Source organism: Phytophthora cinnamomi, assembly GCF_018691715.1.
Source record: "Phytophthora cinnamomi strain GKB4 chromosome Unknown Contig102, whole genome shotgun sequence".
Classification (NCBI taxonomy): Eukaryota; Oomycota; class Peronosporomycetes; order Peronosporales; family Peronosporaceae; genus Phytophthora; species Phytophthora cinnamomi.
Window position 1 is genome coordinate 2,921 of NW_027151035.1, and position 205,194 is coordinate 208,114.

A 205,194-nucleotide genomic window follows, 5' to 3' on the forward strand; every position below is an offset into this window, starting at 1 on the left:
CGCATTTTCCTTCGTGCAGCCCGGCTGCACGGTAATGTGTCCTTTCGCCGGCAGACCCTGTCTGCGGGCGCGCAATATCAAGCCCGACTTGATCGCATGGCGCTTCGTCGTGCAGCCCGGCTGCACGACAGCATGCAAATTGCGTCAGTGCGGTACGTTTGCAACTGTCCGCACTGTTTGCAGCGTCAACTCCCGGAGTTGACACGCCTTCGTCACCTCGACGCCATTCATTGGCGGAGCCCCTCATGACCGAGGGTGCGTCGGCTCCCGGAGCCGACGCGTCGTTGTCGACCTGACCTCTTCGGGTCAGGGACTGTCCCTTACACGCTTGAACGTGGGTGTTGGTTCCCGGAACCAGCACATCTTTTTCTTCTGACGTCGGCAGCATTGCTGACGTTGGTCTCAATTGTGCGCGCCCTCGCGCACTTCCTGGGCACTCCGGGACAGCAGAATTTTGCGCTGTCTCGACTGGTGAGCCGCGCGCACCTGCTGGTGCGTGCGCTGCGGTAACAGGGTCATCGCTCTCTGTTCCGCTGTCGCGGTCGAAGCGCACGAGCGTGCGCTTCTTCCAGTCGATCATCGGGTCATGCCGTCCATGCCACGGTATACCCATTACCACGTCGAACTTATCGTCCAGGTCCAGGACGGTAAGTGTTCGACAAACACTCGTTGTTTGTACGTTCACGACGCGCTTCTCGGTCTTTACGATGGCACCTGTTGCCAGTCGTACCTCCAGAAGACTTCGAGGTACATTTACTTCCTCGAAGTCAAGACTCGGTAAACTCCGCAGTCGAACAAAGTTGTTCGACGCGCCCAAATCTACCAGAGCGCGAAGAGAGTTGCTCGCTCTCTTCGACGTTACCTTCAAGATGACTAGGTTCGGCCTGTCGTCTTGTTTCTTGCATAGCATCGCCACGACGGCCACCTCCAGGGGGCATGGGAGCTGTGCACTCCCGTGCAAAGGGACCGATCCTTCCGCAACGGAAGCATCGCACGTTACCTCCCTGCTGCTGGTAACCAACAGTTGTTGCGTTCGAGAGGTCCATTGGTTCCGGACCTCCCGTCCTCGCTACCGGGTGCGGTTGCGGCCTCGGCGCATTTGCATGGAGTTTAGCCTGCCGCAGGCTAAGCCCTTCTTGCATTGCGAGAGTAATCGCAGCTTCGAGAGTACTCGGGTACTCTCGGAAGAGATAGGTCTTCACGGGCCCATCTCTAAGTCCTTTCATGAACGTGACGACCTTCGTCGCCTCGTCAATCGGGTTAGTCACGATATTTGATACCAAGTATCGTGCGCGCTGCGCGTGAGCATGGACGTCATGCTTACCCTGCTGAAGGTCGAGGAACTCCGCCCTCGACCGGAACTCGTTTTGCGGGGGCTCAAACGCTTGTCTGAGCTCCTCTTTGAATATTTCGTACGTGCTGAAGCACGTAAGATCGGAGAGTCGGCGCCCATACGTCCAACTCCTCGCTCGTCCGCCAATACATGACATGGCGAACGCAACCTTTGACAGCGGGTCGACGATGCGTCGAGCCGCTATGGCTGTGTCGAGATCGACAAGCCACCGGAGGAGAGGCTCGCCCTCTCTTCCCACGTAATTGCTTACGCTCAATTTCAAAGATTGAGCACGCGGTGTCGTCCCTGACGACGCTGTTACTGAGGAAGCAGCATCACGCTGCTCCTTCATGATGAATCCTAGAGCAACACCATGTTGCTCCGTCGGCGATAGCGTACGCAGCATCGTAGCTATCGCCGCTTCTCCAATGACTGTTGACTGTCGTTGGAGGGCTTCCCACTCTGGGTCAGACAGGTGGGGGGAGTCAGCGCGTGCAACATGCGTTGCAGGCGTATTGGAGCTCTCCATGGGCACCTCCGTGCTCATGTGGTTCTCGGCTCCGCGTTCGTACTCCTCGTACGAACGTCAAGCGGTCGGTCGTTGGACGGACTACAAAGTGCTACCAGGTGTAGTGGGTCTAACTTGACTCACTACTTTAGCTTACACGTTGCGCTACGTGTATGAGGAAGCGTAAGTACTTAGTAATTACTTGAGTTAATTATATTTGAATACACAAATATAATTTAAATCAGATACGATTCCAATTGACTTAAATTAGGTAAAATGAGAACTGTATTGTTTGTAAATTGATCTTCCTCCTAAATCTGCTAAAACTGTTTAGCATCTATGAAAGGGGTTGGCAGCGGCTGGCTGTCAGAGCCCCGCCAATATGCACGTCTCTAATTGGTAGAAAGATGCTGCTTTCTACCAATAGGATCTTTGGGTAGGTGTGGACCACTCATTGTGGTGGCCCACTTCAATGTATCCATTGGTGTGGCTTACACCAAGGTGAGGAAGTATCTAAACCTTTTAACAGATATCTTATCTGTTAAAATCACAAGTGGCTTGTAGCCACTTGTGCGTGTAACCCCGTTACACACCTGCTGTGCATCGCCAGAGGTATCGTCGTGCTACTTCCGTGATTGTGTAGTTCTTGTGTCGGTAGTTTGCTCGTCTAGAAGGACGTTGTGGATAGCTGAAGACTCAGGCTCCTGTTGCGCTTGTTGAAGCTGTTGCCTTAGGTGGCTGTTGTTCTCTCGCCGGAGGCATGGCTATCCACGAGTATTCGTTGTGGATCGCTTGGGTCCGCCTCCGCAGACACGTTTACCATTTGTTGGTGCAGTTTCGGCTTACTGCACTGCCTCCGTCATTGCATCGGCCTGGCATTTTAAGGCAGTGGAGGCACACAGATGGAGCAAGCCGTAACCAAACAACACGCTCACCCCAACACGGTCTTTCATTGCTTGTATGGTTACTATTATCTCGGCTACACACGGTCCGACTTAGCACGCATCTACAACAAGAGTATCAAAACCATTGGGAACTGGATACGTGTGTATGAAGAAACCGGGACCTACGAACGAGCTACAGCGCGGGTAGCGACAATATTCACTTTGGAGCAACGGCAGTGGCTTCGCCACCTTTTTGAGCTGAGACCACTGTCATATCTGGATGAAGCACAGGAAGCGTTCAAGCATCACTATCAACTCACAATTACAAAGACGACTGTGTGGAGAATCATCCATGATTATGGATTGACTTGGAAAGTTCTGGAGCGGTGAGCTATTCACATTAAGGAGCGTGATATTTTTCGCTTTGTGGAGGAGCTGAGCCATATCAATTGGAGTCACGATAATATCGTGTTTCTGGACGAAGTCTCATTCGATAACCGAGACATGATGCGTAAGCGGGGTACGCTGTTCGAGGCCAAAAGGTTGTTGTTCGTGGCGAGTTCCAGCGCAAACCTAGGTTGTCGCTGCTAACATTTGTCGGTTTCAATGTCAATATTGACTACTACGATACTATCGGGATGTTTGATCGGGCGGAGTTCGTGACATGTTGTCAAGACTTCGCGTACTCCAAAAGATCAGGCGTTCGGCCCTACCCGAGATCCAACTCAGTCTGGATATTAGATGGAGCAACAATTCACCGCCACCCTGAAATTGTCCACTACCTGAGAAGCATCGGTATTGTACCAATCTTTCTACCGGCCTACGGCCCATTTTTTTAATCCAATTGAATTCGTGTCCGGCTACGTGAAGAGAGCTTTTCAGCGATTTTATGTGGAGTCTGGTGACCGTGATTTACGTCCGTTCGTAGTGGAGACGTTCAGCCGATTTGAAAACGCCAACATAAGTCGAGTATTTGAGCATTGCGGTTGGTCGGTGCAAGGCACTTTCAATCCTGCAGGGCCGCTATCGTCAGAACAAGGAACAGTTACAGGAAATTGGGGAAACGAATCAGAGCTTAATGGTGCAGGAGACGATTTCTTCGGATTTCACGCGCTAGATTTGCCTGCAGGAAGTGAGTAGAGCGAAGACGAAACAAAATAAAAATTGCAGTGGCTTTCTTACGCATATCACATCAACTTCAGCCCTATTACTACGTCGTGACGTATTCTGCTATACTCGTCGATACGCGTAAGCTCATTCGCCCACATGCACCACACGACAGCCGATCCATCGTAACTCGCCCCCCACTGCTCCTGTAGATGCCTCACTACCTCTCGAAGTGTGACCTCCGCTGCTGCACCAGAGCGGTCGGTCTCGGTCGGGCGAATACAAGCCTTCAAGAACGCTTGACGGTCCCAACTCCGCTTCCGTACTCGTAGATCAGGAGCGTTACAGTCTTGTCGTGCATCAGATGTAGCCAGGTGTTCCAGTCCCCCTCTGACTTAGAGCTATCGATGATGTGCTTCTTGACCTTGAAGACCATGAATTTTACCCAGCTCTCCCTCGAAGCGGCCTCAATAGTCCACGATTCATTCGCCTTCACTGCCCGCCCCTTGACGTGAGAGCTCAATTGCTCCCATAGCTTCTCCAGAATGTCCTGAAACGAAGCTCCAGCAGCAATGAAGGGGTACAAAGCTGTACCAGAGGTGTCACGTTCGGTGACACCTCTGATTCCTTTTTACTATCGGCTGCACGATCAGGCGGTAGATGCTTGAGATTACAGGCGTGTAGACCTCATTTGAAACAGGGCTGCGACGGCGCTCCGGGTACGGGGACACTCGCACACGCTCCTGCGATTCTGGGGCTGGGGACGCCATCTTTGAGGACTGACAGCTTTCTTGGAAACCCGGTGATGTTGTATATGCTGGTTAGTGGTCGGGCGATTGGTCGCGCGATTGGGCTCGGGCGATTCAATGAATCGTCTGAGGAAATTTGAGTAGAACCCACAATATTAATAACCAATAGAATATTTTGCTATGCTGATGTGAATTACATAAACTGAGTAGCAGTCCATAAAAACACAGACTTCCACATATATGGCTTAGAAACGTTCTGTTTTGCTTGCCCTTTCCAATCTATTTTGTACAATCATGGATTTGCGCGACTTCATCACCCACAACGACGTGTCGGATCTGGAGATTCGCGGATCGGTCCGCGTCCAAGCACGCCTCCTGTGGACCGTGAAGAAGACCGTCCACACGTTCCGCTTCCTGCGTGTCTACCTCGGCAAGCGGACGGAACTCGAGCCGCTCCATGAGCAGCAAACGGTAAGCGTCAACTGCCGCACTGTGAAACAGCACACGAGTCGATCCTCTACCTGTGATGAAACGCAGATCTATCGGGAGGCTCAACACGATAACCCATACGAGGTCAACCAGTCCCACATAACCCTTTTGCTGTACGACATCGCAGCCGAGAACCCGAATCTCCCGAAGCCGGGAGATATCATCTCGTTCGACCCCTCCAAGCTACGCATCTATCGCAATTGCTGCCAGGTAGATACGAATCCCCGCCACGTCGTGCCGGTGACGCCTGCGTAGCATCGCCGGCGCAGCTGTCAAGCGCACGCACGATCTCGAGCCCCCACCGCTGACACACAAATCATCATTCATCCATTCATTCATTCCTATCCCCATGCATTCACTGTAGTCAGCTTTCTCTGTTACATCGCTCAATGAACGCCTACTCTGTCTTTTAACATAGTGGTGGGCATGTGCCGCGGTCGGAACCACCTCCAAACACACACCATGAAGAAAAACGACAAAAATCAGCTTGAGCATACACACTTCCATCACCCTGATAACCGCTAATTTCCCCCTGCGAAGGGTTCGAACTGCGAACCCCGGATCCTCCGGTCCGGTAACAATGAAAAAGTGGAGCAACGTTATCGTGCGTCACTTGCTAAAGAACGAGAAGAAAAGAAAGTGTGAAATCGAGACCAAGTCGCACTTCAGAAGGAAATGACCTGCCATTTCCATGCTTAACGAATAGAAAGTTTTCAACGGGTACACCCCCGCAGTTGAGGAATGAAATCAGATATGTGATATGGCGCGAGATGTGACGTGCCGTGCACTAGTCCTAGAGAATGGACTACGCGACGTAGCAGAGCTGCGAAGCGTTATCGCTGACATGAAGTTGCAACTAGCTTCCTACATTGCGTGTGGAACGACCTAGCATCGCATGGAGCAGTGTGCGAAGCAGTTTGTCGAGCCAATACAAGGTAAGTTTAGCGACTGTTTCGCTTTACTTTCTTCCTTATGCCACCTCTAAATGATGAAGGGATTCCACAAGGCTAGAGGAGTCGAGCTCGGCGAAGACTTGTTCAACTTCTCGGAGACTCGGAACAATCTATGCCACGACAACAATGACGCCAGTGTGACAGCTGTCCCCCACCGCCATTTCCAGTCGTTCTGCCGAAAGACTCAAGCTATCATGGGTGACTTGCACTTGGCGTATTCGCAGTAGCTTTCTGGTTTCATTTTTTTTCTCTCTTAAGCAGATTATTATGGGAGATCGAAGTCAGATAACCCGATAAAAAACCCGTTATCATTACGCTATCTAATCATTACGCTATTGAGTCATTGCGCTATTTAACCAAAACGTCCTTTGTTATGTTGTGGGCAGGCTGAAACACCTCGCGCGCCATGCGGCCTCGACAGAGGAGTCGAGATGCGCTACTGTGCAGGCTTCCAACTACTGGTCAAGTTGAAGTTCGTTCGCTTTAGTGACGCCTCGTGTCAGTGACGGCCCCATCAAATAATATCAGGGGCAGAGGCGCATTAGTCGATTCGATCAGACCCTGTCGAGGCTGCTATCCCTCGATATGGCGACGAGCGCGCGCTGGCTGCTGGGCGGGCGCCGCCACGCCGTGGTGGAGGTGCAGGTGCCCGCCGGTCCGCTGGGCGTGCTGCTGGACGGCGACGACCTGGACCGGCCCGTGCTCGAGGGCTTCGCGCCCGTGTCGCCGTCGCGCCCGGGGCAGCGCGGCGCCGTGGAGACCAGCGGCCGCGTGCCCGTGGGCAGCCTGCTGCTGGCCGTGAACGAGTACGACTTCGCGGCGGAGGACCTGGGCTTCCAGGAGGTGGGGCAGGTGCTGCGTGAGACGAGCCACCTGCCGCGCACGCTCCGGTTCCGCGTGCCTCTGGCAGACGACGACGGCGACAACGACGTGCCGCTGAGCCATCAGTTCGCGCCCAGGAGAGGCCCCCCGCCAAGAGAAGAAGAGGAGGAAGAAGAGGAGGAAGAAGAAGACGACGAGGAGGAGAAGGTTCCAGTGAAGAGACAGGTGCAGCAACAGAGCGGACACGTTCACGTAGACGTTGGCGGTGACAGTTACAGCCACTTGCCGTTGAGTCAGCAGTTTGCACCGCATCGAGGGCCTCCGCCACGAGAGGAGGAGGAGGAAGGCGAGGAGGAAGAGTTCGAGGAGGAAGAAGATGAAGAGAAGGTCGAAGAGCGGGACAATGCTGTCGTGTCGGGGAGCGGGTCGTCGTCGGCTGAAGACTCGTTCCAGGAGATTCAGGTCGCGGACGCGACGGTGGTCCGGGACGTGGTACTGGCCTCGGATGCGCGTGTGGCGGAGGACCAGTCGAGCGAAGGCAGCGCGAGCTGGACGCTGACGGGGTCGAACCTGGACGGATCGTCGAGCACACCACTGGCGAGCAGCGTGAGCTCGGCGTCGCCGGAGAAATTGCAGCAGGTGGCGCCGCTGGAAGAACCGCGACCTGTGGTGCAGCAAGTTCAATCACCTGCGCAGCCGAAACGATTGTCTTTGGAAATTGACGACGTTCCTCCGTCGATTCCGAAGGAGTTGTCTTTTGGTACGATGGCGGCTTTAGCGGAGACACGTCATTTCGATAGTGACGACTCCAGCGACGACGAAAGTGGAGACGAAAGTGGTGAAGAACTAGGAGCAGGAGGTCAAGGCGCCACTCAAGAATCAACCTGGAAACCCGCTTCAGCTCCATCCAAGAAGACGAACGCTTTCTCCCCCGAGCATCCCGAGGAATTGTCTCCCCAGAAGCCGCAACAACCGTCACCTGTTCCGTTGTCCATGGCGTCAAATGTGTCATCTGGCACCATTGCAGCATCACTCATGGCTCAGACAAACCAGTTCGACCGTGATGATTCGATTGAGGAAGATGCCGACGCGGAGTACGTGACTGCTGTAGCACCTCCTGGACCGTTGGGGTTGAACCTGGATGGTGGTGTGCTGGACTGCGCTGTTGTGATGGGGTTCGTGAAGTTGCGAGATGGTTCTAAAGGTGCGCTTGAGCGTAACGGAGATATCGTTCCTGGTTCAGTGATTGTACGCATCAATGGCGAGGACCTGTCCAATGCAACCCTGAATGATGTGCGAACGAAACTTGGCGAGCTCGGCCAACAGCCTCGCACCATTGTATTTCGCTTACCTCCGCGAGAGCAACAGCAGTCCAGTGTGCAGCGCCCTCCTGCGATGCATCGAGTTGTAACACGTCCTGTTTTTGAGGAAGACTTTGACAAGCGCCGCAAATTTGAGTTGGCGCTCGTGATGCACTATGACAAGACAGCGTTACGACGCCGCGAGTGTTGGTTCTGTATTGACGCGAAATGGATGGCTCGGTGGGTGGACTTCGTTGCTCGAGGTGGGCCCGAACCAGGTCCAATTACCAACGAGAACCTCCTCCACCTCGATTGGCGCAAAATGCTCGCTCACGATGCTCCTGGCCGACCTGACACCGCACGCGAAGGACTAGTTCTTCTCAAGGACTATCGAGTGGTGGCGCCGATGGTTTGGTGCTTATTTGCTGAGCTGCATGGTCTTGGCGAAGCACCCTTACTTCCACGGTACCTGATGGATATTTACGCCGAGGCTCTAAGCGACGGTGAGGTAAGTAACATACTTGAAGTTCCTCGGCCCAAAGCGACTGTGCTCGCCAATGACTTGCGCGACAAATGTCTCGTTCGCCCGAGCAAGAAGCGCTAAATTGTGGTCGCGAGCGCGGGTTTTGTCACATCTGTACACTGTAGCGAATATTCATTCATTCCATTCATATACTGCGTGTTGTGAGCGCTACGTTTGAGTATGGTCGTCTTTCAACCAGCTGAACGACCAGCACCTGATGCAATAAAAACTGAATCAGCCGCCACAAGACATTCCGGCAATTATCAATGGTTCCTACAGTTTTGCTCCAGCGAGTGTAAAAGATCCACATGGCTGGACCCGAAGAAGGTGTCTAGTGCGATCACTTCTAGCATTGTAATTGTGGAACTTGAATTTTGCACTGAATTTGAAACGTAAAGCGCATTGAAGACATCTACATTCAAAATCATATTCTGTGGCATCAGGTCAAATTCTATGTCCGGAAGTATTTTGATGAGAGGAACGTAGAACTATTGAGTCAATGGTCCAACACACGAGAATCCGTAAAGATATGCCGGACAGATAAATGTGAGTAGCACGTGGCAGACAAGAACGATAACATAGCTTATCAGTTCGCGGAGGATCTGCGTATCTTGCTTCAGCGAGCGTCCTAAACGACACCCAAAGCACGCAATTAGTACATGTACAACCAACCACGCCGGAATCCTCTCTACCAATGCAAACGGAAGAGGGAATCCAATAATTCTGGACATGGTAATCATAATGCAATGGCACCAGCTCTAGATATAATCGACATGGATATGACCTTCACGGAATAGAGTTTCAAACCAAGGACGTTGATCTGGACTGCTCCAAGATCGACCGCGCCATGAACCTAAGTAATCGACGTCCGAAGAGCGAGCACTACGTAAGCGCTCATGCATGGTGTACAAGTCAATGAGCTTCGAGGTAGATGAGACTGCGCACCAAAATGTCTGGGGCTTTGTCGTGGGTTCCCTTCAGCCCTATCTTTTATCTTCCATGCTTCAGCCTGTTGTCACAGTGACGATGCTAGAAGCTTTCATCGCAGCTTCCAGGTCGCCAGCCGTCATGGATACTCTTTCCTGTAGTAGAATAAAAACAGTAATATGATAGCAATCAGCATTAAACAATAATGTACCTCTAGAACTTTAAATTACTAAAATGCAGAACATTATGTATAACAATAATTGACATTAAGGTGGCGCCAGAACCAATTTTGCTAATAATAGCAAAGTAAATTAATATTTACAATGATTATACATAATTGTTGTTTAGGTTAATTTAGCAATTATTTTATGGACGAATGAACTCAGGCGGCAATATATTTTTCAAGTGCGCGTGAGGGTATTAGGCGGTTAAACGTGGGGTTGAAATTCGCCGCTGGTGAGCAGCGTGAGCTCGGCGCCGCCGAAGAAACTGCAGCAGGAGACGAGACAAGAGGAGTATGAAGGGAGCTCACTTGATCCTGAACAAGGTTGCTCCTTGTAGTGGTGCCTCGCCCCAGGTATATTTCGGAATGAATTAGTTTGGATGTTTGCTAGAAAAGCTGGGCTAGCCTAGTATGCATGAGTCGTTTCGTCTTTTGTAGCTGGAGGGGTCGCTGTAGTCGTCGCAGGTCGTTATCGTCGCCACTGCACTCATCGCAGGTGGCGCCAGCACTTGCGATGTCCAACAGTCCTCCTCGGCCGAGATGACTCATGTCTACAGCTTGTTTGTATGCGGGTTGACTACCTTCAGCATGACCATGTTGCGTTCATGCAGCGTTTTGCCGAGTGGCTTCGCGAAAATGTCGGCCTTCATCAATGTGGTAGGGCAGTAGGTCACCGTTATCTGCTTCTTGCGGATGGCGTCACGAATGAAGTGAAATTTTATGTTGATATGCTTCATGCGTGCAGTCGTCACATCGTTCTCCATGTTCTTGATCGCGCTCTGATTGTCGATGTACAAGTCCATATTATTATCTTTGCCGTGTAAATCAAGCTCATCCAGGAGCTGCTTCACCCATAAGCAGTCTTGTACTGCCGTCGCCCCAGCGATGTACTCAGCTTCGGCTGTAGAGAGTGCGACGGTAGACTGTTTCTTGCTGTACCACGCAATGGGCATGGCGTTGATGGTGAGCAATCCTCCTGAAGTCGATTTTGCGTCCTTGCCCCTGGCCCAGTCAGCATCGCTGAAGATGGCTGCTTCAATAGTGTATCGTGGTGCTTGTGGTCGGGGAAAGTACAACATCACCTCCCGTGATCCTCGCAAGTAGCGCAGGATACGTTTGACCGCAGTCCAATGAGCCGCCGTGGGCCTCGCTACGAAACGTGCCAGGTAGTTCACTGGCATGGTAATATCGGGTCTAGTGCAGTTGCTAATCCATAGTAGAGACCCGATCGTCTCCCGCATGCTGCTTGTGTCGTAGAAGGGCTCACTGTCTTCTCCGTTCAGGTCCTTAGTCGACTCCATCGGCGTAGTCACGGGGCGGCTGTTCTCCATGCTACACTTGGCCAGCAAACCGTCAATATTAGTTGCCTGGTGGAGGTAGATGCCTCGGTCGCTTTGCTCAATGTTAACTCCCAAACATTTCTTCGCTGGACCCATGTCCTTGATCTGGAATTTGTCGGCGAGCTTATGCATTGTCCAGTCGGAATCGTTTTCACGCTGGCTGACGACCACCACATCATCGACATAGAGGCCTAGTACCGTTAGTTTGCCCTCATGCCACCTAAAGTACAAGCACGGGTCAAGTTGGCTCCTTTTGAAGCCAAGTTCTAGCAAGTAGTGGTCAATAGTATCGTTCCACAGCTTGCCGCTTTGTTTTAGGCCGTAGAGGCTTTTTCGCAGCAGTAGACATGTGCCCTTGGGGATTTGAAGTCCGGCGGGGGCTCGCATGTAAATGGGTCGGTCGAGGTCTGCTCGTAGGTATGCATTAGGGATATCACCTTGTCGAATGGCGGCATGCCACTGAGATGCGAGGGCCACAATGAATCGTAGACTTGCGATCTTAAGTACGAGTGCAAAGGATTCGGCGAAATCAATGCCAAACTTTTGAGTGAAGCCGCGAGCCACAAGCCGCGCTTTAAACCGTTCCAATTCACCTTTGTTGTCGAACTTGATCTTAAATACCCATTTTGCACTAATCAGGTTTCCATCAGTAGGGATGTCCACTATTTCCCAGGTAGCGTTCTCTGATATCGCCCGGAGCTCTTCTTCTATTGCCTGCCGCCACTCGTGCCAATACGGGCTGTTCATGGCCTCCTCCACGGTTACCGGTTCTTTAATCTCGTCACGCTCCAGTTGAACTGCAAACGCTGTACCCTCGTTGAGTACGATAGTAAGCAGAGCGGAGGCTGGCGTGGCAAATTCATCAAGGAAAGATTGAGGAAGACGAAAGTCATCGCGGGACAGTGCTCGCGCACCTCGACTCAGGCCAAAGATGCGCTGAATTGCACGAGACGTCAGTTGGTGCTGCTCCTCAGGGCTGCCAGATCGTGTGGCCCCACCATTACCACCCGGTGGGCTGGTGTTTTCGAACTGCAAACCATCAGCTTCCTCCTCCGCGCCATTGTTTTCTGCGTCGACAGTGTCCATGTATCGCCCCACAGCGCGCGAGTCCAGACGATCGATGTTCCGGATATGTGTTGTCGAGATAACCCGTTTGGTTCGCGGGATGAGAACACGGTACGCTTTCTTCTTGAGGTCGACACCGATAACAACTCCTTTTTCAGCACGTTTCTGCGCTGATCGCTTCGTTGCATGAGCAACATGGCTCGTACACTTTGAGCCAAATTTTAGGATGTGCGAAACACTAGGTCTTTTTCCTGAGAGTGCCTCAATGGGAGACGCGTGGTCGGCGTTCGCTCGGGTCGGCACATAATTGCGAATGTAGCTCGCATAAAGAACAGCATCGCCCCAAAATCGCTGGGGTAGTGCCGAAGCCCATAGCATTGCTCGAGCCGAATCCATAACTGTCCTATGAAATCGTTCTGCCTTTCCATTAGACGACGACATACCCGCTTCAGTTTCTTGGTGGAGGATACCTCGATTACGCAGGAACCGGCCGAGTCTGGTGCTACCAAATTCACCACCACCGTCTGAGCGAATCACTTTTACTTTGATATTGTGTTGACGCTCAAACTCACTTACGAAATCCTCTAGATGTCCTTCAGCGTCGCTCTTTTTACGGAGCAGGTAGACGCGGTTGTAGTTTGTAGCGTGATCCACAATTGTCAAGATGTGTTTGTGACCGAGACGATCAGGGGCCATGTCTGTCTTCAAGTCTACGCACAATGTGGCACCAGGTTCATCCGTTGGAGCAGATGTGGACGTATCCTGCTTATTCTTCGCACGTCGAGCTTGCTTCGCTTCAGCACAGTTCATGCAGAAATCCACCTTGCGATTAGAAGCAACCATGCCTTCAACAAGGTTCTTGTCAATCATGCGTACTAGGTCCTGGTAGTTCACGTGACCCAACCGTTCATGCCACTGCTGGAGCGTAGAGGTCGTCATTGCTGCAAAAGAGGCCGAACCTTGCTCGATTCCTACCGACCAGAGACCAGTTGTGGGAGATTTTCCCACTTCAGCTGCAATTTTGCCCGTCTTAGTCGTAATTGTGCACTGCACTTTTCCAAAAGTGCAAGTGAATCCTCGCGTGGTGAGTTGGGCCACTGAAATTAGGTTGCGATCTATGCCTTTTGCGTAGTACACGTTTTCTAGTAGGACTGTACGTGGCACTCCTTTCGCCATCGTCGTGATGACAGTCTTTCCCTTCTCAGTGGCGGCGACGAGATCTCCATTTGCAACTCGCACCAAAAGGAAAGCTGGCTCGATCGCGAATAGTTGTTTACGGTCAATGCAAAGGTGGTGAGTAGCTCCAGAGTCCACAGTCCAAACATTTCTTGTCGAAGTAGCAGTGCTTCGCTCAGCGTCGCGGGCTGCGACCCAAACGTGGGCTTCGTTATCAGAATCACTGGATGCGCTGTTTTCGCTATCGTCGGTGGCAGCGATGTTCGCACTTCCACTGGCGACTAATTTCTTTGCTTGTTCGACGAGTGGATACGTGAAGATCTTGTGTCCAGGCTGGCCGCACACATGGCAGCGAATTTCACCTCGATTCCCAGTGACAGCGTACGCTTGACCATTATTTTGCTGTTGCGGACGTCGATCCGACGTGCTATTGTTTTTCTGCTGGTTGCGCCAATGGAGGTCATTATTTTGGCGGTTGCCACGTTCGTGACTGCGATTACTATGTGAACCCGGGTTTCGGTGGTCCCCATGGCGAGTTTTGCGCTCATCTCTCTTCGCCCCACATCTACGACCGTCACCTTTGAGCTTGTACAGTAGTCGCTTCATGCGGTCAGTTTCCACTACATAGTCGGTTGCATCGTCGGAGACCGATGACAGCAGCGTGGGCGCTAACTCGGGACACGCGTTGTTCCCGAATATCTCCATGACCATCTTGGTCTGATCACCTTCCATGAGGCTCTCAATGAAGTTCAGGTATTCCAGGTAGTCATGCCATGAGTCACCTTCTCGCTTGTGGCACTGCATCTTCGTGCTGAGTTCTAGTTGACTTAGCTTACAGCCAAACTCTGCACGCATCGCGCGCTTCACATCTGAATACGGCATGCTGATACCATCATGGCGGTGCTGCCACTCCGAGATCTTCATGTGATAATACCTGGACGCCTTCCCCTCGAGGAAGTTGACAATCACCGATGCTTTGATGTCATCGGTCCATGTAGATCCGTTCACGAGCTCCTCCGTCCTAATTGCGTGCTCGAACTCGTGGATGAAATTCTCGAAGCCAGCTCCTAGTCCAGGGTATACCTCGTTTCCCTTGAAGTTTGAGCAGCGTATGTCCTTGATTTTAGGATTCTTAGGAGATGGAGGCGCAGTTTCCATGCTAGTATCTGACATGGAGGGGGCACGGGGCGCTCTCGTCGCGAGTTGCTTTTTCAACTCTGCAAGTTCGGACTGCAGTTGAAGGATTAGGTGCAGTTGGTCGTGTTCCTCCATCGTCTCTTGGTCCGAGGGGTCGAAGTGCCGGTCGTCTGGTAGACCTAAGCGAGTATTCCGTCGGGTTACGTGTTCTTCGTCAGCGTCGTCAGCACCTCGTGCCTCCGAGTATTCTTCAAGGTCTTCGTGATCGCCACGCGAGTCTTCGAAGTCTTCACTGGTCGCGGCAGAAGGCGAGCCAGTTGGGCTCATAACCTGAAGGGAGCTCACTTCATCCTGAACAAGGTTGCTACTTGTAGTGGTGCCTCGCACCAGGTATATTTCGGAATGAATTAGTTTGGATGTTTGCTAGAAAAGCTGGGCTAGCCTAGTATGCATGAGTAGTTTCGTCTTTTGTAGCTGGAGGGGTCGCTGTAGTCGTCGCAGGTCGTTATCGTCGCCACTGCACTCATCGCAGGTGGCGCCAGCACTTGCGATGTCCAACAGAGTAACCGAAGTTACACCACCTACCGAAATCTTCCAACTCTGCTCACACACCGCGGTGGCGAAAGCTTGCTTTACGCGATGGCGATGAGTGAAACGCAACAAGTCAATCGTTGAAACTCGTTCGACTGTAGGATTAAGAATCTCAATTCTTGCTTCAAATCGTTCAGCTAGGTCCGGTAATGCAAGCGTAATGGAGCAATTGGCAACGTACACAAACGACAGAACTTACGCACGCACTTCCAAGTGGTTTGGTAGCATTGCCGTTGCGACAGCAGAAGCATCAGTGACACATCAAGGATCCCTCAGTGTGTACGTATGCTTGGATGGTAGGCGAATGGTCTTCTATTAAATAGAAGGCCAAACATAAAAACCACAATTTGTGTGGGTTTTATGTTTTTTATCCTATAGAAGCCTGCAGTTAGGCGGTCTTGAGTAGAATTCGCCTTTCGTGTGGTTCTTGTACTTCACGGGCTTTGCCCGAATGCTGCAAGTGCTGGGCTGTCCGCTCGAGGTAGGACTTCATTGGGCTTTGGGTCGATGAATTGCCAGCTGAGTGAAACTCGTATGCTGTTGTCGTGGTAGCCTTGGCTAGACATCTGGTCGCTTCAAGTGCGGCCAGCCACGGCTTGCCTCATTGGACGGCGAAGAATTTGCAGAGGACTTGATCGTAGAGGAGTGTGCTGACGTATGTGAACATTTCTCTCATCACTGTAGGTAGACCACATAAACTCAGCATGCAGTCTTTATTTGGTTGCGTCTTCCTGTTGCGGGAAACGAGGCTCTGTCGCGAGCAAGATCCGTATCAACGACCTTATCATGTACAGTTCTAATGGAGGATGAAGTCGGTGTCCGAGAGAGAGTCTCTCTGGGAAGGAGGTGCCGGCGGGGAATTCCTCGCGACACGTCTTTGACATGGCAAGCTCTATCCAGCCAAACTCTTGGAATCCAACTTGGATGAGCTGAGCTCGCTGCAAAGTCTGTGCTTTTATAATAGAGGATACGGCGTTGAAGATGGGTCGATTTGAAATGTAGCGACTAGACGATTCGTAGCGTGTGTAGCAGAGTTTTGCTCAAATCATTCCATAGGACAATGAGAAAGCGGGATGGGCGGAGTGTTACCCTGTACATATTAATTCGAGGGGGTTATCGTTCGAGATTAACCAACAACCCTGCAACGCTGCTACATATTTGTGCCGGTGCATCACTTCAGCGACAAGGGCTTTGGTGTCCACTCCTTCCTTCACCTCGCCAATACTCCAGCTCACTTTCATTCTTGCTCTCAGCACACCAAGCACCTTCATCCACACTTCATCAACTCGCGCCGTAACATGAAGGTCTTCGCCGCCGCTACCATCATCGCCGCCTCCGCACTCATCACTACCAACGTCGCCGCTGACGGAGCCGAGGGAGCACCGTGGGGATACAAGGCTAACGATACCAGCATGGCCGCGCCCGACCAGTGGGCTGAGCACTACCCGACGTGCGGCGGCCAGCGCCAGTCGCCCATCGACATCGTGACGACGGTCGGCTGCACGTCCGAGAAGCGCTCGCTGACCTTCAGCGGCTCGTGCGCCGACTTCAACGTGTCACAGTCGGACGAGTCGTTCACGGCGAGCGTGAACGGCGGCTCGTGCGCGGTGAGTGCCAATGGCGCGTCGTACGACATGCGGCAGTTCCACATGCACGTGCCGTCGGAGCACACTCTGGACGGCCAATACTTGGGCGGCGAGGTGCACTTCGTGCACAGCAACGCGGACAGCTCTGCGATGCTGGTGACGGGCGTGTTCTTCAAGGCCGTGGAGGGCCAGAGCGACCCGTGGGTGGTCTCCGTGCTGGACGCGCTCGACAAGGTGAGCGCGAATGCGACGGCGTCGGCGAGTCTGACGCCGTACGCCGACCTGGTGAACAAGGCCGCGGACGCGCAGGGCGTGTTCAACTACGCCGGCAGCCTGACGACACCCGCGTGCAGCGAGATCGTGGACTGGTGGGTGGTGAAGAAACCCGTGGACGCGTCGACGGCCGACCTGGCGCGCCTGCAGTCCCAGCTGCGCGAGCTACACATCACGGACGACGGCAAGAACGCGCGTCCGGTGCAATCCCTGAACGGCCGCGTTGTGACGGCGTTGCTGTAGAGATTGTATATTGTATACTTCAGTTTTTTTAAGTGTTGAAACGAAATACTAAGATAGGAAAGGTTTGTTAGGCCTGGTGATCGGTATGCATTGAATTGTAGGTACATTCGATACATTTTCGATAATACTGTGTTGCTTAGAGATAGATATTCACTACTTGCAGAAAGATAACCATATGTCTGAGTTGGTAAGAAAAGTTATTTTTTGCGTATTACAATATGTTTACTTTATACAGCAAACGTAGATCCTGGATGTGTACAACAGCTGTTTATTCAATAATATATGTATGCTATTAATATAGACACGCTAACCAATACCAGCACAACGACATCAATACCCCCCCCCCCCCCCCCCCCTCAGCAGCAGCAACAGCAACATCAATCTTCTGGGAGAAGAAGCTATATTGCCCCTTTTTGTTTGAAGTTGTTGCCTACTTGCGTGCAGAAAGTATACCAGAAAAAAAAGCCTGGTCCAGGCCGGGAACCATAGGCGGCTCAAACACATAGGCCATGCAACATTCACTAACCCTACATCAGTGTACAATAGCTATGTACACGCATGTGTACAGTATGTATTCAAATTAACTGTCAAACCTACAGCAGCGCCGTCACAACGCGGCCGTTCAGGGATTGCACCGGACGCGCGTTCTTGCCGTCGTCCGTGATGTGTAGCTCGCGCAGCTGGGACTGCAGGCGCGCCAGGTCGGCCGTCGACGCGTCCACGGGTTTCTTCACCACCCACCAGTCCACGATCTCGCTGCACGCGGGTGTCGTCAGGCTGCCGGCGTAGTTGAACACGCCCTGCGCGTCCGCGGCCTTGTTCACCAGGTCGGCGTACGGCGTCAGACTCGCCGACGCCGTCGCATTCGCGCTCACCTTGTCGAGCGCGTCCAGCACGGAGACCACCCACGGGTCGCTCTGGCCCTCCACGGCCTTGAAGAACACGCCCGTCACCAGCATCGCAGAGCTGTCCGCGTTGCTGTGCACGAAGTGCACCTCGCCGCCCAAGTATTGGCCGTCCAGAGTGTGCTCCGACGGCACGTGCATGTGGAACTGCCGCATGTCGTACGACGCGCCATTGGCACTCACCGCGCACGAGCCGCCGTTCACGCTCGCCGTGAACGACTCGTCCGACTGCGACACGTTGAAGTCGGCGCACGAGCCGCTGAAGGTCAGCGAGCGCTTCTCGGACGTGTGGCCGGTCGTCGCCACGATGTCGATGGGCGACTGGCGCTGGCCGCCGCACGTTGGGTAGTGCTCAGCCCACTGGTCGGGCGCGGCCATGCTGGTATCGTTAGCCTTGTATCCCCACGGTGCTCCCTCGGCTCCGTCAGCGGCGACGTTGGTAGTGGTGAGTGCGGAGGCGGCGATGATGGTAGCGGCGGCGGCGAAGACCTTCATGTTACGGCGCGAGTTGATGAAGTGTGGATGAAGGTGCTTGGTGTGTTGAGAGCAAGATTGGAAATGAGGTCTCTGTACTCGATTGAGTTGGAAAGTTGGTTTTCCGCAATAGTCGGTACGTCGATGTCGGACAGAGTTGCATGCCTCAGTTCATGCATGCAAATGCTGCTGCTGCAGATCGCGGTTAGTCCGAGCAAGAATCTTGCCAGACCCCGTGATCGATTAACACAGCCGCTTACTCCTTCTCTGCGACAACGAACTGTCGACAGAGGTTTTGGGGACGCAACAACGGAGACCAAACCGAGTACATGTAGTCAAGGAAACTTGGTTGCGGCGCCTTTGTCCAACGCTCGTATTAATTAATATCCACCTACTAAGCCGTGCTAAAGCACGGAGAAGCTCAGGATTTTACCATGAAGTTCTGCTTCTAAGCTACACAGCCTCTCTGTTTCTGGCAGTGTCTCTTGTGTTCGCGTGAATGGGCGATACCGCAGTTGGTGGTTGTGGTCGCGAACATCACCGCTGACACCAAAAGAGCCGCCTACCTTGCTCAGCAAGCGCAAAAGAAAGTAAGTTTGGCTCACATTGCACCGGGATAGCCCAGCGCCTTCTGCTGCGCCACGCTGCGCGGACGGCCAGCCCGAGCCACCGCCTTGTACGGAGACACTCCCAGGATATTGATGTTGTTGCGCACGGAGATCAATGTCGTGTTCTAGTACTCGCGCGGGGCTAGGATCTCCGTGCCGTTCCCGTAGTTGGCGTCCGTGCGGCCGCCCATGAAGTCGATGGTCACGTTGTTGGCGGCGTCGTCGAGGGCCACCTGGCCCGCCAGCTCGATCCGATCGGCCGACGACAGCGTCGGGTACGACTCCTTCACGGGCTCCAGCGCGGGAATGATCTTGTCCACACCGGCGTTCACCGGCCAGTTCTTCTGCGGCGAGAAGCAGCGTGGCGTTGCTGGGACCTGGCAAGAAAGCCTAGATAGCTGAGTCCTGAGACGCGTTGCAGCGACTTGGCGAGACAGCCTGGATAGCTAGCTGGGTCCTGAGACGGCTGCTCATAGCCACGCAATTATGGCGTTGCTGGGACTTGGCAACAAGAACATAGATAGCTGGGCCTGGAGACGCCTGCTTGCAGCTACGGGTGCACGGGGGATCATATACGACCGAACAACGTAGCCTCGGTTAGGGAGCATGGAATCGTAGGATTGTACTAACTGAGAATGGCATTGATCTATTTGTAGTCGGGCGGATATCTACTGCCTGGTCTCATAATTTGAGCCCCTCATTAAAGTTAAGGCTAAATGACTACAAACAACGTCCAGATTATCTTGTCACGCGAATGTCGCCCCTAAAGGACTCAGGCAACACGCACTGGATAATATACTATCCGCCCATGTATAAAACCTAACAGGTTCGTCCCGATACATTATTCTTTTGTCATCTTATAAGAGAATCAGGGATCTGTATTTATATAGGGACTAGTACGCGCACTTGTATCACCCCAACTACTCTGGATAAAATCCAGGAACTATGGAGTCAACAAGCACTGCTTACGCGGATCGTGAATTACAAGAACCGCTCCTGTCAGAAAACTTGGCGTTGCACAAATTACTCACTCCAATGATCAAATCGTTAACAAAGCTGCTGACGCACTTCAACATCGCACAGACATATGCTGCTGCATCATTGATGCATGTGCGCGCCCCTCAAAACAGCCGAAATGTCCACCTCATTTCGACGCCGCTCGCGATCTCGGGAGCGGCTCGTACCGGTTCTGCTTCGAGGAGATTCACTGCTTCGGGAGCAACCTGAGGGGGCCAATATCCTCGTCAACTGGCACCTGTGTCAAGCATGTCGGGGTGAAACTTCAACCGTAGATTGCAATGCTCGACGCCCACCGCCAATGACGACAAAGCGAGGATTTGCTGATAATTTTGCTCTGTGAGAACGAATGCGGGTCCAGCAGTTGAATACGGACGAATCTTGGCGCTGTCAGCGACGATGCATAGGGGTGAGCATAGCCATTCGAGTCGTTCAGTTGACGATTATCGATCTGAGATCGAACACCCAAGCACACCTTGTGCCACACAAAGGCCAGGCATCGTACTGTACCGTACTCCGGTGTCGATTCGAAGACCCCAGTGGTGTAACTACGTCGAGATAACCCGGCGCTTAGACGTCAAGTGCAGTGCATATTGGCGCGCGCGCGATTATTAGGCCAGCGACTCCATTACACCAGCACTGAGCCACGAACGACCCGGACTCTGGGCTTGATCCGGGGGAAACGGGATTCGCAATCGTGGAAATCCAGGACGTGCGATGCACAGGCAACAGATCGCTTCCCTCAACGCACATGTGGGTGATTCTCTTTTGAATTGTAGAAACATGTATAATAGAACTCCTCTCTTTTGAGCTGTAGGCGCACAACCAGCTGCGACTACACGTACATGTATTAAAATATTAATACCAGTTGCGCGCGGCTGCATCGTGGGAAAGCACTGGCTTATAGACGCTATATGACGCCTTGTTTAGCTTTGAAGTCGCTCCGTAGTGATCTTCGTCGAATTCGCTTCGGGACAACCTCTGCAGCTGCCCGATAGAAACAACGCGAAACAGCCATTATGTTGATCTTGTGGTGGTGGTGGGTATTTTCCTCCGTCCTCCGTCCACCTCTGTCGACCCCACCGTAGACGGCGGCGGCATCACATCAAAAAACCAAATATAAAAGATCAAGACACGAATGTGGGAGTACGTGTAACTAATATCGTAGTTCGAAATAATATGTTTTAATGGTTGGTAATGCAAAAACTCAATAATCACTTTTGCAAATTTAATATTGTTCAATGAATTACAAATAAAGCATAAATTCAATAATTACACATTTGACAATAATGGGGGATGGCTACAATTATTGTGGCTATTCAGGTTGATGAGATCCAGATATTTGGGCGAAGCCCCCTATAATCCAGTCTTTTTTACGTCTTTTTACAGGGCAAAGTATAAGTTCTCAAAATCGGTTAGGGTTTCTATCTATCATAGGACTTCCTGGGGCCCAAAACCGTGAAATATACCTGGGTTTAATAACCAATCAGTATGCGTGCAGTATGACAGAGAGTGGACAACACTTAAGGATCCCCTAGACTACCGGCCAAAATGTCGTTAACACGAGGGTTATTTTTAGCGTGGTGGAGCGCTATCCCTGCGGACATCCTCAGAATTAGTTTGAAGTGTGGGTAATCGTGGGAAAATAACATAATTAGCTGCGTCAGCGTCCCCTCCGTCACACCTTTTTGCCAGGCAGTCATGTCTGTTTTACTGGCTGATGCGCTTAAACAGACTGCAAATGACTCTGGTGGCCTGTGAGGTGTTATGCGTAAAAAGTCGGATCTCGTAAAAAGCTTTGAGGCAACCGTGCTCAACGGTGCGCGACCTGGCGATTCGGCGGTGCACGGGCTATGCGACCAAATGGATATCCATTCGGACATGTCGATGCGCACAATAGACCCGATCCGATTACAATGGCAGTAGTGGGCAGACTAAAACGATAGATAGATAGATATAAAAGCTATTTCGATGGAGTACATGTATTTGGTGCATCAGTGGTAAGCTTATGCATGCGCCTGCGTCGCTTGACAGGTATTTTAGACGCGCTGATGCTAGCTCGATCCACTTGCGGCGTAGGCCAAGGACTGTTCGATGGGTAAGTCATGCATTCAATTTTCCGTTCGGCGGAGGCTCCGTCATCCCATTTGACTGAACATGTCGATATGACGTGTCCTTCGTGTTCAGTCTGTACTACTTTTTCAGCTTGAATGTGATCTGACTTGGCTAGCTAGATGAATCAGTGGGAACGTTTTGCTTGCTTGTTCAGATGTGCTGCTGTTCCCGCGCGGGTGAGTAGGTGCAGGCTTTGACGAAGGCGCTCACTCATCGAGTATCGCATTCAAGGTGAGCCGTATCTATCGCTTGGTTAGCTATAGTATGTGTTCGGCTTCAATTGATATTGCGTCTTCAGCTGCTGCTCCTCGGAGGAATAAACATGTTCGTGCAACTAAGGATCTTACGCTGAGAAAGATTGAACTGACGTGGTTAGGAGTGTTTGACGCGGAGGTCGTGGGAAGAAAAATGAAGATGATACAAGCACATTGTTGGGCTTTGGGGAAGCATGATTTTGACTTATATTGCACGACGATGTCCGCTTACGATGACGTTCACTTCCGATTCTTCCCTGAAGAACACCCCCCGATCTACTCGACTTTTGAAACTCCCCCGATGGCTGCTGACCTCCTCGATCGCATTCGTGACGCAGTTCTCTCCGTCAACAAGAACTAGCGGTCACCAACTATTTCACGCGTGTCGAGGATATTCGTGATTTCATCACGGATCACGCGCCGACCGCTGGGGTGGAGCTAACGGTCAAGTTGACCTGTTTTAGCGCTGAGAGACTTACGACCGACAACGAAACACGGGTTACGCTTGTCGACTTCCTTGCCCATGCGTCGTTCGAGAATGTTCGCAAGGATTTGGCGGACCTCAATGCCGTCAACAGGAAGGACTTCATCGCTCATGTGACGGTCTGGGATGCAAAGAAGCGCATCGGGTCTCCTAGATCGCCTCCCATGCAGTTCCGTCCTGGAGCTGTTTGCGAATTTAAACAAGTTCACAATGTGACGTTTTATGCCGACGTCCCGAAGGGACGCATCCAGATGGAAGAAGGTGAGACGGATCGCGCCGTGGAGCGTGCTGCCCCAGTCCGCAAGCGCAAAAGCTCTCGTGAGCCAGCAGGACACGCGTTTAAGGCGCGATCCTTGGAAATGGAGCTGGACGACGACGGCGAGAATGCTGACGAAGACAACGGCAATGGTGGTAGCGCCGGTTCTGCCATTACGGATCATACCAAGCGGCAGTAGAATCATGCCGAAAAAACAGGCTCTGATGGATCGGGTTTTGGAACGCGATAGTTCGGCACGATGGAGTCATACGCGATGGAAACGCTCGTGAGTAAGTCGAGTAGTCAAAGCAGATAACATTTGACATCTAACAATGCCTGTGGAACCAGCTTTTTGAGAATCGCTCCGTTTTGCAAGCTCTCATTGAGTATGAGCTGATTGTCGAGAACTGCTATCCCTTTCGAGCTCGGCGCGTTCTCAGCCAGGTATTCGTGCGAGATGGAGTGGAATTGTGGATAGCTAGCTCACGTTCTGATGCTGTAAAATCTGTAGGATGAAATTCCGGTTTGTAGGTGTTCGGCCCTACTAAACCCATCGGATGCATGCGAAACCGGTTGCGAAAATCGAGCGGTAAGATTATAACTGTATGTGGGCTTAATCATCCTCTCCTCGGTGTTTGTGTTTGATGTAGAGACTCACTTGCCAACGATCCCGTTAAATGACGATGAAGCACAACAACTTGTGGTAGGGCAAAATGAGATTAACCAACCCACAAAAGAATTCGAGTCTTGTGCGCCTGACACAAACGATAACACTCAGATGGCCTCACAATCTAAGGCTAAAAATGCTACCGTGTGTTGTTCTGAATCGAGCACATGTACAGCAAACACTGGCAGCGATCACGAGTCTGACGCTGACCACTGCAGCGAATTTAGCCATCCACCCGATCCACTCAACCAACTAGTTGAAAGTTTTGAGCTAGAGAGAAATGGTAGCGATACTCAAACCGAGTTGGAGTGAATTGTTGAGGCTGAAAACTTGACTAGCAACACGGCGCAATATTCCGTGCGAGAAATTCAACGATACACAGATCCAATTGACGAGTGCAATACAAAACTACTCATGAAAAGCTGTTTCCCTACACTGTTCCCAAATGGAGAAGGTGGCTATAATCCGATAGACGAGGAAGAGAGGGCTCACAAGTTCCAGCTGACCGATTTCTGTGCGCCCTTGATGAAGTCACGTGACCGTCGCTACGTTATACATGGAACCTTTAAATTTTTCAGTCTCACTCTTATTCAGCGACGCCAGATCGATGGGTTAATTCCTCAGGTAGGTGGTGATGGTGATCGCAGTACGGAAAATGAAAATGATGACGAAGGAGAAACTGACAGAGATACTTCTAAAGCAATACAGTTGTTAGAATCTCTAAAGCCATATTTTCGCGTTGTACGCGGTAGTGGACTCTATTGGGCTAACATTCGGGACAAACTTATGTCAATGATCGGCAGTCAAGCACATCGACATCAAGTACCATCACATCCGCGAGTCCTTCCGTCAAGGTTCCCAACTTTTTTCTTACTTTGAGTGCAGCTGATACAATTTGGCCGGAGTGTTTTAAGGCGTGCGACCCTTCATTAACGCTCGATGAATGCCGTCATTTGCCGTCCAAGACCAGACGGCGATATCTGAACGAAAACCCTGACGTTGCAGCTCGTGTTTTTCATCTTCGGTTCCAGGCTTTTATGGATAATGTGGCTGGGAGAAATTGAGGAGTTATTTTGGCGAGTAGAGTTCCAGCAGCGTGGTTCGCCACATATCCATGCTCTTTTGTGGATCAAACCCTCGCCTGATGTAATCGAGCTCTCGAGTACTGAACAAGGTAGGCATGAGTTAGCGGCGTTTGTCGACCAGAGTATATCGGTACTATCAAAGTCCCTGCAAAATCTCGAATCGTGCTCCTGCACTACATGCTGCTCTCAAAAAGACGCACACGTTGATATCTTAGCAATGCGTCCCCCTGTCCACGGGACTGGTGAGTGGGAACGTGACCTATCTCGATTGGTTCAGCGTGTTCAACAACATATTTGTTACCCTGGTGCTCCTTGTAGAAAAAAGAGCAGCGACTGTAGATTCGGGTATCCTAAAGCCTTACAATCTTGCACGGAAATCGACGCAGCAATTGCGTCTGACGGAACCCCCTCCCTCACTGTTAAGCTCAAGCGTGAGGTACCAACTATTAACAACTTTACCCCAGCTGTGCTCCAAGAAGCGATTTATATTTTACCCCGTGAGCTTCGGCTACATGGAAAATCTAGATCCGTCACTAAAGTCAAAGTTTTACGACAAAAAATGAGATGCTATCGCGTAGAAAAGGACGAACTTCGGGACTTTGTTCAGCTAGCAAGCATACCTGAGCCCGATATTCGCCTGGAGCCAAATGAGCGTGCGTATATGGCGCGACCTGTGGTTACTCAGTTTGACTCTATGAGTTTTGCGAAGTTCGTTGAGGGGTTCGATATCGTTGATGAAATCAGTAGCTTGAGATCCACCCAAGACCATTAGGAAGGACCGATGGCAGTGAATACATAACGAAACGACCAAAGGCACAAGTTATTCGCATGTCACCATGGATAGCCCCCGACGTCTCAAATCCTAACTTCTGCTATGCAGAATTATTTCTTCATTCCCCTTGGCGATCTCTAGACGAGCTACCTCCGACTGACGACGACTGCATCGCCGAGTTTGTCGCCGCCCAGAAAAAAAAACTTGGACAACGAACTGCTAGCACATACAAATTCAAAAATTGCGCGGCAGCATAATTTAGAGCTGTTGAAGCGAGCAAATACTCTACAAGTACTTGAACGCCTCCCTCCTTCCGAGTATGTGTTTGTAGATACAACGGATGAGCCTTCTGCTCTGTCTCCTGTCATTGAAAGTGATTCACCGGTTAGTAGCCAGCAGCCGGAGTGGAGACCAAAACATCAGTATTCACCTGAGGATGTTGTACGGGTTCGAAAATTTATCAAAGAAACTGTAAAACCATGGCTGAGGGAAAAAACTTCGCTTACGAGACGTAATATTGTTGGTGGTAGTGTATATAGGTATCCGGTAGGTATGGAAGACGGCAATTCTGATAGAACGGAGATAATGGCGGAATCACAGTGGGTACCATTTTCACTAGCAATGCACCAATCTCGTGCGCGACGGAAAGCTAGCCTAGAAAGCACAGAATGTCACCCCCTTCAGATAATTATTAGTGGAGAAGGATGCTCAGGAAAGAGCTGGTTAATTGAACACATTGTCCGTGATGTTCACTACGTGTTTAGCCAGGATAGTACTCACCACGCGACTCAGCGTTTTTGCTCCTGGCGCCCAAGGCACCGCGGCGTTTAACATCAATGGCCAGACACTATGTTCAGCCCTCGGATTTGCTTCGTTCACTCGATCTGCCTTTTCCGTTCCATATACTCCGCGCACAACCCAGAAAACTGGACCCGCAAAAATAAACAAACTACAGCAACGCTACAAAGACGTTCATTTAGTCGTGATACACGAATTCAGCGTCATTTCATGTGGGATGCTTTACTGGATCGATGAACGGATGCGTGAAATTTGGCCTAGCCACCGCCACCTACCGTTTGGTGGACGCGATGTAATTTTTGCTGGAGACTCCGCTCAACTCGATCCTGTCGTGCCGTACTCCCTCTCGACTCCGATGCATAAAATTGCGAATGAAATCCATCGTAACGGAAATTCCCGATTAATACCCTCTACCCAAATAGTACCCTCTCAGAGTAACCCGGTAGTAACCCTACAGTAACTCACGTACCCTACCCTGCTCTGATGACCAGTCATCTTGTTACACCTCACTTCACTGACAGCAACACTGTCATTAACTCAGTCTCTGCTGCTGGGTTTGCAGACAGCTACCTGGACTGGCATGTTGCGAAGCACGACGTGTATGGTGAGCAATTCTGTACAAGCTGGGAAGCCGCTGACGAGGGCCACGAGGATATGGACGACTTTAACCTGGACGAGCTGCACGACGCTCTTGATGATGCTGCACTGATCGACGAGTAAGCTAAGGTAGCGATGTAACCTTTTGGTAATACAGAGTAACCTTTCGAGATTTTGTGAGGGGTACTATTAAATAGTGCCCGGGGTATTATTCCGTAATTTCCGTTAAATGTAACGGGGTTACACGTACAAGTGGCTACAAGCCACTTGTGAATTTAACAGATAGGATATCTGTTAAAGTTTTAGATACTTCCTCACCTTGGTGTATGCCACACCAATGGATACATTGAAGTGGGCCACCACAACGAGTGGTCCACACCTACCCAAAGATCATATTGGTAGAAAGCAGCATCTTTCTACCAATTAGAGACATGCATATTAGCGGGGCTCTGACAGCCAGCCGCTGCCAACCCCTTTCATAGATGATAAACAGTTTTAGCAGTTCTAGGAGGAAGATCAATTTACAAACAAATACAGTTCTCATTTTACCTTCAACTAGCTACTTGGAGTCTTGTCTAAGTTAAATTATATTTGTGTATTCAAATATAATTAACCTAAGTTATTACCAAGTACTTACGCTTCCTCGTACACGTAGCGCGACGTGTAAGCTAAAGTAGTGAGTCAAGTTAGAACCACTACACCTGGTAGCACTTTGTAGTCCGTCCAACGACCGACTGCTTGACGTTCGTACGCGGTGTACGAACGCGGAGCCGAGAACCCCATGAGCACGGAGGTGCCCATGGAGAGCTCCAATACGCCTGCAACGCATGTTGCACGCGCAGACTGCCCCCACCTGTCTGACCCAGAGTGGGAAGCCCTCCAACGACTGTCAACAGTCATTGGAGAAGCGGCGATAGCTACGATGCTGCGTACGCTATCGCCGACGGAGCAACATGGTGTTGCTCTGGGGTTCATCATGAAGGAGCAGCGTGATGCTGCTTCCTCAGTGACGGCGTCGTCACGGACGACACCGCGTGCTCAATCATTGAAATTGAGCGTAAGCAATTACGTGGGAAGAGAGGGCGAGCCTCTCGTCCGGTGGCTTGTCGAGCTCGACACAGCCATAGCGGCTCAACGCATCGTCGACCCGTTGTCGAAGGTCGCGTTCGCCATGTCCTGCCTTGGCGGACGCGCAAGGAGTTGGACGTACGGACGCCGACTCTCCGATCCTACGTGCTTCAGCACGTACGAAATATTCAAAGAGGAGCTCAGACAAGCGTTTGAGCCCCCGCAAAACGAGTTCCGGTCGAGGGCGGAGTTCCTCGACCTTCAGCAGGGTAAGCATGACGTCCATGCTTACGCGCAGCGCGCACGATATTTGGTATCAAATATCGTGACTAACCCGATTGACGAGGCGACCAAGGTCGTCACGTTCATGAAGGGGCTTAGAGATGGGCCTGTGAAGACCTATCTCTTCCGAGAGTACCCGAGTACTCTCGAAGCTGCGATTACTCTTGCCATGCAAGAAGAGTTTAGCCTGCGGCAGGCTAAACTGCATGTGAACGTGCCGAGGCCGCAACCGCGCCCGGTAGCGAGGCCGGGAGGTCCAGAACCAATGGACCTCTCGAATGCAACAACTGCTGGTTACCAGCAGCAGGGAGGTAACGTGCGATGCTTCCGTTGCGGAAGGATCGGTCACTTTGTACGGGAGTGCACAGCTCCCATGCCCCCTGGAGGTGGCCGTCGTGGCGACGTTAGGCATCGCCGCGGACCAACAAAAAACGCGAACATCCAGTAGGCGCGGGGCGCCCTACTGGTAATGCAGTCGCGCGTGCCGACATCGGGCACGCGACACTGAGGACTGCAGCCCCCATTGAGACCAGCTCTCACTGCAAGAAACAAGATGACATGCCGAACCTAGTCATCTTGAAGGTTTACTCGAAGAGAGCGAGTGACTCTCTTCGAGCTTTGGTAGATTCAGGCGCGTCGAACAACTTTGTTCGACTACGAAGCCTGCCGAGACTTGACTTCGAGGAGGTAAATGTATCTCGAAGTCTTCTGGAGGTACGACTGGCAACAGGTGCCATCGTGAAGACCGAGAAGCGCGTCGTAAACGTGCGCTTCTCGTACAAACAACGAGTGTTTGTCGAACACTTTATCGTCCTGAACCTGGACGATAAGTTCGACGTGGTAATGGGCCTGCCGTGGCTTGCACGGCATGATCCGGTAATAGACTGGAAGAAGCGCACGCTCGTGCGCTTCGGACGCGACAGCGGAACAGAGAGCGATGGCCCTGTTACCGCAGCGCACGCACCAACAGGTGCGCGCGGCTCACCAGTCAAGACAGCGCTTAATGCTGCTGTCCCGGAGTGCCCAAGGAGTGCGCGAGGGCGCGCAAAAGTGAGACCCACGTCGGCAACGCTGCCGATGTCGGAAGAAAAAGATGTGTTGGTTCCGGGAACCAACACCCACGTTCAAGCGTGTAAGGGGCAATACCTGACTCGAAAAGGTCAGGTCGACGACGACGCGTCGGCTCCCGGAGCCGACGCACCCTCGGTCACGAGGGGCTCCGCCAATGAATGGCGTCGAGGTGACGAAGGCGTGTCAACTCGGGGAGTTGACGCTGCAAACAGTGCGGACGGTTGCAAACGTACCGCACTGACGCAATTTGCATGCTGTCGTGCAGCCGGGCTGCACGACGAAGCGCCATGCGATCAAGCCGGGCTTGATACCGCGCGCCCGCGGACAGGGTCCGCCGGCGAACAACTGTCCACGGCCGGGCCTGGACCAGAAGAACAACTGTGCGGAGCCCGGCTCCGCACAACAAGAAGACGACGCAAGCGGAGAACGCTGCACCAGTCTCGGTTCGGGACCGAGATGCCACGAGAACAGTCTGCTGAGCAGACTGAGGCGGTGACGCCGGATGTCGAGACGTTAAGCGTCTTGACGCGCACCGATACTGGATTCCAGTATCGTGAGATGGAACTCGCTAGTCCTCCGACGACGGCGTCGGAGTTGACTTCGCTTCCAGCCATGAGCTGGAAGCGCTTCACGCGCGACTTGCATGATGGACGCATCGAACAAGTCTGCGTTCTTTCGGACAGCGAAAGAACGGAGAGCGAGAGCGAAGAGCTGAGGCAGCTCTTCATGGGGAGTACCACTGAGAGTGAAGACACTCTCAGTGCGAAGACGAAGCGAGAGCGCTTCGAGGAACAAGGTTGGGACTCGCTGAAGTCGTGTCCCTATTACGAATTATTGAGGGAGTACAAAGACGTACTCCCGGAGGAGATTCCTGCGGAGCTTCCGCAGGATAAGGGCATCCAGCACGAGATTGATCTCGTGCCGGGCACGAAGTATTGTGTTACGCGGCAGTGGCCACTGCCGCGAGATCAAGTGGAGGCGATCGACGACTTCTTTGAAAGTTGTCTCAAAGCTGGACCAGTGCGTGAATCGAAGTCCCCGCACAGTGCTCCGACGTTCTGTGTCAAGAAGCCACAGGGCGGAAGGCGCATCGTTCATGCCTACAACAAGCTGAACGATGCGACGGTACCGGCACAGACGCCGATACCACGAAAAGATGTTATCATCGATTCGATGGCCGGGAGCACCGTTTACAGTGCTCTCGACTTACGAGATGGATTCTATCAGATCCTAATGCGTGGGAGCGACATCCCTCTCACGGCAGTGAGCACGCCAAGCGGCACGCTCTGGGAATGGCTAGTAATGCCACAAGGGCTTAAGAATGCCCCTGCGACTTTCAACAGGTGCGTGACGCACTTGTTGCGCTCGGTGCGCGATTTCGCGCCGAGCTACTTCGATGATGTATTCATCCACAGCCGGGCTGTGGACGGGAAGACCGACATTGAGATGCACAGGGTGCATCTCCGGAAGCTACTTGAGCTTATGCGAAAGCATAAGCTCTACGCGAACCTGAAGAAGTGTATCTTCGGGGCGAGCGAGATACCCGTCCTCGGGTGTCTCGTAGGGGAAAACGGTGTTCGCCCTGACCCGGAAATGGTCAGAGTGATTAATGAATGGCCAACGCCTTCAAGTGTCAAGGAACTGAGGCAGTTCCTTGGCTTGGCCACGCACTTGTGCAAGTACGTGGAGGACTATGCGGGCAAGATCCGCCCGCTGTCACAACTTCTCAAGAAGGAAGCTGTGTGGAATTGGACACCCGATTGCCAAAAGGCATTCGATGCAGTCAAGCGGGGCTTGACTGAGGCACCGATCTTGGCAGTAGCTGACCAAGATCGTCCATTTCACGTCGTATGTGACGCATCCGACTTTGCAATCGGATGCGCATTGATGCAGCACGATCACGAGGGCCGTGAACGTGTCGTCTACTACCAATCGCGTCAGCTGAAGCCAGCTGAGCGCAACTATCCGGTACATGACAAGGAACTCCTTGCCATGAAGTACGCACTCGCAAAGTTCCGAGTGTATTTGCTTGGAAGTAGACCATTTGTGCTCTACACCGATCATGCATCACTGCGCACTGCAGTGAAGTCACCACACATATCCCAAAGAATGGCGAGATGGCTCTCATTCTTTGCGGAGTATAACTTCCGGGTCGAATACAAACCCGGAAGATTGAATGTGGTGGCCGACGCGTTATCACGTCGGCCGGACTACGCAGAAGCTGCTGACGTCAATGCCATTGACGTCATGCGATCAAGCAAACCCACATCGTCCCTGTTGGATAATGTGAAGGCCGCGTACGCGCACGACGCGGACGCGAAACTCTTGTTGGCCTATGGCACAACACCTTCTGACAAGGCTCGTCAGAAGTTGCCCAAACACCTTCGTGCGCGTGCACACCGATATCGGGTGCACGACGGACTGCTTCTTTACAATGCAGTCGACGACAACGCGGATCGCGTTGTCGTGCCGAATGACCATGACCTGCGACTCAGGATCATGTACGAATATCATGATGCCCCGACTGCGGGACATCTCGGACGTGAGAAGACATACGTCCTTCTCACGCGCGACTTCTACTGGCACCACCAGTATAAGTGGGTGCGCAAATACATCCGTGCTTGCGAGGTATGCCAACGCGTAAAGCCTTCGCCATTCGCGCAGGCTCCATTGCAATCACTACCGACTCCGTCGGAGTGTTGGAAGTCCATGTATTTGGACTTCATCTTTGGTCTTCCCCCGGATAACGGAGGGAACACCGGTGTTGTGGTCTTCGTCGACCGCTTCAGCAAGATGGTACATCTTGCTGCGGTGCCGGCAGAGATGACCGCGAAGCAGACGGCCCGTCTGTTCGTCGACATGGTGTTCAAACACCATGGCATGCCGTCCGACATTGTGTCGGACAGAGACCCGCGCTTCACAGCGCACCTGTGGCAAGAAGTGTTTACACTTCTTGGGAGCCAGCTTTCCATGTCGACTGCGGATCATCCGCAGACGGACGGTCAAACCGAGCGCGTGAATCGCGTGCTCGTCGATATGTTGAAGAGCTACGCTCACTCGTTCCACTACTGGAGCGAGTGCTTATCGATGGCAGAGTTTGCCATCAATAACTCAGTGCATTCCTCGACCGGGCATACACCGTTCTACGTGAATGCCATGCGGCATCCACGTCTACCGAGTTTACTCGGAGTGATGGCTCCCACTTTAAGTGGGGGAGGATCTACGACTGCAATACAGCAGCCGCAGAAAACCGCTGACACTTGCACAGTGTCAGCTGCAACAATGAACAAACCACATGAGTCTGCGCAGGGCGCAGACTCCCCCAACAACAAGGACAAAGACCACGGGTCTGCGCCCTGCGCAGACACCGCGAAGAACCACGCAGAGGCCGGGCCTCTAGCGGAGAACGAGCTGAATGACTTCAGCTCGGATGCAATCAATTTCATCACCAAAAGACAAGCCGTAATTCGGTTTGTCCAAGACGCAATAGCAGCTTCTGTTGATCAACAGAAGGTGAAATCAGACAATGCGGGCAGAGGCAACACAAATGAATTCAACGTTAGTTCATTGGTTTTGTTAGCTGCTTAAAACCTGCCTAAACATGCGGTTTCGGACTTCGGAGCAAGCAAGCTTGCTCCGCGCTTCATCGGGCCGTTCACTGTGTTGGCACGGCACGGCAACACATACACGCTAGACATACCGTCTAGCATGCACCTCCATCCGACCTTTTACGTCGGACGGCTGAAGCCATACCCGCAGCACGAGCCATCTAGCTCGGCTGACCCGAAGCCTCGGCAGGAGCCGAGACAGAAGCGGAAGCCTTGGCCTCGGCGACGAGCAACCTCTCCTCCAGCGCGCGGACGCGCTGCAGCAACCCCTTCATCTGGGTCCCCAAATCGACCTTGATATTCGAGGCGGTCTGCGAGACCGCCGCGACTTGGGTCTTCTGGTTTGCCAGCTCCAGTTTCAGGGCGGCGAACTCGGCGCCCTACAGACGCTCCACGGCGGTCACCCGGTCGTGGAGAGGCACATACTGATCAGCCCGGGGCTGATCATACCCAGGGCGTGTTCCCACCCCCGCCACCGCCGATCCGTGACGCCCGCGGCTCTACCCGCTGGATTGTTGAGCGGATTGTTGACCATAGTATCCCGAAAACGAACCCTCAAGGGGCTCGTTTTCGTATTCGTTGGAGAGGATTTTCTCCCCACCGAGATACATTGGAGCCGAGGAACGTCTTGCTGGAGGACGTTCCGGAAATGATGAGGGCGTACGAAGAGCAGTACGCGCTGGCGCAGCGCAAGTAGTGCGAGCGCTGCGATCATCGCTAGCGCCCGAACCCTCACGTGCTAAGAACTTAGCACGGAGCTCTTTGAGACTCTCGGGCACACGGAACGACGTGTACCCGTTCAAGTCGCGGTCGCTCAAGCGGACCGCGCCTGGGAAGCATTTCGCGCACTGAAAGCCCTCGGGCACAGCGCACGGCACATTAGCCTCCTCTGCAGCAACATCAAGTTGCTCCAACTTTCCACGCTTCGAGTACGTCTCGAAGCGATCACGCGCTTGCTTAATCCGATCACGGTAAGCAATCGGTTTCTTGTTGAAGTTTTCAACAAAGGCGTTCCAACTTTGCCAAAGTGCCTGCCACTCGGGCACTTTGCTGCGAGAAGATGTCTTCTTGCTTTGAAACCATCGGAGCTCATGAAAGAGTCCGATGTAGTAATCGCGCCTTTGATGCGTTCCCGCATCAAAGTGCAGCTCGGCAGCCACAGCGTCATCTTTGATGGCGCTGCATACGTACAGCGGCACCTCATTCGGAGGTACCGAGTTCCCATACCGGTCCGTGATCTCAGACGCGGACGGCATCCACGGATCGCGCGCTGCGCCTGCAGCGCGCGGAGATCCTTGAGCTATAAAATCACGCGCTGCAGCTGCAGCGCGCGGAGTACTGAGAGCCCCAGCGGAAGCGAGGGGGGTATCGCTCTCAGTTCGCGAACGCTTCGAGCTCGAAGCGTCCGATTCGTCCCCTTCATGCGGGCGAATGTTCTTCGCATGAGGGTCGCGCGATTCGCTCGACACTGAGTCTTTGCGCTTTGAGGGCGAGTCCTCCTCGCCCTACATATCTTCATCGTCGTCGTCGAAGTCGACGACGTCGCCATACTTCGCCTTCTGGCGTTCGAAGTAATCGTCGATGGAGAGATGACTCCCCACCGACTTTGAAGTCTTCTTCTCTTGAGGCGCGCTCATCGTTGAATGAGCGCGGATTTCTTCTCCAAACGCGGAGAATTGACGAATGGTCAATTCAGAAGATTGACGTGCGGAGACCCCGCGCGTCTAACCTTAAGGGGGGGATGGTGTAAGGGGTTACACGCACAAGTGGCTACCGTATATGAGATCTCCTACTTCAGACCCCAGAATATTGAAGTTGTACTGTTGTAAATGGTACACGAGATGTACAAGTACCGACGAATTTATGTACCATGAATGTCAAGCAAAACGATATTGAAAGTAGAGTGCAGATTCCTACCGGTATGCATATACATGTATTAAGCCTCGTTGTCTACATTGTCTTCCTCCAGGTCGTTGCAGTGGGATCCGCACCCTGTCTCACACTTCTCCACAATAAGCTCGCGCTGGTCTAACCAGTTGTAAATTTGCCGTTTCTTAGGTGGAACTTGAGCGGGTGCAAGAGAGGGATAGAAGTTCTTCACAGTCACGTGCATTTTATCTTTGGAGACTACAGCGTCGTAATATTCAATGACGTCGCGCTTGTGGTGGTAAGTTATTGCCACCCGCTTGAACTGCTTGGGTAGCTTCCCAGTTCCGGTTGTCCTGGTCCGCCCTTGTTGCTGCCCCGGAGTGCGGACCATGGCGCTTTTGTTGGAATGAAGGGGCACTGTTTGTGCGCGAAGGGGCACTGTTTGTACGCTCTGCACCGTTTTTAGACTCTGAATTAGGAGATCTCTACTGTCGACGTGGAAGCTGTCATGTATTTGATTGGCTATCGACCGGTAGGAATTAGGAGATCTCTCTGAAGTAGGAGATCTCATATACGGTACGAGCCACTTGTGAATTTAACAGATAGGATATCTGTTAAAGTTTTAGATACTTCCTCACCTTGGTGTATGCCACACCAATGGATACATTGAAGTGGGCCACCACAACGAGTGGTCCACACCTACCCAAAGATCCTATTGGTAGAAAGCAGCATCTTTCTATCAATTAGAGACATGCATATTAGCGGGGCTCTGACAGCCAGCCGCTGCCAACCCCTTTCATAGATGATAAACAGTTTTAGCAGTTCTAGGAGGAAGATCAATTTACAAACAAATACAGTTCTCATTTTACCTTCAACTAGCTACTTGGAGTCTTGTCTAAGTTAAATTATATTTGTGTATTCAAATATAATTAACCTAAGTTATTACCAAGTACTTACGCTTCCTCGTACACGTAGCGCGACGTGTAAGCTAAAGTAGTGAGTCAAGTTAGACCCACTACAGTAAAGGTAAACAAATTTGGTAAGACATCCCACTTGCATGGAAACTTACTAGTCAAAACCGCGGTAAACTAGATCCTGAATGGTTTGGCGCTCTACTGAGGTTGCGTCAGTTGTGTCCGACAGCATCCGATATACATCTTTTCAATTCTCGGTGCTATCAAGGTGATAAATTTCCTGGGTTTTCTACAGCGAAACGTATTGCTCACAAGAACGTTAATGTTGATGCCGCGAATCAAAAATGTCTTCGCGCGAGCGGCGCTAAAGTTTTTCGTATTAAATCTCAACACCATGTTCAGCAGAAACGTCTTCGCTGTCAGCGAGAGATTCCTGCTGGTACCGTGCATGCTCTCGTTAGTGAGGACCAATTGGCTAATTCTGATAGAGATCGAGTTGTAGGAACTGAAGTTGTGCTCTGCATAGGTGCTCCTGTTACCCTTACGTTCAATCTTGAGCAGTCAGCAGGGTTGTGCAATGGTACGAACGGAGTTATCTATGATTTTTTTGTTTACCTCTGATAGTGAAGTGCCTATTGTGTTGATACAGATAACAGACACTTACCTTGGCCCGTCATTTCTAGATAGTGTTCCTAATATCATTCCTGTACCCCCCAGAGATATTAGTTGGGGAAAGAAAAATAGCGATTTTCGCGTTGTCCGTCGCGGAACTCCATTGCGACTCGGGTATGCCATGACGGTCCACAAAGTGCAAGAGCTCACGTGCGAAAGAGTTATTTTTCATAGCAGTTCTGTTCCTAATGTAGCTTTTGCATACGTTGCTCTGTCGCGAGTAAGGTCGAGGTCCTCAATTCTGCTTACACACACCCTAAGTCTTGCCAAGTTAACAGCAACGCCGGAGCGTCGGGCTGCGTTTGAGGCCGAGGAAGCCCGTGTGGAAGCCAAAGTGACCCGGACGATGAATTTTGCTGTACCAGTCGCCCAGGCCATGCGGCGCCGGAGCGCAAAGTATTAATCGGAGCAATCTTCCTCGATACTAGGAAGAATTGTTTTTAATCACTGCGGAGGGCAAATCGCTGAACGAGCCCACAAGAGATCGGCTGAGTAACACCTTTGCGCTGTGAAATCACGGATGAAGCTGAAGCGCGCGATCGTAGAGACATAACGTGAGTTTGTGAACGACTACAAAATATTGTAGTCGTATACTTCATTATATTCGTCTTTTATTATTGAGTAAATCAGCACAGCATCAATCACTGTCAAGCGGCACGTACGTCGCCCAGATTGCAGCACACCTTTCTTTAGTGCGTCTCTTTGTCGCATCTCCTCTTCTTGCTTCTCGAGTACGATTTCAGTCAGTCCTCCTAATGTCAGGTCGACGCTGTGTCCAGCGACACGCTGAGAAATGCATGACTCGGTCGCATGAACAGTAGGGCTGTGAACGTTCAGCTTCACAATCGGTTTACGATCTGAACATTCAAGGGCGTTAAAGTCGTTTTAAACGCACCGTGAACCTCCGCATGATTTTAACTTGGAAAAAATATAGTACGAAATTGTGTAAGAAACACTACCCAGCCATTCTGATTCTGTCAGCACCTCAAGCCCGAGATGCTTGGTGCGGCGGCACTCCCCGCATTAGCGAGTGGCACGTAGGAGCCGATGAGGAGTACTGTTGCCTAGCCCCATCAGGTAGCCTTTCGCAGTGCTGGCCAAGTTCGCCTCGATATGCTGTTCACGGTGCCCTGAGTTGAGCTAAGTCATGATAACCAACTTACTGGACGACGTCTTCGAGCATAACGTACGGCGCATCACGTTGTCATCCGCACTTCTCAGACTAGCTGCAGGCCGACATCATATTATGCTCGATCGACTGTTTGTTGAAAAGCTCTTGTAACAATTCACTGAAGAAAAAAGGTATGATTCAATTCAAACCATTTAACTATTGTGCACGTATGAACGCTCAATATTCACAGCTTAATCGGAATCACCACTAAGCTTCTTGTTCCAGGCTATTCAGACCCTTCCACTTGTCTGCGAGAAAGACGATGTCCCGCTCCATCGTAGATTTTAAGGAGCATCGTTTCACCGTGACGATATTTCCGCTACTCGAAAACGCTCGCTCCGATGGAACGCTTGTCGCCACAGTACCAAACCATTTTTTACGCAGGTTTGGATAATGACCTCCGTTTGCCTGCCACCACACAAACGGGTTCACATTGCTTTTCAGTGTAGCAATAGCTTCCAAGTATCTTGTAAACATCTTTTTGCACTCCGTTTCAAGGTCCGTAGCTGCTAGAGGACCAACATCCGGACCGAACATGTGATGGCGCATGTAGCTACGGTGCTGTTCTTCAGACATTTGAACAGGTGTTCGGTTGTTCACTTCGATTGCTTCAGATGGAAGGTTTTCTTTGGCCAGCTCCACCATTGCCTGCACAAGCTCGTTGCTCGCAACCGGTGTGTCGGCAGCGCTTAAGTGAGCCATCCACTTTCCCACCCGCGGATCAAGAAAAGCGACCCACCTTAGTTCACTTTTCTCTAGTTGTTTGAATCGCTTCGCATATAAATCAAGCATTACCTTGCGGCAATTGTTCATCATCGGAATTATTCGAGCCACGTACGGTTCATCGCCAGCTTCGGCAGCAAGACCAGTAAACAAATCTGCCCTCTCCAAATGCTTACGGATTCCGGACAAAGCAGGAAGAACGAGAGGTATGATTGGCCACGTAGCGTTTCTGAGGCGACCGCGAATGGACCTAAAAGTGCTTGTAGGCACTTAATTGTAAGCCACTCCTCACTAGTAGGACGGTGCAACTTTTTCGCCACGTCTTTAAACTCTTTGCGGCCTTCGGGCTGCTTGATATAAGCGAAATTTTTCACAAGGGTACCCTCCAGGTCTATCATCCTCTGTAGCATTTGCAAACAGCTATTCCAGCGTGTGGCACAGTCGACGATAGGTTTTGTAACTTCATGATCTTTGATATTACAAGTTTCAACTTGTAAAGCTGCCAAACGATTACACCCTTTCGCTGATTTTCTAAAATACGCAGCAATAGTGCGAAACTTCTGAACGACGGTGCGGACAGCTTCCATTTCACTACGCTCCAGTGATGCAATAGTTCCAGCCAGATACTGCTCCATATCGTCGATTGCAAGCTCTCGTATATCGTCAATCTGGTTTCGTTCCGCTTCCGTAAGCGCAGCCTCCTCCTCGTGTTCTGTAATTGCTTCGTTACTTTCAGATGCAACGTCAGCTGCCCATGCCGATTCATCAGTGTTACCGCTCACTCCTTTCTTCTTCTTGATCATTGCACCTCCAACGATCAGACGAAGACAGTGTGCTAGGCAAGCCATGTGATTGACGCGCAAACGATCACCAGCGGCCACCATGTTTGAACCACTATCTCTCAGAAATCGAACGCAATAACGCTTCGTTAATGACCAGTCCTCCAAAATGTTCTCGATAGCTGCTACAACAACACCTCCGTCATGAATACCAGGCAGCTCTTTAACTTCTAGAGTCCAATTTCGAGAGCAAAAGTCATTATTGATGTAATGAACAGTGAGAGAAATGTAGCTTTTCGTAGTTCGAGTTGTACAAATATCACACGTAATGGAAAAGTACCAGCACCCAGTTGTAATTGCATGGCGCACGCGTCTACGATAGTCGACGGCTAAGGCTACAATTTCTCTGCTCATCTTGGTACGCTCAGGAAGGCTCACCGCAATGCCACAAATGTCTTCAGTTATAAAGCGAATCACTGCTACAAAACCTGCATCCACTACAATCATCATCGGTCTAAAGTGGCAAGCGATCCACTCGGCAAGGAGCCTGTTCAGGCGCAGTTGCTGTTGCACCGTAATTGTACGCAATTTCTTCTTTTTGCTCTCCTCCGTGCTATTCGATACGCCTCCGCAGTTACGTCCTAGATATGTCATCTCACCTCGACGAATCTGCTGAAGTTGTGCATTATATGAACTTAGCTCCAGAGGGTGAAATGTCTCCATATGATGCGGCACCTTCGACTGGCCAACCCGAAACGCTACGGTGGCACTGCATAGAAGACAAAATGCGAGCTCTGTCTGTTGGTTAATAGATTGCGTTCGATCTGTCTGAAGTTATCGCTTCTAATTAGTCGAGCGAAATGCCAGACGTCTCTCCTCTTTTGGCGTTGCATACTGTACAACAGTAGGCCGTTTTCCGCTTCGGCACGCCGGCGAAGCGCCTCGACGTCAATCTCATCTCTTTCGATTCTTAAGTCAGGAGGAAGTAGACGTTGTTGGTACTGTGGCTCCAGACAATTCTGGTCTTGTTGTTGCTGCTGCTCATGGGTGACTTGGTGCTGATGCTGCAGCTGTTGCAGCTGCTGTTGAATATGTTGCTGCGATTGATGGGACGGCTGCTGTTGCTGCTGTGGACTGAGCTGCAGTTGTGGCTGAAGCGGTGAAAGAATACCATGCCTGATAGTTGGAGTGTGCTCGAGCTGCGATCTAGCTGCTTGCACCGGTAGTGCTGACGCCGACGCAGGACCGAATGAAAGTGAGCGATGCACACGGCGAGGCGCTGATGGTACAGGAGGGCCTCGACGTAGATCGCCGCTCTGCGGCGTCTGGCAGTGCGTTGGTTGCCAACCTTCCATAATGGAAATGAAGTGTCATTTCGATAGCTTTCGAGAAACTTACATACTCCAAAACTGTATGGGCATGCTGAAGCCTAGTGTACCCATGCGGGAGGTTCAGGGGGGGGGGGGTAAAAGGAGGTTTGGAGGGATTCAGAAACAGCAAAATCAAACCTCCGGTAGTAGCGGTAAAGAAATGTTCGCGAACGTTCAGAGACTGAACGTTCACACCTCTAATGAACAGTGAGGTAGGTCATTTCTTCTTGCGTGGTCCTTGCTCGTTGCTGTGTTCCTTATGCAGGCATTGGCTGGTGATCTTCCCTTGGGTTGGATCTTCTATTGTTTCTTGGCGCTCGGTTCGTCCGGTGGTTTGCCGCTTTTTGACGGGCTTGCCGCTGTCGATGCTTGTCGCACAGGCAATGCAGCTCGCCGTTCTTCTTGCGCGCCCGTTCTCGGTCGCAGCCGGCAGAATACGTGCACTGCGTCGGTGCGAGCTGTCGGCAAATTTTCGAAGCACGCCTTTGCGCGAGCTTTATCCGCTGATAGTCGCGGTGGTTCTCGCACATACTGTGGCGTGTTTCGTCCCTCTTCATAGCCAGTCTGCCCCTGCACGCAGACGAGAACCGGCAATGTCATTGTCCAGAGTCACCGTCCCCTTGAGATATGGAGCAGACAAGGGCGTCAGATCCAGTTACCCTCAACGCGCTTTTGATATGCGTACCTGCCTTCGCAATTGGTCTGATGCCTTGGAACGCCACTATCTATCGACTTTGGGGGGGGGCGTCCGTACCTATTTCCTGGAAATGGGTACTTGTCGCCACCTAAGCAACGGGATGCTGCCATACTAGTATTATTATTGTGGGTGTAATTAATGGGTAAATACAATTATTGATTCTCAGCACGCTGTACTTGTCAACTACCTCAAGTATGCTTTCCTCCGTTGTCAAGGATACACGACCCAGGTCAAGCGTCTCGAGGCGAGTCAGTGTGGCCACAGGCGCCGCGTCCATCGCGTGTTGGCACCCGGACGACTACAACTGCCTCTGGACAGACCACAAGTTTTGAGCTGAGTGAGGAAAGGAATCGCTCGCGTAAAATGTACAGCAAGTTCGTAAGCGAGTTATCGGTAATGCTCGTTGTTACATGATCTCCTGTATCTTGTACCACTTGTTCACCAGCAGATCCGCAGCGCTTCGAGGTGGCAACACCACCCAGGATGAGCACACGCCTTCACGTGATGACCCGAGCAATTGAGCTGCTGGTGGGCATCAACCACTTGAGCTGTGATGCAAGCCTAACAACATGGCCCACACTGCCCGACCGCATTCTACCCCTGACCGTCGTCGACAACCATGAACCTCCTCGCTCGCTCGACTTCCATGAACCAACACCACTTGCCAATTCGCCTCGACAGCACCACAAGTGACAGCTATCTGCCATTGTCGACGGCTCTCTCCGTCATGACGCAGACTGAAAAGCCCAGCGGCTTCGCCTTCGCGTTCGTCGACAGACTCAAGGCCCAGCACCACGCGCGCAAGGAGCGTAAACGCCTGGCAAGACAGCTCCGTCCGTGGTCGTCGGGCGGCCGTCGATCCGTGCTGAGGTGGCGACGTACGGATCGAGATCTGCCGAGGAAGCTGTCGCTGCAGAGCGGCCGCCACAACCTGCACATCGAGCCTCGCCGGTACCGAGTCCTCTCCGCTACGCACGACACTGACAACGACACCAGCCTCCATCCCCAGCAACATCTCGAGCCAAGAAGTCCCGACGTGACGGCAGCCAGACCCGTGCAGCCTCACACCGACACGCTGCACTTCTCCTTCTCCGGAGGAGGCTGGCTCATGGTCTACATGTACGGCGTGTGCAAGGCGCTGCGCCAGCAGAAGGTGGACGAGCACGCCAAGTTCATCGGCACGTCCGCCGGCTGCCTGGCCATCGTGTCGCTCGTGCTGGGCTCGGACTTCGACGAGATCTGCGACTCGGTCGTGAACGACTACGTGCCTGCCGCCCACGCGAGCTGGAGGGGCCCGTTCCAGATGCGCGAGTACCTCATCGACGCCGCCACGCGCCACGGCAACCTCGACAGCCTGGACAAGCTGCACGGCAAGGTCACGATCGTGTACACGTCGCTGTCAGCTTGGGTCACGCGCCGCGTCTCGCACTTCAAGAACCCGCTGCACCTGCTGCAGACGATGGTGGCCTCGTGCTGCGCCACGCCGCTGGTGGGGCTGCCGTTCGAGCACGAGGGCGAGTACGTCATCGACGGCGTTATGGAAGGCTAGGAAGTCGACTGAGGAGCAAGGCGAGTGTAGGAGACTGGTTGTTATTGAGTTGGTAGAATTGAGAATGAGAAAGAAGTTGGAGCGTGAGCTCTACATGCACTAGGGCTATCCCCTAGGAGTCCCCTCTTGTGTGATATGCAGTAATGGGTGGTAAGTTCGCTGTACTTGTAGTCTGTCCTTCATTCGGACGAAGTAAGCGTGCGCAACCAAACATCTCACCCTGCGAGCAGAAGTATACAGCTGCCAGTGGCTGTAAATCATCGTAGAGCTGTGCTTGTCTTGCAGGTTGCAACACTCCCCCTCAAGCATGGCTTGCGAGGCGAAGTTTGCTGCAGAGGCGCTCGAAAATGACCCGATCAGTGGCTTTCGTGAAGAGGTCAGCGAGCTGCTGTTGCGTGGGGCAATATTCGACGTGGACGTCCTTTTTCATGATGGCGTCGCGAACGAAATGGTACTTGATGTTGAGGTGTCGAGTCCGCTGAGACGAAACTGCGTTTTGCATGGACTTGATGGCCGATTGGTTATCAACGCGGAGCAAATGGACGCGCCTTCAGGTAGCAGGCGTAGTTCGTCAAGAAGTTGGCGGATGCCGATGCAATCTTGAACCGCTGTGCAGGCAGCAACATATTCGGCTTCCATGGTCGAAAGTGCGACCGTGGTCTGCTTGCGTGAGGTCCACGAGACGGTCATCGAATTTATCTGCAACACTGCACCGCTCGTAGATTTTGCAGAGTTGGAGTCTCCAGCCCAGTTTGCGTCGGAGTAAACGACTGCTTGCAGCTGTGCACCCGGACCGTTGCCGAACTTGTACAGGAGTCCTTTACTCATGGTGCCCTTGAGATATCTCAGCACGCGTTTAATTCCACGCCAGTGCATCTCTGTCGGGTGTGCCACGAATCGTGAAAGGCAGTTTACTGCGGTGGTGATGTCCGGTCGGGTACAATTCGAAAGCCACAAAAGGCTGCCAATAGCCTCGCGGACGAGGTTGGTGTCGGTGAACGGCTCCGAATTTTCATCGTAGAATTGGTGGTTCACTTCCATTGGCGTTGCCACGGGGCGGCACTGCTCCATGCCGAATTTTTGCAGCAATTCTTCGATCGTCTGCTGCTGGTGAAGAATGATGCCTTCCGGGGTGCGCTTGAGCCATACACCGAGACATTTTTCAGCTTCCCCTAGATTTTTGATGTTGAAGCGCTCAGCAAGACGTGACATCACGTGTTCGGAGAGATTATCATCTTGACTCACCACAAGGACGTCGTCAACATAGAGTCCGAGTACACAAAGGTTACCACCACGGTGCATGAAGTAGATGCACGGGTCCACCTTGCTGCGCGTAAAGCCTTCTGCTTTTAAGAACGCGTCGATCATGTCGTTCCAGAGTTTTCCGCTCTGTTTGAGGCCGTAAAGTCCCTTGAGAAGCAGCCATGATTGTCCGGCGAACACTCCAGAGGTCCCGTTTGGTGGCGTCAGGTAGATCGGCTTATCCAGCGGTGACTTCAGATATGCATTCGGCACATCGCCTTGCAGCAGCTTCGCCTTCCAAAGAGCTGCCAGTAGAGCAATGAGGCGAAGGCTGGATAGTTTGAGCACCGGAGAGAAAGTAGCATCAAAATCAACTCCAAACTTCTGCGTGAAGCCGCGGGCGACAAGCCTGGCTTTGAAGCGCTCTAGTTCGCCGTTGCTCGAGAACTTGATCTTATACACCCATTTTGCCGTCACTAGGTTCGCATTTTCGGGTGTGTCAACGAGTTTCCAAGTACCGTTGGCTTGGAGATCGGCGAGTTCCTTATCCATCGCTTCTTTCCACTGCCGCCAGTATTTGCTGCGCATGGCCTCACCGAGTGTCTTAGGTTCTTTGATGTGGTCGGAAGCACGAATTGTGAGAAGCACGTAGGCTGGCCCTGCAAACGTGTCAATGAATGACTTCGGGAGCTGGAACTCTTCGGTTCTAGTGGTGCGTCGCCGTCCAAACACTCGACGCAGTACTCCAGCGGGTATTGGCCGTCCGAAATCTTCTGGGACGCCTACTTCCTCGCTGGATTCATCTGTTTCACGTTGATCCGAGTGGTTTTCGCCTATATTGGGTTGGTTGGTGGCCCCGTTGTTGGGCGTTTCAGAGTGAATTTCTTCCTGATGCAGTCTCTGGAGTACTTCCGCCGTCTCCGGCTCGTTGATGTCCAGCTTGTTGATATTCTGTACGTCCGAGCTGGTGATAAAACGCTTGGTTCGGGGCAGCAACAACTTGTAGCCCTTCTGCGTGTCCGAGATCCCCACAACGATTGCTTTTTCGGCGCGTTTCATGAGACTGCGTTTGCTCTTGCGAGGGACGTGCACTGTGCACTTGGAGCCAAAGCGAAGTATATGCGTGAGATTCGGTTGCTTACCGGTGAGCACGTGAAGGGGGGACTTGTAGTCCACATTTGCACGGGTGGGGACGCGATTCCGGATGTAGGAGGCGTAGACAACCGCGTCACCCCAGTAGCGTTTCGGCAGCGAGGATGCCCATAGCATGGCTCGGGCTGAATTCATCAGTGTCCGATGGAATCTTTCGGCTTTGCCGTTCGAAGCGGACGTATCAGGCTGCGTGTGCTGTAGTCGGATGCCGTGTCGTCCAGCATACTCCTCGAACTTTCGATTGACGAATTCTCCCCCACCATCGGTACGGATGACTTTGATGACAACGTCGAACTGGCGCTGAAATTGAGTTGCGAATCGCTCGAAATTGTCGAAAGCCTCGTCCTTTGTATGCAGCAAGCACACTTGATTGTAATTAGTGGCGTGGTCGACAATGGTGAGGATGTGGCGATGGCCATTGCGATCTGCTGGAAGATCAGTCTTCAAGTCCATGCAGATAACTGCACCGTGTTCATCCGTCGGTGCTGACTCAGAGGTATCTTCAGTTGGCTGCTTGTTGCGTGTTTGCTTTCCTTCAGCACATGCCATACAGAAGTCCATCTTCTTGGTGCTGATTGCCATCCCGGTAGCAAGGTTCTTGTTGACAATTTTCAGCAGGTCTTGGTAATTCACGTGGCCTAAGCGCTCGTGCCACTGCTGCAATGAGCTTTCGGGAATGTTTGCGAAATAAGCGTGAGGGTCATCGCTATTCACATCAGCGGCGGAGGCATTTACGACCCAGAGGCCGCGACGCTCGATTGCTTCTCCCACAATACTGCCGTCACTTCCGTGAAATGTGCACTTCTCGTCGAAAATGAAGCGGAGACCACGTCGTCTCAGCTGCGATAACGAGAGAAGGTTGCGGCCGAGGTTCTCGCAGTAGTAAACTTCCGTCAGCAGGACGGTTCGGTCAACTCCGTTGACACTGGTCCGCAGCAGGCAGTTACCCTTGAGGTTTGCCGTAATTGTGTCGGAGTTCGCGACTTTGATTTTCAGGCTGGCTGGCTCGACTCCGAACAGCATATTCTTGTTGGTGCAGAGATGGTGTGTTGCACCTGAGTCGAGTATCCATTCTTCAGCGGCGGGCGTCCTGTCCGAGGCGGCCAACCAGAGACCTCCATCAGCATCTTGGTTAGTCGCGTCGTCAGGTGGATCGGTGCCGGTCACCGCAGCATTGTGAGCTTGTCCACGCTCTTTCACGAGACGCTTCACCTTCTTGAGCTCCGGGCAGGCAGGTCCGCGGTGGCCCTCCTCGTCGCAGACATAGCAAACCAGTTTAGGCATAGGCTTCGCAGCTGCTGCTAGCGCTTGCCCTTGTCCAGTTCGGTGGCCTTGCTTCTGCTGTTTTTGTCCGGCGTGATGCTGGGGCTTTTGCTGTTGGTAGGCTCCGTTTTTCTTTTCGTGTTGCTCGCTGGGCGCTGGCGTTCTGGCGACCTGTGGGCGTTTGCGGCCATCACCTCGCAGGTCTACGAGTAGTGCGAGGATGCGGTCTGCTTCGGAGAGGTAGTTTCCGTTTGAGCGATCAATGCGAGCAACGAGAACGCTTGCGAGATCCGGACAGGCATTCGCACAGAAGGTCTCCAGCAGCAGTAGACTGTGGTCACCGGTCATGAGACGGGACACATACTTCAAGTAGTCTAGATAGTCGGACCAGCTGTCTTGTGGACGTTTGCCGGACGTCAATCGTTTGCATAGCTGCACTTGGTTAAGTCTGCAGCCGAATTCAGACTTCATCTTGCCCTTGAAGTTCTCATAGTTGAAGTCGGGATTTTCAGTACGCCATTGCGTCACATTGGAGTGAAAGAAACGCGCAGCCTTTCCCGCCAGAAAATTGACCAATACGGAAGCTTTGATCTGCGAGGTCCAACGTGATTGGTTGAGTAGCGACTCAGTATAGAGTGCTTGCTCGTATTCGAGGATAAAGTCCTCGAAGCCCGATCCAAGGCCGGGGTACACCTCTTGGCCATCAAACTTACGGCACATCACGTCCTTGATCTTAGGCGTGGTGCGTGCGGGTGCTGTAGGTGCGGTCGGGGCCCCTGGGACGGGGGGTACGCCAGCCGCGGGGGCTCCACTCCTCATTGCGTGGATCGTTGTTTTTAGCTGTACAATTTCTGCATGTAGCTGGGGTGCGGCCTGGGCATGGGCCCTGAGCTCTGCCAGCTCTGCATCGTGGAGAGACTTTGCTGCGGCTTGTCTTGACATCAGCTGAGCAAAATCAGACCGCATCTTCTCCATTTCCGCTGCCATCATTGCGGCGGACGCTGTTTGTTTACGCAGCGTTGACACCTCTGCCCGCAGCTTCACTAGCTCGGGGTCGGGCGGGCCTGGCTCCGTCTTGACCGGGGTCTCAGTAGCAGCGGCCTTGAACTCAGCGTCAAGGTTCCGCCTGACGGGGTGTTTCATTTCATCAGCGGTGTTCATCTCTGCTGGAGGGTAGCCTGCGGGTGGTACGAGTGCAACACGTTGAAGTTGTCACACGTCGCAGATTCTCACACGTCGCAGGTTCTCGCGCGTCGCAGGTATCGGGATATGCAGGTATCGCGTATCACAGGTATCCGGTATCGGAGGTCTTCTGCACTTGCCGGGTCGTATGACGTCGGGTTACTCTTCAGTGCAGGTCGTCCTTGGGCTCATAACCTTATGGAAGGCTAGGAAGTCGACTGAGGAGCAAGGCGAGTGTAGGAGACTGGTTGTTATTGAGTTGGTAGAATTGAGAATGAGAAAGAAGTTGGAGCGTGAGCTCTACATGCACTAGGGCTATCCCCTAGGAGTCCCCTCTTGTGTGATATGCAGTAATGGGTGGTAAGTTCGCTGTACTTGTAGTCTGTCCTTCATTCGGACGAAGTAAGCGTGCGCAACCAAACATCTCACCCTGCGAGCAGAAGTATACAGCTGCCAGTGGCTGTAAATCATCGTAGAGCTGTGCTTGTCTTGCAGGTTGCAACACGGCGGGCTGCTGGACAACCAGCCGCTGTTCGGAGACGGCGTGCGCACGATCACCGTGACGCCGAACGTCTTCGCCGCTGCAGACATCCGGCCGTCGCGCTACGTGCCGCCGTGGTGGTCCATGTACCCTCCGTCGCCGCGCGAGATGCGGTGGCTGTACGACTTGGGCTACGAGGACGGCTTGGCGTGGTGTGTGCGCCAGGGTCTTCCAGGGTCCGACAGTGTCGTTGTCCCGACCAGCGCTGCCAAGCACAGCGGCCAGTGGAGGACGGTCGTTGGACAAGTGGCGGGCTACCGGTCGGTGGAAGACGCGGTGTTGGCGGTGGCAGGGCTGTTGCTGCTGTCGGAGGAGACGATCACGAGCACCGTGATCCGGCTGGAGATCCTGCTGTGGAGGTTCGTGGCGGTGGTCGCAGCTCTGCTGGAATGGACGACGGTGCTCTGGGCGGTCGTGGCCGCAGCAACACTGCTGGGGTTGGCGCTGCTGGGTCAGCACGGCACGCTGGAGTTCGCGGTCGTGCTGGTGGCGTACTTGACTGTGGCGGCGTTGAAGCTGAAGGAGGCGTGCTGGCAAGTCCACTCGTCGAGTCACTGGCACGAGCTGCGAATCTCTCTCGGAGCGATGGACAAGCGCTCGACCACGAGCAAGGTCGGACTCACTCCGCAGCAGGAGGCGGTGCTGGCGCAGTGGTCGTACGTATACCGCTTCAGCGGGTTCTTGATGTGAGCGAAGCGAAAGTAGCTGAGCAAGAGGTAGCGAGGAGAGTGTCTTGAGTAATGCGCCGTGCCAATTGATACGCGATTGTCGTTGAAGTGTCAGAGCAAGCGGTTGTCCCTGTGTGCTTCACGTAAAGCTAGAAGCACCGACACAAACTTTGAGTTGACCATCCTCCGCGAAAATGTAGAGTTCGTGCAGTTCAACGATATTATAGTCTGTAAAGTACCGATAGTGTATTTTAATATTATTAAATATGAAAATAAACGCCATACTGCAGCGTTGGCGGTGAACGCTAAAGAGCACCGACCATATATCACGCGGCGTGGTCAACACCTCCGTCATCGTTGACCCGTATGCTTCGAGCAAGGTGCTTGCTCCGTTGTCTTGCACACAGATGTCTCCATCCAGAGCTTACTAACGAAGTCTACTAAAAACAAATACATGCTTGTCTCTCCGTTTATCGCATCCTCAGATAACAAGTTTTATATATCATACTGAGAACATAAAGTTCTCGAAACCATAGGTCAATATCTCGCAAGATCCTCAATACATGACGTTTCTAACACTGCGTATAACGATACCGCACCGTTCATTCCCGATTTGCGCCGCGATCGGCTGTCAGGGCGCGGTCCGACTCTCTCCTGGAAGCGATGCAGGCGAGCAGCTCATTGCTACGTCGGCCTCGCCTCGCTGCTGCATCTCGCCAGCTCGACATGAAGGCGTGGCGACGGAAGCCGCGCGCGCAGTCCACTACAGCCGCTGCCAGCCCGCCGAGTCTGCCGTGGCTCGCGACGGACGCCGACGTGGGCATCACGCGCGTGGCGGCGCCGCTGGCCAAGAACGAGCTCTGGCGCTACGAGATCTCGCTGCGCTTCCCGCGCACGCACACGCGCTGGCTGGTGCAGCGCTCGTACGCCGACTTCCAGCGGTTCCACGCCGCGCTCGAGGGCGCCTTCCACCAGGCGCTGCACGCGCGGCGCGTCCACCTGCCCAAGCCCTCGAGGCTCGGCTGGGACGCGTTCCGAGCGCAGTCGGCGCGTGCCGCGGCGGCCGACAGGCTGCGCAAGCAGCTCAACAGCTACCTGCACAAGCTGCTGGAGATCGAGAGCGTGCACGCCTCGGACACGTTCCGCGACTTTGTAACGCCTCGCCCGGAGTCGAGCGACAGTGAAGTCGTGGACGACGAGTGTGCAGATAGGACCCGAGGACTTGGACGCTCCAGCAGCGCCACTAGCACCAGCACGGCTACCAGCTCCAGGGACAGTGTGGGCGGACTGCTGGACCTGCCGCTGCCTTTTCCGTGGCGCGTACCGCCGCCGGCTGTGGCGCCTTCGCGGTGTGACGAGCTCGTGCACTTCGGTGGCGTTATCGCGTTGACAGCGCTGGGTGGCCTGTCTGTCGGGCTCACCAAGCGCAGCGCGCTCTCGGGCTCGCAGAAGGCGGCGGCGGTGGCGGCGGGAGTTGCGGGCGTGGCGCTGACAGGGCCCCTGTCGGCAGTGTTCGCGCTGAGTGCTCTTGGCGGCGGGGTGGGGAAGTACCAGCTCAACAAGGCGTCGTACTTGAGCGTCTGCAAATCGCTGCAGGCTGAAGAAGGCGTAGCTATCGAGTTCGTCGTGGAGAATGCCGAGCAGTTTTCGGGGCCTCGGCGTGCGGCGAGGTTTGGAGATGCTGTCCACTTGTACTGCCACAAAGTTCGCAAGTCGGTGCGTGTAGTAGCACCGCCAGACTCGAAGCGTGGCCACGCCATGGCGACAGGAGGGGACTCGCGCAAGACGACGTTGCGGCTTGTGTCGCCGTACGGACACACTGGACCGCTTCGATGCGGCAGTCAGGTGTTCTTGCAGCTTGTTGACGGCGAGTGGGCGGGCCAACTACTAGGTATAAACGGAGAATTCATCACCGCCACGAAGTATTCGCCGGCGGTATTCCAGCTAGGGGCTATAAGCGATTGTCATGATGCCGTCGCTTGCCCGGAAGCAGCTACGAAGCCTGAGCCAAAGCCAGTCGAGGAGGGAAGCCCTTTAGTTCGTTCTTCGCTGCTAAGGGGAGCCATTCCCTTCAAGCTGCGCGTCATGGTGTACAACGTGTGGCTGTTGCCCAGCTTTGTGTCGTCTTTCAACGAGAAAATTTCCCCGTGGGCCTCGCAGCGCGCCTCAGCTATTCCACGCTGCCTTGCCCCGCTGGATGTAGACGTCGTGATTTTCTGTGAAGCGTTTTGCAGCACTTCGCGCGAAAAGCTCGTGTGCGGCATGAAGTCCCAGGGGTACATCTACGAGACCAAGGTCGTGGGGGACGTGTCACTTCTCGGTTCCAAGAAGGCAATCGACGGTGGCTGCTTCGCCATGAGCAAGTACCCACTCGGTCGCAGCGAGGAACTCACATTCGGCAGCATAGCGTCCGGCGAAGACCGGTACGCGGACAAGGGCATCATCTACTTCCAAGTACGCATGCCCGTCACAACCAGCTCGGGATCCGAAACAACCCAGACCGTGCACGTCGTGGGAACGCACCTGCAGGCGTGGGAGACTCCGGTCGCCGTGGCCACTCGGAACTGCCAGCTCATGCTGATGCGCGAGTTCGTGGACTCGCTGGGTCTTCCGAAGGACGAGCCCGTGATCTTCGCCGGCGACATGAACGTCAACAAGCACGCGGACGGTGCCCAGGCTCCCGAAGGCGAGTACACTGCCATGCTGGATCTGCTGGGCGTCCACGAGCCGGAGCTGCACGGCGAGTCCCCATTGTACAGCTTCGACCCTCACACGAACAGCCTCGCAGTGGACGGCCCGAGCTCCGGCGGCATCACCGAGCGGCTGGACTACATCATGGTCGAGCGCAGCCACCGTCAGCCTGTGGCCGCCTCGACCGAAATCGTACAGCTCAAGGCCACAAGACACTGGGCTCCGTCGCGAGGCGTGTGCGGCGAAGTGCTCGTGGACCTGTCGGACCACTACCCTGTCGTCGCCGACTTGCGCTTCTAGCTCCAGCACCCCCTAAAAGTTAACTTATTGCTCCAACATGGCTACATCAAAGGCACCTGCAAGTTGAAGTGTCTCTTGTATGGAGGTGTACACAGTGGTCCCAGCTTTCGGAATAGAAAGTAAAAACATGTGATTGGCTGGCTATTATTTTATGTTTGTTTTTTCCGGGCGGGCACTATCCTTTCTGCCACGTAGCGCCATGAAGTTCTGGCTTTACTCGAGCGCGAGCCTCGCGGCCTGCGCCGGGCTGCTCTGGTACACGTACGTGACGCGGCAGCAGTTCTACCCGTCGGTCATCTACCTCGTGACCTCCAAGGTGAGCGTGCTGGTGCTGGGCAACGCCGGCCTCGTGCTCACGACGCTCTTCGGGCGGCTGCTCAAGCGCTTCTTCCTCGGCACGCTGCGGGACGCCGAAGTGGAGGCAAGTACTGTAGTTTGCTGCATTATTTGTTTTTTACTATGTGGACTCTCTGATCTAATATTTTATATTTTATTTGCATTGCAGCTGCTGCACGAGAATGTGCGCTACGCCGTGACGGAGACGTGTCTGGCGCTGACGATCTTCCGCGAGGAGATCTCGTTCCACGTCATGGTGCTGTTCACGGCGCTCGTGTTCCTCAAGATCTTCCACTGGCTGTCGCAGGCCCGGATTGAATTTGTGCGTGGGGGTCTCTCTCTCTCTTTTTATGTTTTATTAGTCTGGCTAACTTGTTTTTTACTTGTCAGATTGAGCAAACGGATGTGATCTCGCGCCTCACGCACGTGCGACTCGTGGGGCTCATGGCGATGCTGGCAGCTGTAGACACGGGCTTCGTGGTGTGGTGCACGCTGAAAGTCATGGAGAACGGGCCGTCGGTCTTCATCCTCTTCGGTTTTGAGGTGGGTCTGGCATGTTTTCCTTGTGACGAGTTGTTGAACATTGCTGAAGTGATTGTTTTGTTGTTACTAGTTCCTGATTCTGTTGGTGACGATCGTTGCCACCTTCCTGCGTTACGTGTTGTACGTATTGGACTCCAGGATGGACGGGGCCTGGACCAACAAGTTCACGTACCTCTTCTACTTGGAGCTCGTGTCCGAGGTCACCAAGCTTGTTGTGTACCTGGTACGTCGTGCTAATTCTTGCCACCTTTGATATAGTCCACTGACCGGATTTTTGTATTGGCTGCTGATGTTGCAGGTTTTCTTCATGCTCATCTTCACCTACTATGGAATGCCGTTGCACATTGTGCGGGACCTCTGGATCTCCATCAAGAACTTGCAGCGACGAATTGCGTCGTACTTCCGCTACAGAAAGATCACCGCCCATCTGAACGAGCGCTTCCCGAACCCGACGGAGGAGGAGCTGCAGGAAACTGACAGGACGTGCATTATCTGCCGCGAGGAGATGACCCCCGATGCCTGCAAGAAGCTGCCGTGCTCGCATATCTTCCATGTTGACTGCCTGAAAATGTGGGTTCAGCGACAGCAAACTTGCCCCACATGCAGATCCATCATTCCGACAGGACCGCGTCGCCCCGCTGCCGTCCCCGAGGGACCAGCGGCTCGTGCAGCAAGACCTGCAGCTGAAAATAACAATGTCCCCCAAGCACCAGCTGCAGCGGCGCCTGCGGCCGATGCTCAGCCTCGTCCTGCCCCCGGTGCGCCTCGCTTCCGGTTCGGTGTGGCTTTCGGACGTGTAGTTCCACCCGCTAATCCAGCCGGAGCTCCTGCCGCTACAACTGTTGTGGGCGACGGTCAAGCCGCAGCAACCCCAGTTTCAGGTGGAATTCCCGCCGCTGCACCCGGTCACCCGTTTGCTGGCTATCCCAACCCGTATATGTCGCCAATGATGTATGGTCCTGGTATGGGGTCCCCCTTCGGCTTCGGTATGCCAGGTGCATACGGCATGATGCCACCTTTCGGCATGCACCCGCTTGGCCACATGCCGCCGCAAGCACAGCCAGGTGTGCCCCAGCCAGCAATGGACCCGGACAGTATCCAGCGCCAGATTGATCTGCTCCATGCTCAGTTGGCAGTGCTGCAGGCCTCAGCGGCTCAGTTCGGAACTCCGCACCAGGCTCACAGTGTACCACAGCCTCCGACAACGGCGGCCACGACACAACCACAGACTGGAGTCCCCGGTCCGACGGTAACCCCACAACCTGCTCCGGCCGCTGCGCCTGCAGTCCCAACAAATCCTGCTGCTGCACTCGCATCTGCTCAACCTGCCACGGCTGCAGTGCCTTCGGAGGACCTAGAAGACAAGCGCCCGATTCCGTCTAGCAAGCAGCAGTCAGCCATTCCGCCACCTGCCACGACTAGTGATCCTTCGCCTTCGTTGCCTGTGGAGTCAACGATCCCACCAGCGCCGCAGACTGAGGCTGAGCGCCGCCGAGAAGAGTTGCGCCAGCGCTACAACCGCATCTACGGCAGCTCGTCGAGCTCCTCTGTGACTGACAACGAAGAGAAGAAGAGCGACTAGACGTACGCGCTGATCTCGTAGCGCTTGCTAATATAACTCCTGAAAACCGGCGTGGTGGCTGCTGGCTGACTCATGCAGCTATTATGCGTTCATTGTGCTTAGCAGGCATCTACAGAAGACGCTGCCGCTTGCTGGGGTCTGGCTCGACTTGGGGCTCGAGCCATCGTATTACGCGCCACTGGTTGCTCTTCTTGGCGAGCTTGAGCGCGAGGCACGTGAAGATCTCGTGCTCCCGCCCGTTGTCGATCGATGCCAGCAGCCAGTTGATGACTGCGATATGCCCATTCGTCGTGGCAGTGCGCAGCGCGTGACCCAGCGTTCCCTTGTGCTGGTTCGCATCCAGCCACTGCACCACCTCGAGGTGGCCTTTGCCTGCCGCCAGCCCGAAGGCGTGCTCAGTGCAGCCCTCGGTTCGATTCTCCTGCAGCCACTGCACCACCTCGAGGTGTCCTTGCTCAGCCGCGTAGGTCATCGCCGACGCCGTGCACCCCTCCGATCTGTTCTCGTGCAGCCACTTGACCACCTCGAGATGGCCCATTTCCGCCGCGAAATCCATGGCGTCCGTCGTGCACCCCTCTCGTCGATTCTCATGCAGCCACTGCACCATTCGCAGGTCTCCATTCAGCGCCGCCGCGTTCATCGCCCGAGTCGTGCAGCCTTCGCACCGGTTGGCGTGCAGCCACTTGACCATGGGCAGGAACCCTCGACCCGCAGCGTGGTCCATTGCGCACGCAGTGCATCCGTCGCTGCGGTGCATGTGCAGCCATTGAACCGCCGAGAAGTGGCCCAGTCCGGCGGCGCTGTCCAGGACGTCGACGCCCCATTCGCAGCGCTCGGCGTGGAAGTCCGACAGCCACTGCAGGATGTACACGTAGCCGTGCATCGCGGCGTACACCGCCGCCTTGCCCCAGAACGACTTGGTGTCGCGCGCAGCGAGGTACGTCAACAACCTCAAGGAGCCGCCGCGCTCGCAGGCGTTCACGACGGCCTCCGGGCCCGAACACACGTCCAGGAAGGCGTCGACGCGGAAAACAACATGAGGAAGTTCGCCGAGGCCGCGCAATGCCAGACACTCGCGACACGCCACTCGGGCGGAAGTTAAGACGGGGAACGCGTCCATCAGCGGCGAGAGCTCTTCGGAGACTCGGCAGATATCGGAATGAGCTTCAGAACGAGACGGTGGTGGTTGCACGCCCGTATCTGCGCTCAACTTGAAGTCCGCTTCGCGTTAGAGACCCCGCAACTTCAACTGGTACGCTGGAGGACAACCACAGCCTCACACTCGATTCGGCGTCTGAGCCCTCGGCTGCAGCTTCTGCCTAGGCCGGCACCGCATCGATTGGCTCAAGTGCTGCCTGGGGCGCGCCGCGAGCTCGAAAGACTGCGCGGAGAAATCGATCACGACGCGTTGAAGGCGTGCACAGACCGCCGACATGTTCTTTATGATGCAGGTGCATACCACATGCAGAATGTTTCGAGCTGGATGTCCGGGTGCTTTGCATCACATCGTGCACAGCAACATTTGCATCGGTGGTCTGCAGGACACAGCACGATCTACATGAGGGGCATTTGACGACAAACGCGTATCAATTGGCACGGCGCATTACTCAAGACACTCTCCTCGCTTCCTCTTGCTCAGCTACTTTCGCTTCGCTCACACCAAGAATCCGCTGAAGCGGTATACGTACGACCACTGCGCCAGCACCGCCTCCTGCTGCGGAGTGAGTCCGACCTTGCTCGTGGTCGAGCGCTTGTCCATCGCTCCGAGAGAGACTCGCAGTTCGTGCCAGTGACTCGACGAGTGGACTTGCCAGCACACCTCCTTCAGCTTCAACGCCGCCACGGTCAAGTACGCCACCAGCACGACCGCGAACTCCAGCGTGCCGTGCTGACCCAGCAGCGCCAACCCCAGCAGTGTTGCTGCGGCCACGACCGCCCAGAGCACCGTCGTCCATTCCAGCAGAGCTGCGACCACCGCCACGAACCTCCACAGCAGGATCTCCAGCCGGATCACGGTGCTCGTGATCGTCTCCTCCGACAGCAGCAACAGCCCTGCCACCGCCAACACCGCGTCTTCCACCGACCGGTAGCCCGCCACTTGTCCAACGACCGTCCTCCACTGGCCGCTGTGCTTGGCAGCGCTGGTCGGGACAACGACACTGTCGGACCCTGGAAGACCCTGGCGCACACACCACGCCAAGCCGTCCTCGTAGCCCAAGTCGTACAGCCACCGCATCTCGCGCGGCGACGGAGGGTACATGGACCACCACGGCGGCACGTAGCGCGACGGCCGGATGTCTGCAGCGGCGAAGACGTTCGGCGTCACGGTGATCGTGCGCACGCCGTCTCCGAACAGCGGCTGGTTGTCCAGCAGCCCGCCGTCGATGACGTACTCGCCCTCGTGCTCGAACGGCAGCCCCACCAGCGGCGTGGCGCAGCACGAGGCCACCATCGTCTGCAGCAGGTGCAGCGGGTTCTTGAAGTGCGAGACGCGGCGCGTGACCCAAGCCGACAGCGACGTGTACACGACCGTGACCTTGCCGTGCAGCTTGTCCAGGCTGTCGAGGTTGCCGTGGCGCGTGGCGGCGTCGATGAGGTACTCGCGCATCTGGAACGGGCCCCTCCAGCTCGCGTGGGCGGCAGGCATGTAGTCGTTCACGACCGAGTCGCAGATCTCGTCGAAGTCCGAGCCCAGCACGAGCGACACGATGGCCAGGCAGCCGGCGGACGTGCCGATGAACTTGGCGTGCTCGTCCACCTACTGCTGGCGCAGCGCCTTGCACACGCCGTACATGTAGACCATGAGCCAGCCTCCTCCGGAGAAGGAGAAGTGCAGCGTGTCGGTGTGAGGCTGCACGGGTCTGGCTGCCGTCACGTCGGGACTTCTTGGCTCGAGATGTTGCTGGGGATGGAGGCTGGTGTCGTTGTCAGTGTCGTGCGTAGCGGAGAGGACTCGGTACCGACGAGGCTCGATGTGCAGGTTGTGGCGGCCGCTCTGTTGCGACAGCTTCCTCAGCAGATCTCGATCCGTACGTCGCCACCTCAGCACGGATCGGCCGCCCGACGACCACGGACGGAGCTGTCTTGCCAGGCGGTTGCGTTCCTTGCGCGCGTGGTGCTGGGTCTTGAGTCTGTCGACGAACGCGAGGGCGAAGCCACTGGTCTTTTCAGTCTGCGTCATGACGGATGGAGCGATCGGCAATGGCAGATAGCTGCCGCTTGTGGTGCTGTCGAGGCGAATTGGCAAGTGGTGTTGGTTCATGGAGGTCGAGTGTGCGAGGAGGTTCATGGTTGTCGACGACGGTCAGGGTAGAATGCGGTCGGGCAGTGTGGGCCATGTTGTTAGGCTTGCATCACAGCTCAAGTGGTCGATGCCCGCCAGCAGCTCAATTGCTCGGGTCATCACGTGAAGACATGTGCTCATCCTGGGTGGTGTCGCCACCTCGAAGCGCTGCGGATCTGCTGGTTGAACAAGTGGTACAGGAGATCATGCAACGATGAACATTACCGATAACTCGCCCACGAACTTGCTGTACATTTTTACGCGAGCGATTCCTTACCTCACTCAGCTCAAAACTTGTGGTCTGTCCAGAGGCAGTTGTAGTCGTCCGGGTGCCAAATGGCATGCAGCCGCGGGAAGTTGGTCGCATCACGCAGCGACTTGCAGTCGACAGCCTCGGGGATCCAAATCGACTCCAGCTCCAGCAGCTTCGGGATACCTTCCATCTTCGTCAAGGGCGTAAGGCCCAGGTCGAGCATCTCGAGTCGAGTTAGTGTGGCCAAAGGCGCCACGTCCTCCACTTTCGTCGCGTTTAGCCACAGTCGTCGCATCTTGTGCATTCCCGACAGCAACGAAGCGTCCTTAAAGTCTACGCGGCCGACAAGCGATAGCTCCTGAAGTTGTGTAAGGTGCAAGAGGAACTCGAAGGTAGTTTGGTGGTCCTTGTGACGCCGAGCGAGCTGGCGCTTGCCACGATCAGGCAGAGACAGCACTAGCTTCTCTAGGTTCACGAGCGCACCCAGCGGCGTCAGGTCTTCGAAAAGCACATCCAGTAGCTCGAGCTGTTTAAGCTGCACGAAACCCTCCAGTGGGAGCAGGTCCATGACCTGTGCCGTGGGAGGTAGCGACATGGACAGCCTTGTGAGTGCTGGCATTTCACCCAGCGCTACGATCTGTGCGAGGTCTTCCGCACACCATTGCTGCAGTCGCAGATGACGAAGCGTAGATGACATCAAACTCAGCGGAGCGTAGTCCACAAGTGGCGGCAACTCCAGCGAGCTCAACGCACCTTGCCTGCTTACAGATCTCAGGAACGAACTCGGGACGCGGTGCGCCATGGGGATCGTAAGTCCTCGTGTAGCGACGACCATCGGTCCTCTCTCCTCCACATCTTCCCGCAGCACATCGGCGATATCGTCCTGGTAGTTGTGCTTGTACATCCTGAGCTTCTTCAGCTTGTGCAAACTGGCCAGCCACTCGTAGTTTGAGGCGGGCGCCGGCAACGGCAGCTCCTGGTCGTCCGCCGCCGGCGCTCCTCTTTCTCTCGTGTCCAGCAGCAACTGCTCCAAAGCCGCCAGCGCCGCGAGGGGACGTCGGTCCCCCACGTGCGTCCACCGAATGTCCAAGTACGTGAGGTTGGGCAGCTCCGTCACGAAGTCCAAGTCCGTGAGCCTGGTGTTCTGCAGGTGCAGGATCTCCAGCTCCGGGCACTTGAGCTTGAGCTCCAGCGAGTCGGACGCGCCGATGTTCGTCACCTTGAGCGAGCGCAGCGCCGTGAGGTGCTGCAGCACGCCCAGGTCGGTGGAGACCCAGTTCTTGCTCATGTCGAGCGTCTCCAGCTGCTGCAGCGCGCGCAGCGGCGCGAAGTCCACGACCCTCGTCTCCGACACGTCCAGCACGTGGAGCTCGGGCAGCGCCTCGAGCGCCGCGAGCGTGGCCACGTTGGTGCGCCGCACACTGAGCGACTGCAGCTGCGGCAGCACCACGAGCGGCGCCAGGTCCACCACGTCGGTCTCCGCCAGGTCCAGCGCGCGCAGGTGCTTCACGTCCGCTTCGACGCCGACGCCGACGCCGACGCTGACGGCCATGTCCAGCAGCTCCGAGAGCGTGACGTCGGCGTCCGCGACGTTGAGCTCCTGCAGCGCCGGCAGCAGCTGCAGCACGGCCGCCACGTTAATGGCGGGCTCCTCGTCCTCGGGCTCGCCGTGCTCGGGCGTCCAGTACGGGTAGTCCCAGAAGCGCAGCGAGCGCAGCGCCGGCAGCGCGCGCAGCAGGCTCAGCAGGTGCATGCCCGTGCGCGGCACCCTGGCGGCCGTGACGCAGCGCAGCATGTCGGGCGCCATGTGGCGCAGGAAGCTGTCGGCGTAGTAGCTGGCGGCGGGCAGCGCGTCCGCGCCGCGCGTCAAAGGCGGCGGAGGCACGCGCAGCACGCCCTGCGCCAGCACGAAGCGCCGCAGGTCCGAGCGCGCCAGCGAGCGGCTGCACGAGGACAGGCTCTGCCAGTCGCGGAAGCGCAGGAAGCCCACCACGAAGCGCAGCACGTCCGTCTTACCGTCCAGGTCGCCCAGCACGTGCTCCATCTCGACCAGCTATGGACGCTAGTGCTTAGCGCTACTTCACGACTGGTAGCGTTACTTCCGAATCAGAGGGCCATACTGAAGCCAAGTCAAAGCGGACGTTTGTCTCCCGTGTCCGGTGCTTCGAGGTGCTGCATTGCGACGTGCTTGAAGAGTTCTATAGCTCCTGAAGTACTTTAGTACGTAAGTAAGTATTATCAACGACCAGCACTGGAGAAGCTGGCGCCCGGTAGAGAGACCAGGTTCTAGACGCAGCACTGCGTAGAGGACTGCGAGTCGCTTACCAGGCGAGGAAGCAGCGTCCGTCCGTTTCGGGCGTGGGGAGGACAGGACCGCCGGAAGAGGCTGGCGTCGAGGCTGTCGTGAGGGCGAGGATGGCGGCTGTCCTCGTTTCTGGTGCGCCGCGTGGCCAAATCCACCTCCAGACCCCAGTGGCTGGGCGTCCTGGACCATGCGGCCAAGTCGTCACTTGAGACTGGAGAAACCCCTCCATTTTCGCTGCATAGTGCGAGCGCTGGTATCTGACCCTAAGAGGAAGCCTCAACACCACCAGAGTGTGAACTATTATACCCTCCCCTGCAAGAGCAATGGCTTGGTTGACATCGTGTTCGCGAGCGGCAGAGGCCCAACACGCGCGTAACTCGCGTACGCAGCAAGCCACCCAGCCGGGCGACGCACGCTCTCCGCGTGTGCCGTCAGTTTCGAGCTCAGCCAGATTTTTTCGCGAAGCACGCTAGTGCAGGTGCACTGCAACTAGTATGTACATGCATGTGCACGGGGTCCGAATACTGCAGTCCGAATACCAGGAGCCGTTGGCGTGAAGAGGCATCGCCCGTTTCGCGAAACGAACTTTGGTAACGATCGATGGTGGAAGACTCTTCCGAGCTCGTGACATGCAAGCGTGACCTGCAACGGATGCAACCAACCACCACGGGAGCACGAACGCCGCGGCCGAGCAAGTCGCTCGCTGCCTGGAGCTCATTCCCCAATTCGCCTGCTTCTGCAAAGCGCGACTTACCCAGCCTCCCAGCTACCTGTTCATTCAGCACCCATGGTCAAGTTCAACGTGTCCCTCCTCCTCGCCGCGATCGCCGTGGCCCCCGCCCTCGCTGGATACAGCACCGGCACCATCACGTACACGCCGGCTAGTACCAGCGCGGCCACCGAGTCTACTCCGTACTCACAGACGCAGACGCAGACCAGCACTAGCACCAGTACGGTGGGCACGAGCACCAGCGCGAGCGCTACCGGCTCGGGCACGACCGAGTCGACACCCGCGGTTACTACTGAAGGCACGACTTCCGGCAGCATGGCGAACTGCGAGTACGATGCCAGCATGCCGGACGAGTGCGACGGCAGCGATGGCTGGTACCCGGTGTCCGTCGTCGGCCAGGAGGGCTACTACTGCACCAAGGGCCCGGTCTGCGCTGGAGAAAGCGGACAGTGCCCCGGTGTGCACGGTAACCTCACCTACGGCTCCACGTGCGTCTACTTGAGTGAGGGAACCTACGGTTGCGTTGCCAACAAGGAATGCGCTGGAGGATCAACCGAGTCGACCGAAGCTGTCATCGACACGGAGGCGCCAGTCTCTAACGGATGCGAGGTTGCTCCTGACACCCCGGCGACCTCGACTTCGCCTCCTTCGGTTTACGTTCCTCCGGCATCGACGCCTTCTACGCCTGGTGTGACTGAGGAAACTCCGTACATTCCTCCGGCCGAAACCACGGCGACGCCCACGCCGGCACCAACTACGACAGTCTACACGCCTCCGGCGAAGACACCGGCACCGTACACCCCTGGTGTGACGGAGGAGACTCCTTTCACGGAAGCGCCAGCGACGACGGAGACGGCCACGCCGGCGCCAACTTCGACGGTCTACACGCCTCCGGCGAAGACACCGGCACCGTACACCCCTGGTGTGACGGAGGAGACTCCATTCACGGAAGCGCCAGCGACGACGGAGACGGCCACGCCGGCGCCAACTTCGACGGTCTACACGCCTCCGGCGAAGACACCGGCACCGTACACCCCTGGTGTGACGGAGGAGACTCCATTCACGGAAACGCCGGCGACGACGGAGACGGCCACGCCAGCGCCGACTTCGACGGTTTACACACCTCCGGCCAAGACGACATCACCGCCCACGACTTCGGTGTATGTTCCTCCGGCGAAGACACCGGCACCGTACACCCCTGGTGTGACGGAGGAGACTCCTTTCACGGAAACGCCGGCGACGACGGAGACGGCCACGCCAGCGCCGACTTCGACGGTTTACACGCCTCCGGCCGAGACGCCTTGCCCTTCAGAGACAGAGGCGGCTCAGTACATTCCTACTGTGACCCCGGCACCCTACACGCCTCAGGCAACGGAGGACATCCCATTCACGCCTGAAACAACGCAGCCAGCTACGTTCTCTCCTATTCTCACGATCAGTTCGGGATCCTCCGAGACGGAGGCGCCCACAACTGTAGTGTACACGGAGGCCCCCACGACGGAGACACCCGTCACGGAAGCTCCTACTACGGCGGTCTACACGAGCCCTCCGGAGACGGGAGCCCCGGAGACGCAATCGGCAAGTGGGAGCTGCTCTGAGGGAATGACCCAGCACAGCGAAGCTGCCAGCGCCTCGACGGATGTCCCGACGTACAACACGAAGGCCCCTTACCAGAACACGGAAGACACCAGCGCTTCGACGACGGAGGCCCCATGCACGGAAGCTCCGAGCCAGCACTCTGAAGCTGCCAGCGCTTCGTCGGGATCTCCTTACACCCCCTACACACCTTCGACGGACGCCCCGAGCCAGAGCACCGAGGATACCTCGGCCTCAACTTCGACTGAAGCCCCATGCACGGAAGCTCCGAGCCAGCACTCTGAAGCTGCCAGCGCTTCGTCGGGATCTCCTTACACCCCCTACACACCTTCGACGGACGCCCCGAGCCAGAGCACCGAGGATACCTCGGCCTCGACTTCGACTGAAGCCCCATGCACGGAAGCCCCGAGCCAGCACTCTGAAGCTGCCAGCGCTTCATCGGGATCTCCTTACACCCCCTACACACCTTCGACGGACGCCCCGAGCCAGAGCACCGAGGATACCTCGGCCTCAACTTCGACTGAAGCCCCATGCACGGAAGCCCCGAGCCAGCACTCTGAAGCTGCCAGCGCTTCGTCGGGATCTCCTTACACCCCCTACACACCTTCGACGGACGCCCCGAGCCAGAGCACCGAGGATACCTCGGCCTCGACTTCGACTGAAGCCCCATGCACGGAAGCCCCGAGCCAGCACTCTGAAGCTGCCAGCGCTTCGTCGGGATCTCCTTACACCCCCTACACACCTTCGACGGACGCCCCGAGCCAGAGCACCGAGGATGCCAGCGCTTCGTCGGGCTCTCCTTACACTCCGTCGACGGTTGCCCCGAGCCAGAGCACCGAGGCTGCCAGCGCTTCATCGGGCACTGCTACCAACCCTCCTGAGACGACCCAGACCACGTACAGGCGCCTCCTCCGCAACTAAGGTCTGGACAAGTACCATGGACAACTTCAGCTTGCAGCTGGGTCGCGAGCTCCATAGCGTTTCATGTTTCATGCCATCCACTGCTTCCGTTTTGTCACTATTGTAGACTCGAAGCTTCGCACGGATAATACACAACCATTCCATTTCAATTGCTGCCTTAGATTTCGCTCTTGTCGACGTTCAAAACTCGGTTGATCTATTTGGTTTCTTCGAAGTCGTGTTACATTACTTGGGGTTGATAGTTTGGGCGATGCTGCTCAACATCTCGAACAACGGAAAACGAAATCGCACTAGCCGAGGATCTCGACTGAATGTCCGTCGCCATTGTAGACGAAGCCATCGCTTGCGAGTACGAGGCGTCAAAGCCAAGACCCTGCATCGCAAGCCGCTCAACCATGCGGAACTCGCGCACATAGTGTCTCGTGATCACCACCACTCGCCAGTGGAAGATCCCCGTCGCCAGAACCAGCAGTACAATAAAAACCGCCTTGGCTTCTTCCGCGCCGCAGTTGTCAGTGCAGCTCGCTGTCAACTCTGCAGGCAGCGCAACGAAGACCAGCCAGGCCAGCAGCACAAGCTGCGCGTAGTTGAGTGCCAAGAACATGAGTACGTACGTCAAATACGTTCGCTCATGCGGGCGTTGGCACGCGAGCAAGCCCACCGTGCCCGTGAGAATCCCCACGACCGGAACTGTATATGCCGGCCAGGCGAACCACGCGCAGCAGGTCAACGCGTAGACCAGCACCATCCAGCCGCACAGCCACCGCACGCGCTCGACGGTGGACATCCCTACGTCCGTGTACATCGCCGCCAACTGGCGACAGCACCCGGCGCTGAAGGGGCCCTCGCTTTCGTCCGACAGCAGTCGCGTCCGCACCCTCCCGTCGTCGAACACCACTGCGCGGTTGCTCACGGGGCGGGCGACTGGAATCTGCCTCGCTTCAGGTGTCGGAACGACTGTGACGTGTGGTAGTCTGCTGTCTTGCATTGCCATCGGCTGCTGCGGGCGCACGGGGATGACACCGATGGGGCGGCTAGCATCCGCGGATTCGTCGAATAGGGAGTACACGTCCAGGTCGCAGTGGTCTTGGCCCCCCGTTGCCGGGGGGTTGGAACCCGTGGTGCGGGGCATTGAAAAGAGCTTATCCGTCGAGGTGTCGACAATGCTGGAAGTGCAGAGCTGAGCTGCTAGCGGAGACCGTGAGTGTACCCGAGTGGATACACCCGAGCATTTTTTGCCAATGAGCGTGGCAACTCCAGCGCGCAAAACGGACAGGAGCTTGGATAGACTCGCTTCAACCGCGCCGCCTACACTTGCTTTTACGTGGAGACGTGCATTTACATAGGCATCTGGTGACAAGAAGGAGCTCGCTGGTCGAACCCGAAGAGTTGTCTACAGAGGTGTCCATCAGTCTTCAACGCCGCTGTGATAGTTTTGGTTGACTGTGCTGAACAGACAACAGTGCTGCTGTCACAACACCCCATGCAACTGGAGGCTGCCTCATAAGACCGCGAGTGCGAAGCCGCTGGGAGGAGTTTTCCTTGTCGCAAACGGAAGGCAAAACGAGCTGAGGGGTGTGCAGCAGCAGCTTTTACTTGTTGGGAATGAATACAACAGCATCTCACAGCTATAAAGCTGCCAAGCCACCGACTGCGGTTAATAAAATCATTAAATAGCATGTTGCCCCCTTGTCGGCCAAAATAGCAGTAGCTGCTTCGATCACGTGGTGGTTTTCTTCGAGTCTGACCTGCCATGGACCCAATGTGGGATGCTGCCGATACCTGTCCTTGGAGGTTGTGCTGTGGCTGTACTCGGTGTGACTGTGGAGGAGATCATCCTCTGCATTGTCATTTCGAAAAACACTTTTCAGCGCTCAAGCAACCAACCAAACCACAGACCTCGCTTCCAGGACACGTCGACACCCAGCTCATCGAACCCATCGAAGCCATGAAGATCATCAACCCGGCCGCTTTCGCACTTTTGTGCCTCCTGGTCCAGGCCACTGTGGTCTCCGCCGATAAAGACTTCTCGCCCAAGGACCACGGCTTTGGCTCTGGTTCAGGCAAGGGGGGTCACTTCAATACTGCAGCTGATTTCGACGGAACCGGGGCGATCATGAAAGTCTGCCCGACGGGAGACTGCACGGCCGGAAAGTTCATGAAGCTCGCCGTGGCCAGTCTCACCGAGCTCGATGCCAATGGCACGGTGGTGGAATCGATTGAAAAATTCAAGCCCAGAAACAGCGATTGGTCCGAGATCGCCGAGCTGGAGGTGAATGGTACCACCGTTTACTCGACGACCTTCGTGGCAACACTCGAGGAGAATGGTGCGCAGTTCAATCTCACAGCCGACATCTATCAGAACACCACGGCGGTGACGTACGGCTCCCAGAACCTCACGGTGCCCGCCGGTGCCCTCAAGTTCACCGTCGATATCACTAGCTGGCCGTTTGCGAACGAAACCAACACCTTGATGCTCGCTGTCACGCTGGACGCGAAGGGACCTAACGGCGGAGATCTGGGAAGGCCGAAGAAGAAAGCGAAGGGCAGTGGGAGCTCCGATACCGGGGCCACCGATATCGAGCGCGTCGACATGGGCGACTCCATGTTCATGGATGCCCCGACCTACGTGATCATTGACGGCGAGGAATTGCAACTGCTAAACTCATCGGTGGTTGACATGGTAGGCGACACCGAGTTTCAGTGGGTTTTCCCTTCCTTCAATACGTCCCTCCACTACGACCCCGTGCTTGGTGATAGCAGCAACACCACATCCTCCTCGACCAGCAGCAGCACGTCCAGCAGCAGCACCAGCGGCACTACCACGACTAAGTCCAGCTCCTCGTCTGGTGGAACCACCAGTGGTGGCACAACCACGACTTCATCGGCCTCCGTGATGTCCCTCTCGAGCCTCGCGATCGGTGCCCTTGCGGCGATCGCGTACGGCCTCTTCTAAGGTGATGTCCGCTCGGACAGGCTGGAAGCACGAGGAGGTTGAAGACCCTTGGCACTCCACTGCTAGCGAAAGTCTAGCCACAACTGCATAATGATCTAACGACTGTAACGGGCTAGATAAGTGAATAACTTTTCTTTTACTTTTATGAACATTTTTGATACAGTAGTTTGTGAACGGGGGTTTCATCACTTTCTCTATTTTGGCGCGTGCCCTGCAGATCAGATTGCACGCTTTCGTCCGCAGTGGAGATTAACCTACGTGCGTGCGCCTGCGCCACGCCGGTCCTGTTCACCGGAGGCGGCTGTGCGCTGGAGACGGACCGAGGAGCTCACGTCGCATACAGCGGCCGCGAAATTCAACGAGGCCGGCCTTTGGTCCGCCCGCTGCAGGCCTCAATCCGCCCCAAGCTCCACAGTACAGTACAGTGATAAAGCGTGATCGGACCATGTTGTTGCCGCGTACGACGAGCGCTTCGACTATTTCGTGCTGCTTAGGCGAAGCAACGCTAATGCAGTTTGCTCGAATACATGTACAGTACCAATGCAAGAGCGAGCACCTCGGCTGCACCGCCTGCCCGTCACCGCACGCTGCTCGCGGCTGCTCCATGCACGCCCGGCTCTTAAGGCCCCCTAGATTCGACGACAACGAAGAGGTGACAGGTTGCAGAGCGCCTGAACGCCGCCCCTTTCCAGCGTTTCTCAGAGCTAGCAGTAGCAGAATCCAGACAAGTGTTTGCCGACGGCGCGGCGACGCGACCTCGGTGAGCCGAGGCTTGTCGAGTTGACCCGGAGCTGTTCCGGCCCCTTTCTATTAGCCCAGGGACGTGGCCGCGAACCCCGGACGGAACGGTGCACCAAAGGTTTGGTCGAACCAACAGCCGGACACGTGGCCTGATGGCAAGTTGACCTTGACTTGTCGAACTCCGTTGGTGATACCGGCAGCGGCGTGACGACGCGCCGGTACCACGAGGACCCTAGACCCTATCACACATCTTATCCCTCGACAGCGTGTCCCAACATTCCCCGCCTGCGTTGTCGTGGCCGGCGTTGTCGCGCTTTAGGACCCGTGCGCGAATCTATCGGTGGTGCCGGCCACGAGGTCGGAGCACTTGCGGCGCGTTCATCTTGGTCCGCTGTCGCGTTGGCCACGCATGGTGATTATCAGAGGGCTGTGAGACCGGTACAAGCGTATCGTAAACGATCACTAGCGGGCATTAATCAGCCCAGCTGTTTACTGAGACGGACCAGTAGTCCTAAATTGATATTCTCACTTGGTGGCTCATGGCTGGTGCCGCATGTGCACCCCGCAGCCCAGCCGGGGAGAGTCGCACGCGCCCTGGAACTTGGCCAGCGGCGTCGTCCTTCAGAGGCTTCGGCAGCAAGGCCAACAGCAAGCGCAACGCCGTTTCACCACAGTCCCGCTTTACACTGTACTTTTTGCGATCGTGTCCCTCGCTCCCCCTTCATGCCACTGTGACCATCACTCATTTGTCCAAGTTAGCGCTTATTCGCTACTGTTTACGCTATTTACCTACCGATTTAGCAAAAAACCTTTTCGGAATATTATTTCCCATCCCGGCCAATAGCTCACTTTGAAATTGCCCGCCCACCGCGCAAGTTCAGACCATGAGCGAGCACCCGGACGCGCTGCCGGACGCGGACGCCGCCGCCGCGCTGCTGCTGCGCCACCGCCTGTTCCCGCGCGCCATGGCCTGGACCGTGCACCACCAGAGCGCGGCGCCCACGACGGAGCAGCTCGTCATGGCGGCCGCGCAGGTGCTGGAGCAGCAGCAGCAGCAGCAACAACAGCAGCAACAGCAGCAACAGCCGCAAGCCCCGCGTGTCGACGCCCTGGACGTGGCCCGCTCCTTCCCGCTGCTGCAGGCGTCCGTGGCGGGTCTGGACGACGCCGCACGCCGACCCAGACCCGTCACGCCGCCGCCCATGCGCCGCACGCCCTCCGCGGCCGAAGGAGACGAGCGCGAGCGCCTGTTCCGCGCCGTGGGCAAGTTCCTGGACGGCCCCAGCGCTGCGCCGGCCTCGCGGGGCTTCGCGCAGCAGCAGCCAGTGTACTACCAAGCCCAAGCCCCGCCCGCCCCCATCCGCCGCCCGTACGGCGGCATGCCGTCCCCGGAGCGCATGACGGCGGAGCAGCAGGCTGCTTTCCAGGCCATGAAGATCTCCAGCTACGCCGAGGAGGAGCAGAGGAGCTGGGCCACGCGCGGCCAGTTCGTCAGCACGGGCCTCAGGACGCCCCCAGGCCCGACGCCATCGCCGTCGCCCCCCGGCGTGCATCAGATTCGACTCCGGTCGCCGCCCAGAGCAGAGGCGGAGAGTGCCGCCAGCGGGAAGAAGAGGTCGCGCGGCACGGCGCCCGAGGCCCCGGCCACCTCGACGGCGGTGGGCAAAGACGAGATCGCGCCCTCGTTGGCGCGCGCTCTGCTCACGGGCTGCGGCGCCAAGCAGTGCTCGTTCGAAGGCTGCAAGAAAATCGCCGTCAGTAAAGGACGGTGTCGCGGACATGGAGGAGGCCGGCGGTGTCAACACCAAGGCTGCACCAAGTGCGCGCAGAGCCGCAGCCCGTTCTGCTGGGCGCACGGAGGAGGCAAACGCTGCGAGGCGCCCAACTGCCGGCGCAGCCGCAAGACCAAGCGGTTCTGCGTGGATCACGTGGACATGGAGCTCACGGTGCCCATGCCCGACTCAGACACTGTGCCCAAGCCGGTGCCGGCAAAGGCCGCAAAGGCCACGTCCAAGGCTTCGTCCGGGAAGACGTCTTCAAGCTCATACGCCAGCGTGGACTCGGACGATAGTGTCGGCCGCCAGTCCACTGTCTCCTGCGACAGTACCTTCTCGATCGCCCCCAGCAAGGAGAACAGGCGGATGCCATCGGGCGAGTACGTCGTCCGCCACGAGCAGACGTACACCCAACACCACCAGTACGCCGGAGAGGTGTCTGGTATCCCGCCACCTGCGCTGCAGCTGCCCAGTCTGAACGAGGCGCTACTTCGCACGGTGCCAACGCAATATTCGGCCGAAGCTGTGTGGTCATCCGCGACGACGACGCCCTCACCACCAGCACCCCTCGCCTCGCGATATAAGAATGAGTACCGGTCCTGGCCGGGAAATAGTGACTAAAAGTATAAATCGATGTTCGTGTGGGGCGTCTGTCATGCCGCTCCACGTTTTTTAAGTTTGTACGTTGGGTGTCTCGTCCCCATTTGCTGTCTACTCCTAAGTAGTAAATATGTTGTTGGTCTTCCGCTTTCCCGTCCATTCTTTTCATTCATCAATGCAGCGAGCTCGGACTTGAGGAAGAACGGGAAAACTTGGAACCGAAAGCGACGCAGCACTCAGAGCTTGACCTAAGCTGGGAAGTAATCTGTGCGAAGGTAGGCGGTGAGTTCTCGTGGGCACCGGAACGTAACGACTGCGACGTGTGCGAGGCACTCGAGTACTTTTACCAGCACCAAGTACGTCAACATGTCGGGTGTCGTCCGCCTCAAGATGCATATGAGCGACGCAAAAGCGTTTGGTCTTCCGTGATCGCATGCAGCCTTCCACATCGCAGCGCTGGCCTCCACCGTGAGCCCAACAGAACATGCTGCGGCTCTGAGCGCTTTTGGTACAACCACCCGCGAAATGGCATCGACGACCACCCCCGTGGCCACGACACAAGCCTTTGCTCACCGACATCTTGGTACAGTCAGGGAACAGACAACGCTTTTGGACGCTTTGGCAGGATGCAGATAGCGGAATTGTTTGAGCATAGCGCTCCAGAATGGACGGACTCTGTTGGCAATTGTCTCTGGTCATCATCAACGCGACCGAAGTCATCGGCGACTCGGTCATCAGGAGATCGAGCGCATTAAGTTGGTCTTGACCTTGCACTAACTTTCGATCGAGGCGCTGATTGGCATCTTGATTTGCCCACGCTCGGGCACTGATTGTCGTGACCACCGTCCGCTCTGAGTCGAAAACGTCGGCAGGTTGATAGCATGGAGCCGAAGATTCGGGGACGGTCACAACCTGATTAAATAGGTGCTGGTTTCCTGAGGTATCACGTGGAGGGCTCATTTGAGCTGAGTTTGGGCCCCGGGACTGCTGGTTCATAACAGCGATGGGGGAAGTTTGAGAGACAGAAAGACCTGAAGACAGTCAATGTCCAAGTTCGATGCAAAATGGCGAATGTCTCAGGAGCTGGAGGGCCCAGCGGCTCGAAACCTGGTGCAGGCTTCGAACAGTGTAAGCAGAAACTGCTAGCACTGTCATGCGCCAGTAAGAATAGCCTGAGAAGGAGCCCAACTATCTTCCTGCCCATGGTCGTTTACGTCCGTTATTTACCGTTGTTCTTGTGCATGAGTCTTGTCGGGACTAGAAATGGCCCCACTGCTATACCTCTTTGTGGGATCCGGTGCTCCGGTGGATTGGAAGCGGGTGGTCGTTGCATTTTGGCTAAGCACCCAGCGCTATTAATTATACTGAAACGGGAAAACCATTCACTTTTAGTTGCGAGTGCCCAACCCGATTATTGCATTGTACCAGAGACTAATGCCATCCTAGTAACGCACGAGATGTGAGGGGCTCGCATCCTACGTCGCGTGCTCTATCTGTTCCCTACTGATAGCAATATTTTAGGACTTCGAATCCTAACAATAGTGGGCAACACAGCGACCAGCAGCGTTCACTTTTGTTTGGACATGCGAGACGTTGGGAAGGTTACTCGCGCAAATGTAGTCTGAAAAAGACCACGGGGACATGCTTTTAAGTTAAGTTCTTGCACTATTCTGATACGCCCCTTGTTCAGCTGCAAAGCTAAGCGCTAGTACACGTAGACTACAGCACCCAATCTCAAAACGTGGCAACCGTTGCAAGACGCTAAACCCAATTCGCACCCTATTCATAACGCCTCTCTTCTAGCCAGCCAGGTCGTTCAAGCTGTGAACGAACTGCTCCAACTTGTTGTTTAGTATTTCGAGAGTGCAGTTTCGACTAGAATTCGTTCCCAAAAAAGGGTTTCGCTTGAGACCGGGCACTCAATTTCCTCCGTGTTACAAAAATGCCCTGCGACTTGTATGCCGCTGCCCGAATTAAGAGATAAGACTTGAGTACTCTGTGTTTCGACGTCAGCCTAGTAACACAAAAAATTCTTCATCAGAGATAATTCTCCGTTATATTATATTCGCCGAATTTCAAGGAACTCAGCAGACCAGGTACCCCCTTGTCGATCCATTACAGAATGATATTACTTGGACTTTGAACCGACCAAATAGATCCCGAGTCGTCAGACATGTCTTGCGATGATTGTCTGCTGCGCGAAGGATGCATCAAATTCTGAATAATGCCCACGATCTCCGCGGCGGTCGGGCGATTTTGAGGGGTTTTCTGCAAGCAGGCATCTGCCAATGCTAATATCTCCTCTGGGCAATCAATCGAAAACTCTGGCCGCATTTGGCCCATAGCAACCTGGTTCAAGATTTCTGCCTCCTGCATTTTGCCACGAACTGCGTTCGGGTTGTTGTCGTTCCAGTATGGATAGTCATTCGTGTCGATCTCGGAGAGAACCACGCCAAACGAATAAATGTCTGCACGTTCATCGTAATCGCGACCGAGAAGAACTTCGGGTGCAATCCAAAATGATGTACCCACTCCTGCTGTCATGTGAGTTTCAATGTCGTACCGCATGCGTGAAATACCAAAGTCGCTCAGCTTCGCCTCGTAGTACAAGTTCAGTAGCACATTCTTCGACTTGAGATCGCGGTGAATTACTTTCGGGTGCTGAGAATGCAAGTAAGTTAGTGCCTCAGCAATATGCAGCGCAAAAGCAGTTTTGTGTGTTTCCCATGACAATGGTGAGCCCCGTTCCTTGAAAGTGTACAATACTTCTCGAAGATCGCCATTGTCCATGAACTCGGTTACCGCTGCAAGGTGACGCAAGTTATCCCAGGCGACACCGATAAACTCGACGATCCGCGGATGATAAAGTACCGCCATCATAATGATCTCCTTCAGAAACACGTCAATTTCCGATACGTCTCCGCTGCGGTCTGGACGAATCTTCTTAATGGCAACACGACGACCTTTGTATTCTCCAGTGAACACCAATCCAAACCCTCCTTTGCTGATGCACTTGCCAAGTCTCAGCTGCCTGTATTCGATTCGGTTGGTCACGATCACAGGGTCCTCAAGGAGAGCACGACTTACTTCCTGCCTTGTTTCGTCCATGTGAGACGCTCCGGTGCTATCGTTCTTTGGGGAAGAGGACAGACGCTCCAAATCCGATCGAGGGCCCCATTTCATCCACACAAAGGTGACCAAGAGTACCACTACGACGACTCCAGCTGCAATCGCAACGTAGACTAGAAAACTGGTGCCACTTGATGAATCTTGGGAAAGAGTGCACGAAATTAGAAGTTAAGACAAACATGAATTTCAGCACATAGAGACTTGATACCGCAACGTACCCGTTGTCGCAGTGGAGGCATCAAGGACACAAAACGTGACATTATGTGCGGTTTGCCACGCGCCACCTGTGCATGTAGCGGATTTGTCTGGTTCGTCCGACTCGTATGCTCGGAGAGCTAAGATAGAAGTGAAGATTGAAGCGCTGACGTTGAAGTCTGTAATGTTGTTGTTGCGAATATATCTGTTAGTCAGAAGACGAACAAATGTCAGCTACTGATCACCCAGCCATTTATCCCACGGAAGGACAGTTTCTTACAACTCACTGAGGTCGTCGAGGTTAAAGACAACCGATGGAAAGCTTGTCAGCACGTTTCCAGTTAGATTCCTGGCAAATAGTAACGATACAGTGTTAGTGTTCAAGCGAAGTAGGTGGAGGCGATGAAACACTTACAGAATCTGAACAGCGCAAAATTGAGTCGTACACGTATTGCCGATCGTGTTACCAGCATACGCCGTAGCAAGGTTATTTTCTGAAAAATCGCTGCTCGTCATTTTCAAACACACAAGCAACATATTAGCCTTCAACCACTTTCACACCTAAGTATGGTACGCACAGGTACTCGACGGAGTTGAGCCCTTGAAAAAAATCGTAGCCAAACTTTTCTAAGCCACAATTGCGCATCGTTCTGCGTCAAGCCAACACCACATAAGGTATAGCATTAGCCCACAATGTCTCGCAGTGCATACAACTCAACAGAGACCTACACCGTACAAGTTCAGAGTAGTTGTTGGGAAGAAGTAGCCGACGTTCAGCACGATGGATGACATGTCGATATTTTCTAGGCGCCTACATAGCAGCAAAAACTTTAGCTTGGGGTCCAAACAAATGCAACAAACGCACAGATAGCTGCGCTCACACTGCAGTAATGGAGGTGGCGTCACTGGTATCCGCATCATTCACAGCGATCGGAATATCGGATCCCGGTAAGTCGACATCTTGCGGCACGAACGTGATGGGCTGAGGCTCGTCCCCTACGCCTGTGATCGATCTACGATGCCAAACGTAAGCGTCAGCTCAGTGAGTGTTCATCTCCGAAACCGAGTTCAAAAGCTTCAACTTACATTGACACGACGGTCGACGGGATCAAGAGCGTCCGAATCATGTCGATCGGCAGCACATCCGTCGCGTTCATTGTGAGCGGGTACTCGTCCTCCGTGGTCCTCGCGGTCACGAAGAACTCCCAGGAATCCGAGTCTTTATAGCCGGTCAGACACGTGCAGGACCCATTCAGAGCCGTGAAGATGGCCGGGCAGCCATTGTTCGGCAGCTCTTCGGGCGTCCGCCGCTGCAGCGACGGCACGCCCTCGCCGCATATAACGTCGCCCCCAGTGATGTTCGACAGCGCCGAGTTCACCCCGACCGCCAGGTACGTCACGTTCGCGTCCGAGTTGGCCTCGAACCATTCTTGGGCCAGCGTCTCCGCCTTGGTCTCGTCGCCAGCCTGCGTCCCATTCGACGAACTCGAGTCCGACGACGACAACGAAGAAGACGACGACGACGACGATGAGCTCTGAGCTGCTGCGCTCCAGAGCCACAAGGCCCAGCAAAGTGCCACGAAGCAGCAGGGACGGACACCATGCACCCGCATGGAACTGCCTGCTCTGCCTCCTGCGGCGACTATTGCGCACTGTTCCAAGGACGGTCGACTATCAATCTACCGGGTGGAGAAGTCCGGACGCGAGTCTGCTTTGACGCGTGAGTACCCACCGCATATCGGTTCGACGGCCAGAGAGCGTCTCGGTCTCCGCTGGACCGATAGCATAGAGGAGGTGGGATATCCCGTCTGGCTTTCGCTCAAGCAGAGATATTATACTAGGCGCGTGCTACTGTCTTGGTCACCACCGGCTCCGCAGCTTTCGGTGGCGGCGCAGAAACGTCCTCGATCTCGAAGTTGTCCACGACGACAAGTAGTTCTCTATTGACATTGGCACTATCGTGCACTTCACTTGCACATACATCTATGATCTAGAGCCCATTTCAGTCTCAGTCCAGGCGGAGCCCGGGGCCACGGTCGGCTCCGAGTCCGACAGACTCGGCGCGAGGCTCGAGCTCAAAAGCTGCTGGAGCGTTTCGACGATATTTGCTGCAGTCGGTCGGTCCTCGGGGTTCTTCTGCAGGCAGCTCTCCGCCAGCAGCATGATCCCAGCGGGGCAGTTGGCCGAGAACTGCGGCCGTTTGGTGCCTTTGGCGACCTGCCGCAGGATGTCGGCTTCCTCGAGTTTGCCGCGCGCACCGTCGCGGTTTGTGTCGTTCCAGTACGGGTAGTCGTCCGTGTCGATCTCCGACAGCACCACGCCGAACGAGTAGATGTCGGCCTGCTCATTGTAGTCGCGGCCAAGGAGAACCTCGGGCGCGATCCAGAAGGACGTGCCGATGCCAGCAGTCATGGCGTGGGTCTGCACCAAGTACTGCGTTCGGGACACGCCGAAGTCCGTCAGCTTTGCTTCCAAGTGTCGGTTGAGCAGCACGTTCTTGGACTTGAGGTCGCGGTGGATCACCTTGGGGCTGTGCGAGTGCAGGTACTGCATTGCTTCGGCGACATGCAGTGAGATCAGCGCTTTGTGGCCCCGCCATGACAACGAACTGCCCTGACGCTTGAAGCTTCGCAGCACGTGTCGAAGGTCTCCACCCTCCATGAACTCGGACACGGCGGATAGATGTTTGAGGTTGTCCCAAGCCACGCCGACGAACTCCACGATGCGAGGGTGGCGCAGCTCCGCCATGAGGATGATCTCTTTCAGGAAGGCCTTGACGTCCTTAGGGTCGAGGCTGCGGTCGGGGCGGATCTTCTTCACGGCAACCTGGCGGCCCTTATATTGGCCGACAAACACCAGGCCGAAGCCGCCTCTGCTGAGGCACTTGCCGAGCTTGATCTCCTTGTAGCTGATCCGGTTCGTGACGATTATGGGATCTTCCAGCAATGCATCGGTGGAGGTTTTGTCGGACGACTGAAAGTTCGCAGTCTCTACTCCGCTTCTAGCAAGGTAGTAGCTCGAGGGCGAGGACTCTGCTGAGGGCAAAGAGGTCTGTTGACGCATGCGCGCTCGTTGCCACAGCAGCAACACCACAAGAGCCACCACTACACACCCGCCGACGATCCCCACGTAAAGTGTGCATTGGGTGCACGTCCCTGCGCTTGTCTCTTCTGGATAATAACCAAGAAACGTCAGTTGTACCGATACATCTTTGAGCAGGATGACACAGTCGTACCTGGAGTCGCAAATGTGCTATTCGCAACGCAAAATAACGAGTTGTGCGCTGTCTGCCACGTTCCACACGGACAGGTAGCGGATGGATCAGGTTGGTCGGACTCGAAGGCGGCTAAGTCCTGGATAGCGTTGAAAGTTGAGTTGGTGATGTTAAAGTCCGTGATGTCGTTCTGAGCGATGTAACTGGACCAGAGATAATGGCGTGATGTCAGACAATAAAGTCCGTGTTGTCACACACACAAAACACGTACAGCTCCTGTAGGCTGTCGATGTTGAAAACCACCGTAGGGAACGCTGTCAAACTGTTGTTTGTGAGATTCCTGCAAAGGTCAAATCAAGAGCATACAAAATACTATTAGCCCTGATCCAGACGCGTTTTTTGCAGTAAGTTGAGGGCGTACAGTGTTTCAATCCCACAAAACTCGTTGGAGCAACTGCTTTGGGAAGTTGATCCAGCGTATGGAACAGTTAACGAATTTGAAGACATATCCCTGCTCACGTATTAAACCGCAAGAAAGAATTAGCACCGCGCATAATGGCCTCATAAGAAAAATATGCGGGCTGAGCATACTTACAAATACTTCAACCCTACCACTCCGTCGAAGAAATGGAAGCCAAAGCCGAACAAGTTGCAGTTCCGCAACGTACTGGTAGTTGGGACGAAAGGGAGAGTGTTAGCCCGTGTTTCATGGTGTCTACTTCGATCTCCACGTACAGATTGGTTGTTGTTGGCGGCAGAAAGGAAGACGCAGAAAGCGTGATGGAAAACATGTTGATGTTGATAATTTCTCTGTAATCGACGAGTTAGTGCAGGTGCGTACAAATAGACCACGAAGGAAATACTCACACAGCAGAGACAGAGATTGAGTTGTTGGGGCTGATAGCAACGGGTAATGTAGTGCCAGGAACGCGCCTATCCTCCGGCGCGAATTGGATGTCTTGTGGGGAACTTCCATCTCCGATTATGCGACTGCATGCACGTTATTTCGTTAGCTTAATGCAGAAGGATGGATGCACACGGAGACGGGTGCACAAACATACAGCGTTTTGAGAGTTGGCGGTACCAGCATCGTTCTGATAGCATCGACTTGAAGAACATCCGTCGAAGTGAGTTTTGCCGGATACTTGCTGTTGATACTTCGCTGTGCTACTCGAAATTCCCAAGTGTCAGTGTTGTTGTAGCCACTCATCAGACACGAGCACGACGCGTCAATCGCCGTGAAAATGTCAGGACAGCCAAAGTTGGGCAGTGTTTCATCCGAACGTCGCTGGAGCGACGGCATGCCGTCGCAAATTACATCGCTGCTGGTCAAGTTCTTCAGGCTAGAGTCCACGCCAACCGCCAACTGCGTCACATTGTCCCAAAAGTTTTCGGTAAACCATTCTTGGGCCAACTCCTCGGCTACAGTTGTAACAGGGACAAAACCAACTTCGGACCCACTGGAAGACGACCATGCTTCTGACGAAGAGGAGGTTGTATGATCCGCAGAAATCGACCTCAACGCACTACACACTTCGATCGCCTGATAGATAAACGCCACGACAGCTACCACCACAAGCTTTCTACGCCTTCTCGGTGGGGTTTCCATCGCAACGAGTTTCGTACTGATAACCAAGTAGACTTGCGGTGAGGCTCTGCCGTTGCATGCCTGTTGTTGTAGGGCAAAAAGGTATAGGGAGGGCAGCCGAGCAAACCAAGTGGTCACTTCCTCCATTGCGCATGTCGAGCGGTACCTCCAAAACAATCCTAACCATCTTGTCCCCAAGCCACAGCGAATTCCCTATTCGCACTAAACCTGCTGGCGTCTACAAACAAAATAAGCCTCTACTGAGTATGTATTATTCCAAGTAAAGCGCAAAAAGCTGTGGATTGTCGTAAAACTTGAGACGAAGCAGAATGGCCTCTTTGCGTGTGTAGTCCTTTTGTGGAGCGCACATACACTACATGCACGACTCCATCATCTTTTGGTTTCACAATTATAATTGTAGCGCACTGCTAGTAGTATCAGTTCGGTGCTGCTCTATTTAACGCCCTTAAACACTCACTTCTCTGCCATACACCCACGCCATGCACCAGATAGCTCTAGGCGCTGTCGTATGTCGGCAGCCTCACATGGTATCCGGCTTGTACCGGTCGACAATGCAAACGATTATGGTGCATATCGTTTTGTTGCAAGTGATCATTAAACGCTTTTGACTTCGTGAACTGTGTAGCGTGATTGAATGCTCCTCCACTCACGTTGAGTACCAACCGAGGCTTGAGACGCCCCGAGTTCGAAAGGGTTAAACTGCCCAGGAAACCACACCTGTAAATCCACTTCCTGGGAGCTTAATGCCCGAAGCAATTATTCTTGTTTCATTTTGATACAAAAATTTCAATTGTAACTTTATACATAATATATTTGATCCATAATTTGATATATTAAATAATTCCATATGAATAAATAATTGTCCGTATTGATTTATTTAAAATATATGAATTATTTGCCAAAATATTGTGACTCTATTTCGTTATTGGATCCATACTTCATGATTGACAATCATTGATTGTTCGAGCTGAAAATTGTTGCTGCAACTATTATTGCTGATGATAACTTGGTTAGTTATATATTGACAATTCATTATTGCCCTAGAGCAAAATTCGCGCGCATACAACCTAATGTCCACCACAGCAGCATCTTTCCCCTCAAGATCGGTAGTGAGATGCACTGCGACATCTGCAGGTCACTGATGGTGGGTAAGAGCCCTTTAATTCTCGGCGTGCCGTGTCTACCACAGCTACTGCAACGAGCCTCTATGTCTGTACGCGATATCGTGTTTTAGGTCGAACGACAACTCTGTACACGCGATTTACTTGCCGTGTGAGCGACTCTAAAGGAACAATAGGATTGAGATACTCACTTCATTTATCTGGCATAACCCCACCAGTACACAGTGCTCGGGAAAAATAATATTAATACAATAATTATAGTATTGTATTGACGGAATAATTTATTATTGGGTGAACGAGATTTCCGTAAAATATGAAATTGTAGCCATAATAAATGTACTGTGCTTTTCAAGGTGTGAGTATCTTCGTGGTCCGCATCGAACGACTAACACCGATGAAACTCGCCAATTTCTCCTTCCGATCGTGTGGACAACCTCATTTTTATAGTTGACTAGTGTCCGGCAGTGTTCCTACCCAATCGCAGGTGTGATACTAGGACCTCAAGCGCAATGTTTGGTGGAGCGGTTCACAATGATTACACCGTTTCGACCCAAACAATTTTTATATTTATTGCAATATCTATTGATGATCGATGTATTGCCGTAACTTGTTACGCGTTTTTTTTCAAAAATCAATTCAATTTTATATGTTATTTTCCGAGCACTGCTCCGCCTTGAGACCCTCCTCGGTCTGGGTGAGGTTGAAAGAGGCGCAGTATCCTTTGAAACGGAGCGTGCTCTTCACCTTTATGCTCTGCTTGGTATCCGAAGACACAATGTCGGTGGGCGACTGACTAGTGTCGTTGCAGTGAGGGTAGTGGTCACCCCACTGAGGTGGGACAGCCATAGTCGTGTCGTTCGTTTTGTAACTCCACGGATCGCCTTTCGTTTTATCAGCAGCAACAGCCGAAGCAACAAGTGCCCAAGCTGCCACGACAGTCGAGGCGGGTGCGATGAACTTCATTGTTAAATGGTACGGGTGCTGTTGCTGTCGAAGGTAGTCGGTAAATTAGGGAATGACGGCTTCTTTATTGATTAAAATCACGACTCGAACGAGAATCACCTCTCCTGTAGGGACGAGGTTGGAGCTCAGGGTTTACAGCAATACATGTACTGCAGGGAGGCAAGACATGGAAACAATGCAGAGCACCACAATTTGCTTGCGATGGTGCCCATTCTGCGATTTGCGTTTCCGACGTCGCACAGGGAAACCCGGCCAGCGTCGGTCATAAACAACCAGGCACGTGGAATTGTTCATTTCTCGTGGGGCCAGGGGAGCTTTTGCCGTGCTGCACCGACAAAACGGCCTTCAAAATGATGTGAGATCGGACTGTAAAGATATAACTCTTGATGTGCCTCGATGTTGAAGATGATTGAGAGTTTTCGGGTTTGATTCATGGCTATATCCACAATCACGAAAAGGGCTACCAGACCGACGACAATGTCATCACAGCAGCGAACGGAGCGATGACAGTGCCTCAACTATTTTGATTACCGCCGAAATTGCAGTGCTACTCGCCAAAACACTTCTTGAATACGTTAGTGGTGGTTAGAAGTGACTACAGGTAGTATAAACTTCCAAGGGGTTCTTGCGATAAACTGCAATCGCCATTTATATCGTGCTAGTGGTAAGTGCATGAAGCGTGACGGCGATACAGTAATAAATCTTACTTATTACTGTACTTAAAATACGAAGCCTAGCTGCGTGCGTTCAATGATCTCGCTTGCTCGGACTGTGCGCATAGTGTTGCTTGAGAGGGAATCTCCGCAATCTTACTGATGTGCTGTAACACAAAGAATGCGGTTCACTCTTCCCAAGGTGTTGGCTATGCCCTCCAGCCGGCAGGAAACTTTGGCGAGACGTTACATGTATTAATACCGATTAAAGCTTGAAGCTACGCCAACCGTGTTGCCAACGTTACCCTGTGGCCTTCCCGTTCCGCTCTTCGTAGAGTACACTAGGCGTACCGAGGCAAGCTGTGGAGGCACAACGACGACGTTTTTGCGCGCACAAAAGCACTGTTTTGCTGTTCTGTCCCGAGCATCGTTCGGTAAGCATACCGCAATCCCCATCGCCCTCTCAAAACGGCGCAAGCATGGCGCTAGCTTCGTCCGCGCGCTGTTAGCGAGGTGTCGAGCATTTCAGTTCTTCCTGGAAATGCATGCATGTTTTTTTAAATCTAAAAGAAATCGAGCGTTGCATGCGTTTTGACGATGTCGCTGACATGGAGGCATAGATATGAGGAGGGCGGCCGCTGGCCGCGCTCAAGCAAGCAAGGCACGTCTCAAGGCAAATCATGCGGGTGTTCTCTATTGAACTGTAGGCGGGAAGTGGCTCTAGGAACTCAGAGGTACGCTGTGACGACACGGCCATTAAGCGGGTGTACCGGACGCGAGTTGTTGCCGTCGTCCGTGATGGGGATCTCCCTGAGCTGTGACTGCAGGCGGGCGAGGTCCGTTGTGGAGAGTTTGACGGGCTGTTTCACAACCCACCAGTCTACGATCTCACTGCATGGCGGGGTGGTGAGACTTCCGGGGTAGTTGAACACTCCGTGGGCGTCGGCGGCAGCGTTAACCAGGTCAGCGTACGACGTACTGTGTACAACAAGAACGTGATGTGAGTTTGCGTCACGCATTAATGATCCAGGAGAAGCTAAGAGCAAACTTACATCGACATGGGCACCGTCGTGTTCATGCTGACAGTGTCGAGCGCATCCAGGACGGAGGCCACCCAGGCGTCGGTTTTGCCTTCGGTGACAGCCTGGAAAAAGACACCGACAACGAGCACGGCAGAACCATTTGTGTTGCTGTGCACAAAGTGAACTTCTCCATCGAGGTGCTCGCCATTCAGCGTGTGATCCGACGGGGTGTGCATGTGAAATTGCAGCATGTTGTATGACGCATTGTTCGCAGACACCGCACAGGAACCTATTGGCACAAAAACTGTTAGACAACCCCGACTATTGCTGATAATATTTACACTCTAGTCGTGTACGTACCGCCGTTCACAGAGGCCTTAAACGCTTCGTCGGACTGGGTGAGGTTGTAGTCTGTGCACTCACCGCTGAACTTGAGCGAGCGTGGCTCCGGGTTGCTTCCACCGGACACCTCGATGTCAATGGGTGACTGCTTCGACCCACCGCACGTCGGGTAGTGCTCCGACCATTGCTCGGGGCTGGCCATGGTTGAATCGTTGTGTTTGTACCCCCAAGCAGCACTCCCCACACCGTCAGCGGCGACAGGTGTGGTTGACAGAGCGCAGGCGAATAGCGCAGTAGTGATGGCGAAGAACTGCATTGTTGTCGTGGTGGTGGTGGTAGATTTGCTTCGATGAGAGCAAATTGAGAATGACGAGCTAGTGAAGGGTGAGCCCGAAAACGAACGGCTCGAGCAAGCAACTAGGCATCCTAGCCACGCAAGACAAGCAACGACGGGTTCGCCAGCGTGAAATGTTAGAAACGTTAGGGAGGCAAATCAAGCCCGCCCGGTGGTCCCTACGGATTATGTAGTGAAAGACCGTTTCCAGTACACTGGTACATGTACAAGTTTTAGATACCAGACGTTGATTTGACGCCGACGTTTTCTGGGTGACGTTAGTAAAATTAGGCATCGAGCTCTTCGTTTTTTTGCAAGTGCGACGTTCGGTTGCTCGATTGAAAATACCAAACGTTGCTTGCACTTTTGCTTCACCGTCGGGTCGTCTGCGTTTTAATCCGCAGCATTTGAGTCATAGAGCAAGCCCCTTGTTCCAAAGCGTGTTGCATGGTGTACCGTACTACATGTAGTACTGTACAACGAGAAAAAATATTCGGGCGCATAATCTTTATGGCGTCAATTTTGCCGACCTCCGATCGAGTACCAGATCCGGATAAATGCACAGACTGTCGCTTGTTCGATCGACAGACATCGCTGCCGCCCGTTGGAGTTCGAGACAGAACGACAGAGGCGGATTCACTCGCATAGTAAGAACAGACCCTCACTCGGAGTGTGAGGATGTACCGGGCCCGGTGCGGTTGATCTGTCTCAGCTGCGGATGGCAATGGCATAGCATAAATTGCGTATCTTAATTAATAAAACCTTGCACAAGTTCGTATCATTGTGCTTCGTTTTAAAAATACTTGCTCTCTACGAGAATACAAATAGCGCGCTTGACTTTTCGTTACAACACGAAGTCTCCCTCACTTTCAGAAGTTTGTTGAGTATTATTCATCAATGGTACAGTACGTCTCGTAAGCTTGTGTTTCCCGAAAGAACCATTCGCCACCATAACGTTAAAGTATTATTCTATAAATGTTATACAGCTCCGCTGTGAGCCAGGCCCCGTGCTGCGACCACGACAAATCTCGACATATAGAAACGCGGGGGACTGCGACCACAGCATTGTTCCGCGGAAGGCGCGCATTCCACTAGTCGCCTACTATGATGGTGCACGCGCTACCTCGGTACCCACAGTTCAGCTCGACAATAATGGGCGTGTGAAATGCGGAGCACTTAGTAGTACTAAGTATTAAGTTAGTAATGCTGGTGCTGTAAAACGTGTTATTATACCCCATGGGGCACTGCGTTAGTAACCCACTGCTAGGATGGGGGTACCTGTACTACTGCAGGTGGGGTACTATTAAAGGCATGGAGACATGGTACTCAAGTGAGAGTCGATTTAGGAAGAGTCCTAAAAGTCGCATGTGCTTGCTTAGAGTTCAGCCTCTCCGATGATGTTAATGAACGCGTCGCCATCTTCAGACTCGCTGCTGTTTTCAGCTTCCACAACTACATCGTCGTTGGTAGATGCAGCCGCGCGATGTTCAGCCAGCAAAGCCACAAAAGCCTCTCCGTAAATGGAGTGCGTGGTGAGAGACAATTGATCAGCCGCTCCGAGGAAACAACGGCGGAAGCTTGTGATAATGGTCTCGTTGGGCATAGCGTTCCGAGCACGGGTCAGCCAGCTTCGAACCACACCGTTTCCCGGTCCTTTCACGTTACCACCACGAGTGTACTGGTTGCCGCTCATTTTCCACTCATCAGTGTGTGGCACAATGTGGTCCTTGAGAGGCCTGAGCCACGCGTAGTCTGCAACTTCTCTTCCACGGCGAACTTGCGCTTCATTGTCACGACTCAAATTTGACAATGAGAGAGATCGAACCAAACCGGCGAGACCTTGTTAAGCGCCAAAGTTGATTCTAGCTTATGACGTCTACGATCATCTGATAATTTTGATAATTTGAATACGAGATGTGGTAGTAAAACAGGGAGGGGGTCCGGTCCCACGCAATTGCTTAAAAATTCTGGGGCGGGGTACAATTAAAGGGAGGGGGTACAATCACAGGTTTTATATACCGGACAATGCCACCTCGCAATCCCGTCGCAGTCAGTCATTTGCAGCGAGGATGTGAATCTTGAAGTGGGCAGCGTTGGCTGAGCGCAGTGGTCGTTTCCCTCGTCGATGAAGCCACTTCGCTGGAATCTTATTCCAAGCCTCCGAGCCGCTTCAGATTACCGCACGACGCTGCATGTAAATGCCAGCAGTACACGGTAGCGCTGTACTCGCGTGCGCCTAAGATTCGCGCTCTGTGTCGTGCAGCGATATGAGCTAAAACCGCCAGCCAGCATGAACTTGTTCTCGCGCACTTCAGCGCCTAATTTCACAATTTCTGATACGGCTGGAATTTCGACCCGCGCTAAATTCGCTGATTGGCTGCTGGCTACCGACACTACCTCGAGTCAGTCAGGTCTCACTTGGCATTCAGGTGTGTCGACTAGCGAGTGACGTTCGAACACTTGAGATATCTCGCCCGGCATGGCACGGTCGAGATGGATGCGTCTGCTGGCTGCTCACGCACTGTATACTGTCGGTAGCATCGTGCAGAGCTCCTCCTCCATTTCCACGGCGACTACCGTCACCACAGCGGAGACCTTGGCGCAGGAATGGTTCACCGACAACTTTGACGACAACGAGACGCAGCTGGCCGTCGGGGTCAACTCGGCGCTCAACAACCTCTCGAGCAGCGACGTCATGTGCTACGGGGTGCCGTCGGTGCAGCGCCGCACGGAAGAGGCGACGCCGAACGGCGGCTGCCCCGACATCTTCACGGCCGTCAACGCCTCGTGCTCGTGCCTGTCCTCCGGCTACTCGGACGTCGACGCGTGGGAGTTCCACGTCACGCTCCGGACGGACGAGGGAAGCGACAGCTACCCGACCGCGCTCACGTCTGCGGACGTGCTGGCCATTGACTCGATCCGCACGCTGCTCGTGCCCTCCAGCCTCACGACGCTGTGAGTTTAGTGATTTAGTGGCATGGTGGTCACGTTTTTAGTGCAGACAGAGAGGCTGATCGTGGGTGGTTGCAGGAGAATCATCGGGGAGGGGACGTACCCCCAGACAATCACGTTCGTGCCGCAGGACGAGGACTTGCCGGGCTCTACCCTGCCGATTGCGACCGTGAAGGACGGATCCATCGCGATAACGACAGTGTAGGTGGTTATTATTTGAGCTGGATGTGTTTGCTGGCGAGAGTTGGTATTGATGGCGATGGTATTTTGTTGGATCAGATCCCTGGAGAATATTGACATGTCGTCGATCACACAGACAGCCTCCACGTTTTACCCGTCCACGACGCTCAACATGTAAGGCTTTGATGGTGAATGTTTGGGTACTTAGATGAAGATGAGGCGTTGCTGATTCTTTGTTGTGTGTTTAATGTTTGTTTATGCAGTACGCTGCGGAACTGCAACATGATCAAGTTTGGATTCAATTTCTTCGACGGGCTGGACAACGTGCAGTACTTGTACGTTCTGGCCGCCATAAACTACGCAGTAGCGCGGAGACTCACCATACTTCTGTAATGTGTGTCTCTACTGTACTGCAGGGATATGTCTTCAAACCACCTGACGGCTGCGTACGTCGGATCATCCATCGCTCACTCTTGTTCGAGTCAGTTTTGCGCTGTCGAAGTTTTGTAAGTACTACATTGGCAATGGAACTCGCTAACCGGATACTAACGTGCAAATGGGTCTATGCTGTGAATAGAAACCTGACAAACAACAGTATTTCAACCTTTCCAACTGTGGTCTTCAACGTCGACAACTTGCAGGAACTGTAAGTCTTGGGCTTTGGAAAGTAGTTTGAGCCGTTGATCTGACAAAATATCCACCGCTATTCGATTCCATTCACAGATACATCGCGGAGAACGACATCACGGATTTCAACATCAGTTCGACGGTGTTTAGTGCAATCCAGGCTTTGGTAGCGTTTGATTCGGATCTTCCAGACGAGTCTGCTACTTGCGCGGACGGCACGTGGCAAACTGCCCACAATCGAACCTTTTGCGTGTCTGATGGAAGCAGCTCGACGACTGGTACGTTTGAGCACGTTAGTCTCTAGTCATCGTCGTTACGCGGTGCACTCACTGTTGTATGCTGTGGTTCTCGATACTTTTAACAGAAACAACATCGTCAGGCGGCTCGAATTCGCTTCTAATCGGCTTAGTTGCTGGAGGCTGTGTGATTGTGGTCGCTGTTGCCGCAATTGTGTTCTGGCGATACTTTTCACACAAGAAGGGTCAGCGCATGTCGTCGTCAAAGGACGACTTCTATTCACAGGAGTTTGGCGACACGCTCGACTTTGATGATACGCAAGTACAAGTGGATCCAGTGTACTTGAACGACCCCGTCATAGTCACGAACCGCCTTGACCACAAGCTGCTGAAGATGGGAAAGTGTGTCAGCAAAGGCGGCTTCGGCCTGGTGTTCATGGGCGAATACAACGGTAGGCGTGTCGCCATCAAGAAAATTCGTCCGGACCGCAGTGCAAGCACGGCAGAGATCGAGCAATTCCTCAAGGAGATTATCATGATGGCAGTGCTGTACCATCCGCGAATCGTCGAGTTCGTGGGTGTAGCCTGGGACAATCTCAGGCACTTGTCAGCAGTGACCGAGTTCATGGACAATGGAGATCTGCGCGATGTGCTACACGGCTACAAGCTCAAGGGTGAGCGACTCTCGTGGGAGTCGCACAAAGCCACAATCGCGCTGCATATTGCTGAGGCATTGTCGTATCTTCACACACTGAAGCCCAAGATCATCCATCGAGATCTCAAGTCCAAAAACGTGCTGCTGAACATGTACTTGGAGGCCAAGCTGAGCGATTTTGGCATTGCGCGTATGCGTTACCTGGTCGAGACTCACATGACCGCCGGCGTGGGCACTTCGTTCTGGATCGCTCCTGAGGTTCTATTGGGCCAGGACTACAATGAAGCAGCCGATATCTACTCGTTCGGCGTGGTGCTGTCAGAGATCGACACGGACGACTATCCGTACTGGAACGACGAGAACAAGTCGAATCGCGGGAAGATCCAGGAAGCGGAGATTTTGAGCTTGGTGGCGGAGGGTAAGATGCGTCCCAGCTTCACGAACGACTGCCCCAAGGCGATTCTGGACCTTGCGGACTGCTGTCTGCAGAAAGACCCGGTCAACCGCCCCACCGCCGCCGAGATTGTCGTCATCCTCGAGCACATGATCCACGCGTCCGAACGTAGTTCGTCCTCATTGCAGTCAGGTGTCTGGTCTGTCACGACCTCGGACGAGGGGAACAACGTCGAATAGCGTTGCTTGAGACGACCTCAGTTTTGAAGATAAGCGAACAAATAGCACATATTTATTTGCCCAAAAAGCCTGATAAAAGACATGCCGTGCAAGACTTGCAGATACCAATTCCTAGCGCCTGGCAGCATGGTGCTGAGTTACAGATCCCCGTGCACGTAACTGCGGATTGTCGTCATCAACACGCCCCCCATCGTTCAATTCCCGCCTGAAGTCCCTGGAGTGTGTCTTCACCAGGGGGGAGTTAAACGTTGTGAAGTCTCACGAATGCCGCGCGTCGCAGCGTCACGACCAGCTTCCTTTCACTATATATGCCCTCGACCCGTCTCCAGCGCCCAGCTGCCGCTGATGAACAGGTCCGGCGTGGCGCACACGCACGCAAGTAGGTTAATATCCAACTGCAGACGAAAGCATGCAATCAGATCTCCAGGACACACGCCAACACGGAGGAAACGACGAAGCCACAGCTATGAAACTACTGTATCAAAAATGTGTACGCTGAATTCATAAAAGGTTTAGAAAATTCATTCCCGTTACAGACATTTGATCATATGCAGTTGTGGCTAGACTTTCGCTAGCAGACCAGGCCACCTCGTAGTGCAGAGCTTAAAAGGTCTTCATCCTCCCCGAACTTTCTGCTTGTTCGCCTTAAAAGAGGCTGTACGCGATTGCGGTCAGGGTAACGACCGCGAGGCTCGAGAAGGATATCACCGGTGCCGACGAGGTCGCCGTGGTTCCACCACTTGTGGTGGTGCCAGACGAGCCCGACGTGGTCGTGGTACCTCCGCTGCCGCTGCTGCTAGAGCTAGAGCTGTCATCACCAAGAACGGGGTCGTAGTGGAGAGACGTCTGGAAGGAAGGGAAAACCCACTGGAATGACACGCCGTCTTTATCCTCGACAACCGATGAGTTGGTGACGTTCGTCTCCTTGTCGTCTAGAATAACAATCGTTGGGGCGTCCATGAACATGGAGTCGCCCATGTCCACGCGCTCGATGGTGCTGTTTGGGCCGTGTCCTTTGGGCTTTTTCTCTGGCTTGCCCAGCTTCTTGCCGTTGGGCCCTTTGCGTCCAGCGAAATCGCAAGCGCCAAGGAGTTGTCAGTGTTCTCGAACTTCCAACCCGTGATATCAACTGTGAATTTGAGAGCACCGGCAGGGACAGTGATTGTCTGGCTGCCATACGTCAGCGTGGCGTTGGCTTCGGGGATACTAGCGGTGAGGTTGAACAATACGCTGTCTTCTCCGACCGTGAACGTCGACACGTAGGAAGTGGAAGAAATGTTGACACCGTCAATCAGCACTGTCGTGATATTCGTCCAGCTTGCATCGGTAGTGTTGAAGTCGGTTAAAGTCAGCGTCTTGTTGGACACATCCTTGCCCGTAGAATCGAGTTCCCCGAGACTTGTGACCGTGAGGCGCATGAACTTGCCCTTCGAACAGTCACCAGTCGGACACACCTCCATCTTGGCACCAGCGTCATCGAAGTTGGCAGAGGTTTTGACGTGGTCCCGCTTGCCGGATCCAGACCCGTGGTCCGGGGGAGTGAAGTCCCTCTTGGCGGAAACCCCCGTGACGTGGGCAAGGAGGCACACGAGTGCATAGGCCGCCGGGTTGATGATCTTCATGGCTTCAACAGATTCGGTAGGCTTGTTGTCGAAGGGAGAGAAACTGTAGCAGGCAAATGCCCCTGGGTGCTTAAGTTGTTTGGTTGCTTGGTTGAGCGCTTGAAAGTGTTTTTCCGGAATGACAAAGGTTGCGAAGACCGACTAAAAGCGCACAAGCTCCAAGTCCATCATCCGCTTTACCCACAAGCGTGTCCACGTCAGGTCAGACACGAAGACCTCAACCACGCAATTGCTATTTTCACCGGTACACCAGCGACATGCTTTTATACTAGGAGATAGCTAACTGTCGGGAAGCCCTACAGGGATTATTTGAAGACAACAGGGTCATTGTTCGTGAAACGTGTTTTAGTGTCGAGCTAGTACAGTTAGGACGTAGTTCGTCCTAACTGACGTCCTAATCTCTCCAAGTTGTCTGAAAAATCAGTAGGACGAACTACGTCCTAACTGTACTAGCTCGACACTAAAACACGTTTCACGAACAATGACCCTGTTGTCTTCAAATAATCCCTGTAGGGCTTCCCGACAGTTAGCTATCTCCTAGTATAAAAGCATGTCGCTGGTGTACCGGTGAAAATAGCAATTGCGTGGTTGAGGTCTTCGTGTCTGACCTGACGTGGACACGCTTGTGGGTAAAGCGGATGATGGACTTGGAGCTTGTGCGCTTTTAGTCGGTCTTCGCAACCTTTGTCATTCCGGAAAAACACTTTCAAGCGCTCAACCAAGCAACCAAACAACTTAAGCACCCAGGGGCATTTGCCTGCTACAGTTTCTCTCCCTTCGACAACAAGCCTACCGAATCTGTTGAAGCCATGAAGATCATCAACCCGGCGGCCTATGCACTCGTGTGCCTCCTTGCCCACGTCACGGGGGTTTCCGCCAAGAGGGACTTCACTCCCCCGGACCACGGGTCTGGATCCGGCAAGCGGGACCACGTCAAAACCTCTGCCAACTTCGATGACGCTGGTGCCAAGATGGAGGTGTGTCCGACTGGTGACTGTTCGAAGGGCAAGTTCATGCGCCTCACGGTCACAAGTCTCGGGGAACTCGATTCTACGGGCAAGGATGTGTCCAACAAGACGCTGACTTTAACCGACTTCAACACTACCGATGCAAGCTGGACGAATATCACGACAGTGCTGATTGACGGTGTCAACATTTCTTCCACTTCCTACGTGTCGACGTTCACGGTCGGAGAAGACAGCGTATTGTTCAACCTCACCGCTAGTATCCCCGAAGCCAACGCCACGCTGACGTATGGCAGCCAGACAATCACTGTCCCTGCCGGTGCTCTCAAATTCACAGTTGATATCACGGGTTGGAAGTTCGAGAACACTGACAACTCCTTGGCGCTTGCGATTTCGCTGGACGCAAAGGGGCCCAACGGCAAGAAGCTGGGCAAGCCAGAGAAAAAGCCCAAAGGACACGGCCCAAACAGCACCATCGAGCGCGTGGACATGGGCGACTCCATGTTCATGGACGCCCCAACGATTGTTATTCTAGACGACAAGGAGACGAACGTCACCAACTCATCGGTTGTCGAGGATAAAGACGGCGTGTCATTCCAGTGGGTTTTCCCTTCCTTCCAGACGTCTCTCCACTACGACCCCGTTCTTGGTGATGACAGCTCTAGCTCTAGCAGCAGCGGCAGCGGAGGTACCACGACCACGTCGGGCTCGTCTGGCACCACCACAAGTGGTGGAACCACGGCGACCTCGTCGGCACCGGTGATATCCTTCTCGAGCCTCGCGGTCGTTACCCTGACCGCAATCGCGTACAGCCTCTTTTAAGGCGAACAAGCCGAAAGCTCGGGGAGGATGAAGACCTTTTAAGCTCTGCACTACGAGATGGCCTGGTCTGCTAGCGAAAGTCTAGCCACAACTGCATATGATCAAATGTCTGTAACGGGAATGAATTTTCTAAACCTTTTATGAATTCAGCGGTCACATTTTTGATACAGTAGTTTCATAGCTGTGGCTTCGTCGTTTCCTCCGTGTTGGCGCGTGTCCTGGAGATGATTGCATGCAGTGGAGATTGAGCTGAAAGGCGAATACGCTCGAAAGGCCAATATCAGGCAGCAGAATGGTAGTATGTTGGTGTGTGCGTCGTTTCCATAAGCCCTTTTAATTAGTGTGCTTACCTAATGATTTATTATGCAGATATCAAGGAGCTCATAGCGGTGCGCCGCAAGTGCGGCGCTCCTAAGTAGGTCTATAAAAACTAGTGTAGCTAGTTGTTTCCGTTTTTGTGGTTTAGACCCAGAGCTGGTGCATCGCGCGCAGTTGCGAAATACAGTTAATCTGTCGTGGTATCTTCTAACTGATGCAATCGTTTATTTCTGCTATTTCAGCCCCCGCGAAGCCGTAGTCTAGTCACTTATATCGATATTACGAAAAAAAAAAGCTTTACATGTTGAATGTCAGCAAGGATCATCTTCCGTAGGATCCAAAGAATCGAAGTCAAAATCGTGCTTTTGAATTTATCACCCAGACTTAACAACGATCCTAATTTGCCCAAAAAGCCTGATAAAAGACAACCGTGCGAGACTCGCAGACACCAATTCCTAGCGCCTGGCAGCATGGTGCTGAGATATTTTACGGAGCTCCGTACACGTAGCTGCGGATTGTCTTCATCAGTACGTCCCCCCATCGTCCAATTCCCGCCTGAAGTTCCTGGAGTGTGACTTCACTAATGGGGAACTGGGGGTTGTGAAGTCTCACGATTGCCGCGCGTCGCAGCGTCACGACCAGCTCCCTCTCAATATTCAAGTCCCCGGCAGGTCTTTTACTAGCCGTCAACACGATCGCACCCGAAGTATCCAGCCGAACCCGTTTACTCGGTAAATACGGGTACAGCTCGTCTTCATCGATGCAGTCGAGCGCCAGCACAGCAACCGCCTCGCCATCAAAGCCGTCTTCTCCCCCAGTAAACAAGTGCGCGAATGTGGCGATGCTGCTTTCCACCACCGTGGAATTGACAGACTGCGACAGGACACGAATGTTGCTCACGCCCCCGCCAATGGCGTCGTACTCGTCTCTCACGGTCGTGTGGCCCAGCTTCTCCGATATGTCAATCTCGATGTTGCTATAGTGGAACAGAACCGCCTCCCACACTTTCTCCAGAGACTCCACCGCGGGGAAGTGCATCGCCTCGAAGTGCATGGCGCAGATATCCCCGTCCGACGTCTCGTAGCGGTGGTCCGAAGTGTGCGGCTTGTCCGGGTCCACGAATCTTCCGGGTGCCATGAGGAAGTCGTAGGCGTTGCGCAGCTTCTGCTCGCGCACTGCCATCAGCGTTTCCCTGCGTTCGTCCCAGTCTCTAGTCAGACAGATGCGCGTGTACAGCGGATGGGATTCCTGTGGTCCCAGAGCCCCCGCCAGCAGGGACTGCGCGCTGGCGACTCGGAGCTGCTGGTCCTTGGCAATGGACGTCAGCAGTCGGTTCTCCGTCGAAACACTCAGCACCGATGTATCCAGCAGCGCCGCATCTTCAAGCGGCAACGAGCGGAGTTGTATCTCCTGCAGCTCAGACGTCAGGTGTTGAACCTCATGGCGGAGTCTGTGGGCCTCCTCCTGCAGTTGGCAGTTTTGTTATAATAGTGTATAGGACTAGTCCACACATAACCATTTCTTACGCGGCGAGCGGTGTACGTCGACTTGTGCTTCTTCATTTTGAGCTCATAATACTGGTATATTACGTTATACAGGGAACCCTGTATATTTGATATGCATGTATTAAAAGAATAATGTATTAAAAAATAATAATACTCGCACAATTAATTCCGGGTCAAAATATCCGACCGGCAAGTCGAAGTATGGGCTCTCTTCTCCCGCTGCTGCTGCTGGCGGCGCTGTGCTCTCGCCTGAGCCTCGCCCAGACCGTCGACGCAGTCGCAGTGGCCCCGCGTGTGCAGCCTCCCAGCGCGCGCCTGCCGCTGGCTCTGCAGATGCGCGATCTGTGCGCCGACTTCGTGGTCATCTGCGCCTTCGTGACCCAGAACTGCAACCGTGACCCCGCGCGCGCAGGCCAAAGCCCGAAATGCGCCGAGAGCTTCAACTTGTTCTACCAACATAACGCCACGCTCACTCGCTGCATCGGAGACTTACCGGCGGGCTCGCAGGATAAAACCCGAGCGTTAAAGTTTCTGGAGAACTTCTCCGTCTGGCAGCAGCACAACGCGTGCCGCCTGTTCCATGCCACGGAAGCCAAGGCGGCCGCGGAATGCTCGGGGGCGAACGCCCACCGCCCCTGGAAACAGACCACGTGGCCGCTCTACTGCCACGAGGTGTTCACCATGTACAACACCACGCGGCACGAGCTGGACGAGCTGTGCGGTCGGACTGCCAATTCCGAGGCGTTCTGGGAGGGGTACGTGGACTACGTCGGGTCCACGACCTGCAAACGCTACTACGACATGGTGCGCGAGGCGAGGGAGCGCGGGTGCGGCGAGAAGAAGAATGCGCTGGGTGGGGGCCAGTGCCGAGAGATGTTCCGGTGGTATGTGGACAACCAGCAGGTGATCGAGACGGACTGCTACGAGCTCAAGGCCAGCAAACCGTTCTACCGAGGGTTCTACACGTGGAAGAAACAGCAGCCTTAAGTGTGACATGGAATGCAGGAAGTTGGTGTTGGGTGGTCATGTATCGTGAGAAAGTAGTCGATGGATGTGAAAATGTTGCAATGGAAACTCAGTGCATGTTCAAGGCAAAGAAATCTATCCGAGGATTCCTCTCGACGAAGGGTCACAGTTCCAAAAGCTGGACACATGAGGATATCGACTGCGCTCGCGTTGACCGCTTTCGTCGGGGATGCTGCCGTAGCAGGTAGTGTGCAGCATTTACTTGCCTTTTGGGGTGTGGCTTAAACTGCAGTTGATGACCTGCTCTTTGTCGAATACGCCGGATCCTCCTCGTTTGCACAGAATTCGTGTACTACGACTTTAATGGCACAACGGGTTTGGTGTTGAATGGCCAAGCTGCTACGAGTAGCTGCGTACCCTTCCCAAGTGTATGGAATACTGCTGCTGCTGCTGCTGCATCGTATTGTGATGAAGTGCTGCAGTTGCTGATTTCTCTTGTAATTTGAGCAGACCGCCTACTCAAAGTTCTCCGGTGCTGATGATACACGCGAGGCAACACTGGAAGTCGTTTTATCTGAGCAGCAAGAAGCTATTCGCCTCGAGACTCGCGAAACTGAAAACCATACAACGAGTGCGCGTATCGCTGTGGAGACTGCTATGCTTGGTCATCGCGGCGTTTATCAGCAAAGCGAAGAGAAACTTCAATGTCCTGTACGACTGCGGCTCACGGCCTCGCAGCCATACCAAGTTTCTTCTATTTGGTATGCACAGCAACTACCAGTGCTGCAGGGCTTCGAGACGCGGTTCACGTTCCAGATCACAGATCAGTCTCGGCGCTGCTTTGAGGTGAAAGACCAAAACTTTGGGCTACACGAGTACCAAAGCTGCGCAGTTCATGGAGGAGACGGTTTGGCATTTGTGATTCACTCGCACCAAAACCGCACGACTACGTTGGGAGCACAAGGATCCAGTATGGGTTTTGCTGGGCTTCAAAATTCACTGGCCGTCGAGTTTGACACTTGGTTCAATGATGAGACAGTTGGCGACGACGTCTTCTACGATCATGTTGCGATTTACTCGCGTGGCCAAAGCAGTAATTCAGACTCAGAAAATGCTCGTATCTCGGCAGCTGCGGTGCATGATCTGGCCGATGGCAAGGTGCATATTGTCAAGATACGCTACTACACAGAACTGAAGGTAACTCGTCTGCTCATGTGATGCAGCACTCTACATTTCTTGCGCTGCTAACACATTTTTCTGATCTTTTCGACAGTATAACTACGTGCCTTTCTTCTCGGCAACGACAAATCTGCCCAAATTCATAAAAGACGTGTCGGAGGGCCGGAGAGTCGGGACACTAGTAGTGTTTATGGATGAAGGCATCAGAACTGACACACCGATCTTAGCGTTTCCAATCAACTTGGCCGCTACCCTGAGGTTGGATTCCGATGAGGCATTCGTGGTACGTTATCAGCAAGATAATGTTTTTCAGAAGACGGAAAAACTGATGGGAAAATCTTTTGATTAGGGATTCACAGCGTCAACCAGTAGCGCATGGCAGAAGCACGACGTTCTGGGTTGGTACTACTGCACCAAGGTTTGTCATGAACGGACTGTACACCTGGATATTCTGTCTTACTAAAAGAAGTGATGTGACGTTGGTATTGCTGTTGTATTATAGCCACCCTGCTTAGATCAGTACGACACGGAAATGACGTTCGACTTCGACTACAACGAGCAATCGATGTTGTCTACTGCGTCACACGGCAACACACTTTACCCGATCTTCATTTACCCGGACACGGTGTCATGGGCGAAGAGGCAAGCATACTTCGCCGCAAATCAAAAGGTCGGACTGGTGTCATAGACCGAACCAATCTGTGAATGCCGTGAATGTTAGCGACGAAAATGCAATCACTATAGCGATACGTTCAGTTTTATGCAGTATATTTGGGTAGTAGCAACGCCTACGAAAAGACTTTGCTGTATGGTATATCTAGTTGTAGCGCGTGACGGTACGGCGGTTCAGAGGCTGCACAGGGCGAGCGTTGTTGCCGTTGTCCGTGATGTGGTACTCTACCAAGTCCTGGTGAAGACGGCCGAAGTCGGTGGACGAGATCTGGATCGGCGTCTCCACCACCCACCAGTCTGCTGTCTCATCACAGCCCGGGGTCGTGAGGCTGCCTGGGTAGTTGTAGATGCCGCCAGTCTTGCTAGCCTTCCTGACTAGTCTTGAGTAGGATTTCCTGAGCAGAAAGCAGACAGTGAAATATTAGCGGGAGTAAGTTAACTCAGCAGATCCGTAGCGCCACTCCTGCACTTACAGCTGCACAGTGATAGCCTCGTTCTCCGAGTGTTCAGTGGAGTTGACGTTCTCCAGAGTGTCGAGAACCGGTGCCAACCAGACATCCGACTTGGGAGAGATGTCCAAAAAGATGCCAACAACCAACAGGGCCGAGCCGTCGCTACTCTTGTGTACGAAGTGGATCTCGCCGTCGTGAGCCTTGCCGTCGACGGTGTGCTCCGACGGGGCGTGCAGGTGGAACTGCGCCATCTTGTAGCTCGCCTTGTTCACCGAGGCGACACAGTTCCCTGTTCACAACATCATGCACCCCATCGACTTCATCAGCACCTAGTACCTCCTCAACAGCCAAGCAAAACTTCTTGCGTGCCTCACTCACCTCCGATGACGTCCACCTCAAGCGGTTCATGGGGCTCCGTCAGGTTGTACTGCGAGCATTGACCACTAAACGTGAGCGGGCTCTTTTTGCACTTGCCCGACTTGGCGACCGTCTTGATGTCGATGGGCGACTGGCGCACGCCGCCGCACGCCTTCCAGTGCTCGGCCCACTTGGACATGTGCACCATGCTGGCGTCGTTGGCGCGGTAGCCCCAAACGGGACCCGTCGACACGTCGGCGGACACGGTCAGAGCGCAGGCAGCGACGATAGCGGAGATGGAGGCGATGAACTTCATTTTGTCGGAATGCTGTAAGAACGGAGCTCAAGTGGTTCGAGGCGAGGTACTACGTTGAGAGCAGCTTGAGGAGTGATGAGCTTGAGTAACTCGCCATCAAGGATTGGCATCACGATAGGTCGTCAAACAAATGGTCCGCTTGGAATAACCTATCCCGGATAGGAAACAAACAGCTTGTGGAGTATGACGGAACTTGTGGTGCTACTGCATGTTTTCAGTGAAAAAATTCAGGATTACGTACATTTTTCTAAGTTTGTCTTCTTCTTTTTACTTGTCTAGATGAAGCCTCAGCGTGTTCTTCTTTATCGTGTTTCATTGTTGCCTCAAGAACAACGAGTGACCTCCTGCACACAGATTGGATGCACTTCCGACAAGCGCAGATATACATGTATAATACAGGTACCATCATACGTCAGTGCATCTTATAGCAAGAATCATTTAGTCACGAAAGTTGTTGGCTGTGTGACGAAGTAACACATCAAGCGAAGTAGTCAGCGGTTTAACATGTAAATGTGGCAACCGTGCGGTTGTAGAACTCTCAACGGCATTCGTTTTGGGTCCTAAGGATCCGTGTAGAATTTCCAAGAGTTAAACACTACAGCCGCTTAATCATCAGTGATAAACAAGTATTATTGCGGACTTTAAAAAGTATTAATCCTATAATAGAGCTCTACATGTATAAGTACATTATAGCCACGAGGTGCTGCGAAGCTGCTGTGGAACTGGACTCGCGGATAAGACCATAGCGCCAGTTTTGCCCGGTTTGACGCACACATGTTTTTTTAACAGGCGATCCAGCTAAGAGGGGGACTTTTTGGGGTGAAACTAAAAGAAAAATTAAAATGCGGAAATTGTCCTATTTCAATGAAATTTTAGTCGGAACATAACTAGAATTTCTAATGACGAATGAATCAAGCCCGGCTTTCGTAGCTGCACTGGTTGTGCCACGGCAAGGCATGCAAGCAGCATGCCGATACTAGCGCTGTTTGAAGCAATTGTAGGGATTTGGAGGTATGAGACATTTGATAGTGGTACAGACGGCTCGGCCACGTGCACGTCTCGATGCGTTGGAGGGGATTTCTCAGTGGCGCAGAATTCCAAATGGAGGGGGACGAGAAGACTCTGGTGGCGGAATCTCATTACCTGAGCCACAGAGACCGAGTGCAAGGACCGAAGGCGGTGCTACGAGACATCGACGGCAGGAGTTCTACATGTTAGCAGTAGATTGGGCCGTTGATGCCAGTGTCATCCCAGTTAGATACCAATGAATGAAAAGGAGCACTAGTTGTGAGTGGTTGTGACTATGAGAGAGAAGGATGGATCCGAGAAAGTCTCTGAGGAGATCTCTGGGAGGGATCCTGGCCATCGTTGGTCCTCTCTTGCTCGATGAGCGAGCCGAAGTAGTCACTGAGTACCGAAAGGGGGTTTTCGCCTGCGGGCTTTCCCCGATGCAACACAACTTGACCTCACTCACTTTTGAATTCCCAACCTGAAGCTCAAGTGGCCAACCACCTCCTACTCTAAGTTGCTGCGTCCAGACCCCAAGCTCGACTCTGGTGCCGACGAGACCCGAGTTCTCGTAGGTTATGAGCCCAAGACGTGGTTTACGGGCATCTTCTACTGGACGTGGCGAGCTCTTGTATGCGTAGTCAAGGCAAGTCGAGTCGACGCAAGTGGTGATGGCAGCGAACTTAGCTGGTCAGAACCCATCCAGTGGCGGGCAGAAACTGCCGGTGGTTGGCCAGAATACCCAATCGGCTGGGCAACCTCCACCGAACCAGCAACAACAACAAGTAAGTGAATGGTGGAGCGAGGACCCGGCCCAAGTATGGTTCAAAGCCGCCAAAGTACACCGCAGACGGAGGCTTCGACCTGTATCGTGCTCAAATCGAAGGCTACCTCATCCAGCACGAGTGCTGGGATGTGGTTGGCGGCACCGCTGTTGCTAATTCAAATACCCTCAATGGACAGAGCGGAATCAATTTGCTCGTTATGCGCTACTGTTTGGCATGTTGCCCAAGGACTCGAAGAAAATATGCAGAATGGCTACAGCGCGCGAAATGTGGAATTCGTTTGAACAAGAAAAGACAAAACGTGCCTACGCCAGTGAAATTCGTCTTCGGCGCGACCTGTATGCAGCTAAGTTTACTGTTGGCGAGGACATGGAGATATACCTCGAGCGATTGGAAGATATGAGGCGCCAACTAGCTAACATGAATGCTGCCATCAGCGATGCTGATATGGTGAATGTTATTCTTCAGGGAGTTGTGGACTCGCATCGAAATGTCGTTCGCATGTTCAATAGGAACAACAACGGCGGGGTTACCCCGGACCTGGCTACGGTAGTGAATGTTCTTCTTGGCGAAGCTGAAACGGATAAAGCATGCGCCGCCGAGGCAGCGCATCAGGAAGTCGTGAAAGTTACAAAGGTGATGGCCCAGCACCCCGTCCCTCAGAATCCAAAGAAGAAGTTCAAGAAGAATAGTGGTAAGAAGGTGAGCAAGGAAACTCGGAAGTGTTTCTTTTGCAAAAACAAAGGCCACCTGCGAGCTGATTGCTTCGGATGGAAGGCACTACAAGCGAAGAAAGGCAATGAATCTGAGAAGAAAGGAGATGGCAATATTGGCAAAGTCGCAACCCCGATGAAGTTGGTATGGGCCGGACAGCTCGGAGACTCAAAGAACCCACCGGTACCTATCCGAATGATGAAGAGTCAACATGTGACTCCCCCCGTGGTCGCTTCAGTGAACGATTGGATGTTAGATGGTGGTGCTGGTGCCCATGTCTGCGTGAATGGAGGATCGTTCGTGAGCTTAGTGAACGATCCCTACTGACTCTCGACTGGCAGGGTGGCTTGGACACGACCGAACTGTCGGGATGGGTTCGGCTGGAAATCCAACCTGGCAAGTACCTCGATCTGCAGGGTGTCCGCTATGCACCGAACGGAGTGGTGAACTTGATTAGCCAACGTCTGCTGGAGAAGACACGCTGGAAGCCGTCGTACTTCGACACAGACAACGAGAAGTTGCGCTGCAAGTATTTCGACAAGGACGGTATTCGCCTGGTGTTTAAGAAGAAGAATGATGGTTTCTACTGGATGAAGGCTAGTCCTGTGCTGCAGACTTCTATGATGATTGCTAGATCTATCGAGACGCTGGAAGACAACATCGTGATGAAGTGGCATCTGAAACTTGGGTATCTGAATGAAGAGGCTATGAAGAAAATGGTGCGGGATGGCTTGGCAGATGGGATGGATGGAATGACCATGGACGACTTCAAGAAGACACCCCTCAAGTGTATGGCCTGTGAGGAAGCAAAAGCAAAGCGGATGGCGTTCAAGAGGCAAGTAGGCAAGCGGGCTTCTGAGTGTGGAGCACGTCTGATGTCTGATGTTTGTTATGTTGGAATCGTGACTCCTGGAAGAGCCAAGTACTTCCAACTTGTTCAAGACGAAGCGTCTCGCTACAAATGGGTTTTCTTACTGAACAAGAAGAGTGAAGCTGCTGAAAATGTGATCGTTTTGGTTCGCCAACTTGAGAAGGATTACAAAGTAAGGCTTTTTTCGTGTGATCAAGGAGGCGAGTTTTTGAATCGTAGGCTGGCTACATTCTCCCGCGAGCATGGGATCCGGTTGCTGACGACCAATGCATACACCCCCGAGGAAAATTGCTTGGTAGAAAAGCTGAATGGCAAGCTGCTTAACAAGGTTTGGGCAATCCGTGAGGCGGCAAATCTGCTAGCATGCCTGTGGGGTGAGATCCTCCATCACGTCGTGCACGTAGATAATATGAGCGTGACGAAAGCCTTGAAGAACACGACGCCATTTGAGAAGTTGTGAAACAAGAAGCCTAACATGAAGGACTTGAAAGTCTGTGGCTGTGTGGCATACTACCATGTGCCGAAGCAAAAACAAGTGAACAAATTGGAAATGCGAGCCAAGCCCGCCTTGTTCCGGGGTATGGCAGAGTCAACACTGGGTTATCGCTTGTTAGATCTTGAAACTGGGGAGGTTCTTCAACGTAGATCGGTCACCTTCCGCGAAGATGTAGCCGTGGGCGGAGATTATGTGGAGCGATTGTTGGCGAAGCAGTATTACGGGAAAGTCACTACGGTGCCCAGTAAGATCCCGTATGTGCTCATGCCAGTCACTCGAGTAGCAATCTCAGATTGTCCGACGGAAGAAAGCACGATACTGAAAGCGAACATCGAAGCGGAAGCTGAAAGGCCGGGATCTGAAATCCGTGACATTGAGGACGATGAGAGCGTAAACAGCAGTGACGAAAGTGACTGGGATGTCGTTGATCTGTCAGAAGCTGATGAGAGTCATGGTGGAGCATGTGGTGCTACTGAGCAACGTGTAATTGTTTCTTCTGGAGCAGGTTTGAATGTGGAAGTCCAACAAGGTGCCGAGTTCAGTGGGAGTACAATCACAAGTGTGCCACAAGTTGCTGGCTCGAATTCAGTACCAGTCTCCGGACAAGGGCGAAGTGTTGCAACCAGTGGGAGCACGGCTCCAAGCGCCCCCAGCGCAGCGAACATTGCTAGTGCGGGTCGTCGGGGAAGTCCTAGCGTGCGTGCCACGACAAGTGGAGGATCCAACCGCACAAGTAGAAACTCTACTGCACCTCCAACGACTGGCCCACGCCCATCTGTACGCCAACGTCGAGCAAACAGTTGGTACAACCCAAACACTTGGGTGATGGCGGTGACGTTGATGCAGTGCATGCTGATCGGTGTCGTCAATGACATTTTGAATCCAACGACACGGGAGGAAGCTTTGAAGTCGGAGCATGCCGAAGGCTGGCAACAGGCTATGGGCGCTGAATATGAAGCACTGATAATGAACGAAACCTGGGAACTTGTGCCTCGCCCTCCATGCAGAAAAGGCCGACGTAAGCCTAACATATTGACTTCAGTGTGGGTGTTGGTAGCCAAACGGAATGAGAAAGGAGAAGTGGAAAGACTGAAGGCGAGACTTGCTATCCGAGGATTTTTGCAAAAGTTTGGTATTGACTACTTGGCGACCTACTCTCCTGTAGTGCGAATTGAGTCCGTGCGGCTCATATTGCTGATAGCTATGTTCTCGATGTTTGAGTGCCGCCACGTTGACTTTGTGACGGCGTTTCTCAACGGAGAGCTGGTCGACGTCGTGATTTACATGGAGCAACCCGAGGGGTATGAAGACGGAACCGATCGAGTCTGCCGACTTCACAAAGGACTTTACGGCCTGAAACAAGCCTCGAAGATCTGGAACGACACCTTGCATAAGGTGTTGATCAAACTCGGCTTCGTGCAGTGTACCTATGATGCAGGTGTATACTGGAGACGCCGTGCAGGACGTGTAGTGTTTCTCACTATATATGTTGATGACATTGTGCTCGCTGGAGTGACCAGCGACATCGACAAGGTTGTTGCAGAGCTCGCAGCTCAGTTCAAGCTGAAGGACCTCGGTCGGGTGCGACACCTGCTTGGCATGGAAGTAAACTACAAACCTGAGAAAATGGTATGCTTATCACAGACAGCGTATATTGAACGTCTTGCTGAAAAGTTTGGCCTGGGATCGGCGAAGCCTGTTCGTTCACCGCAGTTTCACCATGAAAGGATGAGCAAAATTGAGACGGATGAAGCCAAGATTAACGATCCGAAGCTGCCCTACAGGGAGATTGTTGGCTCCCTCCAGTACCTGGTGGTGTGCACTCATCCCGACTTGGCAAATGCTGTGAGAACCCTTGGATGTTACACGAGCGCGTACACCGTAGAGAACTACCGTGCCGCACAGCGAGTAGTGCGCTATGCACTAGCGACGAAGAAGATGGGATTGGTGTACCGATTTACGCCTGGGTTCCCAGCAATGGACGCATTCTGTGACGCTGATCACCAATCGTGTCCGGGCACGAGCCGCTCGGTGACAGGCTACATGTTGCGTCTGCATGGCAACATGTGGATGTGAAAAAGTCATGGTCAACGGCGTGTGACGGAAGACACCTGCAGCTCAGAGCTGGTCGCCTGCTGCGAATGCAGCAAGATGGTGGTGTGGGCTCGTGAACTCCTGTTGGAGTTGGGTTTCGGTGAGTGGACGTTGCAAGTGCCGATCTACTGTGACAATCAGAGTGCGATTGCGGTAGTGGCGAACAACGGCAATACGTCACGAGTGCGACACATGGCAAAGCACGCGCGGTTCATTAACGAGTACGTCCAAGAGAAGGTGTAGTGGGCCTACTTTGGCTCACTACTTTAGCTTACACGTTGCGCTACGTGTATGAGGAAGCGTAGGAGTTTATTAATAATTTGAATTAATTATACTTGAGTCCACAAGTATAATATAAATCAAATAAAACACCGAGTAGGTAGTTTAAGGTAAAATGAGAACTGTATTGTTTGTGAATTGATCTTCCTCTAAAATCTGCTAAAAACTGTTTATCATCTATGAAAGGGTTGACAGCCGCTGGCTGTCAGAGCCCCGCTAATATGCATGACTCTGATTGGTAGAAAGATGCTGCTTTCTACCAATAGGATCTTTGGGTATGTGTGGACCACTAATTGTGGTGGCCCACTTCAATGTATCCATTGGTGTGTCTTACACCAATGTGAGGAAGTATCTAAAACCTTTAACAGATATTTATCTGTTAAACCATAAGTGACATATGTCATGCACAAGTGACAGTTGTCACTTGTGACCGTTATCGTGCACAAGTGACTGTTGTCACTTGTGTGTGTAACCCCGTTACACCATCCCCCCGTTAAGCTTAGACGTGTCGGTCTCGACACGTCAATTAATATTGACTGCTTGTCCATTGTTTGTGCTGGGGTTTCCGTGCTCATCCGCAATGAGCACGATCAAGCTGAAGACCACCATTGCAACAGAGTGTAAACTCTCTGTTGCTGTGTACAATGCGCGGTAGCGCGAGGTGCGCCGCTACCACGGGGACAGACAACACAGTGTCTGTGTACGATTCTTCGATGTCGACCGCGTCTATGCGTCGACATCTCTAAGCGAATTTCTGTTGCTTACCGTGATCGGGTAAGCAAGCGCCAAAGCACTTCGAGTCCTTCTCGAAGTGGCAAGTATTAGCAACTCCACGCTGTTGCGGTGGAGGCTGGTGTCCGTGCGCCGTGCGCACTGTCCGTCCAGGTGGCGGTGCATATTAGCAACCGCGACCACAACAGGTATACTATATGTATATCTGAGAGCTTCAATGATCTCCGTGCTAATTATCTAGCACGCGAGTCGTCAGGCGTTGTAGATTACTACAGCGCTCGCACTACCTTCTTGCTGGTAGTGCGTGTTGGGTTTCGTACTCCTTCACCATGTCCGGAACGTCTTCCATAAGGACGTTCCGTGGTTCCCACGTGTCGTGTTGGGGAGGGAAACCTCTCCAACGAATGCGAAAACAATCCGGACCTCGGATTATTTTCCTATGATCAACAATTCGCTGGACGATCCAGCGAATTTCTCCGCGTGCGTCTCGCAGCGGTGGCGGAGGTGGTGGAAACACGCTCCGATGGTCAACGCCGTGTTGACCTTCATCTCGTGTTGCTCCACGACCAAGTGACGGTCGTGGAGTACTTTCAGAGCGCGGCGGTTGCCGCTCTGTTCCTTCGTGTCCCGGCTCTGGCGGTCTCCCAGACCGCCTTGAACGTGCCGGTCGGGCTGTAGGCCCGACTGTATTAACTGCTCCAGCGCGACTACGCGCTGGAGAGGGTTTCCCCTGTCGAGTCTGTCTCTTCGGGTCAGACGAGCCACTTGGCTCGTGCTGGAAGTATGGCTTTAACCGCCCGACATAAAATGTCGGGTGGAGCCGCATGCTAGACGGTATGTCTAGCGTGTATGCGTTACCGTGGCGTGCCATCACCGTGAATGGCCCGATGAAGCGCGGGGCAAGCTTGCTTGCTCCGAAATCCGAAACTGCATGTTTGGGCAGGTTTTGAGTAGATAACAAAACCAAAGAATTCACGTTGAATTCATTTGTGTTGCCCCCGCCAATATTATCGGCGTTCAGCTTCTGTTTATCCACAGAAGCTGCAATCGTGTCCTGGACAAACCGAATTACGGCTTGTCTTTTATTGATAAAGTCAATCGCATCCGAGCTGAACTCGTTCAGCTCGCTCTCCGCAAGAGGCCCGGCCTCTGCGTGGTTCTTCGCGGTGTCTGCGCAGGGCGCAGACCCGTGGTCCTTGTTCCTTGTGGAGTCTGTGCTCTGCACAGACTCGTTTTCCTTGTTCTGGGGGTCAGCGCACTGCGCTGACCGTTGGTTCTTCCTGCCAAGGTCTGCGCGGGGTGCAGACCTGGTTGTCTTGGTCCTTGTTGTCGCGGCGGACACTGTGCAAGTGTCAGCGGCTTTTTGCGACTGCTGTGTTGTAGTCGTAGATCCCCCCCCCACTTAAAGTGGGAGCCACCACTCCGAGTAAACTCGGCAGACGGGGATGCTGCATGGCATTCACATAAAACGGTGTATGCCCGGTCGAGGCATGCACCGAGTTGTTGATGGCGAATTCCGCCATCGACAAACACTCGCTCCAGTTTTGGAACGAGTGAGCGTAGCTCTTCAAAATGTCGACGAGCACGCGATTCACGCGCTCGGTTTGACCGTCCGTCTGCGGATGATCCGCAGTCGACATGGAAAGCTGGCTCCCAAGAAGTGTAAACACTTCTTGCCACAGGTGCGCTGTGAAGCGCGGGTCTCTGTCCGACACGATGTCGGACGGCATGCCATGGTGTTTGAACACCATGTCGACGAACAGACGGGCCGTCTGCTTCGCGGTCACCTCTGCTGGCACCGCAGCAAGATGTACCATCTTGCTGAAGCGGTCGACGAAGACCACAACACCGGTATTCCCTCCGCTGTCCGGGGGAAGACCAAAGATGAAGTCCAATGACATGGACTTCCAACACTCCGACGGAGTCGGTAGTGATTGTAATGGAGCCTGCGCAAACGGCGCAGGCTTTACGCGTTGGCACACCTCGCAAGCACGGACGTACTTGCGCACCCACTTATACTGGTGGTGCCAGTAGAAGTCACGCGTGAGAAGGACGTATGTCTTCTCACGTCCGAGATGTCCCGCAGACGGGGCATCATGATACTCGTACATGATCCTGAGTCGCAGGTCATGGTCATTTGGCACGACAACGCGGTCCGCGTTGGCGTCGACTGCATTATAAAGAAGCAGTCCGCCGTGCACCCGATATCGGTGTGCACGCGCACGAAGGTGCTTGGGCAACTTCTGACGAGCCTTGTCAGAAGGTGCTGTGCCATAGGCCAGCAAGAGTTTCGCGTCCGCGTCGTGCGCGAACGCGGCCTTCACGTCGTCCAACAGAGACGACGTGGGTGTGCTCGTTCGCATGGCGTCAATGGCATTGACGTCAGCAGCTTCTGCGTAGTCCGGCCGACGTGATAACGCGTCGGCCACTACATTCAATCTTCCGGGTTTGTATTCGACCCGGAAGTTATACTCCGCAAAGAATGAGAGCCATCTCGCCATTCTTTGTGATATGTGTGGCGACTTCACTGCGGTGCGCAGTGAAGCATGGTCGGTGTAGACCACAAATGGTCTACTTCCAAGTAGATACACTCGGAACTTTGCGAGTGCATATTTCATGGCAAGGCGTTCCTTGTCATGTACCGGATAATTACGCTCAGCTGACGCGACTGGTAATAGACGACACGATCACTGTAGTGGGTCTAACTTGACTCACTACTTTAGCTTACACGTTGCGCAACGTGTATGAGGAAGCGTAAGTACTTAGTAATTACTTAGGTTAATTATATTTGAATACACAAATATAAGTTAAGTAACAAAAGGATTCCAAGTGACTTAGATTAGATAAAATGAGAACTGTATTGTTTGTAAATTGATCTTCCTCTAAAATCTGCTAAAAACTGTTTATCATCTATGAAAGGGTTGGCAGCCGCTGGCTGTCAGAGCCCCGCTAATATGCATGTCTCTGATTGGTAGAAAGATGCTGCTTTCTACCAATAGGATCTTTGGGTATGTGTGGACCACTCACTGTGGTGGTCCACTTCAATGTATCCATCGGTGTGTCTTACACCAATGTGAGGAAGTATCCAAAACGTTTAACAGATAACCTATCTGTTAAATTCACAAGTGGCTTGCAGCCACTTGTACGTGTAACCCCGTTACACCATCCCCCCTTAAGGTTAGACGCGCGGGGTCCCCGCACGTCAATCTTTGGAATTGACCATTCGTCAATTCTCCGCGTTTGGAGAAGAAATCCGCGCTCATTCAACGATGAGCGCGCCTCAGAAGAAGTCCGCTAAAGTCGGGGGGAGTCATCTCTCCATCGACGACTACTTCGAACGCCAGAAGGCGAAGTACGGTGACGTCGTCGACTTCGACGACGACGATGAAGACATGGAGGGCGAGGAGGACTCGCCCTCAAAGCGTAAAGACTCAGTGTCGAGCGAATCGCTCGACCCTCACGCCAAGAACGTTCGCCCGCGTGAAGGGGACGAATCGGACGGTTCGAGTTCGAAGCGTTCGCGTACTGAGAGTGATACCCCACTCGCTTCGGCTGGGGCTCTCAGTACTCCGCGCGCTGCTGCTGCAGCGCGTGATGTTAAAGCTCAAGGCTCTCCGCGCGCTGCGCCTGCAGCGCGCGATCCGTGGATGCCGTCCGCGTCCGAGATTGCGGACCGGTTTGGGAACTCGGTACCTCCGAATGAGGTGTCGCTGTACGTATGCAGCGCCATCAAAGATGACGCTGTGGCTGCCGAGCTGCACTTTGATGCGGAAACGCATCAAAGGCGCGATTACTACATCGGACTCTTTCATGAGCTCCGATGGTTTCAAAGCAAGAAGACCTCTTCTCGCAGCAAAGTGCCCGAATGGCAGGCACTTTGTCAAGCTGGAACGCCTTTGTTGAGAACTTCAACAAGAGGCCGAGTGCTTACCGTGATCGGATTAAGCAAGCGCGTGATCGCTTCGAGACGTACTCGAAGCGTGGAAAGCTGGAGCAACTTCATGTTGCTGCTGAGGAGGCAAATGTGCCGTGCGCTGTGCCCGAGGGCTTTCAGTGCACGAAGTGCTTTCCAGGCGCGGTCCGCTTGAGCGACCGCGGCCTGAACGGGTACACGTCGTTTCGTGTGCCCGAGAGTCTCAAAGAGCTCCGTGCTAAGTTCTTAGCACGTGAGGGTTCGGGCGCTAGCGATGATCGCAGCGCTCGTGTTACTTCCGCTGCGCCAGCGCGTACTGCTCTTCGTACGCCCTCACCATTTCCGGAACGTCCTCCAGCAAGACGTTTCGCGGCTCCCATGTATCTCGATGGGGAGGAAATCCTTTCCAACGAATACGAAAACGAGCCCCTTGAGGGTTCGTTTTCGGGATACTATGGTCAACAATCCGCTCAACAATCCAGCGGGTTGAGCCGCGGGCGTCACGGATCGGCGGTGGCGGGGGTGGGAACACGCCCCGGGTATGATCAGCCCCGGGCTGATCAGTATGCGCCTCTCCACGACCGGGTGACCGTCGTGGAGCGTCTGCAGGGCGCTGAGTTCGCCGCCCTAAAACAGGAGCTGGCGAACCAGAAGGCCCAAGTCGCGGCGGTCTCGCAGACCGCCTCGAATATCCAGGTCGAGCTGGGGACCCAGATGAAGGGGTTGCTCCAGCGCGTCCGCGCGCTGGAGGAGAGGTTGCTCGTCGCCGAGGCCAAGTCCTCCGCTTCTGCCTCGGCTCCTGCCGAGGCTTCGGGTCAGCCGAGCTAGATGGCTCGTGCTGCCGGTATGGCTTCAGCCGTCCGACGTAAAAGGTCGGATGGAGGCGCATGCTAGACGGTATGTCTAGCGTGTATGCGTTGCCGTGCCGTGCCAACACAGTGACCGGCCCGATGAAGCGCGGAGCAAGCTTGCTTGCTCCGAAATCCGAAACTGCATGTTTGGGCAGGTTTTGAGTAGATAACAAAACCAAAGAATTCACGTTGAATTCATTTGTGTTGCCCCTGCCAATATTATCGGCGTTCAGCTTCTGTTTATCCACAGAAGCTGCAATCGTGTCTTGGACAAACCGAATCACGGCTTGTCTTTTGGTGATGAAACTGATTGCATCCGAGCTGAAGTCATTCAGCTCGCTCTCCGCTAGAGGCCCGGCCTCTGCGTGGTTCTTTGCGGTGTCTGCGCCCTGCGCAGACCCGTGGTCGTTGGCCATGTTGTTGGGGGAGTCTGCGCAGACTCATGTGGTTTGTCCATTGTTGCAGCCGACACTGTGCAAGTGTCAGCGGTTTTCTGCGGCTGCTGTATTGCAGGCGTAGATCCTCCCCCACTTAAAGTGGGAGCCATCACTCCGAGTAAACTCGGTAGACGTGGATGCCGCATGGCATTCACGTAAAACGGTGTATGCCCGGTCGAGGCATGCACTGAGTTATTGATGGCAAACTCTGCCATCGATAAGCACTCGCTCCAGTATTGGAACGAGTGAGCGTAGCTCTTCAACATATCGACGAGCACGCGATTCACGCGCTCGGTTTGACCGTCCGTCTGCGGATGATCCGCAGTCGACATGGAAAGCTGGCTCCCAAGAAGTGTAAACACTTCTTGCCACAGATGCGCTGTGAAGCGCGGGTCTCTGTCCGACACAATGTCGGTCGGCATGCCATGGTGTTTGAACACCATGTCGACGAACAGACGGGCTGTCTGCTTCGCGGTCACCTCTGCTGGCACCGCAGCAAGATGTACCATCTTGCTGAAACGGTCGACGAAGACCACAACACCGGTGTTCCCTCCGCTATCCGGGGGAAGACCAAAGATGAAGTCCAAAGACATGGACTTCCAACACTCCGACGGAGTCGGTAGTGATTGTAATGGAGCCTGCGCAAACGGCGCAGGCTTTACGCGTTGGCATACCTCGCAAGCACGGACGTACTTGCGCACCCACTTATACTGGTGGTGCCAGTAGAAGTCGCGCGTGAGAAGGACGTAAGTCTTCTCACGTCCGAGATGTCCCGCAGTCGGGGCATCATGATACTCGTACATGATCCTGAGTCGCAGGTCATGGTCATTTGGCACGACAACGCGATCTGCGTTGTCGTCGACTGCATTGTAAAGCAGTATTCCGTCGTGCACACGATAGCGGTGTGCACGCGCTCGAAGGTGCTTGGGCAACTTCTGACGGAACTTGTCAGAAGGAGCTGTGCCATAGGCCAGCAAGAGCTTCGCGTCCGCGTCGTGCGCGAACGCGGCCTTCACATCATCCAACAGAGATGATGTGGGTTTGCTCGATCGCATGGCGTCAATGGCATTGACGTCAACAGCTTCTGCATAGTCCGGCCGACGTGATAACGCGTCGGCCACCACGTTCAATCTTCCGGGTTTGTATTCGACCCGGAAGTTATACTCCGCAAAGAATGAGAGCCATCTCGCCATTCTTTGTGAAATGTGTGGCGACTTCACTGCGGTGCGCAGTGAAGCATGGTCGGTGTAGACCACAAATGGTCTACTCCCAAGCAAATACACTCGGAACTTTGCGAGTGCATACTTCATGGCAAGGAGTTCCTTGTCATGCACCGGATAGTTGCGCTCAGCTGGCTTCAGCTGACGCGATTGGTAGTAGACGACACGATCACGGCCCTCGTGATCGTGCTGCGTTAACGCGCATCCGATCGCGAAATCGGATGCGTCACACACTACGTGAAATGGGCGATCTTGGTCAGCCACTGCCAAGATCGGCGCCTCAGTCAAGCCCCGCTTGACTGCATCGAATGCCTTTTGGCAATCGGGTGTCCAATTCCACACAGCTTCTTTCTTAAGAAGCTGTGACAGCGGGCGGATCTTGCCCGCATAGTCCTCCACGTACTTGCACAAGTACGTGGCTAAGCCAAGGAACTGCCTCAGTTCCTTGACACTTGAAGGCGTTGGCCATTCATTGATCACTCTGACCTTTTCCGGGTCAGGGCGAACACCATTCTTCCCTACGAGACACCCGAGGACGGGTATCTCGCTCGCCCCGAAGATACACTTCTTCAGGTTCGCGTAGAGCTTATGCTTTCGCATAAGCTCAAGTAGCTTCCGGAGATGCACCCTGTGCATCTCTACGTCGGTCTTCTCGTCCACAGCCCGGCTGTGGATGAATACATCATCGAAGTAGCTCGGTGCGAAGTCGCGCACCGAGCGCAACAAGGGCGTCACGCACCTGTTGAAAGTCGCAGGGGCGTTCTTAAGCCCCTGTGGCATTACTAGCCATTCCCAGAGCATGCCGCTTGGCGTGCTCACTGCCGTGAGAGGGATATCGCTCTCACGCATTAGGATTTGATAAAATCCATCTCGCAAGTCGAGAGCACTGTAAACGGTGCTCCCGGCCATCGAATCGATGATAACATCTTTTCGCGGTATCGGCGTCTGCGCCGGTACCGTCGCATCGTTCAGCTTGTTGTAGGCATGAACGATGCGCCATCCGCCCTGTGGCTTCTTGACACAGAACGTCGGATCACTGTGCGGGGACTTTGATTCCCGCACTTGTCCTGCTTTACGACGACTTTCAAAGAAGTCGTCGATCGCTTTCACTTGCTCTCGCGGCAGTGGCCACTGCCGCGTGACACAGTACTTCGTGCCCGGCACGAGATCAATCTCGTGCTGAATGCCCTTATCCTGCGGAAGCTCCGCAGGAATTTCTTCCGGGAGTACGTCTTTGTACTCCCTCAACAGTTCGTAATAGGGACTCGACTTCAGCGAGTCCCAACCTTGTTCCTCGAAGCGCTCTCGCTTCGTCTTCGCACTGAGAGTGTCTTCACTCTCAGTGGTACTTCCCATGAAGAGCTGCCTCAGCTCTTCGCTCTCGCTCGCCGTTCTTTCGCTGTCCGAAAGAACGCAGACTTGCTCGATGCGTCCATCGTGCAAGTCGCGCGTGAAGCGCTTCCAGCTCATGGCTGGAAGCGAAGTCAACTCCGACGCCGTCGTCGGAGGACTAGCGAGTTCCATGTCACGATACTGGAATCCAGTATCGGTGCGCGTCAAGACGCTTAGCGTCTTGACATTCGGCGTCACCGCCGCAGTCTGCCCGGCAGACTGCTCTTGTTGCGTCTCGGTCCCGGACCGAGACTTGCGCAGCGTTTTCCGCTTGCGCCGTCTTCTTGTTGTGCGGAGCCGGGCTCCGCACAGTTGTTCTTCTTGTCCAGGCCCGGCCGTGGACAGTCGTTCGCCGGCGGACTCTGTCCGCGGGCGCGCGGTATCAAGCCCGGCTTGACCGCATTTTCCTTCGTGCAGCCCGGCTGCACGGTAATGTGTCCCTTCGCCGGCAGACCCTGTCTGCGGGCGCGCGATATCAAGCCCGGCTTGATCGCATGGCGCTTCGTCGTGCAGCCCGGCTGCACGACAGCATGCAAATTGCGTCAGTGCGGTACGTTTGCAACCGTCCGCACTGTTTGCAGCGTCAACTCCCGGAGTTGACACGCCTTCGTCACCTCGACGCCATTCATTGGCGGAGCCCCTCATGACCGAGGGTGCGTCGGCTCCCGGAGCCGACGCGTCGTTGTCGACCTGACCTCTTCGGGTCAGGGACTGTCCCTTACACGCTTGAACGTGGGTGTTGGTTTCCGGAACCAACACATCTTCTTCTTCCGACGTCGGCAGCATTGCCGACGCGGAGTTTCTGTGCGCGCCCTCGCGCACTTCTTGGCACTCCGGGACAGCGGCATAAAGCGCTGTCTCGACTGGTGAGCCGCGCGCACCTGCTGGTGCGTGCGCTGCGGTAACAGGGCCATCGCTCTCTGTTCCGCTGTCGCGTCCGAAGCGCACGAGCGTGCGCTTCTTCCAGTCTATCACCGGATCATGCCGTGCAAGCCACGGCATGCCCATTACTACGTCGAACTTATCGTCCAGGTCCAGGACGATAAAGTGTTCGACAAACACTCGTTGTTTGTACGAGAAGCGCACGTTCACGACGCGCTTCTCGGTCTTCACGATGGCACCTGTTGCCAGTCGTACCTCCAGAAGACTTCGAGGTGTATCTACCTCCTCGAAGTCAAGTCTCGACAGGCTTCGTAGTCGAACAAAGTTGTTCGACGCGCCTGAGTCTACCAAAGCTCGAAGAGAGTCACTCGCTCTCTTCGAGTAAACCTTCAAGATGACTAGGTTCGGCCTGTCATCTTGTTTCTTACAGTGAGAGCTGGTCTCACTGGGGGCTGCAGTCCTCAGTGTCGCGTGCCCGATGTCGGCACGCGCGACTGCATTACGAGTAGGGCGCCCCGCGCCTACTGGATGTTCGCGTTTTTTGTTGGTCCGCGGCGATGCCTAGCATCGCCACGACGGCCACCTCCAGGGGGCATGGGAGCTGTGCACTCCCGTGCAAAGTGACCGATCCTTCCGCACCGGAAGCATCGCACGTTACCTCCCTGCTGCTGGTAACCAGCAGTTGTTGCGCTCGAGAGGTCCATTGGCTCCGGACCTCCCGTCCTCGCTACCGGGCGCGGTTGCGGCCTCGGTACGTTTACATGGAGTTTAGCCTGCCGCAGGCTAAACTCTTCTTGCATGGCAAGAGTGATTGCAGCTTCGAGAGTACTCGGGTACTCTCGGAAGAGATAGGTCTTCACAGGCCCATCTCTAAGCCCTTTCATGAACGTGACGACCTTGGTCGCCTCGTCAATCGGAGTTAGTCACGATATTTGATACCAAATATCGTGCGCGCTGCGCGTAAGCATGGACGTCATGCTTACCCTGCTGAAGGTCGAGGAATTCCGCCCTCGACCGGAACTCGTTTTGCGGGGGCTCAAACGCTTGTTTGAGCTCCTCTTTGAACACTTCGTACGTGCTGAAGCACGTAGGATCGGAGAGTCGGCGTCCATACGCCCAACTCCTTGCGCGTCCGCCAAGGCAGGACATGGCGAACGCGACCTTCGACAGCGGGTCGACGATGCGTCGAGCCGCTATGGCTGTGTCGAGTTCGACAAGCCATCGGAGGAGAGGCTCGCCCTCTCTTCCCACGTAATTGCTTACGCTCAACTTTAATGGTTGAGCACGCGGTGTCGTCCCTGACGACGCCGTCACTGAGGAAGCAGCGTCACGCTGCTCCTTCATGATGAATCCCAGAGCAACACCATGTTGCTCCGTCGGCGATAGCGTACGCAGCATTGTAGCTATCGCCGCTTCTCCAATGACTGTTGACAGTCGTTGGAGGGCCTCCCACTCTGGGTCAGACAGGTGGGGCAGTCAGCGCGTGCAACATGCGTTGCAGGCGTGTTGGAGCTCTCCATGGGCACCTCCGTGCTCATGTGGTTCTCGGCTCCGCGTTCGTACACCGCGTACGAACGTCAAGCAGTCGGTCGTTGGACGGACTACTAAGTGCTACCAGGTGTAGTGGGTCTAACTTGACTCACTACTTTAGCTTACACGTTGCGCAACGTGTATGAGGAAGCGTAAGTACTTAGTAATTACTTAGGTTAATTATATTTGAATACACAAATATAAGTTAAGTAACAAAAGGATTCCAAGTGACTTAGATTAGGTAAAATGAGAACTGTATTGTTTGTAAATTGATCTTCCTCTAAAATCTGCTAAAAACTGTTTATCATCTATGAAGGGGTTGGCAGCGGCTGGCTGTCAGAGCCCCGCTAATATGCATGTCTCTGATTGGTAGAAAGATGCTGCTTTCTACCAATAGGATCTTTGGGTATGTGTGGACCACTCACTGTGGTGGTCCACTTCAATGTATCCATCGGTGTGTCTTACACCAATGTGAGGAAGTATCCAAAACGTTTAACAGATAACCTATCTGTTAAATTCACAAGTGGCTTGCAGCCACTTGTACGTGTAACCCCGTTACAATCACGGCCCTCGTGATCGTGCTGCATCAACGCGCATCCGATCGCGAAATCGGATGCGTCACACACTACGTGAAATGGGCGATCTTGGTCAGCCACTGCCAAGATCGGCGCCTCAGTCAAGCCCCGCTTGACTGCATCGAATGCCTTTTGGCAATCGGGTGTCCAATTCCACACAGCTTCTTTCTTAAGAAGCTGTGACAGCGGGCGGATCTTGCCCGCATAGTCCTCCACGTACTTGCACAAGTACGTGGCCAAGCCAAGGAACTGCCTCAGTTCCTTGACACTTGAAGGCGTTGGCCATTCATTGATCACTCTGACCTTTTCCGGGTCAGGGCGAACACCATTCTTCCCTACGAGACACCCGAGGACGGGTATCTCGCTCGCCCCGAAGATACACTTCTTCAGGTTCGCGTAGAGCTTATGCTTTCGCATAAGCTCAAGTAGCTTCCGGAGATGCACCCTGTGCATCTCTACGTCGGTCTTCTCGTCCACAGCCCGGCTGTGGATGAATACATCATCGAAGTAGCTCGGTGCGAAGTCGCGCACCGAGCGCAACAAGGGCGTCACGCACCTGTTGAAAGTCGCAGGGGCGTTCTTAAGCCCCTGTGGCATTACTAGCCATTCCCAGAGCATGCCGCTTGGCGTGCTCACTGCCGTGAGAGGGATATCGCTCTCACGCATTAGGATTTGATAAAATCCATCTCGCAAGTCGAGAGCACTGTAAACGGTGCTCCCGGCCATCGAATCGATGATAACATCTTTTCGCGGTATCGGCGTCTGTGCCGGTACCGTCGCATCGTTCAGCTTGTTATAGGCATGAACGATGCGCCATCCGCCCTGTGGCTTTTTGACACAGAACGTCGGATCACTGTGCGGGGAATTTGATTCCCGCACTTGTCCTGCTTTACGACGACTTTCAAAGAAGTCGTCGATCGCCTTGACTTGCTCTCGCGGCAGTGGCCACTGCCGCGTGACACAGTACTTCGTGCCCGGCACGAGATCAATCTCGTGCTGAATGCCCTTATCCTGCGGAAGCTCCGCAGGAATTTCTTCCGGGAGTACGTCTTTGTACTCCCTCAACAGTTCGTAATAGGGACTCGACTTCAGCGAGTCCCAACCTTGTTCCTCGAAGCGCTCTCGCTTCGTCTTCGCACTGAGAGTGTCTTCACTCTCAGTGGTACTTCCCATGAAGAGCTGCCTCAGCTCTTCGCTCTCGCTCGCCGTTCTTTCGCTGTCCGAAAGAACGCAGACTTGCTCGATGCGTCCATCGTGCAAGTCGCGCGTGAAGCGCTTCCAGCTCATGGCTGGAAGCGAAGTCAACTCCGACGCCGTCGTCGGAGGACTAGCGAGTTCCATGTCACGATACTGGAATCCAGTATCGGTGCGCGTCAAGACGCTTAGCGTCTTGACATTCGGCGTCACCGCCGCAGTCTGCCCGGCAGACTGCTCTTGTTGCGTCTCGGTCCCGGACCGAGACTTGCGCAGCGTTTTCCGCTTGCGCCGTCTTCTTGTTGTGCGGAGCCGGGCTCCGCACAGTTGTTCTTCTTGTCCAGGCCCGGCCGTGGACAGTCGTTCGCCGGCGGACTCTGTCCGCGGGCGCGCGGTATCAAGCCCGGCTTGACCGCATTTTCCTTCGTGCAGCCCGGCTGCACGGTAATGTGTCCCTTCGCCGGCAGACCCTGTCTGCGGGCGCGCGATATCAAGCCCGGCTTGATCGCATGGCGCTTCGTCGTGCAGCCTGGCTGCACGACAGCATGCAAATTGCGTCAGTGCGGTACGTTTGCAACCGTCCGCACTGTTTGCAGCGTCAACTCCCGGAGTTGACACGCCTTCGTCACCTCGACGCCATTCATTGGCGGAGCCCCTCATGACCGAGGGTGCGTCGGCTCCCGGAGCCGACGCGTCGTTGTCGACCTGACCTCTTCGGGTCAGGGACTGTCCCTTACACGCTTGAACGTGGGTGTTGGTTTCCGGAACCAACACATCTTCTTCTTCCGACGTCGGCAGCATTGCCGACGCGGGTTTCCCCTGTGCGCGCCCTCGCGCACTTCTTGGGCACTCCGGGACAGCGGCATAAAGCGCTGTCTCGACTGGTGAGCCGCGCGCACCTGCTGGTGCGTGCGCTGCGGTAACAGGGCCATCGCTCTCTGTTCCGCTGTCGCGTCCGAAGCGCACGAGCGTGCGCTTCTTCCAGTCTATCACCGGATCATGCCGTGCAAGCCACGGCATGCCCATTACTACGTCGAACTTATCGTCCAGGTCCAGGACGATAAAGTGTTCGACAAACACTCGTTGTTTGTACGAGAAGCGCACGTTCACGACGCGCTTCTCGGTCTTCACGATGGCACCTGTTGCCAGTCGTACCTCCAGAAGACTTCGAGGTGTATCTACCTCCTCGAAGTCAAGTCTCGACAGGCTTCGTAGTCGAACAAAGTTGTTCGACGCGCCTGAGTCTACCAAAGCTCGAAGAGAGTCACTCGCTCTCTTCGAGTAAACCTTCAAGATGACTAGGTTCGGCCTGTCATCTTGTTTCTTACAGTGAGAGCTGGTCTCACTGGGGGCTGCAGTCCTCAGTGTCGCGTGCCCGATGTCGGCACGCGCGACTGCATTACGAGTAGGGCGCCCCGCGCCTACTGGATGTTCGCGTTTTTTGTTGGTCCGCGGCGATGCCTAGCATCGCCACGACGGCCACCTCCAGGGGGCATGGGAGCTGTGCACTCCCGTGCAAAGTGACCGATCCTTCCGCACCGGAAGCATCGCACGTTACCTCCCTGCTGCTGGTAACCAGCAGTTGTTGCGCTCGAGAGGTCCATTGGCTCCGGACCTCCCGTCCTCGCTACCGGGCGCGGTTGCGGCCTCGGTACGTTTACATGGAGTTTAGCCTGCCGCAGGCTAAACTCTTCTTGCATTGCGAGAGTAATCGCAGCTTCGAGAGTACTCGGGTACTCTCGGAAGAGATAGGTCTTCACAGGCCCATCTCTCAGTCCCTTCATGAACGTGACGACTTTAGTCGCCTCGTCTATCGGGTTGGTCACGATGTTCGAGACCAAGTACCGTGCACGCTGCGCGTAAGCATGGACGTCATGCTTACCCTGCTGCAGGTCGAGGAATTCCGCCCTCGACCGGAACTCATTTTGCGGGGGCTCAAACGCTTGTTTGAGCTCCTCTTTGAATATCTCGTACGTGCTAAAGCACGTAGGATCTGAGAGTCGGCGTCCGTACGCCCAACTCCTTGCGCGTCCGCCAAGACATGACATGGCGAACGCAACCTTTGACAACGGGTCGACGATACGTCGAGCCGCAATGGCTGTGTCGACTTCGACAAGCCATCGGAGGAGAGGCTCGCCCTCTCTTCCTACATAATTGCTCACGCTCAATTTTAATGATTGAGCACGCGGTGTCGTCCCCGACGACGCCGTTGTTGAGGAAGCAGCGTCACGCTGCTCCTTCATGATGAATCCCAGAGCAACACCATGTTGCTCTGTCGGCGATAGCGTACGCAACATTGCGGCTATCGCCGCCTCCCCAATGACTGTTGACAGTCGTTGGAGGGCTTCCCACTCTGGATCCGACAGGTGGGGGCAGTCCGCGCGTGCAACATGAGTTGCAGGCGTATTGGAGCTCTCCATGGGCACCTCCGTGCTCATGTGGTTCTCGGCTCCGCGTTCGTACACCTCGTACGAACGTCAAGTAGTCGGTCGTTGGACGGACTACAAAGTGCTACCAGGTGTAGTGGGCCTACTTTGGCTCACTACTTTAGCTTACACGTTGCGCTACGTGTATGAGGAAGCGTAGGAGTTTATTAATAATTTGAATTAATTATACTTGAGTCCACAAGTATAATATAAATCAAATAAAACACCGAGTAGGTAGTTTAAGGTAAAATGAGAACTGTATTGTTTGTGAATTGATCTTCCTCTAAAATCTGCTAAAAACTGTTTATCATCTATGAAAGGGTTGACAGCCGCTGGCTGTCAGAGCCCCGCTAATATGCATGACTCTGATTGGTAGAAAGATGCTGCTTTCTACCAATAGGATCTTTGGGTATGTGTGGACCACTAATTGTGGTGGCCCACTTCAATGTATCCATTGGTGTGTCTTACACCAATGTGAGGAAGTATCTAAAACCTTTAACAGATATTTATCTGTTAAACCATAAGTGACAAATGTCATGCACAAGTGACAGTTGTCACTTGTGACCGTTATCGTGCACAAGTGACTGTTGTCACTTGTGTGTGTAACCCCGTTACAGAAGGAGTTGGATGTCGTTTACGTATCAAGTACTGAGAACTGCGCAGATGTGTTTACCAAGGCGCTGGGTCCGGCTGAGTTTGAGCGCCAGCGGAGCCGATTGAACATAGAAGACGTGACGGATGCTTGGGAGATGGTGGATGCTGTCGAGACGGCCGAACGCATCGAGATGCAAGACGTTTAAGGCTTGAAGGTTCGATGCTACCAAGGTATGACAGATGGGACTGGTGGCACAATGCATGTTTTGCATGTGGAATGGATCGAACATGGGATGAAGTGGGAGTACGAGACATCGACGGCAGGAGTTCTACATGTTAGCAGTAGATTGGGCCGTTGATGCCAGTGTCATCCCAGTTAGATACCAATGAATGAAAAGGAGCACTAGTTGTGAGTGGTTGTGACTATGAGAGAGAAGGATGGATCCGAGAAAGTCTCTGAGGAGATCTCTGGGAGGGATCCTGGCCATCGTTGGTCCTCTCTTGCTCGATGAGCGAGCCGAAGTAGTCACTGAGTACCGAAAGGGGGTTTTCGCCTGCGGGCTTTCCCCGATGCAACACAACTTGACCTCACTTTTGAATTCCCAACCTGAAGCTCAAGTGGCCAACCACCTCCTACTCTAAGTTGCTGCGCCCAGACCCCAAGCTCGACTCTGGTGCCGACGAGACCCGAGTTCTCGTAGGTGCTTACTACGCGCTCTCCCTGCCGAACTGCGCGATGGACAAATTGTTCTCACCCTCCAACGAGCCCACCGCCGTCTTGCCGTCCTTGTGGAGACGAAGCTACACATTGTGGAGAGATGGGGACACATTGTGGAGAGATGGGGCAATGCAGACCACTCTACCTCCTCGTTTTCCGAATTTAGACATGCATCGCATTCACACCAAGGGCAATCAGGCGGAGGCGCTGTTTTCGAGCGCTCATGCTAAGATGTGAGCAGCGTTCAAGTGAATAAAGACAGCATATTTATAGGTTTGAAATATCGATCTATCTGATGATGCTAGTTTCACGACCTGAAAATAAAGACCGCAATTACTTGGCTCGACGATTTTCCCCATGTTGGGCCCTTTTTTCCCTCTTCTTAACTGGATCGCCTGTTAAGTGTTTGAATAAATAGGGTAAATTGCAGGTGATTTATTTGGCGTGTAAAACCAGTGCTTTAGGGGTATTTCGATTGACAGTATGACGTGCAAAGAGACATATTTGAACGAGATTTCTACCCAGGTCTAGTTCTATGGAAAAAAAGTTATTTTCCTGGTAGTGCTTTGGCTACGAAGTGGGGACAGCCCAAACGGGATTAATCCGGGGGACCGTCACATTGTTGGTTTTGGTGCTTGAGTGGAAGAGGGCAAATGCCGAAGTGAGATTTATCGTTAAGCCTAAATCTACGTTACTGTCCTCCTCTTCCTGTTGTTCCCCTTGTGCTCCTTGATGCCTCTCATCATGTTGTTTACCCTACCGAGGACTCAGTGCCAGTCTTCGGTCTATCCAACCACATCATTGCTAGGCACGTGCCGTGCCCACCGTCAACTCGTTCACCGCGGAGTCATCTCCGGACGAGTCTTCGCTGGGTCCGTCCCGTCTCCGGATGAGTCTTCGCTGGGTCCGTCCTATCTACACTGGCGGTACACAATACCATCAGTCCTGTCTACACTCGCGGCGCACAATACCAACACTCCCACTCGCCGCTAGTGTTGAGTAGCTTTGGCGATGACTCGACTCGCCTCGAGCAGGTACTGCAGGCGCTTGGTTCCCACAGCCTTCGTTAACATGTCGGCGAGCTGATCCTTCGTCGGCACGTAGTCGACCGCGATGACTCCCCGCGCCACGTTCTCACGGACGAAGTGGTGCTTGATGTCCACATGCTTGGTTCGAGCGTTGTAGCCTGCGTTACTTGCCAACGCGATGGCTCCTTGGTTATCCTCCCACACTCGCGTAGCTCCCACTTGCTTGTGGCCCAGGTCCTTCAGCATGGCTCGGGCCCACAGCACCTCCTGGGTGCACAGTCCGAGTGCCATGTACTCGGCCTCCGTCGAGCTTAGCGCCACCGTACGCTGGTACTTCGACTTGAAGACCACCGGCGCCCCGCTGATCATCACCATCGTTCCGGACACCGAGCGGCGGTCGTCCAGATTGTTGCCCCAGTCCGCGTCCGTGTACGCCTCGACCACGATCTTCTTCTCGTTGCCGTTGTAGACGATGCCGACGTCTCGGGTGCTCTTTAGGTACCGGAGCACTCGGACCGCAGCCTTCCAATGCTGTTGCCCAGGATTCTCCAAGAATCTTGACAACTGTGTGAGTATGTATGCCACATCCGGGCGAGTGCACGTTGTAATGTACAACAGACATCCAATGAGTGCTCGGTATGGCTTTACCTGCATTGTTTCACGTTCGGCGTGAGTCGTCGGTGACTGAGTCTTCGCCAGCTTCAGGCCCGACTCGCACGGGTTCACCACCACCTTGGCGTCCTGCTGGTTGAACCTCTTCACCACGTCGTCAATGTAACGCGTCTGCTTTATCATGAGCGTCTTGGCCATGTGGTCGTGGTCGATCTCCATACCAAGGATGAACTTGGCCTCGCCCAACTCCTTCATCTTGAACGAATTCTTGAGCGCCACCTTGACCTCCTGGATCTCAGCAGTCGTCTTGGCCGCAATGATCGTCCACGTACAGGCAGATGTACACGTACTTGTCATCATTACCCTTGACGTAGACGCACTGGTCGGCACCGCAACTCCGAAATCCGATGTTCACGAAGACTTGGTGGATAGTCTTGTGCCAAGCATACACTGCTTGCTTCAGACCGTAGATCGCCTTCTCGAGTCTGCACATCATGTTCCTCGCGTTCGCGACGCCATAGGGCACCTCCATGTACACTCGCTCCGTGAGTCCGCTGTTGAGGAACGCAGTGTCCGAGTCCAACTGCTCGGCCACGTACGCCTTCGCCACTACCACCGACAACACAACTCGGATTGAGTTCATGTTGGCCACTGGCGAGTATGTCTCGAAGCAGTCTACGCCAAAGTTCTGCTTGAACCCTTTCGCCACCAGGCGAGCCTTGTACCTGATTACTTGGCCGTGCTCGTTGCGCTTCTTCGCGAACACCGATCGACATCCGATCGGCCGAGCATTCGCAGACCTCTGCACCATCGTCCAGGACCCATTGTCGGCGTGTGCTTTTAGCTCCGCGTTCATCGCCTTGATCCACTCCGAAGACTCGTTGCTACGCATCGCCTGTTGATACGTGCTTGGCGCGTCGTCCGCCTCACCGACATCTGCAGCGTAAGCCAACACAGCTTCTGCAAGTAGGTTATCCTCGTCATACCTCGGTCGCTTAGGCGATGGAGGCCAGAAGTGATCGTCGTTGTCCGAGTCTTCGCTGCTGTGCATCCTCGAGTCTTCGGCGCCTGCTAATCCATCTCCAAGAATCGCAGATTCACGTACGCGCCGGATTCGTTCCGGTTCTGGGTGGAACACCATTTCCTCAGTCATCGCTGGGTTCCCCACCCTTTGGAAGTTCGTCAGATCCTGTACCGATGACTCGTTCAACTGCGTCTCTCGCATCTCCGAGTCTTCGGCGGTGTCTCCCACTGACTCCAATGGGTTATCAGTCGTAGGTTGCTGCGCAGGCTCCGGTAATGCAGCATCCTCTCCATCCTTCGTCACTTGGATGGTCACCGAGTCTTCGGTGGACGCCGTGTCGTAGATGCCATTTACTTCTCGTTCGTCGAGTTTCACCGATCTGGTCACCTTCACCTTGTTTGACTCCAAGTCGTACACTCGGTAACCCTTCGAGTCTTCGGCGTACCCCAGGAACATGCACTTGAAGCTCTTTGCTTCCAACTTCGTGCGTTTGGCCTTGTCAATGTGTGCATACCCGATCGATCCAAACACACGTAAGTGGTCCAACCGAGGTTTCGCCTTGAACGACAACTCGTACGGAGTCTTCGTTGGGTTCATACTGTTGGTCGACCGGTTGGTTAAGTACACTGCCGTGCTGACTGCCTCTGCCCACCACAACGTGGTCACACCCTTGTAATGCAGCATGCTCCGAGCCTTCTCCATGATCGTACGATTCATCCGTTCTGCCACTCCATTCTGCTGAGGGCTATACGGGACGGTCTTCTGGTGCATGATCCCGTTCTGCCGGCAGATCTCGTCCATCGACTTGTTGACGAACTCGCTGCCATTGTCCGAGCGCAGGCACTTCATGCGCTCTCCCCACTGATTCTGGTACAGCTTCATGAACAGCTTGAAGTTGATCGCGACCTCACTCTTCTTAGTCACGAAGTACACCACGACGTGCCGCGAGTAGTCGTCCACGAAGGCGAGCACGTACCTGGCCCCGCCCTTAGATTTCGTCTTCATGGGGCCCATCACGTCCGTATGAACGAGCTCTAGCGGACGTGTCGTTTTCGTTAACGATCGCGACGGGAAGTGCGCGACCGTCCGCTTGCCCTTCATGCATCCGCCGCATAGGTTCTTAACCGTTTTCTGAGTCATCGGCAGCCCAATCGTGGCTTGCCGAGTCTTCGCCAACGAGTCGTCATTGAGATGTCCCATGCGAGCGTGCCAAAGATCCCATCCGCTTTCGACCCCCGAGTACTCCGTGTAGTACGCCGTGTCCCGCTGGCATTCCAGCACGTACGCCTTGCCGATCTTCTTCCCTGAAGCGATCGCCGTCGACTTGTCCCAAATGACACACGACTTGCGCTGGAACTCCACGCTCATGCCGCGCTCAGCCACCTTTCCAACCGAGAGCAGTCGTCGGTCGAGGCCGGGTATGTGGAGTACCTCTACCATTCGGATCCGCTTGCCGTCGATGCCCGTCAAGCCTACTGACCCCGTCCCAGCCACGCGAATCTTCTTTCCATCCGCGATAGTCACAAACATGTCCGCCGACATGTCCGCGTACTCGAACAAGTCGTCGCGGTGTGGCGTCATGTGCGCCGTCGCACCGCTATCGATCAGCCACCCTGCTGACCGATCCTCACCAACAGCGAAGACTGAGTCTTCGCTGGTGACACCATTACCTTGCTCCGGGCAGTCCCGCTTCATGTGACCGAATTTGTCGCAATTGAAGCTCTTGCCCTTGAACCTGCCGAGCTTTCGTCCGCCATTGCTCTTCCGGTCGAACCCCTTACCGACCTTGTTGAACCTTTGGTTCTTACCCTTACCTCCGAACGAGGTAGCCTTCAGCGCACGCTCCGAAGACTCCTTCTTCTCTTGTCGCTCGTACTCCTTGAGCAACTTCTCCTTGACCTCGATGAGCGTCACGTCCTTGGAGTTCTCGACGATCGATGAGATCAACTCGTACTCAGCAGGCAGACTGCTCAGCAAAATCACGAGTTGTCGGCCATCGTCCAGCGGCTCGCCCAGCGTTTGCAGGCCCACGATGAGCTCGTCGAACTTGTCCAGATGCTTCGCCATCGTCGAGCCTTCCTCCATCTTGAACTCATGGAGGCGACGAGTCATCGCCACGCGGTTATGCATCGTTGTCCGGTTGTAGAACTCTCCCAGAGTATTCCACGCTTGAATGGCCGAGGTGGCCGACCGAATCCTCGTGTGGTGCTCCACCGCCACCCCTTGGGCGATGAGTCCGAGCGCCTTCATGTCGTTCAGCAACCAGGCCTCGGTGACCTCATTCGGGTCCTTCACCACTTGCACGTGCGCCAGCAGCCCCTTCTTCGCCAGCGTCATCCGCATAGCGAACTCCCAGTGGAAGTAGTTGTCGCTTCCCAGGATGACTTCAGCCTTCTTGCTGGACGTCGTCATGTCCGTCGTCGTGGGCTTGAGCTTGTGTGGATGTTAAAATGTTGGTTTTGGTGCTTGAGTGGAAGAGGGCAAATGCCGAAGTGAGATTTATCGTTAAGCCTAAATCTACGTTACTGTCCTCCTCTTCCTGTTGTTCCCCTTGTGCTCCTTGATGCCTCTCATCATGTTGTTTACCCTACCGAGGACTCAGTGCCAGTCTTCGGTCTATCCAACCACATCATTGCTAGGCACGTGCCGTGCCCACCGTCAACTCGTTCACCGCGGAGTCATCTCCGGACGAGTCTTCGCTGGGTCCGTCCCGTCTCCGGATGAGTCTTCGCTGGGTCCGTCCTATCTACACTGGCGGTACACAATACCATCAGTCCTGTCTACACTCGCGGCGCACAATACCAACACACATGTGGCACACACGAAATGTAAGTATACTGAAATCAAGTAAATCTTACAAATCGCATAGTTTCTTGAAATCTACGAAAAAGCAAATAATTTCTCGGTGAAGTCACCAGCTGTTTAGGCAGGATATCCGCTTACAAAGATTTGGGGAGACGCTTAGTACGATGGGCCTGGAATGGTTCAAATGTAGCCTAAGAGTTTCTTTTGGTTTGAACGTTTAACGGTACTGAGTTTGAATAGCCTCGATTTTTTTCGGTTTAACAGGCGATCCAGTTAAGAGGGGGACTTTTTGGGGGGAAACTAAAAGAAAAATTAAATGCGGAAATTGTCCTATTTCAATGAAATTTTAGTCGGAACATAACTAGAATTTCTAATGACGAATGAATCAAGCCCGGCTTTCGTAGCTGCACTGGTTGTGCCACGGCAAGGCATGCAAGCAGCATGCCGATACTAGCGCTGTTTGAAGCATTTGTAGGGATTTGGAGGTATGAGACATTTGATAGTGGTACAGACGGCTCGGCCACGTGCACGTCTCGATGCGTTGGAGGGGATTTCTCAGTGGCGCAGAATTCCAAATGGAGGGGGGACGAGAAGACTCTGGTGGCGGAATCTCATTACCTGAGCCACAGAGACCGAGTGCAAGGACCGAAGGCGGTGCTTACTGCGCGCTCTCCCTGCCGAACTGCGCGATGGACAAATTGTTCTCACCCTTCCAACGAGCCCACCGCCGTCTTGCCGTCCTTGTGGAGACGAAGCTACACATTGTGGAGAGATGGGGACACATTGTGGAGAGATGAGGCAATCTACCTCCTCGTTTTCCGAATTTAGACATGCATCGCATTCACACCAAGGGCAATCAGGCGGAGGCGCTGTTTTCGAGCGCTCATGCTAAGATGTGAGCTGCGTTCAAGTGGATAAAGACAGCATATTTATAGGTTTGAAATATCGATCTATCTGATGATGCTAGTTTCACGACCTGAAAATAAAGACCGCAATTACTTGGCTCGACGATTTTCCCCATGTTGGGCCCTTTTTTCCCTCTTCTTAACTGGATCGCCTTTAAAAAGCAAGCAAATTACGGTTTCTATCCCATCGCTAAAACCACTCTTATTGGGATGTATTTCCAGGCTTAGCAGACCACACTACAGCTCTATCTTCATCCACTACATGTTCTCGTGTAAACACCGCGTAGCCGCGAGTATTTGGCGCTTACGGGCCTTCCTGCCAGCTCTCAGTCCTGCTCCGTGGACTCGAGAGCCTGAAGGGAGAGCCGTGAACCGTGCCGTTGGTGCTGAGGGATAAGGCCACAATCTATCCCCAGCGACTACGTCTAACCTGCAGGAGGCGGTGGTGAATGGCCTTCTATTTGTGGTTTAATGGGTGTTTTATCCTATAGCCTGCAGGAGGCCTTATTCCTGGGTGGCAATATGTGTTTCAAACCGAATTTACAGTCATGTGCTGAACCAAGGTCTGGTCTTTTTCGGGTGGTTTAATCGAAAAGAATGCGAAGCGAACAAACTGCTAAGGACTTCTACAGACCACTATCAAAACAAAACCACAGTGGTGACCAGTGGGCCACTGTAGTGTCGTAAAAGGAGTCATCACTGTTGTGAATAGTACTGAACGTTCGTATTATGAGAAGAAGACGCCGTGCGCACATGTAGGCCGGCAAGCAGCTATTACATGCATACTGATTTAGTGCAAAGTTTTAAAGCATCGTCGAATGCAGAAAAACCGTTCGCGTACGAGTATAAGACACATATTTCGCGGTATACGTGTGCTGAACGATTGCCATCAGCCGATCTGCGTGTTCCGTACTGGTACCCATCGCTTCAACTTGCGACTTGGCGAAAAGATATACATGTACCTAAAAGGCAGCGTAGCAATCCGCCACGAGGCCCGTTTGTTCCAATGATCATTTCGCGGCTGTAGTCGACCGTGACTCCTACTAGTCGAATGCTTCACGTCACCTGCGCTGTATACGGCGATGGGGCATGCCGAGGAGCTTGACCGATATGTTACAGTATCCGTCTACAGTAACGCACTTGGTACCATGAACATTTGGTCGGCTTTTCTTGGTGGTCGACTCGTCTTAGTATGGGCATAGTTATACGTATATTACGGCAAGTGTTTCGTTCCCCTCATGCGTTCCTTCGCTTTCGACGCAAAGAGCCTCGTTGCGAGGGGCTCATTCTCAACAAGCAATGCATCTCGTACGTCTTGCAGCTCGCCTTATTTACGATGACAGTTCCTGTCGTTACGTCGACCATACGCGTGACGTGGGGTTCCGAGGAACCGGGTGAAAAGTCTGCCGCGCTTGGTTATAGGAAAGTATGCACCCCGTCGAAGTGGGCAGGCAAGCACCCACTGCCACTGGATCGGAACGAGCTCTCTGGAAGCACATGTCGGAAGCGCGTCCAGTTTGTGCGCAGGCAGTTAATCTTGCCATATGCTGGCTTGCCAAAGGCAGGGCCAACGGGAAAACACCAGCAGGTTGCGTAATGAGACGGATCCACCTGGAGTATCAATTTAACGAATCCATGATGTATTAGAGCCCGTTTGTACCGAAGCTATCACTTTCACAACAATATGATACGCACTTGCCGTATCGGTATTTAATATTACAGGTTCCAGACTAACGACAAAAAAATGACTTCAAAAACAAGATTATAGTTTGTCCTTACAGTACCAGGAAAAGCGCATTGCCACAACTCCGCCAACAGCAAGTTGTTCCCAATCCCGAATGGGCTCTTCGTTTGCGTCGCGCCGCTCTCGATCGCAACCACGACCGACAGAACCTTGATGGAGACTCGCTCAAACTCTTCATTCCTCAACTTGTTCTCAACGCAGCACCTCGCCTCGCCTCACTTCCTCCGACTCCGATCCAGCTGCGTTCCGACAAAATGAAGTTCATCGCCTCCATCTCCGCTATCGTCGCTGCCTGCGCGCTGACCGTGTCCGCCGACGTGTCGACGGGTCCCGTTTGGGGCTACCGCGCCAACGATGCCAGCATGGTGCACACGTCCAAGTGGGCCGAGCACTGGAAGGCGTGCGGCGGCGTGCGCCAGTCGCCCATCGACATCAAGACGGTCGCCAAGTCGGCCAAGTGCAAAAAGAGCCCGCTCACGTTTAGTGGTCAATGCTCGCAGTACAACCTGACGGAGCCCCATGAACCGCTTGAGGTGGACGTCATCGGAGGTGAGTGATACGAAGAGTATTGACTTCATTGTTGTGGTCGCGCTAAATTCTGACGGTTGTGTTGATTCATTGACTAGGCAACTGTGTCGCCTCGGTGAACAAGGCGAGCTACAAGATGGCGCAGTTCCACCTGCACGCCCCGTCGGAGCACACCGTCGACGGCAAGGCTCACGACGGCGAGATCCACTTCGTGCACAAGAGTAGCGACGGCTCGGCCCTGTTGGTTGTTGGCATCTTTTTGGACATCTCTCCCAAGTCGGACGAGTGGCTGCGCCCTGTCCTCGATATTCTGGAGAACGTCAACTCCACTGATCACTCGGAGAGCGAGGCTATCACCGTACAGCTGTAAGTTTATAGGTGGTGATACTGGGGCTTCAAGTCGGTCAAACACTGACTAACTATGCTGTTAACTGCGCAGGAAATCGTACTCGAACCTTATCAAGAAGGCCAGCAGGACCGGCGGTATCTACAACTACCCCGGTAGCCTCACGACCCCGGGCTGCGATGAGACTGCGGACTGGTGGGTGGTGCAGACGCCGATCCAGATCTCGTCCACCGACTTCGGTCGTCTTCACCAGGACTTGGTAGAGTACCACATCACGGACAACGGCAACAACGCTCGCCCTGTGCAGCCTCTGAACGGCCGTACCGTGACGCGCTATAACTAGAGACTTTGGTGTCTCATCAAGTCTATCGCGGGGACGAATTTTACCTGTGAAGAACATCGCTACACGTGATACAGTACATTTCAGAATGAGAGAACACTTTCCATATGCAGCGTGTGGCTGGCTATCATTGTGAATCAGCAAGACCTGAACACACGTTGTTTTACAGCATCGTCGAATGCAGAAAAACCGTTCGCGTACGAGTATAAGACACATATTTCGCGGTATACGTGTGCTGAACGATTGCCATCAGCCGATCTGCGTGTTCCGTACTGGTACCCATCGCTTCAACTTGCGACTTGGCGAAAAGATATACATGTACCTAAAAGGCAGCGTAGCAATCCGCCACGAGGCCCGTTTGTTCCAATGATCATTTCGCGGCTGTAGTCGACCGTGACTCCTACTAGTCGAATGCTTCACGTCACCTGCGCTGTATACGGCGATGGGGCATGCCGAGGAGCTTGACCGATATGTTACAGTATCCGTCTACAGTAACGCACTTGGTACCATGAACATTTGGTCGGCTTTTCTTGGTGGTCGACTCGTCTTAGTATGGGCATAGTTATACGTATATTACGGCAAGTGTTTCGTTCCCCTCATGCGTTCCTTCGCTTTCGACGCAAAGAGCCTCGTTGCGAGGGGCTCATTCTCAACAAGCAATGCATCTCGTACGTCTTGCAGCTCGCCTTATTTACGATGACAGTTCCTGTCGTTACGTCGACCATACGCGTGACGTGGGGTTCCGAGGAACCGGGTGAAAAGTCTGCCGCGCTTGGTTATAGGAAAGTATGCACCCCGTCGAAGTGGGCAGGCAAGCAGCCACTGCCACTGGATCGGAACGAGCTCTCTGGAAGCACATGTCGGAAGCGCGTCCAGTTTGTGCGCAGGCAGTTAATCTCGCCATATGCTGGCTTGCCAAAGGCAGGGCCAACGGGAAAACACCAGCAGGTTGCGTAATGAGACGGATCCACCTGGAGTATCAATTTAACGAATCCATGATGTATTAGAGCCCGTTTGTACCGAAGCTATCACTTTCACAACAATATGATACGCACTTGCCGTATCGGTATTTAATATTACAGGTTCCAGACTAACGACAAAAAAATGACTTCAAAAAACGAAATTACTAATTTGTTCTTGCAGTACCAAGAAAAGCGCATTGCGACAACTCCGCCAACAGCAAGGTGTTCCCAATCCCGAATGGGCTCTTCGTTTGCGCCGCGCCCCACTCAACCGTAACCTAGCTCTTCATTCCTCAACTTGTTCTCAACCCAGCATCTCACATCGCCTCACTTCCTCCGACTCCGATCCAGCTGCGTTCCGACAAAATGAAGTTCATCGCCTCCATCTCCGCTATCGTCGCTGCCTGCGCGCTGACCGTGTCCGCCGACGTGTCGACGGGTCCCGTTTGGGGCTACCGCGCCAACGATGCCAGCATGGTGCACACGTCCAAGTGGGCCGAGCACTGGAAGGCGTGCGGCGGCGTGCGCCAGTCGCCCATCGACATCAAGACGGTCGCCAAGTCGGCCAAGTGCAAAAAGAGCCCGCTCACGTTTAGTGGTCAATGCTCGCAGTACAACCTGACGGAGCCCCATGAACCGCTTGAGGTGGACGTCATCGGAGGTGAGTGATACGAAGAGTATTGACTTCATTGTTGTGGTCGTGCTAAATTCTGACGGTTTTGTTGATTCATTGACTAGGCAACTGTGTCGCCTCGGTGAACAAGGCGAGCTACAAGATGGCGCAGTTCCACCTGCACGCCCCGTCGGAGCACACCGTCGACGGCAAGGCTCACGACGGCGAGATCCACTTCGTGCACAAGAGTAGCGACGGCTCGGCCCTGTTGGTTGTTGGCATCTTTTTGGACATCTCTCCCAAGTCGGACGAGTGGCTGCGCCCTGTCCTCGATATTCTGGAGAACGTCAACTCCACTGATCACTCGGAGAGCGAGGCTATCACCGTACAGCTGTAAGTTTATAGGGGGTGATACTGGGGCTTCAAGTCGGTCAAACACTGACTAACTATGCTGTTAACTGCGCAGGAAATCGTACTCGAACCTTATCAAGAAGGCCAGCAAGACCGGCGGTATCTACAACTACCCCGGTAGCCTCACGACCCCGGGCTGCGATGAGACTGCGGACTGGTGGGTGGTGCAGACGCCGATCCAGATCTCGTCCACCGACTTCGGTCGTCTTCACCAGGACTTGGTAGAGTACCACATCACGGACAACGGCAACAACGCTCGCCCTGTGCAGCCTCTGAACGGCCGTACCGTGACGCGCTATAACTAGAGACTTTGGTGTCTCATCAAGTCTATCGCGGGGACGAATTTTACCTGTGAAGAACATCGCTACACGTGATACAGTACATTTCAGAATGAGAGAACACTTTCCATATGCAGCGTGTGGCTGACTGTCTCTGAGAATTAGCAAGACCTGAACACACACATCTTAGCGCTTAATGTTTGCTCAGCAACAGCATCACAAATTGAGACTCTCGACGTCGTGTCTTACAGATGATACAAACAGAATGGATGGAGTGCTGGCAATAAAGACTGATAACATATCGGCCAAGCTCCTGAGCCCGCCCCATCACTCCATGCAGCGCAGGTGACGTGAAGCATTCGACCAGTAGGAGTCATGGTCGACTACAGCCGTGAAGTGATCATTGGAACAAACTGGGCTCGTGGCGGATTGCTACGCTGCCTTTTAGGTACATGTATCACATCTTGTCGCCAAGTCGCAAGTTGAAGCGATGAGTACCAGTACATGTAATAGATCGGCAGATCGACTGCTGAAGCTCGCTGAAATGTTCCCGAGGTGCACGTGAGACCGGCGCGTATAATGGACCTGGGGGCGATCGGACACCGGTCTTCTGTGGTTGGCAACGTATGACTGCACTACGGTACTGTCAAAGCTAAACAACAATTCCTTACTAGGTACAGCTAGTAGTTGCCAGTCGATCGATCGCTGCGTATTCTAGCCACAAAGCAAAAGCTCTGTGCAACAGCGAAGAAATTATTGTTGCGCCTTATTCCGATGCTGACAGCTTTCCAGTGTGGATATCACTTGACATGCAGAGTTAGGTGGTTGCTAGTGCATGAACTACCACCGAAATGAGCATTCAACCGTTTGGCATTACCCTCAATCTCGGAAGCTGTTCATTGCGTGTTGAAAAACCAATGCAGTGATGACGCTGTAACGGAAAATTATTTTGATGGTGCCAGCCCCTCAACTGGGACTCTGTAGACTAGACTCGATAGTCTCGTACGAAGGAGTAGTGCCCTGAGAGCACCAGTCTACAAAACTCAAACACGATACGGCGAGTTTCGTACGCCCTACACTGGACCATTGGACAGACGCACGCACACACCTCCAGCCAAAATGCGTACTCGTTTCATGGAGTTGTAGCAAATCCACTGCACCAGTTAGCGCAATACACTGTACGTGTATTTACACTATACGTATTAATAATATATGTACTGTATAATACATGTAGAGTACACTCGTGTCTACTTCCCGATTGCGTGAATTGTTGCATCGGAAATAAAAACATTACAATCAAGCGACTAAAACGGATACCGTATGATCCAAATCGTCTACCAGTACAGTGTAGCTGCAAGATATGAACATTTATACACGTAAGGGAGGCACTACTTGGTACCATAACAACACAAACCACACATCACTTCACTCAATGTCAACACCGACACCAAACGTATTCGGTTTTATTTAAATTCTCAATGCAGTGTATCACGCATGGTGATGTCGAAACAGCAAGATGGTCTTCAAAAGTCAAACGAGTCTCCATAGATTCGACAAGACATCACAGCTCGTACCCTAGTTGTAGCGCGTCACCGTACGGCCGTTCAGAGGTTGCACAGGGCGAGCGTTGTTGCCGTTGTCCGTGATGTGGTACTCTACCAAGTCCTGGTGAAGACGACCGAAGTCGGTGGACGAGATCTGGATCGGCGTCTGCACCACCCACCAGTCCGCAGTCTCATCGCAGCCCGGGGTCGTGAGGCTACCGGGGTAGTTGTAGATGCCGCCGGTCCTGCTGGCCTTCTTGATAAGGTTCGAGTACGATTTCCTGTACCATAAGTATCACGCAGGAATTAGCCATTCTTCACAAATCAACGCCATATCTTAACAACCCATCAACTTACAGCTCCACCGTGATGGCCTCATTCTCCGAGTGAGCAGTCGAGTTGACTGTCTCAAGGGCGTCGAGAACCGGTGCCAGCCACTCGTCCGACTTGGGAGAGATGTCCAAAAAGATGCCAACAACCAACAGGGCCGAGCCGTCGCTACTCTTGTGCACGAAGTGAATCTCGCCGTCGTGAGCCTTGCCATCGACGGTGTGCTCCGACGGAGTGTGCAGGTGGAACTGCGCCATCTTGTAGCTCGCCTTGTTCACCGAAGCAACGCAGTTGCCTAGTCAATGAATCAACAAAACCGCCAAAATTTAGCGCGACCACAACAATGAAGTCAATACTCTTCGTATCACTCACCTCCGATGTTGTCCACCTCAAGCGGCTCGTGGGGCTCCGTCAGGTTGTACTGCGAGCAGCGGCCGCTGAAGCTGAGCGGGCTCTTTTTGCCTTTGCCCGACTTGGCGACCGTCTTGATGTCGATGGGCGACTGGCGCACGCCGCCGCACGCCTTCCAGTGCTCGGCCCACTTGGACGTGTGCACCATGCTGGCGTCGTTGGCGCGGTAGCCCCAAACGGGACCCGTTGACACGTCGGCAGACACGGTCAGCGCGCAAGCAGCGACGATAGCGGAGATGGAGGCGATGAACTTCATTTTGTCGGAACGCAGTCGGATCGGAGTCGGAGAAAGCGAGGCGATCGAGAGCAAGTTGATGAATGAGGGTTCGGATGGTTCAGCTCAAGTTGATCGCTATCAATGAGCGAACAATCAATGAACTCGTTCTGGATCGGGAGCAATGTGCAGAATTGCTGGGGCGGAACTTGCGGTGATGACCTATCGCAAGGACGATCCCGGAGAAGCCATATGCAGATCGGCAGCCACCATCGGTCGAGTCAAACAGTGTATAATACGTACTGGTTCCACTTTGTTTTAGCAATGCTGCAGTGTATTAATACATACTAGTAGTGTACAGTACCATGCATTTTATTGTATATGGCGCATGCTTGTGGCGGTTAGGCATGAGCATTCATTTTGATCATCCGGCCCCGCCTTTGCAAGTATTTACCATGTGGTAACACGTCGCACGATTAAATAATGTATTATTAGTCAGAGCGTCGAGTCGAGTCGAATCTCCCACACTGGATTCTGTTCCAGCAAGTTCTTCCTAAGCGTCTGTATGTATGTATTAATACATGTGGTCGTTCCCTATTACGTTCTTCCTAAGCGTCTGTATGCACATGTGGGTTTTCACTATACATGTAATAGTTTTGCAATGCATCGAAGGCAGCAGCGCGTACACAGTGAAAGTGCATTGGGCGAGCTTCACCCGGGTCTCCAGAAGACCGCCTTGACACTCGAGGACGCTACTTGTATACCCATACAAGTGTGCAGGTCCGCAGGAGAACTGCAGTAGATCGCAAAATGGAGATCTGCAGCAGATTGCAAAATGGAGAGCTGCAACAGACCGCACGTAGAACGCTAATGTACATGCATGAACACGGCTTCGTTGGTGTTCATTTTGATTCGTCGGGACACCGCTCATACTCCCATGCGCTGACGCTGCACATACTAACTTTAGTCGATCAGCAAAAAAACGGCCGGCAATGAAGTATCGCACGTGTACAGTAGTATTATTAAAAATACATAGTAAGTTAATTGTGCGGCGATAGCACAGTTAACGAAGGTTATATGTCCGGCAAGCCCCATCGCCTCATGCAGCGGAGGTGGCGTGGCTTTCGACTACTGCTGCAAAGCTATCAGTGTCACAGGTAGGAACAAATTCTCCGGATTTTATCGGGAGGTGCAAATCACTATATAAACACATATGCCTGAACCACTTATAAGACGACAAAAAAATAATGTATCGGTACGAACCTGTTAGGTTATATAACGGTGTGGATAGTGTATTATCCAGTTGTGTGTTGCTTTTAGGGGCGACATTCGCGTAACAAGAACAACCTTCCGCTAGTTCCATTTTCTTATCACAGCAGCACTACTCTCAATTGAAGCCCTCAACATCAACCTGCAAGCGACAAATGTCAAAGGATTCACGGTTGATCGAATGACTATCGGTCCTTTGCGCCATCCAACGCGTCCTAACCCACAAAAGATGTCGCGGTGACCCGAGTTAAGACGATGAAAGAACTCTATATAATGGAACGACTCACACTGGATTTCCTACAGTACTTCACGCGGCACTGGCAGAAACAGAGAGGCTGTGTAGCAGAACTTACTTCATCAAAAAATCCAGAGCTTCTCCGTGCTTTAGCACGGCTTAGTACAATCTACATGTACATCTTGAAGTAGGGTACTGCCTTGTGCACGGTAAAGTACTGAATACAGTACACGCAAAATACTGTGTAGTTCTATTGTACCAGTCCAGTTGCATACTCGTACGATGTTGTCGTTAAGTCGCAAGTTGAAGCAAACAGCACTTACGGTGCACATCCCGCACTTGCCGTGCTTGCGTGAAGGGCCAACAAAGCGGCAACCGTTGATGTCTGTTGTGTTAAGTTCAGGGAAGTCTATAGTACACGCACAAGACAAGATTAAGTAAGTATGGCGTTGTCTTGCCAGCAGCGTAGCACATGTGAATCGTTACACGCAGAGGTCTGCCAATACAGTATGATATTGAATTGGATCCACCAGCTGCCACTAATAAAAACTGCAATTTTAAGCTAAACAATAATAAAAATTGCCGCAATTTATATTGTATTGGTACAGAAATGGTACAACTTATATCACTTTACAGAGGGATATAGCAGTTGAGATCGCAATTTTCAAGAGAGTAGGCTCAATCTAATGGTGCTAGCTGGGAGTTGAACGGCGCCATCAACAGGTTCAGGGAACCCCAGGCGCAAAACTGTCCTGATCCCGTCACTATTAAGATTAAACTCGGTTGATCGGCGATAGAGGTGTTGGTAGTGGTGTCAAATGAGCAGCTCAAACGGGGAATGTATGGGCTGATCGCACGCACACGTGGAAATAAATATCGTTCTGGAGGCGCATGGCTGTGTAGATGCGCCATAGAAGGATCTCACGAAGATGGCGCCATTCGTCATGGACATTGCGGTCGTACGGGAAGATCAGCAGCTTCCACCCCAGGGAGCATCGAAAATCTGGAGCCCGTTCTGTCACAACACCTGGACGGGGTCACACTCGAAGAAGCAATACGTAGCAACCTCTATAGCCCGGCAGCCAGGGCGCACACAGTGTTGCGCCAGCGGTGATACTGCACCTGGCCTATAGACTGGAGGTTTATTGGCTAGACTTTCGGTAGGGGCACTTTTTACAAATTTATTGCCAATAATTGGGTCAATTTTATATTGTACTGATGTCAATGTTGTCCAGTAGTAAAAATTTATATTGAAAAAAACTGATTATTTATTGTATTGCACTATTTTTTTCCGACCTCTGGTTACACGTATTAATAGTGCTCGATCGATATAGCAGGCTAGCTGTAAACCGCAAGGATTTCTCGTGTTGCGCTGTCGCCCTGAAACACGCAACAATGTCGTCAAGACCTTCGCCGATACAGAGGCAACTAGTGATCGATAACTAGTGCAACCTTCGGGAATGGTTGGTACCGTTACTGGTAATTCAACGCTGTTGAATCAACAGAGCGTATCATAATATGATACGCAATTGCTAGCTGGTTTGTAAGATCGCTTCCACTATATTATAGTGGAAGCGATCTTACAAACCAGCTAGCAATTGCTCACCTCGCGGAATAGCTCGGAAAGGAGTACAAGTGCATTACAGCACCTCCAGCGCCATCCGTAGTACGGATTCCGTAGCTCACGTGCAGGACACGTCCGCCATCCTCTTCTCGTCCTGGCGAGGCCTCGGTATGGGCAACGTCAACTTCAGTCCAGGACCAACATACGCCAGACTGTCCACCCTGACTCCCTGCTCGTCGAAAGGCTACTGTACAGTGCACATCGTGGCGATGAGTGACCCATCTCGAAGGTTGTATCGTACCTCACAAATGAAATGGTTTGACGAAATCTCGAATTTAATTTTTCTTAACGTTAAGAGGCGCTCTCAGCTTGCAAATACGTTTTCTTCCTGTTAAGATTCAGCTACGTAATTTCAAATGTAAATTTGCAGATGCCCTCCTTACTCGAGAGATTCAGCCGTTTTATTCTGGAGAAGAGTGCTGTATTCTACGCTTTCTTGTAGTTGGTTCATATGTTCTTGGGAGAGTTCATTGTTTGGCTGACTAGGATTTTATCCGAGTTTGTTGAACATGTAGTCGATCTTTCTGTCCGAGCTCTGGGTCTCGTTCATGGCAGAAACGGCTTCTTCAACTCAGTGAATCACCTGCATGCGATCAACTTGATACTTTCCACCAGGTGGAATTCTCTGAGAGACCTTCCACTGCAAAAATTGCTTATTATCTGCAGCTTTCAAAGGGTGATTGGCGTCTAGACTTTCTCTGCTTTGAGATCGATGGTATCTCGCGATTTCCGCGATAGTTCTGGAAATGCTTGGCGTCGAATCTGATCATTCAAAGTGTTCTTCTTAGCGCGTGCTTCTTGCGCCTTGCGTTCGAGCCATCTTGCAGCAGGATCTTCTACATCGTGGCGAAATGAGGAAGTTACCTTGTAGCTGCGTACAAAACCTATTGCAGACTTGGTTTCGAACCTCTTTCTTGGTGTTAAAAATTAAGAAATAGCATTTTTTCAGAACGAATTGGGCCGATTTGGCGAAATGGCTATTTATTAATAGTTGTTAAGCATTTCATTTGTGAGGTACGGTATCGAGATTGCATTTGCTTCGGCGAAGACTGTGACGTCAATGCCGCTGTTAACGCAGCACCAAGCTCGGGCGGAAGTGCTAATGCACTCACACGCAAGCTTACCGCAACATGTATTAATACCTCGAGGCAGCGTCTCGCCACCGTCCAAGTCGGTCTCATTTAACACGATTTCAATACGTTGTCGCAGGTAGTAATCCCGCTTTATACTAAAATCAAGAAGTACAGAGTCAGCAAAAGCGTTCGGATCACCGATTATCGATTTTCAGTAGACACCAGTCCTACCGCAGTAAAGCTCACGCAGCATCCAAATGGCTCCCGCCGCAGCGACGCCGCAGCCTCTGACGCGGCACTGCAGTCGGCGTTGCTAGCTCGTCATTTCCTCGCTGTCTCCCGCTCAGCTAACAGTCCATGGTTTCGACGGAGTCGCCGGCGTCGTCTGCGCCAACAGCCTCCACGCTGCGGTGGCGAGCAGTTCAGGGCAAAGACGCTCCTGATCCCTTGGCGTTCGGCACCGCGGGCGAAGAGGAGGAGACCCGCAAGAAACTGGATCGCACCCACGCGACAGACGACGAGAGCTGCAGGTTGTTGCTGCCGGAAGCTCCGCAGCTCACTCTGGAGTGGAGGGACTTGGCCCTACGCGTCCCTATTGCGAATGAGCCGGGCGCGACGGACAAGGTCATTCTGCGCGGCGCCAACGGCGTTGCAAGACCCGGGGAATTGCTGGCCATCATGGGCCCGTCGGGCGCTGGCAAGAGCTCGCTGCTCGACTGTTTGTCCGGAAGGAATGTTAATGCTGAAGGCTGTACCATGGTCAATGGAGTGGCGGGGTGGACGCCCAAGCTCCGCAAACTGGTGGCGTACGCCATGCAGGACGAGCTGTTCCATGCCACGTTGACGGTGCGCGAGCACTTGGTGTTCCAGGCGAGGTTGAGGCTCGGCGGACAGGTCAGTAAGAAGGGTTGTCTCCATCGAGCTAACGCAGTCATTGAGGAGCTGGGGCTAACGGGGTGCAGGGACACGCTGATCGGAGGATGGATGCTGCGCGGCATCTCCGGTGGCGAGAGGAAGCGACTGGCGTTTGCGTCGGAGATCCTGACGAACCCGGCCGTGCTGTTCGTGGATGAACCCACGTCGGGGCTCGATAGCTGCATGGCGCGTGCAGTGGTGGAGCAGTTGAAGCAGCTCGCGGCGAAGCGCACGGTCGTGACTGCAATTCACCAACCGTCCTCCGAGGTGTTTGCTCTATTCGATCGACTGTACCTGCTTGCGGAGGGCGCGACTGTGTTTGAAGGCCCTGCGTGTGAAGCGATCTCGCATTTCGCTTCATTGGGACTGCCATGTCCGCAGTTCATGAATCCTGCGGACCATTTCATGGAGCAGCTTGTGGTGCTGGAGCGAGCAACCGACCACGAAGGCTTGGCACGCGTCCAACGTCTGAAGGATGTGTGGGCGGAGCAACAGCAAAAGCGTCAAACTCAGATGTTGAGCAGCGACAGCGTTGCCAAAGCGGACACATCCAAGTGGGCGATAAAACAGGCCTCTCCAGCATCAGATAAAGTCGATGTCGTGGTCTACGAGGTGGAAGGACGTGACGAGAACGGCCCCGAGTACGACTACGAGAACGCTCGACTGCCGCTTTGGGGCCAAATCGAAGTTCTAGCGCATCGAAATGCACTGCGACTGGCGCGAGACCCCATGGCCTTCCGTCTGCAGGTGCTGCAGACGCTAATCTTCGCGTTCCTGCTGGGACTCATCTACTTCCAGCTCCAGGTCGACCAGAAGGGCATCCGCAACTTCTCGGGCGCCTTCTTCTACATCGTGACGGACCAAGTGTACTCGGCCTCGATGCCTGCCATCATATCCGTGCCGGTTGAGCTCCCCATCGTCTATCGCGAGCTGGACGTGGGTTTGTACCGCATCGGCGCGTGGTTTCTCGCCAAGAATCTCTGCGAGCTGCCTTCTCAATTGGCGTTACCGACGCTCAACCTCGTTCCGATATACGTGCTAATCTTCGGGTTCTTCGGCAGTCCTGGCTTCTGGGTGTTCATGCAGATGCTGGTCCTGCTCGTAGCAATGAACAGCTCGTGCGTAGCGTTCGGCTACGCCGTCTCCTGCATCTGCCGCCGCGTGGACATCGCCCCGATTGTGGGCAACATCGTCATCATGCCGCTGCTGCTGCTCGGAGGCATGTTCGTCGACCCCGAGCGAGTGCCCGTCATGTTCCGCTGGATGGAGCTCGTGACTCCGTTCAAGTACGGCTACTTCGGCTTCATGCGCGCGTTCTGGCGCAACGTCACCAACATCCCGTGCGACCTCGGAGGTGCAACAGCAGCCGACTGCACCCCCATGACAGGACACGACGTACTGGAGGGCTACAACATCCCCGACCAATCCGTCTGGGGCGACGTCTGCAGCCTCATTGCCCTGAGTCTCTTCTTCCGAGCACTGGGCTTCGTCGCCCTGCACTTCAGCGTCCGTCACAAGTAGAACTACCCCAATAACTTACCATTCAAGTAAAAAATCTGCATGAATTGTTACTCCGCTGCCCTGCAGCATCCGTACAGGGGAGGGGGGCTTACATCTCCAGCTATTGCCGTGCAGTCGCAGCCGTTCAGGTGAGCGAGGGCGCGCCGGCCTCCACCTCCACGACGGCCTCGATCTCCACCGCCACGTTGAGCGGCAGGGCGTTGGTGCCCACGGCCGAGCGCGCGTGCTTGCCCTTGTCGCCGAAGATGGCGGCCACAGCGTCCGACGCGCCGTTGATCACGCCCGGCTGGGCCGTGAACGAGTCCACGCAGTTGACGAAGCCCGTGAGCTTCACCACGCGCTTGATGTGGTCCAGCTCGCCCAGTTCCTCTGCGCAACAGCAGTCAGCCCGTCACTCTCCGACAACCACCACCAATGCTCTACCACCCACGTACTCTTGAGCGTGGCCAGCAGAGCCAACGCAACGCGCTGCGCTGCCGCGTATCCCTCCTCCGTGGTCAGGTCCTTGCCCAGTTTGCCAGTGATGAGCTCGCCCGCCGCCGTCACGGGCAGGTGACCAGCTATTGACACAAGTCGAGGAATGACACATCGTCAGAACGGAGACTTTGGCGGTAGAGTGGGGTATCCGTAGACTCTACCGGTGTAGATGTAGTCGCCCGTGCGCACGACGTTGACGTAGTTGCCCTTGGGAGCGCCCGCGGCGGGCAGCTCGTAGCCGAGCTCGGCCAAACGGTCCTCGATCTTGCCCATGCTGTTCGGTTGGTGGAGTATCTTGGCGACTGAAGGAGGGGAGCTCGAGTCATGTCAAATCGAATCGTGCGGTTCCTGGGGCACCTGGCAGTGTATGTGCAAACGCGGCGACTTCAACGTGCTGCCGCCACAGCTCGATGAGCTTGTGCATGGCCTCGAGCTCCAGGAACACCAGCGCGTTGAGTCCTGGCTGATTGTCGACTTGGTCGAGGAAGATGACGACTCCGTCGGTGTGTTGCAATGTCGGCGGTCCTGCGTACGCCGGTCTTGAGCCGAAGTTGATGTCGGCCATGCCGAGGCCTCGCCAGGACGAGAAGAGGATGTCAGGGCCGGAGGAGAAGTGCACTGCGGGCTGCAAAGTGTCGGGGTCCGGGTGGGCTGCCAGCAGTGAGAGGGTATCGCGGATGTACGCGTCGTCGAATTTGGCGATAGATTCACGAACGCGTCGAGCGATGGCGTGCAAGCTGTTGGCATTAGGACCGGAACTTGCACTGTCCAAGTCTTGGACTGGGTGGTTTGATAGCGCTGGCAGCACCGCGTTGCCTGTGAAGTGCTCGGGTAGCGGAGGCTGCACTCGGCGCCGAAGATTGACTGCGGTGGAGACTTGAACGGCGTTGCTGTGTCCCCTACTGCGAGTGATCAGCCAGGTCAGCAGAGCGGTGACACAGTCGAGCGTGCTGAATGGTGGGGTCTCCCTGCCGAAAGCCGCAAAAGCTTTCAGGTTTCTTAGCTTTGTTGGCGATAGATGGAAGCGATGCTAACTGGTGGAGAAATTTAAGGGTCTTGGTGCAACAGAATGGAAGTCTTGAGTTGAGGCGTGGCAGATACACCGGTACTCCGGATGAGGCATCGTCGATGTGTCTGAACGTGGTGGAATTAGTTGACGGCGATCATGGCTGAAGCGGACAGAAGCGAAGCTTGCTTCAGAGTAGTTTTGGCTCCATCGCTTCATGAGGAGAGCGAGTCCTTCAGCGTCCACAATACAATGAGCTGCATTCACCCCGATGATTAGACCACCGTCGATCAGCAGAATACACTTCACTGAGAGAGCTTGGGTGTCAGGTCTTGCTGGAATGAGGTGGAGAGGAGTGGTTTCGAGCACGTGGTCGATTCTTGTGATTGTTTCGTCTTCTTGGACCTCGATAAGTTGTCTCGCGTGCGTTCCGTGCCGGGTACGAAGCCAAAGCCCACCAGTTTCCTCGTCGCGATACCTCTCAGCGTCGATGAAGACCTCGGCATCTTCCTGAACTAGCTGGTCAAACGACTGTCGAAGTTTATCGAGGTCGTGCGGAGCGCCCTCGGACGATGGTGGAGGGAATACAAACAACACGCGCAGCCCGAAGCGGAGCATTCGAGTATCCACCGGTGAAAGCTGCATTCGCCACCCGCACTCCATGGTATTGTAGTGCAAATACTAGCTAGTACTTGAACGTCTGGTAGGCGGTAATTTGTGAAGTTAGAGTGGAGGGGGACCTGCTTGACAAAATGACGACCACAGTACTGGCTTCAAGCAATGATCGAAATGTACAGAATGAAAAGTAGTGTCACGTCATGTATTTGACGCTGGTTTAGTGGGGCGAGTTGGCAGACATGGCACACTACGCAACTCGGCGATGGATTCGATACCTTGAGCTTGCTTCCACTCATCAAGGGCGACAGATTGTAATTGGGCTGAAATCGATACCAGCTCCTGCACTCGACGTCGGAAGCGTGCAATACTGAGTGAGAGCCGCTTTTTCTTGAGCCTCTTTCTCCGAGCTTCTGGCTGCGTTGGAATATTTGGAGTATCGGTAGCTACCAGGTTACCTCGTGTTTCTTGGTCGTCAGGAAGCGTGGGGATTGCTGGACGAATTTCCATCAGCGCTGATCTGCCGGCATCAACGCTGTTTAGAGATTTGGCGCGTGTTCGGGTGTTTGGGATGGCATGCAGCTGACTATCGTCTTCGTTCTGTGATTTTGACGCGATTGTTGGTGGTGAAGCAATATTCTCGAGTGGCAGTGATATCCCCTGTTGCGGTGTCATTTCTAGTTCTGATTGCTGGAATTTCTTCGGGGGTAATGCAGTCTGTCGCGGTGGAGGTGAGGATTCACCTCGAGAGCTCGAGTGGGCGCTGCGAATGCGACGTACACGGGCACGCGAAAGCGCAGCAGACCGTAAAGCAGTGATGTTGGTTGGGCGTTCTAGTGTAGCCACCGTCATTGGCCTCTGTGGTGGACGACGCGGCAGAATTATTTTGTTTGGAGGTGGGGCGTCACCATCTCCGCGAGGCGACAAGGGCTTTGAAGGACTGACAAGACCTGCTACAGCAATTGCTCCTGATAACAGTGTATTCGACTGGCTGCTCGGTGAACCAGGCACCTCCCATATTGCTGTCGAGGGGAGAGATTCTTCTTGAACAAGAAACCTTTGCTTGGGCAGGACGAAAGCTGGACGCTCAGGCCTGTCAGCACGTCTTGCAGATGCAACAACTCCGTACGCTTGAACATGTTGCGACTGCAACCACTGGCTGCGTCGCTTCTGTTCGATCTCACGCACTCGTTGAAGCGTTGCCGCCTTGTTCACTCGGTGTTGCGTATATTGCCATGATGCAACGAGCTGCGCCATCACAGCTTGTTTCCGGTCAGCTTCGGCGGTGTCTTGCAATGCTTGTTGCTGGGTGGCGTGGTTATCGATGTCGATCATGAGTTGTTCAATGTACTGCGCCGTGTTCTCGTAGTCTTCAAATGTCCACGGACACTTCCCCTCGTCAATTTGATCTCGAGTTCCTGAGATCTCTTCCGCCTGCATTGCCCTGGGCAGATTCGTGGAGATCGAACTTCGTCTCCGCGCAACTTTGGCGGTGTCAGTACTCCACTTCTCTTCGTCCACTGCATTCTGTAAGTTTTCGTCACAGTTGAACATGTCGCCAAATCGCTTGAGCAACTGCTCCTCGGCTGCTGCCTCTGCTACTTCGGCAGCGCTACCGTGTAACTCGTCGAGTTTTGGCTGGTGCACTGCCATTTCGTGAAAGAACGTTGTCATCAAACTGATACGCTTCTCCAGTTCCGAAGATGACGACGGCAAGGTCTCTTGTTTCTCGTCGGATATATCGAGGGCTTTTGCACTCGTCGAATGTGACGGGCGCTCCTTGCAATCGACGCGAATTGCGGTTTCAAGCTCAACGAATCGATCATGACGTTCGTCTTGGCGTGAACGAAGAACCTGCAGTGGAAATATAGCAACACGGAGTCAGATCTAAAGCAAATAATTAGCTGACTTCGGTGATGTTCATACCTTGATCCGAAGTGATTCCGCAATGGTGACTGTCTTAGTCGTGGTGACCTGGGTGCCTATCACTATTTCTGGCGGATCTTCCAATGTACTTTGGTTTCGCCTCATCTTCTGCAGAAACAAAAGCTCTTTCAGCAGCTCGGCGCTTGTCAACGGTGTATGTGAGATCATGGATAACACTCGATCGTCGCTGTCACTACCCTCCGACTCGCTCGAATCACTATCGCAGCTATCTGATCCGTTGCGTTCAATGGGTGCGGCACTGCCAGAAACTTCGACATATATTCCGTGGAGCGTGAAGATAAAGACATGATAGGCCTCGCGTCGTTGAGACTCGTCACTGCGATTTTTTTCGATCTTAGCAGCACTATTTTTCGAGATGGAGATCGAACCTTGCTCAATCACGATCGTTTTGATTTCGTTAGCAGCACTCAAAGACGTGAACCATTGCTGCGGCAGTGTGGCTTCGTGCTCTTTCATCCCAGTCTTCCTTGGCACAACAGACTCCGTACTCTTGAAAATGAAAATGAATGTGTGAGCATCGATGTGCGTTTGATCTCCTCCGGGACGAGTCCACTGATCTTCCTTTACTATAAAGGTTGATTCTTTTTCAAATGTGCTGGATACAGCAGCCGCTGCACCTGGACCTCCTGCAGAGCTTGTACATTGTAAAAGTGAAGCTGTGACTATAACCGAGAACGAGCCGCCTTGCATGACGCTGTGGTCTACTGAAAACATACGAGCGCTCATTCGTTCCATTCGGAAGGGCACATTGTTGTTGCTACCGAAGCGAACCCAGCAATGTTCAGGTGTACTCGTAAACAGAGTTACGGATGATGAGGACGATGTTGGTGAAGGCTTGTTGCTTCTTTTTCCTCCATCCAAATCGAGTTGAGGCTGATCGCTTTGCTTCTCAGTATCGAAAGCGCGAAAGTAAGCGTATATAGTCTTCGTTTGGCGGCTGATGCTTTCGTTCGGTACCATCAGTATCAACGGTGTACTAGGATTCAGGTGGAATGTCCAAAATCCCCGCCTTTTCAGCTCTCCACAGAGAGCATTAGTCGTTGTTACCTTCCGATAAGCACCTACCCGAGTGCCACTTTTCGTGATAAGTTGCTTGGAATTGGTAGAAAGCAAGAGTTCAATGGGGCTATCGCACAGCAACAAAAACGTCAACTCCCGAGCCGTAGGGTTTTTAAAATCCAAATAGCAAGAAGCGTGGCATATTACCCACTTTTTATCGTCAGCCAATATCATGATAGCCATTGGTGCTGAACAAACTTTCGCCTGGGAAAACAAGCTAAATATCAGCAAGGTAGCTGACGAGCTGGAACGATTCGCCTACCTTTAGCTCGCAGTAAAGGCCGCCTGAACCAATTTGGCACGGAGCCATCATCGATAAAGGTATGGGTTGCCACACGATGGGAGCCGGAACCGCTTTGGGACATTTAGACTCTGAAGATATTGTCTTCGTGGCTTCTACCAAGTCTCTGACAACTTGCGGGATCTCGCGTTTAGGATACGGGGGCAGTGACTGTTGCAACCATCGAGCCATCAGGTTGAGAAATACTAGGCATTTGCTCGCAGTACCATCCTATCGAACGACATGTCTTGTTAGTTCGATACAAAATCCTCTTGATAACGTCGAACGCGAAGACGTACTGTGCACGAAGTGGCAAGATCAACAAGCGATAGCTTAAACCCATAAAGACTTAATCCGGCGCCTTGGAGCTCATCAAACTTGAGATCGTGCTCCCAGTCGCTCTGCACAAGCTGTTGGGCCTCCTTACGAGGCAGTTCAGGGAACACCCACTGGATAATACGAAAATTGAAAGTCAAGTACTTCTCCACATCAAGTACCTGGTTTGTACACCACTGCAAGCGAATCGAGCGTTCAAATTCAGATACTCCCTTGAGTGCGTTGCATCACATAAACCTCACCTTTTGGTCTTTCGTATCATCACCACCACCAAAATGCGCCAAAGACCAACACGTTTCGGTAATCACTCGCGAAATTTTGGGGCTGAAAAATACGTCCGCGACATCACGTACTTTAGCAGCGTCAACTTCGCAGTCCTCGGGTGTTTTGTTGCTTTTGACTGGGCCAGTCTGTAAGTTGCCAATGCTCGCGCCTGTGGTACCTAGTTGGCCATATCGCTTCTGAAGTCGCTGGAAGCCCTCAAGCGTTCGAACGCTCAGCTCACCACGTGCACGTCTCCTGGTGATAAAGGCCTCGTAGCACGATGATGCCCCAGAATCCGAGTTCATCGAGGTAGCTGCCATCCCGGCCTGTGACCGTTCCCAATTCATCTCGAAACTGACCCAGACCCAAAATTTTAGGGGGCACGTAAAAATAGTTGCAGGACAGCAGGGACAAGGAGCGAGCTAAGGTGACGAGTCGTCACCTTTAACTCGTCACTGAGGAGTGCTAAAAAAATAGGGTCGAGCCGAGGTTGGCCAATAGTTAGGGGGGGGTCCCAGGACCCGCGTTTGCAACTTGAAATCGGAGCGTCAGTTGAGCTGACGCTCGTGAATGGTGGACTTTTCCAGGCATAGTTCGCGGTGAAACTCGGCAAGAGTAAGACCAAATTCGTGAAGTGCAAGTCGTAATAAAAAGAAGCGTGTTAGTAGATTTGTACGTATTATTATAAACAATGAATACTGATAAAACATTAGCACGATACTTAAATATTTAACTAGTTAAAACCACCCCTTAGGTATCGTGCAAAAGTAGTCATCGCTATCCATCTGCAGCTTGCACAGTAGCAAAATGTGCTTGTGTCGTAAAAGTTAAATATGTGTTATATCGCTGGTACCAACACATTTCTACAGAAATATTTTGAAGTTATTTCTGGCACCACTGAATCCTGTAACCATACAATAACTCTTTAAGTTATTGAAATACCAGTGAAGTTTATAACCAATATTTTAATTTCACGGCACCTACGTACGATTGGCTCACAGTAGAATAGCGATGGCTTCTAATAACACGTTGTTCTTCTAACATACAAACAAATTGTTGACTACACTAAGCAATATCCTAATCATTTTTACCTTTTACTAAAAATGCATGCGAAATGGCGATAAAAATGTTCAAAATGTTTGCGGAATTTTGCTTTGAAACGAGGCAGACTAAACGGTGGGCAAACAGCTTGGTCTAACGGGTAAAGCATAGCATACCGTAAAGTATTCGACATTTTTCTGTATAGATGGAAAGATAGCGGTGAAGCACATGATAGCGTCTGATGGAGCAATTACACCAGTTCCAAAGTTGAGCACTCGTCCAGCCTTTGATTGGCTTCGAGACTGAGTTACTGGGTCGCTCCTGAAAACTCAAAACCCATTTTGCGTGTACTAAACCAGACGTAGAAGGTTCGTCGCGTGCTTGCTGATCGTACCATTTTGGCCCAAGGAGGGTCGATTTGTACGGGGTCGTGTCACGGGCGTACAAATTGGGTGCCCATACCATGCGTCAAAGATACGCATGTCAATAGCCTTTCATTCTCGAACTTGGTTCAGCATGGTCTTGCCTAACTCATCTAGTGAAGATGCGCCGCCGCCCCCTAGCTATGACTTCCCGGAACGCAACAAACACCGTCTGCAGCGACTCAAGCGTCTACTCCTGTTCCCACGCCTGCAGCTAGCTTCGATTTCGCTTTATCGCAAGTGACGCCGCCAGAAGTTTCGCCCGCAGAAGCTCCGATCGGTAATGCCTCGCCACCAACAGCCCCTACTACTACTAGCACTCCACCAGCATCTGATCAACAAGCGCCTGACTCAGCACCGTCTGCAACTGCATCGACAAGAAGTGAGGGCCGCCGTGGAAGACGTCGCCGCACAGCACCAACTGCGACCCGTGGTGCTGGCTTCTCGCCAGCTGAAGTCCGTGATCTTCTCGATCTTATTGACCACTACAAGCCAATTGGGCGAGATGAATGGGACACCGTTACGCGGGAGCACAATGCAAACTTTCCTGGCGTTCGCCGCACCACAGAAAGTCTTCGTAGGAAATTTGCCAAGTTATACAGGACGAATATGGGCACAGGCAACCCTCATATCGCCGAGGAAGTTGAGAGAGCTATTGCACTAGCTGCTGCCATCACGGACCGTGCGGATATCGCTCAGGATGATGACATTGAGGATGATGCTAACGGTCTATTTGACAATGACAACGTAGACGATGAAGGCGCCGAGATTGAGGACGTGCATCCCGAAGCTGAGCCTTCAGCAGGCGTTCCTACTGCGCGCCCTTAGTGCTTCCTCGTGTACAACGTGCAGGTACCCACGACGGTGACGCTGACTTATTAACCGTAGCTCGAGCGATGATGCTGCAAGAGCAACATCAACGCGAAGTTGATCGTGAACAACAGCGTTTGTGGCGCGAAGAAGACCGCCGCCAACGTGAAGAGGACCGCCGTCAACGTGACGCGGATCGTTCCGACGAAAGAGAGAGAAGCAATCGTCTGTTCGAGTTATTGACTATTGCCCTGGTACGTGCAGCAAAATCCCTGCAAGAAAAAAGTAAATTATCACAGTAAGTCTTCTACGTCTCTTTGCAAGTCGGGCATGTAAACAGATCGGAGTTGGATAATGCCTACTAATCTAGCTCGAAGGTTAAAAAGCATCGCACATGTGTCAAGGATAAGTCGTCGTTCACCTCGCTCTTCATATTTCATTCGATCCTTCAGTCTCGGAAAAGAACTCTGGAAGGCCCTCATTCCCCATTCAGCCGCTTGTCTTGCCGAAGTTGCTTGGCGCAGCATGACGACATCTGCAGGTGTCGCTGCCACTCCAAGATAATCTTGGCTCGATTTAATTAAAAAGGGATAGTCTCCTGCAGAAAACGCGGAATCTACAACACATCTTGCTCCACACTGCTCATAGATGCTCTGAAGCCTGTGGTATATGCCACCCCACTCAGATATCTGAGAATCATGAAGCGACCCAGGCGCATTTAGCGCGCACGCTGCAATCGTTCCATCGGGGACAAAGACAAATACATTTCCGACGTAGTGGTCATGCTTCCAGCCGTTGTAGAACATGTTTTGCATGATGCAATCACCGCTCTGCTGTAGATATAGTTTGAGACCATCGGCGACCCCGAATACGTCGTTCAACTGGTGATACTTTCTGTGGATTGCTTGTTGATAACGCCGAACATCGGGTAGACTAGGCATCTTGATAGCAGCACGCTGATCCGAAGCAAGTACGCGGATTAAAATTCTTCGTCCAAACCGAATGAACAAGGAGCAGACGGATGTCGTTATACCAAACATCATGCAGAGAGTAAATTCAGAGCCTCTTGTCCGTGTCCATGCCAATACGAGGGCGAGACATTGATATGCGTCCAAGCTTCGAGGCCGACCATGCTTGAGCCACTTAGCGATGCAATTGCTGAGCCAGCCGGTCCGTAGGGAGTAAATCGTTTGTAGAGTACCTCAAAATGCTGTAGCACGTAGTGAAACGCGGGGTGGTCTAACTCCGTGACTGTGATCAACGCTGGATCGTCACCAGAACCAAACAGCACGGAGAAAGACGAAGTTGCTGGCGGCTGAAGTGCAATACGAGCAATGCAACGGTCGCGCTCGTGTCGACGGCGACGCTCTAGCGTCGAGCGATACGACTGGCGGCGGTGAGACCGGCGGCGGCGCTGAATGATGGAGAGAAGCAGCAATGCGGGAGCGATCATTGTGTCCTTGGACCGCGAGTGGGAAGTACGCAATTGGGTTTTCAGGAGATAACGCAGATTTGGTAAGAGCAAAACCGCCCAAGCTATGCACTAAATTTGGTACTAGCAATTTGGGTTTTCAGGAGCGACCCACTTGTAGGATCCTTTTCTGGCGCCTTTCTTCCATAATTTAGGATTTGTCCAAATTTGTTCCATCCAAAGCGCTAGATTTTGCCCAGCAGCCTGCTGGTTCAAGTTGAAGTCTATCATTTGGAAGACTTGGACAAGTGCGCATGGATTATATTTTATCCTACTGCTCGCGTGCCTGCAGCTCTGATGGCCGCGCGGCGTGGCGACCGAGGTGGACGACGACAATAAATAGTGGGGCGGGGTCCCTGCTTCTCATACGCGGCCCGGGGCCTCGGTCTTGCACCAGTCGACGCCCAGGAACTCGAACACGTCGAAGTTGGGGTCGTTGACGTCCACGCCCGTCATGCGGTCGTAGACCTTGCGGTACTTGAGCGCCTTCTTGGCCAGCAGCACGCTGGTGCTAGAGCTCGTGGGGGACGCCGCGTCCGCGATGAGGCACTTGGCGCGCGCCTCGGTGCGCTGGCGGTACGCCTCGTCGCGGTAGCAGAGGCGCACGCGGTGCGCGGCCCTAGCGGAGGCTCGAGACTCGGAGGAGGAAGGGGGGACCAACCCCTGGTAGCGGCGCGCGAGATCTGCAGCGCTCGACGGCGCCTCGGTGGCTTGCACGGTAAGAGCCATGATCGTGGTGGGTGAAGTGGCTCGGAGGCGGCGAATTGGGAACTGAGACCGGATGGCAATAAAGCGGACGAGGAGGGAGATGGGCTCAGCGCCCTTGTAACTGTCGTGGGACGCTTTCGACCAGCGCCAATTGGAACGGTCACTGCTCGGAAGATCGCATCGGGTTTTGCTCTGGTTTGCTCGAGATGGAGGCCGCGAGGCGAGGGCTAGCTGGAGGAGAGGTGGGGCCTTGCGTGTTGCTTGTAGTGGTGGAGCTGCGGGGGCAACGTGGTGGGGTCTTTGCGTCGAGTCGCAGCTGCTGGTGTCCGCTACGGCAGACAAGTCGAAAAAGTATCTTCCAGCGATTATATGGGGGATTGTATAGGATATACATTTCGCTATACGGAATCTGGAAAAACGATCACTTCAAGATTCGGCTAGGGCGGGTTCTGACTGCATAGACACGCGCGCCTGTCCTCTTCAATTTGTGGGCCCAAGCATTAGACGCGTTTGCAGTGGCGCAATGCAGCGCCGTCGCGACAGTAGCGCCGAGTGTTTCGCTGTTGTGTCTGGACAATATCGTTGGACGATATTACCTTCGTCGCGGCGTTCCTCTTGCGAGCGTCGGGCCTGGCCGACCACATCGCCCTCCCTGTTTCCGCCGCCGACTCCTTCCAGAATGGACGGACCTCGCGCGCTGGAACGATAGGTGTCTGTCAGACGCCAGACGGTCTGGCGCAAGGCGCTCGCAAAAATCAGAGCTCCAGCGTGGTGACCGGAGCCGTCGCGCGTTTTGCTCGCGAAGCTATTGCCGTTGCTTGTCGCAGCAGCAATGGGGCTCGCCGGGATCAGCGACAACTACTCTACAGGTGCCCCTGGGTCTGCTATGCGTGTTAACACGCAGAATTTCGGCGAGGTGGCTTCAGGCGCTACTGTTCCGCGCGCTTTCCTATCCCTGTCAAAATCGATACAAAAATTGCGTACTGAACACAAAAAATCTCAATCAGAAGCTCGCCATGCCCAAGCGCAGCGACGCGGCCGACGGCTCGCACACGCCGCGCTTCGGCTACCTGCTGCGCCTCGGACTGGAGTCCGTCGGGGTGCGCTACGTGTCGGTGAACGTGCTGCGCAAGGCCAAGAAGAACCAGACGACGGAGGTGAGGACTGTCAGCGACAGAAGACGGATACGCTCTCGAGTGGGCAATTGACACACTCTAGCGCTTGGCGTGATGCTGCAGCGCGAGTACTGGGCGCTGTGGAGGCTGCTACACGACCTGGTGCTGGTGGTGCTGGCCGACTTCGACGTGGACGCGCGGGAGATGGAGCGGCTGAACAGCGCTGGGGCGCTGGAGAGCGAACTGATAGACCCAGAGCTGCATGGTGCGTGAAGTTGAGTGGCATTCACTGCAATATCAATCGCTAAGAGAGAGAGGTGATATGCAGACGTCCAGATGGAGTTGGTGCGGTTCTATCTCTACGAGTGGGGGTTCGTGTGCACGGCGTTTTATTCGGAGACTGCACGTCCGTCCAGTCAAGTGCTGCTGCTCGCGTTTGCCTGGCTCGTGGCGTTTTCTCGGTTCTTTGAGAAGCAGCAGTGGTATATTCTGGAAGTACGTTTAATGCTGGCGATGCAGCTTGGGTTATGCATTGCTGACTGGGAATTGTGTGTTACAGAGGTGCACAAGATCAAAGCAGCCGCGTTTGCCACCGTTCCCAAACGTCAGTAATTGCTTGTTTAGCTAGGTGCATTGTTCGTTAGTGTGAGCTGACTTCTCATTACTGCTACATTTAGGATGTTGATGTTGATGCTGAGAACATTTCTGATGTTGCGGCAGTCGTGGTGACATCAGCGATTCTCGTTAATGGCCAGACGTTGCCGTTGGACGGGCAAGTGCACCAGTTGCATAGCGTGTTTGGCCGCTTACAAGGTCATCTAGATGAGCTGGAGGCATACGCGCGCTACCATGAACGGTTGGTAAAGCGTCTTGAAATGATGCAGAACAAGCGCGAAGAGCACCAGGACGCGCTCATCCCCGCCTACGTCCTGAACCTCTTAGCTGGACCAACATCAAGACTCGCCGATCAAGTGCGGGTGCTGTCGCAAAGGTGTGTGCGTTGTAAGTGCTTCCTACAAGGCATCGAGTCTGCTGACGTAATGTGCGTGGCAGTATACAGATGATAGAAGACGAAGCTCTATTCTACAAGTGGATCAACGGCCTTGTTCTGAATCTGAATGATGGCGGTGACGTTGAGTCTCCAGTGGGACCAATAAAGAGCATTCCTCGCTCGACTTTGCATGAGCAAATCCAAGAAGTGCAGAAGCTGTTTCAAACCCACGCAGCGTACTTCCAGCAGATCGAACAAGGTTACAAGGAGGAGTTGAAGAAATGGTCGACTCGTCAAAAATCTCGTTCGCGGGTGCAGCAGATGGAGACGAAAGTGGAGAGATTCACGTATGAGGTGCAATCGCGCGAGTTGTTTGACCCTCAGAAATTATTTCTTCGATCCCAACGGTCTTGGGAGGCGTTAAACACTGGTCACCTACAAAATTCCAGCACGAATTTGCACATGGCCACGAAGGAAGATGTAGAGCGACTTCAATCCCAGCTAGCAAGTGTCATGAAGGAGATTACACGCGAATACTGTGGCCTACAGCTGCGGTGACCGCACTTGACGAAAAACATGACGACATCTCACAGAGAGGGCCGAGCCTCTTTTGATTAAGTTATTCACGCGGCACAACACGGAAACGCAAATCGGTGTGAACTCCGTCATTGTACAGACGGGAGTGCGCGATGATTTCTCGCTGGGTCTGCTTGCGGAGCAACGGCAGTATGAGGGTGAGGAACCCGTCCCGCACCTCAGGCGGGAGGCGCGGCAGCTCGACCCCCATGGGGAAATCTTCCGGCAGTGGGCCCTTTGTCGTGACCACCTGGATGAGCCAGCGGCGCAAGTAGCGCATCTTCTTGATGTTCTTCGTCCACGCGCGCAGGATATACGCCACCTCGGGCGAGTCGAGGTCGAAGTGCGGCGTCGGGTGACGCACCAACTCCTCTTGCCACTTGGGTGGGATCGAGTCCGCGTCGGCGGGAGCTCGAGCGCGCCCCACCTTGTCCTTCTGTGGCTTGGTCACCTTGGCCTCGTCGTCCTCGTCGCTCTCGTCCCCGCAGATGCTGAACTGACTCACGCCGCTGGCGACGCGCTGCTTGACCATGACCTGGTCGTCCAGCTCCAACAGCTCAATATGTCGCTGGCGCAGCTCCTTGTACTGCTGGGTCTTCTCCTCCAGCTGGCCGCGCAGCGTCTTGAGCTCCTGCTCCTGGTCGCGGATCACGGCCATGCGCTGCTCCTGCTCGAGCGCGTGGGCCTGCTTCTGCTCGGCCAGCCTGGTCTCCAGCTCCAGCACCAGTCGGCGCTGCTCCTCCGCGTCCTCTCTGCGGCCGGCGCCTCGCCGCTCCCTGGGGGCGCTGAGCCGCTCCACGTCCCGCAGCGCCGCGAGCTTCTCGGCCTTGAGGTGGCAGATGGTCTCCTCCGCGTCCAGGAGCTGCCGCTCCAGCTGCGCTACGCGGTCGTTGGCGCTCTTGAGCTCCAGATTGGCGGCCAGCGAGCCTCTGCTGTTGGCGGCCGAGTCCAGCCGCGCCTGCCGCCGCGCCAGCGCGCGGTCGAAGTCGGCGTCGGAGCTGGCGGAGGTGGAGGCGGCCGCGTCTTTGGCGCGCGGCTTCTTGGCGCTGTTGCGCGAGGACGGCGCGTCGGCGTCGGCGTCGGCCACGTTCAGCTGCTTGAGCAGCGCGCGCAGATACGCGTTGTCCTCGCGCGCGCGCTGCAGATCGCGCTGCATCTGCGGCACGTTCACTAGGAGCTCGGCCATCTCGGACTGCGGCGGAGGACGCATGCTCATGACCAGGATCAGAACGGCCACCTGGGGCGACGAAATGGTCCGCCTTCGACGCTGACTTCTTATACACTGTTGAAACCAGTGTCTAGGTGGCGGAGAGTTGGGTTTTCAAGCGGGTATGTTCAACCTTGGTAAATTGATTTCTGGTGGTATCACATGATGAAAAAGAGCGTCTGTATCTTCAGCGCTCCGGATCCGTTAAATGCCAGTCTGGTGGTGCTGATTTGGTGAAAACGAGCGCTTTTCAGCCAATCCATTGCGGCAACCATCGCTCGCAGCTTGTGATCACAGTGGATGCCAGTACTGTACGGCATCGCGCGAGATCTGCAGTCGCACAGACAAACGCTGGCACCTCCTTTCCATGGTGCTGCCTTCGCGCTATACTGGCGCTCACTATGCCTTTCACACGGTAAACAACCCCCACGATTGAATATCGCGTGGGCCACATCATCCCCTCCCAAGCCGATATCTGTGACTTGTGCAGCGCCAAACGGCAACTGCTCTGCACGAATGCGTCGCTGCGTTTCTCGCTGCGCTCGCGCTCCGCTTGTCTTGGCTGCCTGCGTGTGTGCCATCTATCTGCACGCCGCCAATGTGCGGCCACGAGGCTGCGCCTCAGTCTCGCTTTCGCCTCCTCCGCGCCAAGCCTAGATTTCTGTTCCGTCCGCTACAAGATGGCCACCACCACCAGCTCCGCCTCGCCCGAGTTCCTGTACCACCCGCTGTCGGAAGACAAGGTGCCTCGGGACAGCATTGAGTTCGACACGAGCGCACCGCTGCCCAAGCGCATGGAGCACGTGATCCTGCGCGTGCAGGACGAGATCTGCGCCGGCATCGAGGCCGTGGACGGCAAGAAGTTCCGCACCGACAAGTGGGAGCGCGAAGGTGGCGGCGGCGGCCGCAGCCGCATCCTGCAGGACGGCAACGTCATGGAAAAGGCTGGTGTGGCCGTGTCCATCATCAACGGCACGCTGCCTGCTGCCGCTGCTCAGCAGATGACGGAGCGCAACGCAGAGCTGCCGCCCGGAAAAGACCTGCCGTTCTACGTGTGCGGTATCAGTCTCGTCATGCACCCGCGCAACCCCATGGCGCCCACGATCCACCTCAACTACCGCTACTTCGAGATTGAGGTCGGCAAGGACGAGCAGGGCAACGCCAAGAAGATCGGCTGGTTCGGCGGCGGTGCTGACCTGACCCCGAGCTTCCTGTTCGAGGAGGACGCGCGCCACTTCCACACGGTCTACAAGACGCAGCTCGACAAGCGCGACCCCACGTGGTACCCCAAGATGAAGAAGGCCTGCGACGAGTACTTCTACATTGCCCACCGCAAGGAGCACCGCGGCATCGGCGGCTTCTTCTTCGACGATCTCACCGACACGTCGGAGGAGACGTTCCAGTGCATCCGGAACTGCGCCAACTCCATGCTGGACGCGTACATCCCGATCCTGAAGCTTCGCAAGGACATGCCCTTCACGGAGGAGCAGAAGGAGTGGCAGCAGATCCGCCGCGGCCGCTACGTCGAGTTCAACATCATGTACGACCGCGGCACCAAGTTCGGCCTGCTGACCCCTGGCTCGCGGGTGGAGTCCATCATGATGTCGCTCCCGCTGACGGCCCGCTGGGAGTACATGCACTCCCCCAAGGAGGACTCGTGGGAGGGCAAGACGTACGAGGTGCTCAAGAACCCCGTCGACTGGCTCAAGGTGGAGGCGGAGCCTTAAGCGACAGCGCCCCAGCTATCGTTGACATGTAATGACCTCGACACTTGTGGGCTGCAAAGCCGCATCTAGTCGAGCTTTGAAGTCGTGTGTGTAGATAACCAATTCGATGCAAAATCAAAACAACTCAAAGCAAAACTCTCTGCAGTCGCATTGCCACGTTGGAGTAAGTAAGCGCCGCTAGTGTCTGCATTGCAGACACTAGAATCTGCATCATCCAGCAGGAATCACTGGCCTGGCTGGCCTGAAGCGCGCGCCTCGAGTGGCCACGCACTTCAAGATCGGCGCGCAGGGCCGGGGCTGTTCCCTCTTCAACATGATCCGCATCACCTTGGACGGGGCGTCGTCCGCTGGTGCCAAGTGCGTGTCTTTGCCTTCGGATACTTTACGTGCAGCTCGCAGCGCAGCCGCAGATTCAGTCCGAGATCTGCCGTCTGTAATCGACAGCATGCGCCACTTCCGCTCGCTGCTCAAGCCCTCGCGGCCGTGGATGGCCGCCGCCGTGCTGCCCGCCGCACTGGGCGCGACGTACCTGGCGCAGCAGCAGGAGGCCAGCCGCTGCAAGGGCGCCATCCCCACGTCCGAGTTCCTGTACGCGCCGCTGTCGCAGGACAAGGCGCCCAAGGGCAGCATCGAGTTCGACGCCAAGGCGCCGCTGCCCAAGCGCATGGAGGCGCTGATCCTGCGCGTGCAGGACGAGATCTGCGCCGGCATCGAGGCCGTGGACGGCAAGAAGTTCCGCGAGGACAAGTGGGAGCGCGAGGGCCACGGCGGCGGCGGCCGCAGCCGCATCCTGCAGGAGGGCAACGTGTTCGAGAAGGCCGGCGTGGGCGTGTCCATCATCCACGGCAAGCTGCCGCCCGCCGCCGTGAAGCAGATGACGGCCCGGGGAAAGGACCTCAAGGAGGGCCAGGAGCTGCCCTTCTACGCCTGCGGCGTGAGCCTCGTCATGCACCCGCACAACCCCATGGCGCCCACGATCCACCTCAACTACCGCTACTTCGAGGTGGAGACGGGCTACCTGGACCAGGACGGCAAGCCCAAGAAGATCGGCTGGTTCGGCGGCGGCGCCGACCTCACGCCCAGCTACCTCTTCGAGGAGGACGCGCGCCACTTCCACGCCGTGTACAAGACGCAGCTCGACAAGCGCGACCCGGCCATCTACCCCAAGTGGAAGAAGGCCTGCGACGAGTACTTCTACATCCCGCACCGGCAGGAGGGCCGCGGCGTCGGCGGCTTCTTCTTCGACGACCTCACGGACACGTCGGAGGAGAACTTCCAGATGATCCGCAACTGCGCCAACTCGATGCTGGACGCCTACCTGCCGATCCTCAAGAAGCGCAAGGACATGCCCTTCACCAAGCAGCAGAAGGAGTGGCAGCAGATCCGTCGCGGTCGCTACGTCGAGTTCAACATCATGTACGACCGCGGCACCAAGTTCGGCCTGCTGACCCCGGGATCCCGTGTCGAGTCGATCCTCATGTCGCTCCCGCTGACGGCCCGCTGGGAGTACATGAACAAGCCCGCCCCCGGATCGTGGGAGGAGAAGACGCTCGAGGTGCTCAAGAACCCCGTGGACTGGCTCGACGTGCCCGCTGTCGACTTGGAGGCGCTCTCGACCGGCGAGTTGCTGAAGGAGCTCGCCAGAAGGAGCGAGTAAGAAGCACAGTCGAGTTCGCAATGCTGGCCAGGACCTTCAGGCAGTCTGCATGTAAGCTTACGTGAGAATCAAACCGACAGAAATACAAAGCCCAGGATTGAAGGTCTTTGCCGTGATCTAACTCAACGGCCTTAGCCACGAAGCGTGCAATGCGAACGCAAGGGATCATGGCGTGAGCGTCCACGAGATTTGAAGAAAGCTGTATGGCACCCTTCATCGTATGCCACGATGGGGCTCATTATTGTGCCACGAAGCGTAAGAAGGAACTGAACATTACAGTGAAGCACATGTCTGTCTATATGTTATCAAACGGTGAGCAATGGTAGTGCGAGCTAAGGCAGCGATTGCTTGCGCTCCCGCTCGTACTCGGTGTAGTTGCCGTCGAAGAACTCGACGTGGCCATTTCCCTCGAACGCGATGATGTGGGAGCAAATGCGGTCCAAGAACCATCGGTCGTGGGAAATCACCATCGAGACACCATCGAAGTCGGTGAGAGCAGCCTCCAGAGAACGCAGCGTGTCAACATCCAGGTCGTTGGTCGGCTCATCAAGCATCACCACGTTGTGGCCGCCCAGCAGCATCTTGGCCAGGTGAACGCGGTTGCGCTCGCCGCCACTGAGGCTGCCCACCTTCTTCTCCTGCATGCCGCCGCGCAGGTTGAAACTGGCAATGTACGCTCGGGTGTTGATGCGGTCGCCTCCGATCTCCACGAACTCGTTGTCTCCAGAAATCTCCTCGTACACCGACCGCCTGCCGCTCAGTTCATCGCGGCTCTGGCTGACGAAGCCGAGACTCACAGTCTTGCCCAGCTCCACGTTACCCTCATCGGGTTCCTCAACGCCAGCAATGATGTTGAACAGCGTACTCTTCCCCATTCCGTTGCCTCCCACAATGCCAACAATCGCGTGCGGCGGGATCTCAAACGAGAGCTTGTCGAACAGCACGCGACCATCATCCAGCTGCTTGCGCAGGTTGTTGACCTTGATGACCTTGTTGCCCAGGCGGACACCAGACGGCACGACGATCTGTCCTTCCTCGACGCGCGACGACGCCCGGAATCCGCTCGACTCCATCTCCTGCAGCTTCTTGAGACGCGCCTTGTTGGCCTTCTTGCTTCCCTGGTGGTCGCGCGACCACGCAATCTCAGACGCGATCTGCTTCGCGCGGATCGCGTCGCTCTTGCGCTGCATGTTGAAGCGGTTGCGGCGCTGCGTGAGCCACTCGGTGTAATTCCCCTCGTACGCATACGTCTCGCCTCGGTCGAGCTCCAGCACCCAGCCCGCCACGTTGTCCAGGAAGTAGCGGTCGTGCGTAATGGACAGCACCGTGCCACGGTACTTCTGCAGGAAGTCCTCCAGCCAGTGCACCGACTCGGCGTCCAAGTGGTTCGTGGGCTCGTCCAGCAGCAGCATGTCGGGCTGCTCCAGCAGCAGGCGGCACAGCGCCACACGGCGGCGCTCTCCTCCGGACAGCACCTCCACGTCCGCGTCCGCGGCGGGCACCCTCAGCGCCGCCATGGCCTTCTCCACCTCGTGCGTCAGGTCCCAGCAGCCCAGCGTCTCGATCTGGTCCTGCAGCTTGGCCTGCTCCTCCAGCAGCGCGTCGAAGTCGGCGTCGGGCTCGCCCATGGCCATGGACACCTCGTCGAACTTGGCCAGCAGCGTCTGGCTCTCCTTGAGCCCGTCCATGATGTTCTCGTACACGTTCTTGCTCGGGTCCAGCTGCGGCTCCTGCGGCAGGTAGCCCACCTTGAGCCCGTCCTTGACCCAGCGCTCGCCATCGAAGTCCGCGCGCACGCCGGCGACGACCTTGAGCAGCGTGGACTTGCCGCTGCCGTTGGGCCCCAGCACGCCGATCTTGGCGCCGCGCAGGAAGCCCAGGCTCACGCGCTCGAACAGCTTCTTGCCGCCGGGGATGGTCACGCCCACGTCGCGCAGGTGGCACACGAAGTCCCCGGGCACGCCGCCGCCGGCGTTGGAGCTGCCGGACGGGGCCGCAAACGCGCGCACGGCGTTGCCGGCGTGCTGCGAGGCCGCCAGCCAGTGCGGAGCCAGTGCGGAGCTGCGCAGCCCGCGCGACGCCGCGGAGCGCGAAGCGACACGGTGAGCCAGCATCATTGACGTTTGGCTTGGGTGGATGTGCGGACAAGAGCATGGAGGCATGTGATTGACCTGTTGAAGATGATGACACCGGGTTAGAGAGGGGATGGAACTGCAACGTGGACGAGGTTGTCATCAAGACATCGAGCTGTGGACTGCCGACAGTGTTTAGCCAGGCAGTGTCACTACGGGTTAGCGTTGCCGTTGCTGTAGGATACGTGTACACTGTAGCAACTGTATTGTGGTTGATGATTCCTCCATATGCGTGAGACCTTCAGCGATTCTTGAAAACGCTCTGCAATTCCCGCGATGTCAAATGCTTGTCCTCCCAAGAAACGCCGTGTACTTCAGTATTCTGTAAGCGCATTTTGAGTGTCGTTTTCCGGTTGTGGTTGCTGAATGTGCCTTGCCTTTTCAATCGCGAGGAAGCTACATGAACAACTCAGATGACAGTCGCAACACATGCGTGAAGCGTGAGGCCTCAATCTACACAATACGCGCCTGCTTTATTGTACTCTACAGAAATACTGACACCAGTTTGGTCGATTTTTTTTTACTGTAGGGTAGCATTATGAAGCACTAAGCCTATCGAGTAATTTCCTTTCAAGAGTCTTGAATCAAGACCGAAGCACTGCAAAGGACAGTTTGAGCTGCGATGACAGACCGAGGTCCCTTCACGACTCGTGACACGAGCCCTGGAGATTTGTCAGCGGTGATGATGTCACAAGCCTCACATCATTGATGTGAGGCTCATTGATGTGAGGCTGACTGGAAGGCCTACCGCCTTGCAGGCGAGATGTTAAACGCACTTGCACTCCGCAGCCTTGATGCGTGGTTGCACCCCGCGAAAACCGATATAGACACGTCACGTGATCCGTGATGTCTGCCACACAAAGTCCCGCTTCAACCTCAGCCGTTTGTGTCATTCCTGCATTGCCACCGTCGACTGCACTTCACCTCGGCCATGTCGTCGCTGCTCTTCTCCCGCGCGTCGCGCTGCCTGTCGCGCTCCTCGGCGATGACGTCCAGTCGCCTGCGCAGCTTCGCGTCCGCGTCTAGTCGCCTCAACCTGGCGGTGGTGGGCACGGGGCGCATGGGCCGCATCCGCCTCGCCGGGATGCAAAACGACCCGCGCGTCTCCATCGCCGCAGTCATCGATGCCAATGCTTCGGCCGAACAGCTGCAGGAGCTGAGCAGCCAGTACGGAACGCAATGCTTCTCGAGCCTCGCGGAGGCTGGGGCGGCTCTGACCGAGTCGGTGCACGGCGTGTGGATCTCCACGCCCACCCCCACGCATCTGGAGCTCGTCAACGACGTTGCAACGGGGAAACTGGGCAACGAGGTGAAAGCCATTGGCATCGAGAAGCCTGTGGCTGCACTGGTGGACGAGATCGATACGGCCTACCAAGTGTGTCACAAGAACGACGTGAAGCTCTTCTGCTCCTTTCAGAGGAGATTCGACCCGAGCTACGAGGCTCTGCGAGTCCAGTGCGTGGATACGCACAACATTGGCAAGCTGCAATCCATCCACACGGTGTTCCGAGACCACCCGTGCCCGCCCGTGGAGTTCCTCAAGACGGGCGGAGACCCGTTCCACGACCTCGCCGTGCACGACATCGACTACGTGTGCGACCTCGTCGGAGAGTATCCGAACAAAGTGTACGCGCATGGAACGAGTCTGTCCGCAGAGCTGAGGGAGCTCAACGTGATGGACAAAGCCAGCGTCTGGCTTGAGTTCCCCAAGACGGGTGTCGTTTGCACCATGGATCTGAGCCGCAGCGCTGAGTATGGATACGACCAGCGTATCGAAGTAGCGGGTGAACACGGCATGCTGCAAGTGCTGAACCCCAGCAAGACGGCGACGGTGCAGTCAACGAAGGCTGGCATCACCGCCGATGTGCTGCAGCACTCCTTCCCCGAGCGCTTCCGTGAAGCCTACCTGCTGGAGCTCGACAGCTTCATCGACGTCGTGCAAGGCAACGCCAACCCGCGCGTGCACTGGGGCGCCTCTCGCATGAACACCATCATCGCAGAGGCTGCTCGCATCGCCGCCGTGGAGAAGAAGGTCGTCACGATCAAGTACACCGGCTCCAAGCAGACCGCGCCTAGATCCGACCCCATTCTCGAGTACGAGTACGAGTTCTAGAACTAAAACCTCACGAGTACTTTAACGCTTTGAATCCTAAGCACCACGAACCTCCTCAGCGGAGCCCAAATGGACATTTTCGTTGACGTGGTCAGTCGAAGTGCTTTGATCATAAACGAGGTACCCCCGTGCAGGTCGCTGACGTTTCGATCGAAAACCCTCTGCTCATCGTTCGCGTCTGACGTGGCGCCCGGGATCTTCTCCCCGCATTGCCCAACTCGCCGCCTTCGCACCAGAACTACCTTACCACCAATGGCTTCGCACGACCCGCAGATCCGCCGCGCCTTGCGCGCAGACGTCCACGAGATCTCGGCCATGATCCAAGAGCTCGCCGACTTCGAGAAGGAGTCCAACTCGAACAAAGCCACGCCCGAAAAGCTACTGGAAACCGTCAACTTCGCCGATGACGTGGCGCCCGAGCACATTCCGGGCTTCCCATTGTCTGGAGCCCCGAGCCGCAAGGTGGCTCACTGCTTCGTGCTGACGATCGGCGAGAAGGTCGCGGGTATGGCGCTCTTCTTCTACAACTACAGCACGTGGCTGGCCTCTCCTGGTGTGTACCTTGAAGACCTGTACGTGCGACCAGAGTTCCGTCGTCGAGGACTGGCCACGCTGCTGTTCGGTGCGTTGGCCGAAGAAACCCAGCGCATCAGCGAGGGCAAAGGGCGATTGGAGTGGTGGTGTCTGCGCTGGAACGAAGGAGCCCTCAAGTTCTACGAGCGCATCGGCGGCACTCGCTTGGAGGAGTGGGTCAGCATCCGCGTCGCCGGAGGTGACAAGCTCGAGCACCTGAAACAGCTCGCAGCCGAGGTTCGAGCTAGCAGCAACAGCGGCAAGTAACACGAGAACGCGCCCCGAGTACTGTGCTGGCCAAACACGACTACTGATCTCCCAGTAGCGAGCAGTTGAACTCCAAAATTTTGCAACAATTGGCATAACCCCACACAGCACATCGATGTTCTCCTTCTATAGTACAGGGGGGGGGGGGGCTGCTGCTGTGACGGCTAATTCGGCCGACGCAGGTGTCGTGTTGTCTCTGCAAACTCTTCTTCCTGAACACGCAGGAAGAATACAAACACGAAGAAGAGCAACACGTAGAACACGCACTGCAGCGAGGCCCAGTTCACTCGACACCACAGCTGCCACTGCCGCAGCCGCCGCCGCAGCTCCGCCGACCGGGTCCTTACACACCGCCGTCCGATTACTGCTCGCCGCCGGCAACTCTCCAGGCCGCGGATCCTGCCGCCATCACCACCACCTCAGCCCCAAATTCCAGCTCTGAAACTGAACAACCCTCTGCGTCTCACGCACCTGCACAGCCCCAGCGCCCCCCTCCATCGAGAGCCGTCACCACCTCGCCGTGGCTGCTGTTCCTCCCCATGTATCAATGACTCGGCGTTATCGTCGTTTTCCGCCGTGTTTGGCACGGAAATCCGCACTTCCGAGGCGGAATTCCGCGCCGAAGCGGCCAATTTCCTCTCCACGGCATCGACGAAGCTCGTGGCCTCTTGGGTGCTAGTTGCGGAGCGTCGTGGGGAGCTTGACGCCAATGCGGCCAGCGCCTCCTCCAGCGCCCGGTTCGGGGTCACAGAGAACGGGCCAGAGAGCAGCGGCGAGCGGCACATCGGGCACGCGTCCACCTGGCGCAGCGCCGCGTCCAGACACGAGCGGCAGAAGCTCTGGCCGCAGCAGGAGGCGAGCACGGGCCGCTCGAAGCTGCCCAGGCAGATCGGGCAGTGCCAGCCGTCGCTAGTCGACATTTTGGAGGGGGAAAAGCGACGATACGGTCTGATCCGGATTAATTGGAGTCTAACGCTATTTTTGGACCAACTTCAACTTGCCCACCGAGTTGTCGAAGAGCTCTTTCTGAAGCGGTTGGTTTTCAAGGGGACTGGGCGAGTCGGAAAGTTTCCGCTGGGTCCTTTCGGTGGCACGTGGCTGTCGACACAGCGTGGTCGCAGTACTGGGAAAACGGCCGCGAAGGTTTTCTAGAGGAGTACTCTGCAGGGAGCAGTTTTCGTCAATGATCGGGTGCAAGCTTACTCAGGTCTGCTGAGCTCTCGCTGCGAGTAGCGAAAGGCTTTTTCGGGCCGATGAATTGCTGGAAATCTGTGGCTGGCAGTCGGCAGAACGTACTTGTCCATTGCTAAAACTCTTGTGATGTGTGTAAAGTCAAAATCATCGTCCACTCTTACGTGTACTTGGGGGCTATATCTACCAGCGATGTGAAGCTGTATCCGTTGTGAGCCGTTGCATGAGACCGTGTTGTTGTGAGTCCATCCTTTGTGGATCCTAAGGCCAAGTAACTGCGGTGAAATGAGTGCGCAACGCGGATCTGACCGCGACGGTGCAAGCTATTGTTGGGTCAACGTCTCCGATGAGCGCGTACACAAGGGCGTTTCAGGTGCGGGCCGGTTGCGTGTGGCTCCGCGGTGAACTGGAGCGCGTCAAGCACGAGTTCACACGTCTGTGTGAATTCATTGGAGCTTGGGTTAGTGGCGAGAGTCGATTCAATGCGTCAAATAGATAAATTATCAGGTTCATTTTCACACTACGATACTTGACGGTGCGTGTTCTAGCGCGCATCACTCTTCTTTTCGTCGATCAAAATAGCGCCATCGCTGCTGTCGGCATGCCGCCATTGACGAAACGAGCGTGTCTTTGGTGCAGGTTTCAACCTGCGATGAATGGCTGGGTGGGTGGTGATCGGAACGCCCTGTTCGTGAATAGCTCTATCCTTATAATACTCGGGCGTACGTTCCCAAGAATCGCCGGTAAGACTCTGCGATCTGTTCTCACCCCCTGCGCGTCTTACGCCCTCAACGACGCTTGACTGCCCAGCGCAGCGAAAAGTCGACCAAAGAAACAGTAGACGAATGGCACTATCTTCAATTAACCGTGGACGACGCTGGGTGCCACTAGTATCTACGAATTCCTACATGTGTACCTGCACTAGCAACCTAGCAATAAGCTACCAGCGCTGTGGGCGGCGCGTTCGTGCACGGTGGTTTCGTGCAGGCGTAGGTCGATGAATACGAACAGAAAAGAATTCATCATCGTAAGCGTTTCGAGCAAAAATGGGAAAAACGAAAAGCGGAGCAGATCAGAGCGACCCAACAATAGCCGGCGAATTGAGCCCGAGCGAGTACGGCGTGTTTTCGTTCGCCTGCAGTGGTTCGTTATTGAGGTGGTCTGCAGCATCGCGAGAAACTAACGCTGGTCGTTCTTCCTGCACGGACGCTCCCCGTCAACTCACTTTTCAACTTTCGTCATCTCGCCACATTCAAGGCGAACCGAAGCACCGGGGCTCTCCAAGTCCTTCTCGTCGATACCAAGCGCTTTGCCAGTCAAGCGCAACCGAATCCAGTCACTATCACAACCACCACCACCAGTGTCTAACATGGCGGCGCTCACGGATCTACTGTGCCAAGGTATGTACAAGTAGCCTACGGTAGACTGGCGAAACCTTGAGGTGGGGCGGTAATGAGGCTCCTTCCCCTCTTTTGCCGCCCCGCTCCATGTTTGACCACGTCACCAAGCATTTCGGCGGTGTATCACATCTGATTTCGTGTCCAGCAAAGAGGAGCTGGGATATGAGATGTCACGCTTGCTTGGTGTTGTTTGTTACGTGATTACCTGCGAGCCGCGACTGACCCTCGCCTGCTGCTCTTGCTCTTAATGTGCCGCATTTCCAGTCAGCTCGATGCGGGCGAGCAGTGGGAGCTCGGTCTCCGCAGCAGCACCAATCCTCGACAGCGAGCGGAGCAAGTACATCGCATCGGCGTCGGCACGGACGCACTCGCGGCGCTGCGGCTTCCCGGAGTGCCAGAAGACGGCCAAGCGCGGCGGCCTGTGCATCTCGCATGGCGGTGGCAAGAAGTGCTCGGTGGAGGGCTGCACCACCAGCGTCGTGAGTCGCGGGTTCTGCGTCGCCCACGGCGGTGGCAAGCGCTGCCAAGCCCCGGCCTGCACCAAGAGCGCGCAGACCGGCGGTTTCTGCTGGATCCACGGCGGCGGCAAGAAGTGCGGCTACCAAGGCTGCAAGAAGCGTGCACAGAGCGGCGGAGCTTGCATTTCCCACGGTACGAGTTCGACCTGCTTGGCGGTGGTGTCGGTATATTTGACAACGGAGCTGATTGACCTCCTCTTGGTCTTTGCAGGTGGAGGCAAACGCTGCCGGATTGAAGGTTGCAACAAGGTGGTGCAGTACGACGGGCTCTGCGTCGGTCATGGAGGCTACCGCAAGTGCCTGTCCATCAACTGTGACAAGCGTGCACTCGCCAACAGCTACTGCCAGGCGCACGGCGGCAACTCCATGTGTCGCGTCGTCGGCTGCCACAACCGCGCTATTCGCGGCGGCATTTGCTCCGAGCACAAAGCTCAGATGCCGGTCCAGGCAACCCGGTCCAGCTCCGCTTTCGCGCACTGCAGACCCTCGATCGACCTCGCGGGCAACCAGGACCCACAGTTCAAGGTCGAGCCCACAGCAGTGCTTCGTACTCGTCTAGATCAGTATCACAGGTACCCCACTCCTCTCGTCAGTAAGGCGTCTTCGGAGCTCCGGGGACCCTCGACGTACGGCCGCATGCGGCTCTCGATGGACGCGGACTCGCCGCCTGCTGACGAGCACGTCCTGTCCCCTCTCCAGTACGTCCGACAAGGGTCCTCCTCTCTGTTGGACGACGGGAGGACGATGGTGACCCCCATCTCCAGGCACTTTAACGCCGGCGAGCGGTACGACCCGTACGGGCTCAAACGCCAGAGCCTCCCGCTGCTGCCGAGTTTCCAGACGCTGCAGCGCAGTTGCAGCTCGTCCCCGGGCTCCGACATGGAGTCGGTCAGCTCCGGGTCAAACCCCAACCAGCCCAACGAGGACGTCGTAGACCAGAAATGGACGCAGTTCCCACCGAGAACGCAGTCCAGGCCCGACAACTTCCTGGTGGCACTGGGGACAGCATACACCCACACATGCAGCGTGGCCAACTGCGCACGCCACGCCAAGCGCAGCGGTCTGTGTCTCCTTCACAGCATCGTCGCGGCGCCCAAGTAAATTAGTCGAATCTGTCCGTCATCCTAATTAAGAACGTAATCTAAATGCATAATCCTATTAATAGTCCAGTACTCATTCGCCAATAAGTTGTTGTTGACCAGAAACATGATGGCCAGGATGGGCGCTTCCAAACATCACAAATGACCATGCAAATACATCGCCAATAAAGCAAAATGCACTATGAAACTCGGGTTCCTGTTAGGGATAACTTTCAACAAGACCACGACACGCCTCCGTGAAAGACTTGGGATACCATCTGACCAAGCCTCTCAACGTGGTTGTGCTTTACGACAGGCCGCAGATCCAGCCTGTTTGGGCCGCATTTAAAAATGCATAACGTGGTCTGAAGTCAAACTCTTTCTACAGGTAGCTGATTTAGTGGTGGCAGGATAACCGCAGCAGTCGAAGCCATTGAACTTCAGGCACACAGCACAAAAGCTCCAGATCGGGCTGACAAATAAATGATGAGGTTGAGGTGGGAATCAGTTTGGTTTCTGGACGGCATTGTAACAAGGTATAAAATGTCCCGACCATCTCAGCAGAAGCTGTTTGAAACCTTCATCATTTGGGATTAGAACTTCTAGGAAGAATAATCCCACACCTGATTTGAAATCTTCAAATCTGCAACGCAGCTTCACAGCCATAATCCAGCCTCGCGAACATCGGGCAGTTTATGAACTGCCTAAAACCTAAAATGCAACCGGTTTAGGATTCACAAACCAAACCAGGAACCACTTCAACGCTGTCATATCATTATCCTCTTGTCTGTATAGCAAGTGTCATGCAAAACCTACGACTCATTGCGGCCATTACGGGTTCGTCGAACAGTGGCTGGAGTAGCCCGCCTTTGCCATGCCAGTGACCAGAGCAGCCACCCCAAAATACGTGTTGGCATTAGTTTGAGGCGGGCAGTGACAAACTAACCCCTACGACAAACGAACCCCTACGGGTCTAGAGAACTAGCCGTTTCAAAACACGTCGAGTGTCGTGTAGACCCAAGAGCTCGGCGGCGAATGTGTATTAAGTTCGTTGCGGGCTAAATTGCAAGTAATAATATGTCTCAAGTGGAAACGAGGCCTCTACATGTACCAGACTGGTACTACCAGTAGAGATCTAAAATCACAAAACTAACAATTACATAGCAAGTTTAAACTTTAGATACGACTTAGACCGTTTTTTCTACCGATACCATAAACTCCTACTTCAGAACGAGATATTGTATTACAGAAAAAGAGGTATTTTGGGGTGGCTGCTCTGGTCACTGGCATGGCAAAGGCGGGCTACTCCAGCCACTGTTCGACGAACCCGTAATGGCCGCAATGAGTCGTAGGTTTTGCATGACACTTGCTATACAGACAAGAGGATAATGATATGACAGCGTTGAAGTGGTTCCTGGTTTGGTTTGTGAATCCTAAACCGGTTGCATTTTAGGTTTTAGGCAGTTCATAAACTGCCCGATGTTCGCGAGGCTGGATTATGGCTGTGAAGCTGCGTTGCAGATTTGAAGATTTCAAATCAGGTGTGGGATTATTCTTCCTAGAAGTTCTAATCCCAAATGATGAAGGTTTCAAACAGCTTCTGCTGAGATGGTCGGGACATTTTATACCTTGTTACAATGCCGTCCAGAAACCAAACTGATTCCCACCTCAACCTCATCATTTATTTGTCAGCCCGATCTGAGCTTTTGTGCTGTGTGCCTGAAGTTCAATGGCTTCGACTGCTGCGGTTATCCTGCCACCACTAAATCAGCTACCTGTAGAAAGAGTTTGACTTCAGACCACGTTATGCATTTTTAAATGCGGCCCAAACAGGCTGGATCTGCGGCCTGTCGTAAAGCACAACCACGTTGAGAGGCTTGGTCGGATGAATTGGTATTAAACGTGCCGTGAAGTGATCAAGTATTTATCTCGATGTAGCCGACTCTAAAAAACTGCAACCAGGCTGATAGCCTGATAGCCTGAGCTTTGATACCGTATCACCGAGCGTCAAATTGAACTTCCACGATGCCCAGCAGATACCTATACGTAGTATTTCAAATACATCTTCCCTTGTCGCGCGGGCGACGGATACTACCGCTGTGTTATTCACTTTGAAGCACATCGGTTATACCCCCTCCTCCCGGACACACTTCGAGGATATCGCAGCTGAACCTGACATGATACGCTGCAGTTCCGTATTCGCCTTGCTTGATCTTTCGGAGTCCAAATAGTGATGTCATCTTCGCACATTACTTGAGTCACAAGGATTCGTGCGTGTAGGATGTTCCTAGAGCGCGAGCTTCACCACTTAGTGAAGCTGCAAGTCAGCGATACGTGTCCCCGCACCGAATCAGGACAACAAAACCCAACACAAGCTCAACAAGTCAAGAAGATACTTGATTAATTCTCACCCGGCACCTTCTTGTTCCACTCGCCGGTCCGGGCCTTCTTCTTTTTGAGGCCGTCCTCCAAAACATCTAGAGCCTTTTCCTCGTCATCAATCAGTTCTGTAGCGACATAGCACATGTGATCTGTTAACACAACAACATATTGCAATGCATGCGCGCGCACACACACAAACGTACCGATCGTCGCAGCAGCACTCCGGAAGTCGTTGAACGCGGCAGCGGCAGCAGTGTCAACAGGCGACAGCCTCTTGCTCTCCCCCTGTGCAATTGAGAAGAACTGTAGGAAAGGGTTTTTCTTGTACGCCACTGCAAGCACTTCGTCCTCCGTGAACAGCAGCTCACAAGGGCCGTTAGCAAGCAGCACCTGGGTATCCTCGCTCGGGATCGCCACTTCCTTCAGACTGTGCGCTCCATCAACAGCCACGATCTCAAAGAACCGCACGTGCTGGTAGTTCACGAGCACAGCCACAATGTTTGTCGTGGGGCAGATTGCGAGCGACACATTCAGCAAACTCTTCGCCGCCTGGCGGCCACTGTCGTCGCTGGCGTTGTCAGTGTCCTCATCCAGAGGCTCCAGAGACACCTCCACGCCAGGGAGCAGCGTCTCCGAAGCCAGCAGCTTGCCCGTCTTCATCTCCCACAACTTGAGCGTGTTGTCCATGGACGTGGACACCACGAGCTCCGGCGTGACAGCGCTACACACCAACTTGGTCAGACTAGCAGCGTGTCCCAGGCAGTAGCTCTCGATGATCGCGGCGTTTGGGAACCTGGAGACGCGCAGCTTCTCGTCGCGGTCGGCCGTCAGCAGCAGCGACGAGTCGTGGTTCACGGCCACGTGGGTCACCATAGACGTGGTGTGGCCCAGCAGCGTCTTAAGGTCGCGGTCCACGTCGGGGAACGGCACGGCCACGGCCTCGCCCGTCTTCTGGCCCACCACGACGGCGTACTTGGTCTCTCCGGTGGGCAGCTGCAGGTGGCCCACGGCCATGCACGTGGCGCTGCGGGGCACGGAGCGCGAGGCCTTGAGCACGAGCGTCTCGGCCGTCAGGTCCAGTTCGTAGTGGACCAACCGGCGCTCGTCCACGAGCAGAAGCAGCGCTAGGAGCTCGGATCCGCTCGGCTGGAACAGCTCGACGGTCGTGATGCGATTAGCGGGCGGCGTCGGCTGCGTGGCCTGCTTCTTCTTGCCCTTCTGGGCGTCGTCCTCGTCCTCGACAGCGGGGGCCTCCGCCGCGCCCTCCGCACCCTGCAGCACCTCGAATCGCAACATTTTCTGCGCCGAGGAGGCGCCCGAGGGCAGCACGAACACCGTCGTGTTGCGCACCGTCACCACGACGCCCCGCGCCGCCGCCACGAACACTCCCGTCGCCACCATGTTGACGCTTCGATCAGAAATGGCTGGTGCCCGTCGACACACCGCAACGAGATGGCTACATGTGGTGTACAGCTGGTGTTCATAGTGTGCACCACACACCTTTTTATCCATCAAAAAGCAGTTCCACCGCACATTCAGATACATATATCGGACACCAAGCAGACTTTCGGCGCACCATGATGCTCGCCAGGAGGTATGATACTGCAGCATACCTGATACCCCCATACTATCTGCAGCGAATAGTATCTCACCTGCGTACGTTAATGTTTCAATTGGCTGCAGGCTGCAGCGCACGCGCTCGCTGCTGCTGGGGGCGCGCTCCGTGAGCTCGTTCCGCACACACTCGTGCGGCGAGTTGCGCCAGGAGAAGCACGAGGGCCAGCGCGTGACGCTGAGCGGCTGGGTGGACGCCATCCGCCCGTTCGGGCCCATCTCATTCCTGTCGCTGCGCGACCGCCACGGCGTCACGCAGCTGGTGCTGGAGAAGGACTTCCTGCAGGCCGCCGGTGGGTTCCGAGCAGCCAATATGACGGTGGTGGGAGGCCGTGGGGACTGACGCGGTGGCTGTGTGCAATGGCAGATGACGTGGTGAGCAAGATCCGCCCCGAGTCGGTGGTGCAGGCCTCAGGCGTCGTGCGCGCGCGGCCGGCCAACATGCGCAACGACAAGATGGCGACGGGCGCCGTGGAGGTGGTCGTGGACGAGATCGCCGAGCTCAACTCGTGCGTGAACCTGCCGATCCAGGTGGCCACGGGCTCGGAGGTGGCCAACGAGGACACGAGGCTGCGTCATCGGTACCTGGACTTGCGTCGCCCGGCGCTGCAGCAGAACCTGGTGGTGCGCTCGCAGATCTCGCTGGCAGCACGCAACTTTCTGTGCTCGGAGGGGTTCCTGGAGATCGAAACGCCTACGCTCTTCAAGAGTACGCCTGAGGGCGCGCGGGAGTTCCTCGTGCCGACGCGTAATGAGGGACAGTTCTACGCGTTGACCCAGAGTCCGCAGCAGTACAAGCAGCTGCTGATGGTGGGCGGTCTGGACAGGTACTTCCAGCTCGCGAGGTGCTACCGTGATGAGGGTGGCCGTGCCGACCGTCAGCCGGAGTTCACGCAAATTGACTTGGAGATGTCGTTTGTCACCCGTGAAGATGTTATGGAGCTGATGGAGCGGTTGGTGAAGACGATCTGGAAGGCGGCGGACAAGGAGCTGCCCGATCGCCCGTTTGTCCGCATGGCGTTTGACGAGGCGATGCACCGCTTTGGTGTGGACAAGCCGGATACGCGCTACGGCATCGAGTTGAAGGACGTGGACGACTTGCTTCAAGACACTGAGTTCGTGCCGTTCAAGACAGCGCTGGCAAACAAAAATCCCAAGATCCACAGCAAACGCGGCGTGGTTCGTGCTATTAACGCCAAGTCGCTCGCGAGCGGTGGGTTCTCACGGAAGGACATCGACGAGCTGGAGAAGGTAGCCAAGCGCGCTTCCAACACTGCGGGCGCGTTTGTGGTGAAGGTGGAAGCCGGCAACCAGTGGAAGTCGTCATTGGCGAAGAAGCTGTCATCTGCTGAAATTGAGCAGCTCAACAAGCGTCTGGATGCTGACGAAGGGGACGTTCTCATCTTTTCCGCCGGCTCGTACCACGACGTGAACACGCTGCTCGGACGCCTGCGTACGCACACATCGCAGTTGCTGTACGCGAAGGGCTTTTTGCAGAAGGAGCTCGACCCGAACAACTTCCACCACTTGTGGGTGATCGACTTCCCCATGTTCGAGCGCAGCGAAGATGACGAGGGCAACGTCCTCGAGAGTGAGGAGAAGGTTTCTCTGTCGGCGACGCACCACCCTTTCACTGCCCCTCGCGCTGATGACGCTGTGATTCTGGACGAGATCCTGGCAAGTGCCGAGGCTGCAGCAGCAAGAGGCGAGAAAAAGAGCTTGCTGGAAGACCCGGAGATCGCCGAGAAGCTGCTGGAAATCACCGCGCAGCACTACGACATCGTGTGCAACGGGTGGGAGCTGGGTGGCGGCTCCATCCGTATTCACCAGGCCAAGCTGCAGCAAGCTGTGTTTGAAGACGTGCTGGAGCTGCCGACACTGCAGCGCCAGAGCTTCGAGCACCTGCTGCAGGCCCTCAGCCACGGCGCCCCGCCCCACGGCGGCATTGCGCTGGGTCTGGACCGCCTCGTTGCAATCCTGTGTGGAGCGCCGAGCCTGCGCGACGTGATCGCGTTCCCGAAGTCATCCACCGGCAACGAGCTCATGACGAACGCACCAGGCCCAGTACTCCCGGAGCAGCTCGAGGAGTACCATATCCAGGTGCGCCACGAGGACTCGTAGCTCGGCTTTTTGTGACCAGGTGGACCAGAAACAACGAAATAGACTTGATGGTGTACTTGCTTGCTTGAGTGCGCTTGGTGACAGATCGCCACTCAACAGGATCGGGCTGATGAAAAAAGCTGGGAGTCGCGGAAACTGCTTCAGCGGGATCAGCTGCCCCGCTGGGTGCAGCAAGAGAGAACAACGAGACGTAGGCGACGTCTGCCTCCAGGCCAGAGATTCCCGATTCGGGAATCTCGACGCGTAACGGGAAACATGCAGCGACACGGTGGCGCGCAAGGTGACGGCGGCAACGGCTACAACAACGCATCATGAAGGGACGCGGTCCGTGTGGCGCACACAACTATGGTCGCGACATTGATACGCAGAACCAGCTCAGCAAGCTCAGCAAGCTCGGCTGCAAGGCTTGCAGTGCAAGCACGAAGGCTGAGATCATTGCCTCAGACCCCTCGGTCGCCGCCGAGTCGGCGACCGAGGGATCTCCTATCTCAGTTTGGTCGGGGGCGACACCACGCTGAATCATTGGCACTTTTCTCTTCTCTCACGCTCCTCCGGCGAGCTCGATTGGGCTTGCCAATGACATCCAATCACCACGTCCATTTCGGTGCGAGGAACTCTACAGTACCCACGGAGTCATCAGCTTGGATGCCCTTCAGCCTGGCCATCAATGCCGATGAATTCACGCCGCCGACGTCTATCGCGCAGGTTCGTCACTGCGGCGGTGAGCTCCATATGCGCGATGACTAGCGTCCTACGAACTTTAAGTGACTGTGACTGTACAGCCCCAGAGACATGGAGTCACTTCAACATGAATTGTCTCGTCATATTTATGAATGCCTACACGCTACTCCCCCAGTCCGTCCTGAGCTCTCGACGTCGTTCTCGTCGCTCGGGGCTTGAAGACCCCTCATAAACATAAATTGATAAAAAGAAGCTAATGCTGCCGCTGGTTCGTCATGCCGCTCGGCTTAGACCGCGATCTTGGGGCCGATCACGGGCACGTAGCTCAGCGCCGTGAAGGTGACGCCCTTGACGGTGCCGTACGTGGACGAGGAGGCGTGCACCACCTGCGTCTTGGTGTAGTCGGCCACGCTGGCCACGGTGCCGTACACGGCCGACGTGGCCGAGACCACCTTCTCGGTCGTGTAGTCCTTGACGTTGGCGGCCGTGTGCACGGTGGCGCCCACCGCGCCCGAGACGGTCTCGCCCGTCTTCTTGACGACGTTCGAGGCCACGTCTACGGCCTCGTCCTTCTTCTTGAGCGCGTACTGCTGGCCCGAGTAGAGCGTCGTGGCCACGGACGAGATGGTGGCGTCCACCTTGTCGTCCAGGGCGTTGAGACCGGGGCCCACCCAGGCCTCGTCGATCTCGTGCAGCGACTTGCCACTCACCTTCTCCACGACCGTGTTGGCCGTGTTCTCGCCGAAGCGCGCGAACGGCGCCACGACGCGGAAGCTCGTGGTGTAGTTGTACACGTTCTTGGTCGTGTCGTAGTAGTAGGCCACGCGCATGAACCACGGGCGGTGGGTCTCGAACGTGGCCAGCGTCGTCTCGGTCGAGCGCCAGTCGGCGCTGTACGTGAGCAGCGCCGTGCTGGGCGCGGCCTTGAGGCCGAACGTGAACGTCAGCTTGCGCTTCAGGTTGCTCTGGAGGAACTCGGCCAGCGCCTTCTGCGTGGTCACGAGCGGCTTCTTGCCCTTCTCCTGCAGCAGCTCAATGGTGAGCTGCGCGTCGGCGGGGGCGCCCCGCACGTCCAGCGTCGCGTGCTCGTCGATGAGCGCGTCGTGCTTCTTGAACTTGGTCGTGTGCTCGGCCTTGCCCACGGCGAAGCGCACGGCCAGCTTCTTGCCGGCCAGCTCCTCCTCGCCGAACGTGGCCTCGATGCCGTGCACCTTGATCGCGAGCGTTCCGGACGTCGGCATCGCTGCTGCTGCTGCTGAGCTCTCGCGCTGGCGCTAAAATGGAAAGTGGCCAGCGAGAAGCTCCCTGGAAGAGAGCGCAGGAGAGTGGTGGACGATATGTATCTGGTCCTACGTCGACCCCAGAGCGTGATGCACCGCGCGCGGCATCCCGACTGGCGCGGCCGATGCCCGGTCTCTAGACTGAGCTTTTGGGCAAATCGCGAGGCCATCGCCGCTGGCGGGCTTTGGATGGCGTTCATCGGCGCTCAGTGTTCGTGGTGCTCGCGTACAGTAGAGTTAAGCGAACTCCGGAACGGCGCGGATGCCGTTCACACGACAGGCGACACCGCATCGCCTTTCGCGATGCCAGCGCGGCTTCAAGGTGCGAGAGAATATTGCGCAGCCGGCGGCAAATGCCGAGAGCGCAGGGCCCGGCGTGAGAAGCGGGGAAACCGGCAGCAGCGCCGCAGCCTGAATCATGGTGCGCTGACCATGCTGCTGACCCTGGGTCATGCTGGCTACCAAGCGGCGCGTCATCGGAAGTTGTGTGCGTTACATGAAGCACGCCCCTTCAGCTTCTCGTCTACACGTTGCCTTTGCTGCATGGCGTTGCTGTTGCCTGCCGCCGGCAGGTCCTTTGCGACGGCCGTGTCGCTGCACGTCGGACGGATCGGCGATTCTCGTTGAAGCGAACCTGCCTTCCTCGCCACCGGTCTCCGGCTGCACGCCGCCGCAGCTGGGCCGCGGGCGAGCAGTTTCCTGCCTCCACCGGTTGATGCACGACGAGCCGGTGCAAGCGCCTGCCACTGGCACTGCCAGTGGCGGCAGCGACCAAGGAATGGCCCTCGATGGCCTCGCCTGCGCTGCACTCGCCTTGCATTCGTTCGACACTGGTTGACACGCAGGTCCGCTCTTCGTCCTGCTGCACTGGTGTCACCCGCGTTCGAATTCGGGCTCTCGTGATGACTGGCGCAACGTGGTGGGTGGGCTCCGGCCGGCGCCGATGCAGTTGCCGTGTCGGCGGCGTCAGGACCGCAGGATGGCGCGAGGTTGATCTTTCTCTTTGGGTACTGCGAGGATGCGGCTGCCGAGCTCGCCCGAGGAGGAGCTACCTGCCTGCCTGCCTGCTGCGAGCTGCTGATGCGTGTAGCGCCGCCGCCGCTTTCCCGGTCCGCCCTGCAGTTCTGCAACGTCTCCATTATCGATCGATGTCTGCTTGCCAAGCAGCGCTTGGGCCGAGGTCCGCCCCCGGCCTCAACTGGGCCGCTTCAACGAGTGCAGGGCGTCACGGTGGTCGCCGCCCCAAGACTCCCACTTGGCTGGCGCTCACCGTTCCTGATCCCTATCCTCGCGGCAGCTGCCGACCGGCAAAAGCGAGGCCGCGACCGAGCAACTGCGACGCGCCCTGCAGACGGGAGCTCGGTGCTCGAGCGAGCGAGCGACGCCAGCAGTGCTGGCCCAGCACTGCGCTGAAGCCAGCGGAGACACCCCCGCGCCGCCGCTCGCTGCAGCGAGCAAATATTGCTGGAGCCCGTTCTGGCAGTTTAGGGCAAGCATGAACGGCAGCCTGGTGCCTCTGCCGCGAGGCGCTGGAGAGATTCCGACGTCGAGCGTGGCGCCCCGATCTTTCGGCGCTCAACTGCCAACGGCTTCAAGCTTATTCTCGCCCTCGCGTAGGTGGCCGACTGTTGAGGCTCATGGTACGCTCTCGCCTAGGTATCGCTCCCGCACAGGTAGCGGCGACGTCGACAACTGCCAAAATGACTCGCTCTACGTCAGAGTTGCATGTCAAAATTCCTGTCACTTGCGCAGAGCCGGGGCGCGCCGATCTTCGCCCCGCGGCGTCTGCTCGGCTACTCTTCAGCCGTGACCGCGGCCGCCCGACCGGCAGCAAGCAGCGCAGCGCCGCCGTTATGCATGCCTTGCCTTGAGACAGCGCTGCAGTTTCTCTGGGGGCCTACAAGCAGGCTGCAGGCGCTGCCTGCTATCCGGGCTGCAGGCAACAAACAGGCAGGCAGGCAGCCGTTGGCAAGTCCAGCGTTGACGCTCAGTGTCCACTGTGTCGCAGCATACAATCGCGCAGTGCAACGGCGCAGAGACGCTGCGACCCCATCGCGGGCGAGAGGGCGCGGCAGCCGCGGAACTTTCCGCTGCGGATGGCTTCGCTCTTGGCCCGCCAAGCCGACAGCTCATTTCCGAATTGGCCAAGCGAGTGCGAAGTCTCGACGGGGATCAGGATCGCCATGGCGGTGTCCGGGACACTGGCCGTGAGGGGTGCGTCGCTCTCTGCTGCTGCTGGCTGCCAAGCTCTCCGCCGCTGACCGCTGTTTCTCTGTCCTGTGTGCTGTGTCTGCAGTCCATCGCCTTGAGGCCTCGCCGGCCGAGGGTGGGGAGTCGGACGCCAGGTACGGCATCCGGCTGGCCGTGGGCGACAACGTTCGCCACACGCAGTTCGCGCCCGTCGGCCACGAGATCGACGAAAGCCTGCACTAGTACGTCCGCCTTTCCTCCGAGTATGATATGCCGTACACCAGCGAGCGGGTTATCTAACCGGTATGATTTGTGTTCTTAACTGCGACACAATCAACTCTGATTACTGCAGCGACGTGCAGGCCACGGCGGAGTCTGAGGAAGTCACGATTGAAGTGCTCCAGCAAGATCAGGCCAAGCCGCTGGTGTCCGCCAGGCGGACCCTGAGGGAGTTCATGGAGGGCTTCCACAACAGCGAGATGGCATTCACGTTCGGCCCCGTCTCGGCGCCCAAAACGATGCACCTGATCTTCAGCGCCGACTGGACGCCGGCCGAGCAGGCGTCGACCGAGGTGGCGGCCGCGGCGGAGACGCATCGCCCCTGGTTCATGCGCGCGTCGTACTACTACGAGACGACCAAGAGCGTGTACGACTACACGACCAGCTTCCGCGTCGTGAAGCCGTTCGCCCGCCTGGGTGAAGCCACGGTGAACTCGGTGCTGGCCACGGTCTCGGGCAAGACGCTCTACGACGTGGACCAGTCGCTGGTAGTGCCGGTGCTGGACGCCATGGACAACAAAGTGGACGCCACCATCTCGGTGGCCTTCACAAAGCTCTACGAGGGCCAGCAAATGGCCGTGAGGACCAAGGACAAAGCTGTGCGTGCCGTGTCCAACGTGGCCCACAAGACGGGCAGCACGGTGGTCGGAGCGGCCAACTACACGACGCACAAGGTGACAGCGGCGACGGGGGCGGTGTACGGCACTGTCACTGGCGTGGCAGATTACGCGGGCTCCCAGGTGAAGCACGCGTCGTCGTCGACCTATGGAGCGGTGCGGGGGGTGACCTATTCTGTTGCGAGGCATATACCAATACTCGGGCCCAAAATACGGGCGTGAGGTGGGGAGCCGACAGCAGGTCACCCCACCGGTAACGGGAACCAACAAGTGAGCGCTGTGCGCAGCTCGCGTCCGAGTGCATGCGGAGGAGAAAACCATGGAAAACAAGCAGAAAAAACAAAGTGACGGGACAAGACAGTGGAGTATAAGCGGCGTGCGGTGAGGTGCACAGGCCGTATGAAGGATCGGGAGCATGACGACGGAGCGGCGTAGCAGGCCACGAACAAGCTAAATATGTGTTCTACGTGGACGAGGACCTCCGAGCATGACGCCGGCTCCCCAGACTTTGAGGGGAGTACTGATTGCGAGTGCTTGGACCGCGAGGGAACGGAGAGAGAGATTGACCGCGGGCTCGATTCCGACAGACAGGGACCAACATTTTATGAAACGGGGTCCACGTAGCGAGAAAACAATGAATATAAATTGTTTTTTCACCTGGAGCTTATGTGTGTGCTCGGCTGATGGTGTTGTGGTAGGCGCTCGAGTTGCTTTGCATGGAGCTCTTCTTCGGCTGACGTTGTGGTGGTTGTGTTAGCTTGGTGACAGGTTGTACTTCGAAGACGGAGGGAAGTGCATAGAGTTCTGGCTGCTTCGCGGCGAGGAAGTGCTGTTGGGGGCCGACGATGCTCCCTGGCCGGCAGATCCGACACCAAGCGATAGCCTCCGTGGCTGTGAAGTGGTAGTTTTTCATGAGGTACGTAGCGATGGCAGTTCCTGTTCGCCCAAGACCAGCCTTGCAGTGAACGGCCACAGCACCAGTCTCACGCTCGCAGACCTGCAAAGAAATATTCAAGAAGATCAGCCAGCTATCGTGGGAAGAGGTTCCAAAGAGCTACTGCTACCGCACGCGGATGAATTTGAAGACGATGTCGTCGCTGGGGTTACTGCCGTCTGGAAATTGCAGTTCGATGTGCCGCAGACCTGCGTGGACGAATGCCTTGCGATCGTACGTGGTGACCTCGTTGAAGCGGATCACGCAGGTTACTCCCAATGTACGGAAGAGCGCTGCATAATCCCGAGCGAGTAGGGTGGTTGCTCCAGACTCGGCGTCGAGGGTGATGCGTTCACGCTGTGGGCCGCTGAAGGCGATCAACTTTCCAGGCACAATCCAATTGATGTCGCCGTTCTCCAGGCAATCGAGGTGATCGTATTCCTCAGTTGAGAAGGTCCGATAGCTCCAAAGAGATGTTGATATCGCCTTGTGAACTGCACGAGCGCAGTCCAGCAAGGTAATGAAAAAGGTGCACACTCCGCAAGAAGCGTCTCGAAAGCCGAAAGGTGGCTGCAGTTTGCCATCCTTCAGCACGCGACCCACAGCAAGCTCTGGGGATAGGCCTTCGACCAAAACCAAGAAGATTGCGAGCAGTGTCATCGCATTCGCACGCTTGTGAGGATGATCGCTGCAGTACAGCACCAATCGTTTTCCGCTTCTTCTCACTGATGAACTACCACTCGCTGCAGTGAAGCCCAAGCGAAATTCCAGGTCGCGACAGAAGCGCACTGTTCGTGCCAAGTGCAAGGGTCCAAAGTCCGCGAAGAACCGAGCGTAGACTAAGTCGCCATCCATGCAGACTAACTCGTCATCGAGGCCACGATCACCCCCTGAGATGCTTCCAATTACTTCGGACGTGGAATTTTCAGGCTCAAGTGAAGATGCCGACGGACGTAAAGTAGCCAAAGCGAAGTCAAGCTTTCCCGGAAGGACCTCAACTCGGTCATACAGCTCAACACCTCGAGTACGAGTCTCCTCTGCAAGGGTTATCATGGATGCCATTTTTTGGACGTCACGACGGGGTCACCTTCCCGGCGTTTCGACACTATTCTCGGCCGTGTTATACTTCCTTCACGGGATTCTAGAAGTGCGAGATGATGAAGCAAGCGAAGCTCATGAGCGCTGCGGGGTTGGCAGCAGCGAAACAAGAAATTGGTGATGCCCTTGAAGAACTGCAAGCTACGCCGGACAATCCGCAGAGCGTGTACTCGAACCTGACTTGCGTTTATAATACTATCGCGGATCACCCCCAGGCCCAAGCTGCTGTAGACTCGACGCTTGCGGCTCAAAAGAACGTGCAATTGCTGCGCATACTGGTGCAGTCGCACTTGCGGGAGGAAGAAGTGCAATGGGCGCTGGGTCGGGTGATATCGTTGGCTTGTCAAGCATCCATCCGCTTCCAGTGCCAAGCAGGCCAGCTCGAGATGTGGAACGATCTATTTAATATGAGATCAGCTCACCCAGAATCTGTCCGCGTTCAGGAAGCCTCATTGCGCGCGATTGAATACTTGTTCAGTAGCAACGAGTTTCACGTCACCAAAGTTCGGCCGCTACTGCTCATGGAGGACTTGCTGGGAATCATGGATCGATTTCTACTCGTCCAAACGCCACGAAGACGAGCACACGGGCTTGTGATTCTTTCGCTGCGTGTACTAGTGGCACTTTACTCTTCTCCTCGATCAACAGAGTTGGTGCTGTTTGACGGAGAACGTTCATCTGAAGGCGTGAAATGGGCACATGAAATCCCGAAGCGTATGCTAAGCAGTTTTGCGGTCTTTAACAAGGACGATAGTGCGATTCGCTCGTGGCTGACTATGACTCTGCTGTTGTTACGCCGGTATCCTGTTCAAGCACTGGAGGCTTTGTTTTCACCGAACCAAAGCACAGAGGTAACATGGTGGTTCAGTTTAGTGATCGAGAGATGGCAGTATCAAGCCGATGTCATAGGTTCTTTGCTTGCTACGCTCAGTTACATCTTCGCTCTGCCGTACAATACCCTCGGGGACGAGATACAAGTTGCATTGGCAGAAAAGCTAATTGATGAGCAGGATTTGCTGACAGTTGTGTGCGGAGTGATCAACCACTACCATAACGAAACCTCGATATTACGCGAAAGCAGTAGCTTCACGGCGCTACTGGAAGCGATACGCATCATTCGGCAGTGGAGCGAGCGCCCTGCACTTCTGACTCGCTTTGTGGCATCTCGAACAGTGAAACAAATGTTGCTACCGGTTTTGATCGAGCTACTGGATCAGCACACGAAGTCACCAGCCTCGCCCAAGCTTTTGGGGTTTGTGCTAGAGATTCTATTGATTCTCCGGCGTATCGCAAAGAGCTCAGGTCTTCGTAACGTGCTGGTCAGCTCCGAAAAACTGAAGACGAATCTCAAGTTGTTGCGCTGCAGGAGTCCAACGCCAGGCAGCAGCTCCGTTAGTCACCAACATGGTGCGACTGCCCCAGTTTGCGGAACAGGTGCCGCTGGCCTGCAAGATGACGGGGACCTCGACGCGGTGGTGGATCGAGAGGCCTGTGATCTGCACAAACTATTGTCAACCGGTTCGGGTCCTGCCCCGAAGTCCGCAGCCGTGACCCGACGAGCAAATACGCGCGCTGCAGTTGTGGTGTCGAAGGCGGTGGAGGCTCCGCGGCGGCAGCTTAGAGCAGAGCACGCGAGGCCCGATACACTGCGGGCCTACGGCTGCGGCAGTAAATGACCACGGAACGACTTCACTACTCAAATTCGGCACCGAGTGTGTTCAAAGTGCTACTGCGGAGCAAGGTGTATGGCGGCCGATTGCACCTGACACTCTGCTGAGCAGAACAGACTGCTCTAGGGACGACGTAAATCGATTCACACGAGGCTTGCTGCGTCTGACATGTCCGCGGGCATCGACGAGCTAGGTGACTCACTACCGTCGGCGGGCTCCGTTGCCGCTAGCGATGATACGGTATGTACCACGCATTGGTCTCCTCCTTACAGAATGTCGATCACCTGCGACCTGGAAGTTCCAACCAACACAACTCTCTATGTTTTCCAGGGTGTAGTGACTTTTAGTGAAAAGACCATGTACAAAGTTTGTAGTTGGTCCTCTGCTGTCCATCGCGGGCTGGAGAATGCCTCGACGCGCCATTCTCCTCCTTCGCCGAGAGAATGTCAGTCCAGGCGAAAGTTGAAGTGAAGTGCACGTTTTATTCCCCGTGATCTTCGAACGACACTGCTCCGCGCCAGGCTCCGCCCCAGTGCTGAGGCTGGCTCGCAGGACTCGACAATGCCGTTGCCGCTGCCCCGTGCAGACCGCATTACAGTCCCTCGGTGCGTTATGCTGACGCCCCGCCAGCAGCACGTGTGACTGCGCGGCGGACGCGTGAGAAAAGCGTGAATCAGCGCCATGCCTTTCAAACGCGCCTTTCATATTCGTTACTATCGACCTACACAGATAATGATATATTAGAAATTGCCTTGATACTGAAACTATGCTTAAAACAAAACAATTCCGCCCCGCTCTTAAACCGCAACAAACTGTATCCATCGCGTGAGACAAGGCGTTTCGGTGACGCCGCGAGTGGCCGATCCAGCGAGCGCGCATCACGGTGCAACCTGGCTGGTATCCACCGCCGCGCTGACTCTTCTCGCTCTCACTTCTGAATTCGCCATCTCCGTCGCAGACTAGCCGCCAAGACCTCCGCCAAGCAATCATGCCCACGTCCGGCACGCTCAAGATCAAGGTGCACCGCATCGAGGCCACGTTCGTGGAGGAGGAGCACGCCCAGAAGCTGCACGCCGTGCGCTTCGCCGTGGGCAAGACCGAGCACGTGACCAAGTTCAAGAAGCACGACGCGCCCATCGACGAGCACGTGAAGCTCAGCGTGAAGCGCGCGCCGGCCGACGCCACGCTCACCATCGAGGTGCTGCAGGAGAAGCGCAAGAAGGCGCTCGTGGACACGACGCAGCCGCTCAGCGAGTTCCTCAAGAGCAACCTGGAGCGCAAGATGACGTTCACGTTCGGCCCCAAGGCCGCGCCCAACACGGTGCTGCTCTACTTCCGCGTGGACTGGGAGCCCAGCGACACGGCGCTGGCCGTCGTGGACACGCACCGCCCCTGGTTCATGCGCGCGTCCTACTACTACGACACGACCAAGCGCGTGTACGACTACACCACGAGCTTCCGCATCGTGGCCCCGTTCGCGCGCTTCGGCGAGAACACGGCCAACACGGTGCTCACCAAGGTGAGCGGCAAGACACTGTTCGACATCGACGAGGCCTGGGTGGGCCCCGGCCTCAACGCCCTGGACAACAAGGTGGACGCCGGCATCTCCGCGGTGCTCACCACGCTTTACTCGGGCCAGCAGTACGCCCTCAAGAAGAAGGACGACGCTGTCGACGTGGCCACCAAGGTGGTCAAGAAGACGGGCGAGACGGCCACCAAGGCCAAGGACTTCACCACCGAGAAGGTCTCATCCGCCTCGTCGGCCGTCTACAACACGGTGGCCAGCGTGGCCGACTACACCAAGACGCAAGTGGTGCACGCCTCGTCGTCCACGTACGGCACTGTTAAGAGCGTCACGTACTCGGTGCTCAGCTACGTGCCCGTGATTGGCCCCAAGATCGTGGCCTAAGCGCATGAACCGACTGCAAGTTCGCCCACGTCACATCGGTGACAGCGTGAGCGTCGCCGGATATCCAAGCAGACTGGAGATCGACATCGTGTCGACGGACCCTACTTTTTGGCGGCTGCGTTGGTGCAGCCGCACCTTTGTCTTAGTTTTTATCCCTTAGCGTGAATTGAGCAACGTGCTCGTATGCAAAATATGGTCTGCTTTTGTGACGTGCCAGGGTATATAAATTGATATTACGCATCAACCAGCAAAGTATCACGAACCACGTGCAAAACTATTGATCAACCAGGACTACTGGATCCCGAGCGCTTCGACCCAGTGAATCACCGCATCGTCGTCGAGCCACAGGAGAACCAGCGGCATGGACAGCAAAACTGCAAGCGTCCCGAGATACGATGTTCCCATCACAGGTGGCCTGGACTTGGTGGATAGAACCTTCAACGTTGGGCTGAGCGCGATGGTAGATACAGTAGTACTGCGTGCTGGAGAAACAACTTCGAGACCACTTCTGGGAGCTGCATGTCTGAACAGGCCACGTGTCCTCGCCGCGGAATTTACGGGTTGTTCGAGGTCTGCCAAAACAGTGCAAGGTAGCGGCACGCCTGAAAACGACCATGAGGTGCCTTTCACTAGCAAAGCAGCTAGAGCATTGAAACACGCCTCGGTGTTCGTCCCATCCTTCGATGAACACTCGAAAAAGCAAGAAGCGCCGACAATCTCAGAGACTTCACGACCTTCCTCTTCTCCCACTTGTCGAGACCCGCTCGCCGCGTCGGCCTTGTTTCCCACGAGAATGATCGAGAACAGCGAGTCAGCAACAGCTGTGCTTCGGTAGGCTTGGATCTGCGTCACCCACCGCAACACTGCCGCGAAACTTAGCCGGTTAGTCACGTCATAGACTACGACTGCGGCGTTCGCGTGGCGGAAGTAGGAACTCGGCAGTCGAGTGGCACCAAATTTCTCTTGGCCTGCAGTATCCCACAGCTGCACTTTCACCGGCGCAGGGGCACCCTCCACAATTGCCATCTTGGACAGATAGTCTTTCGGAACGCTATCGGTGGCCAATAGAGGCTCGAAATTGGCCATCCGACATAGTAAGTTTGTCTTGCCGACATCACTGTCTCCAACCACGATAACTACAGTCAAAGCAAAAATAATATTGGTTAGATTTGTGGAACTGGTGAAATTTACGAGCATGGCCTCCCACCTTTGTAAGTTTGGCACATTTTCTTTTTGGGGTTACGTGGCATGATTGAAAAGCCAGAATCACGGTGCAATAGGGCGGTCATCGCCGTCGAGTCGAGTCGCGTTTGCAAGAGAGAGGAAATTGTTGTGTGAGAGGGGGATACCTCGCATGCAAACCTCAACGATCGCAGCCCCACTGCAAAATCGTTGCTGTGCATATATAAAGGCTAACCGATAAGAAAGGGCGCAGCAGATACACCAGCGACAACGCGCAGCCCGTGCTTCTATCCTTCCGTGACCCGCTCCGTTGGCGATTGTGCCAGCTGTAAGCGCCGTCGTGGCCAACGAGTCACGAGAATCAAGCTGTTGCCAGTCCATTAAAGCGCGGAAACGGCGAGCAAGTATAACGTTCCATAACGGGTCTCCTGGCACTACATGCAGCCTCCGCGCCATCCGAACTAGCAACACAGCTCCAAAGGAAGCGACCCCACTCCATTGATTCAATTCCATTCGTTCCCCACCTCGTCGTTCACTTCGCCACGTTAGTCGCGCACACCGACTATTTCTTCAGTCCTGGTATCCACGACAAGACCACGAAGGCTTTGGTCTCACGCACGTCGACCCGAAATCAACAAGAAGCGAGAGTACCTCGACGGACGCTTCCAACGAATTGAAACAATCCGGAGAAGAAGCAATCGCAACTCGTTTGATACCATATGTGGGGCTTTTGCTGTTAGTGAAATTTACTACAGACACACTAGTAAACCCACCCTGAGTAAAACTAAATTTCTCCCCTTTTTGCCAAAATTTAACGATAAGTTTAGCTTTGTGAAGCTCCACCGGTTGGAGGTACCGAAATTCATTTGTAATGGGGCACCTGTCAGATCCCAAAATAAGCAGATTGACCAATAGAATTATGAGCTCGTACGACTGGGATACAGTACATGTAATCCATTGTCAAAAGGCACCCGCGTATAGACACTGCTAGATCTGGCTCCCTAAAACACTGGACAGCAATGCATGGTACAGTAGGCACAGCAGTCTGGGAAAGCAAGTCATTGCCATAAACAGCGCGCACGAAGAAACCGAGAATGGCTCCGTGCACAATCTTCCTAGAATGGTCGCAGTAGTACGGTGTATCCCCTAACCGTCATAGATAGCCCGCTCGCCGAAACGAGTGGTTTCCCCCCTTTTGAACACCAGACCCCAACGCAAAGGCTCAACCTAGCGCTAGCTTCTTCGCCGACTGGATCTCGGTGATGTCGCGGCGACACGATAGGGCAGCCTCTGAAGACGTGGACGATGCTGAGAGCGATGCGTCTGCTAGCGACTGGAAGCACAGTGACAGCAGCAGTGACGCCCATCCCGAGAGCCCGCCGCCTACTCTGCGGTCCAAGAAGCGACCGTCTTCGACTAAGTGCCGTGTGAAACCTGCAGGAGGAAGAAAGCAGGCAAAGCGACGGAAGCAGATATCTCGGAAGCACAGAAACACGGTTTCCTCTGCTGCATACTCTACATCGGCCTCGGAATCTAGCGCTGAGCCACGAAGGTCAGTCAATACTGCTCACCATATAGTTCCCCTCGACGACCTCGTACGTGTCCCTGCACTAGAACGTAAAGTGTTCGATGACTCGCAAGAACTGGAGGCTTACTTGCGCAATTATAGTAAGAGGACTTACCAGGTATGTTAATCTGTGCACATTCTCAAAATGTGCGCAGGTTTTTTCTCGAGTTTCTCATACGCATGCCTCTCTTTGACTACGAATAGCCTTTTTCAATTCGCACGGCTACTCCAGCGCACACTCGCAATGAAAAAATTCGGGACAGTGCGACTCCAGGAAATGAGAAACCGGATGAAATAAAGTGCTACAACAAGACGTACGTTTGTACTCACAGTGGAGTTCCCAGGACGGGGAGAGGCCGCGGGAAGCGCCCATATCAGCACTCAAGAAAGATCGATTGTCCTGCTCAGGTATCATAATTTAAAGTGTCGTAAGAGCCTTGTCCAAATTGAAAAGTGATTACTTTTCCTTGCGATGACTTTTTCGCGCGAGGAAAAAAGTCGGTGAAAGTAGTCGTCGCCTTGTTCAAGTCTCCAATAAGTCGGCGCAACGACTTTTTCACAGAGACCTGTGTAAAAACATGCTATTAGATAGGGTTTCCTTTTTGACAATCATTGCGCGCTACACGATGAAGTACGCAGTTCCAACTCCGCACCTGCGTAGCGCCTCTGTAGACGCTGCCGCTGCTGCTTCTGCAGGGAGAAGGATGCAAATTACAGCCTTGAAGCAAGAGCGTCATGACGAAAAGAATCAGGAGCCCCCAGCAGACGTCAATTTCGTTCACGTAGCTGGTGTGACGGCACCGCTGGCGGCGCTTGATTTGCCAAACCACTACACACATATCAACCCGACTCCAACACACACAACAGCGACCACGCGGAGGCTCGAAACCAGAGTCCTGCTGATCAAGAACCTCCGGCCAAGAGAGCTAGACATGCGCATCGCAGCCTGACATCTTCATTCGCAGTCACCACTACCACCAAGACGCATCACAGAAAGCTACGATGACTACAACTACGGGAAAGACGGTCGATGTTACGACGCGCAGAACGTACAAGCCCAAGAAGGCAGGGGTGCGCAAGTCCGCCTTTTGTCGACAAGACGTCATCGGCGACGACGAAGACCTCAAAGAAGTCCGCGAAGAAGTCTAATGTCAAGTCCAGATCAAAGTCCACGAGCAAGAAGATTAGTGATGGAGGCGCACCAGCGAAATCAGAAGACGTTCAAGGCAAGAATATAAAGTGGACAATTCAACTAACAGCGCTGGCAATCGAGGCTCGCTTTCACTACAAACTGATTCTGAAAAAAATTGACACGAAAAACTCGAATACGAAAGCGCAGCGTGCTATGTGGGAGGACACTATCAACGTGTTCCACCAGCGCGCGTTAGCCGAACGCGCGTGGGGTAATGATGAGCCTCGCACTTTGAAGGTGAAGCAGTTCAAGAACAAGTTGGATGCTGTTCGTGCTGCATACAAGGCAAAGAGGGCCGAATGCTACTGGGAACCGAACCCAGCGCGATGGCATCACCAGTGAAGAGAAGCAAGAACGTGAACGCAGGTACCCCGAAATGCGAGCTGACTTTTTCATGGAGGAACAAGACGAAGGATCGGACGAGGGTGATGGGGAAGGTGGTAAATTGACGTGCGATTCCGTCAACGTGCGTCTATCGTATCTCAAAGAGCTGGTTGCAGAACTTTCGGCGCTGTGGCCTCTGCTATGCAGTGTGTGTTCTCATCGTCCTGGTTGCACCGGTGAAGCTATCACGGAGACGGGAGCTCCAGCACGAGTAAGCTTGCCAAACAGTGGCAGCGACTACGATGACTTTGATGCAACGACGATGACCACATCGTCGACAGCAACGCAGGTGAGGAGTCGTATGAATCACCCAGTGAGGCGCGTGAAAAAGCTAAGGCGGCAGCTAAACCTAGAAAGCAGCGTCTGAAAAGCAACACTAAAGTGATAGCAAGGCGTCCTGCTGATGCAGTAAGTGACACGCTTCGATCGGGATTTGAAGCAATTGAGCACGTGCTGTCAGTCCGGCACCAGCCTCGTCAGGCGAATGGGAATATGGCTGTACTCGTTCAAAAACTTGACGATCTCAATTGATGAAGCGAACGCCAAGCAACAGGCCACCAGTGATGCATTGATACACAGCTTTGCGGGGTTGCAGCAGGTTACCGCTGGACTTTACAGTGAAATGACCAAGTCGATGCAGAACAAATCGGATACGCATTAATCGCTCTCACGCTGCATGAAGTGTCTACTACGCCCATATACCGGTCGAATTTACTCGTGGTCTTTTTGGAAGAAGCGGCGTGCATATGCATTTCGCTTTGCGATTGCTAAATCAATTTCTGCTTGCGTTCGATCCCAGCCTTGGTTAAATGCTTCCATGACCCGTCTTGAATCTTGTCTGTCCTTCTTTTTCTGCTCTTCACTGCGTTTTTCCTTAAACTGCTTGTCACCAATATCAATCAGTAGATTGTGTAGGACAGCAGCAGCACAAATCATGCGCGCATTGGTGGTGTGCTTCTTTCGATCGGTCACACCATGTAAAACCTTATATCTCGCCTTGAGTTTGCCAAACACACATTCGACTAGGATACGTGTTTGCGAGAGGTGATAGTTGAAACTATAATAAAAAGCAACAATGCGTTAGGATAGATAATTTTCCACATGGCAAACACACTTGACTACATTACCTTCGCTGCACCTTTGCCAGACGCTTGCGACCACGCTCGTCAAAGGGCACCATCAGGAACGGCCACAACTTAAACCCTGCATCTCCCAGCCAGTTTATACCTGGCGGACAAAGCTCTCTTGCACGCGTGCCAAGAACAGCGGACTGATTCCATATCGACTGATCGGAATTACTACCACTGAATACTCCAAGATAGCGAAATTTGTAGCGATAATCAATGGCGGCCAAACGGTTGTACGATGGCTTTCCGCTCTTGTCGTAGAACCCCTTCAACAGCGCGAAGGTTTTAGACACAGGAAAATACTAAAATGTTGGCATTGCGTACCTGAAAGTCTTGTGGCCTTTGAGTTCGTACGAGAATTCCATCAAAAATACACGCCACGTCCGGAAAATCAGTTTCTCGTGCAACAAATCCGTCTGCAAGTTGACTCCATTCGTCGCTCGCGTTTGGCGAGGGAAAAGAGATTACGTCGTCCATCATCTCGTAGAGAAGCACCTCCAACTTCTTGATGTAACGACTAGCAACAGGACGTGACATGCCCAGCTGAGCTGCTGCACCACCAATACCGTCACCATCTTGGCCGCATCCATTGCCATAGTAAGTCAGCAGCACTGCAAGACCAAAGTCGAATCTATACTGCGCATTTTTACCCGGCAGGCCGTATTTCTTGTAATATAAAGGCTCTAAATACACGCACAGCGCGTCAAAGGACTTGGGCGAGCAGCGCAGCGTTTTACGATACCCCTTTGGTGATCTCTGGGCCTTCAACTTGGGGTAGAAATCGGATCGAACAGTGATCTGCTCACCAGGAGGCGCACGCAGCGATGTCCCGTCCATCATGGCGAATACTGCCAAACCACAATAAACACCAAGAAGACAGCAAGTACGTCGTCTTCTTCCATGTCTTGGTCTTCCTCAGCACACAGAATTCCACGCGTTCTACCTCCATCAATCAGAGGCCAGCGCTCACGCTGATTGAAAGTGCTATCTCAGCTGCAGCCGCGACCACGTCCATAGCATCCTCACCAGCATCCTGCGCAACCACTGCATCATTCTCCATGTCGATACCGCCTTCCACAGAGTCCCCACACGCGCGCCAAACTCGAGCCTCACCGCACCCTTCCATCGTGAATACTACTTTAAACTTTCTTCTCCGCCAAAAAAGCCATCACCCCTCCAGAAAAGTAGGTGCGGGGCCAACTTTTTTTGCCGACTTAAAAGTCGTCGAAATGGCCACTGACTTTTGTTGGATGGGCCGTTTATGAAATAAGTTGGTACGAAAGAGTAATCACTTTTCTATTTGGACAAGTCTCTAAATTCGCTTTCGGTAGATTCGCTAACACATATTTCGTGCAGATAAATGCTGTAGTTCGGGAAACGGGTGAGTGCTGGGAAGTATTTGTCACTGGGCAGAAGACCAGACACAATCATGAGGTGGGGCGTGACGTATATCAAACCTACCATGAATCTAGGCGGGTGTGCGACAAAGATGTGTTATCTACCGTACATACACTTCATCGCGCCGGTGCAAACAAAAAGAAGATATTGGAGTATATCCCAGAAAATACTTCCGTCGAGCCTCAGATGAAGGACGTCCACAATCTGTGCGCTCGGCTTCGGCGCGAAACGTACGCCTTCTCGACGATCGAGGAGCGTATTCGCTCCATCTTGGAGGACTTCGCGTCCAAGGCTGGTAAAATTACGCCCATCTATGCAAATGAGGAGGTAAGCTGATAATTTTCCGATGATGTGAGATTTAAATTGACGGAGCTTGTCATTTATTTAACAGTGAATTGCTGAGTGTATATCAATACAGTCATCTCATATGCGTCCGATGTTCGAGCATTTTCCAGAGGTGCTTTTAATCGATGCAACTCACGACACGAAGGCCTCGAACTATAAGCTCTTCAGCTTTATGATTCACGACACCATCGGCAAGGGACATCACGTACAGGTTCGGCCATTTACATATGGCGCAATTCTTTTCCTACACAGCGTACAGTTTTAGACTGTGCACCATGCTTATATGGTTGACTATTTACCAATGTGTACTGTGCGTTGCTTTTGTTTTGTTTGGTAGCACTGTCTTCTTGAAAACGAGCGAAAAGAGAACTTGTGACTGGCGTGTCGTCAATTCAAGGAGAGTTGCCCCTCCTATAATTCCATCGCTGTCACAAAGACTTTACGGAGTTGTCCGTACTGACTGAGGAGTTTCCGGGTGCGCGAACAAGCCACTTGTGATTTTAACAGATACAATATCTGTTAAAAGGTTTAGATACTTTCTCACCTTGGTGTAAGTCACATCAATGGATACATTGAAGTGGGCCACCACAATGAGTGGTCCACACCTACCCAAAGGTCCTATTGGTAGAAAGCAGCATCTTTCTACCAATTAGAGACGTGCATATTGGCGGGGCTCTAACAGCCAGCCGCTGTCAACCCCTTTCATAGATGATAAACAGTTTTTAGCAGATTTAGGAGGAAGATCAATTTATAAACAATAAAGTTCTCATTTTATCTATTCAAAGTCACTTGGAGTCTTTATTTGATTTATATTATACTTGTGTACACAAGTATAATTAACGCAAGTTATTACTAAGTGCATACGCTTCCTCATCCACGTAGCGCAACGTGTAAGCTAAAGTAGTGAGTCAAGTTAGACCCACTACACTATTAGTCAATAAAACTGCGACGGACCTGTTATTCGTTTGATTGCCCAGATGGGGCACGTTGCCGCGGAATATCGAGCTCCACCTCTCCTTGCATGTAGTCCAATTTGCATCGAAATACGTAAACCACTGGTGCACGTTGACATCCGTCCTTAAAACAACGTAGCAGTGATGAAGTTGTACGCTGTCTCAGTAGGTGCACTGACCAAGAGCTCTTCATTTCTTTCTTAGTCCAAGCATCCAGATTGTACTTTTGCTTTGCCACCTCTTCTTGTAAGTATTTCACAACATGGAAGTGGCCCACTTCAATGTATCCATTGATGTGACTTACACCAAGGTGAGAAAGTATCTAAACCTTTTAACAGATATTTTATCTGTTAAAATCACAAGTGGCTTGTAGCCACTTGTGCGTGTAACCCCGTTACACCATCCCCCCTTAAGGTTAGACACGCGGGGTCTCCGCACGTCAATCTTCTGAATTGACCATTCGTCAATTCTCCGCGTTTAGAGAAGAAACCCGCGCTCATTCAACGATGAGCGCGCCCCAGCAGAAGAACCCGAAGGCAGTGGAGAGTAATCTCTCCATCGATGACTACATCGAGCGCCAGAAGGCGAAGTATGGCGATGTTGTCGACTTCGGCGACGACGATGAAGACATGGAGGACGAGACGAACTCGTCCTCAAAGTGCAAGTACTCAGTGTCGAGCGAGTCGCTCGACCCCCACGCTAAGAACGTTCGCCCGCGTGAAGGGGACGAATCGGACGCTTCGAGGGCGAAGCGTTCTCGAACTGAGAGTGATACCCCACTCGCTTCCGCTGGGGCTCTCAGTTCTCCGGGCGCTGCAGGCGCAGCGCGCGATCCGTGGATGCCGTCCGCGTCCGAGATCTCGGACCGGTATGGGAACTCGGTACCTCCGAATGAGGTGCCGCTGTACGTATGCAGCGCCATCAAAGATGACGCCGTGGCTGCTGAGTTGCACTTTGACGCAGAGACGCATCAAAGGCGCGATTACTACATCGGACTCTTCCATGGGCTCCGATGGTTTCAAAGCAAGAAGACATCTTTTCGCAGCAAAGTGCCCGAGTGGCAGGCACTTTGTCAAAGTTGGAATGCTTTTGTTGAGAACTCCAACAAGAAGCCGAGTGCTTACCGTGATCGGATTAAGCAAGTGCGTGATCGCTTCGAAACGTACTCGAAATGTGGAAAGTTAGAGCAGCTCCACGTTGCTGCGGAGGAGGCTAACGTACCGTGCGCTGTGCCCGAGGGCTTTCAGTGCGCGAAGTGTTTCCCAGGCGCGGTGCGCTAGAGCGACCGCGACCTGAACGGGTACACGTCGTTCCGTGTGCCCGAAAGTCTCAAGGAGCTCCGTGCTAAGTTCTTAGCACGTGAGGGTTCGGGCGCTAGCGATGACCGCAGCACTCGCACTACTGCCGCTGCGCCAGTGCGTACTGCTCCTCGTACGCCCTCACCATTTCCGGAACGTCCTCCAGCAAGACGTTCCGCGGCTTCCATGTATCTTGATGGGGAGGAAATCCTCTCCAACGAATATGAAAACGAGCCCCTTGAGGGTTCGTTTTCGGGATACTATGGTCAACAATCCGCTCAACAATTCAGCGGGTTGAGCCGCGGGTGTCACGGATCGGCGGCGGCGGGGGTGGGAACACGTCCCGGGTATTATCAGCCCCGAGCCGATCGGTACGCGCCTCTCCACGACCGGGTGACCGCGGTGGAGCGTCTGCAGGGCGCTGAGTTCGCCGCCCTGAAGTAAGACCTGGCGAACCAGAAGGCTCAAGTCGCGGCGGTCTCGCAGACCGCCTCGAATACCCTGGTCGAGTTGGGGACCCGGATGAAGGAGTTGCTCCAGCGCGCGGACGCGCTGGAGGAGAGGCTGCTCGTCGCCGAGGCCAAGGCTTCCGCTTCTGCCTCGGCTCCTGCCGAGGCTTCGGGTCAGCCGAGCTAGATGGCTCGTGCTGAAGGCATGGCTTCAGCCGTCCGACGTAAAAGGTCGGATGGAGGCGCATGCTAGATGGTATGTCTAGCGTGTATGCGTTACTGTGCCGTGCCAACACAGTGAACGGCCCGATGAAGCGCGGAGCAAGCTTGCTTGCTCCGAAATCCGAAACTGCATGTTTAGGCAGGTTTCGAGTAGCTAGCAAAACCAATGAACTAATTTTGAATTCATTTGTGTTGCCTCTACCACATTGTCTGCGTTCAGCTTCTGTTGATCAACAGAAGCTGCTATTGCATCTTGGACAAACCGAATCACGGCTTGTCTTTTGGTAAGGAAGTTGATTGCATCCGAGCTGACGTCATTCAGCTCGTTCTCCGCTAGAGGCCCGGCCTCTACGTGGTTCTTCGCGGTGTCTGCGCCCTGCGCAGACCTGTGGTCTTTGAATTACGGTTTGTCTTTTGGTAATGAAGTTGGTTGCATCCGAGCTGAAGTCATTCAGCTCGCTCTCCGCTAGAGGCCCGGCCTCTGCGTGGTTCTTCACGGTGTTTGCACCCTGCGCAGACCTCTTGTCTTTGTCCTTGTTGCTAGTGGAGTCTGCGCTCTGCGGAGACTCATGTGTTTTCGTTATTGTTGCAGCTGACACTGTGCAAGTGTCAGCGGCTTTGTGCGGCTGCTGTGCTGCAGTCGTAGATCCTCTCCCACTTAAAGTGGGAGCCATCACTCCGAGTAAACTCGGTAGGCGTGGATGCCGCATGCCATTCACGTAGAACGGTGTATGCCCGGTCGAGGCATGCACTGAGTTGATGATGGCAAACTCTGCCATCGATAAGTACTCGCTCCAGTATTGGAACGAGTGAGCGTTGTTCTTCCAAATGTCGACGAGCACGCGATGCACGCGCTCGGTTTGACCGTCCGTCTGCGGATGATCCGCAGTCGACATGGAAAGCTGGCTCCCAAGAAGTGTAAACACGTCTTGCCACAGGTGCGCTGTGAAGCGCGGGTCTCTGTCCGACACGATGTCATGGTGTTTGAACACCATGTCGACGAACATACGGGCCGTCTGGTTCGCGGTCACCTCTGCCGGCACCGCAGCAAGATGTACCATCTTGCTGAAGCGGTTGACGAAGACCACAACACCGGTATTCCCTCCGCTGTCCGGGGGAAGACCGAAGATGACGTCCAAAGACATGGACTTCCAACACTCCGACGGAGTCGGAAGTGATTGCAAAGGAGCCTGTGCGAATGACGCAGGCTTTACGCGTTGGCATACTTCGCAAACACGGATGTCCTCGCGCACCCACTTGTACTGGTGGTGCCAGTAGAAGTCGCGCGTGAGAAGGACGTATGTCTTCTCACGTCCGAGATGTCCCGCAGTCGGGACATCGTGATACTCGTACATGATCCTGAGTCGCAGGTCATGGTCATTTGGCACGACAACGCGATCCGCGTTGTCGTCGACTGCATTGTAAAGCAGTAGTCCGTCGTGCACACGAAAGCGGTGTGCACGCGCACGAAGGTGCTTGGGCAGCTTCTGACGGGACTTGTCAGAAGGCGCTGTGCCATAGGCCAACAAGAGTTTCGCGTCCGCGTCGTGCGCGTACGCGGCCTTCACATCAGCCAACAGGGACGATGTGGGTTTGCTTGATCGCATAACGTCAATGGCATTGACGTCAGCAGCTTCCGCGTAGTCCGGCCGACGTGATAACGCGTCGGCCACTACATTCAATCTTCCGGGTTTGTATTCGACCCGGAAATTATACTCCGCAAAGAATGAGAGCCATCTCGCCATTCTTTGTGATATGTGTGGAGACTTCACTGTAGTGCGCAGTGATGCATGGTCGATGTAGACCACAAACGGTCTACTTCCAAGCAAATACACTCGGAACTTTGCGGGTGCGTATTTCATGGCAAGGAGTTCCTTGTCATGTACCGGATAATTACGCTCAGCTGGCTTCAGCTGACGCGATTGGTAATAGACGACACGATCACGGCCCTCGTGATCTTGCTGCATCAACGCACATCCGATCGCGAAATCGGATGCGTCACACACTACGTGAAATGGGCGATCTTGGTTAGCTACTGCCAAGCTCGTCGCCTCAGTCAAGCCTCGCTTGACTGCGTCGAATGCCTTTTGGCAATCGGGTGTCCAATTCCACACAGCTCCTTTCTTAAGAAGCTGTGACAGCGGGCGGATCTTGCCCGCGTAATCCTCCACGTACTTGCACAAATACGTGGCCAAGCCAAGGAACTGCCTCAGTTCCTTGACACTTGAAGGCGTTGGCCATTCATTTATCACTCTGACCTTTTCCGGGTCAGGGCGAACGCCATTCTTCCCTACGAGACACCCGAGGACGGGTGTCTCGCTCGCCCCGAAGAAACACTTCTTCAGGTTCGCGTAAAAATTATACTTTCGCATAAGCTCAAATCGTTTCCGGAGATGCACCAGGTGCATCTCAATGTCTATCTTTCCGTCCACAGCCCGGCTGTGGATGAACACATCATCGAAGTAGCTCGGTGCGAAGTCGCGCACCGAGCGCAACAAGTGCGTCACGCACCTGTTGAAGGTCGCAGGGACGTTCTTAAGCCCCTGTGGTATTACTAGCCATTCCCAGAGCATGCCGCTTGGCGTGCTCACTGCCGTGAGAGGGATCTCGCTCTCACGCATTAGAATCTAATAGAATCCGTCTCGCAAGTCGAGAGCACTGTAAACGGTGCTCCCGGCCATCGAATCGATGATAACATCTTTTCCGGTATCGGCGTCTGCGCCGGTACCGTCGCATCGTTCAGCTTGTTGTAGGCATGAACGATGCGCCATCCGCCCTGTGGCTTTTTGACACAGAACGTCAGAGCACTGTGCGGGGACTTTGATTCCCGCACTTGTCCAGCTTTGCGACGACTTTCAAAGAAGTCGTCGATCGCTTTTACATGTTCTCGTGGCAGTGGCCACTGCCGCGTGACACAGTACTTCGTGCCCGGCACGAGATCAATCTCGTGCTGAATGCCCTTATCCTGCGGAAGCTCCGCAGGAATCGCTTCCGGGAGTACGTCTTTGTACTCCCTCAACAATTCGTAATAGGGACTCGACTTCAGCGAGTCCCAACCTTGTTCCTCGAAGCGCTCTCGCTTCGTCTTCGCACTGAGAGTGTCTTCACTCTCAGTGGTACTTCCCATGAAGAGCTGCCTCAGCTCTTCGCTCTCGCTCGCCGTTCGAGAGAACGCAGACCTGCTCGATGCGTCCATCGTGCAAGTCGCGTGTGAAGCGCTTCCAACTCATGGCTGGAAGCGAAGTCAACTCCGACGCCGTCGTCGGAGGATTAGCGAACTCCATTTCGTTATACTGGAATCCAGTATCGGTGCGTGTCAAGACGCTTAGCGTCTCGACATCCGGCGTCACCGCCTCAGTCTGCCCAGCAGACGGTTCTCGTGGCGTCTCGGTCCCGGACCGAGACTTGCGCAGCGTTCCCCGCATGCGCTCTCTTCTTGTTGTTCTTCTGGTCCAGACCCGGTCGTGGACAGTTGTTCGCCGGCGGACCCTGTTCGCGGGCGCGCGGTATCAAGCCCGGCTAGACCGCATGTTCCTTCGTGCAGCCCGGCTGCACGGAAATGTGTTCCTTCGCCGGTAGACCCTGTCTGCGGGCGCGCGATATCAAGCCCGGCTTGATCGCATGGCGCTTCGTCGTGCAGCCCGGCTGCACGACAGCATGCACATTGCGTCAGTGCGGTACGTTTGCAACCGTCCGCACTGTTTGCAGCGTCAACTCCCGTAGTCGACACACCTTTGTCACCTCGACGCCAATCATAAGCGGATCCCCTCATGACTAAGGGTGCGTCGACTCCCGGAGTCGACACGTCGTCGTCGACCTGACCTTTTCGGGTTAGGGACTGTCCCTTACGCACTTGAATGTGAGTGTTGGTTCCCGGAACCAGCATATCTTTTTCTTCTGACGTTGGCACCATTCCCGACGTTGGTCTCACTTGTGCGCGCCCTCGCGCATTCCCTGGGCACTTCGGGACAGCAGCATTAGACGCTGTCTCAACTGGTAAGCCGCGCGCACTTGCTGGTGCATGCGCTTCTTCCAGTCTATTACCGGATCATGCTGTGCAAGCAACGGCATGCCCATTACCACGTCGAACTTATCGTCCAGTTCCAGGACGATAAAGTGTTCGACAAACACTCGTTGATTGTACGAGAAGCGCACGTTCACGACGCGCTTCTCGGTCTTCACGATGGCACCTGTTGCCAGTCACACTTCCAGAAGACTTCGATGTACATTTACCTCCTCGAAGTCAAGTCTCGGCAGGCTCCGTAGTCGAACAAAGGTGTTCGACGCGCCTGAATCTACCAAAGCTCGAAGAGAGTCACTCGCTCTCTTCGAGTAAACCTTCAAGATGACTAGGTTCGGCCTGTCATCTATTTCCTTGCAGTGAGAGCTGGTATCACTGGGGGCTGCAGTCCTCAGTGTCGCGTGCCCGATGTCGGCACGCGTGACTGCATTACCAGTAGGGCGCCCCGCAACTACTGGATGTTTGGGTTTTTGTTGGTCCGCGGCGATGCCTAGCATTGCCACGTCGGCCACCTCCAGGGGACATGGGAGCCGTGCACTCCCGTGCACAGTGACCGATCCTTCCGCAGCGGAAGCATCGCACGTTGCCTCCTTGCTGCTGGTAGCCAGCAGCCGTTGTGTTCGAGAGGGCCATTGGTTCCGGACTTCCCGTCCTCACTACTGGGTGCGCTGACTACCCAGGGCTTGTCGTCGCTGATGTGACGCTGCTCGGTCATCCTGCCCTACAACCGGTGCTTCTGAGAGTCGACTTGTGGCGGTGGTGCAGTGGCTGGGCGTCCAGCGCGCGGGTGATCTTCATCTCCTTGTACACCGCCACCAGCAACTTGTAGTCCAGGTACAGGTTGCTGAGCGTTCCCGCAAACACCACCTGCCGTTCGTAGTGCTGCGAGATGCCCAACATGCTACTGGAGTCCGATCGATAGATCAGCTAAAAGTACGCGCGGGGCTGAGAGCATAGCGACGGCATGAGTAGTCGCACCAAGTCGTTGGGAATGCCGCCAGAGTCTGTGTGAGCCACTTCAATTTAGCCATAGTACTTTCAAGTATGGGTGTTCCCAGGACGTTCAGCGGTCCAAACACCCCTCCAACGTTGAGGGGGTCCAGAGGGGTGTACGCAAACGTTCACAGCTCTACGTATTACAAAGGAATTTCGGTTCATGCCGTAATGAACGGGTCCGGTGCGACACCGTATTCGATCAAAATCAAGTCAACAAAAAACGTCGTTAGTGGTTTTTAGCCAGGTCGCTGCGACGACCACCCTCCACGACGACAGCCCTCATTCTCAAAGCCGTCTCCCACCAAGAACGATGAAAAGGAGGCCCCACAAAAAATAACAAAAATAAAGCTAAATTTGCGCCACGGCTAATCTTGCGCTAGATTACTCTACTATGTGCTGCCATGTCGTGTCTAGTATTACAGAGTACAATATTTAGGGCGCTAAGGCATCTAAAACAGCTCCGGTGGTGAAGGTCGCAGTCCAACTTGGTCTACATCGCCCTACTGCCTACCGATGGAAGAAGAATGAGGCCGCTCTAGCCGCCAACGAGAAGGCACGCAACAAGTTCTATCTTCAATCAAGCGCACACGAGGCTCATCGCGTGTGCCATTCTGACATAGAGAATAGGTATACGTACTGTAAATACTATAATAGTGCCCCATCCCTTTAATAGAACCCCACCCCTGACTCAAATTATCAGAATTATCAGATGATCGCAGACAGCGCATGCAAAAATCAACTTTGGCGCTTAAAACAAGGCCTCGCCGGTTTGGTTCGTTCTCTCTCATTTTGAAATGTGAGTCGTGACAATGAAGCGCAAGTTCACCATGGAAGAGGAATTGCAGACTGCGCGTGGTTCAAGCCTCTAAGGACAACAGTATGACAAGCATTGACGAGTGGAAAATGAGCGGCAACGTCAGTACACTCGTGGTGGTAACGTGAAAGGACCGGGAAACGATGTGGTTTGAAGCTGGCTGACCCGTGCTTAGAAGGCTGTGTCCAGCGAGACCATCACAACAAGCTTTTGTCGTTGTTTTCTCGGAGCGGGTAACCAACTCTCTCTGACGACGCACTCCACTTACGGAGAGGCTTTTGTGGCTTTGATGGCTGAACATCGCGCGGCTGGATCCACTAACGACGATGTAGTTGTGGAAGCCGAAAACAGCAGCGAGTCTGAAGATGGCGACTCGTTCATCGACATCATCGGAAAGGCTGATTTCTAAGCAAGCACATGCAGCTTTTAGGGCTATCCTTAAATCAACACGACTCTCACTTGAACAATTTAGTGCTCCATCCCTTTAATAGTACCCCCTTTTCTATAATACCCTCCCTAGAAGGGGGTGCCCCATGAGGCACTATTGTAGTAGCTCGTTTTGTGAATCGAGAGTTTATGTTTGGTTTAACCCAAAACGTTTTTGTAGACTTTAACACTACGTAGGCGAGATGAGGAAAAACGGCGAGTTGTGTGTTATCAAATGTCCATCTTAATGATGGCGATGTTTGACCCCGAGTTCGTCCATGTTGCACTTCCGGGAGCCACAGGGGAGTTCGCCGCCTTGTTGAAGACCCGCTTGTTGGTCAGATGGTAAATCCGAAAGTGAAATTGAAAAGTTAGCTCCGTCGAATTCGCTCACTAGTCCTACAGCTCTCGCTCTCACAATGCACTTACTAGTTAGCCTTCTCAACGACGTCACCGCACATCCAGTGCCGACACGACCAGCGCTCCCCCAGGTCGTAACCGCTCCATGTAGCTTCATGCAGTCGAGCTTCGTTCCGCGGATGCCGCCCAGTTCCTTGATCTTGCTCGCTTCGTTCGCTTGCTCAGCTGGCGATCACCGACACACACACGAGTTGCTCTACGTCACCGTTTTCTCCTACTGCCAGTCATCACTTACCTTGGCATCGATCTAGTGTCGACGCCACGCGATTCCGTCGTCGAGTGGCGTCTAATCATCTCCTCACCGCGCGTCTCATCAACACGGCAGCCATCTGGCGGCTGTTTCTGCGAGACCGGCTGACTTCTGCTTTGCCAGTTCCAACAGTGCGCACACGGAAGTTCCCGGCTCTGCGCACCTGGACAACTCCCTTTCTTAAGCGAAACCGACTCGTGGTGCGCCGTGTCACACACAAGGGAACCAAGACCAGAAGCGATATGCAAATAAACGTTATTTTAATAACTTTGCCTCGTTTTATATGCTACGTTTTTATTCTTTGTTTATTTCGAGGATGTTGCGGATGGGTTTGTGAACTCAGGGAATGTAGCAGTTGAAATGGATGGAATTATTTCTTATCATTTGTCCTACGAGTCGACAATGGGTTCGACGATGGACTCAGCAATGGGATCAGTCTCCCACTTCTTAGCGTGGTGCTTCCAGCACCGTGTGGGGTGTTCTTGTGGTTCTCCTTTCGCATCCGGCGACAGAGCAGATCATGGTGTGATGGATATGGGCAGCTTTGGTCATAGCTTCGATGCGATCGCATGGGTTTTTATATACCTATATAATATCGCTTAATATAGAACCTTTTTTATCCCACGAGTCAATATCAAACTTGATACGCAAGAAAAGGAGTCCGCGTTTAGCTGCGACGTCTTGCTCGTAATTCTTAGCGGCGCGCGAGTATCGCTTCCCGATTGGATTGGTAGTAGGACATTTGATTGGCGATCCGCTCGATGCGATTCATCTCATAGCATTTCTTCATATTCAGAACCATACGCTCTCCGTTAGCTTTGTAATATTCAGGATCGTAGTGGTTAGACAGGTGGGTATATTATTGTTTTACGCACCAAGATCGCTAGTTGTTGTATCCTCACGTGAGTGCCGACGGGTCGACCCTTGTCGGTCAGCGTCGCTTTCCGCCTCTGTCCATTAGCTGAGCAGAGTATTTCGAGTAGTTTCTGAGTCCTCGGTCGACCGAGTGCCGGCATGTCGACCCTCTTTTCCGGCCAGCGACTGTCCATCGTCGCTGTCGACCATTGTCTGTCAGAGAAGTAGACCTCCTACCGATGCGTGTGGTATTTCAAAAAAGTGAACGACAGCGACGATGAAATGAAGCAAAAGTTCGTTTTTGAGGGGTGGATGTTGTTCCAAAAAGTTAACTCCAAAACGTTGCAATCCTTGGAGTAAAAAGATCATGGTTGGGCAGAGTCTAACTTATTCTCTCTTTTTATAAATTACTATTTCATCGACACTTATTGACACTGTATAAAATAATATATATAAAAGAGAGTAGAGTAGCCCTAAGTAGTCGTCGCTTTTATTTGGAGAGCCGGCACTATCGACCCTGTCGAATCCGGCAATCCTGTATTTCTTCGATACTTTACGGAGACCTCCTCGGGGACATGATTACCACCACACGATCGTAGTTAGCTTGAATTCGTAAGATTCGTAGCATGAGTTCGTGCGGCGGTATGGGTTATCTTTGTATTTGAGTATATTTCGTATGAGTTCGTGCGGCTGTATGGGTTATTCCGGTGTGCCTGAGAATGTTTAGCATGAATTCGTGCCGCACCGCACCGCCTCGTCGAGCTGCAACCAATCCCATTCAGCAATTCAAGATGTCGAACACAAGCACCACCCCCAGTGAGACCCCTGCGTTCGGCCTTCCGCTCACGCACCAACCTTAGCCTGACTAGCTATATCCGCAGGCCAGCACCCGTGCGCTACCAGGACCCGATATTGGCTCGCAACAAGCACCGCCTGCAGTAGACTATTTCCCGGGTCGTATACTGGTCGGGTCGTCGTGAAGGTCGTCCGTGTAAGTGGGTCGTATGTTTTTATGGTCGTGGATGGGGTCACTGATGATCGGATACTGTGAGGCTCAGGCTCGCTCTTTGGCGGAAGTTATGCCTATTGCGACGAACATTTGACTGCAATCTGTTCACAAACTTACTTATGGCTGTCTTACCTGGACCTTATTTCGTCTTGTCATCTGCACAGCCGCTATTACCCTGGAAAATACCATCTTATCCACGATCCGAAGCTGTCATCGCAACATGATACGGTACACACTCAGTGACATTAAACGCTAACTTCTCAAATTTCTTTCTACGGGCACCGTAGTCAGCAAAATGACAAGGCAGGACAATCCGAATCAAAACCGAGAAAGTCCACCGGGAAGGAGGGCATCAGCGAAAAATTCGTCTACCACGATCAACCACAGAGGGCTTCTCCTACACTCGGGGCTGGGCTTCGAGCCGCAAGATCGTTTTCCGGTGCTGCGTATATCGTGGCACGGGGTGCAAAGCTCGTTTAGCGATTCGGCCTACTGAGAGTGATTACGAGTTGGTGAATACACACACGTGTAGGTAACCCATGGTGCCCGCAACCTCTATGGTTGAATGTACGACTGCAATGAAGATCTGGGTTGACAACTACTCGATCAGTGACTTGACGAGGTCAGTCCATGATGTGTGGCAGCAAGTGAGCGCTGAGTTTTATCGTGACGACGACGTGATTCGAAAGGGCTTGACCGAAGAACAAGTCAAGAGCCGTGTCTACCGTGTTCGTCAGAAGCATTATGGGGCCTTCCTTCTCGGACGCGTCGAGGTTCCACCCCTTTCAATGATCGAAGGCAAGTCTTTGAGTTTTTCAGTTCCACCAGTCAAGACCAAAGCTTGACCCCACCTCTAAGCCTGATCGAATTATCGGCTGGGCTCATCCGGACTTGCGGCAGCTCCTCTTATACAACGGTGCTTCCCTGTTTTTGGACGGCACATTTCGCTGTGTACCTACTGAGTTCAAGCAGTGCATGGTTCTTATGGTGCATGATCAAGCAAGCGATTTATTTGTTCCGGTCTACTTTGTTCTTTGCACATCAAAGGCACAAGATATGTACCTGGACACACTGGAACTGATTCACAAAGATACCGCAGAGAAGTTGAACCCATGTGATATTGTGTGTGATTTTGAGCTGCCGTTGATCAACGCGGTTGAAAAGCTGTTCCCGAACGCTGAGGTGATCGGCTGCCTGTTTCACTTCAAACAGGCAGTGCGAGGACGGAAGAAAACTACATACCACATCCCAGAGGCAGAGATCCGAATCGCAATGCAGAAAGTAGTTCTAGCCGTCCAAACTGTAATCGACCCAGAGCTAGTGCTGCGACAAGGAATTCGGTGGGTAAAGCGAACTATACGTGATCGGTGTGCTGCGGCCGGCGTGACGTACACACGCTCGAAATGGAGGCGGTTCTGGGGGTATTTCCGTGCAACGTGGCTCGATCGCTACAACGTCGAGGCGTGGAATGTGTTTCTGCTCGAAAACAGTTTGGTGGCAAGGACCAACAACCCGCTTGTGCGGTTTAACAGGGAGTTGAACCAAGCATTTCCTTCTCCGCATCCCAACATTGCCACTTTCGTGCGAGTCATCAGAGACATTTCCCAGAACTATGTTGCAAAATTGACAAACGTAGCTCAAGGTAGGCGAAGAAGAGGCAACAGGTTAAACGCGAAGAAAAGGAAGAACGCTCAGCGAGCGATTCAGGAAAGTATAGAGCTCCGGGAACCAGTGCCTTTCTCTGAAGCGGATGCTTGTGGTGACTCTGAAAGCGAAGAAGCATTTGAAGAAAGTAACGATTCTTCCACTGATGAATTTAGAGATACGGGCAATGACGGCAATGAAGGCGATCATGACGACGGAGAAGACGTCTCAAGTGATGAGGTGATTCCGGACTACTCATTTGAGCCTAGTGAGTGCGGAGATGAGGATGAGATCCAAGCTGCAAACGTGTAGTGGCCGAGATGAAGCGCACAACGTACTAACCAGACATCGCTGCGCGCTCAGCAGTTGAACCGTCGCGATAGGGGCTAGATGTAGTGAGCGTAGCGGACGCCGTGAACTAGGGACTCCCTGATGTATCGAATGCATGATTTTCATGTGAGTTGTACGACGTGCAGAGTCCACGATATCTTAACTAGTACGGATCGGGCGTGATGATTTGGTCGGCAAAATCACACGACCCATTCGGCCGACCCGACCAGTATACGACCCAGGAAATAATCTTCCCCGCCTGCCAGAAGCAGTGATGTACCTGAATCCGAACAGAGCTCCCCTCGAGCCCTGTTCTACATGCGCCAAGCCTATCCGCTCTGCGCTGTCGAACATCAACTGGCATCGCCATCGCAATAA

At 54.2% G+C, this 205,194-nt stretch overlaps 51 protein-coding genes across 56 annotated transcripts; 26 read left to right on the plus strand and 25 right to left on the minus strand.

Moving 5' to 3' along the window:
• Positions 1–4,875: 4,875 nt before the first annotated feature.
• IUM83_07816 (Myosin-I heavy chain) lies at positions 4,876–5,325 on the plus strand (the record flags this gene model as incomplete). 2 transcript variants are annotated; one of them, XM_067932142.1, is made up of 2 exons in its annotated part: positions 4,876–5,052; positions 5,119–5,325. In XM_067932142.1, the coding sequence occupies 2 exons, from the start codon at positions 4,876–4,878 to the stop codon at positions 5,323–5,325; spliced, it is 384 nt and encodes a 127-aa protein (XP_067782954.1). The 2 variants fall into 2 exon arrangements, with proteins under 2 accessions (XP_067782954.1, XP_067782955.1); XM_067932143.1 differs by having other exon boundaries at positions 5,164–5,325.
• Positions 5,326–6,608: 1,283 nt separating this feature from the next.
• IUM83_07817 (uncharacterized protein) lies at positions 6,609–8,750 on the plus strand (the record flags this gene model as incomplete). Its single annotated transcript, XM_067932144.1, has 1 exon — positions 6,609–8,750. One exon carries the CDS (start codon positions 6,609–6,611, stop codon positions 8,748–8,750), a length of 2,142 nt encoding a protein of 713 aa, XP_067783000.1.
• A 7,676-nt stretch (positions 8,751–16,426) lies between these two features.
• On the plus strand, positions 16,427–17,230 carry IUM83_07818 (Carbonic anhydrase; the record flags this gene model as incomplete). The annotated part of the gene is made up of 1 exon (XM_067932145.1): positions 16,427–17,230. The coding sequence occupies one exon, from the start codon at positions 16,427–16,429 to the stop codon at positions 17,228–17,230; it is 804 nt and encodes a 267-aa protein (XP_067782956.1).
• A 593-nt stretch (positions 17,231–17,823) lies between these two features.
• On the minus strand, positions 17,824–18,630 carry IUM83_07819 (Carbonic anhydrase; the record flags this gene model as incomplete). Its single annotated transcript, XM_067932146.1, has 1 exon — positions 17,824–18,630. The coding sequence occupies one exon, from the start codon at positions 18,628–18,630 to the stop codon at positions 17,824–17,826; it is 807 nt and encodes a 268-aa protein (XP_067782957.1).
• A 712-nt stretch (positions 18,631–19,342) lies between these two features.
• IUM83_07820 (Catalase/peroxidase HPI) lies at positions 19,343–23,200 on the minus strand (the record flags this gene model as incomplete). Its single annotated transcript, XM_067932147.1, has 2 exons — positions 19,343–19,594; positions 23,165–23,200. The coding sequence occupies 2 exons, from the start codon at positions 23,198–23,200 to the stop codon at positions 19,343–19,345; spliced, it is 288 nt and encodes a 95-aa protein (XP_067783106.1).
• A 51-nt stretch (positions 23,201–23,251) lies between these two features.
• On the plus strand, positions 23,252–27,385 carry IUM83_07821 (Proline rich antigen 2; the record flags this gene model as incomplete). Its single annotated transcript, XM_067932148.1, has 2 exons — positions 23,252–23,498; positions 27,228–27,385. 2 exons carry the CDS (start codon positions 23,252–23,254, stop codon positions 27,383–27,385), a joined length of 405 nt encoding a protein of 134 aa, XP_067783046.1.
• A 14,720-nt stretch (positions 27,386–42,105) lies between these two features.
• On the plus strand, positions 42,106–49,105 carry IUM83_07822 (putative patatin-like phospholipase; the record flags this gene model as incomplete). Its single annotated transcript, XM_067932149.1, has 2 exons — positions 42,106–43,004; positions 48,370–49,105. 2 exons carry the CDS (start codon positions 42,106–42,108, stop codon positions 49,103–49,105), a joined length of 1,635 nt encoding a protein of 544 aa, XP_067783174.1.
• A 704-nt stretch (positions 49,106–49,809) lies between these two features.
• IUM83_07823 (phospholipase c) lies at positions 49,810–52,074 on the plus strand (the record flags this gene model as incomplete). The annotated part of the gene is made up of 1 exon (XM_067932150.1): positions 49,810–52,074. The coding sequence occupies one exon, from the start codon at positions 49,810–49,812 to the stop codon at positions 52,072–52,074; it is 2,265 nt and encodes a 754-aa protein (XP_067783107.1).
• A 199-nt stretch (positions 52,075–52,273) lies between these two features.
• Positions 52,274–54,535, plus strand: IUM83_07824 (hrd1-like protein; the record flags this gene model as incomplete). The annotated part of the gene is made up of 5 exons (XM_067932151.1): positions 52,274–52,495; positions 52,580–52,732; positions 52,801–52,953; positions 53,024–53,176; positions 53,252–54,535. The coding sequence occupies 5 exons, from the start codon at positions 52,274–52,276 to the stop codon at positions 54,533–54,535; spliced, it is 1,965 nt and encodes a 654-aa protein (XP_067783047.1).
• A 109-nt stretch (positions 54,536–54,644) lies between these two features.
• IUM83_07825 (Alpha- and gamma-adaptin-binding protein p34) lies at positions 54,645–55,655 on the minus strand (the record flags this gene model as incomplete). Its single annotated transcript, XM_067932152.1, has 1 exon — positions 54,645–55,655. The coding sequence occupies one exon, from the start codon at positions 55,653–55,655 to the stop codon at positions 54,645–54,647; it is 1,011 nt and encodes a 336-aa protein (XP_067783109.1).
• A 534-nt stretch (positions 55,656–56,189) lies between these two features.
• On the minus strand, positions 56,190–57,251 carry IUM83_07826 (putative patatin-like phospholipase; the record flags this gene model as incomplete). Its single annotated transcript, XM_067932153.1, has 1 exon — positions 56,190–57,251. One exon carries the CDS (start codon positions 57,249–57,251, stop codon positions 56,190–56,192), a length of 1,062 nt encoding a protein of 353 aa, XP_067783112.1.
• A 42-nt stretch (positions 57,252–57,293) lies between these two features.
• Positions 57,294–57,824, minus strand: IUM83_07827 (putative patatin-like phospholipase; the record flags this gene model as incomplete). The annotated part of the gene is made up of 1 exon (XM_067932154.1): positions 57,294–57,824. The coding sequence occupies one exon, from the start codon at positions 57,822–57,824 to the stop codon at positions 57,294–57,296; it is 531 nt and encodes a 176-aa protein (XP_067783108.1).
• A 131-nt stretch (positions 57,825–57,955) lies between these two features.
• Positions 57,956–58,666, minus strand: IUM83_07828 (leucine-rich repeat domain-containing protein; the record flags this gene model as incomplete). The annotated part of the gene is made up of 3 exons (XM_067932155.1): positions 57,956–57,994; positions 58,096–58,119; positions 58,208–58,666. The coding sequence occupies 3 exons, from the start codon at positions 58,664–58,666 to the stop codon at positions 57,956–57,958; spliced, it is 522 nt and encodes a 173-aa protein (XP_067783111.1).
• Positions 58,667–58,691: 25 nt separating this feature from the next.
• Positions 58,692–60,115, minus strand: IUM83_07829 (leucine-rich repeat domain-containing protein; the record flags this gene model as incomplete). The annotated part of the gene is made up of 2 exons (XM_067932156.1): positions 58,692–58,735; positions 58,825–60,115. 2 exons carry the CDS (start codon positions 60,113–60,115, stop codon positions 58,692–58,694), a joined length of 1,335 nt encoding a protein of 444 aa, XP_067783110.1.
• Positions 60,116–60,201: 86 nt separating this feature from the next.
• IUM83_07830 (uncharacterized protein) lies at positions 60,202–60,565 on the minus strand (the record flags this gene model as incomplete). Its single annotated transcript, XM_067932157.1, has 2 exons — positions 60,202–60,278; positions 60,397–60,565. 2 exons carry the CDS (start codon positions 60,563–60,565, stop codon positions 60,202–60,204), a joined length of 246 nt encoding a protein of 81 aa, XP_067782942.1.
• Positions 60,566–61,163: 598 nt separating this feature from the next.
• On the plus strand, positions 61,164–63,623 carry IUM83_07831 (Cysteine-rich protein; the record flags this gene model as incomplete). Its single annotated transcript, XM_067932158.1, has 1 exon — positions 61,164–63,623. The coding sequence occupies one exon, from the start codon at positions 61,164–61,166 to the stop codon at positions 63,621–63,623; it is 2,460 nt and encodes an 819-aa protein (XP_067783078.1).
• Positions 63,624–63,843: 220 nt separating this feature from the next.
• IUM83_07832 (uncharacterized protein) lies at positions 63,844–64,755 on the minus strand (the record flags this gene model as incomplete). Its single annotated transcript, XM_067932159.1, has 1 exon — positions 63,844–64,755. One exon carries the CDS (start codon positions 64,753–64,755, stop codon positions 63,844–63,846), a length of 912 nt encoding a protein of 303 aa, XP_067782974.1.
• Positions 64,756–65,571: 816 nt separating this feature from the next.
• IUM83_07833 (Multidrug resistance-associated protein 1) lies at positions 65,572–66,579 on the plus strand (the record flags this gene model as incomplete). Its single annotated transcript, XM_067932160.1, has 1 exon — positions 65,572–66,579. One exon carries the CDS (start codon positions 65,572–65,574, stop codon positions 66,577–66,579), a length of 1,008 nt encoding a protein of 335 aa, XP_067783070.1.
• A 1,625-nt stretch (positions 66,580–68,204) lies between these two features.
• Positions 68,205–69,716, plus strand: IUM83_07834 (WRKY transcription factor 19; the record flags this gene model as incomplete). The annotated part of the gene is made up of 2 exons (XM_067932161.1): positions 68,205–69,057; positions 69,130–69,716. 2 exons carry the CDS (start codon positions 68,205–68,207, stop codon positions 69,714–69,716), a joined length of 1,440 nt encoding a protein of 479 aa, XP_067783077.1.
• A 2,094-nt stretch (positions 69,717–71,810) lies between these two features.
• Positions 71,811–74,632, minus strand: IUM83_07835 (TKL protein kinase; the record flags this gene model as incomplete). The annotated part of the gene is made up of 8 exons (XM_067932162.1): positions 71,811–72,964; positions 73,043–73,224; positions 73,300–73,368; positions 73,435–73,524; positions 73,598–73,669; positions 73,756–73,830; positions 73,901–74,032; positions 74,106–74,632. 8 exons carry the CDS (start codon positions 74,630–74,632, stop codon positions 71,811–71,813), a joined length of 2,301 nt encoding a protein of 766 aa, XP_067782973.1.
• A 370-nt stretch (positions 74,633–75,002) lies between these two features.
• IUM83_07836 (TKL protein kinase) lies at positions 75,003–77,536 on the minus strand (the record flags this gene model as incomplete). Of its 2 annotated transcripts, none has more annotated exons than XM_067932164.1 (8): positions 75,003–76,186; positions 76,255–76,436; positions 76,505–76,573; positions 76,655–76,744; positions 76,829–76,900; positions 76,969–77,043; positions 77,101–77,223; positions 77,295–77,536. In XM_067932164.1, 8 exons carry the CDS (start codon positions 77,534–77,536, stop codon positions 75,003–75,005), a joined length of 2,037 nt encoding a protein of 678 aa, XP_067782972.1. The 2 variants fall into 2 exon arrangements, with proteins under 2 accessions (XP_067782972.1, XP_067782971.1); XM_067932163.1 differs by having other exon boundaries at positions 75,003–76,189.
• A 3,771-nt stretch (positions 77,537–81,307) lies between these two features.
• IUM83_07837 (Carbonic anhydrase) lies at positions 81,308–82,145 on the minus strand (the record flags this gene model as incomplete). The annotated part of the gene is made up of 3 exons (XM_067932165.1): positions 81,308–81,557; positions 81,632–81,890; positions 81,962–82,145. 3 exons carry the CDS (start codon positions 82,143–82,145, stop codon positions 81,308–81,310), a joined length of 693 nt encoding a protein of 230 aa, XP_067783028.1.
• Positions 82,146–84,756: 2,611 nt separating this feature from the next.
• On the plus strand, positions 84,757–87,560 carry IUM83_07838 (TKL protein kinase; the record flags this gene model as incomplete). Of its 2 annotated transcripts, XM_067932167.1 has the most annotated exons (8): positions 84,757–85,232; positions 85,308–85,430; positions 85,509–85,583; positions 85,673–85,744; positions 85,826–85,915; positions 85,987–86,055; positions 86,133–86,314; positions 86,401–87,560. In XM_067932167.1, 8 exons carry the CDS (start codon positions 84,757–84,759, stop codon positions 87,558–87,560), a joined length of 2,247 nt encoding a protein of 748 aa, XP_067782969.1. The 2 variants fall into 2 exon arrangements, with proteins under 2 accessions (XP_067782969.1, XP_067782970.1); XM_067932166.1 differs by lacking the exons at positions 85,826–85,915; positions 86,133–86,314 and having other exon boundaries at positions 86,729–87,560.
• A 645-nt stretch (positions 87,561–88,205) lies between these two features.
• IUM83_07839 (Multidrug resistance-associated protein 1) lies at positions 88,206–89,182 on the minus strand (the record flags this gene model as incomplete). Its single annotated transcript, XM_067932168.1, has 2 exons — positions 88,206–88,618; positions 88,708–89,182. The coding sequence occupies 2 exons, from the start codon at positions 89,180–89,182 to the stop codon at positions 88,206–88,208; spliced, it is 888 nt and encodes a 295-aa protein (XP_067783076.1).
• An 809-nt stretch (positions 89,183–89,991) lies between these two features.
• IUM83_07840 (Multidrug resistance-associated protein 1) lies at positions 89,992–90,969 on the plus strand (the record flags this gene model as incomplete). Its single annotated transcript, XM_067932169.1, has 1 exon — positions 89,992–90,969. One exon carries the CDS (start codon positions 89,992–89,994, stop codon positions 90,967–90,969), a length of 978 nt encoding a protein of 325 aa, XP_067783142.1.
• Positions 90,970–91,773: 804 nt separating this feature from the next.
• Positions 91,774–92,849, minus strand: IUM83_07841 (uncharacterized protein; the record flags this gene model as incomplete). The annotated part of the gene is made up of 2 exons (XM_067932170.1): positions 91,774–92,751; positions 92,814–92,849. The coding sequence occupies 2 exons, from the start codon at positions 92,847–92,849 to the stop codon at positions 91,774–91,776; spliced, it is 1,014 nt and encodes a 337-aa protein (XP_067782977.1).
• Positions 92,850–92,993: 144 nt separating this feature from the next.
• On the plus strand, positions 92,994–93,779 carry IUM83_07842 (RxLR-like protein; the record flags this gene model as incomplete). Its single annotated transcript, XM_067932171.1, has 1 exon — positions 92,994–93,779. The coding sequence occupies one exon, from the start codon at positions 92,994–92,996 to the stop codon at positions 93,777–93,779; it is 786 nt and encodes a 261-aa protein (XP_067783141.1).
• A 165-nt stretch (positions 93,780–93,944) lies between these two features.
• On the plus strand, positions 93,945–95,625 carry IUM83_07843 (uncharacterized protein; the record flags this gene model as incomplete). Its single annotated transcript, XM_067932172.1, has 6 exons — positions 93,945–94,002; positions 94,101–94,186; positions 94,269–94,955; positions 95,032–95,220; positions 95,287–95,355; positions 95,440–95,625. The coding sequence occupies 6 exons, from the start codon at positions 93,945–93,947 to the stop codon at positions 95,623–95,625; spliced, it is 1,275 nt and encodes a 424-aa protein (XP_067783073.1).
• A 129-nt stretch (positions 95,626–95,754) lies between these two features.
• IUM83_07844 (putative carbonic anhydrase) lies at positions 95,755–96,734 on the minus strand (the record flags this gene model as incomplete). The annotated part of the gene is made up of 3 exons (XM_067932173.1): positions 95,755–96,004; positions 96,083–96,350; positions 96,440–96,734. 3 exons carry the CDS (start codon positions 96,732–96,734, stop codon positions 95,755–95,757), a joined length of 813 nt encoding a protein of 270 aa, XP_067783144.1.
• A 31,083-nt stretch (positions 96,735–127,817) lies between these two features.
• Positions 127,818–128,780, plus strand: IUM83_07845 (putative carbonic anhydrase; the record flags this gene model as incomplete). The annotated part of the gene is made up of 3 exons (XM_067932174.1): positions 127,818–128,112; positions 128,190–128,457; positions 128,531–128,780. The coding sequence occupies 3 exons, from the start codon at positions 127,818–127,820 to the stop codon at positions 128,778–128,780; spliced, it is 813 nt and encodes a 270-aa protein (XP_067783075.1).
• A 1,325-nt stretch (positions 128,781–130,105) lies between these two features.
• On the plus strand, positions 130,106–131,068 carry IUM83_07846 (putative carbonic anhydrase; the record flags this gene model as incomplete). The annotated part of the gene is made up of 3 exons (XM_067932175.1): positions 130,106–130,400; positions 130,478–130,745; positions 130,819–131,068. 3 exons carry the CDS (start codon positions 130,106–130,108, stop codon positions 131,066–131,068), a joined length of 813 nt encoding a protein of 270 aa, XP_067783074.1.
• A 1,548-nt stretch (positions 131,069–132,616) lies between these two features.
• IUM83_07847 (putative carbonic anhydrase) lies at positions 132,617–133,582 on the minus strand (the record flags this gene model as incomplete). The annotated part of the gene is made up of 3 exons (XM_067932176.1): positions 132,617–132,866; positions 132,943–133,210; positions 133,288–133,582. The coding sequence occupies 3 exons, from the start codon at positions 133,580–133,582 to the stop codon at positions 132,617–132,619; spliced, it is 813 nt and encodes a 270-aa protein (XP_067783177.1).
• Positions 133,583–138,098: 4,516 nt separating this feature from the next.
• On the plus strand, positions 138,099–140,177 carry IUM83_07848 (ABC transporter-like protein; the record flags this gene model as incomplete). The annotated part of the gene is made up of 1 exon (XM_067932177.1): positions 138,099–140,177. One exon carries the CDS (start codon positions 138,099–138,101, stop codon positions 140,175–140,177), a length of 2,079 nt encoding a protein of 692 aa, XP_067783072.1.
• A 124-nt stretch (positions 140,178–140,301) lies between these two features.
• On the minus strand, positions 140,302–140,927 carry IUM83_07849 (putative endoribonuclease L-PSP; the record flags this gene model as incomplete). Its single annotated transcript, XM_067932178.1, has 3 exons — positions 140,302–140,546; positions 140,612–140,737; positions 140,816–140,927. The coding sequence occupies 3 exons, from the start codon at positions 140,925–140,927 to the stop codon at positions 140,302–140,304; spliced, it is 483 nt and encodes a 160-aa protein (XP_067783071.1).
• A 49-nt stretch (positions 140,928–140,976) lies between these two features.
• On the minus strand, positions 140,977–144,678 carry IUM83_07850 (peptidylprolyl isomerase domain and wd repeat-containing protein 1; the record flags this gene model as incomplete). Its single annotated transcript, XM_067932179.1, has 3 exons — positions 140,977–141,556; positions 143,405–144,129; positions 144,202–144,678. 3 exons carry the CDS (start codon positions 144,676–144,678, stop codon positions 140,977–140,979), a joined length of 1,782 nt encoding a protein of 593 aa, XP_067783178.1.
• A 5,590-nt stretch (positions 144,679–150,268) lies between these two features.
• IUM83_07851 (uncharacterized protein) lies at positions 150,269–150,634 on the minus strand (the record flags this gene model as incomplete). Its single annotated transcript, XM_067932180.1, has 1 exon — positions 150,269–150,634. One exon carries the CDS (start codon positions 150,632–150,634, stop codon positions 150,269–150,271), a length of 366 nt encoding a protein of 121 aa, XP_067783179.1.
• A 995-nt stretch (positions 150,635–151,629) lies between these two features.
• Positions 151,630–153,277, plus strand: IUM83_07852 (uncharacterized protein; the record flags this gene model as incomplete). Its single annotated transcript, XM_067932181.1, has 6 exons — positions 151,630–151,770; positions 151,852–151,993; positions 152,057–152,223; positions 152,288–152,332; positions 152,406–152,719; positions 152,782–153,277. 6 exons carry the CDS (start codon positions 151,630–151,632, stop codon positions 153,275–153,277), a joined length of 1,305 nt encoding a protein of 434 aa, XP_067782907.1.
• A 61-nt stretch (positions 153,278–153,338) lies between these two features.
• IUM83_07853 (RxLR effector protein) lies at positions 153,339–154,511 on the minus strand (the record flags this gene model as incomplete). The annotated part of the gene is made up of 1 exon (XM_067932182.1): positions 153,339–154,511. The coding sequence occupies one exon, from the start codon at positions 154,509–154,511 to the stop codon at positions 153,339–153,341; it is 1,173 nt and encodes a 390-aa protein (XP_067783033.1).
• Positions 154,512–155,182: 671 nt separating this feature from the next.
• On the plus strand, positions 155,183–156,229 carry IUM83_07854 (coproporphyrinogen III oxidase; the record flags this gene model as incomplete). Its single annotated transcript, XM_067932183.1, has 1 exon — positions 155,183–156,229. The coding sequence occupies one exon, from the start codon at positions 155,183–155,185 to the stop codon at positions 156,227–156,229; it is 1,047 nt and encodes a 348-aa protein (XP_067783124.1).
• A 445-nt stretch (positions 156,230–156,674) lies between these two features.
• On the plus strand, positions 156,675–157,886 carry IUM83_07855 (Coproporphyrinogen III oxidase; the record flags this gene model as incomplete). The annotated part of the gene is made up of 1 exon (XM_067932184.1): positions 156,675–157,886. The coding sequence occupies one exon, from the start codon at positions 156,675–156,677 to the stop codon at positions 157,884–157,886; it is 1,212 nt and encodes a 403-aa protein (XP_067782933.1).
• Positions 157,887–158,008: 122 nt separating this feature from the next.
• Positions 158,009–160,000, minus strand: IUM83_07856 (ATP-binding Cassette (ABC) Superfamily; the record flags this gene model as incomplete). 2 transcript variants are annotated; one of them, XM_067932185.1, is made up of 2 exons in its annotated part: positions 158,009–158,016; positions 158,239–160,000. In XM_067932185.1, the coding sequence occupies 2 exons, from the start codon at positions 159,998–160,000 to the stop codon at positions 158,009–158,011; spliced, it is 1,770 nt and encodes a 589-aa protein (XP_067782935.1). The 2 variants fall into 2 exon arrangements, with proteins under 2 accessions (XP_067782935.1, XP_067782934.1); XM_067932186.1 differs by lacking the exon at positions 158,009–158,016 and having other exon boundaries at positions 158,219–160,000.
• Positions 160,001–160,850: 850 nt separating this feature from the next.
• IUM83_07857 (uncharacterized protein) lies at positions 160,851–161,140 on the minus strand (the record flags this gene model as incomplete). The annotated part of the gene is made up of 2 exons (XM_067932187.1): positions 160,851–160,868; positions 160,943–161,140. 2 exons carry the CDS (start codon positions 161,138–161,140, stop codon positions 160,851–160,853), a joined length of 216 nt encoding a protein of 71 aa, XP_067783034.1.
• On the plus strand, positions 160,950–162,131 carry IUM83_07858 (Oxidoreductase family; the record flags this gene model as incomplete). Its single annotated transcript, XM_067932188.1, has 1 exon — positions 160,950–162,131. One exon carries the CDS (start codon positions 160,950–160,952, stop codon positions 162,129–162,131), a length of 1,182 nt encoding a protein of 393 aa, XP_067782931.1.
• A 252-nt stretch (positions 162,132–162,383) lies between these two features.
• IUM83_07859 (N-acetyltransferase ats1) lies at positions 162,384–162,971 on the plus strand (the record flags this gene model as incomplete). The annotated part of the gene is made up of 1 exon (XM_067932189.1): positions 162,384–162,971. One exon carries the CDS (start codon positions 162,384–162,386, stop codon positions 162,969–162,971), a length of 588 nt encoding a protein of 195 aa, XP_067782932.1.
• A 164-nt stretch (positions 162,972–163,135) lies between these two features.
• IUM83_07860 (TNF receptor-associated factor 5-like) lies at positions 163,136–163,891 on the minus strand (the record flags this gene model as incomplete). The annotated part of the gene is made up of 2 exons (XM_067932190.1): positions 163,136–163,370; positions 163,443–163,891. The coding sequence occupies 2 exons, from the start codon at positions 163,889–163,891 to the stop codon at positions 163,136–163,138; spliced, it is 684 nt and encodes a 227-aa protein (XP_067782923.1).
• A 1,640-nt stretch (positions 163,892–165,531) lies between these two features.
• On the plus strand, positions 165,532–167,181 carry IUM83_07861 (WRKY transcription factor 19; the record flags this gene model as incomplete). The annotated part of the gene is made up of 3 exons (XM_067932191.1): positions 165,532–165,562; positions 165,827–166,213; positions 166,292–167,181. The coding sequence occupies 3 exons, from the start codon at positions 165,532–165,534 to the stop codon at positions 167,179–167,181; spliced, it is 1,308 nt and encodes a 435-aa protein (XP_067783042.1).
• A 2,378-nt stretch (positions 167,182–169,559) lies between these two features.
• Positions 169,560–170,942, minus strand: IUM83_07862 (WD repeat protein WDR4; the record flags this gene model as incomplete). Its single annotated transcript, XM_067932192.1, has 2 exons — positions 169,560–169,666; positions 169,745–170,942. 2 exons carry the CDS (start codon positions 170,940–170,942, stop codon positions 169,560–169,562), a joined length of 1,305 nt encoding a protein of 434 aa, XP_067783092.1.
• Positions 170,943–171,118: 176 nt separating this feature from the next.
• On the plus strand, positions 171,119–173,276 carry IUM83_07863 (aspartate-tRNA ligase; the record flags this gene model as incomplete). The annotated part of the gene is made up of 3 exons (XM_067932193.1): positions 171,119–171,135; positions 171,225–171,448; positions 171,523–173,276. The coding sequence occupies 3 exons, from the start codon at positions 171,119–171,121 to the stop codon at positions 173,274–173,276; spliced, it is 1,995 nt and encodes a 664-aa protein (XP_067783158.1).
• Positions 173,277–174,244: 968 nt separating this feature from the next.
• Positions 174,245–175,198, minus strand: IUM83_07864 (E3 ubiquitin ligase complex SCF subunit scon-3; the record flags this gene model as incomplete). 2 transcript variants are annotated; one of them, XM_067932195.1, is made up of 1 exon in its annotated part: positions 174,245–175,198. In XM_067932195.1, one exon carries the CDS (start codon positions 175,196–175,198, stop codon positions 174,245–174,247), a length of 954 nt encoding a protein of 317 aa, XP_067782919.1. The 2 variants fall into 2 exon arrangements, with proteins under 2 accessions (XP_067782919.1, XP_067782920.1); XM_067932194.1 differs by having other exon boundaries at positions 174,245–174,652.
• A 2,222-nt stretch (positions 175,199–177,420) lies between these two features.
• On the plus strand, positions 177,421–179,060 carry IUM83_07865 (uncharacterized protein; the record flags this gene model as incomplete). Its single annotated transcript, XM_067932196.1, has 4 exons — positions 177,421–177,451; positions 177,534–177,669; positions 177,780–178,479; positions 179,022–179,060. The coding sequence occupies 4 exons, from the start codon at positions 177,421–177,423 to the stop codon at positions 179,058–179,060; spliced, it is 906 nt and encodes a 301-aa protein (XP_067783091.1).
• A 3,953-nt stretch (positions 179,061–183,013) lies between these two features.
• IUM83_07866 (E3 ubiquitin ligase complex SCF subunit scon-3) lies at positions 183,014–183,934 on the plus strand (the record flags this gene model as incomplete). The annotated part of the gene is made up of 2 exons (XM_067932197.1): positions 183,014–183,694; positions 183,746–183,934. 2 exons carry the CDS (start codon positions 183,014–183,016, stop codon positions 183,932–183,934), a joined length of 870 nt encoding a protein of 289 aa, XP_067782922.1.
• Between the last annotated feature and the right edge of the window lie 21,260 nt (positions 183,935–205,194).